The 288,358-nt window shown below is 37.6% G+C and overlaps 1 long non-coding RNA gene across 2 annotated transcripts; it reads right to left on the bottom strand.

Moving 5' to 3' along the window:
• Window positions 1-142,197: 142,197 nt before the first annotated feature.
• On the bottom strand, window positions 142,198-283,170 carry LOC127019738 (uncharacterized). 2 transcript variants are annotated; one of them, XR_007766971.1, is made up of 3 exons: window positions 283,136-283,170; window positions 148,489-148,541; window positions 142,198-142,809 (listed from the first exon to the last, which is right to left on the bottom strand). It is a non-coding gene; the product is annotated as an uncharacterized LOC127019738 (long non-coding RNA). The 2 variants fall into 2 exon arrangements; XR_007766972.1 differs by lacking the exon at window positions 142,198-142,809 and adding an exon at window positions 147,390-147,563.
• Window positions 283,171-288,358: the final 5,188 nt, after the last annotated feature.

Raw genomic sequence — 288,358 nt, 5'->3', positions numbered from 1 at the left:
GAGCTTAAGTCCCCTTTAATCCATAATTCCTTTGGAACTACATATTACATCCACATGAATACCAAAGAGGTTTATGATTAATGTTATTTTAATGAATAATAAAAGAATTGGTGATGATTTACACAGAGTTATTTTCAGGTTTTTTTCGCATAAAGATTTGTTGGTTAGAGACTCTAATATATATAAAATAGAGCACTACAATCTGATTGGGATAGTAATACTTTTGCAAAATCTTCTAAGCAATATGAATGCATAGCTGAATTGAGCTGAGAATAGCTGCAAGCTCTGACAGGCCCCAGGTACTCCCTGAATCCTTCCCTTACCCAAGCTGTGCTGAGGAAGCACGATAAGAGATGCGCGTTCTCAGGAGAAGTGACTTTGCAAGCATGAGTAGCTGGGCCTGATTCTCACCTTGCACTGGTTTGACTCCAGGATTCCTACCCAGTTACTCCTCACATATGGCGATACATGTGAGATGAGCTGGCCGTACTATACATGCTCAGTGCAGAGGAACGCTGGGTCCCAGATCCCGCCCTTGAGCAAGATCCTCAGCTGTTCTAAATGCCAGTAAGGTCACTGGCAATTAGTTACACCAGCACCATAAATGACAGCAAGTCACAAATGGTGTGATTTCCAACAGTAACGGGCAGTTAGAGAGCTTTCACGTAAAGACTGAAGCTGGAATTTCCCAGTCCCTCAGTATGGTTACATTACAAACTTTAGGAGGCTTGTACTGCATCAGCCAACTCGGATGTGCAGACATTGAAAGCTGTCCTGCAAATAAATGCCCTGCATATGGAGTGGGATTACAGCGGCTGGTGATCTCGAGGGCTGTGGTTCTCACCCTGCTCTCTGGTACAGAGCTGCAATACCGGCTGCCTCTCACCGCTTGCTTTCTTGCCTTCTAATCCAAGGCACTGGCTCTGGCCAAATCTATTTGGCTCATCTTTCCAAGAAAGTCAAGAAAGTGAGAGAAGGGCTGTGAAGCAGTGATAGCACAGCATAAGCTTGCATGTACTTTATCCAAACAACCTATTAATGAAAACTCTTTGGCAGCTGTTTAAATGCTGTGAGTAGAGAAACGTCTGCAGTCAGAACTCTGTGGGATCCCTTCCTGAAAATGCCATCACCATGTTGTTATAATTAAAATAACATCCCCTCCAGTGCCAGCTATCTTTATTAGGTACCGAACACTGAACCTCTTCCCAAATCACTGGGGTGAAAATTACTTTTCAAAAACATTTTTGGAACTGATTTAAACATAAGCTTTCACACTAGAATGAACTTTCCCAGGGACAACAGTTGTGTTCCTTCCCCCAGGCTCTGTGCTAGAGACTTCCGTGTAGTTATTGACACCTGACTGGATGCTGGAGCTGGTTTTCTGGACTTAAGTGTGGGTAGACTCTAGATCATATTCTACAGTGATCTTTTTTAATGTTTTTGTTACTTTGACCAAGCAAACAAACAGCCACCACAATATCTCCCAGGGGAATTGCAAACGAAGGTTTAGTCTGGGAAAAAGATTGCAAGCGTGGAACCAGGAAAGGCATGAGTTGGACATGAATGCCCACCAAAATTAACTCAAGTGGTACAATTTACTGTAAAATAACTAATCAATCATTCACATTTTCAGCATGCAACCATGAAAGTTTCTCTCTGGAGGAAAGTTATGGTGTTGTCTGCTTTCCTACACGCCTGTCCAGAGTTGAGATCTAGGCCCAATCCTGTGTGTTGCTAAAGACTATCAGCCCCCTCCTAACATCGACATTATTTGATAGGGTTCATTACTTCAGAAGGTAAGAGCGGCTGTCTGTAAAAACTGCACTCCTATTACTCACCATTGGTGTTTGATTCCCTAACAGTTACTCACAGCCAGCCCAGGGATGCCCAACCTACTTACTCTCTGGTGAGAGAACTTGGCACTTACTCTGGAAACATCCCTCTCTGGATCAAATGTGGTGAGGCAGAGCCTGGGGTAGAACTGCTGAGTCCTCTTCCTTAAAACAAAGACCCCAGAAGGATTTTGAATCTCTAAACATGAACGAGAACAACCTACTTTTTAACTAGAGATCTGCTTGCACAAAACAGAATCAAAGAGTTTGAAAGCAGATCTCCCACTGCCTTCCCTTCTGTGTTGTTCTCATCACAGCGAGTATTCAGTGGCTTCTTTTGCTGCAACAAGCTACTTACAGGTGATAGAAAGCTACTGGAAGGGACTCGTGTATTTACGCACTGGCATGTTGTGCCTTTTGAGAAGCGGCAGAGTATCTAAGGGACTAGGTCTTCAGGAGGGTGCAGGTCTCCCATAGGTTGAGTGTCTCGTGAGCTGGTTCCTTGCAGACAGCTCAATGCCTTTAGGTATTTAAAACCACACTATGTATCAGTGGTTAAGTAAATGATTCCCACACTTTGTATCATCTCTGAGTCCTGGCTTCCCTCTGCTCTTCTCACCAGTTGCCACCTAAATCTCTCATCATCTCTTTGTGCCCCCTCTGTACTCCAGGAGCATCCCTCAGGTCTGCCTGTGTTCACAGAGCTCGTCTGACCAAAGCGCAGCAGATGGTACCACAGACAGAAACAAGTCCCCCTCCCTGCTGCCTACCTACACTCTTTTAGAGGACACAGTAAGCTGCAAACACACAAGTAAAACACATGCCAGGACTCTCAAAGGAAATGTACAATTTGAAGGCTTCTAATCAAATGTCACAGGCTGAACACCCTCAGTATTTGTGGGAGATGCTGATCATGTCCTATCTTCTCTCCAAATAATCGCATGCTAGTGGTCAAACTCTCTCCATTCCCCTTCCCATGCATACTGCAAGACCTTTGACAAGTAAATGGCTACTGAAATAATCACAAAGAATTTTAATAATATAAATTTTATATTCTACAATTCAATCTACATTCTTGTCAACAAGTTAACAAGCAGAACAAGATCTGGCCTGCAGGAAAGAGGAGCAGCTTTTCCTGATGCCAGTGAGCTGCTCAATTTACTCTGGATAAGTTATTTGGCCCTCTCCCAGTTTTTTAAATTACTTCAGTTTTCTATAACAACTTGGGTACTTGATAAACAAAATGCCATTCCTGTGCCTCACAAGATACACAGTGTATATCTGCTAATAAGGTCAAAGCCATCTTTCAGAATCTCAGGCAAGCGTACCCCAGAATGACTTTTCCTGTTAAAAAAATACTGGACCACATTTTGTTGCAACTAAATGTTTAAAACTCTTGTTCTAAATGTTTAGAATAAAAAATACATAAATGTTAAGGGAGACAAGTAAGCAAACAGATTGCGTGTGTGTTGGATGACCTCATTATTCCGCTGTGACCAGCTGGAAACCTGGTAGTTTGCAGCCAGCCTCTCTCATGTCTGTAAGACCAACATACAGCTGATGCAAGCTTCTGCTGGAGGGACTGTGAGAGGTGGAAAGAAAGTTTCACAACTGATTTGCTTCTTCCTAAAGGGTTTGTGTCCTTCCCTTTAGAGCAAAGAGCAAGAAACTTTGCTGACTATCTCCTACTAACAAACAGCTGACAACTCTTCTAGTTTCCCATGCATCTGCCAACTCTCCAGTCTGGCCTTCCAAACATCACCTGGGCTGCTACAGTTATTGCCAGCTCCAGAAATATAATTTCTAACAGAGGAACATCAGAGGTATCTATTTTAACGTCAACATTTTCTGCACTGGTGTTTCACCTTCAGTGTTTAGCTATCATCTTTGCCACAACCACGTTTTAGCATCTGCTGTGTCAGCATCATGTTTCAGCATCAGCATTTAACCATCAGCTGTTCCACCATATGGCATTAGAAGCATCAGCAACAGCACTTAAAACACATACGAACAAACAAAAAGCACTTGTAATTCCCCTCCACCCCCCGTTACCCTTTCTTCATGCCATAACCACCTTTTCCTGGGACAATACCATCCCTCAATCATCTTTGTTTTTTCCAGGAAGAAATAGTCTGGAAGGAAGAAAAAACAAAACAAACCCAAACAATTCAGTTCCTCTAGGCAAATTTGAAAGTCTCTCTTGTGATCTGAATTTCCTCTGAGGTTCACTGAAGCATTTTTAAGGTCCTCTGCTACGAGAGCAAGGTAAGGGTCACTGACTGTCATGCTTTTAATCACGGCTGCCATGTGGCATGGGAGCTTCCCAGCAGCAGTGACAGGAAGCCTCCTGGAGAGCTGGCCTGGATTTCCAACTAGTGCAACCTTTCACTACCTTGGAGGATAAATTTAGGACACTCTTTAGACTGAAGTTCTTCAGAAGGACCCGATTTATTTTGCAAACGTTTAGTGTGCACGACAGGTTGGTTGAAGTAAGCACCGTTAGCACAATTGTCCTTGTGACTGGGCAACATTTTAGATAGATGTTGAAATGTTGTATAGGTACAGAAGTCTGGGAAGAGTCAGGCTGTCTTTATGTCTGAAGACGATATAGGAGTCTTGGTATTCCATTAGTCACATCATATACCATCAATTTTTTCAAATGGTATTAAACCCCCAACAAACGGTAGCAAACATGGTCCTTTTTTGGGGGCTGCAGTCTGCAAAACCAAAGCATGATTTAACTCATGACCAAATGAATTTGATATCTGTTTAGCTTACAAGCAATTATGTCTCAAGTTTGTTCTGAGTAAAGAGTGCCATTTTTCCACCTCATTGTAAAATTTGACAAATGCAAATTTTGTAGGCTTCACTTTGAGTGTGAAATTTTCCAACACGGTGCCTGTTTATCTATAGAAAGCTGTAGCTAGTAAGATATCTTTAAGAAAAATGCAGCAGAAAGGGAATTAAGTGAGACATAGGGCTTTTCATTGTGGTCAGAGTCTAATCACTCCTTCCCATGCTTTGAAGAACAGTCTGTATGAATCAGTATTTTTCCATTTTATAGTACACGAAGGGAAAATGTTGATCTTTGGAAACCACTTAGGAGCAAAGAAGCTGAACTGAGATTACCAGAGCACCAGAGAGCTGACAAAACTCACAAATGAAAGGACAGCATTAGCTGGCCTCTGATGGTGTAAATCATGGTTAGCAATGCCAGGGACACCAGTGCCGACAATTTAAAGGAAGAAGATTACTATAAAAACTGACAGAATTTACTCTGCATTGTCGGGTCTTCGGTGATCAATCTCATTTATTGTGATTCAAAGTTTTAGATCAGAAAATCTGAATGTGCAACTGTAAAAGATAGTTAGCACTAGTTTAGTTGACAGTATGCTAGTCTCTAAACCCACCGTTTTCACAAGAAGGGCACGTCTGATCAAGCTGTTAGAGGAAAGGCCCAACATAGCTGGAAGCCTAGTTTAGATGTGAAGAAGCCCAGAACAGTAGCAAGAAGTCTCTGTCTGTAAAGACATAGTCCAATGGAAGTTGAGAGGTACCTGTCTTACACAGTTATAGGGTACCGTTACATTCCTTCTAAGTGGACTAGCTGAAGTGAGGGATGGCCACAGCTAGTCTCCAAAATAAAACCCAACCAGATTCTGTAGTGACTGCCAGGGTCTTTAAGCCGTGCCCCATAATGAAGACATTTTCCCATGTAACTATGCTCCTGAAAGATCTGACTTATTGTCACTGTGTGGATTATAGGGATTTGCCACTTAAGTGCTTTCAGAACTAGTTTATTTCATAACTTTCTGGAATGTATGCTGCTATGTGACATCCCAGTTACTGGGGGGGAATCCTAGCAGCATGTTATCAACAGTTATTTTACTTCTGTGAATAGATCCTTAACAAGCTCGAGATTCTCCACACACAGCAACACTTTTTACTGTAACATACCCTATTTTTCTTCCAGAAAATGAATCCACTATGCTTTCCAGCCAACATAAGCTTTTGTAACCAGCAGAGCCTGCATCTGCACTGCTAATCACTCCAACCTTGTAAATTGTAAACAGGTCTCTCATAAAGATGGAAGTAACATTTCCAGCTGTAATGCTATTAACCTAATCCCTGATAGTTATTACAGTAACTTGTGACACACAGCTTAGCAGATACCAGAAAATACCGTTTTTCCTCAGTAAAGTTGGAGCAGATCTTTGTATGTTATAAGCATTATTAAAACCAGCTGAATTAAAATGTTGAAAGTTGAAGCTTCTACAGCTTTGGTGCCAAGATGTAAAAGTGGGTTGTATCAACTTTCCTGGTGCATAAAGGTGATGATACAGGGGAGCACGTTGCCCGCATGGTGCATTCACGTTCTAATGTTTTGCATTTAAACCCATATTACAACAATTTTCTTATATGCAACTCAAATTCACCATATTCTCTTCTCTGTATGTGTCTTCCTGTCTTTTCCACCCTGAGAAACACAGGGCAAAATCATGGCCAAACTAAGTCAGAAGATAACAACACTTTAAATCTTCTTATGTTAGGTATATTGGTAGATTCCCATTTATTTTGAGAAGCTTCTAGATTGCTGTTACAATGCAAAGGCACCAAAAAGTGGGTGGAAACAGGACTTAACTTATCCTGGTGCAACTAAATACATCTATGATTGCCATGAATTTATATTGTTCTAAAAACAAGTGCCTTGAAACTATTAAGTCTCACACATTTCTAGGGGGTGCAAAGATATCAGCCATTTAGTTCTAAAATTACTGTAGAGAGCCTCAGGAGAGAGGTGTTTCCTGTGGCCTTTCATGGAAACTTCGTTTTTGTTGGTTTCTAATGCTTTTCTTCCACTAAATTAAATTACTTCAGACTGAAAGTTCTCTGTTTGCCTTTTTTCTAGGGAACTGTAACTCCCACAGATATAATTCTTGGCAGTCTAACTGCACAAGAAGACTGGAAGCCTCACAGATGTGATATGAAAACCAAGGATTATCTCAGAGATAAATAACGATACACTCTGTTCCTACGTCACTCGGTAATGCAGACTCCACTCTTACTGGGGCCACCTAGTTGGAAAAAATTTTTGAAGCTCCACTACCAAAAGCCTGTGCAGTACTTTGAGATACACGGGAAGCTACTGTTTTAGATGTGAAATGTAAGATGTTTAATACATTTACTGTGGGTTAGACTGTCAAAGTTTCACTTAGAGAACCAATTCCACTTTCTGTGACTGCTGAGTTGGGTAAGACTGCCAGATATTTGGATGAAGCTCTTACGTGAGGAGCACAGTGCAGGTCTCGCTGGCTAAGGTGAGTTATCTTAGAAGAAATCTATGAAGAAACCTACACCTTCTAACAGCTGTAGGATCTTATTCCCCCCCAGAGTGAGGGACAAGTTGAAGGAAGGAGAGGAGAGGGAGCAATAGGAGCAGCGCCTCAGAAGCAGGGTGAACGCCAATGTGATTTATGGCATGACACAGCTTCAGGAGCAAACCCTGCTCAAAGCTGGACCCAAGACCTACAGGTATAAATTCAGGGCACCGCAGCCTTCTAATATTTCATTAGCACCCAAGCTGACAGTACAAACGGAGTGAACACAAGGAAGAGCGAAAAAGCAGAGCCCTCAGAGCTCTTTGCTGTGTCCCGCGTTTTGACTGTTGTGCTCTCTGTAAATCTGAACAAGACGACGTTTTTCGCTTCTGAGAATCAGGCATTTAGTTCTGGAAAGTGGCCCACAGAAGAGGTTTCCCTCCAGAAAAGGAAGGAACGTTCTTGTAATTTTAAATTAAAGTGTGCAATTACTGTTCTTTATTGTTGCCAGTTAAAAGAGATTTGCTACAGTTGCTTACATACACGTATAGGAGCTGAAAGAAACCAGCAGATTCTATAAGAAGGTTTCCTCCTGAGAGGTGTGAATTTCACAACAGCAATAAAAATGTTTGCTACAGAGCAAGAGCTATGATTTAAACACAGACAAATGCTTATTTCCCTTCTGATAGCATTTTCCTTAGTTCTTTCTGACACACATAAATACACTGCTTGGGAAAAGACCTGGAATATTATTTTAAGATAAGATAGTACAAGTTCATAGTAATTAAGTCAAACTCTTTTTCTATGAAAAGAAGTGAGTGAGCAGGTTTCCATGGTAATTCTTTTCTTACCTTTTAAGACAAAGGACAGCTTAGAGCTACAGAATTAAGTCTTTTTCATCCCTTTCTTCTCATGCTTATACAGAAGCTGTTTCTGTTTTAAACCATCAGAGGCTCATCTTTTCTGATAAATCCAGCTTCAACATCAATTTCTAATGCAAATTTGCATTAAATATTTAATGATTTAAAAAATGAAGACATACAAAGAGTTAACGAAAATACCAAGTCCTGATTTTTCACAGCCAAATTATTTTCAGGTTAGCACTGGAGGGAGGGCGGGGGTGGCACAAGTCTAACTGAAAGAATTTTAACTAATTGTTGAGTTATTCCAAGGTGCAACTTCAGAGAGTTAATTGGCACTGCAACAAGGATGAATTTGGCCCAATATAAATCTATCTCTTTTCCATTGTTAAGACTACTCAAAAGAATGTTTTTGTAACCTATTTCTGAATCCAACCATTGCGTTTCATTATGATTTTCTTTTGATTCTGTTACCATGTGAACAGTGAAATACACATAACCACAGCTCATGATCTCAGAATGTCAACCAAGGGGTATTTTGTGCTTCAGAACTGACTGGAGTGACTCAGAGCATTCTTTGAAAGTTCTTTGGAAAAGTCACATGTGTGTTTAGATCTAAAAATTAATTGGGGATTAAGGAAACAAGAAGCAGGCAAGGGAAAATTTTGATCACCTCAAACTCTATACAAGAACTTTGCTTTGAGAAAACCTTTACTGTAAACCCGGTCTTAATTGTGGATTAGATCCTGCACTGAAGTAAACCGGATTAGTTCCATTGAATAAAACAACTCAAATTTAGTGGAGTTACAACATACAGTAGAGTGAAGCCAATTTATAGGAGCTGAAAAAATGGCTCTATATTTAAGACACTGGTTTGCAAGTTCTCACTATGTGGATTACTGACTGCATTTACATTCTATTTAAACAGACAGCACCCATAAATCTACCCTGCTAAGTGGCATACTGTCCATTTACTCCTCATATAAATACTGATTACTTATTAATTTTGCTGTTAAGTTTCTTAAAGACACAGGCCAAGGTTTCTAACTACAACTGAGGAGCTCATCACACAGACTGTGAATGCTTAGGACTCCATGTTTACAGAGGGTAACATGACAGACTCGGTGAAACAATGCGAGAGTAAATGGGAACCTGGACTCCCTCGAGAACCAGCAGTAAAATTACTGGCCACCTTCAGCTTACTGTTTGTGACAGTGCAGGAAATAATAGAAACGAGCAAGAATTTCAGTTCCCATATTGAATTCAGAGGGATTCTAATTAAAAAGGCATACTTTTGGTATTCAAACTGGGTCAGTTCAAAAGTAGAATCACCTAATAACAAGTATAGATACAAGCAATGGCACTCACTTGATATTGAACAAGACTGCTGACTACATAAAACTTCAGTGGGCTACTTCACTGGACCGACCCAACAGCTCCCACACAATGAAGACCGAGGCTAGGAAATCCACAGGGGACAGTACAGCACTGTGCAGATTTACCAGCGTGGGTCTCTTGCATTGCTGTACTTAAGTAACAGCGACTGAAGATGACTGCTTTGCACCGCATCCTTTAGCACTTCTAGTCTTAGGATGAGGTTATGTGGATCCGGGCTTGCTCCCCATGCTGGGGGAGCTCTGCCCGGCCACCTTCCATTCCATGTAGAGAAACACAGCAGTCGTCAGAGTCTGGGACAGTCTCAGCTTTGTTCTGAAGTCCTACGGCACACACAAATTGCAACAGCCCACAATGACTCGTGTGGCAGCAACAGAAGGGAGACAACTGTATGTTTTTGGCCTCTGCTGTCTTTTGCCAGTTTACCTACTGCTTCATTATTCTCAGGGAAACTCGGTGCTTACACCAAACTGGGGAAAGCTGAGCTGGGTCACAAGACCTTTCTTTTGCAGCCAAAAGGTCACATCACAGTTGCAATCAAATACATTTTTCAGAAATTAGTTGTAAGCTTTTCAGGGGCTGCTCAGCTTCTCCTGCTCCTTTCCTGATTTAACTCCTCCAATTTGCACTGTTCTTTCTAATAGAAAGTGTAAGTGGGATTGTTTTCCTTGGTTTTTTTCATGTAGCTACCTGAGAGTTACCAGACATGTACATTAACAAAGAAAGTGGTTTTCCCTGTGACAGGCATGGATATGGTAATACAGAAAGAATCTGAGCAGTAGTTTCCGTACTGCTTTTAGTACTGCTTAAAAGCTCAGCAGAGACCAGGAGCAAAAAGGTGAGATGAAAATATTCATGTCTCTTGTATCCTTTGGACTATGACCTCTTTTGTTTAACAATAGCTGTTCTTAACCTGCTTTTTGTAGCTTGCTGCAAACTACATGTAGTTCTCTAGCCATTTTATGCAGCTGTTAGATGACAGAACCATCTCTAGAACTAGTGGGAGAGAGTGGAGGAGAAACATTACTCCCTTCAGTAATTCATTTCTCCTTAGGAATGCTGAAGGGCTTCTCTCATCTTCACTGGAGAAAAGCAAGTGGTTCAAAACACTGTCAGAGCTGAAAAACTACTGGGGTTGCATAATTCCTGCAAAGAGCAGAGAAAGAAAAATTGTTTGCATTTGAGAGAAGCTGTGAGAGATTTCTGGAAGTGTTTCTGGATCAGGAAAGAGAGACAGATCTGGGATGCGTTCAAGACAGATTTCTGAGTGCCAGCAAAGGCATTGGGCTGGGTTCAATGACCTGACTATAAAATGAGATGGGTAATGCTGCCAGCTCTTTGAAAGAAAGATTATCTGGGTTTATTCCCAGCTGTGCTACAGAATCCCCATGTAACTCTGGACAAGTCACTTAAATTCAATTTTCTTCTGTTTATCTGTCTAAAAAATCAGAGCGCAGAGTAGATAATTTTCCCCATTCACTTCCTATTCAGATTATAAATGCTCCAGCGCAAGATTGCTCTTCCTTTACGGGGAGTGCCAAAGACCAGTTCAGCAAGGCTCTTGCCTCAGCTGGAGCCTCTTGTTTCTAACATAATACAAATTACAGTAACTGCTCCCCTCCTCCTTCCTGTGCCAAAAATCTCCCTTCCCCCATGCTTTTTCTTCCTTCCCAAAATTAATCCTTAGGTACTCCCACTTTCACACTGTCCTCTGCCACTGTCCACGGCCAGGTGCAGGCCACGTCTTCTCTACTCTCCTAGTTTCAACTAAAAAGAGAATGGTGGGCAGCCAGCTTCACTATTCCAGCTCCACTTCCACATTTTAATACCATTTCTTCCCAAGGATGAGACAAGGAAGAACAATTATAGATGGCTGTTATTTTTATTTAAGAGCAAAACCGATGACTTTTATATAACTTTTCTTGTATTATCATAATGTTAGCAGCTTTAGCAAACATCTTAAACCAGAAGAGCTGACAAATTCTCAAGTGGCCACACTCGATTTATAAGCTGCAATTATGTTTGTCAGCTGATAACCAGAGACCAGATCAGTTTTCACCAACTCAGTGGACTGGAAGTGAATATTTTATTACCTTCTACCCAATATTTCTTTTCAGATACAAAGTGCTTTCAGTAGGCAGTGACTTTTCTAGCTGGAGCAGCAGGAGATGATTCTTGGTCAGCAGGGCAGAAACTGAACGCCTTTGTCATGTGGCAATGCTAAGAAATCACAAAAGCAATTCTTCTAATCTTTCTAATACTTAAAAAGGAACTTTAAGAGCTGTTCTCAACACCATGTTTCCACACACTTCTCTCACTTTATTCTGTACTGTAAATCTTGTTTCCAGGACTTTCCTGCCTGATCAGTGTCGTTCACTGCCTGATTTTTTGCTATAGACACAGACGTGCGAACAATTTCTGTTTCTTCTTGATGTCTCTGCCTACCTATGTTACAGTCTGGATGCATCACAAGTGCCACCACAAAAGAATCCTAGGTATGCTCCAGAAATAAATTAACTTTCCATTTTCAGACAATAACTTTCTGGAAAAATTAAAACAAGCTATTCTTCCTGTAGTTTGCAGTATGATTGACATTCGCTGAAAATTACTGTTCATTTCAAACATATTCCTTTACCGCAAAGACTTGATCCATGGCGCATGCTGGGGTAAGATACCACTGCAAAGCCCAACTTCCACAAAAACACAGTGTAATTAAAATTGAAATTAAAAAGAGAGAGAGGCCTACCTAAAGCAGAATTTCCAGGATAACAAAGAATAAAGATTCAACAGAGAAATATTCATAAGTGTGATGTCAGCTCTGCAATCTGGAGCAAGTGCTGCTTTTTTGACTTAGTAACAGTGAATGTCAAATTCTTCAGGAAAGGAATTTGCAAAGTCTTGGTAACAAGTCTGCAGTGGAACTATAATCGCAGTGCATTCACCACAGTAGATTATCTGTCACTCACAAAATCAGTACTTTCCAAGTCGCCTCTTAGCATGGCTCAATATATAGACACAGATAAAAATATTTACAAAACCCAAGCATATCCACCAATATGATGCCACTTTCTTAACTGATTTATAACTTCAGTCTTCAAAGGGAAGATCTGTAACAAGCAATCTTACACTTGTATGACAGTAATAAAATTATCCGTTTAGAGGAAAAGTACTGTTTTCGTTGGCCAGATAATAAAAAAGAATGGAGAAAACAACAGCTGGATCGTACTTTAAAGAGAAGCAAAAAAACCCCCAAAACCTATCTAGAGGGATCAAATTCCTAAGCTAGGGAAAGTCAGATAGCCTGGTTCTCATCCCATACAGGCATAAATCAGGACTAAACATGCCAAAAGCCAGACTGGGGTGTTAATCACACTGACGGAATTGCAGATGTCATCAGTGGGATGGAGACAGCGAAAGTAGTGTTAATGAGATTAGAGCCCATCCAAACGGTACTACTTCCACGCGAAAGGATAATCAGGCTCTGATTAGACAACTCCTGTATTATCACTTCCAAGCAGATGCAGCAAAACATGTTGATGGAAGAAACAGAATGGATAGGGAGCGTACTCTGTGTGATGAATGAGGAAAGAGTAAAACAGAAACGTATCACCGCTGGCCAAAAAGAAAAGAAAAACTTGACATATGAGGGAGAGTCAGGACTGAAGACATCAGCCTTAAAGCAAGTGATGATGGTATCACATTCGTTAGTAGAGGTAACAGCAAAATGCCTAACGGACATAAAAATTTCAGTTTGACAAGCATTCAAACAAGGGTGGATTGGCTCAACTAAAATTTTGAGACAAAGGTACGTGGAAAAGAGGGGAGTTTTATTATTATTATTTTCTGATTTAGTTTGCCTATAACCCTTGATGAAGCCCAAGTAAGCTGCAAGCAGTGTATCTGCAGCCTTAGTGGCAGTAGGGCCCTGGAGGAATGGATTGTTACTGCTGCACTGGCATCACTCATGTCCACAAAGCATGGGTTTGCCTTGGGGCAATCACTTGTCACAATCATGGAGGGCAGAAATGTCACTTCTGGAGGGTATTACAGTAAAGAATGGTGAAACCCTGCCCTGGTACAGAAAGGGAGGGCAATACAGAGGGGCAGATATAGAAGCACTGGCTGGGAAAGAGAGCTGGCTAGGACTGGCAGCCACTGATCTAACCAGGCTCTCTGTACTCCACCAGCAGAGATGATGTGGTGTCTGTATGGTAAGTACAGAGGAGGCACTTACCTTGGGGACTGTGGAATTCATCCCCATCCCCTCCAGAACGTGGTAACTCCTGGTAAAATCTGAGCCTTACTTCCCAGCTGTGCTAAGCACAGCAGTGGATGCGCTAGCACCAAGCCTGGCACAGGAGGTACAAACAGCAGGAGGGAGTACTCACCCAAAAAAAGAGTGCTCACTGGCACCACACACTATAGAGCCACTACCACTGAATAATCATATATTTATATGCTGCCTATAACCTTCAGTTCCTGTATAACTGGGGACACTACAGGTATAACCCAAAACTGTTCCCTGCTACAGTATCCCTGGGTACAAATTGAAAATATCTCCTTTCCTTGTTTTTGAGATAAAGCAGCACACCCCTACAGCTCCCATTCCTCCGTGGTTAGCTGGTGCACAGGGACTTCACACTTCGCTTCACTCTGCTTTAACTGCATGTGATGGTAACATGTCCAAGCACCCAGCAAAATACTGGGAGGAAGGTCTGGGAGGTGTGTGCCAGCGCAAGCAATATCTCTGTGCCAGCACAAGCAATCCTTGTATTGTATTTCAAGAAACAGGCTTAGTCAAATAACTTGCAGAAGTGCTTAGGTCGAATTGGGGGCTGGTTTATAACTCAGCATGGTCCCACTGATTTCAGGGAGATTGCAGAGAATTTGTCTTTCTGAGCATGTTTTGCCAAATTAAGCTGTGGAGAACTATTTCCATAGTTTGAATGAAGATATACAACTTACTACCTAGTGGAGCCTTAATTCTCTGTCTGATAGACAGGAAAATCCTTTCAGTGAATTATATCGATGTCTAGCTTTTCTTGTATGCTGCCAGTGCAGGTTTCTTGTAACACAATGGCCAGAACTGTGAAATTTCATGATATTTGCCAGGCAAATCGGAACTACAAATGATGCTGTAGCTGCAGTCCTTGCTTGGCTAGTAGACGTGAAAAGCCACACTGATCCTTCTTGAGTGCAGTAAGATGTAACTTTTTCACTACATCTTCTTTCTTTAGATCATTTTTGTCATTCATAGTGTTGGCAATCTTTCTGGCTAGGTGAGCACAGAAATGTTCAGGTTATAATATATGGAGCATCTGAAAGGTATGACAAGGAAAGGAAGCATTATAAGTATCTCAGAGAGATTACAGGGAAGGGAGATGCAGTATTATAAGAAGTATTTGAGAGGCAGGTCGAGGAACAGATATGCAGTGTAAGGGGATCACTGACATAATACTATAAAGAGCACTCAGCATCAAGGGATGGAAGGCTTTTGAGAGATACAGTAAGGAAGAGAATTACTATACAGAGTATCTGAATGATAGGACAAGGAAAGGAGTTATGTGATATTCCTGAACTTTTTATCATAACTGTAGTCACCAGTTGCAAGCTATTCAGGAACAAGTACATTTCATTAGGTGGTGTGGGACTGATAAAAACACTGAAAAGTCTGTTGGCAGCTTTGGAGTTACTTAGCCATGATGTATGACTGAAAATGTGCTGGGAGAAGCCTGACGTGGCAAGGTGCTGAGCACCTTCACCGAGGACAGCAGGGGACAGCCTTTACAAAGGTGCTGAGCAGCCACAATTCCACTGAAATCAATCAGACCTGCAGGGAGTCACCACCTCTGAAAAATCAAGTTGTGGGAGTTGAAGGCACCCAGCAGGTTTAGGTCTGAAGTGTCACATTAGGGATGTGACAGCAATAGCTAATACATCTCTCTCCACACACATACACACGAGCATGAGCACGCGTGCTCGCACACATATATTTGGCTATACTCCTCCATCTTTCATTGTTAAAATGATAGAAGTGTAACATTTAGCGAAGGCAATCAGAGACGTGGTAATTATCACAGTGGGTCGGAAAACCTTTGGCAACCCAGTAGTAGGAGGCAAATACAGTATATCTTGAAAGACAGTACAGACATGAAGCAAACTTTTTCCTTAACTACAGCAACCTGCTTTTGGTTATTTCATTCCTCCTTTAATAACTGGCAATTGTGAATTGCAACACGCTTGTGCACATGCCTTGGGATGAGAAAAATTCTCTGCTTCCATCCACCAAATAGTCTCAAACCCTGATATACAAGTTAAGTCAAGATCTTATAGCAGTCCTTCTTCTCTTGGTTAAACATTTCCTACCTCTCCCAAAGTACTGTCCTGTCCCACCCCCCAAGGCAAAGCAGTGTGTACAATAATGGCGCTGCACAAGTACAGTGTGATGACGCTAATATAAGTGCCGGTCAAAGCACCGTCACCAACATTCGTTTTCTTAGGGCGGACAAAAGGAGATAAACATGGTGACCCAAATCCTGCAACAGTGTAAGTGATGGTGGGCTTAGCTTCCTGGAAAACGCATATGCAGTGAGCAGCAAAATAAAACATCTTGCCTATTCATACTAATTTTTACACTTGCTGTTTACTAAATGATGGCAAGTGGCCTTTTCCGCAAATTGTATCTCCTTTTTCCTCATGTCTTCACACACTTACATGACACCTCATTTCTGCCAGCATAACTTTTGATAGTCTCCTGTGACACCTTCTTAGAGCAGGGTAATCCGTGCCAGTTCCTGGAGGCTTAGCGCTCTTGTCAGAGGTAGTTGTCTTAGCTCTCCTTTGTTGCACTATTTTGAATTCACTATCGTGCTCATGCTGTATAAGCACGGAAAGCATTGTATGTTCTCCAGAAACTTCAGCTCATGTGGAACAAGGCCTTTTGCTTGGCACATTTTCACTGCTTCCCTTCAGAGGGATTCATTCTGCATCTTTGAGTAGACACTCGAGAAAACCTTGTTTCAGATCTCAGTCACAAGCTGATCTTTTCTTTGGGACTCAATCCCTGAAGATCACAAGAAGGGCTCTTCAAACTTGGATTAGTGCAATTTGCCTTTTTCACCTTTCTTTTGTAATTTTTAAAACTGCTCTTATACAATTCCTTTTGCAAGAAGTGCAGCACTTCTCAAACCTGAATATAAAATTAACTGGAAATACTAACACTGTAAAATGACTGTTCTTACTGATCAGCCCTCAGATGTGTTCCGATATATCTTACCTTCTGTACAATATAAAATGTAGTTCCACTTGGCTCATAGCAATGCCTCTTCATGATAACACTTTCCATAATATTTGACAAAGCCAGACCAGTCAAATACTGTTCTCAACCTAATGTCTCTCCAGACTCCTTGGCTTAGACAAGAAGATTTCTGAAGAGGTGTCAAGGTTACTATGAATTCTTGGAGCTATCAGGAAGTCATAGTAAAGTAATGATTTAATATCTGCCCATTAAAAGATAACTGATAAAGCACCAACTACTGTGGCTAGGGCTATCTCCTGCTACAGACAACTCCAGGTAAGTCTGACTGATTTCAGAAGGATGAACAGAGCAAAACCAGAAAGTCTACAGCTAGCAAGCCAGCTGCTGTTGCCTAAGGGAAATTGCCAGTCAGTTAATGCGTGGCTATTCGTGTGAGTAAATTAGATGTCAAGTCACTTCTGTTCTCACGCTGTTGTACTGTGTAGAACTGAACAATCAGCAGACTGATCTCACCCCAGAAGCAACGCTTTTTGGTGGCATTTGATCTTGAAGAAGACATTGCTGTAGAAGAGAGCTGCTCAAAGATAAGACAGAGTAATCGTGATACCAGCTCAGCTAACTGCAAAAAATCTGTTTTTTCTACCTTTTAACATGTCTGGCATTCCTCTAGCTAAGGCACAGATTCCCTCTTTGAGCACATTTGGACTGAGAGAACAGCATGTTAGGAACTCTTTTGCCTTTTGCAGATCTTTTTCTCATTCTGCTGCATGTTTGTTTATCATTAGCAAGAATTATGATGGGTGTCTGTACAATTTGAACAACCTTTTCTCTAACAGCATCATCTCAGTCTTTTTTCTCTCTAAGCTGCAGTTCACTACAAGGGCTGTGACAGCTTTTATGTTTAACAGAATCTTTAGTCTGGCAATCATGATTAACTCGTCTCTACAGAGAAGTGCTATTTTAATAAGACCAAGTGAAGAGTTCTAAGAAAATCTTTTCCTTTTTTTTTTTTTTTTAGAAGAATTTTATACATCTAAGAATTAAGACTCTGTAACTAAAGTTTAGATACAGCATAGCCAATTCTTCTGTTGGCCCCTTGAAATATTTTGGAAGGTTTCCAGCAGACCCAATTATTTCAAATATGCTTCAGAAGTTACATTAAGGCCAGAATAACAGAATCTGTGAATGTATTCAGTCCTTGCCCTCTTCTAACCTCTGATTTCTTTCCAAATAAAATGTTTAACATTACTTTTTCTTTTTTTTATTTTTTATAGGAGCTTCTGGGTCTCAGGCACTGACATTATTTGAGGTGTAAATTATCCAAAACCTAATAGCTTCTTTTAGGGTCATGGCTATGTTTTGGAGCAATAACAAATCAGGAAACCTTGTTCCACAATGCTTAGACAAAATAACATATTGTCCTTTCTTAGGAGGCTCTTAAAAAGCTTCATAAACACCAGCATGCCTTGCACTAGCCTCATTCTCCAGCTAGTAAAGTCATTGTCCTAAAAAGCCAAACATCCCCCTCAAAGTTCAAGAAAGAGCAAGACCAGGAAAAGGTAAGGAACTGAGGTGATCTGAATGCTAGAAACCACCTTATCTCCCCTAATATTATCAAAACAGGGTGAATCACTTCTCATTACACAGGAAGATTTGGAAATTAAAAAATAATGATGTAGAAGGAAGGCAAATATGAGTCTTCATCTCACTCGCCCCTCTTCCCTCCCTCAATTCATAGCCAAGTGCTGTTAGATGTTTAGCCTGAATTGCAGGATTTAGCCAATCTCTGTACAATACCTACCTGGGGGCCCCAAAGTTTCTGAACAGCTAGGCCAGACAAAGGATGAGGTCAGGTTAGGAAAAGCTTGAGAAAGAAAATAAAAGCACAGCAGGGCTCCTACTTTTCAGGTCTTTATCACGCACCATGATGCTATACAGAAAGATTTTTATAGAAAGAACATACATGAAGGAGAAATCTAGAGTATCTAATAACTCTGTAACTCAATAGCCTGATAAAGTTTTTGTTTGGTTTGTTTTATTGGAGACCCTACAGAAATTGATCTGAAAGCAAAGCAAGGCCTGGGGGGATTTCTCTTTTTTTGTCACAACTTTAGTTTGTTCCAATGTACACAGCGTTCAGCTCCAGCCAGACTTCTTGAGACATCACAAAAAGATCAATAATCAGCAGAGGTCTCTGATGTTTCCAAAAAGCAGGAAGAGTAAACAAAAAGTAGGTGAAGCTATAACCAATATGAATCTAGTAGTAGGACTGGTCAGCCAGCTTCCTAAAGAAGCTCACCTTTTCTGTGGAGTAGGGAGATTTCTGGTCCTTGCCTTTCTTGTAAAATTCATTCCTGCATGAACAGCGTAAGATAATCACATTGGAACTGGATCAGTGGAGAAGTGTGAAAAATGTGGCAGCATTCAAGTTTCTATTTGAGAAGAGGCATTTACCAGTCTTGGGAGAGAGAGAATAAGAAAGTGTATAATTCAACATTTCCTTTTGATCTGTAAACTACTTTTTCCTTCTGAGTTAATTTGCTTAAAAAATGCACAAAGAGGGAGGGCAAAGCAAAAAGTAAATGTGCTAAAATGTTTGACAGAAATTCAAATGTTTGTGAAGAAATGCGTTTGTTATTCCGTGCACAGAGAGCATCAGTATTTGCTTTGCTTACTTGGGTGCATAAACCTAATGGCAGAAGAGGTCTTAACACAGTATTAGATTTGAGACAAATTCACAAAACTGATGGTCTTTGTCCGTTAAAGAAGTGTGATCCACTCTAACAACATCATTGTGAATGCACAGTGCAAACCACTAGCATGGATGCTGTGCACTGGGGCAAACATAGGTTTTCAAAGATATTGCTTAATCCAGTAAATTACTGGAAGGTGCATTGATGGAACCACAGTACTGGAAGCACTGTAGTGTAAATTCCCATGCAGAAGACATGGCCTGGGGAAATGACAGAGAGACAGGTAATACCCTAAACAAAAATGTTAGAGAAACTGTCTTGGATCAGATTATGCTTTTAAGAAGATAACACCACCTGTATTGGGCTGCCCAACCTCTTCTTAATAACACTTTGGATTAATATCATGCATGGAAACACCACATGCAATAGGAGCTCCACAATATTAAATACAGAAGGATTAACGATACTGCTACCCTAAGTCACGTTCTTCCCATGAGCGCAAAGGCCAGCAGCCTCAAGGCAGGTTTCTTGGGGCATCAATAGGACTGGACGTGGAGGTCTGCCACTGAATAGAATATTTCTTAGCTAGCAACTGTGTGGGACAGAGGTGTAGGAGAAGGACATTTGAAATGCACTATTTGTGTTATGGTAAGTCTTGCTTGTGAAAGATTCCCTTTTTCCCTAACCCACATGGACAGAAAATGGCAAAAGATCAATTTTAAGAAGAGACGGATCAGCCTGCCTGTCCAGCACCCACTTGATACAGTTTGATGAGGAGTGAACAGCCCATATCACTGTGCAAGGCAGGATCAGGAGCTTCTCATTGCCTTGCAGCTGGGCTAATGAAGCCAAAAGCATGCTGAATTCCATTTGCGCTAGACACGCTATATAAATACATGATCAAAATCACTCCTGAGTTCATCACATTACTGCGCACATAACTGTTGTAGAGCTAAAAATCAGATCTCCAGTACATCTGCAAACAAACATATCAACTGCAAACGTAGCTCTAATATCACCATAATGTACTGTACCCAATGCGGGAAAAGTACAAATGAAATGTTAGGCAAGAGTGTTTGAGGGCAGTCACTCTAAATGGTAAACCCTTTCTTTACGCTCACTACTCTTACCTAAATTGACCTTACCAATTCGTCCTCTGAAGCCAGCCAGCCAACTAAGGACCTAAGTTAAGAACCAAGAAACGCCGGGCTCCCAGTTCGCATTGTGCACCACAGCTGCTTATTCTCTTCACTGACGGAAGGAACGCATAGATTACAGTCTAACATCAATGCTGTATGACAAATGCTGTGGGACAAAACCAGGCTACAATATATAAAATCTTAGTTCCTAAGGCACAAAAGGACTGGGTTCAAGTAGATTATGTTTGGTGGTTCCTTACAAGCCATTGGAAATACATCAGAGTAATCTCCACTTTCTAGCATCTCTGAACTGTTTGAATTAATTTTTTTTTTAAGAAAAATTCCAGGTCCTTGCTATGCGATAATAAATTAAAGTGAAACCCCGCATTAAGTCAGTTTGGACTCTGGAGTATTTAAAATCTGTATCCCAATTTTGTGATTTAGACCTATTTATATGTAAATTAAAAAAAGGGAAAGATTACTTCCCTATTATTTCCCTTATGATAAATTAGCCTGAATTAGTGATGAATATAAAGAAATAACTCTTATATTCCTTATGTTTTGCCTCATTTACAAATGTCATAAGAGCCCATTAGACACTTTAAAAAGTATGTCAAGTAAAAATAAAATTCTCTACAGAAAACAAAGTAAAATGTTTAATGATATAATGAAGACTCATTAATGTAATGTTTATTTTTAATATTAAAAATTCACAAGAATTGTCATAGCTCTTGTCTTAATCAGATGAGCTTTTGTAATATTTATTTCTGTTGTAATTTCATAAATATTTATACATCCATTTTCAAACTTTACTGGTCTTTGCTTTATTAAATACATTCTAAATTTGTTAATGTTTGAGGAATATTTTCTCCATGTGTGCCAGCCAGCCATTTTACAATGCCATGTGATCACAGGTGTAGGCAGAGAAACTTAGAGGTACAAGCCTCTGAAAGTAACCTTTCTATACCAACCTGCTACATGATATACCCTATTTCTTTCAGGATATACGTGGACTTGGAAATGGTGTTAAATATGGAGGGCAGAGAGTCAGTCCCCTCATCCCTACCCTTCCTCTCTTCCTGTGCTCTGTGGTCAGCAGCCTCTTTCTCCTGTGTGTTTCCCAGATATAAGTAGCTGGTCCAGTCGTCAGGGGCTTAACGTCCTATCTTGCACTCCTACTTATACAAACAGGGCCATAATCTTGCCTTAAGTAGTACTTCCATAAAAATCCCAATATACAAGACAGAAACAATCTAGTACTGAGAGACAGGTGAGAGTCTTCTGTTTCTGGCCTCTTGGCTCAGTGTGCTATGCTCTGCTCAGAGAAATTAAGGCATAGTGCAGCAGCCCATTTTATTTTGTGCCTGATCTCATCAGAGTTTGCAAACTTAGCAAGACTAAGTTAAATCAGGATGTGAGCAGGAGACTTCCTTGAAAGACAAAAGTATTCGAGATAGCATTCAGCATTCTGAATTTAATGTATATATAAATAAATACGGTACGGAGTCTTTCAAGTAAAAAAAAAGAAACATTATCCCTGAATACTGGAAACCCTTAAAGAGTCCTTTCATCACAGAAAATAACTACTACAGATGAATGAAATTAACAGCATACATTTTTGGTGAAAACTGGTACAAATTCATACATTGCTGTCTTCGTTTCAGCTGGGATAGAGTTAATTTTCTTCTTAGTAGCTGGTACAGTGCTGGGTTTTGGATTTAGTGTGAGAGCAATGTTGATAACACGCTGATGTTTCAGTTGTTGCTAAGTAGCGCTTATCTTAAGTCAAGGACTTTTCAGTTTGCCATGCTCTGCCAGCAATCAGGTGTGCAAGGAGCTGGGAGGGAGCACAGCCGGGCAGCTGACCTGAACTAGCCAAAGGGATATTCCATACCATGGAATGTCATGCCCAGTAAACCCAGGATCTCCTGTTTACTAGACTGGCTGGGGTTAAACCACGACAGCTGCTTTAGAGAATGGGCACAAGGCACAAAACTCCTTTAGTCTTCTCTCAGCTTTACCACTTCCTACATCTTTACCTGTAGATTGAAATAAGATTTCCCATCGTATTAATTAAGGATAAATTCGGCAAATACATAAAAAGTGTGTGGCACAAATGCAAAGCTGTGAGTGATACTCGAAGTGTCTTTGAGCTAATGAGCTTGAATACTGTAAGTGCTATCCACGCTAGGCTGGCACTGCCCAGGCTACTACATGCTGGTTCGCCGCAGAAGTAATTACCCCAGGTGAGCATATATATGCATAAATGTGTAGCTGTGCCTATGTGTACCTGTGCCACTCTGCACTTCCTCAGGTATGGCTAAGAGGAATATGCGATGAGCGCTGCACTGTGCCATGTAAACATATCCCTTAAGATGAAGGGCCACAGCACTTGCTGAAATCACAGCCATCTCTCCCTCAACTCCTATAATGGGTTTCCAGGTACCACTGTGCTCTCTGCAGCAAGTATGAAGAAACTTTAAGTTACCCAGCAGATCGAGGTCCAACAAATAATTTCCTTTTAGGTCTCCTGCTCATGCCAAATGAACTGGAGAGGTTTCATACCATCTACCTGAGGTGCTTATGCTAAGAATACTGATGCCTCCGGGCTCCTCCAGTTACCGCAGAGAAGAGGCTGCCAGCTCCAGTGGCCCTATCAGCCTCTGCTGGACACAAAGCTAAGCTTAAGGTGCCTGTTTATCTTCATGATTATACAAGGGGCCAGCGGTGACTGGCTTGTTCACACAAGCTCCTCGGTTAAATGCTTGAAATTAGATGGGAGAATTTCCTCTAAAAGGCCCAATTGCTAATAGCATACAAATAGACAACTAGAAAATACAAAAACTGCCTATATTTCTAAGCCTTCTGATACACCACTGTGAGCTGAATACCTAGATATCTTTCAGGGAGTTTTTCACTTCATCTCTCTTGATTTGCCATCCTCTTTATAATTCGTGTAGTAATATTCATAAACAGTAATTATTTATACACAGTTATGGACCTCTTGAATTTGATCCTGTTCTCACTTAAGCTATAAATATGGTATAAAATTAATATGAGTCAAAAAAATTAGGACCCTAAAGACTGGAATATATGTAAAATCACTTACAGTCCTCTAACTTTTTAAAGTGATTTTTTTACTTTAATATTCTCTTGGGTTGCAAACACTACAAGGAAAAGTTTACATCCAATCAAGAACACATTTATTGAAGTGCTTAAAAATGCACGAATGCAGTTCTGCTAATATTAAGTTTTCTAACTCTCTCTCTCCTGGATTAAAAACAAAGCAAGCCTTTTTATCCCTGACATTTTAGCATTTGGAACACATCAAAATGTTTCTTCTACTGCATTGGAAAGAAATTCTAATTTTCTTGTCCTCCTGTGTTTGAGGAAAAGAAGCTAACACAGAATTTACAAATTGAACTCCTTTGCATTTTCAGGGAGAAAAGAAAGAAGATACAGAATCCAAACACAGAGAGAGATCTGTCCCTCTGGGTTGGTATCTAAGACACAAAACCAGCCTGTGTGCTTTCTGAACCTGGTTTCAGTATCTTTTTGAAATACAAGTTTAAATCATGCACATTTTATTGGACTCACCGAGTAACTAAATAAATAGCTGTACTATTTAGGAGGTCAGACTAGATGATCTAACCCCTTCTGGCCTTAAAACTTAAAAATCTAAAAACCAGTTCTTCCGAGATTCAGATTCAAAATGGAAGAAACACCTGGCAGGCTCAGGAGACATCATGAGGATTTCACTACTTCGGTTCAGAGCTTATGAAATCTTTTTCACCATGGAACAAACCAAACCTGAATCATAGTTCTTTCCAGGCTTTTAAAAAACACTGAAAACACAGTACTAATCTAGATCAGAACAGGCTCGCCTGTCCATCATCACTTTGAATTTAACAGGCAACTTTGAAGTTTACAAATTAGGTATTTCTTTTTTTGCACTGAACCGAGACATACTGAAAACAGAGGAGGTGGAAGAAGAAAACAGGTAGAAAACAATTCTGAGAATGAGACCTTGATGTTCGCATCATAAAACCACAAATAGAGTATATGCCCCTCTGCGGAGATTAGCAGTATCCTGTTTAGCAGCGATCTTACTTTTCAACTTCTAGCCTCAAGGACGACACCATTATATCCCACTCCAGTCCTAGACTGCAACATTTTGTGTGGTTCTAATTCACTGTGACTTCTGTAATGTATTCATCCGAAGCAGCACTTGCACATATGCAGTTGCTATTAATTTTAATTTTATTTATTTTTTTTTTTTTAATTTTTTATTTTATCTTTGCAATTTTATAAATATGAGCTCAACTGAAAAGGACATTCAAAGAGTCGGGTTGTTTTTTTTTTTTTTTCCCCTGGAAATGAGTGCTGAGTGATGCTCACCATAAATTAATTTTTCAAGCTTTGTAGAGGTTATGTAAATTTGCAGAATGTTCTTCTGATGTTTAAGCCACAATTTGACAACAGCTTCAAAAATTGGTCAAAGAACTCTTCTTACTAGCATCTGCTTGTTGAAATATATGTAATGACATGGTTGTGTAACAGTTCCCATTGATCTTTGGATGCCAGGTGATCACTCAAGCTAAAAAAAATGCATGGGCACACAATGGAAAAGAGGAATTTAGATCTTAAAAGCAATGGAATGAGGGGGGAAAAAGTGGTAGATTTCCTTCGCCTTCTTTAAATTAGTATTTTAAAAGACCCAGTAACAGATATAGCTGCAATGGTAACTAAAATCCCTTCGACTATTGTTATTCATTCCTACTGCTGTTCTTAGTAACTGTTTTGTCTTCCTTATCACAGCCTAGAAAAATACTTTAAATGGGGATCCTCAAAACAACTCCCAGTTTAGGTTTTTTTAAGTAAAGTTTAAAGCAGCTCAACTGCTTGTGGAAAAATGGGAATCACTGCGATTTCCTTTGAGGTTCAGCTGTTTGAGAAAGCACTCAGTTAATTAAAGCAGAAGGGAAACTGTTTTACAGTGTCTGACATTCAACGTCTGTAAATGCTTTTGTCACAAATGATGTCTCTTTTCAGCAACATGGTCTCCTTGCCACCAACATAAGGCTTAGTTTAATTTAAAATACAATTTAAAGTTTTATACATGGTGGGAACTCTCTCTGTCAAAACACTCTGCTGAACACAATGGGTGCAGCCTCCTTTCAAGCATGCTGTGTTACTTTGGAGAAACACAGACACACAGTCAGTGCTGCACAAGTATCCGAAATTATACTTAGAGGATAGCTGATGCTGCTGGGCATTTCCAGTAGATAAAGATTTCAGCAGATGGACAGATGTGACAATAAATAATAGAATTCCAATGTTATCAAAATAATCTGTCTTGCTTGATAAACTGGCAAATTTTTACTTCCAAATATATAAATTATAATTACATATAAAAATGTAAATAAATCTGCAACTTTATTCACCAAGAAATTAAAGGACTTGAGACTCTCAAGTGAAAATGTCTCAGAAAATACAATGAAGAAAATATTTTTCCCTCATAAACAACTTAAATTTGTTTTCAAATAGCTTTCTTTTATCATGGAAGTAAAAAACTCAGCATGACTTGTCTAAAAAGCAGCAAAGAGGATTTGGGATCAATTATCAGGGAGAAAGAATTGTGTAAAATACTGCAGGTGACAAAAGTGTGTAGCAAGATGTGCTTGGCTTTATTACTTCTTCAAAGCAAACAGGCTGGATATCACACATACATTAGCAAACCTGTTTCAGAAAAATACATTGCTCTTCTACCAAAAGAAAAAAAAAAAAACTATTGCAATGAAACAGTCATTCGCTTCCCTAGCCAAGAGTCAATTATTTATGGAATTTCTAAATAATGAATAATGGCATATTTTTGAGAGATGTGCTTTTGATTCTTAAAGTGTGCTCGCGTTCTCTATGACAACAGGTTACATTAACTGGTGACCTAAGTAATGCCATACATCACCTTGCACAAATGAATGCTCATTGTCCAGTGGAGTTACACCATTGAGAGCTGAACCAGAGGCTTTCAGGGAGCTCTATTCGTATGCTCTGCAACAGAATTTGGAGTAATGTCAAAACTACTACTTAGTCAGCAGTGACCCGAATCCCTTGCTTCCCAAATATGGCAAAACACTTAAGAACTTACACTCCTCAGCATAGCAAAAATGACAAGCAAAACTACTGTGGATTTCTACCTAAACAAGCAAGCAACAAATCTGTCAATCTGTCTAATCTATCTGTCCCTTCTTTCAGGACATAAACTATTGCCTTTATGACAACATGTGGAGCCTGAATTTGGAGATATTAAAAAATAAAATACTGGGAAACAGGCACTGTTGACATTGGACATTCCTGATTGTGTTAACCTTGTTAAGTGACATTGTATTTCTGTGGATAAGTCATGATGTCATTTGTCACGTTTTCACTAGTAGTGCAGATGAACATGCATGGCAGATACTTAGCGAGACCAGGATGACTTCCTTGAAGATGGGGCAGATAGCTCCTGCTATACTTTTGCTAATTTCAGCATCTTCATCTTGACTTGACCTGACAGATGGTAAAGGTTCATTTGCTGGGGTTTTTTTTAATGTTTTCTTTCTTCAATATCTATTCTGTCAGTGTTCACACAACTTTTTGGCATGTTATGTCCTTGTGTATTTTCAATGAATTCTTAGGTTAATTATTTATATGATTTTGAAAAGTGATGAGATTTTGAAAGCTATTGTTATACTCAAAGTCATTGGAAAAGTCAGTATTCGCACCAGATGTTAACTTTTATGAAAGGACATGAATACAGATTTAAACAGTAACTGGCAAAGTCCCAAAGTTTGGAAGGGAGCATGTGGATAAGCACCAAAAAAGAGTGTCCTTCCCAGACCATCATCGCAACTATTTTTCAGTTCCTTTGCTTTTCAAAATTTGGTGGAAAACCTTTTTAGTCCAGGTTTAGCACACGATTCCCAATATTACCCACATCTGGTCAGATTAGTGAAACTGTCAAGACAGACTTTCTAATGGTACTTCAACGCTTTATATGAGCTGAAGCTGGCAGCAGAGGAACGTGAAAACACAGCATGACAGGAGAGAAAGTGACGGATCTCTTCCAGAATCCACAGATTCACTTTGAATTTCTGGTAAAATTTTGGGCTGGTTATTTCTCTTGACAAACTGGCGGTGAATTTCCATGGAGCCAGACACTGAGTTTGATTTAAAAACACTGCCCTTCCACTCATGAAAGCTTTAATTTAGCTTTTGTTATAACAGGAACCTAGTATGTATGACTAAATAAATCCTAGTTTAGTTTATACAAAATACCGCATGAATAACTACAATGAGCTACAACCCTCACTCTCCCCCAGATAAAACACTGAAATAAATTAATTTTTAAAAAAAAGTATTTAAAAGTCAAAACTTAAGGCCACCACACTAGGTGTGACGTCCTCCAGTTTGAACTACTTCAGCAGCTTTTTTATTTGTGTGCTGTGTATCCTTGTCCATCTGTGCCATTTTTCTGTATCTGAAACTCATCCTCTAAAATGTTCACCTGCATGTTCTGCAGGTGAACATTTTGTAAGCGTAAATCGTGTGTTTCCCATCTCCTCTTTCTTTGAGAGTAACTAATTTCTACTGCTTATTTAAACTGGCAGAATGCCTGCTTTATTATCAGTTAAGAACTTGTGCACAAAAATGACACCAGTTTGCATAATTATCATGAAATAAGACAGGCTTTTTTAGGGGTAACAATCTGGTAACTTCATAATAAATCTGTCTGGAGCAATCGTAATTACACAGTAACTCATCTTAATACATTTGTATTCGCAGCAGATAAGTGTGGTGATAAGAAGTCCCACTGTCATCTGTGATTCACTGAAATGAGAAACTGCATACAGAACCATTATATAATACAATTTCTAGAGCTTTCTACCCTGTGTTAAAGGCTTACTGCAAGAGCCCAAGGGTTTGTTTATCTAATCTGGAAAACAGCTTGAATTTTGTTTTTATTTTTTCCCCATAGCCAATGATACAAAATAGCATCAGAAGTAAAATTTCCAGTGTGTGTTAAATTTGTATACATTCAAAAATCTGAACATACGCTCCTTAGTTCAATCAGTACCACCAGTTGTGCATGTAAATTGGTTAATTGCCTGTTTACCTCTTAATAAGCAACTATTCAATGAATACAGGGACACGTACATATACGTATCTTTTGCATCATCCAAATGAAAGGCTCTTTGCAAATGTAGCAATATGTTAACTCTGCTTTTATAGGGGATGATGATAAGAAACATATCTGAGGAAAAAGTCTTTGCTTGGCAGAGGAGCACAACAAAGAAAGGAAGAGTAAAAGTTGTGAGGTATTCCATACAACTGGATAATGAAAGGATGTTCTAAAACTTCTTCCTATGAATGGAAAGTTGAAAGCAGCTATATAAGCTCACATCAGTGCTGATAAGGACACAGAAGATGAGACAGATTTTACCATATAAAAGACAAGCAGGAAACTGCACGAAGTTGCACGAAGTTGCACAAATTTGGTTGTTAGTAACCATAAGCAAAAACTTGAGGAAAAACAGCTTAGAGAAGCACCACAACCTCTCAATAATATTCCTACAAAGTTCTAAAACTGGGACTTTAAACTGATACTGTATTCTTCTTCTACTATAGTCTCACTTGTTGCTGGGCCTGGCTTTTATCAGTCCTCGTGCCACCGCAGCCACTCAAAAAATTGTTCTCCTCACTGTGCCTTCCAAATTCCATTTGTTCTTCATCCCTGGTCTTCCCTCGCATTTACTTCCCTCCTTACTAAATCATATAAAGCAGATCCAGAGAAATCGCACAGTCCGTATCACTGCCTAAGCAGGAATAACCACACCCAAGACATTCCTGAGAGATGTTTATCTGAGTTGCTTTTAAAAATTTGCAATGACTGAAAATCCATAACCTTCAGAACTGCTGTCACCAGAAGAAATGTTTTCTTAATGTCTTTTTAAAATTCTCCTTGCTAAAATTTAAGTCTCACACTTCTCACATTACCCACTTCTATTTTCTCTAAGTCTCCCCAGTTCTTTCTCACTTCCTATTTCATCTCTCTCTGTTATCAACCCCATTTATTCCTCGTAAAGTAAACCCAAGGTTTTATTTTCAATGACAGACAAAGCTCAGACAGACATACATCCACCTTCATTCTGCTTTGGATGGTACTCTCTTTCCTGCTTCCTTCCAGTTTTTTGGTTTTGGTGGTTTTTGTTTTTTGTTTTTTTTTTTTTAACCCTTCAGGCTGTGCAAGAGAGCACACAGTACAGAGCCCAGGAAGTTAGCAGTGGCCAGAAAAAAAACCACTAGATTTCCCCAAACCCTGACATCCAACAGACTGATGGTATTCTATGGACAGAGTTATGAGAAGAAAAGGTGCCAAGTATTTAAATCAAGAAAAAATGTAAACTAACATTCATATATCCCACACCAGTTTATCATCTCTGGCACTACAAATGTTAAGCACAAAACTGTCAAAAGAGAAGAAACGTAGTCTACAAATCTGGTCCCCTGAACGTGGACTTAGTACAGCAATTCTTAATTGCCACTAAGGTAAGTCTGAGAAGATTCAGAACAGTTCATGTGTAATGAAATGTTGTTGAAAGTTGCGGATGGGGGAATGTAAAGGATATATAGGATTAATTTAATGTTGATGAGAAAATTTAAGATGAGGCTCAGGGAATTAACTCCAGATGCAATCTGATCTTTTATGACATATAACTAATTACACAGGCAATAAAAAGAAATTAAATTGATTATTTTCTTTGACTCTTTGGTTCTAGGATTAATGTGTAAAGCACAATATTTGGTTCTATTTTCACAAGGCAAGAATGGCTTTTTCAAGGAAAAACACCTAAACTTAATTTGGAGGCATAGAGAGGCAGTGGCAGAACAGTATAAAAGCGCTCGCTCTCTCTAAAAGAGAGAATCCTGCATCTATGAACTAGAGGATCAGACCTGCAGACAGAAGTTTCTTTAAAAAATTGAAAGAAAATAGAAAATTAGTACGCTTTTAAGTAACGATTGGGGAAAAGTAAACAAAGATACTTCCTTATCAGGTCCGGTCAAGAATGACTGCAAAAAAAAAAAAAAAAAAATCTCTTTTTGTTCTTTCTGAATTGGATGAAGAGCTAAAATATAAATAATAATAATACTACAAACCAGTGCCTCCCAAAGAAGTGGCAGGTGTCCGCTGCTGCAATGGAAAAGGCAGGGATCTTGATGGCTTGGTGTCAATTCTTCAGGAATTTATTTATTTTATGGTAGTGGCTAGAAATACTGGGCAGGCATGAGGGCCCTATTGCACTAATCACTGCGCACACAGTAATTTCTGCCTCAAAAATCTACACTGGAGATGGCTAAAATAAATTACAGGTACATAAAACATAAGTGAGGTTGGGGGAAGGAGAGGGAGAGGGAAAAGGTATGCCATCAAAGTGGATGCTTTCAGTTGGTCCTCACTCACCGCTGTGCATCAGTAGCTTGTCAAGTATGTCAAAGACCAAGAGGAAAAAAAGCTTTTTCTCAGCTCAGAAAGCAACACACATTCTTGGAAAGACAATGATTACAGTTTTCAAACAGAGAAGGAGGGGAAAGAGAGGACTAGTAACTATCTTTTCTGGGCTCCAGCAGTTCACCCTTATTTTGCATTCATTCCACACACGGCCATGGTCAATGGTGCAATGCTGCACTGTTGAGATAGTACTAATTTCAAGCTATATGTAGTTTTTACCAAAAAAGTACATGTAGATGTATCATTATAAAATATCTTGAAAATGTTACCCTGGTAGTCTAGAGCACATTTCAAAACTATTGCTTTAATATCAGTTATCTCTTATCTACATGCCTAGGCTAACCTCATCTCTATCATGCCAGCCTCAGCTACATTTACACCACATTCACAACCAACTCCGCCAGCACACTTTGAGTTTCAGAATAGACTGAGTCTGAAATGCAACTTGGCTTAAGAAACTTTCCCTTATTTTTAAATAGCACTGACAAACTCAGATTACAATACAGAATGTCCTGTTGGATAAGTGCACACTGGGCCAAAGACATCTCTAGTGCAACTCTGCCAAGCTTGAGATGACGCAAGGGATGCATTTAATGTTTTTCTCCTCTTGTTCAAACTGGCATGAAGTCATTATGAGAGCCAGAATTGAGACTGGATACAGTTTTACTGCTACAAATAAACCAACATGATTAAAAGGAGGAAATAGGAACAATGAAGAATTTCATTTCGTTATTTCCTCTCCAAACCCGGTACCTGATGCTTTTTCTTTGACACTATGACTAAATTTCTGGTGCCCCACAACGTGTCATAGGCATATGGACAAGCCCTCTCAACGATCAAATAGAAGGCGAATACAGACTGTGGAAACTCCTTGCCAAAGATTAAATAGACTTTCATATAAATTGAACACAACATTTTCCGTAAGTTACAAACAGACTCTGTTTAAATGATTACTATGTAAGTGTTTTCCTCACACTCAAAGCTCTGTTGTATTTAGCAGATTTCTATAGATCTGATTTCAGAAGATTCATTACACAGGGAATGCCCCAAGACTAGTTTGTAATATTTCCCGACCTTGTGGTGTTCTCTGACTACTGCCATAATATAACTATATGATCTTCTGATTCACTTTATTGATTTGTTCTTTACCGTTTTAATGGAGACAGGCGCGAGGGTGCCTTCAGCTGCTATATAGCCTCAGTAGCCAAACGTTACTGCATTTACAAGAAAGCTTAGTGCAGAGCCTTCTCACAGGTCTCCGTTGGAAGAAACTTGCCTGGTCACTACATTTCCTTGGCCACGCTGTAACGTCGCACACATGGAATTACCAGGCTTCGTGTTAAAATCTCAGAGGCTTTTGCTCATTTACATGGTATATATCTGAGATGAAACTTGGAAAAATCCCCTTAAGTCCTGTCTGTCTTCCTCTGTGCAACAGAATCAAACCTGCCTGTTAGGCCTCCTGTGCCTGTGACAGAGAAGACAAAGGAGCACTGACTTTTCTCTGCTCAATTTAAGTATGGACATTCAAGATCTGGGAATGGACTTTTTGATGTCTTCCGCCATAAATATTGCTTTTGAAGTACAGAGTTATACTTTCAAGAACAGGGTACTGATTCTGCTCCTGCAGAAGGTAGAAAAGCATCAATAATCTTGCCAATGCAAAAGGACTCTCAAGAACCGCCTCTGGCAACCATGTTTGGGAAACATGAAAGTTGTGACAAATTAGCCAGGGGTAACATCTTCATTTCTTGTCTACCTCTTACCTCTGGGGCATCTACATTTTCACAGTTTGTTGATATTCTGGAGCTGCAGAAAGCGATTTTGACTTTCAAATATTCAAATAGCGGTTGGTAATTTTATTTTTCAAAATTTCTACATAAGCATTTATCTCAAGGACTGAATAAAATGATTCAAGTAACCTTAGAATACAGATAGCTTGGCAGTAACTAATTTGCTATCTTTGATACACCAGAGGTGAACAGATTAAGCAAGCTAGTTTGCTATCTACTAGATAAGAGAGGAATGTATTATCATTTTCTCTGATTAGTATCTTGTGCAGGTAATTATACTTCTCCTTTGCACATAATTAAAGTGAAGGTTGATTTCCATTCATTCTTCACAGTGGTAAAATTATCAAGTTACTTCTCAACTAATTATTTTCTGTAGTATAGCAGTGTTTCAGATCCCTGTCACATTCCATTTAGCAAACACAAAATAGCTCTGAATAAGACTTATCACAGTCTGGGACTTTTATGCTATTAATTTGTAGGGGAAAAAATCTTTAGATGGATGCTATCCAAGCCGAAAATTAATTTCATTCCAAATAATCCAATCAGGTTTTTTTTTTATATCTCGCACTGAATCTTTTACCTTTTTACAATCTCTATCTTTTGTTTGTTTAATTTGTCCTTAATTTGTTCAAGTTCACAACATTTTATCTGGCAAAGATTCAGTGAATTAACTTCTTAGAATAAACTTTTTTCTGATTATATTAATTTCATATGAGCTACACCTTGTTTTAAGGCTCTCGTGATGCTAAATATAGCAGTGATATGTGTTTGTTGGGATTACTTTTTTGAGACACAGGTAGAAACACCACCAGCATTGTGGTTTGTAGAGAAGTAGCCATGCAGAATAAATTGGCAAGAAATCCCTACATTATCAACACATGCAATTGTTGGTTGAAACCACTTTTTAAAGACAATTTCTTTTATATTTTTTCTGTCAGAAGCACTTAAAGGACTCTGACTGAAACTGCTGTCATTTGCAGAAGGAAAATTTAGCTCCTGCTATTATTTTCCATCTTTCCATTTAGCATCCTTTTGAAATAGCTCTAAATTACATGGTCTGCCCCACTCCTGATTCTTGGATTTTATGTCACCCTACTTCAATGGTTTTTCCCCTTTCTAACAGTAAGAACAAAACATAATTACTATTACCATTCTGCAGGTGTCAAATTTAAAGCTATCCTTCAGCTGCTACCACTTGTGGTGATTTTTCTTCTCCTGTTCATTGTCCTGCTTGGCCATTGTGGTTCTTTGTTGTGCTTCAAAAGCACAAGTTCTGCACATTATTTTTTCTGCTCAAATGTAGTTCTTCTCTGCCAATTGGATCAATTTGATTCCATTACAGACCTCTCAGAGCTGGATTCTCCCCTCTTATTCCAGAGTAACTCCACTGAAAATGATCTTTTTCTTGACTTGCCTCAGCAAAAATTAGAGTAGAAACTCCCTGTCCTTTTTACCCCTTTTTTTCTTTCTTTTCCTTTCACAGCAGAGATGTAGTATTTGTCTGCAACAGTCCTTTATCTGTGGTAGACAGTAACAAATTTCAATTCCCCCCACCTCCACTGCTATATCCCTACAGACGTAACTTGATAACTTGAGATTTTAACATGACCCTCCACATAAGCTTTTGCTCGACTCCTGGCTACTGCAGTTATCTGGTGTCTGATGTGCTATGAATTATTTTTTCTTCTCTTTTATTTCACTCTGTATTATGTTAACTGGACATATTGTCTCAAAGATCTCATCCCTGTTGCTGTACTTTCTTCTGTAGCTTTCTGAGTCTGTTTTCATTACAGTCCAGGCAAGGTGCCATCAAAAACCTTGAACAATCCTGAAAAGTGGAACCTGCCTCTGTCAGCTCCCATTTCCGTCTTGAAAATTCTGAGGTCTGCAAATTATGGAGCAAATCAACCTACCTTCCCTATGACTCCCACAATTTATGACTCACTTATAAAATATTTAAAAAATAAGGACTTTTAATCAGATACACCACTCAATAACTTTTTTTTCCCAGTTAATTTAGTGCCAAGAACATTGCTAGACAGGCAGCATGGAAGAATTAAGGCAATTTATCCACAGACAAGGTACAGCACAAGCAACACATACTTCCCAATACCATTTGATCACTATGCTTCAGGGACAGTCCATGGAGAAACCATATTTAAAATATAAGAAGTAGAGCTCTGTCACCACTCCTGCAGGCACTGATCCAGCAGAGCACTTGAGTACCTCCACAGTCTGATTGATTTCAGTGGAACTATTATATGCTCAAAGTTTCTCATGTGTTTAAGTGTTTTGCTGGATTAAAGCCACAATCCCTTGATTCTGATAAAATTGGCCAGTGCCTGTGAAGTTCCTCAGACAGGGTTTTGTGAAGATATGCTTGTTCACTGGGACATGGATTGTGATCACCAGTTTGACCATGCAGCTGACATTCAGCTGTCCAAAAATAACTGTTCTGTTTTGAAGGCAATACCTAGAAGTAAAAAAATCCTCCTGTCCTATTGCCCCTTACCTAAGCTAGCCAAAGGAAGACTTGACCTCCTCAGACTTAATCAGTTTATTTTACAGAAATTAAGGAAAATATCTAGGTTCTTTCTTAGAAAATGATCAGTTAAGAACTGCACTCTAAAACATGTTTTGTATTTGGCATTTCAAATGGCTTTTATTAATGCTTGAGTTAGTCCTTTCTTTGCTTTTTCCTAAGGGGTACTGCATGTGTGTCTGATTTTGTTCTACAAGAAATAATTGTGAATATAGGAAAGTGAAGTGAGAAAATATATTTTACCCTTTTCACACCTGAAAGCAAACTAATGCTATCAATTTATTATTTCCTTTTTTTACTAAAAAAAGATTTAAGAGATACCTCTCTCAAAAGAATTCTGTCCATGGATATTGAAACTGTAAGTCATTCAAGTTCACTAATGAAAGTCCTCTAAGGCAAAAGAGAGCAAAGCTCAAAGACTGAGCACCTGTCCAGGAAAGGAATTTAAATTCAAAGAAGAAATAAGGCACTACAGGGTCTGCATTACCTGGCCACTGGTGCATGCCTTTGGTGCTTTGTTAGGATCAGTGCCAGGTTTCAAACAGCCAACAGCTGAGGCAATATCCACTTAATAGGCACTCCAGTAAGATTAACTGTAGCTTACACTGAGAAAAAACTACGCTTTCTAATTATTGCAATGCTTTGAATACTGCAAAGAGATAGAACACAAATGAGAACTGTAAGAATTGTGCTTCTACATTGAAAACTATTGACAAATTGCATCACCTTGTACACTCGTCAATTTGCTAATTGCTGTTAGCAGTGATGATTTAACACACACACACAAGAATATTTCTGTGTTGCTTCATTCTTCACCAATGTAATTTTTAAATTGATACCAACTGCAGAGGAGTTGCACAAGTGTCCTCCAGAAGTTTTGTTATGCTGAGTGAAACAACAGGAGGAAAAATACTAGTTTTCTTTAAAAAAACAAAAAGTCCTTGTTTGCTTGAAACAATAATCAGTATGTGTCAAAATTGAATATACTGCTTTTAGCTATTTATTTATCTTCTAATACACAGACACAGGGGCAGGAAGAAAATACTGAAATCTCTGAAGCGATTTCTGAGAAGTTTAAACAGTTGGGCATGAACTGAAATCAGTCCTACTCATCCCCCAAATTTGCATATTTTCAGGTAGAATAGCAATTGTTTCCAACAAGTAAAGGAAAACAAGGATCAAGAAAAACAAGCAACGATAATAGCCAGTTCTTTTTCAGAGCTTTTCATCTGCAGATATCAAAACAAGATGGTTTACTTGGCAAATATGGATTGCAGAGCATTGTGACTACTTGTGCAAAAAACCCCCCAAAACAACCAAAATCCAACAAACAGGGCAGATTTCTACATCAACATTGAGCATGATGTTTGCCATTGTTATCAAGCCTGTTCTCCAACTCTTCCAGACCTGGAAAATTCAGCAATAGATGCAGATCCCTTATTTTTTCTTCCTTAAAACCCAAGCAACTATGGAACCCTAACCTTATTCTCAAGTACTTTCAATCCAGTATTCAGACCAAAGTCAGACTTACGCCATCATCACTGCTGATACTAGGGTCCATCCCAGGTTTCTGGGCATGCGCCGTTCAGCAGCATGTTGTGACTTTAAATCCTTTCTTTCACAAATCCTAATCCTAACTAAAGCCTACTCCTAACTTCAAAGGCACAAAAACGACTTTCATCAAAATAAAATATGGACCATCAGCCCTGCCCACGTCAGTCCTTTAACTGTCCAATGCCTAGAATATCCAGCCATAAACTGAGCTCTTTCCAATCCCATTTCGACATCAGGTTCATACTACCTTTAATCATTTTCAAGTGATGAGAGTGTAAACGAGAACTGCATACAAACCCCTCCTCCCTTGTCTATTTTCAGACTACACAGAATACAGCAGTTTCAGGATTCAGCAGTAAACTTAACTCAGCCGTATTTCGTTCCCAAAATCCTGCCCTAATGCTAACCCTGTTCTTTGCTATAGCTGAAATTCTGCATCATACCAAAGCATCAAATACTACCTTGACACTGCTATTAAAATTTAACATCTGGATCCAGAAGGATGTTGCAACAAACCTCAGCAAAAAATGATTTTTCCTCTTAAATCTTAATCCTAATCATTTCATTTGCTGAACCTCACTCGAGGACAACTAGAAAAAACAGGGCTTTATCATTCATCTTCGCTGATGTTATCACCTACACAAAACTATGCAAACTTACCCAAAGCAAACTCACCCAAAGCAAAGTCATAAATGCTACTTTTGCCAAAATTAGCCTGAAATTCAACCTTAACCACAGACATCACTGTACCAGGGAATCTAAACACAAGCAACTCCTCCCCACTGACCTCAGCCCTCATCCCAGATTTCACGGACTGGGAGAATACCGCAATAAACCTAACTCAGAAATTCTTCTTTTCCAAATCTAACTTAACCTAACCATTTCCCTCATCTGAATCCAGATGATTTGTCCCTGATGAAAACCAAACATTATCTATTCTTCCATACTTATACTCACATTTATCCTAGAAAACCAGCAGTACTGCAGCAATAAACCTGATTCATAAATACGTCTTTTCTCTGTCCCTAATCCTATCATGAGCGTTAATGATACCCAGGAGAGCAGAATCCAGAAGAAAAACAAACAGTTGTCATTCATCACTGCTGAAAACCTCACTTATCCTACAGTTCCACTCCGCGTAGAAAACAGCATTCAGCCTAACTCAGAAATGTCTCTGTTCACAAAATCATAATCCCTCAACCACCACCCTAGTGCTAACCTTCACCATATCAGGGAGCCAATACCTAGAGGGAAGATGATATCAGCCCCTTAAACATCATGCATTTAAGATGAGTGCAAACTCATCCTGCATTTCCCTGCCCTAGAGAATATAGAAATAAATTTGACTTAGAAATATTTGATTCCCCAGACTTCTCTTATACCTAGCTTTCACTGCAACTGAGGGACCATTCCTTAGCCAAATACTGAACATCAGGCACTCATTCCTGATAAGACTTGCAGTTATCCTACATTTCTGAGCCTCCAAAAATGTAGTAATAAACTTAATTGATACAGATGTGTTTTTCCACAGCCCATTCTTAGTCACTTCTAGGTGACGAGCAGAAATTATTTTATTCATTTTTTATTTCCTGTCCAAACAGACACCCTAAGTCATACATGCTTTTTTTAACCCTAAACCTGAACCCTAATTCCAACCTTAACTCAACCTGTCAACTATATCTGTGTGACCAAGGCAGAGAAGAAAACATATTGGTCATTCATTTTATTTGACAAAAGACCTAGAAACCTCCTGGAAATCATACGTTCTTCTGTGCCGAGATGAAAAACAAGCATCAACTGTTCCTCGCTACTAACACTTTCTCTTATATTTCCAGTCCACAGAGAATGTGGAATTAAAATCAATTCATACACGACTCCTTTCCAAACACTAACCTTAATCATAAACTTTTACTCCAAACAGAACTGTTACGCTAGCCTTTATGGTACCTATGATACTGGGACTTGCACAAAAAGCCGTCTCTACCAGCATTACATGCATCTCTAGTTTCCTCACCTTCTAGAATGCAGCTTTAAACCCGGCTCCTCCTCTGTATGCAGCCTCGACTCCAACAACAGCCCCAAACATAGCTGTAACCTATACTGGGCCATCAGGACATAGCTGAAAATGATATTCAGTCTCTTCTCCCTGCTGGTATCTCTACTCATTCCTGACTTCTGGGTGTCACTGAATGAAACAAATATGCAATGTATAAACGTATTTTCCCACCTTTAGCTCCATGCCTTCCCTGGTTAGGCTTCTTTTGACCAATACTGAACATCAGCCTTTAGCCCCTGCAGTCACTAGTGGCCACCTTAGGTTTTGAGGCCACACAGACTTAATAATTTAATGCTTGCATCTTTTCCAAAGCCCTAACTCTAATCTTCACTAGACACTTAATCACAGCAAGAACTTACATTAAAACCAACACTTGTTATAAATCCTTGCCAATACTTGCGCTCATCCTACTTTTCTGGGCTATGCAGTCTGCAGTGACAAGCTAAATATATAAACCTTGATTTTCCCACACTCAGGCTGGCACCTAGTTCTAACTTTAAAGTCAGTTATGTGGGGTAAACGGTACCTACAGCAAAATTACTCATTAGCCACACTTCCCTGTTGACACATAGGCTCACCCCAGATTTCCAGACTTCGCAGAGACACTAGTTTCTCTGTCAAGCGTGGCATTGCCTGTGTGTTCGTGTGTGTGTGTTTATGCATACGTACACATGTATATGTAGTGTATTATACAGTGCATTTCTGTGGTGTTTTTTCCCCTCATTCCTTTCTCAACGCATGACCATACCCATAAGAAGGTTTATGTGGTTCAAGCAGACTGAGATGTGAGGTAAAATACTGGAATCCAACTATTACTGTGGAGACGACAGTGTCCAGAATGGTAAAATGCCTGCTGGTAATTTGTTTTACAGCAACTGTACTGCTCTGCCAGAAAAGAGCAGCCGTTCCTTGTGCTGCTCCACAGGCTGCTCCTCTGCTAGGGCCTGGCAATGCCCAAAGCTGTGCTGTCTCTCAGGGTCCTGTAGCAAACTTTTTCTTGGTGGGAACAGGGACTATTCAAGTTTTATAATGAAAGATTAAAACTTCCTGGCCTTTCCCAGTGGAAGGAAAAGCAGAAAAAACGGTGCCTTTCAGCATCGCTTCGGTCACTTTTCATCCTGAGCAGGAAAATGCAGAGCTGTTGGGACAATCGTCCTTATCACCTTGTGACTTCTTCACATTTTCTGTTCCCCTGTGATACAGGCAATGGGACAAAAGCTATGAGGACAAAACTGTGAGTATCCACCCGTTTCTTTGCATAGATAACTCAGCTAAATTACAAAGTTATAGCACTCTTATGTGATCATGAATACATTAACTATTCCTCTTATTGAACTCTGAGGGCTGGTGCTCAGTACCCTGATGGAGGATCTATTACACATTATAGATGAGGCATTTCTTAAATAATCTTGCATCTCGTATATAACACAATGAATGTAAACCTAATGATAAACACAGAATATCAAATAATCAATAGAACACTCACACTGAACTGCTCTGCAAACAGTTTATCCACCAGATCAAATAAAAACTATTAATTGAGCAAGTTTGAACAAACACATCCATAACAGTCTTGATCTCCTCAGACAATCTGCAAACTGTTTAAATGAACTCAGTCACACGAGTTCCTCTTCACAAAACCTTCCTCTTTGAACCTGTTTGCTGACAGATCTCTCTTACCTCTGGCTGAAGACAACTATAGGGTATGAAAATGAGAAACAACAAGATGGAGCTGTTGTGGCAGTCACACAGCACACTAACGTGAAAGGAGACCCGCAAGCTCCCCGAATCACAGTGTGACCTGCCACCTTCCAAACTCAGGTGCTCATTCTACACAGACGTGCATTTACTCATGCAAGCCCAGGCAGCTCGTGGGGCTTTTGCCTGGAAATTTTCTGAAACTTATTTGCTATCATGACCTACCTACAACAAGAAAAACAAGAAATGCAAGCAAATACAAGCAAAGCAATAAACAATAAATCACCACCAAGCCCACTGACTCAGTCGTCCACAAAGAACATTCAGACCAGCTTTACCATTCCTTCTCTTAACATTAGCTTTGAATTTTGAGCTAACGATTTTTCTTTTGAGTAAATTGATTGCCAAGTAAACCATCTAACCATCGGGCACTCCACACACTAGCAGCCAAGGTCTTCTAGAAGACAAACAAAAGCACTTACCTGCACCCATCCAATTGCATTTAATAAGTTAGTAGGAAAGCAATCAGCCAAAATGTCACACTAACAGTGTAACTTTGCAGCACTTATGACATCTGACAGTTCAATGTTTTTGTTAAAGTGTATTGAGTGACAACAGTTAAAGCCAAAGGACAGGGAGGTGGACTTCAGGTGCAGTAGTATGTCTTCTCTGAACACGTATCTCACACTCGGGTATGCAAAATGAAGAGAATAATGCTGAAAACATAGCTTACATAGAATAACACTTACATGGCATGAGTGTCAATCAGCTCAGGTTATGCATGACTTTCAAATTATCAGATAAAAGCAGATTTTTTTTTTTATCAGACACATTAAAAATTAATTATTATTGCCATTTTTTGCAAGCTATCATATGCTTCCCGTATCAAAATACATCTGTGTTTCTTACTTCAAGAAGTAGGGGCTTTTCCAATGACTTCATTTATTTGAGGACACAGGAAAGGAAGTTTGTGAAATATCTCTGGGTTCCATGTCATTTCAGAAATTAATTAACTACTTGATCTTCTAAAGCTTCTGAAAGTTGCTGGAGAACTACCTAACTTGTCAGGATTCACATGCTAAGCACATAAAAGTAAATATTTTCAAGTTGAACAGCATGCATAAATTAGGAATCAGTACTGATAGCTATTAAGAACAGGTGAGAGTTAATGGTAGACATCTCAGTAATTTTTTCAGACTATGTAGATTTTTGAAAAACATTTTTTAAAGATAATAGGAGCTGCTGTGAGATTTTTAAATTAAATTTCTGTTGTGTACAGCACTGAAGAATGCAAAACACGTCTTATTCAAGAGATCTATCAGCCACAGAATCAGTATGCAACTCACTCATCATTAGAGTGAAACATTTCGGTTTGCTGTCTCTAGGTCTAACTTATTTTCAAAATACTCAGCCTTTCTGCTTTTTCTTATCTTTTTTGGCTATGTAGAGGGTTGGTTAATAAATAAGCAGCTCAGGCAGAATGATACGAAGCAGAAGAGCAAACCATGAAATTAATTTGGTAAGCAAAGCAAACCTTAAAGTCAAGGTAAGACAAAGGAAAAAAAAAGATTATGAAGTTAAAAAATTGAGAAGAGGACTGGCATGTTCCTGAGTGCTACAATTGATTGAATGTTTTTCAACAAAAAAATACTTTCATAAAAGAAGATTTGCTTTCACAGAGAAGTAACAATTTTGGCAAAGTAAATTTTAGAAGTGAAAATATGATTTACAGAAAATGTAGCTTTCTATGTTTTCTGTGAATGACTTGCATCTTTTGGTACATGGAAAACAGTAAATAAGCCGAGGCTATGTTTTTCCTCACTTTTTGAATTTCTTGCAGCTTTGCTGTCTAAAAAAACAAGTACAAGAAAGCAGAAGAAAACATAGTTTTGTAATTGCACATGGGTTTCCAGCAGATGGAAAAAAGTAAAGAAAATTAGAAAAGTTTTTCCCCTTCCCTCAACCTCCCCCTGTCCTTTTTAATTCTCACACAGGAAGAAAGTTACTTCTCAAGAAAGTTTTCAGTGAGGTTTTCTCTGAAAATCCCCATGGGAGAATCCTCATTTCTCCCCAGCTCTATTGAGAGTTATTCTCGTCCCTTGAGATAAGCATGTCTTGTGCCTGTGCCATGCTGCTTTACAGATTCTTTAGTATGACAGATGCTTAAGTCAGTGATTTTATAGCCCCATTTACTTCATTGGCATTTTCAGGTACTGAACTCCAGGGCCAAACATCAATTTCCACTTATTTATCAATAATGGAGATTACTCATAGGAGCCTTTTCCCTTAACCTCCCTCGTGAACAGCAGGGAGTGAGATAGCTGTGCAGGAGTTCAGCCGATACGCCTTTCTCTGCCCCCTCCGATGTTCACAGCTTTATTCCAAGAAGCCTGACATATCCAGGTTTTATCTGAAGAAGAGAAGAAAAATGAGGGGCAAAAAACCCAGTAAGGTTCTCTGATGTACTGCTCCTTTCCAGGTAGCTACATTGTACTATGATGTACTGCTTTCAAAAGCTGGCTACTGCTGCTTTAAGAATAAAGATAAAGGACTCAGGTTTCAGATGGGAGAAGTGCAATGGTTTAAACAGCAAGAGGGCATTCTTTGCTCCTACAAGACACTGGAATTTCACAGCTGACTTTACAAGCACTGTGGAAGCCCAGCACACATGCCTGCATGTATTCAGAGATGTCCAAGTCATTAAAAAGTCAGCTTTTCCATATCGTTCCCTGTACACAGGATGCTTTCCCTGGCTAGACTGTAAAGGTATTAATCTGTCTGCCTTCGAGTTCCTTTCCAAGGTATCACGAGGCCAATTCATATCAGCCAAGATGGGTGACCTGTATGAATCAGTGACATTGATTTTTATTCCCTTTTTGGTTTAAGTGTATTTAACAAGAGACAACTTTAAAATGAACAATAGCAAGTGATCATACTCATAACTAGTGTATGTTTGTATGGCACACTGCTGAGCCCGGGTCAATATTATTTAACTCCCAGCAGGACCCAATAGCTTAGGATCGGTGACCGCGTTGTAGAGCTGTGGACTGGCTCACCAGGAGTGCAGGCACAGCAAGCTCACAGCCATCACTGCGATCTCTGCCCTATCTACTAATTTTCCAGTCGTTAGTACCTGTTTCTTTGCATGCAAGTACTTTGGAGGAAGGAGAGTCTATTAAACTGCATCTAAATAATATCATATAGTCAGAGGTATTCGAGCTGGACTTCCCTCAAAAAAATGGAAATAATCTAAGAGCAGTTAACAGAAACAAACCAGATGCCATAGCAGTTCAAGCACAGAAAGCAGAAAATTAAAGAGGGAATTTCAAGGTGTTCCACATCAGAAAACTTGTCACCCCTTCAGACTTTTCCAGGTGAGGAGAATATGGGGAAGCCAGCAAAGACTCAGGATCTGGCACAGATCTGGCATCCTTTTGTGCATTCTTACACTTTCAGCATTCTTACATTTGAATGAGGCACAAAACCTGTTTTATGAATGTATAATGATGATGATAATACTTTGCACTTCAAAAGCTACTTCTCTTATACAGTCTGAAAGATTAACGAATGAGGCTTCACAAACCTATGCTAGTTAGCATTTAACTGATCATAGTGTTTACACTGACACACACGTCTTTATTTTTGAGAAATAATTTCACTGAAAGCTTCAGTAAATTGCCGAGAAGAGAGAATAATAATCATCAAGGGCCAAATCCTGCCTGTTATCTTCATACCAATTCAGAGAGCACCAGGATTTGGTCCAAACCATTTCCATAAGCAGCAGCACATTTCCCAGTTTATTTTCCTTTCTCTTACACCCTCATACACTACAATCTTCTTTTGACTCATTCCCTCTCTATTGATTTGATATCATTATTTCTTTCTTCCTCTTGTGATAGTAACTGTGCTTGAGAAGACTAAAGCAAGATCAGTACTCAAATTACTTTCCTTGGCTGCTGAGTTTTCTTTTAAGCTGCAAGTATTCCAAAATCTACAGCATATCTGCCAAGCAGAAACCACAGCATGCAAATCAATAGACATGCCTAGGCTGCTAAGAGCGAAACTCTTGACGATCCCGAAATAGAGCTTGAAAACATGTATTGGTGCATGGTGATTTCTTGCTTCCCCCGCAATGGCCACATATACTTGTTATTCTTGCTCTGACTCCAGCTCCAGCAGCAGTCAGCTAGTCCTGGTTACAAACTACAGGCTGCTCTTTATTCTCAGATCTAAGCTATTTTAGTCATTACTGATCTACAGGAGAAGGTTTTTTTGCTCCTGAGTGTTCGGTTCCTCTGAGACATTCAAACTAATTTGAAATACTTACAGAAAATGTAAAGGACAGAGGGGAGGATGGTGCTGTCTGCAGAGACCTGCCAGACTAACCTTGCAAAAACATGTCCATCACAAACACTAATCTTTCTCTGAAAACTAAAGCAGGTGTTTCCTTCAATTTTTCTCCTGTTTACAAATGGTGGCCCAATTCTGTCCTGCTCACTCAGGCACAACTTCCAGTGAAATCCCTCTCCCTCTCTCAAGTTCAGAAATGTTGTCTCAGTAGATGGGACAATATGTCTGTGTTGACTGGGGGTGACGGGCCTCATTTTCCCTTGCTATCATCATAATGTCACTGATGAAAGTGAAATAACTCAAAAGATATATCTAAGTGGCTAAACACAGTGCTGTGGGTGAATACAGAATTATTACCGAGCTAGTTTGGATCCAAGAGCAATAAAGCTAACGAATGCCATGGCTACCTGGGCAGGTATGGGCAGTAACATGCAAGGCCTGCACCAGTCCGAGCTGGTAGATGTTAGCCAGCTTTGATCTGGCAAATGGGTAGCGGCGTTAGTCTTGGAGCTAAAGAACACAGGAGGAAAGCAGGGCTTCCTCACGCAGCACATGCTGAAGTGTCTACGCAATTGCCACGCTACAGCTGGTTGGTGATCGGCTGGCCCTGTCCTTGCTTCCAGCTGACGTGTGACAGTGCAGATGCTTAGCCCTCATCAGCCTGCTCAGCGTGTCACTGCTGTTGCTCTGGGCGATTTTGCACTTTTGTTTCTAGTGAGTGAAATACAGGTAGAGTTTCCAGAGACTATGTCTCCCCTCTGTGCTTTTCTGACCTCCATTATTCTGCAACTTTCATGAACAATCATGAAACCATGATTGTAACCAGATTTTTAGTCTAGTATTCTCCAAGCAAAGAGAGCAAAATAAGAAATTCCTGGTCCTTTGAGAAGATGGACGGCAGAAGGGTGGGTCCAAACAACAGAGTAAAATGCGAGGGGGAAGAAATTCTTCCTAAGACTACAGGTAATACCTTACAAGACGCTTTACAACAAACTACAGAAGGAACACCTCTTTGTAAACCATGTGTATACTATAGTACAAAATAACTTTCTTTGAAAAAATAAATACAATGCTAAAAGGTAAAAATATGCTTAATATACCTTGTTCAGATACCCGTGGAGATGAAAACAGTACTCAAAATTAGAGTATCTTCGTATTATTTTACTAGGAACCGTAATGCCAATACTGAACAGAACCTACTCATAGCTGCTCCACCAACAGTGAGTGGGAAGAAGTTGGGGAGTACACACCAGGGCCAGGGAGAGACTGCCACCTCTCCCTGGCTAGAGCAAGAACTACTAAATGCAGCAGTTAGGGCAGATGCAATTAATGTCCTTTAAAAAAGCTACAATGGCAATATAGCCTCTCTGAGGGAGGAATATGATGGTAAAACCACTAATGAGAGAGCTAATTGATTCAGCAGGTTAGAGTAGTAATGAAGAATCATCTACTGGATGCCTAAATCAGATCATCTGACACCTGCAGAGTACGAGTGTAGCTCGTCCAAAGTAGTGGGCCTGCTGTTAGCATATTAATAATTTCATTGTTCATTTCTTGCTTCTTAATCTATTTGTTTCACCCAACTTTGTGTGTTTGATTAAAAAGAAAAGAAAAAAAAACAAACAAACAGCCACACACTGTCTCACTGAAACGATGACATTTCACAACAGCTACCTCTCTTGGTTAATGCAATTTTCAACTACTTGCAATGAATCGAGTAATCTGGTATTTACTAGATCTTAACCATTTTTCTTTTCCAAGCTAGAAATGGGGCACCCTCAGGGGATTGTTGTAGCTTTTATATGTTGTCATCTCATATATTAGTTTATATATTGGTTTTTGTAGTACTGTGAATTTCAGTTTTGCCAGAAAACTGTTCATTTTTCTTGGTGTTACCACCAGTTTTCCTAGGTGACCAAAGAAGACTGAATTAAAATTCTATCTGGCCAACTGCAACCTCTAATCATTGGCAGAAAGCCTGCATGTGAATAAAGCCTACCTGGTGAGTAAGAAATTGAATGTTTGTGTCTCTCTGCTGTTACAAGAGTGGGTTTATGAAAGTAGAAAAACAACCCAAGTTTTCATCATGGGATCAAAAGCTAAATGAGGTAGTGGTGTCTGTCAGAAAGTCACCTGCTACAAGACATTATGGCCATAGTGCACATTTCATTAAGAAATAATCCTGCAGCATTTTATAACCCTGATTCAGAATACCAAAGTATCAATATCTCAGGAGTCATTGCAGAGAAAGAAGCACAGCTGACAATTCCCCATTGTGTGAAGAATGCACTTATCCTTGGGAAGCAAGCAAACGTTCTTGCCTCTCAAATAAAGTGTGTCAATAAGCATATCATAAAGTACTCACCCTGGAAGGTACCCCAGTATTTTGGGCTTCACTGGGTTGTTTCCATTGGGAGACAGAGTTGCTTGTATGAACTAGGTATAACATTTAGAACAAGTCAGTTATACAGCAAGAGTACAGACAAAATTCTCTTTCTGTAAATCCAAATGGAAAAAAAAGAATCCTAAAAATGATCAAGAGTTCCTTGTTCAGAAACCCAAGCTGTCTTACCATTCAGGTCCTGTGTCAAAAGAAACTATACTCAAGCTTATTTTGGGGGCAATACTTGTACTCACTGCTCCTGAGATCTGACACACTTCTCTTCCACCCACCATCCTAACTCCTGCATCTGCAACAAGGCTCAGGGAAATCTTTAAGTTTTTTGTAAGTCAGACCTCTCTGTGTTGTTCTGTGTTTTGGATGACAAGTCCGACTTCTTCAGCTATCCTAAAATTAAACAATGTTTAACTACTCCTCTAATATGAAAGAACAGTAGGTGATAAACCAACCTGCTTCACTGAGGTTTACAATGAAATACATATTTTTAACTCCTCAACATCAAACAGCATGTCAACAAAGAGAAATTCCATGATGAAAAAAAATGAGTCCCTCAGAGTAATCGAGGTTTTATTAGTGATGGAAACATTTAAATCATTGTAAAGTCCCAAATCAGACTTTCAAGCCATTTTTCTCTATTCCTACTCAGGGTACCAACACTAGAACATTATTTTATTCCAAACTTTAGATATGCCGGTACATCTGTGTCTACTTACCACCCATTTGCAAATCAAATGCACCAAATTCCATTTTTCTTCCCAATCAAAAGGCCAATTGTGTACATAAGCATTTTCTTGTCGTGATGCTGCCAGCTTAAACTGACCCACACCATGTGATGCCCAGCATTCCCCTGTTCCCAGTACACACTGGACCAGTACAATTGTTTTTGGCACTGTGTTCTAAACTGGATCAAGGTATGGATCCAGATTAAAAATAAACACTTTTCTGGATCACTTGTGCCCTGTATCATTTCACTGATCTGGTTCACCATCTGCACCCCTGAGCAGTTTAGTGTCACAATGGACAGGGTGGCACGGAGATGGATACAAACTGCTTAAGCCAGTACTGCCACCAAAAGAAATGTTTGTCAAACTACAGCTTTAAGATACAAACCAAATCCATTTAACAGCTTTTTACTGCCACTCTGGAAGATGTTTTCTCTAAGAACAGACTGTCAATATCCTATTTACCCTTCAGGTTCAGAAAGGTGGGGTTTTGTTTGTTTGCTTTAGCATGACAAACTACGCTCCTATTGCCACACCATAAGCAAGAGAACGCAACTCCCCAGGGAGTCAGCCAGGGGTATGTAAGATCAGTCCACTGCAGCTTTAGAGCTTCTCCCATTCATTTGCTGGCGATGTCAATTCCTGACCGTGGCAGGCTGCTATATATTGCAGTGCTATCCCTTCTGTTTCCTGCCTTCCCAGTCAGGCAGATACTGCTTTTTCTCATTGCCCTCTCATATGTCTCCTTTATTACCCCGGTTGCACTGTCATTTATCTGAGTGTGGCCTTTCTCACGTATCTTCCAATTGTCATTTGCAGTTTACAGTCACTGTTTCTGTGTTTGCAGGAAGTCAGTCTCAAATGTTGAACATTTTGCTATGGCAAGGTAGTCTCTGCAGGGATACTTACAGCTTCTGCTCTTAGTGCCTTCCAGAAATGTTTCTTTAATAACACACATAAATATTAAAGGAAGAGAAGGAAAATTGGGAGGAAGAGAAGGAGGGTTTTGTTATTTTTTCTGACCCAATTTCATCCATCATTTCAATTAGGTTCTCAGAGACAGATGAACTTCTGCATCCTTTTTCCCTCCGATACCTTCTGTACAACTCCATATGGATCTTCAAAAAATCCTGTCTTGCTCAACCTTCCCTCCCTGTTCTCTGTCTGCATGACTGCCCTATTTCTATTCCTTATTTCTTGGTAATTGTATTCAAACACTCTCTTTGTTCTTTGTTTGCTAACCTGCATTTTTTTTCCTCTAGTCAGCTTATCTCTTTTTTAGTCCTTTTGATTAAAGTTCTCAATTCATTTAGTATCTTTCTGTTTCTCCCCAGTCCTTCTAAACTGAAACTATAAAGCACTGCAGGGAATGCTTGTATTTACCTCCCAATTGTCTTAGCCAGGCTTTCAGGCTGACTTGTGAGCTGTATACTACTACATCTTAAAAGTTTCCAATCCTACACTGAGCCATTTTACTCTTCCCTTCCTGTTCTCCTCTGGCAATAGCAATAGCTTTACTTTCTATACCCGTCATGGTCTTTTAGAATTGTGATTTGCTGCTGCTAAAGTCCTTTTCTGATGATCAGATAAACTGAATAACCCGCACAATTTGGAGTGAACATCTCTGTGCACTGGCAGCATAACTGCGGCAGAAGCGGAGAGGTGACAGGTTGCCACACCGTGCGTTTTTCAATGCACACTTTATGTCGCAGTTTTTCATCCACCGTCTGTCTGAGGTAGCAAGGAAATTGGAGGAGTGTTAGACTGTACTTCTCCTTGGATTTGTCTTACATTTTTAAACAAAAACTAGGGGAAACAGCAAAGAAGCGTGCATCATAGTCAGCTTGGTTTGATTTGGTCTTTTATTGTTATTCCAAATGATCATTTTTCTCTCTTCCACAGGCAACATCCTGGTTTGCAGCCTAGATGTGTTTCTACCCACCACATCAATACCAGTGAGTTCATCTTTCCATTTTCACTGAAGTTGCTTAGTAACAGAAGATGAGGGGAAAGCGTGTCCGGACTGCATTGCAATGTCTTATCTTCAGGTTCATTGAAAAAGATGGACTAATGGACCATCAATGTGAAAATGTTGTTCGCATCTGAATCAGTGGATCCATTTGATATTCCTCAAGGAGCTTTTAGAAGAATATTTTTGTTATATTTCTTTTCAGCACATATATTTTTATGTGAATGCCCTTCGACTATGCCACATCTAAGAAATAATAAAGTATTTTCCCTTTTTTTTTTTTTCCCCCCCACATGGCATTCTGACCACTTTGGTAAATATACAGGATGAGAGTTTCCATATTTTGGGCAGACACACTTTGAATCATTTTTAGTATCATTTTGAAAGTGAACTTACAGTCTATTAAAAGGACAGGCAATCTCAAGAATTTTTAATAGTGTGGACCTGAGCTTAATAAAGATACAGTCTCACGGATGAGTTCCCTCACTACTGTGATCCTGAGAACGATCTCCACTCCCACAGTGACTGTATAACATCATTCAAAAGCAGTAGTGCATTAAGGAAGCGCGCAGGTGGGATTTTCAGGTCTTCAGCTGTGGTCTAACTCTGCAGTTCCTGAAGGCAAACAGTAAGAGCATAGTGCTTCCAAAATCTATTACAAGATTTTTAATTATCTTTCAAGAAAATTTCCTATTAAAAAAACCAAAAAACAACCCAAACAAACAAAAAGAAAGGTCATGCAGAAAGGTCAACAGACACCATTCTTGATCACCAGTCTCCAGACTAGATTTAGGATAGAGTCAGCTCAGGACTCTTCAGCAATGCAATCAAAGCTGAATTTTACCTCCATGTCTTTCCCTTTGATCTTGCACTAAGGAAAGCATCTCTCCTCTAATATCTATTTTTATATAAACTCATTCCCTACAGAAACACCTCTTTTCTAGACTAGCTCATTGCATCCAAAGACAACAGCAGCAGTCATCAGAACCACAAACCTAGATAGGAGTTGCTTCCTTTTTATCCTGCTAGGCCCAGGGAAAAGAGGGAATAAAGCCCAGGTTGGTTTTGACTGGGATAGAGTTAATTTTTTCCAAAGTAGCTAGTATGGGACTATGTTTTGGATTTGTGATTAAAACAGTATTGAAAATTCAGGGATGTTTTCGTTACTGCTGAGCAGTGCTTACACAGAGTCAAGGCCTTTTCTGCCTTTCACCTCACCCCACCAGCGAGCAGGCTGGGGGTGCACAAGAAGCTGGGAGGGGACACAGCCGGGACAGCTGACCCCCACTGACCAAAGGGATATTCCAGACCATGTCCTCATCATGCTCAGCATAGAAAGCTGGGGAAGAAGAAGGAATGGGGGGACGTTCAGAGTGATGCTGTCTGTCTTCCCAAGTAACCGTTAAGCATGATGGAGCCCTGCTTTCCTGGAGATGGCTGAACACCTGCCTGCCGATGGGAAGTGGTGAATGAATTCCTTGTTTTGCTTTGCTTGCGTGTGTGGCTTTTGCTTTACCTATTAAACTGTCTTTATCTCAACCCATGAGTTTTCTCACTTTTACTCTTCCAATTCTTTCCCCCATCCCGCTGGGTTGGGGGAGTGAGCGAGCGGCTGTGTGGGGTTTAGTCGCCGGCTGGGGTTAAACCAGGACAGATGTGTTTTTTCACTCCCTGCAGTGACAGCCCATGACTGTGCACTCACCGCCAGCCCCAGCAGGAAGACAAGCAGAGGGGCGAGGGCAGACAGACAGAGCTGGCTGCACAAATGCTACAGGTCGGCAGCCTACTAGTGCAGATGCTGTGCCCCCAGCACAGAGAAAACTTAAGACAACTCCCTGCACTATATATAAAACCAGCTGCAACGTGGAGCTCTTTATGTATGTATAGCGTGATGGCAGTAAATGGCTCAACCCATAGTGTGAGTTATATACTTCGCTTTCCTTGTGATATTACTGTATGAACAACCTTTCCTAGTTCTTGTTGATCCATTCCCGTGTCATGAAAGCCTTATCCTACTTACACAGATGAAAGTGTGTGATGGGAATAAATACGGAATATGTGCTTGAATGTATGAGATATGTAACTATTACAAACACAGCTTTTCATTTATCTGTTAACAATGAATAATAAACAGCACTTTTAAAAGATGAGTGCTGGGTTCAGTTTTGGATATATTTTTGTTTTGAAAAGGAGAAATATGTCTGTATATCATTACAGAACATTTAAGGTCTGTGTGAGACTACCTCTTGATCATTAGTTTCATTTTTATGTTTGAATCTTAAGAGAAAACGTGTTGCTGCTCCACAGCACTACTTATGCAACATCCTCAAATCCCCAGGGCAAAGAGTTTGGTTAGGCACAAGATGGCAGAGTACAGATCATAATTATACGGAAAGGGAAGGTTTTTAAAATTCAAGACAAAAAAATGTGACATGAAATACACAATTTGACTAAACTTAGAAATGGATGGTCAGGATCCTACAGGAATATCTTTAAATACTTCAGGGTGCATTATGCAAGGCCTTGCATTATGCATTTATCATTACTCCCAACCTCAGTATCGCAGCAGAAAATACGTGTGATAACAAATTACTCATATAAATCCTAGCAAACACTTGATACTTCTATTGCATGTTTCCCTCTGGAGTTTTCTAAAATTCTTTAGAAACTATAGCTTATATGTTGCAGAATGATAATTGTTTTATCTGTACTGAGATTACAGGAATAGTTTTATTTGATAAATATATCCAAATTTCACCCAATGAAGAAATTGCCTATCTACCACTGAAACTTAGTCATACCTATAAACCACACAAAATCAAACACCCTTCAGTGCACAATGTCACCACACACTGTTTAGGACAGGAACTGAAGATACTGAAAATAGGTGAAACTAAAAGGAACAAGGATATTAATGTGATACAAAAGTAGCTTGAGCCTGTACTTTCTTCTTTGCCAAAAAGTCTCAAAGATTCTTAAATGTCTACACACATATACTAAGAACAGAAACATCTGCAAAAGTTAAGCCAGCATTATGCTCAAAGCTGTAACATGGCTGAAAGAACCAGCTCACGCACTGGAAGCAGTACTGCCTTTTCATCCTCTGCCATCCAGCACCTAAGCTGTGATCTACTGTATTGCAGGTTGCTTGACACATTCACAAGTGTAATAAAAAGAACTAGACCATGTCCCAAAGGGATGGAATGAAAGAGAGAAAAAAATGTGAACAATAAAATTCCATTGCAGATACTTCCAGCTTTTCTGTATTTTTCCCCCAGTCTCCTCATCTTTAACAAGGGAGGTTCCCTTCTTGTTTTGTGTGCTTTGTAAATAGTAGCAGCCATTATTTATTCAACATATTTGCCTTTTGTAATGTTGGCTTTAATTTTTAATATTCACATTGATATTCTTCTTCAATAGCGTTGTGTACAGGGCATATCTGTTTGTATTTATTCATTAGTGTGTTGCTAATTAAATATGTGTTTCATTAAACTTGTTTAAAAAAAAGGAGAAGTTGAGAAGAATGAACATACTGACGTACAACACCCCAAGGCTCTGAAAAAGCTTCCACAGCTGAGTTGTTAAAAGTAATGTGGGCAGCAGGAGTGTCAAAAGCATCTAATGTTTTCTGCACAGTACCAAGTTTAAACAAAATGCGTGTGCTAAAGGTAGCAGGTAAAGTTAACATGTATCTGTCTACTTAGAATATTCATGCCTGGGAATCAAAGCGCTTCAGTTCCTTTTCCCCTGGCTGCTCCCCTGGCTGGCTTTTTGCCACATGCATTATTTTCTTAGAAGATTCCTTTACAAAGATGTACAGAGATACTTCACGCATAAATGAGTATAAAGTGATTGCCTGCTTTGACTACCTTTGCATGGTGAATACTAAGGAACTGTTTTTCTCTTCAAAACCTAGAAGCCCTAGTCCCTGCCCAGCTTCTTCAATGCCACTGAATCTTCAGTGTTGCCCTCCAACATCCCACCCGGCAAACTGTATTCTGACACATTTGCATGTTCCTGCTGGCCGCGCAGCAGTCACTACATGCTTTCTACAGCAATGCAACTCTGAAGCATAGCAAATGCAGCAATGGAATGGCTCAATGATAACCTTAACTTTAGGATGGGCACACGCTGAAACTCAAGGCACAAACCTGCAAGAGGTATTTTACTAGTTTTTGATCCTGTGGGTGGCTGAACTTTGACAAGTAATTCTGTTGAGCTTTGCCATGCAAGGCTACACGCACTGATCCTGCCTTCACTAGCTTACCAATCTAGCATAACAGCTGACAGGGACAAGTTTTAGTGAAAAATGAAATTTGCTCTTCGAGTGTGTGAATGCTTCTGCATTTAAACTATCACCAAGGTAAAACCCTTGTGCCAACACCACCAGAACAACCTGTTGAATAGCTGAGATCAGATACATGGGATACTTCTGAAGATGAGTTGTTCAGTGAGTATCTGATCACATGAACTGGATGGAAAGGAACACATCCCAAGATGGTAACTGCCAGCTACACAAAGGCTCTATTTACCACTCGGGAGAAAGAGTGGGAAAACAAGCATGTGACTGGCACAGGAACAAACACATCAAGCTGGAGCACTAGGAATTACGACATGAACTCAGCATATCAAAGATTTGCAGGAACATAATAGCAATCTGTAGATCTTGCAGTAATGGCACATAAAATGAAAGGATATGCATGGGAATCAGCAATTTACACAAAACGAAAGGGTAGGCAGATGAGAAATTTTTCAGAAGGAACATTTATCGTGCATTTACCATGACTACTAACAGTCAGATACGATGATGGTGGACACAGAGAGAATGACGTGGGTGCTAGATGAAGTCAAATGGTACTAGCTACAAAAATGTGCTTGTTAGAAGGAATAATGATGGCTTCAAGAAAACAGAAATAAAAGATAAGTTTTAATAAAAGTCTAGGGCATGAAACGAGTCTGTTGCAAAAGATTGCAAAGAGACAGTTTTAACAATCTCAGCGTATGTGAAGAATGAACTTGGAAGGATACTGTACATGATAATATATACTAGAGTGCAAGGAATGATAAGCAGAAGAAAGATCAAGAGTGTGCAGAACAGACAGAGTGAAGAATGGCACAGAACAAAAAGGTTTAGAGATAAACAGAGTTATGGAGCAGATGCAGAACACAAAGTGCAAGAATGTCATTCAGCTCCACTGTCACAGCTGCACTGGCAGATGGAAAAATATAAATAAGATCTAAAACAATGCTCTAAGATCCATAAGGTGTCTGTTCCATGGTTACAATGGTCCTAAATGCACCAGTTTAGTTTTCAAAAAGAATCAGTATTTAATCTCTAAGTATTTAAATACAATATGTTCTGTGAACATATAGACAAACAAATGCTTCTCACACATGAATTTACTCTGTTTAGCCATTTACTTCTGTCTTGCCCTCAAGGATTTGGACAGCAGTAGGATCCAAAAGAAAAATCATGTGATAAAAGTTACAGATGATCACACAAAAAAGAGATGTCTTGGTCTTTATTTGTAGCCAATTGATCCCTATAAACAGCAGTTGACTGAGACAGAAACCCAGCAAAATTGAATTCAAATTTAGGCATATTTAACAACATATGGAGTATTTTCTTTCAACTGGAAGATTAAATTTTTATTATTATTTCATCAAACTTTAACTATCATCTGGAAGAAGTAACTTGTTTTCATTATTTCCTTAGGATATTTAATTCTATTACAGTAAAATATTAATGTTCAATCATGTATATTTTCCTTCTGTTCCTCATTCTCTCCAGTTTGTGTCCATTTAAATGTTAAAATAACATAATTAAATAACTTCTTCCTTAGTGTTCAAAGACTATTTCCATGATGAAACAAAATTTATTTACCACTGCATGTTTATTGTACATGAATAGACTGAAACAGAAACTCTTCCTCAAAGACCTTATAATCTACTGCATACAGAAAAAAAAAAGGCAATTTGATAATGAACAATAGTTTAAGTGACACTATCTGGGCTACTGATAAGGGAAAGACAAAAGACTGCTTAAGACATGCTGTAAAATCCTAAAGTCACTCGAGTGTCTTTACTGATTTCAGTGGACTTGATTTTCTAGGCAGAATTTATGGAAGAATTTAATGAAAAACAGAGAAGTTACTCAGTAGACAAGAAAGAAAGATCGTTCCAGATATGAACTAATTATCTCAGAGACAGATCAAGATAAAGAAATAAAGGTCATATTAGGAAGAGGGATGAATAGATCAAGTGAAATAGCACAACAAAAGGTTGTAAGAATGAGAAGACAATTTTCACTGATGAACAGTACTGAGGAATCTGTGGAAGCAGCAAGAACAAAAGGAGGAAAGAACAACTGAAGTGAAAACAAGACAATTTCTGCACATCCGTAGGGGTAGCAAAGGAGCCTCAGATTGGAGGAGTATAATTAAGTCAATACATAGATTCCAGGGTAAGATATGAATAGAATGGAGGAAAGAAAAATAAACCATTATAAATGTCAAAGTTAACATAATATTTACAAGATAGACAGTAAGGAATGACTGGGTCAACACTGTAGAGAAAAAGGTAGAGGAAGTAGGTGGTAAGATCGGCTATAAAGATGGCAACATTCAGATAGTGACAAAATAGCAAACATGATTTCAAAGTGATAGTTCAAGAAACTGGATGACAGGTCAGGAAAAGAGATGGTTATTTAGGATTCATCTGAATATGAGTACTGGCTATGTCATTCATGCACATCACAGAAGTAGGAGAGAGCTAGAGGCAGAGTAATTTAACTGTAAACACCAGAAACTATTCTTCTATCATTACCATACTAGCAGAAGTCCCCCTACAAGCTGACTGTGATCGCCTATCAATTAAGACCTGAACTGTCTGCTTAAGAAACTGAAGTAATGGTTTCTTAGATTATTTTTGGATTCTACTTGACTGTGCTACAGATAACCTTAACAGAGAGAGGTATTATATATTTGTACATAAAGTAACTACTGATAGTGACATAACCTGCACAATAAATAGTCAATCTAAATTAATATTATGGAGCTTTTGTATAACTACAGAATTTAAGTATTGGAGATATAGAACAGGGCGCTGTAGTATTAGTCTAAGTACAGACACAGAACTGAGGTCTAAAAAATTTTCCAAAAAATTAAACACAATAATAACATATCTTAATCTAATTACAACACTGATTGATCTACCACTACTTAGCCAGTCTTCAAAAGCACTTATTTCCCCACAATTCGTTCTCTGATTCTTTATCATGCCTAATATAAAATGGAAACAAGAAACTATTTTGAGATCAGTATTCTGAAGAGTATTTATAATTATTCTATATATTTCTAAAAATCAGAGAAGTGTTAAAATGTTAGAATTTATCATTCTTTAGTTATGAGAAGTGAAACCATAAAGTCCAGAAGTAGTCTAGGTTTGCCACAGCCTCCTGCCAAAATACCATACGGATATCCATAATTTAATCCTATATAGAAACGAGGAGATCATCCCATTTCTATTCTGCTGCTGACATCAAACAGAGGGCAAATACTAACACTGTGGTTTCCCTCATGATCAAGTCCCTTCGTTCACTTCCCATGCCTGAATGAGCAGCCACACTGTCGTACCAGCTCCTGGTCATTACTAGTTTCATTCCAGTGCAGAGCTCTGTACCTGCAGCAGGTTCTGCTGAAATCAGTGAGCATCGCACTGTTTGAACAAACCAAAGAATGGAAATTTTTGCCATTTAGTTAATCCTTAAAACATCCCTTTCTAAAATGTATACTGAAAATCTTGCAAGGTTCCAATAACTGGGTGGATGAGCTTTATGCCTCTCACCGCAACCACTACCATTTTTTCTGTCTGCCCCATTTCCAAGAATTCGCCAGTTATCTTGTCTCATACACAGGTAGTAAATCCCTGGGGCACTTGGCAGAGGTTTTGCTCCAGTGCTTGTAGCACTCTACACAGTGAGATCATAGACTGTTTTGGGGACTCTTTAAGCTGCTAATACAAATGGCTAAAACCAAACAAAAACCCTTCCAACATTATCTAGAATGTGCCAATGAACATTTGGATATGAAATCAATACCTAAAGCTTTGAGCTGTCTAAACCATGGAGATATTGGTACATAATCATCCCTGGAACCACACATGTGAGAACATACACACTTCGTTCATCTAATTACATTAAGATACTCTTAATGTGACATGTTAAAGCAATAAAATTATTTGAATGCTACCTCTGCTGAGTATCACATAATTTATACCTTCATTTCAGTTTTGAGTGAAAATCTCTCTCTCTCCTTAGTGCTACATGTATTAAACCAAAATGATTATTTGCTTTCAATCCCTGCTAGTAAAGATAATGTTATTCCACTTATTATAATGAAGTTAAGTGCTTCAAAAAGTCCTTCATGTGGCAGCATCATCTGTGTGCTAAGATGAATTGTCCATATCTGCCACTTCAAAAAAGCATTCTCCTTGCTATGGATACCCACTGACATGTGCCCTGCGCAAAAGACCCCTTCTCATTTCCTGGAAGCTGAGCGTGGTGCTTAGTGAAAAACTGCTCACCACCCATCTCAACTCACAAAAACATATCTAATGTTTGAGTACAAAGAGAAATGACAACTGCACTAACATGATTTCAGTGCATCTAGTGTTCATAAAGAAATGACAATTTCAAGCTGTCACGCTGCTGAAGAATTCTAAAATTGCTGTTGATGCACCATGTAACCGTTGAACAGGTGCTAGAAATGATTGGAGCGCAGTTCATATTAAATAGAGACCTTTGGAAAAGAAAGATACATTCTGCCAGGCAAATTTGGAGAGGTTCAGCTGATAACGCATATTTATGAATACTGGCAAGCAATGGCAAAAGAACAGGAGGTAGAAAGAAAAAAAAAATCTTGGATGAACACAGTGATATCACAGCAGAAAAGCAGACTGTTTCTCCACTGAGAGATTATAGCCATACACTGTGCAGGACGGTCAAAAACCTTTAATAATAACAATGACACAGCACGAAAAAGACTTCCCTCTTGAAAAGAAAAATCAGCCACTGTATTTAATGAAAATTCTATTTTCCTAACGTTATCGGTATCTGAAGGACAATCTAGGTGCTTCGAGACACCACACAGCCATTATATCACAGAAGGTTAAATGGAGTTACCAACTCTTCAGCAACTTCTCTCTTTTTACTAAACTCAACAGCTTAACAGATTCAACTACAGATCCAAAACAAAGATAGCCAAAAGTGTGTAGAAAGCTGTTTCAGCCAGCATGTAAAACAGTGGGAAGCATTTGGCAGGTTTTAATCTAGAACTAAGACAGTCTCTTCCAAAGAAACCAGACAGTTCAATGCCCCTTTTGTACCTCTCAATCTCTACAGCTTCTACCAGCCTGCCTTTGCCAGAGTTACTGCAATGTTGGGGATGGGGGTGTGGAGGGATTTGTGAAGGATGAAGAGAGAAAAGGTATTAACAGTTAGAAATAAAAATCAAGCAAGCTCATTCAGCTGTTGGAAGTGGAACTTAAATGGCTGATATCAAACACCCTCCATCCTGTTACCTCTTTCTGCAAAACACCTACAAGATGTCAGTACGCTGGCATGTTTGCGCTGTACCTGCTAACCTCTGCGAAAATTGTGCAGAGCTCTAAAATGTACCGCATATGATTTGGGTGCCACAATTGTGCCACTTTGATGTATGGGTTTACATTAGGCAAACAGGATAGAAAAATAGCTACAAGGAAAACAAAGATCATTTCCTACGTTCTTTCCTCGCATTCTGATTCGGTGTGTTAAACCGCCTCAGACTATCAGGTTGCAGAAGCCAGCGCATAGCTGGGTGCAACAGGTAGTACCCACGCACTAATTTTTATGTGCATTTGGATCTGAAAAAGGCAAAAACAAATTCCCCATCCATCTATCATACACAGCCACAGCCAGATAGTGCTCTACAGCAGATGGGCAGGTATAAATTCCACCTTGATCCTTGGTCAGCCACAGTATTTTACTCCTGTAGTTATCCTAGACTGGACAATAGCTGCAAAAAACCTCCCTCCGTTCTGAAATCCCCTGACAACGTTTGCCTTCATGACGTTTTGTTTTAGTTAATTCCAGATTGTGAATATTGCATAAACACGCTATTTTCTAATATAGAATTGCTCACCTTTGTTTCAGTGGCTGAATCCTTGATTCTGTATTGTGGGATGGCAGAAGGTAGGGAATGATCTGATACTGTGGCAATGAAAGCGCTGATCAGATCTTATCAATTTTGTATTTCAGTCAACAGCCTCTAAATAAATCTAAATTTGCATAACTTCTATTTTTCTAGCCTTTTGTAAATGCAAATAAAACGGCATTTGGGAAACAGAAGCAGGTCAACAAATATACCCTTGGGAAAGTCAGGTACTGCCAGCTCCTTCTCTATGTCTGAATTTTTCCCCTTTCAGACAGCCACAGTGGACAGCATTTTTCCAAGCCTGTCTAAGACACATGGGTTTGATTTCAGGAACAACTGTGGAGAATCTAGAGAAGCTTCCAGTGAGATCTAGTTCACAAAATGTGTATTCAGAGCACAACTTCTGTAAAGTTCTTGCAAACTCAAAGCTTCCGGGTTTGAACCCATCCTTAATGAGAATGAATCCTTCAGGTATCCCTTACTATCTTTGAAATTTTGTTCTAGGTTAGCAGAAAAAGAAGATATGGGTAAGACTTTGGCAGAGTAAAGAATGCAAAACACAATGTCAAACATAAAGTGTCTGACAAGAACTTTACTAGTGGCTTGTAACTGATATGACAGACATGGGTGATAAAAGTCTTGCATCCAACAGCCAGATATCAGTTTTTAGGTTCTACAGAAATGGTATTTGTTAATACCTTAACTGTCAGGCCGCGTGCAGGTGTAGCGAGAAGCATGTTTCTCATTTCATCCACTGATCTGCACAGGATGTCACAAACTATTGCAATGACTCATGCAGCAAAGGCAGGAAAACAAGGATCTGTTAAGATTACTAAACATATTGGTGGGATAAAGACAAAACAGTCATTGCAGTGGCAAACAGAACACAAGGGAACGCAGTGAGCTTAACAGAATCACACACACACCCCCCGCTGACAGAGGCTCTTCTACTAATTATACGGGTATTTTGCTAATGCGCCGAGAGAGTGTAGAGAAACCAATCACTCTGCTGCGTCTGCTTCTCAAATCTTTCAAAGGTCAAAAATGAAACTGGAAGTAATCTAAAATGTCCTGCTCTTACTCCTCTGTCCCCAGTGACATTTTGGAACCACGTGCTGAACTAAGCAGCTTGCCACAGAATGTACTTGGCCATGTCTCCACAGAAGGGAGTATATGAAAAAGCACTTAACATTGACCTATTTGTGCTCCCATTTTAATCAACTGGAAAACACAGGCTGGTCAAAAATGGATGCATCTGAAAGTCCTACCTGTATGCATTAACATTACAAAAAGTTAGATGTGAATCAGTAATACCGTTAACTCTGCAGTGGTCTCCTAAGGCTCCATTCTCCCAAAAGAGATGAAATAACCATCTTTGGTTCTCAGATTCCCTAGTGAGAGAGAGAGATTAAACTTAGACAACAGAGGAAGGACAGATATACAGAGGAAGGAGACAGCTGAGGCAATATGTGTGTTAAAACAGGTGCAGTAAAGCACATAGGTGTGTGCTGCAGAGCGGATGACAAGTTCTGTGCTAGAAGTGACTGCCCTTAAACTGAGTGAGAGAGATACTGTGGCATCTCAAGAAGCAAGGTGTACCCTTTAATACAACTGCTTTTATATTTTTAAGATAAATGCTGACTTGAGTAGCAATCGCTTGTTTGCGTAAGTATGACTTTTTATTTTCAAATAAGGCTTTAAAATTTCTTTGCCACAAACCTCCCCTCCCTCTCGTAATACATTATATGCTGTACAGCGTGCAGTTCTGGTTTCCTGCTGAATTCACACTTTCTGTTTGCTTATATATTTCAAGATCTCAATCAATCATGTTGTCAAAACAGTCTTTTTGTATCATCTACCTACCACCACTTGTCATTAGAGATGTTTAAAGCTCCACTGCTGTAGAGAGTCTGATTTACACTCTGACATCTCCCACACTGAGCTTATTATAATTGTCTATAAACTGCCCTTTCACAAGCTTTAATTAGGAAATAACAAATGGTTCAGGAGCATGCTGTTAGGCAGTTTATTCTTTCTAAATTCAGTATTTCCACTGTACTCTACCGATCACAATGTCATGCTATGCAACAATCATGTTGATTTCTAAATTTTTACTTTAACATTTAAATCTCTTCATGACCTTTTCCCTTCTACTCCTCCTTCTCCTCTGCTCAAATACATTTTACATCTTTCTGAATTGTTCTAGATGCAATATTTCTGAGCTGAAACAGGAATAAGCTAAAAATAAGTACTGCACCATCAGAAAATGTTTATTTTATTAAAGGCCCACTGGAGAGATGGCTTTCTTGGTTACACACAGTACTCTCTGCATTCTAATATACCACTATAGCCGTACAATTTCACTGAGAACTTTAATAAAAGGTCTGAGATGAATTATATTGTTCAGTGGCTTGGAGTCACAAATTCCAGAAAGGGTTATATAGTTCAATTAACTAGTCACTACATTGCCAGAGCTTATTTTATACAGTAAAATTAACACTGGGGAAATGCATCTATAGCAGCTGCTGCAGACCACAGTATTATATCAAACAAGGTCTGAAGAGATAATCACGCAGATCCCAAAATAAATGGAGGAGGAAGTTCTAAAGGTCGAACATGAATGCAAGCTTTTGGATGCATATCTATGCATCTCTTGTTTGCAAAACTTTGTTTTCCATGTCTATAAATGGAATAGTTTATTTAGAGAAAAAGATGATTTGAACCTTACTGATACAAACAGTCCTGCGCTACCTATTTCCTTGAATTTCACAAAAGAATGTGTTTTAGTATTTATGAGGAATAGTCACAGCCTAGTCCACCTGCAATCAGTCACTGCTGTTTTGCAGCAGAATAAAGACTTCTGAACAGATTCATCACTTGAATTGCCTATCTAATGATAATTCTATTCTAAAATGTTGTTTTCACTGCACAGCACTAAGTGCAGCAACAGAAGTTTGGATGGGCTCAAGATATTTCTCTAACTTGCTCAGCTGCTATTTCTCATCTGAGAACTGGTTATTGTTCAGGTATGTGGTCCCCTTCTCTTCAGTAGCAGGTCAGACTACTTCAAACCGCTGTTACAATTGTTTTGGTACCAAAAGAGCAGAGGAATGCATATTTGGTTCAAATGCCTTTTCCTTAGTATTTCACAACCACTAGTTACTGTCTCATGTGTAAGAAGCTTCTGCACAGCCTGATGTCCAACTACATATGGTGGCTGGGCTCTCCAGTTGGCTTGTGCTCTCCAATGGCATTCTGCTGCCACAGGCACTTTTGGAAAACTAGAGAAAGCATTAGGAATTTTAATATTTTGGGTAGTCTTCCAGTCGAGCTTAGATTCAGCAAAGACATAAGAATCAGCATGCATATATTCATGGAGAACTCAGCAGCAAGAAGCACAAATGGCCATGAATAGCATTTAGGCTTCCATGTCGTCTTTTATAGCGATATTCACACTAGGGACAAAAGTGTATGCATTGCACACTGATAACTTGTTGAGATAAACATGCTGAAACAGCAACTTGCTTTGTCAATGCCTGACAATGTAGAATATTTCCCCACTTGATAACTGATACCATTTTCCTCCATGAAGACGTGTCTTGGGGTCTGTTCATAAAGCCTAAAATCTGTCTCTGTAACGGGCATTTTGCTGAGTTTTGTTCCGTGATTTTCATACAGTAAAGAATATATACAGAAATACCAATACAATACTTCATTAAACCCACCATACAGCACTTTCCTTTATAATACACAAATATGCATTTTTTTGACATATGAAGATAGATGCATTGTTATAGAAGTGGTGTACTGGAGTGCACTGTTGATCAAACTAAGCCTAACCTGTTGAAAATTGTATTTCTGCTTTGTTAGCTCAAATCATTCATCAACTTGCGCAGAAATTCAGTGAACATCTTTCTCAAAGGGTTCTTCAGGGAACAGAATACATCGCATGTTTTAAAAACTGATATGTTTTGTTTTAATAAAATGTTTGGCTTTGCGTACAGAGATTGATACACTGTCGAAATGTGTTAGATCCCTAGACAACTGCATAACACCAGAGTATTATTTGACACATTTTTGAAGTCTATTTTTACTTATTTTTATCTATTATTTTATTTATGTTTGGCGCTAGGCTTTATTTTTGTTTATTCACATTTGTTACTTTCAAAGTTTAGTCCTGGCATTTCATCTGTACGTACTGTGTACTTCTGGCATGCTCAAAGGGAAACTGTTGGGATTGGTATGTGTAAAATTTGTGCTAGCTCATGCATCCCATAGGACGTGGATCTAAAATGGTGTAATAGAGTTAGGTTGAGAGAGGGCCAGATTCAACTGTGTGCTGAATGACTTCTAAAGGATGGTAATTTTCCACTTTCCAGGAATGTCTTATGTTGCAGATATAAAGAACTAATTTCCATTTCTTCTAGATCCGACTCAAACTCTCATGTACTTACAAGGCCTGTTTTAAATCCTGTTTTTGTCTAGGTTATTTTGTGATACAATGTGTTGCTGTTATTCTACATAAAGGAGAGTGAATATCTCAAGGGTGAATTATTCTATATCAAAACAAGAAAAACTGAAACAATACGGAAATTATTTGTTTCAAAAGTTCCAAGGAATAAAAATAATGATGGAGTTCTAAAATTCTATTAAATAACCGATTAGTTACCGCTCTTTATAATCTCTCTACTCTGCAGATTTTCTGCCAGATTGAGTTTCCCAAGGCAAAAATACAGTTCTAGTCTATAAATAATTTCCTGACTCCACAGGAACACCTATACAGAAGTTACAGGCAATAAACATCTCACAGAATTCTGGAATATCATTGCTTTTTACCACTGGAGGTTTTTTGCTCTGGTCTGTTTTGGCAGACAGACTCTTACTGCAACCATCACTTCCTGAATATCTTGCTTACTCCTTGTTACAGTACAGATGCTTTTTTTAGCAGGAAAATTTATTATACTAGCAACAATACTTTACAAAGTCCAAGAAGCAAAATTTGGTATCATTTGGAAGGATCCATCTGAATAAGTTTAAAGGGCCACAAATGGCCAAATCCTGTAAATGCTGTATGTTGAGACTACTATATGAAATCCGAGGCAAGTATAACAAACTCAAAGGGGGCTCTCTTAGTGTTCAGATACACATGCTAGTTTAGATACAAAATTTAACCCAAACAGTTTGTAAATTTTTGTATTATTCTCTGTAAGATTATTCCAGTAATTTGCACTGAGAAATCCCTATTTTTAATATGAAAACAAATGGAAGAATCTGAAGAAAATTTTCCCTTTCATGTCATTCTGATATTCAGCTGCTTCTTCATATTCAGAATTCATCCTCAATTCCTCAAAATCCCTTTGTTATAGGTGAACAATGATAGCTTGACAATGCAGTTATTTGTCATATATTACAATAATAGCACGTCTTTCCTGTGAATGCATGTATATCTGAAATATCCTAAATGAAGTTTCTCTGTGTTATGAAGGTACATAGATTGAATTGTACATCAGCTGTACGTCTGTTCCTCCCAAACGCATGACAAAGGCTCTGGATACATAATGTACAACAGCTGTCACAGATGTAATGCCTACACAGAGTACTTCAGACAGATATTTGCACTAGTATTCACTATAGGAGATGTAGTGTTTATTGTGAAATTTATCTGAAAAAGTAGCTTTTGTAAGTGAAGAACTTCCTGCCTGTCAGTGTATGTAAGGTAGAGAACAGATGCACAAACCCATTCCCTCTGTGGGTGCTTTTAATGCTATCAAAAATTCCTTCCAGGAATTCAATTTTCTGAAAGGCAGTAAAAGCATAGAGAGGCCTAGAATTCAAGATAGCATGAGAGTGCCAAAATATGGTGAAGTCTCTGAAAACACTGAAAATTTAATGGGTTCAAATAAAGAGAGAGAAAGAAGCTGGGATATTATTTTCCTGTGATCTTTGTTTTCTTCCCTCATTTTTCCATTCTGCTGTGCAGTCTCAAGCACAAGTACGTATAGTCCTAATTAGAGTTGGAAACCTTCGTGGGGAGGAAGAGCTGTGCCAAATGACACCACAAAGCTTCAAATCTGTAAGGCTGAATACTCCCATAAAGTCGTAGTTAGATATGTCTGCACAGTCTTTTGTAGAGGGATGTGAGCTCACTGGTTGTGAGCTGAGGAAAAGCCACATAGCAGTGACATTAAGCTCAAGTTAATAAGACCTGCTGGGAGGTATTTGCTGCAAAGGAAAAGCTAGATGGGCTCTTTCTTTCTGGTTCCAATACGTTCCATGTTGACTTTATGAGATTTTTCAAAAAAAAAAGCACAGAAATCTTGATGGGCCATGTAAGGAAATCATATAGTAGCTAAATAGTAGCAGAAGGGCTGATGGCTGTAAGGACCAGGACCAAAGTCCTAAATGAGTGACAAATAAGCACTGAGAATCAGTGGAAGGTACTAAAATGTCAGGATGCTGAAAACTAGATGGATTACAGAACCCATTGGTTTTGATAAATAGCTCTTTCGAAATAAAGCTGTAGTACCTTATTGGATAAAGCACTGGTTGCTCTTCAGCTGAACAAACAGGTCAAGTACATGTCCAGGAAAATATCTGTTCTTCAACATTAAAGAGAGAGTTGAAACTCTGTTTCTCCTCTCTGTCAGTTTGCTTTTGGATCCATTTTGACTTCTGCTGTACTTGTGGGGATTTAAATAGGACATATCAGAGCTGGAAGGGCCATTTAACTATGTCTCAGTAATGTGTGTATACCTCATTCAAAACTAGGTTATTGATTGGAGTCATTCCTGATGTATATTTACACCTTGCACAAGGAACACAGTCCTGATATCATTGATTAGGCAAATATACTAGTTTATTAAATAATACAAATCCAGAGAAGGGCTCACTACTTCTGTGACTTAGCACTTGCAATCTATTTATCCTGCCAAAACGACACATTTCTAAAGATTTTACACCTAACTGAACTCTGCTATTTTTTTCTAGGAGTTTCTATGATACCCTAGCTACAGCAGGTAAGATTTATAAAAGCACGCGATATTTTATATTTATGTCATACCTTTCATCCTGAGATATTTCAAAAGCTTAAATTATAATTTGGACAAAGATAATTTATTACACCTCTGTAGTACAGCCCTATTCTATGGTGGGATGAACTAATCATTATTTCAAAGACCACAGCACGCTAGGTTTGCAAAAAAAAAAAAATCCTGAAGTGACTGTTAACCTAAATGCAGATTAATATCAACAGCAAATCATTTGGGTATATAGCTTTCTTTCAGAATTGACTAAGGAAGCCCAAAATAATTTCTCACAGGCTGCTAAATGCCAGTTAGTGGGGAGCTTATTGCTTATTTGTTTGTCTTTTATATGAAGAAAGACTTTTGCCTACCTGAGCTAGACCCAGAACTGTCAGCTGCTCCACAGTTCCTGCAAAAACCACTGAGATGTCCAGATCCTGAGAAGTACTTGAAATTAATATTTGAAACCATCTGGTCAAGAAAAATATACTGAAGCTTGACAAAAGACAACTGGCAGGAGACAGAGGTATAGTTAATTCAATTTTAATACACACACAGAGGCAATACTAAGGCATGACTAGGAAAATCAAGAATTTAATTTCTCTGTTCCGAACTTTCTGCCACTCTGTAAGAATAACTACGACTACTGCTGTCTGAAAATGCTTTCAGCAAAAGCCTTAACGTTCCAAACGATCCTGCAAATCTCATTTCTGTATGCTTTTTAAGTTGTTTAGTTCTGAATCAGCAGTCTAAAACTGTGTTTAAACACTGCAGGTAACCATTTCCCATGGAACAAATCGGGAGGAAATCAGGTTATAGCGAGGGCACCCAGCAGGACTCTTCTACTGTCTACTCAGTGTCAGTGTAAACGGATTCCTTTAAGAAAGACACTCAGGGAGAAGTGAACAGATTGTGGGAAACATGTTCTGCATGCAAGAAAAAGCAAAGAGATGGAATACTAGATACTATGAGATAATTATGCACAGGGAAAAAAAGAAGAATCAGACAGGATAGCAACAGAATAACAATATTTCAGGAGATGGGAGTTCTACAAACTAGGCTGGCTTGCAGCAGCACAAAGCAGATAATAGATGAGCATCCTCTCACTTCTGTGCTCACTTACTAATTCTTTCATGCAAAATAACTGCCACATTGCAAGTTTCTGATGGTTTCTTTATCATTGTTCAGGCTACTAAAATTAGTTTTTGCCAGGCATTCAGTTATGAACTAAATAAGAAACATATGACAGAGAACTATAAATGTTTATGCATTAAAATAAAAAAAAAACCACTTTCAGACTAACCAAAAAATTGATTATGACAGCTGAAAAATTCAGAAATTTTTGCTGTAATAAGCACAGAAAACCACCTAGAAAGATGCTAAGTGGTCAACGCTAAGACACAAATCTTAAATGTAGGTAGCCCAATACCTCTCTGCATGTGACCTTCACTAAGCTATATGGCGGCTATAAGGAACGGTATCTCCCCAGGTACAATCTCGTAACACATCATGTCACCCACTACAGAAAATGTGAGAGCAATCAAAGGAGAATGCAATCGGAAATGTGCTTCACTGATACAATATCAAGCTGTTTAAATAGGATTCAAATAGTTCTAACAATGATCTAGCAGAACAGAACACATTTAGACTATCAAAAGAGTGGGATTACTGTAGTGATTAATACGAGATACCGTTACTTTTGACACAAAGTTTTATTATTTTGCAGTTCTGTACTATAGACTCATTAAAGGGGCTACGTAAGTGATGCACAGGCAACAGAAATGACCCATCAGAAACCTTCCTGGAGCAAACCAGCTTCTTTGGATACTGCAACAGCACCTGGAGGAGAGGGCTCTGCACACACAAGGACCGAGACTGGAATGCTATCATAATCTCATCCATATGAGTGAACTGAGTACAGCCTAAAGGTAAAAGAAAATAAATTCAACTGTTCTCTAATTTCAAATCCACTTGATTATTGTGGGTTTGAAATTTCAACCTTTGATGCATTCCTTTTTTAGTAGAGAGAATATAATTAAAGAAGAGAGGCTGAAAATATCTATTGGGAAAAAAGTGGTAAAAATGGAGCAGGGAAACAAAAACTACAGACAAACAGAAAAGGCATTATATTTCTCTCTCTCTCTCTCTCAAACATAGAGCACTGTGCGTATGAGAGATAACTGACCTAGGCCAATTGAGGACTCTGAGTATCCTTTTTCCTTTCCTGCATGTGCACAAGAAAAAAAAATACTTTTAAACTGACTCATCCTTGAAACAAACATTAGGCTTCCATGATAGGCAAAAATCTAGTCAAAGTAGTTCTTGAACCTTAAAACAGATGACCTCTCCTTGTCTGTTTTAAATAATCAGTAAGCCTATAGCAAGGTCTGAGCTTTTGTTTATCTTATTTCTGAATCTGCTGCTTCCCTTCTAAAACCTCTATAAACAGATCAACAGCACAAAGCCAAACAGCGGTTTGAGCACTATGCTGCAATCCGTGGCATATCAAGAAAATAAAACCTAATTTTAGACTGTGACAGAGTGAAAGCTATGATTTTGCTAGTTTGAAGCTTTTGCTTTAGGAAAAAGGAAGACGACCATGGCACAAGTCCCCACTAGACAGAATTCTGAGATTCTCCCACCTAATTCACAAATTCAAGTTATCTCAAGAGCATGAGGACACGGTAAAATAAATTAAAAAGGGAACACAGTAGGTAGTCACCAAGGAATCGCAGCTGCGTAAGTACCACTATAAATGTTCCCATTAAGTCATACAAATAACAGAGGGTATATATGCTGCTGTGACTACAGAATGTGAAAGGTAAGGTTACAGCAAGTGCTAGTAGCCCTGATATAATACAAATCATAGATTTCAAAATTGAAAAGGTTTCAGAACTAATGAAGTGAGAGTTAACAGAAACTGTGTGCATTGCTGAAAAACTAGTCAACAAAATTAGGGAGCAAATGAAACACTCTGGAATGGCTAGTAATTACAAAAGCTTACAAATGACAAGTGTGATACTCAATCACAAAAAGCCAGTGACAGAAGAAGCCCTGATATTGTAATTGCAGGAAAAGATAATCATGTGTATAATAATGTAACAAAGAAAATTGTGGTAACCAGGAGATCAGAAAGGATTCTGTAAAGGGTAATACAAAAGAAGGAGTAATACAGAATAATTTCAGAAACCAAAATGAGGAAGCTGGGGATAAAGAATGATAAGGGAGTAGGAGAGATTTTATAACATGCTTGATAGAGCTTTTTTTTTTTTTTTTTGTTTTAAAGACCAAGCTAATTAGACACTGAATAGTCATCTAGAACAAAGGTTAAGCATCAGCTGTTAAGACAGAACAGAGCACTCAAGGTGAACCTATCACAGGTTTGCAAGTTGTAATAAAAGATAAAAGGAAGATGATGGAAGACTGGCTTAAAATTTTAGGGACACAACATATGAAGTGAAAATTTCTCCTGTGGTTTTGTTATTGTTGGGAACAAGTGGTACCCATATCATTCATGCAGTATATCTTCTTGAAGCACTTTTAAAAAGAACATAACATGGTGCAATAGACTATTGTTAATGGAAATACTTTCAGGTATATTTAATAATTAGAGTAACATCCACATAAGTCAGAAGAATTTTATCTTGTAAAATGTAGTTGGTTCACTTTCCTGCTTATTATGACATGATTCCTGGAAATGTGATTTCAACCAAATATTCGTGTTTATGAAGATCAGGACCTATGCACCTCAGCTCCAAAGCAGAAGGGGAAATAGATCCTACATGGAAGAGAATTATTCTGGGTAGCACTCCATTCCATACATAATAATCCTTTATTTTGTTATCATTTGCACCAATAAATTACCGCTCTTCTAAAATAGAAGAATTTGACATCCTTTTTGCAGTCATATAATAAGTATAGGTGTATTTAGTTGGAAGAATCTCAGTGGAAACTCAGTACTGTATAAATACTAGAAACAAACATTCGTTCAAACATTCTCTGCTTCGTGTGATCACTCAAACAGTTCACCCCAGTCACCGGTCGTGCTTCTGGGCAGTGTCATTTTGTAAAGTGCTTCTTCACCAACTTCTACAACCATGTTGCACTAACTGCTTTAGGCTATACTTGGGCTCTTTCCTGATGTCCAGAGGAGGGCTGCCTTATTGCTGCTTTTTATATCTTTCACTCAAATACAATAGTATTTGATGGATTTATACCATATGTATTTATTAGAAATGTCTGCACTTCTAAAACCCTATAAAGATTTTCAGTGTCATATTAAAATAAATAAAAGTACCTGCAAGTTCAGTGAGATTGCCTGTATGTTTTAAAAAATGTTTCAACATTTTTTCTAAAGAATCATTTTACTAAATGTAACAGAAATATATGTATACATAATTCATTTTATCTGAAAATGTATTGGTCATTGAAATGCAACTTATCTTTATTTTGAGAGCCTAAATGGACTTCAGTTGTTCTTTCCTTGACATGTTGCAAAGTGATACATTTCTGCTGCAAGAATTACAGACACTAAATTTCTCACTAAATATATATACTTTCGTATCTTTTTTCCCTAGGAATATTAAAAGAGATTAATTTTTTTTTTAAAGTGACAGTTACATTTTATAGTATCATAGGAAAATCCAGGCTGGAGGGGATCTCAGGAGGTGGCTAATCCAAACTCATATTCAAAGGAGGGCCGGCTATGAGATCAGTCCAGATTACTCAGCACTTGAAATCGCAAGTTGTTGTTACAATTCTCTGAGACATTTTTTGGCCTTCTTCAAACTGTTTATATTAGGGAAAACTCAGAAATACCAGAACACTGACCACACATAACTATTTAGTTGTGCAATCTTTGGAGACTGTATTCATAGACTACAGTCAGCACACCTGCTGACTTCAAGCCTTGATAGCCGGTTTATGGTTCCATGGGTTATGTCTGACCTGCCAGGACAGCTCTCTGACTCGTTGCCATTCACTTTCCTAAAGACTTCACAAAGGCAGACAGCAGGATGGTGATGTATCCAATTTACTCTGGTGGCTCACAAGTTGTTCCCAACAACCCTCTTTCCTACAGACATAGTCAGAAAAGGCAGTCATGACAGGATCTCTTGTATGTTGATTAGACGATGAGCCAATCTCTAGGTAGTAACCATTACACTGACATTACGCTTGAGGAAAGGGCCATCGCAGAAGAGCCTTGAGTGCCTCTGTACCAGGCTATTCCACCTGCTTTTGCAAGAAATACTGGAAGACCTAGCAGGACTGGTGAAAGGGTTATCAAGCATTGGAACAGGCTGCCCAGGGAAGTGGTTGAGTCACCATCCCTGGAGATATTTAAAAGACGTGTAGATGTGGCGCTTAGGGACATGGTTTAGTGGTGGACTTGGCAGTGTTAGTTTAATGGTTGGACTCGATGATCTTAAAGGTCTTTTCCAACCTAAATGATTCTATGACTCTTGGATAAACAGCTAAGGTAATGGTTGTTAGCTAAGAGAAAATAAAGAAAAAAAAAAAGGAGAGAGGAAAAAAGAAAAAAGTAGGTTGCTCCAGCATCTGCAAGACAAAAATTGCCACAAATGTAATACTGCTGCTAAAAATGTCTGGAGAAACTTTCTACAGGAATGACCAGACACACAGAAATGACCAAGTCAGGAAGTTTAAGGATGTCCTGGCTGAAAATAATCCCATCCTCAACTGAGACAAAATAATACTGCATTTATTCCCAGTCCAAATTGGGTAAACTGAAAACATCTTCATTAAAAGTGTCTTAACCTACAAGGTATAATCTTATACTGTAATAAACTAGGAATTTACTCACAGTCAATTATCCCATATCAGCTGGGGACAGATGAGGGGGGGAGGAAGAAATTCCCAGCTGAGTGTCAGTAATTTCTTAAATAGCTGAAACTCATTTGCTTGTTATAGTCCAAACATCATTTAATTATCATAACAGTATAAAACATGTGGCGGTTACTGACCAAAATCTGCAATTTAATTCTCTGCAGTGCAAATATGCCAGGTATAAACCAAGAGTGAATTTGACTTCTGAAAGGTGCTATATATGCAACTCTCCGCCCAGGATCCTAACGATTTTTGAGAGCTTCTGTGAAGAATGACTTGAATAAAAGTATAAGGAATTCGGTACTTTGAAGAAACAAGCCTACTTTAGAAGGTAAATTCTGTGTGCCTTGCATATGCAGAACTCCCCTAGACAAGTTTCAAACGAGCCCTGTTGTTACCACATTGACACTGCTCTATTCACAGTAAGGAAAAAAGAAATGTAAACATGAAAGATCTTCAGAAAGTGTACTTCCTTAGAGATTTTTTTTCCTCTTTACATTTCAGCTTCTTGTTCCATTTCCACTAAGCTTGTTTTTTGTTTTCTTTGCTGAAAGAAGTCTAAGCCTGATTGCTTCAAAGAATGCCAATAATCACGTATCACTATCCACCATATCTTACAGGAAGCCCTAGTGTATGTAACTGCATTACCTTTCCCAACATTTTAGATCAGAATAGCATGAAACTGCTGTTTCTCATGTCACAGAGGTTAGTTCTCTTGTGAGTTTGTATGAAACAGCTAGTAAAAAGTGACTATTATCTGAATCCAAATACACAAAATAATCCTAAGTGGCTAGCATTTTACTGATAGTCTGTGAGACATGATTGTGTAATTTACTGAATCCAGCCACTAAATGACAACATGAGCTGGAACTGTGTGAACAATTCTTTACAGAGCCATATGTCTGCAAATTGTCTGAAAATTGCAAGCACAGTAGAGAGGGGGAAAAAAACCCAACAAAACAAGAAAAAAAAAAACCCTCCCAAACAAACAACTAGTTGTTTTGAAAATCCAATTCAGAATAATACTGCTCCACCCAACTGAAGTGACTTCCACTCTTCCCTTCAAATGTTTATGTGTGAATCTACCAGGGTATGTTTCAGAGAAATTACACGTGTAGGCCCAGATAGAACAGTTAAAAGTCACAGAAAGTGACATTTCTTTGTGTGCTATTCATCAGTGTTAACATGTGAGATCAAGATGACAGGACAAAATAGAGTAAATAAAGATACAGCAGCATACATGGAGAGATCCAATCCTATAATCCCCCCAAAGACTCCAGAATACAGACATTATTTACACTGATTTGTAATAGAAAATAACTTGCTTTTTGCTGGTAGTAGTTATTTTTTTTTCCCAGCAAGCAGAGCATAAGCATTTACTCAAAGCTGAATAAAACTACTTAACAATTAGAGTTATTAGTACCTTGTGAGAGCCAAATCAAACATAAAACAAGCAGGTGTAACTTACATGAAAGATCATGCTGAAGTTTCACATCAAGACATTGTACCTCAAAGTCATGAAGAAGGTGATTTAACAAAAATTTTGTACGCATTTTTGTGCTATGTAAACACAAACAGCGACACAAACACAGGCAGATCTGACCTTTCACTAACATCAAATTCAAAACAGGACGAGAGGCTGCATAGATCATCACTGTCCGTTCCTGGAATGGCTGTTTGTGTTCAGGGCCCTGCAGGATAACCAAGGATCCAGACACAGACTTTAGTCTTGGAAGCTTGGCTGCTTTCTCCAACTACTTCACCTGGTCTAATAGAAGATACTACCTCTTCTTCAAGATTCTGCTTTCCTTATATCCGTAGACACCAGCCACTTTTACTCTTGTCAGGCAACAACCAAAGCACACAATATATCCTGATTTAACTTTCTTCGCCTTCACTGTATGCCTGAGAAAAGCTGGCTAGCTGGGCCTGTGGAGGACGTCTTGCACCTGAAGAATCCTCTCAGCAAATTACACAGCTACAACTGTCACTGCAGAGGCAGCCGTTAGGAGCTGCAAATCAAGTTGCAAGAGGTTGCAAGATCCTCCTATCTAATCTTAGCTACACATCATTTACAACTCTACTACAAAATACCAAATCAAAGCAAGATGCATGTGTTTTACAAGCCTTTTACAGCAGGCAGGTAGGCATCAATTACACTAAGCCATCATTTACATCCAATTCTTTCTGTCAGCTAGGTTTGCATTACTGTTGATTCTCTTTCTGAAGCAGTTACTTTAAAGAGTATTCAAAGGTAGGTAGCAAGCACTGTTACCTATATATTTGCCTTGTAACTTGTTACTTCAATTTGCTAGATCACACTATGGGCAGACAGAAAAAGAGCTGAACGCTGCTGAGTAACGAGGTCTGCATAGTCCAGAAAACTCTCTTTCAGCATTTCTTTGAGGTGACAAGCCTACGGGGCTCTGCTGCGCCCGTCCCTTCAGAACGCTCTTGACTGACTGATGTCCTTGGGGGTCATACACAGCACAGTACACAACAGCACTATCACCACTCAACACCACTTCCATTACTGATTTTAGACCCCAAATATTCTTTAGTTCACAACAAAGTTAGAATAACAACAACAAAAATGGTGTAGCAGCTAACTTCAACATCTAAATCTCAACTTTTCCAATTTAAAAACATTCAGAACTGGAGTTGCCTATGTATGCTCTCAGTACATGCCAGTTCCACTTTCAAGGAAAATCCATGATATCAACTATTCTTCGGGACAAAGACTATCAGTCTTTCATCCTGATCTCAAAGCACTCCCACAGTGTGGAATAGGATCTTGGTTTAGCTCACTCCAGTGTGAAAAGCTGATCACAAAAATCACAACAGTCTTGATTACCTTCCTCTTATTAGAGGGAGATTTAAAATAAAGTATTTAACTTGTGACATTTCTTGGTGGAAGGTGAACAATGGAAAATATTAAGCACAATTATTAGTTTGCATTGCACATACAATTAATTATTCCTCTGTATTAACGTAGTCGTGACTATTTGAGAAAATAAATTGTTAAGCTTTTACATGTGAAGATGCACAGGAAATATTTTAAATTCAATTTCCATGAGCTCATTTGAATTGAGTTGTTCAAATATTATTCAAGTTAGACTCATCTTATTGGCAACAGAAACAATTCCATGTGACTTATTATTTTAGATTTTTGCATCTAATCAGTGCAGCTGGAAAAGTGAATATTGAATTAACAATTGATCATTAATTCATGACAAATGGTGCTGAATAAATCCACAGAGAAAACAACCGTGAACACACTCTTCTGGCAAGTGAACACTCACTCTTCTATCCATCAACTGACAGGGCCAAAATCTGCCTCAAATTTCAGACTATACATTCAGCTCTAAGTTGCAGATTAATACTGATAAAGTGGCATTTCATTTTGACACTTCATTTTCAATGGGATGATCTGAGAAACTGCTTTGTAGGTTCCAGCACACTGATCTCAAGAGACCTTTTAAACATGGAGTACCTCATGCTACACAAGGGAACAACATTTCTTTTCAGTTCACTTAATTCCATCAGCTTTGATTAACATTTCAGGATATTGCTCCTTCCTGTCTGAACAGGCACAGCTTAGTACTGCTGTGCGTGTGCTAAGCTGTCCTGCTGAAACTCTCCTGCCTGCCGCTGTGACGTCTGAGATGGCAGCCACCCCTAAACACTCAACCCTGCCCCTCTAAGAGTCATTATTTTGCCTTTAATTTGCAACTTTAAATTAAATTACAATTTAAAATGCTTATGCTAATTGAACTTGCTCTAATAAAATTTGTTAGAAAACAAACAGTAGAGAAATCAGAGGGGGCAGCCGCCTCCACCCACACAGTAGCAATAGGGAGCCGAGGGCTGACACAAGGTGCTAACTTCTTTAGCTAGAAAAGCTGCAGTTGGGAGAGAACATTGAAGTGGACCTTTAATGCTATAGCTATAACACTCATTTTGGTATAAGATGGCCCTTTTCTAGTTAGGTCACATTTATTAATTTATTATTCCTGATTAAAAGCATCCACATGGAAAATTATACACAGGACTGTAGCAGTAAAGTTGCACTGATACAGCTATATTGGTAAATCCCTTCATTTAGACAAGCTATACATTTTTTTCCTCCATATATAATTCCACTAAAATCAATGTATTATCAAATTTACTTCAGGGGAGAGGTAACTAGACTAATTGGCAATTGACAAGACTATCTAAGCTAAAACTCTACAAGCATGGTACACTTTGCCAAAAAGGAGGTGTCTAGGGAACTTTTCCTCCAAAGTGGTTCTGAAACAGCACATCCTATTGCTACAATGCAGAGAGCACTTGGGGAAGAAAAAAAGAAGTGAACACACAGTTGTACACACAGACACAAAAAGATATCTGGAATCCATCATTCTCCTCCTAATTGACAGCTAGTTAAAGCCAAATGCTCTCTGATCCAGTTACATTTGTAGTTTTTGGATGTCTTTATTGGCAGAAGACCTACAAACACCAGCCGGTCATAATTAGAAGCATGTGAACTGGATGAAATTCAGTTTGCCATTAACTTTCAGACACTTGCATTCAGCTAGCATAATGGCTTAGTGACTTAATCATGTATCCCACAGCATGAAGCTCTGGAATTACATCCTTTCTTAAACCAGCAAGGCATTCTACATTAGAGATGCAAGTGTCTGGGCTTTAGTATACTAGTAAACCATAAAATCCCTAAGTGGAGGAATGTTTCTGTTTGGTGAAATCTGTAACTTAGATACCCAATAAACATTAGCTCAGAGGATATACATGAATTAGGTCAAACTGGCAACAGTGATGTCAAGCCACAAGATCGTGAGAGAGTACAGAGGTTTGCAACTGGCTCAACCTGTTTGCTCAATCTTTGGCTAATAGGTAACGCAAGCCTCCCTTACATTGCTCGTCATCACAGAAACTGCCATTGCTCTTCCTATCAACTCAGACCGTAACAAAGTACAATATTGCCCTTGAGCATATTATTTTCCTGGTGTATTGCCCATGGGGACAATAGCTATTTACCCATCCTCTGCCTCTCCCTGTCCTATGAGAGAGAGAGAAAATTCTGCATCTTCTATGAAACTTCTGCATCTTGAGGAAAACTGGCTCCTCTACTAGAGGACAAAAGCAATAAATCTCCTGTGTACAAATGCGTTGTACCCTTACAAATTACAGCAGCTAACTTCGCTAAGCTTTTTTTTTTTTAAATATAAGTTGAGCAAAGAATTCCTAGCTTAATCCAGTATTCATTTAAAAAAAAAAAAAAGATATTTCAGAGTGAGCTGCACTTCAAGGCTCCTAGGCATAGCAGCGTCCCATTGTTGTGACAGCTTCACCCCTCCCCTACCAACCGCACATCCGCACTGTTGACCACAGCTTTCAAACAATCGATGCAAAGCTGACCGTTGCAGATTCTATCCTTGAGTTTATACATGAGCTGTTGGGAGCATTTTAATTCAAATAGTCTTATTTCCTTTCAGAAATAAAAAAGTGAAACATAATACAACTGCAGCTAAGCTGGCTGCACTCATCAAAGCCACCTACCATTTATTCTGAATAGAACAGTCTTCAAACCAAATCTTGCTCTCATGTACACAATCTGAAAAAGCTTTACTGAAATGGTAAATGGGGGCATTGGTGCAAAACTCCAAAGGAAGTTAGATGCTGATGCTCACTTAGGTAAGAACTGCACAGGCACATCTGGAAGGAAGAATTTGACCCTTAAAAAAGATTACAATCCCCTATAAAAGACATTACAGAACACTACTTGTATTGGCAATCAGTGTTGTATTGGCAATCAGCGTTGCACTAACTGTTGAAAATCAGGAAGTCACACTGCCTCTATACATTGCCACTGGCTGTCCTGGTTTAACCCTGGCCGGCAGCTAAGCACTATGCAACCACTCGCTCACTCACCAACCCAGTGGGATGGGGAGAGAATCAGAAGAGTAAAAGTGAGAAAACTCATGGCTTGAGATAAAGACAGTTTAATAGGTAAAGCAAGAGCCACGCACGCAAGCAAAGAAAAACAAGGAATTCATTCACCATTCCCATCGGCAGGCAGGTGTTCAGCCGTCTCCAGGAAAGCAGGGCTCCATCATGCATAACGGTTGCTTGGGAAGACAGACAGCATCACTCCAAACATCCCCCCCTTCCTGCTTCTTCCCCAGCTTTCTATGCTGAGCATGACGTCCTGTGGTATGGAATATCCCTTTGGTCAGTGGGGTCAGCTGTCCCGGCTGTGTCCCCTCCCAACTTCTTGTGCACCCCCAGCCTCCTCGCTGGTGGGGTGGGGTGAGAAGCAGAAAAGGCCTGGACTCTGTGTAAGCGCTGCTCAGCAGTAACAAAAACATCCCTGAATTTTCAACACTGTTTCCAGCACAAATCCAAAACATAGCCTCATACAAGCTCCTACGGAAAAAATTAACTCTATCCCAGCCAAAACCAGCACACTTGCACAAGTGCAAACTCAGAAGCATAGACAGGCCTAATATATGACTCACTGAGAAAAAGAATAATTATTACTTATTAATTGTTTAACAATAACTTTGTTAATTGTTACAAGTAACAAATAATTATGCTTAGTACTACATCTTGATAAAGCTGAAAACAAGCCACGCAGACTTAAAACATGGAATTTCACAATTCTAATGCAGTTTAAGAATTCTGAAAAGAAATGGGACATACATGTTCCAGAATATAACTGTATTTCTCCCAAGTAGGATCACCATTGTGCTCAGTCTATAGTAAGAGTCTCACTGACTTCAGCAGAAGGAGAACTGCACAAACATTGACTGCTTCTGAAAAGTCAATGCTATTTATTTACAGAGTTTTCTGCACCGGGTACCTAGGAGATTTGCACATGAAGGGAAGGAGCATCTGCCTACTTTTCTGTACTATATTGAAAGAAAACACTCAAGTTCACTCCTGTAGAAGGGGAAGTAAGGGAAATGAAACCAAATAAGACATAAACCAAAACCAGTGGCTTTGAAAACCAGAAGCTTGCTAAGGGGTTAAGCATAGTGATGTTCTCACTATTCAAGGTATCATTGTATGCAGCTGTAGCTACGTTAGCAACCAGCACCGCGCAACAGTGATGGATCTGTAGAGTGGGACAGCTAGTGATGTGCACCTGGCAATTGCAGTACACACCTTTTGAGTCTGATAGAGTGGACCAAGCACCCACTTGCAGCTGGAACACTTCCAGTGCACTTCTGGAGCCCTCTTACACACGCTGGGCTCAGCCCTCTCCAAAAGCAAATAGTATTTTCTCTCCTGGACTTGTGCTAGTGGCTTATCTGCCCCCAAGTTCCAGAAAGCTGCCCAGAGAAATCAGGCTGTAGTTACCAATAGCAGTTTGTGTTTAGATTTGTAGAAATACATAAGTAATGCATATCTGCTTACAGTAGAACAACTCAAGAGACACAAAGGAAGAGTATTATACAAGTACGCAATCATTTCAGGTAGAAGTTTATACTATATGAAGTTTAGTGAACATTAACAGATTACAAAGAGGCCCAGATGACTGAATGCCATAAGGAACCACACAAATACCAGCAGTAATGTAATAAAAGTTGCTGTTGCCTGACCTCGAGAACTAACCATATTTGCTTGTAGGAATGTTAGGTTATAATCCTCCACAAACTGCTAGAGAGGGACACATTTTATATTCCACCTGTCTGATCCACGATGATAGATTATGTATTCTGCTTTCTGTGAGAAACTAGAACATACTATGATGAAAGTTAGCTGATCCCACCACTATATTTAGGAAAAAATAAAGCAGCACAGAAGCAAGCAAGACAACACACATGGAGGCATCACGATCTAATGAGCAGGGCACTGGCATGTTCCTGGAGATCTGAATTCTTTTCTCGATTAAACAGTAGAAGTGGACTGTTTTGCAAATATTTAATTTTCAAGCTTCTAATTACAGTGGCTGAGTTTTTTCTCCTGAGAAAACAGGTGTTGACACAAGATCTGACAGATCCTAGCAACTGGCATTTGCTGGTCCCTTTCTCAGTTTTACAAACACACATAGAAAAAAGGAAAATGCATGATCTAACCTACGAGAGAAATATTTGGGCTCTGCATCAAGAATTTTTTGATCTGTGTTTGCATGGTGAGCTGTTCATAATCTGGCTCAGTTCTTCCCGAGATGGAAGCTTCAGCATGCCCCATTTTGAAATGGCATTATCCTGGCTACGAAAACTTTCACACATGGCTCAGTTAATAGGAAGTAATTAAATACATCCACAATTAGATCCTTTCAGTGAGGGGGATTTAATCTTGTCACCTTCCCTAGGCACATCAAAAAGGGAAATAAAATGCATAGAAGAAAATATAAAGAAGATGTTTGTTGTACTTCAAAAAAACCTGAAAACCTATAATGCTTCCAGTTCAGATTTAAACTACAAATGTGAGTAAAATCAAATTTACAGTTTAAAGTATATCCTAGTTCATTTGCATGCTCTAATACTGCTAAAATTTTAATGCATTTGATGGAAGCAGGATAACCAGGAAAAATGCTACCTATTGCACATCGTTTTGCGGCGCTGCCTGCATGTAGCTAATTACAGCCTCCCTGCCTTCACACTAAAATCTCTTGCTTTTGTGCATTTTATTCATTGTCCTTAACGTTGTTTAAATGTAGAGGTTTGTCTGAATTACCATTTTATTGTAGCATTAAACTTGTGTTGAGACACATTAATAGCACTGTGTTAACACATGTCAGTCAGTTCAGTCATTAATATCTGTAACCACTATATTTAGTTTATTTCTGTGTCATGTCTGCTCCCCCCCCCCCCCCCCATATTATTTGCTTATCCACTGGAAGTGTTGCAGTCTATCAGCTAAATACATGCATTCTTTGGTTTGAGTACTAATTCGAAAATGCACAGTACTTACCCATTGTAGTAGCCTATTGTTTATGTTCCTACTAAGATATTTTTGAAAGTGCATTTTTGGCACAAAGCACTAAAGGCTCTATGGGCTGGCTACTGTATACACACACTAAATCCATCATTTGTTCATGGTTCTGCCACAGTAACATAAAAATCAGCTCAGTATATTTTACATTACTAGAACACTCAATGGCTGATGAACCTGCCTTGCCTCAGTTTTTTTCTGATGTTGAAATATTATCATCCATTGCCCCTCCATTCCCCTCATTAGATCAAGAAGACTCTATTAATATAATCTAGATACTTTGATATCCTCAAATGAAAGATGATAGTTCTTGACATCAAAGTGTCTCATGTCTGCATCACACAACTCAATTTTAAACAGAGGTAGCCCATTCAGCAACTGCACTCTGCAACTGAAAGTTGACCAGCTCAGATGGAGGCCATGCTGTCACAGCTATATTGCTTGAGGGATCTGAGCCCACATCCTTGTAGATATTTCTTGAAACTAGCTATTTCAGAGCTATCTGAAGGAGTTCGAAATGGCACTGAGCCATATGGCATATGTATTAAAGAAGGGTTTTTTTTTCATCTTGTTCAAATCTATTCTCTTTTATATTGAATTCCTTGCTATGTAAATAAGAAATCAGTTCAAGGTCTGTTAGATTATTTGTTACTTCCACATCATTCAAAGGCATGCCAAACTCACAGATGAATTCAGCCAGAAGGGACTTTTGAAAACGTCTGGTCTGACCTTTCATGTAACACAGAGTCCAAAATACAAGGGTATAGAAGTTAAGGTCTTTACAACAGGGATGGATCCAGATGATTCGGCCTGAACTGCACAAAATGCATCCATTTTTAGCGCTGCCAAGTGATGTAAGTCACACACAATTATTCAGGTCCCTGTGGTGCATTACTAGGGGTGATCTTTCTGGGTTTTACAAAATCTAAGCCTTCACAGAACCACATTTTATATCATGTGTTTTGTTTGCTCTTCTATGCATTTCAGGTTGTTAAATTTTGTCCAGCCCACCATCTTCAGCAATAAAGAATGTTTCAGTTCTAAATTCACTAAAATGTGCACAATAGGTAAAGGAGAGACCAAGGCTTGAGCCTACGAAGTAGATGTGGTCTCAACAGATGGAATATACCCATGCTGCAGAAAAAGACAAAAATCCCCTCAAGGTCCAATAATCAGAAAATTGTGGAAGAAAATATATTCCAATCCAAATCTGGTAGTCAGTCTGCACTAACCATATGATATAAAAAGAGAACCTACTCAGGAACATGCTTGCAGTGTCCAGGCACTGGTCCATCTTCTTCATATCCCATCTCCACCTCCTTTTCTTATCTACTTCCATACAACAGCCATGTGATTTCTCAGCCTCTTCTTAAATTAACTGAATGATAAACTGAATGTAAACTCCCCCCCCCCCCAATCCCAGGAACATTTCTAACCCATTTAAAAACTCTGCTCAGTATTTCTGTATCCCTTGAAGCTCTGACACCACAACAAGGCACAAAAATTCTAGTGACAATCTTGGTAAGGCTGTACCCAGAAGCAAGATCACTTTCCCACTTACATTTTAAACACTTCCTTCATTTATCTAAAAGATCTTGTTTCCTTTCAGCCACAGCACTGTACTGAGAACTCATGTTTAGGGGCTTTCTTGTGGCAGCCCCCTGAACTTCACCTGAGTATGTTTGAAAACTTCAGGTCCATGGAGTCTACACTTATTGTTCCCACACAAGTTACCTTGCATTGGTTTTATTAAAGACAGCCCTTTGCAGTTGTGATCAACTGACTAACAAACTTGGATAACTCAATAAAAGCAACTTGTCTTCTCTTTCCTTACTACTCAATAAAAGCAACTTGTCTTCTCTTTCCTTACTACTCCACCAATATTTGCAAACCCTGCAAGCTTTGCAAAAAAATTACATTGACAATTAAAATCACTGATAATAATATTAAATGTTGGACCACAACTCAGTCCCTTACTGGCCCTACAAAAAGAGTACTGCTCACTGATCTCTATCTCTTCAGAACTATCTTTTGAGATCTACCAATGACTCAATTTTTAAAAGACTCCCAGCTAAATCCAAGCTTTTAAATCAAAATGTCATGCAGTATTAAGTTCTGAAGTTTAAGCACACAATGTCAGTTGATTTGCCTTTATCAACCTGCCCATAATCAACTAAAAAAAGAAAAAAAAAAAAAAGAGATACTAAGTGTCTGTCTGACAGGGTCTGTATTTCCAAATAACTATGCTAGCATTAATTAAATTTTTAGCTGCCAAGCCTTGCTGATGAACTCCTGAATCTAGTGTTTTGTTATTTTACGTAGAATCAATATCAGGCCAATTTGCCTGTAGCTTCCTGGTCGTTCTTCTTTATCTCTTTTAAACAAGAAACAATATACACCTTTTCTCAAATTCTGTGACAATTCTTTGGTTTCCAACATTGTTTAATTAGTGATTCAGAAAACTTCTTATCTTTTTAAAATGGTTTTTAGATAGGAAATTTATCACATTTACATATGGCAAACCTTCTATTTCAGCCACAGCCACAATATACAGAATGGATACCTCCACCTGCTTCATCCCAAATACTGAGCAGATATATCAAGTGAACATCTAATTTTTTTGTTTCTTTGTTGGTTATGGTATTCCAACAATCACCCTTATTTCAAACCGTATCATTTAATGAAGGGCTGGTTAGTTATGTCATTACTTTCTAGCAGTGAATACTACCTCACAACAGATGAGATGGAATCAAAGCTGGTACCACACCAAGTCTATGGCAAAAAAAATACCACGAAGATTAATTCAATTTTGGAGCTAAAACACAGCAGCCACACTAGATTTCTGCTTCCAACGGAATCCCCCCTCTCAAGGAGGGAAGCATACTGAGTATCTGAGACCTGCCAAGATCATCTCAGCTCACCTGTGAAAAAGTCAAGTTTGTGACAGGCAGGAGTGAACAGATAATCAATACCAAAGCAGACCCTGTTCAGGAAGGGAGGCTATTTGCCCTGAGAACAGCCTGAAGGAGACAGACAACTGGTGTCCGGAGACAGAGAAGAGCAAAAGAATTATACCTTTACTAACGTGGTAATAATGAGTTTATATAAACTAAGGAAATGCAAACTTTTCTGATGCATGAAGCAACTAAATCTAGGAATACTTGGAAACGTAACAGGCACGGATAGTACAACAGGATAAAGAGTCCCCTTTGTAACCCAGCTCTGCACCACTTACAAATGCACAAACAACTTCAGATTATAAGGAGGAAACAAAAATGCTCTTGGTCTCTCCAGAGAAGTTGTCCTTGTTCTGGCACACACCTAAAAGGAAAGAACTACCCTCACAGTCACCTTGACACAGAATTTCTGCCTCTCAAGTTCATACTACTGTCCCTTTTTCTGAGCAGTCTCTCTGCAGAGTAGGAAAAATATCTGAGCTTTGCAGGTTGGTTTCCCTGGGAGAATAAAGTTAGTGACACAGGGGCTGCAAATACTCTTGTACACAAAAATCCGCCCAAAAATCCCATCTTCTGGGATTTTCAGCTCACAGTCAGCTCTCAGTTCTCAAGGAGCAACTCCAGACCCAGGACAGAGCTTAATTTGAGTTGGGGCAAAGACTCTTTTGCCTAACTCTTTTTATCCAGAATCTTGTATAGCCAAAAGTTAATGGATTCTTTCTAGCAGGACTAAAAATTTACCAGTACACCAATAAGAAGAACCTAAAAAGGTCTGTGCAGCAGCATTGCTTGGCAACACCTTCTGTATCACAAGCATGAGACTGTCAGTACTTCACTACCCCACATGACTCAGGCAAGCTCTTTGTATCACAGGGCTGAGCTCTTTCATCATACACCCATCTAGAGGAGAGGTTTTGTCAGAGGGGTCTAAGTAACAGCTCATGTTAATGATTTTTAAATGAAACAAAAATAGAAAGTTTCGACTATTTTATGTTGGTATATTTTCAACAGCCATTGCCGTTTCATAAAACTCATAAAATATAAAATCAATGAAAAATTCCAGAATCAAAATTGCAAAATTAAAAAGTCAAAATTAAGCTAATTTTTATCCAGAAATTCAAATTTCTGGGGTATCCCAACAATACATTCCACTGCTTGAAAATGAAAATGTTTCTGAACTATCAAAAACCTCACAATACCCAAATCCTGAATTTCAGCCAGCTTCAGTAAACAGTTTATCAACACTCATTACTCACAGTCAGTGTACCACTGCACACAGCCTTAACATATGCTGCCTGACACCCAGCCTCAAAGGAAAAAGAGCGACTGCTCTAAAGATCTGGTTACTTAAGCCTGAGAGCTAAGAGACATAAAGGAGATGAATCTGTAATTATAGCCCAGTTACTATGCAAATACTTCAGCACACTATCTTGGTAAGAAATCTAGGTCTTCCCTTTCAGAACAGTTTCATTATTAGAAACGATTATTGCCTTTATTCCACCACTGTGATATTTCATGCATCTTATATAGCACAGATAAGGAGCAAACAAGAACAAACAGCTTTTACCTCTGCAATCCTCACTGGCAGCATCAAAATCACAGCCCTGAAAGGACCAGAGATGAGAAATACCCAGGGATTTTAAATCTGTGGTTAGCAGAAAGCCTGAATAATAAGTTGCATCTCATATCTTAAGACTGCAGGTATTTTTAACGAGTTCATAAGGTTGTACGCAGCTGAACCTGCACAGGTCAGACACACTGTGATTCCTTGCGTCATGCAGGTGGTGAGTCTATAATGGATCGTTAACATGTTGTCCTGGCTGTGAAGAGTTTTTTTTAAAGTCTGTTTTCTTCTGCTGGTATTCTTGACTGTGCTTGTGTGATAGAATTAAGACGGGAATTTCACTGAGGAGTACATATTAAAAAGGGTGGTACTGTACGAAGACTGGTCACAGTTCTAGCCCCTGTAGGCACGGCAGTAGGGATCAGGTAGCCAGAGTTGCCAGTAATGCACTGATACAGACTTTGCTGTTCTACACGATTATTGCTGGCAGGCACCAAGGCTGACACTAGATGTGCTAGGACGAATGCTATGCGGACGCAACTGGGGTAAGCATACTGTACTGGATAAGCACATCAGAACTAGCTATGCATAGCATGGTTTTATCTGTAGTGTAGGCAAGCCGCTTTAAAGCTGCTTGGCTGAAACATAATTCAGAAAGGAGAAAAATCCACAGGCAAAAACTTGCCATTGAAAACGTCCTGCACCTTAGCCACAACTTCATTATCTTACATTCACTGGACTACTTCAAATGTCCAACATGTTATTCACAGCCACACAATTTTCACAGAATCAGCAGAGGAAGGAAAAAAAGATGCTTAAAAAGAACTTTCTGCTCAAGGAAGTGAAAAAGCAAGCTGTCCTGCATATTTCACCTAGTCCCTCACATTTATTAAGGGTAAAATAATTTCTCCTTCCTCACGTAAATGGAGCAGATACTGTATCTCTCCCCCTAGCACCAGAAGCCACAAGGGCAGGCTAGATTAGGCTTATAGGACTGATGCAACCTTGTGTGAGGCATTACCTCATGAAGTGGTCAGTTAGCAACAAGTTTTTTGCAAAATATTTCATTTGCATCTTCTGTCATGCAAACAAAAGCAGTAATTGTGGGGAGATCTGTTTTGATTTTTCTGTGCTGCTGCCTCATCCTTAGGTGTAAGCACCGTGTCAGGCAATTCATAAATGACACCTCGTCCTGCAAACGAACGTTATGGTTGATCATTAAAGATTGCTAAGATATTTGCAAAAAGGATAACAGAGATCTGGACAAAACATGAATAGTATCTGATACATGGAAACAGATGTCTATGGAGTGCTGGATAAATTCACTGTAATTTTTTTGCATTTTCCTGCTTGCTGTCTTTTCTCATTTGAAGGACAGATTTGTATTAGTTTCCAAACAGAGAGCATATTGTTCCACATGTTCTACAGCTCCTGAATCACACTAATTTGTATTACTACATTTTTAATTTAATGATTGATATGTTGGCTTTGCAAACTGACTGTCAGAATAATTCATATAGTATTAAAAAACCCAAGCGTACAGTAGTTTTATTAATGCACCCTTAAAGAATAATGAAACCTTCAGCCTCGCTCTAATGAATTCTGGTGAAACACTTATGAACGATACTATTCATATATGCCTGTCCCTCAGGTGGGGAGGAGGGTGAGGGAAGGGAAGGAACAAGGAACAAAAAAGTGCAAAAATTTCTAGTGATAAAATGGAAACATTTTCTGAAATAACCTTCAGATATTAAGTCCTGGTAGGAGAAATGGCAGCTTCAAACATCCACTTATTTATTCCCCTGCACCACAGGATTATAAAGGATTGTTTCTTGTTTTGTTTCATTCAAAACCCCAGGCACAGCTGTTCCAGGCTCTCTAACAGTACCAAGGCAAGATCTATATACCTAAGGTCAAGTCCTGAAGCCCTAAATCAGCTTTTCAATGGATGTTTTGCTTCAGGGGCAAATACTGTTCTCAGCCCATATCCATGGCTCCAGAGACTCATCAGCACACTATGAACATGATGCATGTGAGTACAGGAAGGTTTGAAGCCCTGTGTACAAGAAAAGTACACGCAATGCACGTGTAGGATTTGTTTTCAGATGGTCTAGCTATGTATGACCAAGAGAGGGAAGGAATGAGATTAACTACCAGCCATTGCGAAGCTCCTTTTTATATTTCTGCCTAAGGATACTGTAGTACAACTTCTGATATTGCACTGCAAAATATCAGTACATTGCGACTGAAACACTTTTCCCCAAATATCTGAAGTTTAATAACTTTCACTGTGTCCAAGACAGAGTTACAAAGCACATACCTAGATTCCTACCTGCTGTTAGCATGTCAGGAAGTATTATGCAGAAAGTGGAACATGGTTATAGTGTCCGGGCCAGTTGAAGGACAGACTCGATCAATAAAGTTACAAGAATAGATGGATGAGAATACCCCTTCTGAGAATACTTTGCTTCCGGCAACCTGCGCAGGACTTCAGAATAAAATCAAAACTCCACAAGAGACACTATAAGTGAGAAGCGCTGTGTTTCAAAAACACCCAACACAAACAAAACAAAAAACCCAACCTCCAAGAAGTTACACTGAACTAGTAGAGAACAGATCTGTAAATCCTGTTTGATGACCACAGAAAAGGAAGCATTCAGACAGTAGCTTTGAGAAGGGCCAACTTCTTGCAAGGTGTCTAAGCCCCATCCTGTTCATGATGGTGTGGAACACAACCTTCGGTGCCAAAGCACCACGGCCTCTTCTTCTTTCGTAACATTCTATCTTTCTCTCATGGGTAAGATGAGACAGAGTTTCATTCCCTTTGGAAGACAGTGAAGAATAACTAAGAGTGAGGAACTGGACTTCGGTTATCTGTCACATCCTAGTCTCCAGAAACTCACTCCTTCAGGGACCTTTGGATTTCTGAGATGGACAACACACCAAGACCCAGAAGTGAAAATTGCCTGAAGATTGTTGGGGCTTCTGCATAGAAAATTCTTCAAGGTCTCAGAAGCTGACAGCTCTGGAAAGGAGCCATAACAAAGCTGATGAGGCTCTGATGAAATGTCCAAGCCAGGAGTGACAAATTAGTTGACTGGCCATGCAGGGGGGACAGATTATGCTTTACAAACATGGTGGGTGTATTGTGTTTTAAATTTTATTGTTTAGGCTCCTCACATTTTCAGTATTCTTTCACTCAGTTGTTGACAAGAAGACACCTCTGCAAGCCTGAAGGTCTCAGTCCACAAAGGACAAGACAATGAAAATAAAAATCTCTTTGCAGGAGCATCCTGAGATGAGATGAAACTTCCAAACCTGGTTCCAAACCTGATGTTGTTCTTCTCCAAAAAGAAACTGGATGGTGCAGTACACAAGGGTTACGCTGGGTTACACCAGAGCAACCCAGCACAAAGGGTAGCTGATTGACTTCCCAGAAGGCAACAGATGCAACTTTTTCTGGTGCCTGCAGTGGGTATGTAAGGGATGTGCTACTGCCCTAATCAACACAGGCTATGCCATCAGAGAGAATCTGACCATTCAACTTTGCCAGAGTTTATACAGTTATGTTAAAACCAACATAAAACTACCCAGATGTTCCAAATTGCTGAAATATGAGGAAAAGCACATTCTAGAAAGAAAAGAGATAAATGGAAGAAAGCGTAAATCACAGAGGCTGCGTGCTGCAGAACACATCCCTTTGGTGGCCAACAGTCTAGTTCAGGCATGTTGTTGTGAAGGATGGAAAATTGCAGTGCACTTCCGTACTTCATTTGTGTGGCACACACATGGAGGATGGTAGCACCCACTGCTTGGGTGAAAATATCTTTGGTTTCATTCAGCTGTATTGTACAGCTAAAGTAGGAACAATCACTGGAAGCAGAATTTCCTGCTATGCTGAAATCTTGTTTACTAGCTGGCTCCAGTCAGTAAATCCTAGCTTCTGACTAATATGCTGTATGATGCCATGCAGGTCATTTTACTTTCCTCTTTTATAATAGGCACAAAACATAATGGATATCTTACAACTTAATTACATAAGATCTACAAGGAGCAGAATTAAGGAAATAACTGAATGTTTATCCCATGAGAAATTCTAACATTTCAGTAGTTGACTACTTTTCACCATCAGTGTTCTGAAACATAGTATTTAGAGAATGTGAAACATTAAAATTTCAATATTTTAGGTAAAAAAAGTGGTGCGTTCTTGAAGGAAAATACTTTGTACTGAGTCAGTTCAACATTAAGCCACCTTCTCCTCTGCAGTACACTGCCTTGCAGAAATTGTTCACTGGGCTTCTTGATGTCCATATTCTTCATGGGACGAGCCCACTACTTACATCATCCCTCTTGAAGTAGCCCTTCCACCCAACATCTGGACGCCACCATGCCACTGTGCTGCACCATGGAAATGGGGGCAGGAAGCACATCTCCTAGCAGAGTACAGTCACTAACTACAGCTCCTCTGAATCAGCATGCCACAATAAAGAAGACTAAATTTTTTATGACAGTTCATTTAACTGAAATATTGCGTGCAATTCAGACACAACAGGTCCAACAGCCAGATCTATTTCTGTTGTTAACCTTTCAAATCACTTACCTGTGAAAACTCCATCCCTCTCTCTAAATTAACAACCATCATGGAAACTAAAAGCTGTCTGAATCCCTTAGTGATGAGTAAAGGATGTTGTTTTCATTCTGCAGCTCCTAACTACCAGGGTAAAGCCAAATTTGCATTTGCAATAGTGGTGAATTACTACTGATTCCAGCACTTGGACCTAAAAAAGGAAAAGAGATTTCAAAGAAATAAGGAGAGATCAGAATAGATACTGGGAGTACATTTTAACAGTAACAAGTTTCAGGGCAATTGGCTGAAGCCCAGCAAAGTTTTCCCAAACACGAAGTAACTTCTACAATATTTCAGCTGCAGATGAGGAATAAGAAAAACATGTCGGAAAAAGAGGTACTTAAATCCAACTTAGAGCTTTACTCATTTTTTATGTCAGCCATGTGCCAGGATGGGTCCTCACCCGGTTTTGTCTGCTTTCTTCCAGTTGGTAACACTACTCAGTTTCTCCCCCAAAGAAGGATCCACTACAATGCAAAGGCTTATTCTGCAAAAACTGTAAGTGGGGGGTTTTGTGGTTTTTTTACTGCGCCATAGCATAAAATTTTACCAGGAAAAACATATTTCTCTGCTTTTAAGAGTACATGAGTACGCAACACAGAAATAGATCATGAAAGCTGTTATAAGGGTATGCCAGCTAAGGCTAAAGACCTGAAATGGGAATCATATGCAGCAAAGTGCCGAGTTCCTCGTAATATTAATGGCACATTAGGACACAGACTGTTTTTTGCAAAATGTGCAGAAAAATCGCAGCAATTACCAAAAAAGATCACTCGCTGCCCTTTTGGCGTGGGGGAGCAGGGGGGCTGGAGGAACAACGAGGAATGGCTCAGGTTTTCTTGTAATTGTCCTGACATACTCCATCAATATAAAAACACTTGGGTCATGTGTGACACAGTACTGCCAGATAAGAGACGTGTTTACTGGCTCTTACAAAATTTTTGTGACATTACTAGTAAGAATTATTCAAGACTGCAATCCTGATCTATAAGACAAAGCCCAGTGCAGTCAAAACAAAACAGCAACAAAAACCCCTCTGCAACGAAGCTGACAAGCAAGCCAAAGCCAGTGGCTCAGAAGTCCCGGTACACGGTCCCTTGTATACATGACGGGAAGGGGATGACGGGAGGCCACAGAAAGGGCAAGGAGGTACCAGCTACTGCACTTGTCTGGAAAGCATCTTATTAAGTGCACCAAATCAATGGCTAGAAGTCCTTTCCAGCTCTCATGTGTTTCTCTTCTGACTGCTATGAAATAGGTTCTATTTTAGCATAGTAAAGCAACAAGCTGTACTGAGTCAATACCTTACAGAAACTTTAGAACGGAGCCATGGCGTGCTACACATACATTTTTCTCAGACTTTGCCAACACATCTGATGCATTCTGCATCCTCTACAGAAAATCAGATGTCACTTACTTTTCTCAGCCTTTCAAAGAGTATCTGCATCATGCCACAATGTTCCCAGTGGAAAAGAATTCCAAGCCAGTAAAAAAAATCCAGTTTATCTTGAAAAAACGTTAGCAGATATTGGTAAGAAATAAAGTAAGCAGTCCTGCTTTTAACTCTTGTCTGTATTTACTAGTTCAGGAACTGGAAAAGAATCCTGAAAGGGATGTTTAGGTGCAACCATTAAGAAGTACTAATTGTACCACAGAACTCAAAATTGTTTTAGAAACTACCACAATTGCTCATCAGAATATTTTTAGCAGCAAACCTTCTTATTATATAAAAAAGAAACCCTTTCCAGTGCTAGCAGCCCTATCATTGCCTGATTTAGACCACCTGAACAAAATGGGTTGCTTACCCATGTCTCAGGTATGAAGTGGTTACTGGGAGAAGCTTTCCCGCTGGCTTGCCTAGCTCTGTTCATAAGGCTATTCTTTGAAGGTGAGCAATGAGTTTATTCTTCACGATCTATGCAATTGCTTTTTTATCACTGTCAAATAGCGTTAGTCAATTTATGGTTTTGTGGCAGGGGCACTTTTCTATTAAAAAGAATTAGATGAACCACTTCCTGTACCTCAGGCTGAATAATTGTAAAATAATCACAGTTTCTGTGAACATGGGGATGATTTAAAATGGTATTTTAGAGGTTCCAAATTTTACTAACAGTCTCTAGTAAATGCCATATGATATTTCAGTCCTCACCCAAAACATGGACATATTTGCTTCATCTAAGTAGATATTAGCAGCCCCATACATTCACTTGAACCCTGCTGAAGAGCAGTACATAGTCTCATTTTCTGTTTGTTCATATCAGTTTTACACTGTAAATTTATAATAAAAGAGGAACGAGATTCAGGTCATTTTGGTAGAAACACAGTACTTCTGAGTTATAAAAACCTGCCCCTGCCCCCCAGCCTTTCAGGAGGTACACAGTTTGAACCCATTAAATAATCTGGACCAGTTACCCTATCAGAACTCTGTTCATTAAAGGGATTTTCAGTAAATGCCTTTTGGTACTCCAGTAGCGCCAAACAAAAAACTAATTAACATTTTTAAAAACTAACCAGTGTGAAAGAGAACAAAAAAATGTTCTAGAAATTTTCATTCTAACTCCACTTATCTATTCACTGAAAAAGTGACAAGTGTCACCACATCACAGTATCTACAATGTGTGTACTGTATCTTTACACAACAACTCTTCTCTTTAACCAGAAAAAGAACAAAGGAAGAAAAAGATAAATGTAATATTAGTGCTGGATTTATGTGCTGCAGTAGAAATAAGATGAATACACAACTATCAGGCTTGTCAAAGACATATTTGGGTAGTGACAAACACATTTCAGAAAACGGGCTACAGTCTCTTGTCTGTCAGATGAAGTGCAGATACAAGTTCAACATTAAAACAAAAAAAGAAAAATCCAAGATGAAAGTAAAAATGTGAAAAAAATATCCAAAACCTCCAAACACTTTCAGGGAAATTCATCACTTTCTAAAGAGAACAATCAGCTCCAAGCGCTGGTGTCTATTTTGCAGCACATTCAGACAGATCTAGTCTAGCAATAACATGCTACAAATACTTCCAGAGCTTCACTAGCCCCATGCTTCTCAGTCTGGGTTTGGTTTTTTTTTTTTGAACATGCAAGCTTAAGGTTGATTCAGTTCTCCTCTGCAAAATCCTTTATTTTCAAAGGTTGTATAGTTGGATTTACAGTGGCTGGTTATTGCAAGGAGAAGGAGAGGGAGGAGAGTGTAATCCTACAAGCCTAGGAAAATTGCAAGAATAAATCATGATGGAGACTTTTTCTTTTATTACATTTACTTCTAGAAAAACAGTATAAATAAAAGACTACAAACAAGAATGAACCAGAAACCAGGAAACAGGAATAATCCTCTCTTCTATTCCTTTCTTATTCCTGCTAAAGCTTTTTCTGTCTTTACTCTAGAAACATAGCACTCTCAAAATCTATTAATATTCCTCGTTTTCCCTAGCTAACTGTCATTATTACGGAAAGTGAGAAATGGCTGTCAAGCTCAAAAGCAAAACCAAGCACATTCTAAATCCCCTACAGCCACACTTGTTCCATATAAGGACATTGCTGCTATTACGGCAGTGAGCAGAGTAAATAATTTAAAAAAATAATTAAAAATGTTAATAATTAACAATCCCAAAGCACCCTGTTTTTTTTTCACACAGTTTGTTCTCCAAACGGAAGCAGGGATCTTTTATTCCACAGAGTGCTTATCAATGCCCAGGTCACAGAGGACTAGGAAATTTAGATCACATAACATGTATTATATTAGTAGGAGAACACATTTAAACAAGACAAAAATCTATACCCAAATGGAAAGATCAGCATGGATTCATCAAAACGGAAGGTTGCACTCTGAGAGACGTCTACGTGTTTCCGTCCTAAGCACTCAGAGGACAAAGCACAATCTGTCAGTGTTCAAGAACTTCACCCTTCTTGGCTCCAGAGAGCAACTAGGGGAGAAGAAATATGAATGTCTTCTCATGAGAAGCAGACTTAAATATAGTCTGGAATTAGTTCATTGGTTCATCTTCCAACCGTAGGGTCAGACTTTAATGACAAGGCCAATACAAGCCAGTAACTTCCAGTCATAATCACAAATCCAGTGTCGTGCAGACATGGCTAGAAATAAAACAGGCTATTTCACTACTCCCAGCTTTCTGGGAAATGTACTTTTAATCTGTTCAGCTGAAAGTCATTTCAAGTCATTTAGGGCTGATAATTCTTAGCATAGCTCAGATTTAGGTCTGGTCAGATATTAAAGTGCTCTGAACACACAACTGAGGCTGCGCCTCCAGTAATACTATTGTTTCAGCTCCTTGACAGTTTTTCAAAATGGACTGGCACCCAAAATGCAGAACACTTCTGAAAATCTGGTCCTTCTTCTCTAACCTTCATGCTGAAGTTAAAGCTTCCACTCAAAGACCTTGGAAGAAGCCCTTTTACACTTCACAGTCCCCTACGTTCTTACTCAAGGCAGGATCTCCACTGCCTTTGCCGGGAACTGGCTTTTCTAAACATCACGATTTTGACCAGACTGTTGAGTCATCCTGCTATAATTGTTTTAATGACAATTAAAAAGCCTTATTTCTGATCATTAAAAGTACATTAAAATTCAGCCCTAAGGCAATGAACAACTGGCCAAAGAGTAGCAGTCCCAATGAAATCTAGGATTTCCTTGTCTTTCTCTTTCTTCTTTTTTTTTTTTGCCAAGTAACCTCAGAGAAGCAGGGTTTGCGAGGAGAGGTAATGTACTTCATTAAACCAAATGATGCAGCTAGGAGAAGCAGATAAGCTTTCAGACACACAGTTCCTTCAGGTCAAACATCATAATAAAATAAAATAATTTTCAAAATACTGCAGAAGCGTACTTATCTCCAGTGATAGCAAATGTGCTTTTAAGCTTTACTACTGCTTATTAAAGCCTTAACATTTTGGTTTGGGAATGGACACAAGCTCTGCACAGCGCTGGAGCAGAAGAGTTCTCCATTTGAGCTTACATGCTAGAAAGAGCATAGACTCTGAAAAAAAAATCCCTGGTCTGTGCAGTAAATGCCCATTATGTACAGTGCAACGCAAATATTTTCCCCTCCAGTATTTCAAAATATTTTCTTGGAAGTCACTGAATTCATTCCAGGATGTTTTAATTTTAATTTTTCTTAATGCCTAAAGAAATCATATTTGGAAATATCTTCTCTAGATTTACGCCTCAGCCTTTCAATTATTGTCACCATCTTTCCAGTCACTTTAGCAAGACCGTTGTAAAACTCCTACATTGGACCTTACCTCTGCACTTGTTACTATTCTTTGTCATTCTTGACCTACCTTTGGTCTGGTAAGTCACTAGACTGTGCACAGAGCCACTTGCCATGCTGGTCAGTAAGAGCAAGGGGAGGAAGGCTCTGCTCACCTCCCCCATGAGACCCCTTATGTGGGCTTCGCTCCTTGGCAGGGAAGTGGCTACTCTGCCCCAGTACCTGCAGGCTGAGCTCCAGCGAGGGCTCAGACCCAGCAAACTGCAGCAGCCTGAATGCTGGGATGTGGAAGAGGGTCGATGTTGAGCCAAGCCTCAGGGGTGGAGGAAAGCCTCCCCTCTCCCAGGAAGCCATGAGGAGTTTGTGGAGAGCCCGTGCCTGTGGCACGCAGCAGGACAGGGAAAGTTGCTGGACTACAAAGAAAGCCTGGAGGACATCCTGTCTTGACAGATATGGAGTATGTTTGCTATTTAGCCTTTCATTTACCTTCTCTCTCTCACAAAATCTGTGTTTTCTCCTTCTAAAGAGTTGCTTTATTATTCTGTGTTATAATGAAACATAGCTAAAGAAATTACAAGTCTTTGGTCTCTTTTTGGCATATTCACGTTGAAAAAGCGGAAGAGAAGTTCAAGTGATCATTTAAAAGACGTGAGATCTAATCACACTCCCTTTCTTCCTCCCAGGTTTCACCACACTTTGAGGGTATTTTGGAAGGCAGAAAGTGTGTCTTACTGTGCTTTGTGATTTTGGGTGCAGCATTTCAACAGCTATTGCCAGTTTGCTTAAAGAAAGAACAAAGATGCTACTAAATTCTGATTTTCTCAACTCCCTGAGGCTCTGTTATGAAGTATTTAGTAAGTGACAACGATCTCATTTGTGCCATTCTTATTTCTAAGTTAGTACTGATAATCCCACATGGTGTTAAAAGGGGCCCTGACATACCAAAGGCTCTGTCTTTTAGGCAAAATATAAAAACTAGACCCTTCTGCTCTCAGGAATTACAAGCTCCTACACAACCCAGTTGTTAAGGTTGGTGTCCGGGCCGAATTCCAGCCTGAGCACTGTCATCCTTTCTCCTCATTCCTCCCTGAGTCTTCCTTCTTCTACCCAAGGGAAGATTAGTCAGTAGAAAGCCAACTCACAAGTGCACCCTGTCCCAAAGGCATGCGTCACAGCACTGGGCTCAGAAAGCCCCATGGTATTTACACCATGCTGAATGCAGAAAAATAAAAAGTGTGATCCACACAAATCATTAAACCCTTATTTACAAGCTTTATAGGACTAAAAATACCATATATATGGTACAATGAAGTACAAATACACAACTCCACTAAACATAAACTATATATAAACTGTATATAAACATTGTAGTTCACTGTTAAAAAAGACCTATGACTGATTTCAAGTTCATCTGCATATGCAACAACTGTGATTTTGCAGTCTGGCTAGACTTGTGTGCATGTAAATAAATACTTTTTGTGTATCTGTTAACATTCATACAGCAGAGAAATGAATGGCTTATAAGTAATTGAAAAGGCATAGTACTCTTCAAAAAGTTACATTTAATATTTTAACATCAAAAACCAAAGAGCTCAAAAATTAGCTAGTACACAGAACTAAAGAAATGTTAAAAATTATTGTCAGACTTAAAAAATGAACTGACCAAGCATTTGAAATCATGCAGTTCTAAGAGGTGATTTTTAGGTCCTAGCGCTTTTTGGCTTTAATATTAATTACTGAATCAACATAAATTTAAAAATAGCACTAGTGGTAGCCTAGTGACCTGGTACTGCACTGTAACAAAGAACTGTGAAGAGAATCCTGTTGCTCTTTTTTTAAAAACAACACTCAGTAAAACTGCCCAAGGGATAACACCACCCAACAAAAAAATCACATCCTGGGAATAATCACGAGCATCTGAAATCTCCAGTCATTTATGTGCTCAGGTATGTTTTAATCTGGACCATACTCCAAAGCATTGCAATTGTCACACACACAGAAACAAAGAAAAAACCCCAACAAACCCCCAGACAAACCTGTCTTCCCAAAGCTTTGTATATTGGGGGGTGGGGGAAAGGGGAGTAGAGCACAATTCCTACATACACTGGATGCACTCCATTAAAACTCCAGGCAAGAAACACGTATCTTCTTGCAGCAAATCACCAGAAACCTCACAGCATAGCCAGGTGAGTCACGAATGAATATATTTAAGCCCATTTTGTCGCCTTGCTGACCCCTCTGAAGCCAAGACGCTGAAACTATTTGTGTGCAGCCAGTAACCTGGAAAAGTAGTCCCCACGTAACGGTGGCTTCAGATGTGGAAGGTGGCAGCAGTGTGACAACATACGCCAATATACTCATTCAGTTAGCATTAGGCTTAGTGCAAACCTCTGGTAAATGTGTAACAGTTGATGAAAGGTCTTTGCACGCACCCTGGTAACACAGTTGCTTTAATCCAGCATAAATGTGTGGTTGCCAAAAGTGGTGCCAAATTGCTCAGCCCCGCTGGCTGCCCTGTGCCAGCAAGAGCACTCTTGCTTAATGTGGTAGACTGGATTAGACAATTGAACTAGCTGAAAACAACTCGCCTCTTTCTTTTGTTGGGTTAGTTTTTAGCCATATCAGTTGACTGAAGCCAGCTCACCCCACAGATATAGAGATGTTAAGTGCCAGGACAAGGGAAGTGGCAGGAGTGAGGGGGTAGGGACAACACCAGCCCTTGGGGAAGCAGCTCAGGCTTCTGCCACTGACTGCAGATTCAGAGAGCGCTGAAACACAGAGTTGTTTGCTGAATTCACAGGGCAAGTCACTTTGTATGTGACTTGTGCTTTTCTGCAAGCTCTTCAGGATTTGCTTTAGTCTTCTCTCAACATTGGCACAGTAAATAGTCAAAAGAAACCACTGTCTGATCACCCACTGGCACATCTGTAATAGTGGTACATCTGACTGACACAGGTTTGTCAAGGAGACCTCAGTCTAAATTTCAGGAACTGAGGAGCATCCTCTTTACAGCAGAATTCTTTTATTCCTCCTTGAGCGTATGAGTTAGTATTTTTGTACAACTGAATCGTACCCTAACTTTATGACCCTACATCTCAAAGTCATTAAATTCTTTTCATATAACACTCTAATCTTCCTCTTTATTGACTATGCCACCTAAACTTGTATAAATGGCAAATTTCATTAGCACACTCTTGATTTTTCATAAAGTTCCCTAGTGAAAACATTAAATCTGATCAGACCTAAATCCGAGCAAGCTGACGTTCAGAGGCAACTTCCCCCATTGTTTTGGATCTGAAACCTGAGACTAAACCAAAGCTAACGTACTAAACCAAAGGTAATCTATTCATATAACCTATGCAATGCATTGTACACCTAGGGCACCAAAATTTAAGGCAGGAAATGGCAAACACATGGGTTTGCTCCATGTACTAATTTGCAGTTGCTGCTGTGGGGTTTTTCCCCCCCGATAAATAAGTATAGGCTCCAGGTTGATAGGCCCTTTCTCATATTTAGAGCGTTCATCTAGAGACTGACTGTAGAGATTTGTCTATCAATCGTCCTCACTTGGTGCTGCCCTGAACAGATCACCCCTTTAATTAACCATGTTAAACTAGCTCCTTGAAGCTTATGATGCTTCTGTCACTTGCCTGTGGGTTTCCTCTTCACTACAAGCCTGAGTGCTTCCATTAAGTTTACAGTGAGAAGAAACCAATAGAGGAAATGATGAAGGATATCCCTGGGCTCCATTTGAAAGACTGTTAAAGAAAGGCTTCACAGCAAAAGAGAATTTAATAAAATCACACTTTTCTTTCTTTGATGGCTAGGGAAAAGAAAACAGAAAGAATATATTTATTTTTGCTGTATTTAAAATGTCTTTTGTAATAGCAAAACAAAAATTACCAAGCAATGGCACACCACCACAGAGGACATAGTGTATTCACCAGTTGTAATATTTTAGTCCCCTGACCTGGTGTATCCGTGGTTTCATCTTTGAAAACGTGAATATTAACATCGTGTGTATGGGAAGAAGTTGGAAACAAAGAAAGGTTTACTTGGAGTGTAGATAGATAGACCATATCCTTATAGAATCTTCTGAAAAGTCTCGTCTATATATTAAGCATGCAGTGGCCACCTTAGAGATCTACAAAATTTTGTCAGGTCAATATTTGTGGCATCACCATTATCTCCTTTAATGAGTATTGTAAGTGATGAAGTGTCAAACAATTAACACATTTCTCCTAGTCTTGCACTTAGGACAACACATATTTCCCAAGAGTGGGAAAGAATTTATTTGGCTTACTTTCAATTTGTGCAACAAGGGTACAAATCTAGCTTCAAGAGCAGCAAGTCTGGTATATCATTACCACTTTCTGCAGGGACACATTTAAAAGGTAGGAAGGCTTCTGCCTGAGCTCACAAAATTAATAATGAAGCAAACATGAGTGTTGGCAAATATGCATTTTGCAAAATGAGTTAAGTATTTTAGCACCTTGAAAAAGTAGTGGCAATGATATGAAAATACTCTTCCTCCTTGCCTTCCTCTGAACAAAGACAAAAATCACAAACCTGAATAGCTCTAGGTGAATTTATATTTTTCAGTGGTTAATGCTCTATGCAGCCATCATTTTTTTTGGCAAAACAATTTTTTTTTTTTTTTATCAGATATGATACAGGATAAGCAATATGTGGGTGATTTAGAGCTGGAACAGATATGTACAAGCAATGATCTCTGAAAATTCAGTGGAACCAGTTTACTGGAGCCATGTTCCCATCCTGTGTGTACAACTCCTCTGGATAAATCAGAAAGTAATTCAGCTCCCTTTAATAAAGTCTTCTTTCGTGCAACAAACACAACTTGAAGCAAACTGCAACATCCCTGTTTCTCTCATTGAAAAAAGAGAGTTTGGCCTGCCAGCAAATGCAAACTCGAATGCAATGTGCCAGATCTGAACAGCTGTATGTATCCCACTTCTCCTGAGGCAACATCACATGCCACATGCCAGTCACCATAATTAGTGAGAGTTAGAAGGAAAACTCACAGTACAGTTCGGAAATGTACAGCATTATACATAAATAAAAGATTACTGCTCCCCAGTGCTCTTGTCTCTTCTAATTCCTGTTTTTTCTCCCCACAGACCAATAGCAGTGTTGAATTCTGATGAAGCAAAGTGTGGTTCAACCTCAGGCATTTTGTGAGGCTGAGAGCAATTAATTGGTGTTAAAGCAATACATAACAACACCTAGTTTTCTGTCAGGAAAACGACCAACTAAAGAGTTAAGTTTGGCATTACCAACAAACTTTAACCACAAATTCAAAAGCTTGCTTTATTTATCTTCCCCCACTGCGAAATAACTGCTGCCCAACTCATCTAAGCATTTAAATACAGTTTTAACTCTAACCTGCCCGTACAGCCTATGGAAGCTGAAGGACAAATAATGTGCCTAGTATTAAATACATGCTTAAATGTTTGCTGAATAGAGCTTGGATGAATTGCGGATTGCGTGATAAATCTTGATAGGAGAAAATACAGTAAAATTTTCATCCGTAGCTCTCCAGACTACAGAATGGAACAGGAGCAGTTGCATTGTGCCCCCTGTAAGAACTAATGAACTGTAACACAGTTGCTAATTTGTCTTTTGTTTCGTGGAAACACAGACAGACCCAGAAAAGGGAAGTGATAAAAGCGAGACAGGGATCCAAAATTCTACCCTTCCTCCAGTCCTAGAGCTACCACTCACAGAAGGATTCTTCTGTTTTACCTTTGAAAAATAACTATTAAATTTGTGCTTCCTTATGCAGAGGGCCGGAATGGACACACCTAGCAAAGAATGAAGGATGTTCAACATTTTTCTGGTTTTATTTTCAAAAGATGCATGGTTGACAGAACATGAGAGACACAGCAAGATGGACAGTGTGCCTAGATCTTTCAAGTTTACAACTGTCAAAATTGTTAAATTATGCTATTTTTAGTGAAATTACAATTTGGAACTGGCATGTTGATTCCACACAGTTGGAGCCTGCTTCAATGCCAGTGAACATACTTTGATTTATTGCTCTTTTATTCAGGTCAGCAACCATAACCTCAGGAGCAGCCAATTCATTGGTCCTAGTGCTCTAGACAAGAGGTGAATGTGGCCTTCAGAATTAAAACTGTTTATGCTATGAAGGAGAGGACAATCTTCAAAGTGCTGAAACACGTTTTCTCTAATTAGCTATAACCAAATTTGACTGCAACCTACTGAAACAGACAACAGGGTAGGAAAATAGAATTGTTCAACATGTTTAACAGAAATGAAATCTGGAAATTGGGAATAAGCTTGAGTGTAAAAAAAAAACCAAAACCTTGAAGAGGAATATTAAAGAAAAATTAAAAGCTGAGAGATGATTACTTTAAACATAAAACATTCCTTAGATAAATGGGGACTGGCAGAGTTTTAAGATGGTGCCAGTGGAAACATCCTAAATATCTTGAAATTGAAATAGAAAACAGTAAGCTTCTCACAACAGTTAATTTCTCCCATCCATACAACCTCAGTTCAAATGTTACTTGTGCATTCTCTATGCTTTGATCAATAATGTACCAGTACCTGAAGTACAAGCAGCAGCATCTGTACTCAAAGGAAAGAAAGAAAAAAAAAAAAGAAACTCCACCCTGTAGAGTTGAGGGAGGTATGAAGTAGTCCGCTGGAGAACAGAAATGGTTCTCTAAATGCCCTTTCTCAAAATTACAGTAAGGAAGTTGGCAGTTACACAAGGAAAATTAGGAACATAAGCATCCATCGCTCCCAACAAAACCAACACAGTTCATTCAAGTCTTCCTGATGACCTGTGTAATAACAGGAGGCATTTACTGCAGTGCGCTGAGTAAAAGAATTGTCTTGATTAGTGCTGCTAGGAGAGAATGAAAAGAAACTTGGTCTTTGTGGCAACCTGACAATTCACTAACAATTCCTCTCAGACTATGGTAGCTAAGTTTGAAAAGTCTAATGTTATGACAGGTGTCAAGGAGAAGCATATAAAAAAAGGCAATCTTAAAACAAAATCCATGAAAATATAATAAACCTTTAAACCTGGCACCATTCCTTTAAAGTGAAAACAATTAAGCACCATTTTAAGCAAAGTAGCCAAGGGGAATGACAGAAATCAAACATTTTTATTTCCAGATTAAGTAACATTAAGAGAAGAAAAACACAAAACACAAAGAATAAAAAGGATTGGTTCTGCATTGCTAAACCATAAGGGACAAAAAACACTGTGGGCATAACATTTTTCATTAACTACAGCAAAAGCAAAATGTACATATCAGTGTTACACATCCTTTTCTTGCCTAAGGCTCTGATTAAGTTCCCCAAACTTCCTTTGCTCTACAGCTTTTAATGCACCACCACATATTTTTCTGCTATCATTGAACATGTCAGAGAAATATCTCTGCAGCACACTAAATCTAGGTTAAGAATCATGGAGACAAAGAATTCTTTTTTCTTACTTGGGATATTAAAATGGCCACGGTAAGGGATTTTTTTCCAGTCAACTACATCCATATTTGTGAAATAACAATCTCTGTTTTGTTACAGCATCAGCCACAAGTACTCAGGTGGCTCAAGGTAATTATTATTTGATTGATAACGGCCACTGGAGAATTTCTCTTGCATAAGAAACTATCCTGATATAAATCTGATACAAGTGGCATGGTCTCCTCCCATATAAATTCCTTTCAATTTCTGGTGTACACCATATGTGCTTAAGGGAATACAGCAGAGGAAAATGTGGTCTATGGGATTTTACAGAAGCACACAAGAAAGAATAGTTCCTTAATTTTTCATCTCACTGCATCTCCAAACTGTAAAACGTTTCCTTGACAGAATTCCCTTTCCTTTACAAAAGGCCATAACACTTACAATCCATAATAACTGCTGTATTGTAACATCAGTCTTTCCAAAGGCAGGAAAATACTACTCCTGACACAGACATCCAGACTGTTAAGGGCTGAATAGTTACCAGTACACGTATCTGGATAACAATGTACGTACATTCAGGTGCTTATAACTTCTCCTTGAGTAGTTCTAAAAAGTACTTTTCCCTCCTTTTTGTTCAGGGACCAGGCAGGAAAAGGGGAATATGTGTAATAGCGTGCATTATAGTGTACACAGAAACAATATAGTGCATATAGATAATACAGGTGTAATAAGTGAACAAAAATTGTTAACAAACTTTCCTTTGCAAGTATGATTTCCATTGTGCAACACACAATTAGAATTGTGTCTACTTCAGCTCTCTCCAACCTCATGAATTTTTGGGAAATGGGATAATATTTCAATATCAATAAAACAAGACCAGCTGTTAAACTGATATAGGAAACATCTTTGGCCACTAGCAAGTGAAATTTTCCCTGCAGCATGAAGGAATTTTTATCAGTTTCAGAAAGATGTTATGTGTATTTGACTCGCACACATACTCCCTTCACAAAGACACATGCTCCCTAACAGAGGAACAAACTGCATCTAAAGCTTTCTGATCCTCCTCCACAGGATATTACAGAACAGCTGCAAAATTTGGATTTCTCGTGTCCCCATACAGATGGCCATGTTAGAGGAAAGAGAGCACGTGCATTTCTTCTGTCCTCCACTGTGTATTCTGGGAGGTTGCCTGCGGTACTCTGACAGCCGCAGCTCTACCAGCATCTAGGTGGGCATTCGGTGAATGATTCATGCCTAAAGGCGAAACTGGTGGAAAAACAGGGGTGATTTGTATTTCTCACCAAATCAAAGGGCAGGGGGGGAACCAACATCAACTACTGAATGCTCAAATCTGCTAACTGCACTTCTGATTGTACCTTTTAACTGACATTTCTGCAAACACCTCAGTAAACCAATCATATACAAGGCAAGTGAGAAAATTTAGTATTATTTTAGGCTTTTGTGGCCAAATTTGTTCTGAAGGCATTGGATTTGCGTTGGTATGGAGATCAATATAAGAATACTGAGCCATACACTTCCTTTTATATCTCAAACCCTGACTGACTTTTTCAGGCACCATTAAAATCTCATTTATGCACTGAGCTTAGCATGAAGCAAATGTACAATTTGTGTACACTGTCAAGCTTAGTGCCACTAAGATAATGTCTTAGGACAGAGGCCCACAGATGTGGTCTTGTCACACCTACCAGAAAAAAAAAAAAAAAAAAAAAAAAAGAGTTGGTTGTTCCAGTGAGGCTCCTACGCTGTGCCCCTCCCTGCAGAATCAAAGGATAAAGTACGATGGCGTTTATGATGACCGAAAAGGAATACAGATATTTCATCATTATTCAGGAGCGTCACAGTGAATTTTATACTATTAAATATATCATCCTCAAAAGAATAGCCTTAGGTTTAGGCAACTCAATTATTATTTGAGTGTGTGCCTAAGCAATTCATGTATAGTCCAAGTTAATGTGTGGTCCAAGTAACACATGGTCCAATATAACTGTTTTGACATCAAGGCCAGAACTCCAGAACTAAATATTTGCATTGCATTACTGATGTCAGGTCCCCACCAGGCCTCCTGGAGGCTGCAAAGTATTATGTTGTTTTCTTTTTCTCCCTTATTTTATTTTTCTACACATCTCTGCATTGCCAAAATCTGCCTGCAAACAGAATACAGGGAACTAATGTAACAGGGAAAGTCAGCATTTCAGAACAATTCAGAAGTCAAAAATATTAATAATAGGGTTTTTCAGGAGGTCAACATCAGCAGACTTTCAACAAACTTCTGAATACTAAGGAGGTTCAGGCTGGCTTAGAAGACAAAAAATAAAACAAAATACCAAAACTTTTGTTGTGCCATATATCACAATTACTGTTAACATACTGCATTTGATTTAATTCCAGTTTCACATTTCCACTGACAGTCTCCATAAAATCAGAGAAAATTTAGTTACTGGATTTCTCATGCCAATCTTCCAAGTGTGGAGAAACTTTTAGACTATGTGTAGAAAAAGATCATTTAATATTGCCAGTAAAACATCTCATGCAGAAGCTAGTAAATAGAACAGTTTCTCCTGTCTAATTCTAATGCACTATATAATGTGTGAAATCTTTCCTTGGCAGGGAAGCTGGAGGAAACAGGGTGTTGTTTTCTGTCTTCCTTGTTCTGTCTCCTTCCTTCAGCAATTTCTCAATTCTCTATGGGCCCAGAAACACCAAAAATTACTCTCTTACCTGACAAAAAAAGTCAGCTTTTTACCTCCTAGAGCAAGAAATTAAAAGCCAGTTATTTTTTCTTTAAACATCACTTAAAGGATTATCTAGCTTGAACTATTATACTTCACAAAATTATTTTCAGTCATATTCTGACAGTAGAAATAGATCATTATTAGTGTTGCTAAGAATTTTGTGACAACATTTTAGCAGCTGACAAGGGCAAGGAACTCAGTAGTGCAGTCTATCACAAAACATTATGTGACATCAGCATGGTGTGAGGGTGGAAACAGCAAATATAATCTTCAGCAAATGTCCTCATTTGTAATATCTGGAAACTGGATGTAATTGTGTTCCAGAAAGATGAATTTGCCATGGAATAGGCACGGACCAAGCCTACTGCGATGGTGAGAAGAACAAGGAGTCTATCTGAGCCTGATTTGTTTAGCTTTCCAAAATGAAAGCTGCAAACTGTTACGATTGCTATCCATAAATATACCCAGAGAATATATATTCAAGCTGAAAAGTAACATTGATAGAGGAATAAGTGTACATAAAGTGGCCATGATTAAGTTGCAGCTGAAAAGTGACATGAAGGATTACTGCCTGTGGTGTAATGGGATTCTAAAACTCTCTCCTCCCATTAACAATTGGACAAAATGTTTCAACTTGTTTGAGGAGGGAACTTGATCAATTTTTGTCACGACTTGTACGATCCAGAAGTCTGGATTCAATAACTTGTATTATTGATGTGACTTTGTAATGACTGAGTAATGATTGATTACTCAATGACAGTAACGATTGATGTGACTTTGTGATGGCATTTTCTGTCTGGTCCCAGACACATCTGTTTGTGCAGGTCTACCATGATGCCAGACCAACCATCGCATGTTCTCAGTTTCAGAACAATTTTTCTTTACAAAACACGTATACTTTTCTTTTTAATCGAGTTAACTTAAGGCACTACAGGGACACACAGGTTTAATATTACAGGGAACAATGTACGGTGAATTCCACCTCAGGCTGGAAAGTCAAAACTGCTGGAAGAAACATATCTTCAGAAACAGACTGAAGCCTTGCAAAATCTCCAAAGTTTTTCTCCCTTTATTTCCAGAAGTCTCCTTTCCATCTTGATTCGCTTTTAACTAGCTCTGACATCACCGTCACAGACAGTCTGTGTGGCTACGCCACACTGGCAGACATTATATTCTCAATATTTTATTACAGCTATTAAAAGCCATCACAGGATTGGTTTGTTTCTAAGTTTCCATCATTTCCTATTTTAATTATGAATTGTTTAGCTGAACAAAGCCATATTAAATGAAAAGCACAGTGCCGAAGTAGAGGAAGAACTTTACAACCATAGTTGACAGCTTAGCTATTTATGCTGTAAATGCATCATAAATAATTTCTGAGGTCTTCATACATTTCTGTACTTGGTCTGTAGCAGGCTCATAAATAGATTGACAGCCTTTTATTAACCAGTGATATCCAAACCTTAAAGTAAAGCAGTGCCATAGCCTTCTCTCAAAAGTGCAATGCTAGTTATAATTTCCACAGACCTGCTCTTCACAAGCAAACATAGCGAATATAGGAAACATTTTCAAAATAAGAAATATCAGATTGATTTTTCTCTCTAAGGATCTCAAACACATGAGAAGAATCAAATTTCCAGAGACCCTCAACACAGCCAAAAGCACACACAATTTCAGCTTTCCTAGGACTCTCTCCTGTTGCTATTCCAACTAGCTTCCATTTACCCATCTTTTCCACTCAGCTACTGACCTTATGTCCATTCCCTCCTTGCTGTCTTCTGTACTACTTTTCCTTTTTTTGTTATCAACTTTTGCTAATGGGTCCTCTTTTGCTTTTGCTGAGCTGACCCTTAGCCCTTAGAAATGCTTTAGCTTTTCTCGAGGTCCTCACCTCTTATTCTAACACCTTGCTTTTCCTCTCCTCCAACCTACACCTGCATCTATTCCTCTTTCTATTTGTTGCCAGGCTCCTTTTCCATCAGGCCCTGGTCCTGTGCCTCCTGATCTCAACCCTTTTGGCCTGCTAATTACTCTCCCACCTACAGTATAGTTACACAGCTTCTTCCTCCTCTAGCACTCAGGATATACATGGTTTTGGTTTCCTTCAAATGACTAGCAACTTCTAACAACCTGAAGGACTAAGTACATGAAACTGCTTCTCGACTGCTTCATGTCTGCAATGGAACATACTTAATTCCTCTGCAGAGATGGTATACACTAAGACATATTTCCCCATATGATAAAGGGACACTTTCTTTTTCATTAAAAAGGTACTGTAAAAGAAAACATTTTCTGCTTAGAAAAGTTTTTCTAGAGATTTTTTTTCTGCTTTTCCAGCAGGAAAAAAAAAAAAGAATAAGAAGAAAGCAAAAGGAACAATAAACATTTGCTAAGAACATTAGAATTTACAAACTTAGGTATTTCTACAAAAATAATTTACTAACATAAAACAACGTACAAGGCTTAAAAGTGACAGACATTTATGGAAGCAAAATCCATCAAGAGTTATTAAACACCAACATACTACCTGCCAATCCAAAAAAATTGAAAAAAAAAAAAAAAATCACAGATACACAAACTGCAAAGTACTTGTTCACCAAGTTCTTCTGTAGGTATCTGTTATTTGACAACTGCTGGATAATGAACAATGCAGACCTTTGGTCTGACCTTGTATAGCTGTTCTTACACAGCTCTGTTACTTCATCCACCTTGCCTTCCACCCTACACCATCCCCTCCCACATATTCCTGTCCCACATGCCAGCCTGCAGTCTCTGAAATATTCCTGTACACTCCTAGAGCAGGGACCTGCAAACCAGGTACACCAGATGACTTAGATTCCTTAATGTCTGTCTCAATTTTTTTTAATTACTCTTGACAGACAGCCTAGCCTAAAGAGGCACCTGGACAGCTCCACCACAACACAGTAACAAACACTGAACACAAAAGGTAAAAACCAGTTGTTATTTAAAGTCTTAAAATATTCAATACTTTCCAGGCCAAGTTTTTATTCGATTGCTGAGAAATGATAATTTAAGTCTGCTGCTGAATCCTCACTGCCCCCCTCTGTACATAATATGCCTAACTGTACTGCTTAGCAACACACACTCGTGTATTGTTAGATTGGGCTGGGAGCTCGAGCACAGGCTCTCTAGGTAGAGAAGTGATGATAGCTTCATGCAGCATGAGATTTCTCAGCTGTGTCCTCTCTGGACAGAGACGGAGAAAATTCAAGTATGTTCACCTCATACCCTAGAGTTAAAGCAGGGGAGATTATCAACAGATTCAGCAATATAGTTCTCCTTAGCAAAAACGTTGCTGAGGATGCAGATTCCATAAGGCAACTTCGTGAACCTTTCAACCACACCTCTTCAGTACTACCTGATACAGTCTTTGAAAGGTGAAGTATGCAAAAGAAGTGAACCTTGGCATATACAGTACCTAATTATGTTCTGGCCCCTGAGGAGTTAAGTAATTATAAAATATTCAGCTTCTGCTTCTATCTGGCAAAAGTCATGCAACATGAAACAACCAGCATTTACACACACTTAAGGTTTTCAAAGTGCTTTACAAATACTAAACAACTGCCACATTGCAAGTGAAATTGTATAGGAACCCAAAATAAGGAGATCCGTAAACAGGAAAAAAGGGTCTTGTTTTGAACCTTTTCTTTAAAAGTTACAAGGGGTGGAAAGGGTTGGCAAGCAAAGGAACAGTGGAGGAGACACAAATTCAGAGATAATAAAGGTGATCTGGTCCGATGTAGTAGAGGATCTAACTAGTGTTAACCAGATAACCAGAAAAGGAAGGAAAAAAAAAAGTACATTAAAACAAGGATCCTGGGCAGTCAAATGAGGACAGCCTCAGAAAGAATGTGAATCAAAGATAATCGCAACATGACAGAATAGCAATTGTTAAGTGTATTGCAAGTATTAGAAGATACAAAATTGCAGTAGAGTAGCCTTATGTAATAACACTGTGAAGAAATAGGAAAAGAACAGGAAAGTCAGTGCAGAACCTTTTGTGATCAAAATGACTTTAGAGAAACATAGGAAAAGAATAGTAAGGTCCATTAAAGACCTCCACAATCAGACTTGGATACAGCTAAAGATCTTAATGTTATTGTAAAGGTAAATTCTGTCAAAAATGTTTCCATAAACTTCACAGAAAGAGAAAGGAAAATGATAGTAGGCAAATGTCACCTGGAGGTGATTACTATGTTTCAGGGACTCAGCACAAATAAGAACTAGGAATCTCCCACTTCAGCCATCCTCCCTGTACAATCTCATCACAGAATATCTTTATGAGATATTCTCTTTGACAGCCATATTATTAAAATAATGCTATAGGAGACTTACAATAACATCTCATTATTTGGAAACATGGAAGAAAAGAATCTGGATCTAATGTCTAATCACAAAATGATCACAAGCCTGTAATATAATACAGCTGTGAAAGGTTAAATCAGGAGAGATATTTAAACAGCACCAGTGAGGCCTCATCTGGAATAATGTATACAATTCCACCCAAGGAAAATAGATTCAATCTGCATTAGTAGTATGTCTGAGGGAATTAAAACTTATTTTAAAGAAGAGACTCTTGGTTTATATAACCTCGCAAAATGAAAGTTGAGAAGAATTTTATCTGTTTTCCACTCTTGCTCATCGTAGAACTAACCAGCAGCAAGGAAGAAGAACCGTGTCACCTAAAGGTTGATGCTGGCACAAGAACAAATGATATAAGTTGGCCATAAACACACTTAGGCTAGAAATTACAGTATAACTATCTAGTAAGCAAGAGGAAAAAAATGGAATAGAAACAGCAGAAACAAAAAACCACAACTAGTTAGGCTAATCAATATACAAAAATGATTACATAAACCTGGCTGCATGAGACTGGATTTGATGATCGACAAGGTTTCTGCTTGTCTATATGCCTGTTTCCCCAGTTCTATCAGTCAGACTTTCTCTAACTCAGGTCTATGCTTCCGTGGATTAGACCGAGCAAGAAGGGCCCGCAGTGTTAGAGGAAGCCAAGGAACCGCATGCCTACCCTGCAACAGAATCTTACTTATTCGCACTGTCAGAAGGATCCATTGTGAATTACTGAGTCATGTGAATTAGGGAGTGAAAAACCAGGCTTGCCAGATGTGCTTTTTTCACATATTTTGACAATTATAGTTCAGCTTAATCATTTATGATAATACTTCATAATGTTCTAGCAAATGCTCTGGAGTATACTTTGTAAAAAATAATGAAGTCTTAAGTAACATGGTAACTCAGCTTTTACATCTTCGCTGAGAAGCAGGAGGAAACAGCCGGTGTTTTGTGCAGATTATAGGGAATTATTGTAGTAAAATTAGGAACACTTCCATTATTGCTTCCCCGTCAGTTTCTTAAGCATTAGCTACTGTAAGATTACCATGGTTATACAGCAACAAGACACCCACAAATAAGATCAAATAAGACCACAGCTTCACAGCTTTAAAGAAAGCAATGCTATTAAATAGTAACATGGGGTTATACAAAAGAAACCATAGGAAAGGAAAGGACTAATAATTTGTGTTACATTCAATTCAGCACTCTAATTCTCATTGAAAGTCAGCTGTCAAGTCCTATGTAACTTAACCTTCTACTCCCTTGCTTATCATGGCTTTGCTCAGCAATCCAGCTGGCTGCAAACTATCACAAAAATGCTTCTTTCACTTTAAAAAAAAAAATTAAAAAGAATTCTGATAGAAATTTTCCATCTGACTCCTTTATCACAACTTCTGGACAGGGTTGGATAAGCACCAGAAAACTAGTCATGTGATCTGGCGAGCTCATTTACAGAACACACAAAGTTAATATAAGCGGTTAAACATCTTGTGTCAGTAACACTGACACTATCTCAGCTTTGAAAAATGTCAACAATCGAACAGTGCCTGTACTTAATTTCCAGGAAATTAAGGAAGCCTGTGGCATTCACAGAAATTTGCTATTTCCAGACTTCCTTGTTTTGCTGATTGGCAGCAGTTGCCATTATAACATAAGGTGGAAAATAGGAGCAACTTGCACAGATCTATCATATGTTTCACATTCTGTAAGTGTTTAGGTGGGAAAGAGTTATTGTTCCAAAGCTCAAAAAGAGGTAACAGTATTCACTGCAGATGCAAGTCTGAGGCACTCTCCATTTCATAAAATCAGAATCCTTCCAAATGTTGTGCCAATGGAGACAGTAAACTGACAAGAAATGTAGATCAATGTTCTTTAAACATTTCAGCTTTTCTGATAAGCAAACATTTCAGACTGTGTAATATTGTCAAACTGCAGCTGCAGAGAATTTTGAAGAGGCTCCTATGTACATTTTAAATATTCCTATTCCTTTCTACCAGAAAACGTTCTCAAGAGAGCGTAACGCCAGCACAATCCTGTTCCCATTGCAGTCAGTTCCCTGTATGGATTGTGGCAGAGAGAACGGGCAAAACCTCAACAAAAGCGTGAAATTTGATGTCATTGCCTGACTAAGGTACTTCACAAGTTGCACCAGTACAAACATTAAGATAATTTGCCCCTAGATTTGTGCATGAAAAACATAACTGACATTGCAGAGAGAGAGGATTTGGCAAAGCAGGCAGAAGGCTACAGGCATTATGCTGCCATTAAATTAGCATTTAATCTTTCCTTCACAAGATGCAGCATTTTCTGAGAAATGTGATCTTTGCAAGATACCAGACTCTGGGATCTGTCAAATAATCAAAAAGCTGATTTCCGGGCACAGAAACATCTTCCCATGAAATAAGACTTTTTGAATGACACATAGAGAAATTACAGGAAGGTAGTGAGAACTTAGTTGATGGGAAGAAAAATTACAAAGAGCTCACACTAAGAGGCAAAAAGAGTCTTCAATATTAAGAAGATTTTATATACATGAGGGGATCTATATAAAATTTAGATTCCATCATCAAAATTGAGTCCAAAAAGTCCAAGGAGATAAACAGGGTAACGCACCTCAGTCCCGATGGCCTTGGGAAACTTTGTCCCGTGTAATGATAGAGCAATAGTGATTTGTACACTTAGGTCCATGTTCTGCATGTGCAAAGACTAACACACACAAACTTGAAAGGCAGGAAACAACTTTGCAAAGGAGTTGTATTTTGTAGTGTTCTTGCCACATGAACCAGTAAAGTTCTCGAATTGCTCTCCTTCCCTTGCTTACAGTTAGGAAAACAAGAAAACATTCTGTAAAAATAAATGATGATTCAGTATCCACTTGAATTATTTTCTTTGTACCTTTTCCCTTTCTTTTTACTTTTGTCATCAAATCCTAGAATAAAGAACAAAAAGTCTGTCTTAGGCCAGTATGAAAACATTCAAGCTGACACTTCTGGATGCAACAGCAATGACTATTCGCTTTCCAACATACACTATTTAATAGATCTGTTTTGATGATAAAAATTAATCTGTATGCTTGTAAGACACCAAGTAGGGGTTTTCTCCAGATGGCAGAAACTTCCTATACTTAGGAGACAAAACACATGAAAACACATAACAAGAACATTATTAAACTTGCCACAAGCCAGAAAACAGTAACGTGGCTTGCTAATCACTTTGTAATGTCTATCAATATTTTGGCTATGGCTTTCCCAAATAAAAAATTAACCCAGATAGTCCATCGTTACTCTTTACACTAGCCAAGATTCATCATATAAAGTAAAGGCAGGAATAACAGTAGCAACTAGAAAACTGAATTTTCATGTCATATTTCAAAAAGATTGAGCTCTGCAGGTTTCATGAAGACTTCAAGGGAATTTGAGTTACAGTATTTGAGCTCATTACAAGAGCTCAAAATCGAAGAAGATCAGAAATGCCAAGAAAAAACAAAAGATACGTCTAGCCTTTTCCAGAAAATCAGCTTGTGTCTATGATTTTACATCAACGTATAAAATGATAGTAATAACAGAGTCAAAAACCTTTGCATCAAGTTGGTTCTAAAAAGTGACATTAAAATACTGTGTGTTTGTATGCTTTTACGAAAGGTAGTAGAGCCTCCATATTGATACAAAGCTCAGCTATGCAGCCTTTCAACCTTATGGAACACCACATTTAGCAACACTGCTTTAAAGGAACCTGATGTCTATAAATTTCAATGACTTTTTAATGTCATTATTTTAAAGACCTTTCACCTGACCATCTTGTCCCTTCTGATACACTGCATGGCTGTTTTGCACTTCCCCTCTCTTTTGTTTTTCTCTCTGATTGTTGGTTTTAGAGGTAACCCCAGTTTCCCTCTCATCCTTCAGTTGCTCTAGGCTATGGGAGCACCAAGGATGGGTGGCTGCTCTTGCAAATTTCCAGTCTCAACATTACAATTGAGAAAACAGATACCTGTAGAAAAGCTGTGAAGACAACATTAGCTTAATACATTAACATGCTAACACTTCGTGCACGTGCTTGTTTAACATTATTCACCACTGAACAGTAGCATTTCAGAGACATGTGCAATAATCATGGACGTATGACTAATTACCAAAGGCTCATTAATGAAAAGGACCAATTTGTAAGCTGACTGCTATAGTCTATTCACCCCCTGTTGTGTAACAGAGTTCCTGGTATGTCTTTATACTCTACAGTAAAGCCCCAGGTTGCCACGGAAAGCAGTGGAGGAAGGCAGCATGTATACCAAGGTATAAAACGATACAGGCTTATCCAATAGCTCAACATGAGAAAAAAGGCCTCTGAGGTCTTATCTTGTATTGATTCAGCTCTTTATACAGCAGTTAAAGCAAAAATCTTTCTTCCTTTCTGGACAAAAATAAAATAAATAAAAATCAAGCAATCTTACAGCATAGAAATTTTTTGTTCAAGACAATATTTACTTCTCTACAGGATTAAGCAGGCACCTATTCTCAGGGAGCAGAGAGGATAACCTGGATTAAGTTTGTTGCTTCTCCTACTGAGAAATAACTTGTTTGCCAAATACTTTTGAAGTAACTGAGCCATCCAGAAAGTCTACTTGAATTTGGAAAGTAGAGAAAAGTGGTAGTAAAGAAAAAGGCTTAGAAAACAAACATACCATCAAGAAAAATAATGTACTGAATGGCTATATGGCAAATACTTATTGGTATATATCTATCTGGCTTCCTCTGCAAAAACACACTAGGGGCCCATAGACGGGTAGAGGAAAACCAACATACGACAGAACAATAAGAGATACTGAAGAAAGCATATATAATAAAAAGTTATAAACAGCAAGATAGTGACAACTGCTTTGTTGAAACTTAGCTCCTAGATTGGCAATGTGAAAGATTTTAAGCAATGTGAAATCCATTCATTTTGTTGCTCTAATTCAGACATTATTGGGAACTGGCTATCCATGATATTACAATTCCTCACATTCATCTAAGGATGTTCTTTAGTAAATGACTGTCTAACACCTGCAAAAACCATAGTAACTCCTAGCTAGGAACAGAAGGCTTTTACCCAAGCTGGTGAAGGAGGAAACAAAGACATACCTACACTCTGACATTAGGGTGACAACACAGAAAGTGAACAAACTTCTTCATAAGGCCAGTTCAGAACGGACAAGCTGTAAGCAAACCAATTTGCAGTGATGCAAGCAAACCCACTGACATGATAACATAGAAGAAAGAAATCAAACCCTTCAGAAAACATTTAAGTTGCTAGAAGCACTGAAGGACCTGTGTGCTCTGCAGGTGGCATCCAGAACTTGCTAAAAAGAGGAGCAATCTATTGTTTGTTCAGTACGTGTCCTATATACTCTGAAGATCTGTTCCATAAAAGCAAGCTCTAAATGCTCAGAAAGCTGACTGTCTGGTATAAAAGACAGATTCAAAAGTCTGTCTCCACAAGAAGATTACTATCTTATGAAAATATTCTAGTGAGGCACAGGTAGAGATCTTTGAGATACGGACAGGATGAAGTGGCCACAGAAGATGTGTCATATTCTCCAGGAAGGCAGTTCATGTTCACAATCAGGTGCCTGCAAATTTCTAGCAACATGTCCATTTCAGTGAATCACAAAAGGAAGAAATATATAAATACGGTAAAATACTATCTTGCATTTCTTCTTTGACGCAAAGATGAAAATAACAACTATTAAACTATGCATTTGTTCTTCTCTTGTCTATAATGGTCAGAAAGGTGACAACAGTCTTAGAATCGTGACAGCATCAGTAACTGACCCCCTCCCTCCCTGACAGATGGACAAATCTGTGTTACCAGAGATGCTTTGTTCTTCCTACGGAAAAGGCAAACTAGACCCGGCAGCAGACAACATGGTAATAGCATGAGCAGCACTCTAACTTCCCCACTGCTGAGCATCCTTGAGAAACTATTAATTAGTTAGAAAGTTTAAATAGGCACCTTCCACTAGTTTCTTTATGAAACCATATTATTCATCTCAATTAAGTGGAACCCCACAGAATGGCTGTGGGGAGTTCAGAATAACACCTACTTTTTCAGAAGACTTTCTTATTTCACTGCTTTCTCTTCTTTTGTTAATTGCCTAATTCCACCTTTTCCTGACTGCACACCCCTTGGGAGGTAAAGACCACTTAGCTATTTATTCACACAAGCAAAGGGGCTTTGAAAAAAAATTGTGTTCTCATTTTCAGACATCTGACAAATGAGACCAATTCATTAGTAATTAAAAGTATAGCTTTTTAATAGCTCATCTTATTGGCATACTGGAAGGCAGAGGGAAGAAAACAGAATAGCTTTGGAGAATGAGGTTGTCAAATGTGCATATGTTTGCTCACATGAGAAAGGTGAAATTCTCATATGGTTCATCCTTCCCATTTCTCCATCCTGCCAGCTTCATCTGTAATGACTGATTAAACCTCCCAAAGCACTCTCATGGGACTATCACTTCATGTCTGATGATAGTCAGAAGGATAATTCTGTCTGCATCTGCTACCATTTCTGAAAAGTCAGAGTACCTGGGAGTTTATCATCTAAACATTACCTTTGTGGCTATAAAGAGAGATATAGGTGCGGGTTATATTGTTGGTATCAGTTTTTGGATAGGAAACTAGCACTCACCTGTTTTAATACAGTACTTGCATTCTAACTTTTAATGTAAAGAACTCTCTCAAAACTACACCTATACAAGAAAAAAACCATCTGTTACAGGATACTCTACCCTATTGCCTTTCAGTATAATCTTCTGCTATTGCCCATGAAATAACAGCAATACTTTTAAAGCCCCAGCTTCTGGAGTTGGATTGTTTTGGTTGTGGGGGTTTTTGGGTTTTTGTTTTGGTTTTTTTTGAAGTAATCACCTCTTTCACAGCTGTAAAAGAAAGTTAGAAAAGTTTTAACTCTACAACAAGTAACATGTTTACAAACTTGAAACAGATTTCTGTAAAAAAATAACACATTGATCTCATTATTATTTGCAGTTGGTAATTCTGCATTTCATTTGATTTGGATTCAAAATAGTTGACTTCACCTTCAGTCCTTCCTCTCATATTCAGTATTTTCCTCTCTCAGAATGTACAGCAATGTTGTTTAATTTGGATTTCCTGTGCTGGATTTGTATTCCCACTAATATTATGCTTTCAACTTTCTTTTTTAATGTAGCATTTTTGTATTTTCTGACTGAAGCAAGAATTAAAGCATGCCAGTTCTTCCAAGGAAGAAAGGGACAATCAGAAAAGTTTCAGTCTTAATTGGAAATAGAGGTGCTGTATTAGGCCATAGTCAAAAAGAATTCCTTTCTGGTAGCACTATTTAAAACTTATCCAAAAAAAGTGTTTTACTATAAAACAATTTCCAACCTTCTGAGTATACCACTCAGAAATCTTTGTTCATTAACAACATTCTTAGTTACCTATCTAAAGATTTCCAATAACTGATTCCCAGTTAATGAATGTCTTGCAAAGGTTCAGGCTTCTGTTTTAGTAGTTATATTTCTTTTTCCTCCCAAAATTCTTTCTGCTGTTTTAATGTAATAAATACTATCTCAAAATATTTAAATAAATAAATAACGCATAGAGAACGTTAAGCTGCATATTTTCACCCACCCTTTCAGATAAAATGCTCAGAACTGGACATGTGCCCAGAGGACTGAGAGGCACTCGGCCAACCCAGCGGTGTCCCTGGCCTTTTACCTCTTACTCACATGATTTGCTCTGCTTCCTTTGAGCTACCCTGGGACTTTCATGACCACAATGGCTTTGGGTTCTCTCACCCAGAGACCTATTCAAACACTCAGCCAATAACTGATTAAGAGCAATGGCCTTTTTATAATCTTCATCTCCACAACTTCATACCCCTGCATAATAGACCAGAACACAAGGAGGTATTTCATCAACTTCAAAAGCATGAGTCACTTTAAGGTTCATTAAAAACATATATTCTGCTGTGCTTTAAGTGTAAAGCCTCTGTCTATAAAATGTATCAATAAGATGAAAGCCAGCAAAAACTATACATCCGAGTTGGTTGAGTTTTCCAGGTTTAGGATCGACTTTACTGTTATGTAAATGCCTAACACAATGCAGTTTGTAATATTCGCTCATAGTCCTCATTAAAAAAGAGATATCTAAAAATCTTCAAGAAATGCTGAAGCTGGCACAGTAAATAATAGTATGAGGTACATAGAGTCAGTTTGAATGTGTGCTCCGTGTTTCAATTGGAAGATTCATCTATCATCAAAGCCTTTCCTCCTTCTATCCTAGAAGAAGTTTTGAGGTACTACTTGGGCCTCTCACAATTATGACGTTTTATAGCTTATAAAATCTTAGTCTGCTTAGGAAGGGCTAATTAACCTCATTTCGTTAACGCTGTGCACAGACTTGGCTGTACTTAGGTTTGGGAAACACCTTGATGACTATTCAACTACAGGTCACCTTGTTAAAAATACCTAATTGTCTCAAAAACGTAGATATGCCACTCAATGGGATAAAATACATTTAATCTTGAATACTTATTATGATACGAGTTCTTAAAAATGGTTAAATATATCCACATCATTACAGTGACTCAGTTCAACTGCAAGCAAGGTAAGTTCCAGCAATAGCTTAGAAAGAAGCTATTGAACATGAATGAGTAATTTAAAAAGCATGAAGAAGCATTTATATTTAATCACAAGCACCAACTGGAAACACATTTACATCATAATATTGACTCTGGATGGGATTATAATTGATAATTTTGCCAGTAGTACACAAATAGAATACCCTTCGATTACGGTGTTAAGTTCATTATTAACCATGCAAATCTAAACTCAACAAAAAACTGTCTTTTAAATTATTAATTAGCAAATGACAACATAAGTGGCTTTGTATTGAGTATACACCTCTGGAATCAATGAAGCTGTTTTACATGAAAGAAACTGTTGTATTATCTTAAACACCTTAATAGTGTCAGGAGACTTGCATCAAGATTAATCCCAGGCAGATAACATATTCAAAAATACAGCTCTCATTGGGTACAAGACTCATTAATATTTTGCAAGAAATATTATTTGCTGAGACAAGCATCCAAGATCACCAGTTTTTGGTCTTTGTTTAATTCTACTCAGCTATAATTAACTCAGTAGTGAACTTGGGCACTTCTAGGGCAGAGGTCTGTGAACTATGTGCTTCGACCTTGACTGCAAGTGCTGGCTGGGCAAAGAGGATATTATCACAGTAAGTTCGAAAATTTCAGTTATTGGGGCTTGATCCTGAAATTGGCTTAATTTCTTAAGGAGATGGACAGAATGGGGTCAGTTGATGCCGCTTATTTGTGTGTGACATGCTTAGATATCAAGCCCTGAAGACACTATGACAATCCAACACTGATCAATTCTGCAGTAAACTGCTGTTTCACTGGGCTTAGCGACTTGAAAATTTAAAAGGAATGAAACATTGAACAGCAATCACATTCTCCAAAAACAATTGGCTTCAAACATTGTCTAAGCACAGAATCATTAAAAAGGGCTGTACTGTGTTAGAAACAGCAGTAGTTTTGCTTCTCCGAGTCAGATGATGATCTGTGTGTCAAGACAAGTTGAGAAGAATTTGTATTGTAAAATCACTTCCTCCAGTATGGTCTGGAACATCTTAAAAGCAAATCATGTTCTGACTCAGCATCTAAGCCATTTCCTAAAAAACACATCAAACTGGATGAAGTATCACTCTGTTGCCATATGTTCTCTCCTTTTCTTACCATGCCCAGAAAAGCAAGAACACATTAGTAATGTGGGAGCTGTCCTACACAGGTGCAAAATAAGAGACATGGTTATGAAATAACCATCAGGCCCACATCAGCTGTGGCAACCCGTATGAAAGTAAAATGCATATGAAAGATGCTGCAGAACAAGTGATGAAGCCTTGCAGTAGTGTCAGGGGCTAAAATCAGAAACCAAATGCAATTTCAGAGAAAAACAGTCTACCCCAAAATTACTTAAAATACCTTAAATATAAAAAACCCCTAGCTCTCAATAACAGAGAAGTTTTACTCTTCCTATTATGAATTCCATCAAAGGAAATTAAAAGCTTCCAAATGTTTTTTCCAGGTTCCAAAGGAATATTTAATTGGTGATAGGAGGAAGCAGTTTTGCATTGCAATAATAGCTAACATAAAATAATTCAAGTCAGAAATGGCAACAGGATCTTCCTGGGGAAAAGTCTGTACCTTTGGAGTATACTTCCCTTCAGCACAACAAAAGCCCAGATGTGGGACCTTCAAATACAGTGTATTACCTCAGGGCAAATGGCAAATTTATTCATAGATTCTCTGGCTTTTTGTTAACTGAATACAAAACTTCTCCACTTTAACCTCAAATTTCTTGTGTTTACTGCGCATTCTTCTGGCTGTTGTTTTGAATATTTTTATTACTCTGAGTAATTGCATGCTGACATTTTTCATAATCACTAATTGCACTAGATGACTCTTGCGATCAGAAAAAAGCATTCAGGAAGGATTAAATGAATGGAACCATCCTTAGAATCAATAACTATGCTGAAGTCTTCCTACATACAGATAAATCTTTTTTTGTAAACAAAATAACTTACCTAATATTTTAATCTTCATTGTTGATGCAGGAGCTTTGATAAATATGAAAATGTTGCAACTTTTTTGGTCTTTCTGTAGCTTAGCATTATGTCAGCTTTCTTATTGTCTCTAATGTACAACAGTTTGAACTGGCACATAAAATAATTCATTAGTGTTGGTTCCAACCCTATGGCTGGATTATGGAAACTTATAAAATGAATTAAAGGAATTAAAATGAAAACAGTATACAGAAAAAAATTAAAAAGGACAACAAAACCAAATTTTGTTGTTGGTTTTGAAATGATTCATAATTCAATTAGTATAGATCACAAGTTTGTTGATTTGCTGAAGAGAGCTCTCCAGGCCATAGAAATATTTATATAATGATGGGAACAGCAAATAAAATCCACAAAAATCATTTAAATTATAACTGAAAATTTATTAGCCTTTAAAGTATAAATTGGAAATGTCAGAAGAATCCCTTAAAGAAACATTTCCAGTCAAAACAAAAACTTCTACCCCAACCAACCTGAGCTTTCCATTATTAAAATGCCCCAATTACAACTTATCATTCTCAAGTATTTTTGCTGTGCATAACTAGAGAGTAGATGTCCTGCTCTATAATTCTGACTCGTGATGCCCGTAGTTCAGTTCCTAGACTCAGCTGGACATTCATGGCCACAGGCAACTGTTGAAATTGTTTTTTTCAGTTTTCCCCGATTTCTAATATAGGGGTCCAAGATTAACCACAAATGCCGCTGCCTTTCAATGCAGCGGCCACTCCACAGCAATATACGACTAGGGAAGGAAATGCAGAGTACTGTCTTCAAATAAAGTGTGCGGGCATAGAAATGGGACTGGCTTGTTCACTCCCACAACTTTACAACATAAATGAAGAAGCAATTAGAAATACTAAGTATTTTATCATGTATTCAATGGTCTTTCTGATCTAAGTGACTACAAACTGATGGATATCCCAGACGTTTCTTGAAGTGACCTAGAGTAACTAATGACAACAAAGAACGAAGGTCTTTGTTTTATGTCTCCTCCTTAACATGGGCTACTGTAGCACCATTGCAGTCTCCAGGGCAAGTACCAATTCAAAAGAAAATGGGTCACCTACTGAGTTACTAAGACCTTTTCCAGCTACAATAGGATTGAATTTGGAGGTTTTCACAAACATGTGGGCCCTACAAAGGTTGTATTAAGGTGGGAGAGGGAACCGCTGCCATAGTCCATTAGTCCTACGCTGGAGGAAGTACAAATATAGCAAGTACTGAGAATAATATCTTGAAATAGCGCCACAAAGAACAAGGTACTATCTTACTGTCATTAGTCCTGCAGTTTGCTATTGGTTGATTAATGTAAGTGTGCTTGGTTTCATAGAACATGAAGGAGTAATTTCATACAGAGCTCTCCTAGTGGACTCAGAAGACATCTCAAAGTTGTTTCTGTTGCTCTAATGGAAAAACATTGCAAAACCCTTATGAAAAATAGTGTCTGATCCCCAGACATTTGCATAAACCAGGTTAAACCAGAAACTACAGAGATACAATCTATGACTTCCAGCCTAACACTAGAGTGAGGCTTTGACCATGCTGATGTCTACATAAACTTGAACAGGAGGATTAGGGCTTAGGTTAAGTAATATGTATCTTAGTCTTTACTGTATTTATTTCTTCATAGACAGTGCCTTGTACTGAGAAATAAATAATACTTTGCTTCGCACAAGTTTCTCTGTTTTATATCGATCACAAATTGTGAAAAGAAGTCTGCTGAAGAGGCAAAAAAATAGCTGGACTTGAAGAGAGCCTGTTGTAATGGAGCAGAGTAATAGGGAACCAACTTAACTTTCTGATAAACCATGAGATCCCACCTTGAAGGAAGAAGAAATACAAACTCATCACAAACTGCGCATGCAAAGAGACTAAGCAATGGGTCAAAGGAACAGCTTAACCTAAACGAACATATCTGAGTGGAACAGAAAAGCATCACTGAGACCAAATTCCACATACACTACATAGCATAACTACTCTCAAAGCCAATGTCCTGGGGAGAAGTAATCTCCATTAACTCCAACAACACAACTGCCTTAGCATCAAAAGCTGAATGTAGTCCCTGATTCTTGATCAGCACAAGCTAATGAGAGCTAAAAAAAAAGTTAATTTTGACACATACTGTTAAAAGTTTTATTAAATTACAAATAGAGTTAATTCTTTCTAAAGAAAGAGATGTGACCTCTATTGTTCTTTCAGAAGAGTATTCTAGTCCCTGTATGTACGTGGCAAGTTACGTCCTCTTATACTCTTGTATCAAATGCAGAAGTTAAGGGTCTTGCAAACAAATTGTAAGGAATCGCATTCTTATTTATCAAAATCTTAACGATTTTAAGCTGCCAGTATCATTAACTTATTCAAATTCAACAGTAACTGGGAAGTAAAATCTACAGTGCTGCAAAATAGGAGAAAGTCTACAGAATGACACAGTCTGTATTGAGGGCTCAGGGTCCACGATATATGTATTGCTAAGAGCAGAGCTATTTAGCACTAGGAGTGGTCTGGTTCCAGGGACAATACTCTCATTAACAGGTAGATGCTCTCCTGGAATGCATCTACTCATCCAAAAATAATCCAGTTGGCATGCTCCAAGACTGCTTCATGATGCATATGAAAGTATGATTACCTGGAGGCAATCAGGACATTTACTTCAAACATACACTCCTGATCCAAATCAAAATGCTAATGTAAACTCACTCATTGTACCATACGGAACTATAAACATCCACAAAATTCACTAGCTGTAGCATCAGAGCGCTGCAATTAAAAAATGAGAACAAACTGCAAAATCATTTTCTCCCGTGTATTTATGTGCAAGTTTCACCGTACCACACAACCTACCCTTATCACAAAACAAAGATCTAGATATTTCATCATAGTATACTTAGTGACACATGAACAAAATACAAACATGAAATTTAATATTATATAAATTAAATGATAATCACATGCTCCTCCTCCGTAGTCTGATCTGAATTTGGAAGAAGCTTAAGCTCCTATTAACTACAAAAATACGTGATCAGTTTCAAGATGTGTTCAGCAGCTAGCAGCTTCCATTTGGATAGCAAAATACCTACCGCAAATAAATAAGTCTACAATTGCCAAAGAGTTCCCAATATACCGAACTCTTCTAGAAATCTGACTCTGATTGCAATTACAATGTTCTTTTGACATATTTAGCCTCAGCCATCCAACCTATGACTTCTGTAGAAGTCTAGGAATTACACCAGTTATCTAGTGGGATAATGAAAGTAAAAAATAAGTAAAAAACTTTCAGGGAGTTAGGTTGAGACAGACTGGAATTTGTAAGGAAATGATTAGAAATGATTAAACGATGGAGGTTAGCTTTAAATGGTGTGAAATTACTTCAGTACCAGTGGAACTTCATTACTTTTTCTGTTTGTGTATAACAGATTTTTTGGAGTATAATTTCTCTCTTGAAAAGCTCTGAGATATTAAAATATATTTGATTAACTAGTCAAGAAGCAAAGTAAACAACAGCCATTTTTATATACTAGTATCCAAATAACTTAGGAGAATAACTGTGAGCACAATGAAAACTAAACAGAGCCAGAAATGCCTTGTAAATATCACAGTAGATGCTTCTGCCAAAATATTGTCAACTAGTACAGATTACACAGTGCCATAATTACAGTAGATGACATAAAATTATTATAAATTAACAGTTTGCAGTACAAAGGCATACATTATATATTTTTACTAGGTAACTACGCAAGTGTATGAAATGAAGAACTGTGAAATAGTGGAAAAGTCATTAAACTGATCTAAACTTTGTATACAATAAGCACAAATTACAGGCTCATTTTTCACAAGGTTTAAATTCAACGAATCTGTTATTAAGCAAGGTTGTTGGAATCAGGGAGAAAGGTGTTGAGACCTACTATTCCATTTCTGTATCAGGATAATAACTTCTTTTTAAAATAAAGCTATGTATATAAATTTGAATCCCAGGCAAAAGGATTTTGAATCAAAAGTTTAAAAAAGCAGTAGGAATGAAAGATGACTGGATAATGACAAGACCCTCTGATACGCTGCAAAGAGGTTCTCAACTTTGTCTCTCATGTGCCACCTAGCACTGGAAAAGGTTACAAAGATCAATATACTTCTGATACGACAGGAACTGGTATCTTTCAACTGCGTGAGTAGTCTTGCATATTCTTTTTAGTCTTTCTAACAGAAAATAAAGTGCAATGTCACTCAAAATAAGCAGAGACTAATAGCCCCTTAATAAAACATGAAAAACGTTTAACTAAAGCTTAGAGTAGATTGTATGGACTCTTTTGACATAGGACAGGATTGCTTCATCATTGCCTGGATACCTGTCTCTGAATCTCAATACCATTTTAATCACATGATCTCATCGCAAGTATAACCGCAACAAATTTTCATAAAAGTAATTATTTATTGTTTCAGTTTTATATGATAACCCCCACTGTTGGCCAATTATGAGGACTTGACATCTAATTTGGACTACGGATCTTCTTTATTTTCTAAGTGCATATGTTGTAAATGCTGTACTAGATTTTCTGTCAATGCGATGAATTGTATCTTATCTGTATCTGTGTGAGTGTGAATATTTATTTTTAGGCTGTCTGAAACATATCATAGTTTAATACATTTAGCAAATATTTTTCATTGACTTTATAGACAGATTTGATCACTGGTGTTAAATTCCTTGCAAACAGTAGTTCCCATTCTGTGTTTTACTTATTTAGAGAGACATGCCAATATCCTACTGCAGAGACTCATATGGTGACCATAAGCAACAGCCCTATTTTCCATTTAAATATTGAGGAAGTAAGACTTATTTGCTGTAGGTTAACATATATATGTAACATATGTATGTATATACATGACAAGTATATTTGCATACATCTGACAGATTTAATTTCACAGAGACTAAATTGACCTCAGCTTTAGTAACCATTTTTAAACTCAGTTTTCCTTAATTTGTTGTCACTTCTGCAAACCAGGCAGGACCAGAACAATGCTTTAGAGATGCATTAAGAACTCTGTTTCAAGCATCGAATCTTTGTCCAGCAGAGGTACGTTTAGGAATGAATTGGGCTGTACTGCTCCTTTGTCTCAGCTGACAGTGTCTTCTAAGAAGGGTTTTACACCAAGAAAGACACAGCTTTCCTTTAGAGTATCTCTGCATTTTGGCAATGCTTGATAACATATTTTGGATCAAGATGAGAAACAAAAAACCCACTTGTTTATTTTACAGTTTAAGATGATCTTAGTCTATTCTCTACTTGCAAATATTCACCATTTCTGAAATCAACTTCATTTCTAAAGATAACTTTGCTTTGACTGAATTCAGTTACAGTGAATATAATTCAGTCTCTGATTAGTCTATTAGAGATATTATTAATATAACTTTGATTTATTACATATAAATACATCTGTTATATATCAGCCAGTGACTTAATCTAACAGAAGTTATCTTGCAAAGAAAATGTGCCTTCCCCAAGGAGCACTCTTGCACTGTCACAGTAGTTGTTAAATTTAGGAAACAAATATGTCTGTGACTTGTCATTTCCTTCCTGCTTCAATCTGGTTTATTAAGGATTAAAACTGGTCTTGTACGTTGTAGCATATATGCATGGCAAGAACTTGCCCTGCACAGAGCTCACAATATACCTTATCTGTAAAAGCATATACCTGTAAAAACCAACAGCGGGATATATCCCGTGCACACTGTGAACCATAGGAATCTGATCAAAGACTAAAAAAAACCGCATTAGCATGAAGAGTTAAATGCAAATTATTCAGAAAGTTTTGAAGTGCTGCAATCACCTGTTGCAGTTTTTGTCACCCATGCCCAAGAAGGCTTTGCTTCAACTTGGCCAAACGTCAAGTCTATTCTTGCAGAGAACAGATAAATGAACAATAGTAGTAGATGAGGTATATCAAGTCAGACAATCAGCAAAAACAGAGTTAACAGGCCAGCTGTATCCTGGCTCCTGTCACACGACATAATTCCAGTTTACAGAACATTTTGCCATAATCCTATTCTACTGATCAACAACAGTAGTCAATTAATCTAAAGAAACATGATGGATAGAATACTGATTTCACACCTGCAAGAGAGGAAAATTGCTAGCTCATTTTCATGGAACATTACATACCATTGTTTTGTTTTGGGTTTTTTTCTTTTGTTTTGGGTTTTTTTTTTTGTGGTGAAGAACTAGTGACACAAAGCAGTTTAAGGAACTAAAGGTCAGATTACACAGCTCCTACTACACAAAAATATTCATGCAAACAAGTCTCTGAAGATCTGTGTCCACCTACAATCATAATTTACAGAACACAAGTACAGAAAAAACATCAGAAAACCATTTTCCGTTTCAGCTCAAACTCCAGCTTAAATTGGTCGCACTCTCTAGATCATCTTTTCCAGTCAAATAGTAACTTAAAAATCATATGCTTAAAAAAAAAAAATCTGAAACTCTTAAGTTTTACACCTCTATATTACCAAATAGTTCTACAAAAGATCTTAGGCAGAGTACATACAAAAGTACTCACCTATCTGTATTTTAATCCTTCCAAAAGGTACTTATGCTGAAATGCCAAATAAGAGTTCCTTCTAATTGAGGGTACGTGTAAGCTTGCTTCTATTCTGATGACTTAAAAACCACCTGAAGTTCGGAGTTGTTATTGCTCCATTCCAGCTCTTGCCCATCTCTAATATTGGGAAGACTAGATAGGGGATTTTCCTTGGGATGAAAGTTTTTACAAGCAGGCTTTAGTGAGCAAATCCGGTCTCCAGGTCCTGTGATTTACTCTGCCTGCAGAGCTTAGTACTCTTGGAACTGGCATCATAACCGCTTGTCAGTTAATTTCCCTGAACTGAGTAGGATAATTTACACCTGTGAAATGTCAAGAAGAAAGAGGAGGGGAAAAACACCAACACTAAAACAAAGGATGGTTTCTGTGTGATAGTTCTAATACTGGCAGGTGAAGTACAGCTAGCAATCTTATGCACTGATTGTCAAAAACAAAAACATGAGAAGCTGAAATTGAAGGGATACTTAGAAGTTCTCTGGTCTGCAAAAAAACTTAGCTACTATTCTCTTTTTCTGACATTTTCTTAGTGTTTGATTTATTTTCTAATGACAGTGTAATGCGCATTGACACCTTTTCATTTCCACATCATCAAAAGTTCTCTAAAGGCTTACACTGAAATCTCACTGCTATAATCACAGTGGTATCAAATTAGCATCCTAATGAATTCTCCATGGACTTATGCCCTCATGTATTTTCCCCATTCTAATCTCATATCATAATAGCACCATAACTGGGTCCCTACAGATTCCTACCAAAATCATTATGAAACAGTTAACATCACAGACACACTACATTAAACTGAACAGAAAGTAAGAAGCATTATAAAAAGAACAGATTCTGAAAAGTAATTACTAGATACAGTTATGATATCTGTTTTGGGTTTGGGTTTTTTTTCCCATAATATTCCCAAAGAAGTCATTCTTTGTGAAAAAAGCTACTTGGGAGCCCCCTCAAAATTCTTGATATGGAAAATATTCAATAGAAAATTTTCAAGCCATGCAGCACAAAAACATGTTAGCTGTTGACTAAACCCATGTTTAACGGTCAAGTAAATGAACAACTGGAACTTAGAGCACAACCTTGTGAACATATACGCACTAGTACACATTTACACGTGAACAACCACCATGTAATGGGTTTCAGGATGAAACTGTTTGACATAGAGGACCAGAATCAGTAGTAGGAGCAGCACAGAGTTGTAAGCACATGCTTATAATAAGCGTGTTTATTGTATCATGGCAGTTTAGACATGAATGACAAAGGAAACAATAAAACATTAATTTCTCCTTTTATAGAGCTCTTGTCTAATAAGAGGCGCCAAAATATTTGGCATCTGTATCAGAGGAGCTGAGCACCAGTACCTAATCAGTTCTTCAAAGAGAAGCTGCAAACAGCAGAAGTCTAAAAAGTCTCACCCTTCATTAGGGTGCCTAACTCAACAGTGGTGTTATTTCAAATCTAAATAAACTTACCTGTTTTTCCGAATTATACACAATATTTGGGGTGGGGGGGAGAAATCTGTGTTTCAACTAGTATTTATTAAATGGGGAAAAGACACTTCTAGAATTAAAACTGTCCGTCTCTCTTGCGGTTCACGATGACTAAATTACTGACGTCAGTAATATGCTAGGACATAAGCTGCTGTATTGAAAAAGATGCATGTAAATCTCTGCAATGGCAAGAGACTGACAAGTCTCTAAAACTCCATTTTACTCTAAAACTTTTTTTTAGTGCTGGTAACTACATACATACCAGGGTGAACTGTATTCTAAATTATTTTTCTTTTAATGTAAAAGGACACTCAGCAACGTAGCTAAGTAAAGCCTGCCCGAAATAATGCACCAAGTGAACGTCAGGTGCAGAAATGGAATTGCAGAGCTCATGACTTCCAATAAGGAGTGTACAACGGATTTTACTGCCAAATGCAAATTACTGGAGATAAGATTCATTCTGTCTCTGGGGAAAAAAAATACGCTTTATGCAGTCCTCAGTGGTGGTTCCCATTTGAAATAACTGTCTGCATTTTTATCTCCCAGTAGAGGTATGTCACATAGAGCACTGAAGAGAAGCTGTACGTCTTTCCTGTAGTATAGCAAAAATATGGAGAGAAATCCCAGGGGAACAGCTGAAGTCATTTTGATGGGGAAGTAGGAAGACCAATAAGATGCAGTCCCATAAATTCTCACGAAAATCCTACATCTCCATCTCACTTCTATCTGAATTGGCAGTGGATTAATTGCTTAGGTCTATCATCTTTTAACAATCTTAAGAAAAAAAAAATTACAAAACTTTGATGGTACTTATATTAGGAACAGAACAGAGTATAATAATTAAAAATAAATAACAAAGTTGGTCATGACAGAGTGTTACACAAGGAAAGTTTGAGTCACTAAAAAACCCTAGCTTATTAAATTTCTCAAGTACCACATGAGTTACAGTAGTAATGGATAGCATTAATGACAGCTTGCCATAAGATAGAACATTCTGACAGTCTTTTTGCCATAAAGACTCTTGTATAAAAGGATTTTGCAAGTATTTTTCAAACATATATCTGTGTTGAGGGCTCAGCTAGCAAGTTCAGAATAGATGGAGATGAAAGTGGTATACAGCTTACATCTGGAGAATACAGTCCTACAACAGCTAATACTGGAAGGATGAAAGGATGAAGTAAATTCAGCCAGTTGATAGTGTTCAGCCTTCCTTTTGTAGGTACAATGTGAAGTACTCAGGCCAGACTACAGAATTACTCTTCACATAATCAGGAAGCAGACTGCTCTTGAAGGTCTGAAGAGCAATGGTGTTCAGAGTAACAATGCAAAATCAAGGCTCTTGTCTGAACCGACTTGAAACATCTTCAGGCATCCTGATCAAAAAGGGATACTAAGCTTCCTCAAACTGTCTTCTGGTCTTACTGCTTTCACATGGTTGACCTAATTAATTTCATTAACTATGCTTATTTTTAGTATAACCTACAATGCCTTGAAAAATGGTCAGTAAAATTAAAGATATTTAGACAATGAGCATTTCTGGTATTTTTGTTTGTCAAAAATACATTTTAAAAATACTTTCATTTTAGCTTCCAAACTATAAAATACAACATAGGTAAACTTTCTAAGCTTTTGCATTTCTCATATTAAAAAAAAGTTATAGATCTTTCAGAGATCTCTGGCTGAACACAGAATTGATCTACAGCTATTTCTGTCCACTTTGCCATGAGGTGCCACTTAAGATTCTCTAATGTGAAAATACTCCATAAATAACAGTGGCATGGTTATACAAGAAACCTTGAAGTAAAATGATCTCCAAGTGCAATAAAATCTTTGGAGATATGTTCACTTTCTCCTCCAAAAGAGCTTCATCTAATTGACAGAAAAAGTTGTTTTGCTACAGATGTTTTCAAGTTATAAATTTAAAGCAATCTTGATAAACAGGTTAATAGCTCAATTTTAGTTTTGTAAAAACAGAAATTTACAAAATGTGATGAATGATCCTTTGAAATTATTTTTCTGATTTTTTTCTTACCATGTTGGGGACTCAATTCACACAGTCTTACAGCAGTGATTTTAATCTTAGCCTTATTATGACAAGAACAACAAAACATAAAAGGAAACATCCCTCATAATGACAAAGGAGGAGGATACATACGGGCCATTGAAGCCTAGTTAGAAACCCAATTGCCAACTCATTTGTCAGTGCACTGGCAATAAATTGACCAAATTAGTTTTGCTGTTCATCTTATACAAAGAAAACAAACCTAATTGACGGGGGGGGGGGGGGGGGGAAATCACTTCTAAAAATGGTATGACCATTGAAAACCTGAACTGTTATTAGTAGTCTAGCAAAGGCATGAAAAAGAAAAAAAATAATAAAAAAAAAAATCTGCCAGCATCTTGCCAGCGGTCCCTTGAAGGCAGAAATTACCATCATGTTCTTGTATTACTCAGTGAAAGCATTCCCTCTGAAAGCATGTGATAACTATTTGTAGCTACAGAATGCTGTCTGCTTCAATTCTAATTTAGTGTGTGGCTTACCTAGCCTCCACATCATTAGTACTTACACAGATAACATTCCATATAAAAAGCAAACTGGTTCCTCAAAAACACTGCAAGGAAATTGCTGTGTAAGTGCCAGCTGAAGAGAAAGGCAATATTCTGCTCCTCACAGAGATTTTCACCAGTGCTCAGCACAGGAGGTGAAGGCACTTTTTCTGGGGCTCTTAGCTTACCTACATGCTTCACACACTTAAATGACATATGCTAGAGAGTCAGCAACGCATGAATTTTCCTGGCAGCTCTAAACAGAAACAAACTGCATAGCCTTGACATTACTTCATGCTGCCTGAGATACAAACTCAATTAACTTTTCACGAAATTCAATAGAGAATCTTAGCGATTGCTAAGATCACTAGGATCAAGATGTTCCTCCATTTTCTTTGGAAGCACAGCAACATATCATCACAGCACAATCTAAAAACAACTAAATGGGCTGTAGAGACATTTTAAAATAACATATACCGCAGCTCTGAGAAGAGCCTACTTCAACAATATCAGGAAGCTGTAAAATATTTTGCAAATATTTCTTATAATTTAAACATTTATATATAGCTCCTGCTATTGCCTTTTAAGTATTCCTCTTAAATTCTCTCATGTAAACATTATGAGCCTGGGAATACATTTTAAGAAAATATAGTAGCATGTACCTAAGCAGGCAAAGAAAAAAAAACACATCATCAAGCCATTTGTGAATAAAAAGAGTTATTGAATGGAGTTTTATGTCCTGAAACATGAAGACCTGTTAGCTTTTTACACTTCCAGAATACAGTAATATTTTATGCGCTGTTAAGATGTGCATGCGAATAAGAAATAGCACCTCTTCTACTTTGATAAGCATTCCTCCACACAAAAGCTCACAAACACTTCCCTCATATCTATCCAGGAATCATTATTTTAAAAAATAATAATAAAAAATTGGCATTCTCCCCTCAAAATATTTTATTTTAAAGGAAAAAAGTATAAAGCAGTCTCTTTTGCAGACCACAGCAGTTTTACTGAATGGCAAATGCTCATTATTATGCACTGATATGCAGAAGATATTACTGACAATTCCCAGAGTGTTCCCTCTTTCATAAACAGACTGTTGATGGCTGATGCATAATCCATCCGAGCAGTGCAATAAAAGGAAAAATATCACAAAATGTACACAGGGCAGTCCAAAAACTAGGTGCCAAAACTGCTACAGATAGTAGACAATACTTTTTCTTGACTGCACACAATTCTTATAGTCAGTGGCATTATTTGTGAAGAAATGTAAACTCTTATACCTCGCCAGTAGACTTCTGTGTTCGCAGAGACTTCTCAAGCATTACTATAAAGAGTGTTTCCCTTAATTTAATACAGTATTAAAACTAAAAAAAAACCTGTACTGATATGATACTGATGAAATTCCGATGTTTTAATTCCTTGTGGTACATGGGATAACACCTGGAAAAAATACTTCCTTATATGATAAATCGACTGAACTCTCCTGCCTAGACAGTCCAAGGCAAAACACACCAAATCCTATGGAACACGAATGCAACAGCAAATCATCAAATGGCATGATGCTTTTTGGCTGCAAGTATTATTTGTAGAGAAGTTCTTCACGTAAATATTTTATTTTACTGTCTATACACACAGCTTCTAGCACACTGGTTGTCTTAATGTCAACTTAGGCCTCTAGGTGCTTTTGTAACACAAACCACAGATGTAATGAGAGCTGGAGAAGTACTTATTATGAATAATTTGTGGCAAGTTTTAGGATTTGTTTTGAAACCAACTGTTCACAAAGACTTGCAATTCGGAACAGTTTGACAAACAGCTAAATAATATCAGTGAATAAATCACTAGACATTATTCCAGCGTAAGCCAGCAGCCAAAGCTCTCCTCGAGCGCTCCTGCAGTCAACGAGGCTGGCTATGCTTGCTGGAAAGCTGGAGCAGTGGACTGACGCCCAGGCAAACCCCAGAAGCTCTTTGAGGCCGTTTCCCTGCCTCATTCTCTTTCACAAAAGGTAAGCCTCCATTCGGGTACTCAGAGCAGCCCCAGTTCTGACAAGGGCTGCAGGTGGGTATCACGTGGCATTAAATTTTTTTCCACAAAGACTGAAAACATATCTAGGGCTGCTGAGAGTGAGGGTCTGGCAAAGCAAAGCAGAGAGAGAGCAGAGCTGCAGCCAGTGTGCTGGCGGAGAGCACCAAGCAGCTGGCACACCCATGCGGGCATCCCATTGAGAGTACAGGGAGCAAGAACCACTGACGCTGAACCCAGTTAGGAAGGGGTTGGCAGGAACAGTTAAAAGTGAACAGATCCAGTAGGAGCAGTTGGTAACAAAGACAAGCAGGGACACCTGCTCCTGGCCACTAAAGCTATGAACATCAGCAATGCAGATGACCAACTCTAACAAGACTCTCTTATCTAACAGAGGAACCATGGCTAAAGGGGTTTTGCTTAGAGCCCAGGAAACTCAGCTCCCAGTTCAGCAGCAATGATCCATGCACTTGGGCAGCCCTTGGCTGACTGCAAGACCCTCTTCCCCAGCAGCTCTTGTGCTTTCCCAGATGTTTTGAGGGAGAGGATAAGGAGAGTGAGGAAAAGGAAGGGTCAGTAAAGCCAGCCAGAAAACTATCTCAGAAAGATGAGTTTTCTATATTCTTATGTTGTCAGAGATGATGGCTGCTGTAGGATTGGGACATCTGCCACAAGATCCTCACTCTCCACACTTCCTAATTCCGTCTTCAGCAACAGTAATAGGGGCAGCAGTTACCTGTGTTGGCAGGAAAGCTTTAGGCTAGTCTGGCTCCTTGTTTCTGATGCATCAGGAAATCTGACAGCCTATTTCCTTGCACCCTGTTGTGTGACTGTGACATATGGCTACCTGCTTAAACTTTGAGCTGACACTAGTTGTTTCCTGTAACCATGAACAACAAATTCTAGTGGGATCCAATAACTGAGCATAGGAGCTAGCCCATCTCAGTAATTCCATTCTCAATGGTAGGAAAAGGATTTAGTTGGGATGATAGCCAATTTGGAGAGTGGTTGGGGTAGAGGACAGGAGGTGAGGAAATTAACTCTGCCTGCTTTTGGTGCAATAGATTTTTCAAAGTGATCTGTTACCATGCTTACTTTCTCCTCCCCTTCCTCCCCTTTGTTTCCTTAAAAAAAAAAAATCCTTCTCTCTTCTACCATGTCTATATGATATAAAAGCAAGCCTTTAATGTGACAGTCCTTCAAATCTTTCAAGCCAAATCCAGTGCAAGAGTTAAAAGGAGTTAAGGGTTCATTCACCTTTAACTTCATGAGTCAAGAAGGTTAATACGACCCTTAGTCTAAACTTATTTCTGCTTTATAATCCTGTTACCATGTTTTCAGTACAAGTCCTTTATGATAACATTCAAAAATCTTGCTGCCTTTTGCTCCTCAAATACAAAAACTAACCCTTGTTTGTGACACACCAACTAATATTGTGCAGCTGTACTTATACTAGTGGGAGGTGGTTAGGATGTCACTAACACAATTTTATCTGTTCAGGTGAAGGGTAAACAAAGAAAATGATAGAACACAGATAGGAAGCTCTGCTATAATTTTCATATTTTACAAACTTTTCATTATATATTTGTTATTTCTTTTTGGTTACAATTTTAAAAGAAGTGTGAGAACATTACTGTCCACAGGCTCACTGGGATATGAAACTTTCCTCTGTGAAATTTGTTGCTATATCACCGTAACTGAACTATTCTGAAATGTCAGCAACATATTGTCATTATTAATAAAATGTCTGAATTGAATCAGATTTGCAACTGGAAAAGAGAGAACACCTATTTCCAGCCTTGGAACATTCGCTATGCTATCACTGCTGCTAATGCTGCCTATGTCCCCTTTATAAAACAAAATTTGTTTGTTTCTTTAATGGATGCATGGGAATGTAATTATAACAAAGTAGGTACACAAAAAAACTTTGCACAAAGCATTAAATATATAGTAAGAAGTGTATTCAGTTTCAGCTTTTACAGTTCTGCATACAATGACATCAGATAAATTTGTATCCCATTTCTAAACTCAGACATATGCATCACAAATTCTTCTAATCAAGATATATAAAGGTTACAACGATCTACTTCCCAGTCTGCCTTCCTAAGTTACAAGACAAACCGAAGTTTTGAATTTTCATTGCATTTAAGAGGTTGATTTATTGATATTTTGGAAAAAACAAACCCCACAAAGGTCAAATCAATAGCTAAGAACAGTTGTAACAGTGTTTTGCGGTGGGTAGACATGGTAAGTGAAAACATGACTGATAAGGTCATAAAGTTCAGTACCTGAATATGCTTGTTTCACCTATATTCTCGAAAAGGCTATAATCTTTGACATACTATGTAAATGGCATAGCAGTACTCCTAAACTTACTAAGACCCAATACAGGAAACCAAAGGAAAGTAAAGAAAGAATTTTTCAGCAAAAATAAAAAGATTAAAATAAAACCCCTTCTCTGAAGCAACAGTTAAAAGGAGTACAAACTGATGTAGATCATTAACCGGGGTCATGCAGCATGAGCTTTCTTAATAAAAAGTCACAATTAAGAGGATGGGAAATGTCACAAGAAAGGCTATCTGCATTTTTCCCTTTGAAATGTGTTTCCATGATATATTTTTTTTAAGAATAATTACATAATGGACCATATGCTGTATGGAATGCAATTGGATCTTGAATTTGCTTTGGATTCCTGATTGCTGACATAGTTAATACTGGCAGTATTTTAATGATTAAAATATTCTTGGAGACAGACATATACACAAATGCGTACTTTTTTTTAAGTAACACATATTGTTTCTAATTATTTGCCTTATGTCAGTTGATAATTTAGGATATGCATAGGACACATTTCCCAATTAATCTCTCAGAACCCTGAAGCAAGAATTTCTTTTGTATATAACAGCTGGCATTTTCAAATACATAAGTCCAAAGCTCGGAGTTCAAAAACCCTCCAAGATACCTTGAAAACAGTTTTTATAATACTACAAACCAGAAAATACTGTCATTAAAAACAAGTAATTTCCAGCCTAAATAATGCAATTTTAGATTAATGAAAGCAATGGACCAACAGAGAACGAACACTCGCTTCTCAAGAAGAGCACAGTATGTGCCTTTATGCTATCAGGACACAGATGGCGGAGTGCTTTACAAACTAGGAAGGTTTCCGGCTAAAACATAGGCACAATACACAATGGCCAGTGATAACTTTTTAAAAGCCCTAAGTAGTCACACCTCTGAAAAGTTGCTACTTTTGGTATTTGCTGTTAAAACTGATGAACAGGGATGACAACAATTATGGCATATGAATAGGCTTTATACAGCCTTCTCTAAGTAAAACTCTTTTTCCTTGTAAAGCTCAATTTCCTTGTCTGTAAATATTAATTTTTGTTCGATCTAGTTAGGTTTTACCTGGCAAGTGTCAATCTGATGAAGCCAAACTGAAAACAGTTTTTATCAGCTTCATAATAGAATTTCTAGTCACCACCAGAAAGATGCACACACATTTTCACTTACTCCGGACCAGTCTAAAATACTGAATTTCAAATTTTGTCTCTCTTTACTCCAGGCCAACATCATGATTCACAATTTTCTGTGTCTCCCTTCAGTAGCATAAGGCTATCAGTTGTTTTGAAGATGGTCTCTCAACCTTTCCCGCTGGAACTTGACAACTTCCCACAAGTAAGCCACACAGTAGAATGAGATACACCCGTGCCAAACGTACAAAGCATGTGGCTAGTGCTTGTCATGGGACATGGAAAATAGCAGATCCAGGATATGATGAGAGCATCCTAATTCCCTAGGTCAGCATGCTGAGCTATTTTGAGGCTTGCTTTTGCCACTACAACGCTGATTTTTTTCCCCTTTTAGCAGGTAGAAAAATAGTTGTGAAAAGACATCTACATGACCATGATTTCACAAGACAACGTTTACCTGCCTTAATTTACACCTTAGAATCTAAATTTGACACTTAAATACACTACATGTACCTCAGCAACTTCAAATGCAGATCGATCCTATGGGGGGAGTGATAAACTCCTAAATTTCAGGAGACAGAAAATTATGTTTTATCGCAGATTAGTTGCTAGTTTCCCATCTCCTGTTTTAAAGTCTGGCAATTTGACTGTTTTTTTAATTAATTTATTCTGTTGCTATGGTGACAGTTCATCTCTGTCAATCAGCAACAAAAGACCAAGGCACACCTTTCTGTAAACAACTGCAGAAAGGTAGTATTCTGTAGACACAACAATTAAGAAATTGGATTAGTTTTGAGGAAATTAATATATAACTCTTACAGTAAGAAGTCCAAATGATGTTTATCTCCCTACAACATTTATTTTTGTCATTAGAGTGCACATGGGTAAGAAAATGCAATCACCTGAACCAAGCATTTCGATGAAAGTGCTATCCAAAGCCTGGGGAGAGGAAACTGCCGTGGTGAAGACAGGACAAAACAGATGAAATTCCAGATTACTTTTTCTCCACTCATATCCCATTTTAGTAGGTATGTAATAGTGGAATGCCTATAACTTTAATAAAATAGTGAGATAGGTATTAAATTGAGAAAACTCTGCATTCTAGTTAGAAACCTTTTCATACTATATATTAAATGCCTCCATTCATAAAACAGCTTCAGAGTAAGCCTGAATTGAAACTGCATGCTTCCCCCCAGAGAACATAGCAGCCCCACTAAGGGCAAAGCTTTGGCTTGAAGTTTATATCATTATGGGGCAAGACTCAAATCTCTCTCTCCTGCCTGACACTTCATTATATTGCTATCCATTCTTTTTACTTCATTATTTTAGATCAGGAGAAGGCATATACAAGACCATTTAACTTGGCCAACAGCTTTCAACGCTTCAGCAGTTTCTCTCCACTGGATCACTTATTTTTAATATTTACCATTAAATGTAATCTAGCAAAGTATTTTGTTAGTTGAATACTTTTTTTGTATTTCAGCACTCGTTGGAGTTTTGCACTTCTCTCATAATCTTAAGTTTCATGTATTTTTCTTTATAACAATGCGTTTTACCATGCTTGTTCTTGCAAATATTTTGAAGAAATCATCTGACTATTGTTTGTATTATTCTTTATGCTCACCAGTTAATCATTTTCATTTGCTTTATTAATTCAATTTAATTAAACTGAGTTACAATATCATTGCTGCTAACAATTTCTTAAACATTTCAAATTTCTCTATTAAATGGTTCACTATATGTTACACAGATACTTAAATTCCTTAGGGCATTTTAATGTTCCCTCAACTTTGGCTGTTTCACAATCAAACTTTTGTTTCTTTACTTATTCTTAAAGTGCACGTTCAGATAATACTGTGATCATTAGTTCCTACATGCTCCGGTTTTTATTAAGTAGGCTTGTCTTCTGCACAGGATTAGCTCCCAAATAGCCTTTGACTACATGGATTGTTCCACAAATTGTCTCACTAAGCAATGCAGTATTATCATAAAAAAATATATTCTGAAAAATATAGTTATCACAACCAAAATCTCAAGAATTAAAATCCTCCACGATCAAAGTTCTGGCTCTCTTGCAGACTTTTTTTTCTTCTAAATCAGCAATACATTTTGTTATCTGCTTTTCTTAACTGCCCTTGAGGGTTATAATAACTGGATTACTTTATTGTTCTTATCTATTAAAGCTTTCTTATGCATCAGCCAAAGTACATACTTATTTCTCTGTGACAGCCCAACACCATCTCACGTCAATAGAATCAAAACATTCCTTTTCTTGTTCATCCTACAGTAATTTTTGTGGTTTTCAATGTTAAATTGTCAGTGATTTTCCTTACTGGAGAAGCTCCGATTTCTGTTTAGTAGACTGCATTGGGTATGGTCCTCACATTTATTCTAGAGAAAGACAGTATGATGTTTTTTGTTTCACATTTCCATTAATTTTTATAGGTTAAGCATTACTGGGGCCTACAGTTGGAGTTTCTCTTCATTTTTTCCCCTTTTTTCTTCATATCTAGTCTAGAAGTGTATGCTGCATAATTTAAGTCAACCTGTTTTCTCCTCACAGGACTCCTATGTGACTCTGAACAGTAGTGCTACCAATGTCACTGTTCCACATGCATGCAAAATCACTCAAAAACCTGACTGTAAGCCTGTATTACCAGCAGGATCATCTTTATGCTGTGTTACCAGAGAAAGAACTAAAGATAAAGACAGATATGAAGATGATATTGCTGAAGAAGTGAAAAAGCACTGCTGGGCAACTCTATTAACAACTGCATATATCTGAGTCAGATGGAGGGAAATAAAAGGGCCACAATGGTTACAGGATATACATCCAAGGAACAGTAGCCCTTTTATTTCACTACATAGTGAATAAAGGAATTACTATGCCATGAGTTGATGGAGACACAATACAAATGGTGATATTTCCAACTGATATTTTAGTTCTTAACACACACAAAACAAAGTATCTTAAAACAGTGAATATGTTACAGCTCCAGATGCTAGAGGTCTGCATTGCTTGTTTTTATCACAAAATGTGCCCATTAAAGTCTTTTGTGAGGTAAGGAAAATCCCTTGGTGCACCTGATACCATCCCTCTAGTCAGTGAACAGTTACTTTTGAACAATTATAACACAGTATATATAAGGTGCCAGCCAGTCAGTTGTGCATTGTCCCCACTAAATCCTGTTTATGATTCATTTCCATCAACAACGTTAACATACTAGCTAAGTACTTTGGGTCACTCTAAAACAGCATGCTGCTGCAATATGTTTCAACTGTAGGAAGACAGGAACTTCTGTATCCAGGGTACACTGATTTTTTTAAAAGATGTCTGAGGCATGACAGGATTTGGATTTTTTTTGTTTTGAAAAACAGCTGTGCTGGAAAATCCAAGACCAAAAGCTTGAAGATGAATACCCAGAGAGCACAAGATCACGTATATGACAGCGGAAGAAGCCAAGCGAGGACAGATGACAGAGCTTTTCTACTGACTCACAGTATGAAAAATCAACTTTTTTGTCTTATCTGCTATGAAATTAATCAGATTCTCACATTATAGTAGTGCAAAGAGCTACCACCTGTGTAATTTCCTGAACTCACTGGATTTTCTTTTGTCTGGCACCTTCTGCGCTGCCCAGTGTCATTCCCGTTTCGTTCATAGGCTTTGACAGCGTGAGTACATTTTCTCTCCAGAGCAGACAGCCCTCAGCTGCAGCTTTCCACACTGTGAAGCTGACACCACACAAATTAAGATGTGCCTTAAACTTGTCCTTGAAGTGCTTTGCTTGCTTACTGACCTCTCAGCTATTCACTACCATTTTATAACAAACAAAAAGGGAGGGACTTCTAGCACCTTTCCAGTATATACATCCCATAACCAAAATCTACAGCAGTACCGCTACAATACTATTTAATCACACACTCAGAATTCAGTTTTTGAAACCTTTTTCCGCAAATATTCAGGTATAATAAGGAGAGTATATACAGAAATGGCTGAGATCTTGATGCAATAACTATATATTTGTCAAAATTTTGCAACTGCATAGAGCAGTAGTAACAACAGATGGCTTGGTAGAAATTTACCTCTGTTTGAAGTTCATTGATTCTCATTCTAGACACTTTTATTTTGCCAGACAGTAGTTTTTGAGTGGTTTTACTATTGATCATCATGTTCTGATGCAGCAGGCTGCTGAGGAAAAAGTTAAACTAACTAGAACTAATGAGCAGTAAAACTTGCTAGCACAGATATAGTAGTGGTCAAATGGCAGCAAGCACAGGACACGAAGAAGAAGAATGCGTCCAGTTTCTCAGACTGATTTATTTTTTAAATGTTTAGAAAGATCCATTCAGATTCATTATCCAGACAATATCACATTAAATGGATAAAAAGCTAGATTTTAACACAATGTTAAAATGCATATATATTATATGAATTAATTCAGGAGAGAAGAAAATAAAAAATAAAAATTATGCAAAGGAGCCCCATTTTAACTTGATATACTTTTCTTCTCTTCATCAACAGTAAATGTAATACCCTCCTTCTTTAGGGAAAATTAGCAGTGTCCTGTATTAACTTAGCCTTTTAAAACCAATCGAATGCACTGATGACTGTTTCCATATACTTCCAATCTTCTGTGTGAAATTGTTCCCAAATTAAAGCTCATTTCCCTTTTTCTTTTTTGTACTTTGTTCCCTAGTTCTTCAACATTTGAAGCATTTATCAAATGCTTTTCGGATCTTACTGTTTCCTTCCTTTCCAATGAAAATGTGATTAATCCCTGAAGGACTCAATTAAGATTTTGACCAAAAATCATGCTGCAGGAGTGGGACAGGAAGGGCTGGTGCGACACCCAACTAGTGATGATTAGCACTGTTACTGTTACATCTCTCAAACCACAAACCATCCCAATCCCTGCAAAGAAGAATGAGTATTTTAAAAGTTTAGTATTCATTTATTACAACACATGCAATACAATACTTTTGCTGAGTAGATATAAACAAAGACTTCTTATGATGCCTCTGTGCTATTTTGAGAGCATACTACTGCCGCATATTTGCCTTGTGACCTCAATGAATAAGATTGCCTTGGCATAACCAAATTTGTACTGGAACACACTTAACATCAGCACAGCTATGACTTGGCTTGACTTTTTCCACTTATTGACATCCTTAAACATCCCGGCTGTCATAACACGCAAGCATTACAAAGCAAAAACGTCCTCTTGTGTATGTGACTGGGTACTAACCTTACATATTACCACTTTAGGTGAACACCAGCAATTGCATTTTCAATAGCATCATCTGTCGTTTGCCCCTCTGCTTAGGCTACTGTCCTGGTTTCGGCTGGGACAGAGTTAAGTTTCTTCTTCGTAGCTGGTACAGTGCTGTGTTTTGGATTTAGTGTGAGAACGATGTTGATAACATGCTGATGTTTCAGTTGTTGCTAAGTAGCGCTTATCTTAAGCCAAGGACTTTTCAGTCTCCCATGCTCTGCCAGCAAGCAGGTGTGCAAGGAGCTGGGAGGGAGCACAGCCGGGGCAGCTGAACCAAACCAGCCAAAGGGATATTCCATACCATGGAACGTCATGCATAAATGGGGGGGAGTTGGCGAGGAGGGGCGGATCCCTGCTCAGGCATCGGTCAGCGGGTGGTGAGCAATTGCATTGTGCATCGCTGTTTGGGTTTTTTTTTCCTTTTTTTTTTCCCCTTTTCTTTTTTTTGTTATATTCCTTTTCATTACAGTTATTATTACTATATTTCATTATTATTATTGTTAGTATTTTATTTTACTTTAGTAATTAAACCATTCTGATCTCAACCCATGAGTTTTACCTTTTTTCCCCTGATTCTCCTCCCCATCCCACTGGGAGCCGGGGGGGAGTGAGGGAGCGGCTGCGTGGTGCTTAGCTGCTGACCGGGGTTAAACCACAACAGCTACCAACTACCTTTTTTGCTTTTTCACAGATTAGGTCATTTTAAAAGATATTTATCTAGAAAGACTGGAAGGTTCCTTACATCAGGCCATAGAGTGCCACATTTAGTAACTTACTTTTTCCCATTGCACAGTAATGAAGCTTACAGCAATCTATTAAAACACATAGCTAAATAAATATGACTTTAAATACTAAAACATTAATATTATGCAGATGTACATTTTGAGACTTTATAGCATCAAAATATTGGAAGAGACCATGTCCATCTTCTGAGAAGAAGCTAATTAGCAGCAAAGAGTGTAGTTAAAAGCGTTCCTAAGAAATTGGGTCTTTTTCCTGTAGATTTTAAGGAAAACAATGGTGTCAAAGAGAGCTTGAGCTTCTCAAGAGCTTGAGGAGTGTAAAATAAGAGGAATATAAAATGAAAAGAAAAAAATATTTTACTTTTCGAAAGCTGAGGAAAAGCCTGAATACACAAGTCTAATGAAAGGAGATAAAATCTTACAGACCAATGTAGAAATATTTGAGAACAAGATCCAAGATGAAATCCTCAGGCTACATGGGCTCCCATATGATCTGGGTAAGAAAGAGCTGGTTAATTTTCTTGAAAATTGGATTGCAAAAGCTTAACAGCTTGCAGTTGAAGATGACCCACTTTGCGTTGAAAAGGCATACAGAAAACCTTTAAGAAAAGAAAAGAAAAAAAAAGAAAAAAAGAAATCCTGAGTAGGAGGCAGCATTAGGCTTGGCCGCTGAGATCACAGATATAAGGGAAGGATCCTCCTCAAGGCAGCATATAAGGATAGTAAACTTATTTAATATACTTCATGTTTTCTTCTTTTTTTTTTTCTTCTGTCTCAAGTGCTATCGCTGCAGCAAAGAAAAGATTCAAATTAGCCCTGCCGAAGAAGAGAAGTGAGGTGGCCATTTCCGCTTCTATTTCAACAGGAAATAAGATTCCACATTTGTTTTCCAATAAAGATTGGAAAGGACAGGATATGCATACCTGTTACAGCACTCTCTGTTGTTTCAAAGACATGCCTTTCGCACATTCAGAACTCTACAGCTTTGAAAAATCCCTATAGCCAAACAGAAAGCATAACCTAATAAAACACAGTATTAATGAGACTTCATAATTGAGTTTTAAATCTTTTTTGGAAAAACATTCCGTGTGCAGCACCGCAGGAATCTTTGACAAAAAAATTTGCAGTCAGCTCCAGGTTTTGATCTTCACCACTGCATATCAAATGGTACCAAATAACAAGCAACAAACATGTCATTTCCAAACTGGTAATGACCACAAATGTACTGATTTCTACCAGTTTTGTATTTGTTCAGCACTTCTGAAGACAAGATCTGAGATATCAAGTCACCCATATGAAAACTGAAATTAGTGAATCCCTTTGACTTTTCTTTCATCATAGGATGCAAATAAATTCACATTCTTCATAACAGGAATTATAAAACTTATACAAATATTCAGTCAGTACCTTCATAAGAGGATTTATTTGTAAGTATCAGGAGGAATAAAGACCAAGCATTACCAAAAAATTTAGGAAATGCAATCTCAGACTTAAAATGTACAATACCCCTCTTTGCAGACAGCTTTAATGATGAAATAACAGATTAGCATTTACATTGCAATACCTTATATATCTGTAAATCAGATTCTATGTTGGCTAGCTGGTTTTCAAATGCATTTCTTATTTCTTAATGTTCAGTTTTTCCAAAATCAGTAACTACACTTCAGTGCAAGAATCTTAGCTGTTCAGCAGCTCACTTTCTCCCCCCCCCCCCCCTTTTTTCTTCAAAATTCCATGACAGTCCTCTCAAATCACATAAAATACCCAAATTTTAGAGAGGAATAAACCCCCAAACCTACAAACTTTCAACAGCTTTATCAAAAAAGTTCTTCTACATTCAACACCTACTAGAATGATCCAAACAACCCCTTGAGATAATGGCATGTTAAATTAAAATGCCATACAGACCTAGTATTATTGCCTGACTTTCTACTGCTATTAGGAAAGACCAAAAGATAGAACTGTAACTTTTTGAATGTAACCATAGGAATTCCACACTTCAAGGGGTTTTCCTCATACTAATTTTCTTACTTGTTTCCACTTATATAAATGAACATGGGATTATACAAGACCCCATTTACATTACATCTCATAGTTGAACAGCTGCCTCAAAACTTTAATTAAAAGCATTCCAAACAGTGTTAGTTTTCAAGCTTCCCAAGAACATTTTATTTATGTAGTTCTACCCATAGTTTGTTGATCTGCTCTAGCTGCCATTCTTGATTCTTATCTGTAGATAATTTTTCTCCTATGTACCAAGTTGTTCCCTTCCTTCCTTCAGAGATTTACTGATATTGTCTATTTAAATCACTATTTATCCTATGTATTCAGCTTTAAGATATATAATTGACCTACAGCTGAAATAGTCAATGCCCAGATTTCTTTGAAAGTCCTGTATAAACATACAGTCTGATTTACTGCATTTAGATCTTTATTTAAATGAAATACTTTGTTTCTCACTGAGGTTCTGTGAATGTAATGAAGGAAAAAAAGAAGCTACTTCAGTTTTGCATACATAATTAGAAAGCTATTTAAATGAATTTTGAAAAGATTCTTAGAGTTATTTCAGGGCTTTTGTTCGTTTCTTTTTTAAATGCTTTTAAAGATTTTTGAAATGGTTAGTTGGAGAACATTGGCCTGCATTCAAAAATATAAAGCAGAGTGCATAATCTAAGGAACATCACCTTTGTGATAATTATTTCATTTTTTTTTAGACTGCCAAATCAAGTGTGTTTTAAACTAGTCTCTTGTGAGTGTACATAATGAAAAAAAATTCTATTTCAGCAGATAATTTTTCAGGTGATTTGCTTGCAGCAAAACAAAATGCTCAGCTAAAAAGATGATCAAAAACATAACGTGTTATTTCCATTTTTTTAAAAAATTACTATTCTTATGGTTACAAACTAGTGATTTCTTTAGCGGTGAATGAAAAACCATGGTGATGTTATGCTTCTTCTGTTAAGATAATACTGCATCAGGAACATTCTGTAATATTACTTAATTGCATAATTATCAGCATCCAAGGCTTCTACCTAATTATTTTCTTCTACTTCCAGATTGCTGTTCCCACTCTGCAACATGCAAGAACCTTGATTCCATCTACAGTGTATTAGAGATAAAGAATTCAATGCCTTTTAAAACTGAGTAAAACATTCATTCACTTCTCAGCTGCCTCAGTTCTTGAAGGTGCAACATACCCTTTGATACAAATTTCAGTCTAGTTCACCAAGAACTTGTCACTCTTCACATCTACTTTTCAAGTCATGATATTTTCTTTTCTAAATGTCCGACTACTTTACTTTCTGGATCAAGTTTGGGTCTCAACTATAAGGTTACATATCTTTTTGTCCCTACCTCAATTTCTGCTCAGATATAAGTATATTCTGCTGTACCAACAGCTTCACAATTCTCTCTGAACTCCATTAGAAAAGCTGTTCTTCCTTCCCCCCCCCCCTTTCATAAAGTGTACTTTCAATTCCAGGCATTTAAAGCTAATTCCTTCAGTTCAATTTAAGCCATCTCACTCTCTCTTCTGGTTGTTTTTTGTCCTTTCCACAGAAACAGAAAAATAGTTCTGAACTGTATAGCTTCAAGAAGTCCTGTCTGTTGACATACTGAGACTGCAATCACATGGATCCACTGAGCTTGGCCTGGGAGGAGGGGAACAACAGATTTAAGAAGGCAGGCAGCTGTCTGATACGTGCTGTTAGCCTAGTGATCCCCTGGACTAGGGCATGGGCTGCCTGGGGAGTAGCATGTCTATGCAGTTTTATAACAAAGCAGACAGCTGTTCTTGTTGTTCCTTTGATATGTTATCAACCAAGACACAGAGCGCTACTAGAGAGAAAATTGGAAGCACTTCTACGGATCCCAGTATGCCATTTCCTTCTACCCATCTCCACATGATTCACCTCAACATCAGCATTCATCCTCTCTCACCACTATGTTTAGTACTAGCTAACACTGAAGCATCTCAGATATTCCTGAAATGACACATGTGTATTTTAAAAACCAAAAGCTAACAAACAAACCCCAAAGAAATAAGGCCTATAGTTCTAAGCACTCACCAGCAACACAACTAAGCAAAATTGTTGGTACTCTGTGCAACACTCATATACATGCTCTGATTTCACTTTGTTTCCTTTCAATGACTGCTTTGAATATTTTAAGTCATGTTATTTGGACACAAAAAATAGGCAATAATGAAAACATGTGAACATCACTAATTACCTAAAAGTGAGTTTTTGAAAAATACAAAGGGTTTTTTTTATAAATTTCTGCTTAAACGCTAAGACTAGTGTGATGAAGGAACATCAGCAACCCAGAGCATCCACTGTCCTACACCGTGAAAGATAAACTGAGACAAATTGTGAAAACTGGAAGTACCACACAGATACAAAGGGGAAAATTTCCCGTAGAATTTAAAACATTCTTTTCTCATGAAAGTAAAACCACAAGAATACAATTTCACAAGAAGAGTACAGAGCCTTCTAGGCAGTGGAACATAAAGCAAAAATTGAATCCAAACCAGCACAGAAAGATCATTAACATTAATTTATGTCCTTCAATTCTTACCTTGTCTTCCTAGATCTTGATTGCGAAGCTACATCAGTGCCCTTTATACCTGACTGGAAGAGAGGAGAGAGCAATGCTTAGTACACACAAACTATTACAATTGATAAATAAGAGCTGTCAGCAACAGTTTCATTTCAATTTAACAGTTAAACATTTCAATTCTTTATCAGCAATACAACTAAGATTTAACTCAAAGGGGAAGATTATTTTTCTACCTATGTAGCATAGGAGAAAAAGGTGTTAAACTCATTCTGGCATCTTAAGACGTCTGTTGCTATAACAGTTTTGGATTTCATATCTTTTCAAAATTTCGAAGTTGACAAGACTTTTCCCAAACAGATAAGGAAGACTTTTGTGCCTATAGACAACTAAGTAGCCAAGGTTTTACTTCAAGTAAGACAATGGTGTTTGTAAAGACAATGCAGAAAAGGTCAAGACAAAAAAACCCAACACAGTACTTCATGTCTTGTGCAATCATTTGTATCCATGCAAAATGAACATAAGCTCCTATCAAGACAAGAGGAATCAACTTTAAACAAGACCGTTAGGCACAACTTGCATCCACTTTGCAAACTGAGAAAGACACACTACAAGACAGAGAAGTCAAGTTAATGTATTAAGACCCAATATTAAGCACAATGACTAATTATCTTATTAGTAAACATGTGTAAGCCTATCAGCACCATCAAAATATAACAATTTCCAGATCATCTAGAAAGCTTTCTCCTTTGTCTACAAATCATTCCACTACTGCATCAACAATAAACACAAACTACTACTGCAATTTCTATTCATGCTAAATTAAAATCCATCTGAAAACATGCATCTACCAATTCAGAGGATTATTCAAATACAAACAGAAAAAATACAAGTAGCATAAGAAGTGAAATCCAGAGCTTAATAATTACAGATACAGCTCACTTTATTTTGACCAATCAGCTCTTAATAGTTTAGCCTAGTAAGACAAAAGTCAATTAGTACTTCTTTAATAGACTAATCATTTTGCATTTAATTGTCATATCAATAATACTGGCATATCCCTACAGCAAAGTCAATAGTTATTACATCAACTAATTAAAATCTGAGTTAAAAGGTAGCTCACTCAGTGTTCTATCCAGAAAACGCAAATTCTTAGAACTAAAACCAACTCTTCATGGCAGGGGGGTAAGGGAGGTTCATTTTCTTCTGTGACTCAACCAAAAACGTTGTGTGGCTCTCTCATGCTATTAGAAGTGACTTTTTGATTGGCATAATGAGAGGAACAGTAAAACAGATGGGTCTCCTCTGAAGTTGCACAAGATTCCCACTGGACAATATAAAATGCTGACAGATAACAAAAGAATTCCACACTTGTTATTCACTGCAGATTAAAATTTAAACATCATCTGAGCAAGCCAAGCATTTGAACTAATTTTCTTAGCTTGGCATTATAAAACACAATAAACTGAAACAGGAATCAATTGTTTGAGACTACAGGTCTATTAATGACCCCAGGAAAAATATCCCTGTTTACCATAATGAGACTAGGAACACTACAAAGTTGCTATACATTCTTCTGCTCTTCATGAATTTGAAAAAGCTTTGTAGGAGCATTGCTCTTAAGACAGTCTGGGGAGTCATGTGTTACAGTATTACACGTATTACTTGCTGAAAAGAGTAGTCAAAGCAGACACAAAGAAAGATCAAATACTGCACCATGTTGGACTTTTTTAGAATGATGCTATTGAACAAGTTGTTTTATGTATTAAAAACCAAAACAAAACATAGGACGGTATGGAGTTTGATATCTGAGTGTTAGTCAAAATCGCTGCTATTTTTTTTCGGTTTTCCTAGCAGATAAATAAAAAAAATAAAAATAAAAAAAGATCTAGGATATCTGAAACCCTAGGATTTATGGTTGAACTCAAAATATATGATAAAACTGAAAAATAAGAAGAGACAAAGTAGATAGAAACCTTATTTCTAAAGGGAGGGAAAACAAACTAATCAAAGAATAAGTATATTTAAATAAATCTACAAAAAAGAAAAAGTGGGAGAGGAAAAAGAGCAACAAACATTGTAACAAGAGGAACAATGCCATGAGATAATTTTAGAGATGGATGATCAATGATGCTTTTGGGAATATAGTAGTTAGTGGAGATTAAAGGAATTTTTGAAGTGCCTGAGCTAAATAAGCCTGTATTTCAGGCTGAATATCATCCCAGATAAGAGCAGAAAAGCAGACATTCTTCTCTGACTGCAACTGCCATCCAAAAAAAATATACAATATTTTAACAGGTCCATTTATAAATAAATTATATAAATAATTGTATTGTGAGCTCATATACACTGTGCACAGATTTTTTCACTGTATTCATAGCAAATATACCTCAAGCTGCAATTCTAGCCCAATCAGTTTTTAAACATTTCTATAATTACCTAGGAGTTAAAACACAAAATTGACCTTGATGAATAACATAAAACGGCCTCTAAATACGGTTGGTACATAGGAGAAAAAAATAATAGCATTAGCACACACCTTCAAACATGTATGTTCTACAGGAAATGTTTTTATTTTCAGTTTCATGCAGACTTTTAACGTTAAATACAATTCTGTTGTATTTATAGAATATAATTCTGGTCTGATAAAACCAACTAGATAAAAGTAAAGCAAAACCATTGAGAAGTTGAAATGGAGAGGCAGAAGAACAAAAACATGTCATAAATGTCAGATCCTTAATGCTTTATAACACCTCTGAGTGTTATATCATCTCTAAAGGTGAAGAAGAGAGATGTATAAACTAACAAGTTCAAACTTTTGCAAAGAGGATTGCTATGAATAGAATCTCTATATTCCTAGTCCTTCAGCTTCAGGAATATAAATCTCTAACAATTTTTAACTGGATTTTCCTAAATAACGTGGATGGCATTATGGTCTTCATGTTTATGTATATATACATGCGTTCGAACACATGCACACACATACTAAAATACTGGTAAGTCCTGGTTGGGTGGTTTACCATAACAATAAATGGAGAGCAAAACAAAATTTGTGCTCACTAGGAAAAAATACCTTCAATGTTTCTCATGCAAAATCCACCAGTTTTCTTCCTACAATGCATCATATTGGTTTTATGGTTAGAAGAGCTAAAAAGCCAGCCTAAAAAATTATATTATTGCAGCCCTTGAACAGATTGCTTACAGAAGGTGTGAAGTTACTATCATTAGAGATCTTTTAGGATAAGTTCTGCCAGCATCGACTTGTGCTTTAATTCCATTTTGCATCAGGAGACAGACTAGACAGATCCACTTTTCTTCTTCATGCTATGAATGCCTAAGAGAAATCAGAGAAAGTGCAATGGGTTTTTTATTAATAGCAAATAACACTTATGAAAATAGAAGGTAGGAGACCTATCACCTCTGTGATTTGACTACTAAACCACAATACTTCAAAGCATGTAACCTCTTCCCTTATGACCTAGTAATGTATTCTGAAAAAACTGCAAGAGCCAGAGATTTATTCCACTTCCAAGACATGTAGTTTGTTGTATGAACCAACTAATGCACAATATATATTAGAATTAAACCCTGTCCACCTCTCCTGAAACTACTTCAGGAAATTCATATCAAATCTGTCTGCTGCAGTTAGTTTTTATGACAGAACTATTACAGAGAAATAAACAGTGTCACTGGTGAAAGGAATGTCAAGCTGCTTTGAATTGGCTAAATAGCATCTGATGTCCTCAAGGATTATAGTGTATTATGACCCTGCCCTGCCAATCTGTTTAGCTTCTGACGCTTCACCATATGGGGTCAGAGCAGTGATTTCTCATATAATGCTAAATGACCTAGAAAAGCCTGTAGCATCTACATTGCAAACACTTACTAACATTGCAAAGACTTAAGCACAGATGAGAAAGCTTTAACATAGGTATTTTGATAGAGTGTCATTATATCACTAAATTTGACTATCCTTATTCCTTAGTGGCTAGGATAACCAAATAAACGCCCACCTATGTGGGTTTCACATATACACGGCACTTCTTTTAACTGATCTCTGTTAGGAAATGCACGCAATGTTTCTGATATCACCTTGAGACTTGGACGGTGTCATTTTTCAATGATCATGGCATTTCATGGAAATTATCATGGCTTGGTAGGCCAGCAATGCTCTTGGGGAAAACAAAGATAAGGTGGTAAAAAAAGAAACCCTTGTTGAATTTAAGAAAAGCATTCTGAGCAAACAGCACAGTGAAATGGTCATTAAAAGTAAATAAAAATACTTTCTTGTGATGAGATGTAGTTTAGCCAAGCGAACAGCAAGGTACTTATGCCATTTCAACAAACTGGGGGTTTTTTTGCACAAACTCTGCTATTGCAACATTCATATCTCTGAAGACAGAAAAAAGTATGCTAAGATGGGCAAAAGAGAAAAAAGCTTCCATCAAGTTTGCTGTATAAGTAGATGCAAAGAAACTGGAACAATATAGGAGCAAAGATGATCTCAATAAAGATGTATTCATGCATTCTTTAAACATTCAAAACTCATTGTTTCAATGGGAGTACCGGTCTAAAAATATCTGGGCTGCAGAACCATACATAAACAATGAACAGAAGGGGCTTTAAAAGTTAAAAGGTTTTATCAAGATTTTATTTCCTTTTTTTCATAAGATAAATTGGTCTGTTTTCATGACTAACATTCATAAAAGTATATGTTAAACCAACAGAAACAACACAGTCAAACATTACATTCCTTACAAACAAATGAAGATGTTACTACTACAAAACACTACAAAACTCCACATAAAAAACTCTCTTTTGGAATGTATGTATGATTTAATCTGGAAGACTAACATTAACATGAGAGCTACGGATAATGAAAAGCAAAGAAGAGAAGAGAAATAGGAGGGGAAAAGCAACGCAGGGGAAGGGGTAACAGATCAATAGGTTAACCATCTTCGGTAGTTATTTCCCAGTGCAACATGCTAGAACATCTTAAATTAGCAGAAATGGCTCAAAGGATACAAAGGGGTATGTACTAAACAGCAAAGAAAACAATTTTTATGTGTTTACAGGACTGCCAGAGGGAGCAATGTCAAATAATAAAGTGAATATGATTTGATTTTATAGACAATTATGAGTGAATGTTGAGTGCTGTGTTCAGGAGCGGAGACCCAACCTCCATTATTGTTAATGGGAGCACTGACTCCAGCTAGAATTGTAATTGTGCTAGAACTGTAATTGTTTGGCCTCCAAATACCAAAGCGTTGCTAAAACAAAAATTTATTGAGGACTTCTCAGATGTGGAGGCACTAGAAAGGCTACACCAGGTGAGTAAGACACTTCAGCAGAGAAAGAAATTCTCAGCTCCTATTAGAGTATTTCCTATTTGAGTATTATACCTCTTGCTAAGAAACAATTGCCTGCTTCTCTTTGTTCTCACTCTTACATTTTCCCTACCCCTCCCACATCAAAAATGTAACAGGATTGAATTTATTTCCCAGTTTATAAACTTGCTTTACAGCACATTCACTGAGCCTCACCATCAAACCTTTACTTATCATCCATGAGTTGCCTTTCCTAATGTTTTTTGCTTAAGGGAAAGGTTGACTAGAAAACAGAAATTCAATTTAATGAGAAACAAAGAGCCGGGTAGCTTAGAAATGTTTTGCAAAACAGGCACCACTCTTACATTCCACACAAACAGACAGTAAGTCTTGTAGATAAGGCTCTCACCTGCGATACGGCAGACTCATGTTCATATCACTATTCTTCCCAATAAACACACAAAGAATATAAGAACAGCCATACTGACCTATTTAGCTCCTTATCTCCTCACTAACAATGTTATATATTAGATCTCTTCACCTATAATACAACAAGCTGCAGCTCAGGAGCTTTTAAATATTTCTGTATTTAGCAGACCTTAAAGATTTATTTTTCTTCTAAGAATTAGTCCAGTTCTCTCTGAACCTACGTAAACTCTTCACATCTAGAGCATCCCGTGGCAAGGAGTTCCAAAGCTTTTACTAAAAAAGCCACCCAACTGTCTGCCTCAGGTCCACTCTCCAGCTCATTATTTTCAGTGTAGGGCCAAATATCTCAAGCTGACTGTTTGACATATCAGGAATGTGCCTTAAGCCCCAAGCTAAAGAGCTCTTATTCTTTTTAGGAGGCATTCTACTTAGTGTAATTGCTAACACTTTCCCTAAGGCAGAACATGAGACTAGCTTTGGTCCAGCGATTAAAGCACTTATCAGGGATCTGGAAGAACCTAATAACTGGCATTTTTCCAACAGAAAATATATTTCATTGAACAATTCACATCCAGCTATGTTAAAGAGCAAGCTTGCTTTCTAGCTGCTGGGACAGAGCAACGACCTTGCCCTCATCTTGAGGGAAATTCCACCTTTAAAGTCCACCTCCATTAGAAACTGTACATACTGTTCCCCCCCCGCCATGGGAAATAAAAAGACAAACCACAGCAGCCAGAAGTTACAGAATATTCCAGTGTTTGGAAGTGTGAAAAAGACAGACGTTTCTTAATCCTCATGTTCTCAAAACAGCCTAACTACTGAATGGACTGAACCAACACATTGCTGGATACTATCTACAAGAATAGAAGATAGCTGACAACGTTTATGGCATCATCAACAAATGCAACCAAAACAGTAAAAACAACAATATACTCCTTGGTTGTTTGGTTCCTTTGAAGCAATGGGACAGGCCTATCAGGCAATGCCTGCAGTTCTTCAAAGGTTGAAATCAGCTGTTTGTTCAGCACTTGATCCCTCTTTGAGAAAAGAATTACCCAATACCATTCAGAGTTTACTGCTTAGGGACATGATGAAAACAGTGATATAAAAGTCTTGTGCAGACTTGAGCTTTCAAGGCGGTATTAGAAGTGGACTAAGGGAGACCTACAGACTGCAAGACCACTTGGTACAGAACAAATGAGAAAGCATTCACAATAATGTCACAAAAACTCTTTGGCTCTATTTTTCTTTTTAGTCCAAATACAACAGTGTTAAATATCTACCCATCATTCATTTAACACTGATAAACAGGAACATTTAAATCCTGGACTATTACATTCTAGACCAAAAGGGAACAGACAAACAAGTATATTTTCCTAACACTTAGTGTTCTGTTGATGAGATGAGCATTTCCCTATGAACAAGTCTTCCTGTAGTACAAGCAGCAATTTTTGTGGGGGGAAAAATAAAATAAAACTTCATACAAAGCCCCTTTTGTATGAACTAAAAAATTCTTTAGTGTAATGAAGAATTCTACTAGCCAAAGAGATGTTTACAAACAATATCTTGCCTTCCTTACTTCACGTAACAATGCTGTACACTAGAAAAACAACTCACAGAAGTTCAAAATACTCAGTTGCATTCCCAAATATTCACTATACAAATCTCCACTTGAATATAAGCTCGCACCATGAAAAATGGTCAAAATTTTAAGTGAGGTCAGTTCAGGTGACAAGAAAACACCCATATGTACACAAAATCCATCCCTTTTTCTTTATGCATTTGGAAATACAAATGCACATACAAAACCACAATTTTTGCAAGTCTAATTTGTTTAGTCCCATAATTCCAGAAAAATATCAGCAAGCATAAATGGCATTTAAAACAGCAATATTCACTGAGAGTATATATAAAAAAGTCAGCACTTATTACAATGACAGGAGCTCAAATTGGTCGGAGCTTTGACAAAAATCTGTCTAGACCTTTTCTTAAAAACACACACATCTAAAAAGATCAGAATGACTTTTAAGCTCAAACGCCAGGTTTTTTTGAAAATACACAAGAGAACAAGTAATTTTTTTTTTCTATGGAGAGAATTTAGAATGACTGAGAGAGATCAGAAATAAAGGAGATTTGTAAACAAATGTCTTCCTATTGCATCCTTGCGGGGTTTTCCCCTTACTCTCAGGCTTGCTCTCAATCAAGCTATTCTTCAGGGCTTCCTAGGCTGCAGTAAACTGTAACACACGCTCCATTGTATCTCTAGGTAATACGTTTCACGTGCTTCGTCAGAAGCCTCAGCCCCTCCTGCACTGTAGGTTTCCTGCATGCTCACTTCTATTTTCTTCTTGACCCAGATTGCACACCTGGAGTTTATTTCTTCTTGAATATGCCCATGAGAAGGAGCAACCTAGTGCTAGGTGGCTCCATCAGACCCTAAGTCAGGACAGGACAAACAAGAGTTTTTTCTCTGCCCAGCCACAGCCTTTTAAAGAATGCTATAACATGCAAAGTAATAAAACAGGCTCTGTCCATAATAATTGTACCACATACCTCTTCTAATAGTAATTCAGCCGGCAGGTTTCGACAGCAAAATAATATCGTAGGATTATAGGATCTAGTTCTAAAAGTAAAAGTGTTCTAGAAACTGATGCATTGGACAAGTCAGGAGAAGTTCTCAGATTATCCAGCTGAACAGAAGGCCAGAGTGAGTAGGTGCCAAAAGGCAGAACTTCAAAAAATTGGATAAAAACAGTATTAAGTACGTTATCCATATTTTATGAAAAAATCAATAGGACAGTTGTGCAGTTAGGTGAGATGTCAATTTTGAGTTCCTTTCTATCTTTGATGAGTTATTTTGCAAGCTTTTTAACACAAGTTAAGTCTACAAAAATAAATAAATAAAACCAAAACAAAACCCAACCACCTCCCCAAGCAAAAATCTTCCATTCAGAATTCTAGAATTATAGTACAATAACCATTCTTCCCCACTGTTGCTTACTTGAAAAATAATTATTCTTCTGCAAAATACAGTTCACATGCACAGAAATAGGCAACATAAATTGTGGTTCAAGTTCATCCAATATATAGTGGTATTCCTTCCACTTAAAAAGGACACAGCCAAGGCCCATCTGATCTATTTATGCCACATTTATTACTACAGCATAGATCACATAAATCCACTGCACATTCTTATACCTTTGCCCCTAACAGCGAGGCGCTTCTGTAAACAAAAGCTGGCTTGAGGCCAGGACAAGCCTCCGCAGACCTGGACAAGCCCAGTTTTCCTAGGACTATCCCACATTCCAGGAGAGTAATAGAGCACCACATCCATTACAGAAAGAACAGCAAACGAACTACTGTGTAACAACAAACACAAGCAACAAACCTGACAGGATGCAAAACTTCCTTTAGTGAAAGAGAGCAGAATGCATTTCATTGTCTAGTTACTCTTTACTGAGGACAACAGTAGACTAAAATATTACTAGCTGGAAACACACTTTGAGATCAGCTTGAGAAAATCATCCAACTCCACCTGGCCCAGTTGACATGCATTTAAATCATATCCACTTAAGACGTTCTCAAGGAGCACTAGCTTCACTGAACAGATTTTGCTGTAATCTGAGATTCCTTCCATTTCCTGAATCACATACAAGCTAAAACAGCTAGAATCATACAACAATGGGCAAGTCTGTTCAGATACATTTCATTATTTTTCATCTACTGATAGAAGGAAGCTAGCAACTGTCTTGATCATTATTTTTATTTTCTGTCCTGTTACTTGTTTCATCTTTTTCTCTTCCCTCCCATCTTAGAAATTTCCACTGATTTTATTTGCTCAAAGTTTGCACAGCCTATGGGAAGTGCACCAGCAATAGAATATTTACACGCTACGTTTGCTTTTTCAGGCTCTCCAGATGAGAGCTAGAGGTCTCTGCTAGAGGTCACAGAGATGGCTACTAATAGGACAAGTCATTTCAGATAGCAAATGAAAGCTTTCGGGTAGGCAAGTTGGCACTTTGAACTTGAAATTCCACTTACTCTGGCTTGTTGTAAGGTCACCAGAAATGCTCATTGCAATCCTAACAGCATCTTACCTGGGGCTGGCTAACAGTAAAGGCAGCAAAGTTAATCATAGAGTGTAGAAGACACAGTCATTTTGAATAGACTGCACTAATCTGCCATTATCTCTCGGGGCTTCATAGTTGGAAGTTCTGAAGGTATTCCTTTAAAAACTAATGGTGTGCTTTAAAAATGATAAAGCCTTCAGTATTTGGTTCTTTAGGCCTGGTTTGTTATGATGCCCAGTCTTTCCAAGGATATTAGCAGTTCCTTTTTGTCATCTCCAAAAGAGCTGGTAACATTTTGCTCTGCATTCTCAGCTTCCACAGACCCACTTTTGATGGGAGGAGCAGGCCTTCAAATGCCTCTCCAAGTTGCTTCCCCTGTCCATAGGAATTACTGTATCAATGGCTAAAATTTTGAGGCGATTTTCTTAAATGTCTCCCAGAAAAATCTATTTTATTTTTCTTCCCTCACTATTTTAATGTTTATCTTTGTTCTTTACTTTTTTTCAGCACTCTACTGGGTGTCTGTACCCAGTGTTGGCAGCACGGGGCTGCAGAGGCCTCTGTGAGGCGAGGCCAGGGCTGCCTTGAGCCGGACACAGCCGGTTCCAGCCGGTTCCCCAACAGCCCCACCGCAGGGCACAGCCCAGCCTGGCAGCGATGCTGGTGGCACCTCTGGGAAAGCGTATCGGAGACAGGGAAAACCGCTGCCCGGCAGGGAGGAGCAAGGGGAAAACGTGTGAGAAACAGCCCTGGGAGCACCAGGGCCAGCGAAGGAGGAGGGGAGGAGGTGCTCCGGGCCCCGGAGCAGGGAGTCCCTGCAGCCCGTGGGGAGACCACGGGGGAGCAGGTGGGTATTTCCTGAAGGAACTATGGACTGCGGAGGAGCCCAGATAGGAGCAGGTTTTCCTAACAGGACCTGCGGCCCGTGAAGGACCCACGCAGGAGCAGATTTATGCTGAAGGACTGCAGTCTGTAGGGTCTGCAAACCCCCGTTTTCTGGACCTCCAGCCAAGGTCAACCCACCACAAGAAGCTACGCTCCAGAGAATTACATGCTTTGTTTCTTCTGTAGGCTCTAGTCCAGTGAGAAAAGGCAGTGAATTAAATTGTAGACGGTCATATCAGAGTGTCAGTAGTGCATTATGAAATGGGGTCTTTTTTTCTTCATAGACCAATGGAGATGAGGCTTTTTACAGGTTTTACCAAAATACAACATGAAGAATTTTGTACTGTGGCTGCTCTACAAGACAATGGGAGAGCTCTACAAGACAATAGGAAGTTTGCCCTATATTCATCACTATGTCATAACTATAATATCCATCAAGTGATCTAATTATCAGTTCTAGCACTTCTATTCGTGAGTGCCTTGGTGTTATGCTTTGACACCCAATAAAAATACAAGAACACAGTTTAATCCTTTTTTTTATTCTTCAAAAAGGTCTAAAAGACCTGTCCAAGAAGAGGACTGAATTACGTTTGCATCTCAGACTACTGTATGTTCAGTTTCTCCATTTTCTAACCAGAAGTTTTGTTCTGTTTTGTTGGAAATAAGTCTTCATTTTCCTGGGATTTCCAGACGTTAAGCAAATAGTAGTTCTAAAGAAAAACTCAAACATATGGAAGTCCCAGGCCAGCAGTCACAAAGTTGTATGTAAGACTAAGCGCATGAACACTGTCTCTGCTATGTCCTGCATTTGATGTGCATGCACTTCAGGGATTTTTGCCCTCCTAGCTATTGTCCAGGGAGTCCCGACAAGGATATGCAAGCTCTATCCTCACTGAAGAAGATAAATATGAACAAGGGCAAAAAGGATTGAACCAGAATCCCTCAAGTACTTCTGGGACTTCCTGACCCAAGCATGAAATAACCTGACAAGTAAAGGCGTTGTGCTCCTGATGTTGATATTAACCTCTAAAGTTCAAAAGAAAGAGGGCATTTCAGTGCAAGATTCTGATGCAGATTTAAGCTTTTGAGAACACAATACATTATCAGGGTCTCACTATCTGAAATGAAACCAGTTCTAAGGGGATGATTAAGTATCTAGAGATTGACCTACTATACAGGTGCATCTTTTCAGAATGAGTATTATCCTGCTCTTGTTACAAGGAGAGAGTACCTTAAAGAGGAAGCCCCTCAGTTCATCCAACTTGGTAACAGCCTCCATTCTTATCTGCACCATTGGCCCTTTATTTATGGAGGCTAACTTGTGAAAAGCTAGCTAGGATGAACAAAGTATTTTTGAGGTCAGTTTTGGATTCTGGCACCGATCAGACTATTAGATTTTTGATGCCAATGTCTGTTACAATGCCCAATATTGACTCAATGTTTCCTTGTACTTTCTTATGTTTATGAGCTTTTAAGTTCCTATTCTGCAAGCAAGCTGCATGATTGTTGATGGTGGGGTTTTAGCTGTTATCTCATTCCTAATTCTGTTCTGTTCCATTATTTTATTCTTGTTTACCCTGTTAGGCAATTCCTGTTCAAACGGGACCTAACAAAGAAGGACCATGGTGTATCACTGATTCTCAATGCCAGGAAAACACCAACAGCAAAAACAGTGAACAACAACTTATCTCCCAAATAGATGCAAGATAATGCTTTCAAATCACAAATAAGAAGGTTATGGTTACTCTCTTCAATCAATATTTGTATTTCATGAAGAGCAGCTATTTAATACTTTACTTTTTTTTCAGTGAAAGGAAGTGACAGAGAAGACATAAGAAATATGGATAAGTAGTTTAATGTCTCAGCAAAATATGCTGATTATGATTCTTGGCGTGGTAACTTGGACAGTGAATACTAATGAATCTGGAATCCTTATTTGCAGATTCCAGCTTAAATAATTTTTTTCTGAAGATAAATAAAATTGGAAGTTCTATTTCTAAACCTATGACCAAATTGTCACCATGGGAGAAATCTCCTGGGAAGCTGACTTTTTAATGTGATTTGGTATGCAATTGTAAAAAGATGCACAGAGATTTTTCCAGTTATTCTTTACATTGAAGCTTGAGCATATCTGTAACCTAAAAGTCTTGTATATTTATATTTTAAGGTAAGCTCTTCAGATTGTTGAGGGTTTTTGTGGTAGGGTTTTGGGTTTTTTAATTGGTTAGTTTTTTGTTCGTTTTTGTTTCATTTGGGCTTTTTTTTTTTGGTGGGGTAGGGTGGATGTTTACAATGTGATAAATAGTTTGTACAAATTATTTTGCTGGCCTAGATAATAATTGAAGAAATCCATTCCCCTGTAGCAAACATGTCGACTTCAGAATTATTATAATTTATCATCTAACAGCATTTTAGAAGTGGGTTTTGATATTCAAATGTCTGATATGCGAACATTTGTGCATCTACTTCGAAGACTTTGGAAGCAAGAAAATTTGGGAACATACAAGCACAAAGCACTAGCTATACTACAAAGAAAAAAAAAGTGCTCACACAAGTAACCAGAGACATTAAATCTGTTCAATGTCTGAACTTTTTACTGAAATGCAATCTACTGTTGATTTTCCAATATGAACACGTTAGTAAATAGAAATAAAACTAACTGATTTTCATCATGAAGACCACAATCCAAGCATGACTTCCTGGGTCTTAACAGAGCACTGTTTACATTCCATTCAATCCCGAAAACTTCAAGTAAAATACTAAAACTGATCTGTAAAACAAACAAAAGATCAGCAATAAGACCAACAAACCAACCAATGGACCATCTCACCAAGAGACCAAGGAAATATTCCATAGCTTTGGAAAAAAATTCTACCAAGTTTTAGTCCAGAAGCCATATGCCACTCTAATTTATGATTGACATATCTATTTGTCCAAAATTAGAACAAGCATTCTAGAAAAATATGAACTACCTGAAAACTAATTCAACAGCTGCAATGAACTGACTAGACAATATGGATTCTTATATTTCCAGAGCACTTCTGAGACCTTAACATCAGGGAAAAGTGATGGTAGACCTGAAAAATTTAAAGTAAACATGACTTATGAAAATCAATAGATTCATACCTTCACTGAAACCAGTACTTTCTAATCTAAAAAGAGGAAAAAAAAAAGTCCAAGAATCTTAAGACTTTCATTTGAACTCATGGTTTCATTTTGATAATCATCTTTAAACATCAGAATTTGGCCCTTTAAACATAATTCAAGAAGGCACATAGGGTATTTTCTGATATAATTTAAACCTGCTAGAAATAACTTGACAATTTTACGGCTCGGGAAGAACCAGACAGCAACAATGGAAGTTACTGAGACATTGTTTCTATTAGGCATAAAAACGCACTAAGGAAATTGCATATAATTGAGAAGATTTGATTTTAACTCAGAAGTTACACTGCTTTGAAAGAGGATTTAGAGTATTTTCTCACTTTTTAGACGAATGGCAAAGCATAGACCTTCCAGCAGCTTATTATTTTATGCTATATAGAAACAATTCAGCCAACAAGTCCTTCAGAGAGCTAAAGATTGCCAAAATGGGAATCTGGGAAATACCTCAGCACTTAATAGCAGAGTTAGTGTAAGGCCTTGTAAGAAATTTAAAATTAGCTGTAAACTGAGTTAAACACATCTGAATCACTTGTTAGCAGTTTGACATAAGATTCCTTCCCTTTCTAAGAAAGCTCTTACCAATTCATGTTTATTATTTTACTTATCATTATCGATCATTTGTCACAGTTGCAAGCTCCAACAGAAATTTATCATTCAACACTACCTAAAAGCACTTTAATGGGGAGTGCAAGCAATCCAGATTTCTCTGGCCCATTTTTACAGTACAGGCCTACTGTGCTCTGTCTAGGGCACAAAGAGTGCTTGTCTGGAAGCATCTAGAGAAATACAACATTAATGTTTACTGAGTGTAATTACCAGTTGTGCATAGTTCAACAAAAACTCATTTTCCCTTGACTTTCAAAGTAGGGATCACATCACCAGCACAAACTGTTGTTAGCTAATTATTCAAAAGAACGTGCTGTAAAAGCAGATGCCCTTCTTGAGCAGCATAGTGTGCAGTTTTATAACCGATTCTCTCTGATACAGGTACTGTTACCCCATTTGGGTTTAAGTCTGCTGTGGGTTTGGACATTGCCTTTAGAACACAATAGTAAACACGTCACCTTCCAGGCACGTTATCACAATTTCTAAAATCAGGTACTGGATATAACAAACAATACATCCGTGACTTTGGGGATGCATGGTTTAATTCTATCCTTTCACAAAAAGCAAGGCCAAATTGTGTGGAAATAGCATATAAGGACTCTAAAGAGAGTAGTAGATATGACAAGTTGTAAGAGCAAGACTTTTCTAATAACATGAGAGGTGAACAGAACATTAAGAAAAAAAAATCAGTGCATTCCTTTGATTTAAAAAACCAGCAAACAAGAAGAGTTTCATTTCATTGCCATTGTAGAGATTCACTGCTATAGCACCAAGCCTGCTCTTCATATGCTCCCCATACGTACGCACAAAACTTATACCAGAGAAATGAACCGTTACTTCCTGACTTTTGGTTTCACCCCAGATTGCCTTCATTTGGCCCTGTTTGCTTACTGTAAGACTAGCAAGTAGTCCATCTGCACACATAGATACCACAAAACACTTAACATAGCCAAAAATTCACTTAGAATCAACTAGCATACTTTCCATGGGAAAAAACAAATAATTTTTCAAATAGTAAAATTTTCTCAACTTTCAGATGATTTAGCTTAATTTATTTTCAGCCAATGATTAGCTAAGATTTTTTTCTAAATCCTTCTTCCACCCATCACGACTTCAATAAAATTCAAAGTTGTGAAGATATTTTCTAGAAATATCTAGTGGAACTGTATTAAAATAGGTGCAGATAGTATTAGACTTTACTGGCAGGCTACCAGGAAGGAAAAATTATAGCCAGAACATTGTTATCTCGACTACTGTGAATATAACTGGTCTAAAGTCAAATGATCTTCACATATGTCCTCTTCATCAATCTGAAACACTACATTTTTCTGTGTAACAACATCTGCTTGATTTAGACCTGGCCTGGACCTCTGAGCTCAGGTTGACAGGGAAAACTTATTCCCATCACCTCAGAACCATATTCATAGCTCAGAATACTGTCAAGTCCTCCTGTCAGATGTAATCTTTCAGTGGATTAAAGAAATACAAGAATTTTTAAAAATGAATCTCTTCTTAGGAAAGAACACACTCCATGTGCATGTTCTGTATTGGAGACCTACCCACTGCCTCCTGATTTTCCTCTGCTTCTGTGCTGCATGCTGTGCAAATGTTTCCCTGTGCTTATTTTTCCAGTGGCTTCTTAGAGCAGAGTAGATAATCCCTTGAGTGTATTTTCTTTCTTTACCATCACTCTTTTCTATACAAACAACAGATTGCTCTGCTGCTGCCCTTTAAATTTAGAGAAGAGAAATCCCACACCACAGATGTCTGGTGATGGAAGGAAGGTTGCTTCTTCTGCAAACTTACTGGGAAGTCAAATAACTCCAGTCTTTCTCACTGTCCCTCTTCAGAAGATACAGACCTTGAATTTTCCTCTTATCCTGATAATGGTTCTCAGTCTATAATTTACAGACCATTGTTAGAATGCAAGATCATCCTAAACATTCCTGAGCTAGCCTGCAATTTTTCCTATACTGTTCTTAAAAACAGGGCAGTGATAATATTGTCTAGAAGGACTGAGAATTACTGGGGTTGAGCTTCCCATAGAATTGTACTAGTTGCTTAGGAAAATGATGATAGACTAATTAAAAAATGAGTGATTTCAGTGCATACGCCACAAATTGCATTCTCTAGATTTAGGTTCATTATTCATTTTTTTGTTAAAAAAAAAAAAATCTACTGTTTAAGGGAAGCAGAAGTGTCATCTAAGCAAGTAAAATTAAGAGTAAGGTTGCTTGCATCCCTGACAAGAGCATGAAGAGAGAAATGCTTGGAGATTTAGTAAAACTGAACTGTAAGAGGACTGCTAATAAGGCTATGGAGGCTATATACTACCTAAAATTCTCTAACTTCTACTGCCATTTCAAAATGTTAACAAAGAAGGAAAAAAAAATCCTTAGAAGAAGCATGTAAAAAAGTTTGTTCACGCAAGAAACTTCCACCATTGTAAGATGGAGCAAAAAATTAAAATGTTACAGTTAAACTACTTCCACATAAAATGGACATAAAATAAACTGGAAACGAAATTACTTCATAAATGTCAGTACTGCTGCTTAGACTGGTTCAAGATGTGTGTACACACGCACAGTGCCCTGAATAAAAGTATCCTCAAGGAGCAGCTTAAGCATACTCATACATAACTGAAGATGCAGACACAAAAGTGTCAACAACTAAATAAAATTAGTAAAGGGAATGATGATGAGGATTCTACTTTTATTACTGAGATAATAAACATATTTTTTCAGTGTTACTCAACAAGCATGGATAAAAAGACAATAGTTCTGCACAACTAAATGAGCCACACCATCGAGCAACCAGCCAAAAAAGGCCCACATTTCCAGAATTTAGTTGGATATTCCCCCCCCCCCCCCCCCCAATCTGGTGAACCCTGTGGTTTTTGGTTCACTTTTTTAAAAGTTATTTCAGGAACAGCTTTTCTATCCTGAGTAAACCTTTCTCTTTCTTCCTCCCACAAGCCTCCTTCAACAGAATTAAATAATAACAAAATAATAAAAATAGTAATAATTATAAAAATATTATAATAGTAATATAATAATAGGTAATAAAAACAAGAAAAAAAATGAGGTTGATCTTTTGAAATATTCTGCATTATTTCCACAATTTCTATTATAAACCAAAGTAAAATTAGATCCTGGGTTACAAATATTTTTAATTTTACATTTCCAAAATCAGTTATTTCAACCATTTCAATGCTAGGGGGGTTTTTTTGGTTCTGAATTTACAACTATTCTAAATACCTGTAATTTCCTAAAAATTTTGGTAAAATTAAAAACAAATACCCTCTCCCCTCCCCCAAATCTGTTGCATGGAGAGCCATAAAGCTTTAAAGATGTAATAAATCAACAAATAGTCAGAAAATAATCTGATGACTAGCAGTGGAGGAAAGGCGCAGCACAGAAATGAAATTGTCACTATTAAAAATAATGATACATGTATCAGAGAACTAGAATGTAGTTCAATTACATGGCCCAACAGTTATACATATAGAGAAGTCTGCAGGCTTATGAGAAATTAGGTGGGATTAAGCAACTTTGGTATAATGCTGTAACATATGGTGACATATGTCAACATATCAATGATCTGATTGAATTTTAAGGATTCATTAACTAGCAAAAAATCAACATTAAAATTACCTTTACTAACAGAAATCTAGAAATCTGAAAAATGCTTTTTATGTGGTTTCTCTGCAGGTTTAAAACAATCTCTCTGGAATTCACTTTTGATGCTGTGTCTCTTGAGCAAATATTTCTTATTTCTTTCCAATAACAATTCTGAACAACTTCTGAAAGGATACATCCTCTACAGAAAAGCAGTTTCTGACGCATCATAATAAAAAGGATTTATAATTGCATACCTCTATTCACCTCAACCCTCTTTTGGTGTTCATGAGAAAGCATGTTATATGAGAAATATAAGCCATCAGATTTCTGTCACTTGACATAGGACTTCTACCACTTTTGCTCAGTAGTCCATCCAAAAGCATTTTATACAGACACTGCTCAGGGCTCAGTTCAAAGAGGCCATATAAACAAAAAAAACTTCTGTCACAGGAGCGTCTGTTGTTAAAGATAAAACCTGAGATTCGCAGAGAACACTAATAGTATGCTATGTGCTTTTTTCAAACATACACAAAGAGATGTTTTTAGCTGCAGATTCCTCAGAATCATGTTAACGGTAACTTAATTGTTGAGGTTTTTTTGTCCGAACCACACTAGTCCTCCCCACACTAGAACTGCCAGTCAGCTTTCCCCCCATCCAAGTTAACCTGCTCTAAAAGTTCACTCCTTCTAAACGTGCAGATTAATATTCAGTGTAACTAATACAGGCCACAGAGAAGAAATCCACAAGAAGTGACAGAATAGGCTGGAGAGCCAGCTGCCTCTTGAAAATCCCAGAACTGAGAAGAATCCTCTCAAGCTGCAGAATTTCTCGTTGATGTCAGTTTTTCTGCCCCTCCAAAGTCCAAAGATTACATATTTTCAGGATGAGATACGAAACAGGTATTCTCCTGTTTGTCAAGACACCTTCCAGACAACATAGTTGTCTGTATGCAGAAGCACTAGCATCTTGAGAAGGAAGGATGACTCAGATCTGCAGATACCATTAACCAGTATCCAGCAAACAAGAAAAGTGAAGCAAACACAGACCTATTCCACAGTCTTGAACAACATATTTTTTTCCTGGAGTATTCTCCTTTAAATTCTTTGAATTTGTTTCTATCATAATCTATTCTTTAAGAAAACATTTTAATATTTGCAAATATACAGACATGCACAGTTTAGTAGTCAAGAAAAATGTTAGATTGACTGTCCTGGAAGTGTAACATCTCCAGCCAAAAAATAGATAGTGGGGGGAAAAAAAAAAATATCAGAAGGATGAATCTCCTGATTATTTTGCCAGAGAACATTAAACCTGTTCCAATATAAGATCCTCAAGCAGTGAAAACAAGCCATATTTCAGTCACTAATACTATTTAGTCATTAGTTTCCCCTCAAAGACTAAGAGTAATTTGTGCCAAACAATGATTCTACTTTGTGACCTGAAACTTTAAGACTGAAGAAAACGTGAGTTGATACCAGCTCTGAGACATGACTGGCTTTGGCCATCTTAAACACATACACCCAGAGCCAAGTACTTTAGCATCAATAATCCTATTTGAGTCCTCTTAATTTAATATGCCTTCATGTGATCTAAATCAGTTTCTCAGAAAAATAATTTCTCTTTGCTTACTACCTTTTTTTTTTTTTTTAAATGTGATTCCAGCTTTATGGGGAAAGAGGACTGAATAAACTTAACATACATATTGCTGTGCATTGCAGGACATCAGCATCCCTTTGTTACGATAATATTGTATGTGTCTTGCCCAGATTTTTTTTACCCTAAAATATCTCATAAACAGTTAATTCAATAAAATAGTAGCACAATACGGAAAGATGCAATTGTTTCCAGAAGTTTCAACTATTTCATTGCCAATATATTTCTGCTTTGGTTCATCAGAAGTACTGAGTAGCCTGCCAGAAACAGCTGCAAATTTGACAGGAAGGAGATGCTCCAGGAAGACTGTTTCAAATCCCAAAAAGGAGGAAGTAAGCAGTTTCATTTTGCAATTATTTTCCTCTAGTTCTAAAACTAGGCTTTTCCTGTTTTTCAGAAAATTTTTCATAATGCCTTTCCTTCTCTAGAAGAAGTCAATGGCTTAGTCGATTTCCAATTTCAACACCCTTAACAGCCATTCACTTTTTGAAAAACAAAAGTTTATTTAAACCTTTGGCTATGATTTCTCAAACTAGCGAAACTGTGGTCAGCAACCCATACCACAAAAATAGCTTTTCTGCTTCCTTACCCTCTAACCACTTGGTGATCACAAGTCTGCCGACCCCGCTATCTTCCTTTGCCTCTCTGTTCTCAGAGAAATGTTGGGTCAGGAAGTTAAAAAATATAAGAATTTTCTTTTTTATCATCAGTCGTTGTATACCTCTGGGATTTAAGGGACATTAGCTACAAGCCATACTTTCACTACAGAGAAAGAGAGAAGGCAAACGTCAGAAATAGATGAAGTGATAGAATAAAAGCCAGTAAAGTGCTTTGATGACAAAGGTTATGCAAGCGTGAAGGAACACTCTTACACTTCTCATCAGTAGGGAGGAAGGGACTTTGAAGCACAATTTAATGGCCAAAGAGAAGTCATGAACTGACCAAAAGTTTCAGTTTGGGTACGAAGTACAACAGTGACAGAATACACAATGCTACCATATATCACCCTGGACAATTCTGACATGCATAAAAAAGAATCTGATAAAGCAGCAGACCTTTTAAAACATGCAATTTTCATGCCGCGACCTCAGACAACGCTGACTGCATACCCTAGAACTTTTTTCTCCAGAGAAGGTAGGCTCTGCTGTGCATTTTACAGATTCATAAGCAAGAACAAATCCAGCACTGAAAAGCAAACAATACACGCCAGATTAGCAGAATGAAGAAAAAACAAAGGAATATTGTAAATATATCAAAAATTGATACTAAGATATTTTTTAAAACACTTAACAAGGCATTCTTTATCCTGCTGTATCTCTCTAAAGACAAATTTAAAAAATGGAGAGCATGCCGAATAATGTAAAATAAATTAAAATTAGGTATCTTACTCTACATATTTTTCAAAATATTCAATAGGAAAACCCTGTTTTCTGTTAAAACCAAAATTATTCAGGTCTGTTTTCTTTAGGATATGACACTAGGCCACTGCTCGCTATCTCACATTTTCCTTCTGGGACAGCATATTCTCTGCTCCTCTATCATACACATTTAGCAGTGCATATGAGACTCATATGACAGCTCCCCCACCTCATGTGCTGCAAGAGCCCTTTTCCTGATTCAGAGCTCCATGTGCGAGATGCAGGCAGAAGAAAACCCAAAGAAACCTTACACTCCCCAGACACATCCTTACCCCCCTCCTCTGTTGCATCCATGTATAATCCTGTCTGCCTGAGACCATACGGACTAGAGAAAGCCTCCAGAATAAACCCTAAAGCTGTCAGCAAGACTTATTCCATCAGTCTCTGTACCACCCCTTAAGCAGTGAAGTTGTCAGAAACTGCTAATGAAATCCTTTCCCCCATTTAATGAACATGGTAAACAGTAGACGGAAAATATCACATGGAAGCCACTAAATCAAACACATAATTTGCTTACTTAGCAACAGCATGGCAATGAAAAGTTTTGAATACATATACATGTATATAAATATAAATAATGGGAGAAAAAGGACCTTTAAATTGTCCATAAAGTTCAGTCTCTGCTCCTGTTCTCCAGAGCCTGATTTATAAATCTAATATTTACATTTCAAGCAACTAACTTTCCATAAAAAGGAAACAGATCATGTAAAAGAAAAAAAACAAAACAAAACAAAAACCAAAACAACCAAACAACCTCAAACCCAAACCAGGTTGTTAAAGCAATTTGGTTTCCCGTATTTTTTGGTTTCTTTAACTTTATGGTTGCAGTAGTTTTTTCTGTCATAGACAGGTCATGTTTCCAGAAATCATGGGCTCTCTCAATAAAAATCACTTTTATTCTTAAACAAAATTACATAAAAATCAAATGCAGATTATATCAACTTCTCTCTCAAATTATCCCATGCAATAATTTTGATGGATTTTTATAAATTTTTAAGTAATGTTTACTTCTGAAATATAGCAATAGCTTATGACATTTCTTTGATCTATACTGAATTTTATCTATTTTTATTGTACTATAGAATCCACCTGGTTCATATATTGACATCTTTTGATGTAGTGAAGTCTTCATATAATTTTTGTTATGCATCATACTTAAAAAAAGGATAAACAAACATATAGAGAATATTTATATACTGTGTGCAGCAGATCACAGGTAAATTCAGTCAGTTGTTCATGAATAATAGAGAACAGAATTCTGATTGAAAACAACTTTTCATGTGACTGCATGCATCTAAAACTAACATTACTTATACCTGTAATCTGTGTTCTCGGCGAGATACAGTCTGTATGTAAATTCTCGTATAGGTATACTCATTCCCTAACATATGTGACTTCAAAGCTTTGCATGCTTACGAGATACACTTTTCTCCCTTCCTTCTGCTCAGCACAGGAAATGTAAAAGGGACCACATCCACTGGCACTTCCATTTCTCCTCTGAAAGAGGCTGGGAAAAAACCCAGTGTCAGCTATAGGTCTCGGAGAATCGGAGTGACAGATAAGCAGGACTTCTTTCTTCCAGGTAGAGTCCAGGTCTGTGCTCTCACACCGCAACATACACAGTTGCTTTTCACAGTGTACATACAGCCCCATTCCTGTAGAGAAGATAAATCTTGCCCAAAGTTCAACAGCACTTTGAAGGGGACCACTCCTTCACAGATCGCTGGACCTAAGCCAGAAAAGTGTCCAGGGGAGCTTCTCATCTCACAAAGGGAGCATCTGTTGCAAAGAGTTTTGTTGACAGAGGTGATTAAAAAGATCTCTGCCAATGCCTGCTCAGTTGAGTCACCAGGGAAACAAACCCTTGACAGCTGCAATCATATCAGAAACAAAACAGAGCTCTTGCATTGGACTTACTTGAAGCTCGAAGGAATGACAATAATGGCTGTTCTCACACAAGTGGCCATCACCAGGGCTGTACAAATACCTGGAACGTGGGTGAGAAGATGGGCTACGAATCTCAGAAGTAGCACAAGGACAGAGAGCACCCCCCTCTTCAAAGAGAAAAGGAAACAGCATCAACAGCGTCACGCAGCAAGAAAACTCAAGAGGCTGGGCAGAACCGAAATGGTGGCAGATGTGTTTCCCCTTTCATGGCACACATCAGGGTAATGGCAGGAAAGGTAGGCGTTCTAGTCTCCCAAAAGAGCATGCATATGTATCCACTGGGAGAATGCACCAACTTTGAAAGAACAGAGTTTGTGACATAGCGGTTAAAAGATCAACACAGAACTATTAATAGATTATGTTAGCATATGCACTTATACGACATCATATTTAAATGTGCTAAAAACAATTTAAAACACTGAAACCTTGAATCATGTGTCATACTAAATTTTAATGCAGCTTAATAACAGAGCTGATAGCAAAGACTTTTTCATACCTTTGTGTAGTATCTTTTAAAGTAAACAAAAAAAGTAGTAAAGTTCCACAGGGTTTATCATCACTTTTATGACCTGATCTTATTTTCAATTGTGGTACCAAAATCTGCTGCTTCTCCTCCCCCCATCTTGGTTAACTAATTAGTTACCATGGAAACAAATATATTTCTGGTACAGACACCAATTTGTGACATCGACATTAACGTGAAATGTCTCCTCTTTCTGTAGATACACGGGGACAGCGGTGACCATGAAATATACTTCATGTTATAAACAGCTTCATACTGTTTGTGATGACAAAGAATACTAACTTTGGATAACATTGCAAAGCTGTGCAAATAATAAAATAAGAAAAAGAGATTACAATTATTTTTCTTATTTTAATGGAAATGGGCTTAGATTATATTGAGCAAATATTTAATCTTCCTCAATTTACAGCTATTTTAACAAACTAATCACTTTTGAAAAGTGAATCACAATCAAATCTGCAAAGGAGGAATCGGGTATCTCTTGGACCTCCAATGACAACAGAGTACATGGCTTTTTCATTTCAACTACTTCATAAAACCTGTCTGGCTGGTGAAAAGAAGTTGTCTATAATGCCACCTCAGGAGATTTTGTTTTAAATGAGTAATCAGAGCTCTTTCATCAACTCCTCTCACTCAAAGATATAAATGGCCCTCAGAAATATGGGGTGCAGAAGCACTCATGTCAACATTTACCCTCACAGGTATTCCTATGCAAATAAATGCGTACTACTAGATGTATGAGAGCTAGTCCCATGAGTAAGAATGTGCAAGCCTACCCCTTAATTAGAACATAGCTTCCTGTCATTTAAAAACTATTTCATATGCAGATACAGTAAGAGACATCTAAATGAAATCATTTATTCCTGCAATTATTTCAACATGAAAAGGAATGTCTAAGTATGAAGTTATGACTGAAAACTGACATGGCTTTAAGGTTGTAGATACTACTCTGTGTTTTCAGAAACGTAACTGCATAAATACAGTACTTAATTTACTTTTTTTGGCAAGGGAAGGGAAAGAGAGGTAATGATTGGGAAGGTATGAAAGAATATGGTGAAGAACAAGAACCACCACGTTTTGGATGAATTTTGCATAAGATCTCTTTAAAATATTTAAAGCCTCATAATTTGGGTAGTTTTCTCAGGCTTACCATTTCTATCTTCCAAATACTTTGTTTTACATTAGCGTGAATTATCAATTAATTTAGAGTATTTTTCCTGTAACCTATATAAGTGGGTAAACTCGGAAAAAAAGAGTAGAAAGAAAAAGTCAGTCAACGAGAAATTTTTTAAAAAGCACAAGTCCTACTGTTTCTTCAACATATTTCTTCAGAAGCTAAGAAAATGAATTTCTCTGAAGGAACTAGGGACAGAAGAAATGCTATATATAACCCATAGTGATACAAGAACAAGATAAACGTGTTCATGGATTGGAGATCCCAAATAAATTATCTTTTTTTTTTTTTTTTTTTAAATAATGCTTTTAGAAGACCTTAGTCACTCGAACACACAGTTTTGTGTTAGCTTGATTAAAACGTAGGGAAGAATTAAATATATTTATTTTCAGACATTTTCGATTATGGCTACAGCAAGTTTCCCATGAATATGTTCCTTTAAGTTCTATCTTTGTTCTATGCCACGTGTAACTCCCAACGTATTAGACACCCTCAGTTGCTGATACCCATAAGCTCATTAATGAAGAGGATCGTGGATGACAGACACTTCAGCAAGCTCCCTTTTTTCCCCCTTGTTACTATCGCCAATAGTTAAAAATCTGCCTTCCCTTCCACTCTGGGCATTAAGCATGCATTATACAATTCATCCAAATACTCATACCTGTCTATACCATGCTTCACTGAACCTTGTTATAGGGGGCCCCAGCCTTCCATGAAAGAGTCAGGCACCACTCACCCACACCTTGTTATCTCTGCCGTTTCCTTTCTGAAAGAGAGACAGTATCATAAACTAGGTAACGAACTATAACGACAGCTCAAGCACCCCTGCCACTGCATTAGAAGGAAGAGACCTGGAAGTTGCATAAGGCAGAGTAGGAAGAACATGCCAGCCTGCCAGCACAACAGTAAGAGACAGGCAGAGAGAAGCATTAGTACACAGAAAATTAACGGCTGGACTTCACCTTAACCAGTAGGAAGAAATCCTCTAACGCAGACTGTCACACAAGAGGAGTCGGGGAAATGTAAATTATTTTGTTTACGTCGTTTGTTTTACCCAAAATGTGTGGCCTTATGCAAATTAAAAGAAAACAGAAATTAAAACTAATTGCTTTGCTGAAGTATTGGACACAGTAAAACCTTTGACTATCTATCCAAACAAATCCATAATGAAACTTTCAAATCAAGACTGATTTTTGCAGCACTGTACACTATACTTGTTCTAACTCTTTCAGTAATCAACCAACAATTAAGAAAGAAGATTAAATGTGTAAGCTAGGACATACTGGCAATGACAGGACTACACACACGGTATATACGGTTGCTAAAATGCAAGCACTTAAATAACAGCAGCTCAATAAGTTTTTGTTCTTTAACACAAAGTTACCGACGTTCAGCTGAAGCCCATTTTACTGTTGCATATGATCCTCACCCGGAAACGTGACTGTCACATTTCAGCAGGGTGATTATTTCAGCTGCTCTCTCTATCATTTAGTTACATTCACAGCGTAACTGCCTTCAAACTGTGACGAGGGTGAACTTGTTAATGGGATAATAATATCACAAGTGACTACCTATCCATGCCCTGATGTCTCTCTCAGACTTGCAGCCTAATGGAGTAACGGTTGTTAGAGATACTACAAAAACATCTTTAACTATTCACCAGAAACTGTCTCTAGATGTTGTTAGAAGGGCATTTTAGATTTTTTTGCCTGCTTTTCTAAGAAAAGACAGCTGACACAATCACACGGTGAAGTGCAAATTGGCAGTTTAAGCACCCATGACACTGTTGGATGTCAGTCATACTTGATAACTTTTGAGCTGATTGACCAATTATAACCAATATGACAAAAGCACAGCAGCTTCGCAGACCATTAAATTCCTGATTTTGGGGGGGGAAGGGAGAGGAAATTAGGAGAGTGATAGAGATATAATATCAAAATTAGGGCGCCTTGCCGCAGGAAAGGCTTCTGTGTCTGCTCAATAGTTCTCTCTTCAACCAATCAACAGTGAATTAACTGGAATTAATTATGGTGTTTGTTATCTATTATTCAGCTAGAACATGGGAAGGCTTGAGAATGCTGTGGAAGAAGTGGCAAGTGGAGGTGGGAGGAAATGCATGAGCCTGTTAATACTTCAGAAGAGCTCAGAAAATAAGGAATATGGTGCTGAAGTGTAAGAGACTAACATAAAAACTGCAGGAAGCCCAAGTCCATTAGTTCTCCTTAGGCACAAATCAATTTTGTAATCATCTGCCCACCAAGCACTCCAAGATGTTTGACAGCTATTTTCTTCTCATAGAGAAAATCCTCTACTGAACCACATTAAAAGCAGTATTTTCAAAACTAAGTCACGGGATAAAAATATGCTGATAAAAGATGCAGACATCCATCATCATCATCTGTCACACACTTATCTCATTGTTTCAGAATTCTATCAACTATCACTTAATACGATGCTCTGCTAATCATCATCCAGAGGGACCTTGACAGGCTTCAGAGGTGGGCCTGTACGAACCTCATGAAGTTCAACAAGGCCACGTGCAAGGTCCTGCACATGGGTCAGGGCAATCCCAAGCACAAATACAGGCTGGGCCATGAGTGGATTGAGAGCAGCCCTGCGGAGAAGGATTTGGGGCTATTAGTGAATGAAAAACTGAACATGAGCCAGCAATGTGTGCTCGCAGCCCAGAAAGCCAGTCACATCCTGGGCTGCATCAAAAGCAGCATGACCAGCAGGTCGAGGGAAGCAATTTTCCCCCTCTACTCCACTCTCATGAGACCCCACCTGGAGTACTGTGTTCAGCTCTAGGGCCCCCAACATAAGGAGGACATGAACACATTGGAATGAGTCCAGAGGAGGGCCATGAAGATGATCGGGGGGCTGGAGAACCTCTCCTGTGAGGACAGGCTGAGAGAGTTGAGGTTGTTCAGCTTGGAGAAGAGAAGGCTCCAGGGAGACCTTATAGCAGCCTTCCAGTACCCAAAGGAGGCCTACAAGAAAGCTAGAGAGGGACTTTTTACAAGGACATGTGGTGATAGGATGAGGGGTAACAGTTTTAAACTGAAAGAGGGTAGATTTGGATTAGATGTAAGGAAGGTTCTTTACTGTGAGGGTGGTGAGGCACTGGAACAGGTTGCCCAGAGAGGTTGTGGATGCCTCATCCCTGGAAGTGTTCAAAGTCAGGTTGGATGGGGCTTTGAGCAACCTGGTCTAGTGGAATGTGTCCGTACCCATGGCAGAGGGCTTGGAACTAGATGACCTTTAGGGTCCCTTCCAACCCAAACCATTCTGTGATCATCAGTCTCACGAACAGACCAAGTTCTACGGGCAGCAAAACAATTTTTCCCCTCAAGAATTAACGTAATGAAGAGTGGATATGTGCAAGGACTTACGAAATACACAAATTTGCACAAAGAGAGACTATATACAGTAAGAAGGACAGAAGGCAGGAGCAGAATCATCAGGCTCAGCAGTTGGAGTAGATGCTGGTATTTCAGAGGCCAAAAAGCAACTTCACCTACAAGACTGAATGCCTGATCATTACTCCTTCCCCCCCCACCTTGTTTATTGTCAATCAGTTTGTATTCCTCTGAAGGCGATAATGATGACAATGAATATGTAAGTATTCAGGAAGACACAGCAAGAACACTCATGCTAATGGATTGGCACCTCATTGATCAAGTGGCTGAGATATTTCAGAACAATGATTCATTCCAAAAGAGCCGGACTCTGCCTTGGCCCATTGTGGATGTCATTCAGAGGACCCTGTGGATGAGCAGAGCATTACTGAGGTTTTGTAGGCAATAGTCTCTGGAAACTGGAGTCCTAAGAAAACACTGGTATGATAAGCGATGATAGGAAGATCAGATAATATAGAAGCTGAGGAAGGTGGAACAATACCAAACATGATAATGCTAATGTTGCTGAGGAGAACAGACACTAGCCAATGATCGGGCAGACGAATAGTGCCTCTACGCTTACTTACCCTCAGTTCTTCTCTCTGCTCACCAGCAGCCATGCTGCTGCACCGTATGAAGGATACAAGACAGTCCTTCCAATACTACTTTCCCCCAGAAAAAAAACCACAGGAGATGGAAAGATGCGGACAGACCTCCCAGCACATGCTTGGGCCTCTACACTGATCTACTTCTAAGTATCTCTGTATGTGGGAGCTCCTTTATACTCCTCCCTTGCCACTTGCTCTCTAAAAATTCTCAGATATTCCACAACTTGTGTTTACGTTGCAGTAATGATATACCCCACAATGACTTCATTTCCATGTTGGATTAAGCTAGTTTATAAGGAGCTCAGTGGGGCAAGTTTCCTTGGCAGGAATTTAGGTGAAGTTCAGTTCTACCAAGAGCGCTCAGTAGTTGCATGTGAAATATTTATACATGGATGAGGCATATATTTTGACACAAAGAGAGCCAGACACAGGCAAACATCTATGATCTGCCATCTTAAGTGGAAGAATAATAATTCCATTTCCTTTTGGACTATAGTCTGTTTGACAGCTCAAGTCTAGAATCCACAACACTTTGACACTAAGCCAAACTGTCACTCTGACATTTCTGTGTCTGAGAAGTCCTGAATCTCACAGGTAAACTGTGAAAGCCGAGAAGCAGCGAGTGAAAGTGTGAGGCTCATAACTGCGACAGTAGACAAACTCTAAAGAGTCGCTTTGTGTGACCTCTGCTTTCTTATAACTGGGGGCAACATAAAGCTGGGAAAATAGGAAAGAATAAAAATCCACAGAACTTTTTGCAGACGGAAGAAACATACGCTCTACATAGTAAAAAAATTTACTCCTGTGGTAGACTAGATGAGCCAGGCATTATTTAAAGTGAAATATACCCTTTAAATCTAGATAAAGGATGCAAGAAATACATTTATGTTATCATTTTTATACACTGTTGAGCAGGCAAGAAGGAACATATTACAAGTCTGAATTTTCTCAGCTGATTTTTCTTTTATACTGGTAGGGAAGGAGAACGTATAGGGGCTTTCTTAGGGTCAAAAGAAGAACCGAGACCTACTGACCTCTATAATTACAATCTATTGATTTAAGTGAGGTGTTTATATCCTGGCAGCACATTTAATTCTGTTAACATTTACATAGTCAGATGTATCTCATTGACACTCACACTCTCAATATTCCCTGTTTCTCAAAAAGAAAGAAAAAAGCCCTTCTAGTTTAATGTACACATATCCTGGTTTTGGCTGGGACAGTCAATTTTCTTCCTAGTAGCTGGTACAGTGCTGTGTTTTGGATTTAGTGTGAGAACAATGTTGATAACACTCTGATGTTTTAGTTGTTGCTAAGTAGTGCTTATCTTAAGCCAAGGACTTTTCAGTTTCCCATGCTCTGCCAGCAAGCAGGTGTGCAAGAAGCTGGGAGGGAGCACGGCCAGGACAGCTGACCCAAACTAGCCAAAGGGATATTCCATACCATATGATGTCATGCTCAGCATATAAAGCTGGAGGAGGAAGAAGGAAGGGGGGGACGTTCAGAGTGATGGCGTCTGTCTTCCCAAGTAACCGTTACGTGTGATGGGGCCCTGCTTTCCTGGAGATGGCTGAACACCTGCCTGCTGATGGGGAGTAGCGAATGAATTCCTTGCTTTGCTTTGCTTGCACGCATGGCTTTTGCTTTAGCTATTAAACCGTCTTTATCTCAAACCCACGAGTTTTCTCACTTTTACTCTTCTGATTCTCTCCCCCATCCCACTGGGCTGGGGGAGTGAGCGAGCGGCTGTGTGGGGCTTAGTTGCCGGCTGGGGTTAAACCATGACAACACAGTAGGAAAATTTTAGCACTTCAAAGGAGCTAACAAATGTGGCTCAAGAACACCACAAGCCTAGAAGACAAATCACATGCCCTCTCAGAGCCCAAGTAAAGCTGAAGTTCCTCAGAAAAAACAGAAGCATAAAAGCACATCTTATCTGTAGTGACTCTTTATCACCTCATTTATATAAAATCTTCCAGACACAAAATAGCTTCCACTAAAAAGGAGAAAGGCTCAAGATATTTACTGGAAGCATTAAGGACCAGCACTTCAGGATATATATTTTGTGAAGTCATTTAATCCACTAAGAAAACAAGCAAAATTTTGGGGAAAACACAGCAAATCAGTGACTGGATTAAATATTTATTTTAAGCTATTTGTAAGCAGAAATTTGTGCATTGTATAAAACCAAGGAATATGTCCAAAGGTATCAATTAATATTTCATGAAACATACCAGCATTTTGTACTGGTATAGGACCTTTCACCTAAGAATATCTAGAAGATATTCACAAAGGAAGGAAAAAGTTTAGCCTCCTTTTATTAAATATAGAGAAATTAGGCATAAAACTGCAAACCAAGCAAAGTCTTGCAACAGGACAGTGAAAGAATTAGGAACAGATTTCTACCTTGAATTTTTGATCTGCTATTCTTAAAATAGGATGATTTTTCCTAAAAACTTTGAATAGAATTCTGAAACAGCTATCCCTAGGTTAAACAAACAAGGCAGTCTGATAGGAGTAGATCACTTCCTAAAACTGTATTTTCTAGATTTGAATTCATAATCTCTTTGTCATAATCCAAAAGGATGAGAGGCAACAAGCACAAATTAAGACACATGAAATTCCATCTGAACATAAGAAAATACTTTTTTTTCTTTTTTTGCGTAAGGGTGGTCAAACACTGGAACAGGATTCACAGAGATGTATTCAAAACCTGACTGGGCACAGTCATAGGCAATGTACACTATCTGACCCTGCCTGAGCAGCGGGGTTGGGCTTAATGATCTTAAGAGGTCTCTTCCAACCTTAGTGACTCTGTGAAACTTGTGATGAAGCAGACATCAGTCATCCATTTACTATCTCTGATATTTTTGGGCCTTGACCAATATATGGTGTATATAATATGATGAATATAATATCATGAATAAAAACTGAATACAGTTTTCCTCCAAATTTCCAAGTGCCAAATCTTTCCAGAGTTGAACTCACTTAAAAACAAACAGAAACGCCTGCATCTCAAGGTGCACTCAATTGTTCCAAGTACTTAATATTCTTCAATAATGTATGCTTCTCAGTCTTCCGAAATCCACTCTGTGTCTCTAAGTTTTACCCCAGACCTGCAGAGAAATTTAGGGCCAATTTTGTAATCATATTCTGCAAAGCACATACTTTGCATTTGCATAATCTTGTCCAAGTAAACTGCCACTTCCTACTAAAGATTTTTTATGCAGTGCTTGTACCTGAGTTGGCTTTGCACAGTACAATCACCCAACCTTGAATTTTTAAACCAGTTTATTCATGTAAGCAGTCTTACAATACACATTTTACAGGGGAGAGCTGTCAGGCATGGAGGAGCTGAGTAACAAGCTAAATCAGCAGTACAAATAGGAGCAGTAGAACTACCTGCTTCAACAGTTTGAATAATTGCATGATGGATGAGGAATAGAAGAGGCACATTTTCCTTAAGAAGCCATGGAAGGTATCAGAAAAGACCAAAGACTGAAATTCTCTACCGATCAGCAGAACTAGTCCAATTTCAGGATCTTCATGCTGCTGTTCGTCTGTTCTTCAGCATAACATAAAGACTGTCTCTAAAGCAGAGGAGAAAATGCATAGAAAAATTCCAAGCTCATTAAATTCTTAGCCAGAATGGACAGAAGTACCTGTGGGTGAGCACTACTGGAGGAAGAACTTGAACTGGTGACCTCACACTAGCAGACATATACTTTACCAATTCCCAGAGTTAGAATTTACAATATGACCCAACCCGCTATTTCAGCGGTGGCAACCAAGAACGTTAACTTGCAAACAAATACATGTATCTTAACACTCACAAGATATCTCAGACAGTTCAACATGTCTATGCTCAAATATATGAAACAAAAATATGTAACTATGCTTGCAAGATCAGCATCTAAGTGACTAAACTCAGTATTTAATTTAGAGTAACTTCAAGGAGTGAAGGTCACAACGAAGGTTAGCAAACGTTTGTTAATGTTTTCCAGAGCTGAGTACTGTGTGAAGAGACTCTGCTAGGCTGCCAAGCTGTAGTGCCAATTTGGATTATTAGGAGTTGATAAAGAGTGATGTTTTGTGTTCAGGAAGCATATGACAGGAACTGCCATGCACCTTGTCACACTGCAGAGACTACAACTGCTGATAATGCTGAAAAAAACGATATTGAAACTGTTCCCAGACACACGCGCATACACCACACCCAAAAAACATGTCTTCAAATCAACAGGTTATTGTAAAAAAACCCCTAGGTATTAGTGGCCTCAAAATTTTAAGATTTGTATATTTTATTCCCTGAAGAAAAAGGTAAAATAGAAACTGCTATCATGCTATGCCCTTCTTCACTTTGCTTGGAAATACTATACCAATTTCTTTTCTAGCTCTCATAGAAACAAGCTCTGTATCTTGAAATGACATTTGGCACTGGACGGAAATGCACGCATTGAATAGAATATACACATGATTATACAAGTAATATTTGCAACTATTTCAGTTTATAGCTGGCTATACACAAATGACTAGTCCAGTGCTCTGAAACGTGACACCATACAGAAAACAAACACACACGATAGCTCAGAAAGTATAGTTTGTATTTCAGCCTCTTATTTTCATTATAGCTAAACACAACTGAGAATTTTCTGTATTAACACACAAAAATCTGATTCCAAGTAATTTGTAAACCAAGCTAGATAACTGGAGTATAGCAGGATAGTTCTGAGTTTCAAGTCAGAGTATTCACCTAGCATCTCATATGGATTTATTTTACCACAGGCTGCTCATGTAAAACTTCAGTAGGACTATCCTGAGAGCACAAATGTGTTACTGAAAAAATAACTTAGAAGCTGTGATCCATCTTTTATATTGTGGAGCCTGTCTACAGCTGGACGCTTAAGAAAGACCAGGCCAATATGACCAGTGACTTAATCTTTGCAATTTACCTAAAATTCCAGATGGAAGACAAACTCGAGGAAAACTTAAGTCTTCTATAGGCAAGTAACAGTAACTCTATATCATGCACCTTTGCCAAGACCAGCTGAAATCTAGGTAGTCCATTTATCTGGACTACAAAGCATTTAGCTGATCAGAAGCATACTGGATTCTCCCTTAAGTGACCTATTTTATGAGTTTCCATCAGTACTGAACAAGCTTCTAAATTAAGAATAAACCTTAATGCTGCCTTTCAAGCTCTTATTAGCGTGCTAGATTTATTTCTACACAAAATCTTTCTTTATTTTTAATATATGGGGTTTAGTATATGTTGCTATGAAAAGCTTTTGAAGAATCCAATGAATCTTTTACAACAGACTATGCAACTTCAATCAGCTCTTATTAAAACATGATTGTTGTAAGTACAAAATGAATTAATACGGTAAAGTTCTGTGTAGTACATTAAGTTAAAGAATATTTGGCAGATGTGTATTTATAGCAGAATCACACAGACATATAAATTTGTTGCACAATAAAACGTCTACACATTCAGTACACTGCTATTCTATTCCATTTATGTAATGATTTGTAGCTTCTAAAAGTTGTTAGGCATTCTAAAAGCCAAAGTATGAATGGGATTACAATCTATCCTAAAATTTACTGCATTCAGTAAAGTAGCAGAGCACTCATGCTTTGAAATCATGTACTGCAAGGGCTGTTTATTCTGCACATAAAGTCTTCCAGGATATTGTACGGACAAAGATATAAGGGCTGCAGTAGAACAGACTGCTAAACAGCTCAAATATTAATTTATTAGCTTCCAAAGTTGTGTTCAGAGAGCGTACAGAATGAAATAAAGTAAATGAAGGATTGGTTGAAAAAAGAGTACAAGAATCTGGCATAACTAGTTGGCTGTTCTGCATTTTAGAGTTTGAGTATTCTAAGCCTGTGAGTTATGTGAATGGAAGGTGAATGTGAACAAATGGATTTATAAAATAGATTTTTAAATACATATCATAAAGGCTATTTCATTTCTCTACACTTATATAGGCAAAAGAGGGTAAAAGCAAGTAGAAGAGCTTTGAGGAGAAGATATTGGAACAAGAAAGGGAACAGGAAAAGCAGCTTTGTAAAAGATTATTTCCCCTCCATTAACCTGCCTAAATACCATGGATTTCCTCCTCTCCCCAAGTTTAATGATGATCCAGAAATGATATTCTTGCTTCCACCTACTGCTTCTTCCATATATTCCTTGAATCATGAGCAGAAGGAGAAGAGTACAAGCCTTGTATTCACGCTGGTTTATCTCCCCCAAATATCTGAGAATATAGGTCCTGAAACCCAAATATCCAGTTTCTAAAACAACTATGGTAGAAGTTCTTCTAAAAGGCAGCAGAGTTAAATTTTATCTATCGAGGTGGAAGCAACCGTAAAGCTTTTTTATTTATGACTTTTAACATTGTTCTAAAACCCAAACAGCCGGGGGGCTTCTGTTGTTGGATTTTGTTTTGGTTTTGTACAGATTACATAAAAGGCTTGGATATTAACTGCAAGGTAACACTACAAAATAGCAAACTTAACATCCTTTTAATGATGTAAACACTTGAAGTAATATGCATTACAGGTAGACAGGTTTACAATAGTTTCTTCTATCCTGAAAACTCCTATAGCAAATGACCTTACATATGGTGCCGTTTCTATGGAGGTGTTCTGTATTTGAAGCTGGAAGGTGAGAGAAGAGGAGGAGGAGGAAGTAGAGGTGTGTCCTCTCTCAGCTTAACTCCAATTATAAAGAAACCTGATCACATAAGCTTTCAGCAAGCAGCTCTCATTTCTTAGAGACTAAAAAGCAAAAGCAGAGAGGCAAGGGACTTGCCCAAAGAAGCAGAACTCTAGATCTAGAGTGAGATAACCTAAAACTCAAGTCCTGTATTTTAGCCAGAAGAACATTTTTCTCTCTGAAAATTGATGATGATTAGTCCTAAATGAAGCATAGTCTTCATTGGGTGATTTTCCATACCCTGCAGCTATGAACACTAATGAGACAGCCAATTGATATTAACAATGCTGCTGGCTTCTGTAATATGGGCATCTGTGTGTTAGGAGCTGAACTGACAGGCCAAATCATATTATGTATTTCACTGAGAAAACCAAAAGAAATCTTTGAGCAGACAAACGTCTGGTTGGAATCTGCGATCCAGCCCGTAAACATCTTCAGACCTCTCAGAATCTAAATAATAAAATTTTAGTGCTTTGCAATGGCAACACCTTAATCCTTTAATAAAAAGCTACTTCACAACATGAATTGTATATTGGAGATGTACTTCTAGTTTAATGAAAGGAGTCCATAATATATCTACTATGTAACTGAACCAACAAGCCTGCATATCCAGAGGCAGCGGCTGCGTAACTAAGACCCTTAGTAATCCCCTGCCTCTGATGATAGTATTTTTTTTTAAAAAAGAGATCATATCTCTAACAGTAATTCCTATGCAGTTGATACCTTCTGGGCCAAAGGAAAATTGTACAGCATCTGTTGCTTCCGTGCATACACTAAATAAAATACATGAACTAAAGATTAGAAACTTTCAAATTGCAGGTATGAAAGGTATCTGAGAGTAGGCACTGTGACTATCTCCAGAGTTGAGGCACAAATGTCTTGCATTATGTGCACTGAGATTCCTGTACTTGGCATATCAACTACAGGAATTTTTTTGCAAGTGTGCTATATTGCAAATTTCAAGATTCGCTGTATCAAGGCACTGACAATTTTCTTTTTCTCGCAGGAAACTGGGCCAAGTTACAGTATCAAGAAACAGCCTGTTCAGTCACAGAATACTTCTATACCGCAAAGCATCAGAGGTAGAAATACAGGAAATCTTTTTCCTGCTAGAGAGAGATTTTCTTTTTTTGCAGCAACAGACCAACTCCCGATGCTAAAAAGAAACCAACTTCAAGCAGAAGACTGCAAGAGAAGTGCCATCAAAAGCCAGTTTGATGGGAGAAGCTTCTTGTTTCTTACTAATATGCAGTTATACTCCAGTCAAAAGCAACACAGATGCTTAGAGCAGTTACATTCATGGAGATTTGTCTGAAAGTAATAATTATTTGCCAGCATGCTGTTGCTTCTTAGAAGTATACAGAAGCTATGAAAATGTTTGCATGCATACAATATGGGAAGATTTCAACAAGAAAAGCCAGTCTGTACCAAACACATGCCATGTGCAATGATAAGGACTGACTGATTCCTGTGGATATCCTGGATAAGTTATGAGCACAGTAGTCAGTTGTGCACATTCTGGAGCAAGCAAGCATTAATGAATTGCACTAGGAATATTGTGCCATAATTGACAAGTCAGATCTCTTTGTCAAGTATTTAGAAACTGCCACAAAAGTCAAAGCAAAGTCTACAATTTACCTCTTTCAAAATTATATCAAGTTGTTATCATGGTATATTAGGGGTAAAGAAATTTAATAAGGATCCAAAAGTTCAAGATTTGCCAATGACTGTATCAAGAAATCCAAATAATAAAGTGTTTTTCTAACAAGCTTTCTGGATGATCTGCAGAGAAAACGTGTGTGAAAACCGCATGCTCAGTTGTCCAGATCATTCTAAAATACATGTCAACTTTCACTGGAAAAACAAAAAAAGAAATCCAGTGAATATGGTTCCCTTAGCAACCAGTAAAATATTATCTACACCATTCATATTAACATTATTTACAGTACCCTATAACTAAGAGATACCAATTCACAAAGAGCATACACATTCCTCATTACATAACTTGTTAGCTTTGAAAATCCAGCGATGCTTTTAATGTAAGTCTTAACATTCCCATTTAGTTTTTTCCTGCAAAAACTATATCCTGGCATTTTGTGCCAAACAATCTTTTTGTTTCCAAGTAGAGTTCTGTTTCACAATAATTATCAACTCAGTTCAAAGACATATTTGACCAGAATGAATCTCCTTTTTCCATTCTGAACATGCTCTGCATACAGGTGTGTTGCCCTCATTCTGCTGAAAGCATAGGCAACTTCAGGTGGACATCCATTTGTAAGATTTCTTTACAAACTAATCTTAGTAACATGAAAATCTTTCTCACTCCAAGGTACGGTTCCCAAGGGATTTGTGGTATTACCTCTGTTGTGCATCTGCAAATGTGGGTATCCAGTTCAGTGGGAGAGGTGTTTCACCAGTATCCCGCTGACGTTAGAGACATTAAGAAGCAGTAATGACTTACCACCATTTATAACTGAGGCCATCCAGAAGATATTTATGTTTCCCATTTGTGGTTTTAGACATCTATCACACAATTGCCTCAATATTGAAAATAATGAATTTCATTCCCTACACAAGTTATTTACAGTAGCGAAGAAAGAGTTCTCAATTTCCACAAACATGCAAACAAAAAAGTATAAAACCCAATACTAAGGATGAAGTACCACTAATACAGTACATATTGTTAATCAATGTTAACAACTGTTTACAGCTGTACATTCAGAGCAGGAAAAGTTGGAAAGTTTTGAGTTCAGAGAAAAGACATCCACTGAAATTTCACTTAAAAGAAGCAAGTAATTCCCTCCCCCTAACAACCAGAATATTAGATCAAGTAATGTTTCTATCACTTCAGATGCCCTATAAGGTACCAGAGACTTGACTCACAGCACAGAGATATTTCTGCTTGACTTCAGATAATTTCAGAAACAGACATGTAGGAAAACATGTGAAGGAAGAACTGAAGAAATCTTTTTCTAATTTCCAAAATTAAAAGATGCACTGACATCTGGATGAAAGTTCAAGGGTTGAAATGAAGTTCTCGATTTTCCAAACACTTTTGCCTGTCGCTTCCTATTGTACGCACACTTGAATGAAATGTAAAAATACAAGTTAAGCGGCACGAGCGTACAGTGATTATATACATTATTAAAAACTGCAGAGACATCGCAAATAAAGATCAGCATACTGATTCCATTAGTTATCAACAGAACATTGCTAACATAAGAGTTATAAACACTGACGGTCAGTGTGGAAAAACATTATGTTAATCACATGTTCTTATTGAACAGTTAAAATCAGAATCAGGATGACACTAGGATGTAAAACCCATACATAAAGAAAATTAACCAAAGCTTGAACTAGTACGCTGTGAGATTCTTCTACCAAGGGTCATTTCAGATGCATGTATGGTTTTATAAATAGGATGATAAACTGAGGAAATTTAAAAAATAGCTTAGCTCTTCAAGCATCTTTTACGTGAAAAGTGCTGTTTTCTTAATGATTAAAATTTTATTTATAACCAATACAAGATACTTGTGTGATTACATCTGCTGCTTAGCTTCTCTTCACTATTGATGATAAAAATTGTTCTCCTTCATGCACTTTGAAAATATGAGTTTAAAGAGAGAGGAGACTAAAGTGTTCAACAGCAGATACGTAGGTGTTTGCTGAAACCAGGCCAAGACATATGAGTTTTCTGATCAAAGAGGATAAAACTGAGTTTGGGGGGAAAGAATTGTTGCTAATGAGACTAACAAGAAGTGACACATACTAGGAAGAATCAATAGCCCAGGGCACTAGATTATCAGACCCAGAACAACTAGAGTGAAAATCAGCTCCCCTTTGCTAAGGCTTCATTCCAATCGCACGGGAAGAACATTCACTTTCACTGCTCTCCAGATCAGCACCAGGAAACCAAGTCATTTTATTCTTATAAAAAAGCAAATGGGAAACCAACTTTCCTCTACTTCATGTACCAGCTAGATGTCTGTTCCAACTACAATGCGCTACACTAAACAAACACAGCTTTTCTGGTAGAAAACTCTAGATCAATAAAGCCCAGCGAGGATTGCCTCATAGGCAAAGCAAGAGTACATTTCTTATGAGAGGCATCATTAGGACTAACTCATTCACCTCACTAGAGAAGAGCTCCGGAGACAGTCAGGTCAGATTTCCTCATGCATCCTCTCTTCAAAATGTATTCATTAATTTCTCCTTTAACTCTATTTAAAAGCAAGAGCCACAATAATCTTCACATTCACAGTAAACTTTTTTAAAAAATGGGCAAATGGCATAGGAATGTAAGTCTCATGTTTTCAACAACTCTTTAAAATACTTGGCATCTCAAAATAGATGGAGGTCTTAGTGGTTTCAACCAGTTATTTCAAAGTCACTGGAAATTAAATGGTTAAGCACTTAAACCCCAGAAAACAAAAAGAAAAAACATTGCTAGATGTCTCTGCATCTGTTTGTGACTAAATGGCATTGTGAAGTAGAGTCCAAGTTTCTCTGATATTATGAAATCTGGCTTAATATTTTTCTAACAGCCCTAAGGTTACCTATATGCTTTTACACAGTCTTTTTCTACAACAGTATTTCCTTCTCCAACAAAAATGCTGATTTCACACCTGACATAGTGCATTTAAAATAATTCAGTAAAAAGAACTATAAGGGAGCCTGTTTAGGTCCTGTTCCCATTAGGTTCCCTTCACTGGTGCTTAACACATCCTAACACATTCAGTTGTGTGTGTGGTTTTTGCTGTTCTGGGCTTTTTTCTTTTTTTTTTTTTTTTTTGGACACAGTTGTTAAACACATCCCTCTCTCATCATCATATAGGTCAGGGGATATCTTATGACCCCTAAATTCCTACAAATCCTAATGCCATGTTTCAAGGTGCACTTCAGTGCAATTCTTAAGGAGGTGATAGGAAAAGCAGAGAGATAGAAAAGGTGTGAACTTAATGTTGTTTACTGCTAATCATAAGTTAAATATAAATAGTGTTCTGAAATTGCCTGAGTATCCTCCCCTCTCCTTTAAAAAAATTTAAATTCAAAACAAGCAAACATCGGTTGAACTCGAAAGGTTATACAGAGGAAACTTCAATATCCCTTCCCCCTATGCAGAACAAATGAATGAATAAATAAATTTAACAATCAAATACTCTAACTTATAAACTTAGTATCTCAGTTTTTTAGAAAAGTTATTTTTAGTTACTTTGGGGGCAAAAGATTGATTTGTTTTTTCTAGGTAACCTCTATACTGTAAAAGCTCAGCACAGATGGATTAGCAGCAGTGCAAATAGTTGTTTCTATCAAACAATCCCAATCTTGTGTTTCTACTTAGACTTTTCACCTAGACCAACCTTTTATGTGTAGGGATTCACTTACACTTGCACTACATGGATGCACTGGTAGCTCTTTCCGCTTCTGCGTTTAGCCTTGTCCTTCAAATACAAATTAAAGGGGCAGATTTACAATCTGAAAAACAAGGTGCTTGAACACTAAGAGCTTCGGTGGAGCAGACCCAGAAGGCTTGCAATAATTCTGCACAAGCTTTTATACAGTTATTGGATATCTTTTCTTGAGAGGAATGCTTGACAATGGACATAGCATGTGTTTCCAACTCCCTTCAGGAATTTCATATAAGGTTTGCTAGAAACCACGGCAAAGACAATATGAGTCTGTTTATCAACTGTGCAGTGTTCTTATTTCAAGCAAGCAGCTAGGTGATCCTTTATGTGGTATGACCACTCCATGTCATGCTCAGGCATCCTATAATAGACAATAGTAACATTACACATGAATCAAAAGTTAACAGAATATAATAATATTGACATAAAGGTACAGAATTCGCCTACAACAGGAATAAAAAAGTGACATATAAACAGGAAGTCCACCCTTTAAGGCCAGGTTGGAAATAATCGCGTAACAGAAAGTTAGTTACAAAATCACTTAGGTCACAAAAAAGATGCGACTAAATACCAAATATCCATGGCTAAGTATCTCAAAGTATGTATCAACCTTAAGAATTTACACCACAAATATAAATGAAAATCTAAATCTTCACAGCTTAAATGACCACTAAATACCAAATCTATACCAGAGAATGAAAGCACATGTATTATAACTCAGTAAGTATATGTCTTTCAACTCCTATATATGTCAGATATCAAAGTAATATCAGATCACAGCACGGGCATATAACAATCCTTAAGATGACACACGCCACATGAACATATTCTTTTCCTGCAGGCTTTTGATATTTTCACATCTCCTGAAGCAGAGATTCATGGATGTGATTCTGTATAAACAACTACTACTAAAACCACAGGGAAATGACCAGATCACCAAACAAAATTTGGAATGTAGAAACCACAGACAGAAACCAAGCTACATTCCCAGACTCGTATGAGGAGCATATTATTGTCTGCCATATATCAAGTGAACAATACTTCCTGAGTCTATACAAGCTTGATGCCTGTTGCACTGACCCTTCTCCGATTCATTTACATTATGTTCGTTAGAATTATAAACAACTTGAATCTACCACGTCTTTGGTTTGCTTCATTTGTCTATACCAACATGTAATCAATATTGGCCATTTACAGGAAGAGAAACACACATAGGACGTGGATTTGGCTAGGATTCATCAATCCTCTTTCTTGAAGTCCAGCTGACTTACATAACTTCAAGGAAAACAGATTGACAAAACAGAACAAAACCCCCAACATAATCACCGTGACATAGCCTTGTTTTTAAATGTTAACTTCTTATAACTGTATGCATTATGGTAAACATTAATCTTGTTCTCTGAAAGCTATTTTTAGGAAACACATGTGCATTCAGGCTGAAATTCTTTATAACCTTAAGCATGCTGCAATTGAAAAAAATAATTAAAGCAAAAAAATGAAGTCTCAGAAATACTGCATGAGCCTCTGTAATGGTAGCAAAATGGTTGGAAGATTTTACAAGCTGTATCTGATCCACTTTGAATTTATTGGCAGAATCTTACAAGCAAGAGACTAAGCCACTTTAGAACATAGAATTAAATGGTTCGGTTTTATTTAATATCCACATAATACTACTTTGAAAAGAAATCCTTTATTCTATTGGTGCTAGAACAAGAGAAATGCAGATTTTTCTCTACTGGCTGTCAAGTGAAGTCCCTTTTCTTTTTTCTTTTGTACATGTGCTGTGTGAAATTCAGCAATTTCATTTTACAAGATGTCTTTGGCATTAGCCACAGTGTAATGTAACTGGAACTACTGAAGTTCATCTGATTTCACACCTAACCCATGCAGCCTCACAAATTACACATTACTTCAATAAAAAGAAACATAAATTGCCTAAGTTTTTCTGGAAACAAAGCTCATATTCCTTTGAGTTTTCCAATCAAGACAAGCTTGCTAACGAACACAACACATGCTTATGCTTTGTAATAAAATGTCCACATAGAACCACAAGATTTTCATGTGGTTTGATAGATTTTCTGGGTCAAGTTTCTTTTTTCCTCAGAAAACACTGTATAATGATGGCACTTAAAAATCATACTTCATGCACAACGTTTGTCTCAATATCGTGGAAAAGTAATGTAAAACTTTCAAAACTGGAACAAGATTTTTCCATCCTTCAACTATGTGCATATTTCTGTCCACCTTAATTTCTTCAACCAAATGTAGAGAAACGTATTTGGAGGAGACTATACAAGAGTAGTTACTAAAGAACAGTGGCTTTTAAATTTTTCACAATTTCATCTAGAGCACCACTGCATTCTGGATTTTATCATCCCAGCCTCATGCTCCTACCATCCTGCTGCCACAAATCCTAAGCTATTCCCACCTGTTTTTGATCACTTTCCAATCTTCTTCAGCTCTAATGATGCATTCATTGTCCCTGCTTCTGAAGTCCTTCTGCTCCATGCCTCATCCAAAAATTGCAGATCCCAGCAGTGGTTCAACCTTTGTGAAGGTGCAGCAGGGTAGGGTATGGAGCAGAAGGAGCACAGAAGCTGAAAGCTCATCCCAACTAGCAAGTAAATAACTCATCCTTGCTCAGCTGTTTATGGTGCCTGAGTACTGGCTCTTACCTTCAAGCATGTGCTAAACAGAGAAACAGCCCTCAAATCATTCCCATTTATTTCAGGGTAAAATACTCTGCATAGTCTGGGATCATAAAACCAGAGTACTGATTTGAAGAAACAGAGGTTATGGCAGAAACCTGGAATGAGGCAACCGTACACTGCTCATCTTTTGTTCATTAAGGACTATTCTACAGTGAGTTTCTAGAAACACAAGAGAAGCAGTGTAACAAATTCTATCACAGTAATTTCAGTTGCTGAACGATCTTCAGAAAGTATTTTCAGGGGGGGTGTGGGGGGGTGGGTGGAGTGAAGCCCCAAAACACATATACCAGTCGTCACTAGTAGGGATAAAAGATAAGAAGATCTAGGGACATCAGAACATACTAATCTCATCGGACCAAATTTCTGTCCCAAGAAAAATTATCTCTAGGGGAACTCTGTTTGAAGGATATTCGCTGCATATATCTTTAATTACAAGTCAACATACATTTTATCCTTTAACCACAATTTATCTTCCTTTTATCACCTCTGTTTTGGAACAGGGAATTTTCTTTCCCTCTTTCATCTAGAATCCACACCATTAGATACCCAGCACTGCCATACCATTTTTCTGCAACTCCCTTTTCCCCTTAACAGTCAATCAACACTAGCAAACACAGAGAGATGCGGCATGAAGTACAGTTCAACTATTGCCATTTTAGATGTGAAAAGACAGAATTTTCAGGAAGAAAGAATAATACATGGGGGGGGGGAGAGAAGGAGGTGTGTCTATTCTCTTACATCTCCCTTTTAAGATGCACATCTTATGTTCCTCATTTGTTTCAGCCTTCACTTGTGGCTGCAAGGGAGAGCAGCTTCACTTTATCACCCACTGGTATTTAATCCAGCAAGCTTTCTATTTCACCACCTTCTCGATACCTACTTTCAGCCACTATTTTCACTGGCAGCCTGTTCAGTGGCAAAATGATAGGGACAAGAACACCAACATTAATGTCACAGAATGGATCATTACATTCCTACTGTATCCTGAAGCGTAAAAAACTCTCAGCATCCAGGGATTATGGATGCAGGCAGTGGTTAACCAGCAGACATTCCCCCTTTTACAACAAAAAGTAACAGAAAATCTTCATCCCAAAAAGCTGATTCTTTATCTGTATCGATATTTTTTCTTATAAATCACAGAAAGAGACATACTTCACAGGAATAGAAAGTAACCTTGTGGATAAACATCCAATGTCATTTCGAGACTTGCAGCTCTACATTTCATGCAAATAAATTTTAGTTTTTCCCAATTTGGAATCAACTATTTAAACTGATATTGAAGCACATTGATGAATTTAATTAGACAGATAGTCTACTGCCTGAAGTTACTAGGAGCACATACGCTCATGCCCTAGGTGACATAGTCACTGTTTTTATTATTATTGTATGATAATTTCCATATCTTTTTTGTAAGAAACTCTCTCTGGACTAAGTAATTGGTAGTTGTTCATGCATGTTTTAATAGTCTTCAAAAAAAAGGTTTCCCAACAAATGCTAGCTAGTAGGAAAGACTACTTGAACTGCATTTATTCCTATGGCAGATTTCCCTAGTTGGCCAATTAATTACAAGGTATGAGAGTCTTCTTAAAGTCACTTGAAAAAAGAAAAAAAAAACAACACATAACCTAAGAAGGACAGTTATGGTTCATTGTTCCTATCCTGAACTGATTCTGCTAATGTACACAGAACTGCTAAAAATGCTGTATTTAATATTTCTAGTACAAGGCTCTAAGTCATCAAAACTAGCAAATAAGGCTACATTTCTACACACTAGTTTTCCTCATTCAATTAACACAGATCACTTAATTAAAAGCGATGGCACAAAAAGTTTACATACTGTGCCTACTTGTAACTATGTGAAAAGTATACTGCTCTATATGTACTGTACTCAGAGAAACCAAAGTTACCTGAGGAAGTAACAAACCAGCATGACAAATAAAATGTCATTGTCAGGAACTGATACAGTTCTTTCAACAAAAAAGTGACTGTAGTGCAAACATAAAGCCTGTATGGGAACAAAAGACAGTACTTGACTCAACTTCTATCACTGAAGTCATGTATTCTGCAATGTTAATTTCTGTAAATTTGCAGACGCTGTAAAATCTTGACGCTGACACTTCTTGCACACAGATGTAACAAAAATAATGGCAACAAATCCATTTCAACAAGAACCTTTATAATTGACAAGTTAGACTTGCACATTCAGAAAAGCAAAATGGCACTCCAGCTACCTGAACTACAGGACTGAACATTCAACGAATCCTTCATTCTCTCCAGGTGCAGCAAAAGGTCTTCCTAACAGTATGAAAACTTTTGGAAAATTAAAGTGGAATTTGTATCAATTTCTTCAGATACAAACATGCTGTAGATCCACTAGCTGTCTGCCAGTAAAGTTCAGGCATTACAGCAGTACAAGACATTACAAGTACAAGAAAGGTCCTCTGTTTATGCAGAGCAGTACTGGAATCTACTTTCTTGACTTGTACTTCTAGCACTATGACTATCCCATAACTTCTAAATAGCTGCAGCTACCAGGGTCATAGTGAGAAGCAAAGCATTAAACACAGCGCTCAACAATCCAACAACCATTAGAGGCTTGCATTTGGTTTAGATTAGCTAAAATTTTAATACATAAGGAAAACTAAAGTTCGGACCTGTAGAACTGTAATGAAAATGCTGCTAATTACATTTCTAGATGCAACCTCAACCACCAAAGAGGTGATAATATGACATTTAACTTAGGCATGATTTTGCTCTACTTGTGAATACTATTTCTTTTTGCCTACGCATGCTCTTTGTAGAGCTTTCTAGCACTCCTCAAGGAGAGGAAACTACTTCTAAAAAGAGAAAAGTAATATATTCAAATTTAAGGGTGTGAAAAAGATATCACCAGATCAATACAAACAAATGGATCACAAACTAGCAAACTAAGACAGAAAAATTCATTGGTGGAACCTACTTGCATTGTCGTAATTTCCTCAGCACTAACAATTGATAAACAACTGTTTTAAGATGGCACTAATGGCAGAGGCGAAGAAAAAGCAAATTGTACAGAGCTTTTCTAGAGATGCATGGTATAGGATACTGCCTGATCTAACACAGCAATTGGAGTAGCAGTTGTCTATCAGGAATTCACAGTATATACATGTGAAACAAAGGCTCTTGACTAAACGTTCTGTCCTAACCTACTGCTTCTCATTCAAGTGTCTGTAAAAAAACAATACCCAGAGGTTAAGTTAACAAGCTATTTCCAGAAATTCAACAAGGTAAAACATGAGGAATGACCCAACAGGAGCTGAGAATAGGGAATTAATTGCCTGTTTGAATATGGCAGTGAATCGAGCTCACTGAAATAGGCAACTTTCTAAGCATGACTGCCCTGTTTCTTAATTGTAATTTTTTTTCTGTGCCATCTTTGTGGTAAAATTTTTAAGTACTTTATTTGTTTGTTTTCTAGTACAAAAAGGTGTCCCTGCACTTATCTTACTTCCCTATCCTGTTTTATCAATCTATTCTGTCCCCAGATTTTTAGCAGTGTATTTCCTCCTGTTCAGTATAGAAGCTAGAGGGAAGAATGGAGAAGAGTGTTAGTTTATTATGCCTTTTTTTTTTTCTCATTTTTATTTCTTCAGTAAAAAGAAAACAGCACTCAGGAAAATTATTGAAGAAAACATCCCAGAAATAAATTGGAGTCTAAATGAGGTTGACATTGTCAGTAAGTTTAAACAAATTACAACAGTTATTCTTAGAAAAACAGTCCTTTCCGACGGACAACACATCAGTACAATGAAGAATATACATAGCATGTTGCTGAAGACTGTTTCCTTGGCAATGTACACCAAAATCATATATGAGAGATATTACAGTTATTATGGTTTTTATCAAAAACTAAAAATCAATAATCTGTGACCACTCAAGCTTGCTGTAATGCAAGTCATACAGCGTTTCAGAGAAAAAAAAAAAGATCTGTAATAAACGTTTCAGTAGTATAATTACTTTGGGAGGAGAAAAGGATAAAAGTGATAGCTGCAATAGTTTCCAACTCTAAACCACAAAGTGATGCACAGTTTACTAATAAAGTTATCAAAAAATTGTCCTTGATGCCTGAAAAACTATGCTGGCCTACAAATACATAGAATAATAAGAGAGGCTAGGTCCTTTCTGTACGCAGTCATCAGTGCTGTGGGTCTTTTCCTCCTGAGACGTTTAAAGGGGCTCTCTCATATCAAACAGGATTAACTTTGGTCTGAAGGGTACATTCTTGATTTTCTATACCAGCAGCATTCAGATCTATTGCCTAATGCACAACTGCTCACTACAAACCATCAAACTCGTTTCATTTACGATAAAAGCTGCAACTGGACCTTGCCTCCCTGAGAGTACAATGCCTGTATGTTAATCTAATGTATACTTCTTTCCAATACAACTTGTGTATCATTAAAACAACTCTCCTTCCACTGCAATTTTTTATTTTTTTTTTTTACTTTTCCCGTTGCCAAGCAAAGCCTATGTCATTCACTTACCTAACATATCATAATAGCAGGATAATTTTCTCTGTTTGCAGAACCATTAAATATCCACAAACAGCATTCAAACATGTATAGGTATAGCCAGTAGTGCAGTAATGTAAAATTTTGAATAAAGTAGGATATTTAAAATTTCCTGATACAGAAAGGATCAAGCCCCAATTCCATGTTTTGAAACATGGAGCATGTACATGATTGGTAGAGATAGACATATCATAACAAAGGAATGGTACATTCCACCTGATAATCTAGATTCCTAACGACATTGGATGCCTTTTTACTCTTTCCCAAGAAACAAAGTCCTCCTTTGCATTTTTTTTTTCTGAGAGGAATCATTTACTGCATCAGTAAGTTTTTCTAGGAAAAGCTGAGTATAAAAGAGTGAAAAAAAAAAAATCATTGAGCAGCTCTATTAATTTCAAAAATTTAAGACTGTTCTCAGAACAATACGCTACATGTAGGAAGTCTCATAACTCTATCATAAATATCCATCTTAAAATCTCACTTACTAGAAACATTAAATCACGATGTAAGCTCTCATCAAAAGAAACAAAACCAGAACAGTTTCCAGACCAAGTGTTGTTTGGAGTTCAGTGTAAAATAACAGAAGTTGGAAACCACTTACACTTTCATGACTTTAAGTGCAAAACTTGCATTTTGGAATGGCATTGTTGTTAGTATTTCATACAGGTTCTTATTCAACTTTTTTAAAATTTTTCTGTTAAGATTTCCGAGACCATAATTTCACTTAGAGAGAGAAAAGGACAAAAAGACTCAGAAATGTCTCACACCAAAGTGTTGCACTCAGGCTTGTTGAAGATGGGCTGCCTGACATAAGCAAGCTTCTGAACTACGTTAGAACATGACAAGATCTATTCCATCCTGTTCAATGAAGTGGCAAAGCATCACTCATGCCCATTCTTAAGCAGAGGCATTAACGCTCAACACCTTACAAGGTACTCTGTGGGCACAAACCAGTAAATTCAGCGCATGGGAGTCTCAGCAAAAGGAGACTTCCAGGTTTAAAAAAAAAAAAAAAAAAGCTGGCAGCTAAGAGCACTTTTTAAGCTTTAATGAGCATGTTAATGACCCAAACCAAAATGAAGAAACCCATAACCCTAGACACTCATTAATTCTGTACAAAATATATTGGCCAGAAATCATTAATGTTGCAAGAAGCTTCTGTAGCTGTAGCAGTTTTAATCAACTCTCAAATCTTCTGTAATTATACACTTATGGCACAGGTTATTTTATTTATTTGGATTTCAACTCCATAACAGAGGTACCCATCTCAGACACTGGATTATTAATAGAACTAAAAATTATTAGAGACCTGATACATTACTTCACTTCTTATGGATATGAAGTCTAGTTTTATGCATCTGTAATACAGTTGCTCTACTTCCACAGTACAGCCACCTCAAGCACACTGACAAAGACCTCCAAAAATCAGAAGAAAGTATATGATTAATCCAGCTGCTCTAAATTTTGTGATGTTTAGTGACACCAAATGCAACAGACTTGAAGAAATGAAAGTATTAGTTATTTAATATACAGTTTAAAAGATACCTTTTACTACCCATAATAGTGTTGATCTTTTGGAAATTAGAGGGACTAGAAGACTTCAGAGCAAAAACCCAATGCTGTTGGAAGCATGAGGGGCATAAAGAACAGTTAATCAGCTAACTAGCTTCTTTCATTTGTGGGTGCATGAAAATCATTCAGTCTCTTCTGAAGGAGAAAAAGAAAACAGAGTCGAAGGAACCCTCCTTCAATTGTGTGAAGCCCATATGGGAGTCAGACCCAAATAGTGCTTGTGCTTAAGAAATAGCTTTTTAGATAAAAGAAAAAAATTTCTGACTCTCCATACCAATCTGCTAAATATGCCTGCCTGAGGCACGTATACACTCAGCCAAACCATGATTCGCTGCACTGGAAAATCATCATACACGTACATTTCTTCATAAAGCTTTCTAGAGACAGCATTCTACAAAGTCTGGTTAGTAGGGCTTTGCCTGCTTGGTAAAACACCACCTCATGAACTCCATACATATTAACTAGTTGGTAAGACATAAAAGCAGTTTTCATAGCTGCATGCACAAATTTTAAGTGCAAAAGCTCTTTATTTCTTTATTCGTCAACTGTATTAGCCATGTCTATTTGTCTATTAGCCATATAGCTGGCATATCTTAAAGAAGACATTAGCATTTTTGGTGCCATAGACAAGGTGAACACAAAAGTCTGACATGAGATTCTACAGGCTTTCGAAACTGAGAAAAGAATTCAACTTCATACCTTCACATCTCAGCAACAAAAAAAGCAGAGTTTCTCAAGCAAGCACCAAACAAGGCAAGGAGGACTGAAAGTTTGGATTTACAATTTTACATAAACAAATTATGGCAGAAAGAAAAAATATTGCAAATGGCAGTTCATTATGGATACCCCAACTTTTTTCCTTGTCCTCATCCTCTCAGCAAGAGTTTGAGAATAGATCCAAATGTGATCCAAAGTTGGAAGAATTTGGAGAGATATATTTTTTTATAACTGCATAAAAAACACAGGTAGGCAAAAGCATGTTGCAAAGACGGAGGAGCCTGAACAGCAGAAGTTAAAAAGGAAGACATGAAAATGCCCCAGAATTAGACTCTGGGTGTTAAACAAGTTCTATAATCTCATGAACTTGTAGAGCTCATAAGGAGTTGTCAAGGTTTAAAAACAAGTATGAGAAATCTTTGCCTATACATTTATAAATTTGGATTTGCTTCCTCTGAACATTCCAATTCACAACAGTTTATTTGAAACAAGAATGTTATCCTAGAGATTCGCCTAACCCATGCCCTGTCCCTTCTCCGCTACTGGCCATGTAGATCCAATGAAGCTCTATGAGCTAAAGAAAGACTCCGGCCTGAATACTACACTAACAGAGTTGTCAGGCAAAAATCAAATTGCAAAGCAAAATCAATGCAACTCTTAGTCCTTGGTGCAAATTCAAAAGTCTAACCAAGGACAGATTTGGCTGGCAGGATTTTTCTTTCTGGCAATGGTACACAGAAGCTGGAAAGAATATAGCTCAATGTCCTGATCTTAACACAAGCTTTCTAGAGATGTTAACTTAAAAAAATAAAAATAAAAATCTTCTTTATAACTGTGAAGTAAACTGAATTTTCTCTGAAGTCATTAAGACAACATGAGATCTTGAAGGATCGTAGCTTATATTTCACAATTTTAAACACGGAACTCACTAAAAAAAAAAAAAGCATGTTTTAAAAGTAAAATGCTACTATTAACATGCAAATCCTCAGCTTCAGTATTCCCAGGAAAGTAATGAAAACTCCCTTCTAATCATGCACAGCAACCCCAATTCATGGGAAGTCAAGTGTATCTCATTATCACATCTTTTGCGCACTACAGATGAGGTTCCACATTGTAGCAGTAAACAGGAACCAGTGGGCCCCTTCACAGGAGGAATGAATTTTGACAAATGATGACCGACAGCTATAGTTCTTGTCCAAACGATGAACAAGCTATTTAGGGATCCTTGGAAGAGAATGGCTCTTCAAGTAAAAAGAAGATGGCCTTTTGTGTGAGACTTCTTTTTCTGTCTTTCTATGATCCTTCTAATAGCACCTTATATGACAAACTGGGATCAGGGATTTTTAAAATTACTGATCTTAAGAAAGACTTCAGGAAAATAAAACAATGAAATTTAAATTCAGTTGATACAGTAAATACATGCTTTGGGAAATACCAGTCATTTTTGTCAGTTTTTCGTCTAGGATAAATGCTAAATATTAGCTTTAAGAGAGACAGAAACAAAACCAAGACATAACTAGAGTTTTCTTGGATAGTATTTCCCTAAGGAAAAAGTCAAGGTCTTTCATAATTGCTGTAATTGTTTTTGATGTTGGGTAAGCTAAGTGGTAAAAATGGGACACAAAAATGTTGCATTTCAATATAAAAAAATTCTCAGTATATGCCCTGCAGGAACAGATCTCTGTTTATAGTTTGATCAATCAATCTCTCAAAGAGTGCGTACTTATTTTTACCTTTAAAGAAAGCGTTTTCATGTAATGAGATTAACAAAGCTAAAGCAGCACCTGGGCTGCAAAACACTGGCTGTATGTCAAATCTTCACCCATACAGGAAAAGAAGTTGGTCTCAAGGCACTGGTATAACTGTATTGTATATATGATTATATCCCAACTTTTGAAATCTGCCTTTGACTTCGAGTGTGAGAATCTGGCCCAGAGAAAACAGAAGGATAGGCAGAGCATAAAGGAAGGAATCATCCTAGAAATGATTAGATGCAACATGGAAACAGTGACTGACCTACAGGGAAGTTGAGGACAAAGACCAGCTCTCCTCTGCTTCTGGAAATCACTGCAGCACTCACATACAGAATGTGCTGGCTCTCAGCCTCTCCCTGTGCCAGGGCTCCCCCACCCCCTTTGCCAGACTGCTGTGGCTGGGCCAGAGGAAAGCTGCCACACTGAGATACTGACTGGGAAAAAAGAAAAAGATGGTTAAAAAAGTTCTTATTTTCTCTACTGTCAAGTGGGTAAATATTTTCTAAAAGCATATCGCCAAAGGACAAGTGAATCAGCTGTACAAGGCAGGATGCAACGACATGCAACGAAAACAGTCATTTAAGAAATACATGCACTTTTCAGTATTTGGATGACATTTGGCATTTCTTTCTAGAAACATCCTGATGTATGCAAGATTTTCTTCTGTGTCCAACAGTCTTTACCTCAGAGGGCAAAAAGGGGATAAATACAACACAAGATGGAGAACGTGCAGCAATAAAAACTGAAACATAACCCTTGAAAGTAATACAAAGTTTGGAAGAAGTGACCAAGCTGACAAAATGTACTTATTTTACAGCAAACCAATTCACAATTGGGTCATGAGGACTGACTAGATCTAGGCACACCCATTGTGCAGCTAATCACAAGCAGGGCTCGTGTAGTTTACAGTCAGCACATTAACTTCTCTTGTATGGTTCTTTCTTCGCAGAGACAACCTCTTTCCTCTCTTCTTTCCAATAATTACAATCCTTCCCCTCTTCTCACCTCCAGAATACAGCTTGTTCATTAAAATACCTGGACAGCTTGCCAGCAAGTATAGAGAGTATGGAGAGATGCAACTTTTACAGAGTAAAATAGTTTTCTCTTTATTTCATCCAACAAACTGCTAGCCTCCACCGCCAGGGAAGAAACAGCTTTATGTCTCTGCTGGGAAGTGCCCAGTGGGATCTCACTCTGTGTGAAAATCCCAAACTCCCAAGCATAAAGCTCTGACTATGACACAACCCCAGGCCTTATAGAGGCCATTATATATAAGGATAAACTGAATACGCTTAGCTCAGCTGTTAAATTTTATACCAGAACTCATCTGCAAGTTAAAATGTTGTAACAGTAACTAGCCACCATCAGAAGCAAAAGACCTCTGAACTGTTTATTTAACATTACCAACAGCATTAAACTAGGAAAGCAATGCAAGCTCTGTCATAGGACTGTTTTCTCAGTCTCTGCCATTTGTTTTCGCTGAAAGACCTGCTGTACAATATTTGTGGCTTGTTTCTTCTACTACATTTCCTTTTCTTGGTAGGTTGTCCCAGCACATACCAGGCTGTCAGGTCTGACATCCCAACTTATTATAATAAGAGGAAGGACAGTGAATGGGTTTCATTGCGTACACACGTGCTCAGGAATAACCAGCAAACCTTCTGTACCCTTACAACTTTTGAGTGTTGCTATCAAATCAAACACAAAAGCAGAGAACAGAACTGTTTGAGAACAGGTGATGTTACTGTCTTTTTCAGGAGACAGCCTCTTGACCCACTGAGGATTATGTGTTCCAAGAAACTCAAAAGCTATGATAAAAGAAGTTTTAACTCCTTAGTGCACCACTCGAGGAGAACAGGGACAGTGTGGAAAGCAGGCTGCTGAACACCCAGGCTTGGTACCTGGTCCATGCCTTCCTAAAAATACAGAACTAAAGAATCACAAAAAACCCAACCATTTAAAGAAGCAGCATTAGGGGCAAAGGCAGTGAACATGATTGAATCATCCAGGTGTTCTTTCAGTTTGCCACTGACTAGTAAAAGGGCTTGGGGGAAGAAAAAACAAAACAAACTCACAGACTTTTGCGGGTGAAACAAAAAAAAAACCCACAATTTAATTTCCAGGATATTTTATGGCTCTGGATTTGTGAATGTTGAAAATAAATGCTGCTACAAATTGAATATTCAACATTTCTGCATAACTTTTGATATCAGAATACAATTTTAACTTCAGAAATCTGAAATGCAAGAATAAGGGGAAAAATCCTGGTAAAATTTTATTTAAGTGTGAAAGTCTTGTATCTCCAATATTTTTACTTTCACTGCAAATATATGCTTCACATGCATAGAGCCTAACAATCCACAAAGCACCTGGTTTCAGAGCCTGTATTTCAGCTCCTACTTCAGACAGACATTAAACTCGAGTCAGCACACATTATTCAGCATGCGAAAGAGAACGTGCTGGTCAGCTGCCATACAGCAGCATCTGACAGCACCGCTGCTGCCCACGCAGGATTTGCTTCCTATGACTTCTCTTCTAACCTTCTTTCTCACTTTGAGAGTGAAGTTCACTTTCTTCCTTTTGAGCTCACTACTCTCAACCTAGGTGACTTCAATTTCCACTTTAATGACCGTCTTCCCAGTGCTTCTCATTAACCTTCCTTTTCACTCTCCAGCTCTGGAATGTCTTTCACAGTCACTGGCTTGTTGATTCAGGGCCTGACCCAGTAAACTTGTACGCTCATGAATAATTTCACTCCTGGGAATTGCCAGGCTGACTTTTGTACAATTTCTCCCAGAACTTAAATTACTTACATGGATATGGTGAACGGGGGGGGGGGCAGGGGTGGTATTTTTCCCATGTTTCTCTCTTTCTGACCTTTCACGTCTTGGTTCTGGCATCTTCAGTATTACTGATGCCTTCTATTATTTTATTTTAGGCTTTCAGGCTTATTCATTAGACCGTAGTGAATAATTTATAAAGCATAATTAGAAAATATTGGAGGTATGTACATGCTATATTGCAGGTAAGTACATACTTGTGATTATACAAATATCATAGATTCTTTGAATGTTTTTTTATTCTATTTGCTGAATTTTAAATACTTTAAAGGAAAACTGAATTGTTCTCAAGTCCATGAAACATAATATTCAAATTTCCAGTGGTGTTACACAAAATAAGTTGTGCATTGCATGACTTGTGCATACCCTCCATGCAATAAGTACATGGTAGAATTGCACATACCCATTAACACTTACACAATGTTTGCATTCACTCTCTGTGAACATTCACCCTAGTTAAGCTCAGTGTTTTGACTGTTTGTAGAAACAAACAACAGGAGAAAGGGAGTGAAACCAAGAAGATTTGTTTAGAAACCTGAGTACTAATTTGCAGACATATTTTTGCAGTATTTAGCCAGCTTTAGTTTTCTATTAGTCTCCTTACGTTCTGTCATAAGTAACTTCATCCTATCTTCTTTGAATTAATGTTTTCTAGTTTTGTAATTCTTTATGCTTTTCCACCTCTTTAATCATTTTTCCCTAATGTCCCTATGTTCATCCATGCACTTTCACTCATTTTAACCCCACAATCTACAGTACGTTCTTTCTGTTATATTTCCTTCTCTCCATCTTTTTAACCTACTAATTCTTATAGTATTTAACTAATTTTTTGTTCTTGGTCGACCACATTTTCCCTTTCCTAAGTTGCTTCCCGCCCTCCCCTTCAGTACCTAGACTTTGAGCTCTATGCAATTTAAAAAACCCAGTGTCATAACTCGTAAAACGATCCTTTAACCCTTATTCTCATTGATTTTAATGTTAGAACTAACCCTGAATTTTAAAAAAATACTCTAAATGTGGATTTCAGGGCAACCCCCTAAGAATATCTTCATGGAAGTACACATTCCTGCAGAAGTATTTATTATTAACAATATGAATATACATGCAATATTTTTATAACATATAGTTTTATATGTACACACTGGAGAGACTGAAAACAGAAAATACTAAAATTTGATTGTAGAGAAATTAAGGAGTTTGATTCTAGAGAAATTAAGAAGATAGAAAGCTATCCACATGGCAAGAATTAAATAGCATCTCAACACCTGAAAATTATGATGGCAAAACCAGCATTCTATGTTGGAAGCTGAACAGAGTGGATTATCTCTACTGTTTGACAAGGTGGTTGACAGTAATAACTACACTAGCATCCCAGAACATCCTTGATCTCATCACTTCACCTCTTTGATTTTACGATGACTGTACCTTCAAAATTAAATATTGCTCTCGTCACTGATGCTGTCTAATGTGAAGACAACGCAGTGCACAAATCTGAGAGCAGCAATTCAGTGCTGTTCCCCTGCCTCAGAAGGCACTGCTTAGGAAGCTCTCAATAGAGAACAAATCAGAATCAAACAACAGAATATTCAGATACATCGCAACCAGTCAACTCAATCACATAAAGAGATACTCATGCATTATTCATTCTGTGAAATCTGGGAGTTTTTCCGGAGAATATGCCACAGACTAGAGATAGGGTTTATCAACTGTTTTAAATCAGCATGTTTCATCTAATACAATAACAATTTATTTACTGAGGATATTTATACCATCAGAGCTTTTCCAGGCTTAATTGATTCTTTTCATCAAGATCCTCTGCACTGGGAAAACCAACTCACAAAAGAATTTGAAAAGAGGCTATGCTGAATATCTACAAAATGATTCAGATAATAATGGGGTAAAGTTATGGATCTGTTAGCATTTCAATTACCAGATTCTTTTTCTTTGGAGCTATTCTACAAGGCCATCCTCATTTAAAGGATGGCAAAAATAGTTTTTCATTTTAGAAAACAGTTTACATAGCCTTAAATAATCATTAATCACCAAAGCTACAGTTCAGCAAGTCAGTTTGTAAATATACCAACTTGCATTGACAAAAATCTTAACACAAAAAGCTAACATAAAATGAAAATTTTAACTACTAGTGTATCAAGAAGGATACAAAGTATAGACCAAGTATAATTCAGTCCAGTATTTTTCCCCTAAGCCTGCCATCAACCACTTCAGTGAGGTGAGTTTTACCACGGTAAGAAAACAGGAGTAAGTCAGTGTTTATCCTTGCAGATCAGTAAGGTTAAGTATTGCCAAGCCCAAACTTCAAAAAAAACATGAGACAGACACCTAAAATTAAGAAATTATTCTAAAAATGAGATTAATAGTAAAACGGTCAATGAGCCAATTCATCACTTGATGTTCAACCTTAAATCTCTTGATTCCAGGAGCTGGTCTTTTAAGACATAAAAACATTAACTCACGAGAGATCAAAGATACCGCTCAATTCAAATGAACAGAACTATGATAGTCAGAAAAGCTGGAGTCACCAATATGCCAGCAGTAACTCTGGCTGGATTAATAGGAAGCCAGATCCTTCTGCCAGTCTGAGGCCCAGGAAATCAGGAAATAATTAGCATTCCTTTTAATTGTAACAGAAGCTAATACAAGAGAGAAACACTCACAGACTACATTCTGTTCTGATTGAAAAGAATAATTGCAGAATAACGTTTTATATACAAAAGCAAGGACACTTCCTAATTACCTATCTTCAGATGGCTAAGTGCCTAGTAGCAGTGTAAAGAGTTCTGTTCTAGATGATGTTTGGATAAATCACAGTGAAGAGGAAAGTCAGCACAAACTCCTCTAACATATTGCAGCTGTTTAATTGAATAAAAGCAAGCAGATGTTGCTGCAGCAGGTAAAGAACTTCTACCTTTAAAGACAGACTAAATGATTAGAGAATATCTTTTAATTTATGTATGAAAAGTCTGTATGTAAAAAGTTTCACTTCTGTGTGAAATCCTAACTGAAAAATTAGCCTCTCTGGTGAAGAGATTTTTTTTTTCCTCTTTTTTAAAGGATTACCAACAGATTCTAGTGTAATGCAAAGAATATTTGTGATATGATATTTCTAACAAAAATTCTTTTAGATTGTTTTGACACAGAATGCAATTCCTGCTAAGCACTGGCCAGAGTACAGCTAAATGATGAAGCAGCAGGGTGGCAGAGTACTAAGGAAATAAGAAGCAGAGTTCTGCCATCAGCTGTTGCTAGATCCCAGCTCTGCATGCCATGCTCTTTGTTCTCTGAATGCAGCTAACTTCTCTGCATACGAGTTCTTGTCCGCACATTTCTTGTCTGTACTTATTTCACCTCAACCAAAGGAGCTTTTTTGTTTGTTTTATTGGTTGGTTGGGGTTTTTTGGGGTGTGTGTTTGTTTGTTTGCTTGTTTTGTTTTAAATCCAAAAGCCCTTTTCTCTGGGAAGGTAAATGTTCTTAAGTTCCAAATATCCCAAGCTGCTGTTTTCTGAGGCCACTTTTTCTAAGGCATAGTTTCACAGCTTCTGAACCCATCCCTGAACTAATCTGTCTGCAGCTAGCACCATATCCAGGCAATAATTGCATGTCCTAGTAAGGCCCACTAGTCCCAAAGGACTTGTCTTTTAAGGCAAAATAACTTGGAGAAGGGACAATATGCAAAGTGACAGCAGATTAAAGAATGATGGAAATTAAAAGTTTAAAAAGCATGAGAAAGCAATTAACCAAGGAACAAAACAATGTTTCTAAGCATATAGAAGCTCAGAGTCTGTGACAGAATCAAAGTCTCCCGGAAAAAATGAAAATAAAAAGGCAGCTAGAGAAACTACTTAAAAATGAAAGTTTTTATCTTTTTTTGTAAAGAGTGTAAGATAAGTGTTATTTCAGCTTCCAATCCACGGGGTACAGGGACAGAGATAGAAGTATTAAAAGAAGCAACGCTAGAACGAAGTCATGCAAGAATCAGCAGCAAGGGTCCAGAACCAGACTGGACCCCATTAACAGTGGTTTGCCTGTTTCATTCAGGATGCAAATAAATTGTCAAGATACTAATAAAATATTCAAATGAACTCTAAGAACTGCAATTTAATAGCTTCCTGGTCTGAAACAAAAAGTAAATCAATAGATTGATCTCAACCTTTATTTAGTCTTAAGTCTTTCTACGTATTTCACATGGAGGAAAGAAGTAGCAATTCTTCTCTAGATTCCGAGGGAATTTTGCTCCTCTACTCACACAGATTTCTTCCTCTGAACCAGCATGAAGATAGCATCTGACTTCTTTCAAAAAGCCTGTAACAAAGTCCATCACAAAAGTTTGCTAAGGAAAATACAGTTACAGATGAGAGGTAAGACACCTCTGTTCACTGAAAGTGCAGAGAATAGAGCAGAGAAAGGGCTTTTTAGGAAGGAGTAAATGAAGTGGCTAAATGTTTAAGTGGTATAAAATTGCACTAGAATAAAATATAATTGAAGAAATTTGAAGGGACCTGTAGAAGACAGTTAATCAAGTATCATGACACAGGCGGATATGCAACATTTACAAATGCAAGGTAATGCAGAAATTTTACCTACTTGCATATAATGCCAGATTCTCAACCAACTATAACTTAGAAAAAAGACCTGGACATTTGTGCTGGTTTTGGCTGGGGTGGAGTTAATTTTCTTCACAGTAGCTGCTGTGGGGCTATGTTTTGGATTTCTGCTGGAAACAGTGTTGATAATTCAGGGATGTTTTTGTTACTGCTGAGCAGTGCTTACACAGAGTCCAGGCCTTCTCTGCTTCTCACCCCACCCCACCAGCGAGGAGGCTGGGGGTGCACAAGAAGCTGGGAGGGGACACAGCCGGGACAGCTGACCCCCACTGACCAAAGGGATATTCCATGCCATATGATGTCATGCTCTGCATAGAAAGCTGGGGGAAGAAGAAGGAAGGGGGGGACATTGGGAGTGATGGTGTTTGTCTTCCCAAGTAACCGTTATGCATGATGGAGCCCTGCTTTCCTGGAGATGGCTGAACACCTGCCTGCCGATGGGGAGTGGTGAATGAATTCCTTGTTTTGCTTGCATGCACGGCTTTTGCTTTACCTATTAAACTGTCTTTATCTCAACCCACTAGTTTTCTCACTTTTACTCTTCTGATTCTCTCCCCCATCCCACTGTGGAGGAGTGAGCGAACAGCTGTGTGGGGCTTAGTTGCCAGCTGGGGTTAAATCAGGACAACATTGCTGTGAAAAGTCAGTAAGACCATTTACTTCTCCTACAATACTGGATGAAAAGCAAAGAGAATTAAATATGAGATAAAAAACATCTAGAGAAAATGTAACCATGATATATGTGAACAGTACAGCCTCCTCTGTAATAATCCATGTTCTTTTCACCCCATTTTAAAGTGACAGCAGGAAGAGAAGCTGCTAAATGGATATGAACTGCCCCAGATAAATAAAATACAAACTTTTTTCCCTGAGACTTTAGTCAATCTCCAGTTGAAAGATTATCATCAAGGATTGTGTTATATCTAATGTGTGTGCTAAAATGAAGCAATGCATAGCTCAGCAAATTAAGATCACGATTGTTGTCTGGGGTCAATGACTTTAAACAAGGTTCTTAACTTTTCCTTACCTCAATTTCCTAACCTTTTTACGAGGGTGAAGCACTTTTTTGTTCAAAAACCACAGGCAAAAACCAAGATGTTGTGATTATTAAAAAATTAATAAACATTTAATTAGATTAATTCTAAAAGTTATTTCTAAACCCTTAATTCTGTGTAGATGAAAACATAATTTGTAAACAGACAACCATCTGAGTAGAAACCAATATAAATCAGCAAAAGCTCTTCAGTAACAGAAACTGTAGCTACATCATTAAGAACAATTTTAAATGCTTACGGCTTTTGTAATCACTTGCATTTTATTTTCAAACTTTTTTTGTTAGAACATTGACTAGTCATTATCCAAGCACAGCTAAAGTGGGACAGAATCAATGCCCTGTAGACTGTCTCCTCTGCTGTTTGTGATAAATGCTAACAAGTTAGAAACAATCCATTTTGACACCGCTTCCCAATTAGACCTGTTAAATGTTTTTTGAATGACTAAATTGTGTTTGGTTTTACACCTAGATATGTTGCTAAGCTAATATTTTAAATGGAAGAGTATTGTACTATTTCTTGTCGCTTTCTTATCAAATTTGAAGCTAAGCAAATCAAATTGTAATTGTTTTCTGAGGATTCAATGCAAGTTATTATGTACTTGGTAACTTTCAGAATTCTAGTCACTCATTTTCACAGCAGCAGCTGACCTAGATGCACGCTTAGGAAATCATGTCATTAATACCATGCTATGAGACAGCCCTTTTTACATGTGCTCAATACGAAGCATACCAAAACAAAACAAGCAAATGTCAGCAGCTAACGCTAATGCCAGCCCCGTTTAATCATATCACAAAAGGCAATTTTCATAGAATCAAAGAATGGTTTGAGTTGGAAGGGACCTTTAAAGATCATCTAGTCAAACCCCCTTGCCGTGGGCAGGGACACCTTCCACTAGATCAGGTTGCTCAAAGCCCCGTCCAACCTGGCCTTGAACACTTCCAATGATGGGGCATCCACAACTTCTCTGGGCAACCTGTTCCAGTGCCTCACCATGCTCATTGTAAAAAATTTCTTCCTCGTGTCCAAGCTAAATATACCTTCTTTCAGTTGCCCCTTGTCCTGTCACTACAGGCCCTGGTAAAAAGTCTTTCTCCGTCTTTCTTATAAGCCCCCTTTACACGGTGAAGGGCCACAATAAGGTCTCCCCAGAGCCTTCTCTTCTCCAGGTTGAATGGGAAGAAGTTTTCTTCACACTCATTTCGGAAGTATCCACATCACTGAAATGCACTGATCAGTGGAGCTTCCACACAGGCTACAGACACAGACCGCTCATCCACACATAACTTCTCTGCAAACCTTTTCAAAGTCACTGTCATTCTAGACTTAACTGGTAAATTCCAATAGTGCTGTAACTGTAAATATCCAAGTCAAAACAAAGTCTACATCAGATCAGTTAAACAATAGATTCTGAAATATTTTATTCTCATTAAAGACCATCTTCCACATGAAATTAAGATATCTAATTTTTTTCCTTCTGCACTAGTGAACTTAGGAAATGTTCATTCATTTTTGTGTTCAAGCTGACCTCTGTCCTTCCTTCTCTTACCCTTTTACCCTATCTTCATGTTGTATTATCTGTCTGTATTAAGCTTATAACTCTTCACATTTGCAGATTCACTTAATCATCAATGTAACTTGCCTCTAAGTTATGCATACTTCAGTTTAATGAAACTGTATTTTCACATCTTAACAGTCTGGGTCACCAATTGAAATGAATATTAAAAAATGTAAGCAAGCATAATAAAGATCTAGCTAATGGACATGTCACAAAGAAACAAGAATAAATGAACCAACATAAATATTCTCAAAATTCTCTATTCTCTGGGGGTTAAAGAGATAATCTTAAAGAATGAACTGAAGATATTGTTTTATTAACAAAACCAAACTTCTGTGAAAAAAGTTATTAGATTCACATGAACAGTCTACCAGGATTGTTCATGTCTGTTCAGTGTACTCAGAGTATTTGAAACCTGAAGTGTTTCCACACCATCTAAATTACTATTTCACTCACTGCCATTACACCAGTTTACACTGAACACATCCTGCCTTTTGCACAGAATTTTCACGGCTGTTTCTGCTAGCAATCTTCCTGAATCATTGTCTAAGGTATTATTAATGACTAGGATCCAAGAAATACTGTTTTTGAAACCTGAAACCCATTATAGTGAAACGATGAAATTCTTCTGACCGAGTAGAGGGTAAGGATATACTGTACTCATTTCAAGGTAGTGCCGAGTATCTTAAGGAAAAATTTCAAATTGAGTAAAATTTTAAACCACGGAGTACAACATAGTTAGAAGAGACAGAATATATCATTTGGGTACAAGAAGGCTTTATACGCAGCCTTACATTTAGCATGGGCAGAAATTCTCTTGTTTTACATTAAATTATTATTAAAGTTACACCAAAAATTTACTTGTAAAGGACAGAGAACGTGAATTTGCTGCCCTTTATATCAGTCACTCGAGAATAAACTGCATTGAATCAAACCAAAGGTATTCTTCCCCAGATATTCAAGATAACTACACAGGTTTAGCGTTCAGAAATAGCTCTTGAAATAATTTTCCATAGCAGCTGATGGCTGTTTTTTCTATAAATAATTGTTTTCTGCTGCTCCTATTTACTTTTCCTTTGATTCTTTAATATTACTTGAATACAGTAAAAAATCCACATGAAGATTTTTGTAGCCACTGATGACTATGAGATTCTTTGTAACCTGTTTCAAAAAAAGAGGACAAGAACTTCTGGATAAAATGCAGAGGACCCTATTCTTGAAACAAGAAGAGCAATAAAAGAAACTTTAACAGATATCCCAGAGCTGTGTAGACCATGGGAGCATGCATTTGCAGTGAAAACATTACTAGTTCACAGGAATAAAATTGAATTCTTAGTATGAAATCAAAACAACTTTATTTTGTCAGAGTAGCATTTCTTACAACAATTAACAGTGACACTGTTCAGGTTAAAAAAGTTATGAAGTACTAGACAGCAGCCATCAGTAACATTTTCATGTCTTCATTATGGGAGAATGGGAAGAAGCTCTAATTACTGCATACAAACGTTTACATTAGTGTGAAAACAGCTAACTGCCCTTAATTGCTAGCAGGAATTCATATGCTTTAGGGTAAAATGAATAAGTATAAACACCTGTAGCCAATAAATAATTTAGTTGTCATTCTCACACCCCAGAGAAGTTGAACTGCTGCTGACTCAGCATGAGCAAAAATGAAGGTGCTCTTCCAAAAGGCTTCAAGAAAGCACTGTTTTAGAGACTACATATGACAAAGTACAATAAATCCATGGGACAGGTTATTCCGTGTGTTATTTGCATTTTGAAACATCAGTAACATCTAACATGAAGAAACTTTCCAAGCCCAGCATGATGATGTTATTTCAACAGCTAAGCTTCTAAATTAACTTGTAATGGAAGTGCTCCTGGCACCAGAAACAAGCCACATCGTGGCACTTAAACTTCCAAGACCTGTCTGCTAAACTATGCCCCAGAACTGCATGAAACCATGGTATGTAATTTTTTATTTTCTAAATCTATTTAGGAATCTGCATTGATCTCGGTCCCCAAAAAAGTCCTAGAGAAAAGATATGAGTACACAAAAAAATCTCATATTATTCCAGAGCTGTTGGTTGTCTTAACTTTTTGAAGAACACATATAGTTCTGAGATCCTTTGTCACTAAAGAAACAACACCCTGAAGGAAGTTGTTTGTCTTTCTTTCAGGAACAAATTAGGTCAAACCAATGAAGTAGACAGTGAAGCAGCCTGAGCTGGATCTTTAATTAGCAAACGGTTCATAGAATTAGCTCTGGTTTTTGTTTTTGCTTTTTCCCAGTTCTTTGGTTTATGGAAATCTGTGTTCACATGAGAATAAGATTACCAGTGAACCATTTGTGTACCAGTGATTACACTGATTGCCTGTGACATCCATATGATGGCAATACTACCAATCTTGGGAGAGTCTAAACGCGCCACAATGATTTCCAGTTTAGTGATCATTTGTAGCGAAAGCAAGTAAATTTAACATTCAGGACTATTCACCCTCTTTTCCCATGGTCACTTTAATAATGAGTCACCCTTCACTGTATGACATGGATAGTGAGTATATGAAAACCAGCTAGCTACTGAAGTCAGCCAGCCTCATCAACCAGACAGTGTTGATGTCTTACCTCATGTTCAGACAGAACATTTTTAAAGTCCTTTTTTTATGGATATAAATTTCCAGGCAGTTTTCACTCAGCCCTTTGTGAATACTGACCATAAATTTAGTTTGATGCCCTTAATTTGCTATGTTTTGTATTCTTTAGAAGTATTCTGCATTGCAGAATTTACTGCTCAAAGACCTTCAATTTCTGCTACTCAGATGAGCTCTGGCTGTACTGCTGATTAAACATATTGCTAATGTTTCAGCTGACATATTTTCGTGGGCTATGGAGGGATGCACGTATGTGTCTCAGTGGTGATGATTTGTGAATACTTATGAACTGATCCACATGCACAGTATTGAAAAACCTGTTAAAATGTAAATTATGAAGCATCAGTAACAATAGCTTGACAATATTATGACATTAAAACAAGGCAAAACTATGCAGGACAAGAACATTCACCTCTGAAATGAAAAATTTCGAAAAAGATGAAAATCATGCACTGATAAAGGCTAGGGAAGAAAGCAAGAAAAAATAAAGGGTAGGGAAGAACCAAAACAAAAAATGGAGCTAATAAACATGATACTAATAAAAATATAACACCAAATTACAAAGACTGATAAGGAGATTCAAAGCAATTAGAACAAACATATAACCTTAGACTATAAAACAAATGCAGAAAAAAATCCATCAAATGATTTACTAAGGCAATACAGTCAGTAGGAGGACTAAAACAATAACAAATGATAAAAAAATTAGGACTAAAGTATGAACAGATGAGCAATAATCAGTAAATTCTTACTGAAAAAACAAGAATACTTTGAGGAAGACACCTCACACAGCTAGGAAAGGAGAAGGGCTCAGTAGCGATACATTAAGTTGATACACTGCATGGCTGACTATCCACAAATGGAAGATCATGTTTTACATATATCTGCAGATACCCATGAAAGAGTAAACAAAACAAGTATAATCATGCCAGATCAGGCATTTAGGCAACAACTCTGGAATTATTTCACTCTGGGGGAAGAAGGAAAAACAAACAAACAAACAAACAAACAAAAAACACCACAAAAAAAATCCCCCACCAAAACCCATCACCCAAAACTCAAAAAAACCCTACACACAGATAAAAGAAATACATTCTAAAACCTTTGACAGAAGTTCCAGCAGAAATTCCAATGAGAGATTTTAGCTCTGAAGACTGAAATACTCCTTTCTTTCAGAGATGGTTGGCATATGACGAACAACAGAATAGAAACATTCTTCTGCCACCACTTACAACTGTTAGATAACATATCTTAAATCTCCAGGGTTAGCAGGTTGTCATGAGCCCTATGTTAACAGAAGGAGTATTTTATTCTTGAAGACACTTGCTATTTCTGGTAAAGTAGAAAAGATCATAAAGGAAAGTTAATATTCCATTTCTCTTTCTGTACTGATTTTTAAGATACATACTTAAATAATAAATAGACAATTAAATCACATCATTTTTGGACAGATTTATATTCCAGCTGTATCAGGAGAATGCTGGATTTTGATTAGATTTTATTTTGTTAACTGTGCTCACCATTTGGCACAATTTGTGGATGTTTAACGTCAGGAACAACACTGAAATGACCACATTTGAAAACAGGCTGAAGTCACCTTTCCTTACAGAATCTTTCCATTTTTACCCAAAGATTTTCAGGAGCTCTCAAATATTATTTTCTTTTCCTGCTTATATGATCTTGAAGAGTCAATAAAACCTCTGCTCTAAAAAGATAACTTGTGCTCCCCATTCACAGAGCTCTGCAGGGCTTCACAGCAGGTATTTCTTGTCTTCTTTTTTTAAACTATGTATATTGAATTCCATTGCAGAAGCCGTTCAAGGGTTTTAGCAATTATAATTTATCCATAAAAACTGAATGGGGTCATAACCTCCACTGCCATCAACGTGATATCTTCGTGAACGGATTTGGTTTTAGAGATACTTTTGGTGGTAGTAAGGAAAAAAAAAGTTCTATGGCCAGGAACATTTCAAACAGAGCTTTTAAATTAAATTATTTTTTCGAAAAGTGTGCAAGTTTCTTGAAAGCATTCAACATTTTTCTGCAAACAAACAATTGTCCTCCACTCGGTTAAATCAACCCATCTATGTTCCTATTTTTGGCAAGCTCTCCCCTTTGGTTAAACCATTACCTACTAAGGACAACAGAAATTGGTAAATTTAAACTAAAACTGTTTAGAGCTCTCTCAGTTAGCATTCTGCAACATAAAAGTAAGAGTAAAAATGAAATAAAAATCCTCTAAAACAAATATAACTCAATTAGGGACTTTTTATATTTTATAGTGAAACAAGTTCTTTTAAGGTTTGTTTATTCTCTTTCAGTACATTATAATGAAATGAGTTCCTTCCAGGTTTGTTTCTTCTCAGTGCTAACAAAAAACCCCTGATATGCTTATGGAGTCTATAGAGATTAGAGATGAACACAACCACTAGGTAACCCAGCGTTTCTGAACATCCAGAAGGCTGAATGTAGATCTGATTTTTGGTCTACCTTGCTCTATAACAAGCCAACAAAACACTAGACTCTACTCTGGCTAGGAATATTTGTAGTTAAGGAGACACCTCAGGGTCATGGCATATACTTTTCTTTCACCTGTAACAAGGGAAAACATAACAGTAAAAAATATCCTCATATAGGGCTTAGCTAGGTCTGTACATTCGCTAAACGCCACCTTTAAAGAGGCAAGTGTGAAGGTACCCCTGTGTCAAAGTAAACTGTGACTTTCTAGAAATTATTATCCAACAGAGAAAATGCTTATCCAGATCCGTTAAGAAGATTAAAAAAGATCCAGCATAAGATTCATTATGCAGCAAAGCTCTGAAATACATTGTATCCTAATTGAATGTTTGTGAGGAAATTCATATTGTGTTTTATAGTACAATTTTATGCATCATCAATTAGCAATTGGACCAATTTAAAACTCTGAACCCTTGAAAGCTTCAAGCACAAAGTAAATGTTGTAGCCTATATTCATTTCAAGAGCAAACTGACAAGTAATGCTGAGCCTGTTACATATTCTGGAATATCTTTTTCATGTTGCTTGCACACTTACACACACAAAAAAAACTCCAAACCAAAACAAAAACAAAAGAACCCTACACAATTAGAACAACCTAAGCCAAAATAAAACTTCTCTCACACAAAGTACAAAAAGAGAACCTGAACCACGTATTCTAGAGTAAATGACATTTCAATTAGTACTTCGGATTATTCATATCTTCATCCCCTAAGCTCTTCTTATACAAATCCTCACCGGAGTTGCATCAAAATCTTACTAAATATGCAAATTTACTGCATCAAAATCTTTATAATCCTGAAGATCCACAGGATACAGATGTGCATTAGATATTGCTCCATAGTGTAACCTTGGTTTCTCCATCATTCATGGATATTTGTAACAGAACTGATTGAGGGAATTAAAGGGAAGACAAGAATGAAACACCACAGAGACAGGAAGAATGCACAAATTCATAGCAGATTTAGTCTGAAATAGCTTTTGTAAGTTACGTTAATACAGTCTAACTATACTTGTATGGGAATAACTATGTACTCTAACATTTATTCACTGTGTATGATTTGCTCTCCTATAAAGCATTCAAGGACAGAACACTTAATGACTCGGTCTTGTGATCCGAGTCAAATTCAGGACTGACACCTCCTCTCAGTCTAGAAACAGCAAGAACAACAACAACAAAATCACTCCACCATTTAAAGAAAATTAATATGTACACTCACATTTTCTTCATTTCACCTTAGCATGGGCAGCAAAATAATCTCGTACATCAGGAAATACTGCATTACTGCAACTATTGGAGATATTAGCAAAACTGCAGCTTAGTTTCCTTTGAACTGACCAATTCATCTGTTTCTGAATAAGAACAAGAGGGAGAAAAAAAAGCAAAATCCATTCCATCTGTAGCTTGGCTTCCAGTATTTTCTTTCACTTTCATCACGTTTATTGAATGACTTTTTTTTTTCCCTCCTTTGTAAACCTGTGTGAGAACGTTGGTACTGTACTTTATTCACATGAAAATGTCAAGCCAAGTAAGGAGGCAATAAAAAACAAAGAAGAAATATGATGAGAATTTATAGTAGGATCTTAGTAGGCATCTTGCCTCTCTGATGTTCAGTGTTGTCTGCAAAAATAGAGCCAGATTAATGAAAGGTACGAGAAGAAAACATTTTTCACGTACACAGTTTTAACCAAGAAAAGCATTCGTATAGCACCTACTCTCAGTACTCAATAAAATATTTCTAGTGTTTATTTCTATATTGATAAAATAGCAAGTGTAGCTATTTACGACCTTTTGACATTATTTACTATTTTTCCTGCATGTGTTTTTACTTAGTAGTCACAGGTTCTGGTTCTGTGTGTGGATGTAGCAGCACTAACGTAAAGCGACACAGATACGTGCATCATAGAATGGGGAGGGGGGGAACGAGAATACCACTACAATTGTAAATTGCGATCCCAACCTCTGCAACAACCCACAGGGTTACTAAATAGCTACAAAAAAAGCTCAGGCTAGCCTTTAGTGCTGTTCTCGCCTATGGCAGGAGCTGAATCAGTCCCTAAAAAAGCAAAGCGTAATAGCAATCTTGTGCAAGGATGTTCATACCGCAATACCACCTCTCCTTTATCTCAGTCTGTGCCATTCTGTATCCAGTAGTCCATTTACATTTGTGACTCAGTGTTGGGACAGTGCATCATTGACTGTGTTTTACAGCAGGTAGCATACTTCTTTTGCATATGATTTCTGTTTGACAGATATTATTTCTGACTATTGATGTTAAGCAGGCTTTAGCTGCTTGTATTGCAACACTACTGATTTATCTTTCCCACTGTAGATAACAAGCTGCTCTGTTTACAAATATGTTCTGTCCTCCTGACATGGACAATTGAAACATGAGATAACAGAGCAAGAGCTGGGATTCACAATGTGCTGTGAAGTGACCCTAGTTCACAAAGCTATGTTGACACTCGAGCCACTGGCTCCTGCCACTGCACGTTCTTCTGCAAACATGTGTGAGTTGGGGTTTTTTTGCCCCAATATAATCTTTTCTTTATTTGTTCTTAGGTTCTTCCCTGTTGAGAACCACTGTTTGGCATGTTTGAAAGCACCTAAGGCAGACAGACAACTTTCTCTGAGATTCCATAAACGTTGGTATGCCTTAGCAACAACAGCCTCTCCTGCATAACACAGAAGATGCAAGATAGAGCAGACCATAAGGAGATATGGAAAGCAAAGCATTTAATACCTTTAACAGGCACGTAAATGACAGAAATGTTTCCCTGTTCAAAGTAGCATATTCCGAGGAATATTCAAAATGAAAAAGCTCTTGGAGACTGAAGAGCAGAAAGTGACCATTTTTTTTTTCCCCATCTGTAGTCAAATAATCACATTTATCTCTAGTGTTTCCTTAATCATACATATGGAAGAGCACTCTGTACCTTAAGCCTCTCAGATATTCACCTCTCCTTCTCCAGCACACTTTTTGTCATTTGCAATATTACATCCAAAAAAAGCCCAAGTTTGCTTCTCTCAACTCCAGTGAGAAAAGTTTAACAGGATTCTTTGCCCTCTGTTTTTTTGAGCCTGAAGTCTGCAGTTAGATCATGTTCTCAAGCTTGCTTTGGAAATATCATATCCAGAAACATTTATTATGCATAAGCTGAAATTCTTTTTTTAATTACCTTAATACTCAGTGCTTCTAAAAAATTAGGAAAAAAACCCACAGGAAATGCAATGTAGCATCAAAGTGACTAGCACTTCCCTCATTCCAATGTGCCACGTTTCGGTCAGCCTCAGCCTGTTTACTCCTATCTATCTGCTGTGAACTAACACACTCCACACAGCGTTTACACACAATTTAGCCGTTACTATTATCTCCATTTGCATTTTTACTTGCACTCATTTTTATCTTTCTTACCTGGTTCCTTCTATCCAACGTTTTTGACTTCCATATTTCTTCCTGTTCTTCTATTCTTAAAGGCGTATTCCACATCCTATTAGTCACTGTCCCCTCTCCACTTTAAATTCAAAGAATCCCATTTCAGCTGTAAAATCTCTACACTAATCTTTACAGCACAAGGCAGGCAAATTCTTCTCTCCCACTAACACAATCCATTACTTACAAACTATTTGAGATGCACAGGTGAGAGTGAGAAAATTCAATTCCGACATCTGTGTGCTTTACTGTACCTTACCGCTTCACTTTTGATTGCCAGCAGTATTAATTTGATTGTGTTTCATGAAAGACTTTGTCTTTTATATTGGTATGAGTTACTTGATGGGTTAAAAGAAGAGGGAATTTCTCCCCTCCCACCTGCCCCCCCCTTCTGTATAATGTGAAGCACTGTGTACATTTATAATTGTTTCTGTTTAATAACAATACTTCTACACCTTGGCCTCAAGATGGAAGCTAGAATTTCATGGACAAGTAATACTTGGAAACAACTTTGTTTAATGGCTTCATTCTCATTAGATCAAAATTAAACTTACTGTATATTTTACTTATTCAACCCTTCATAATTCTGGGCAATTTTACAGATCTTCCCAACTGGCAGTAGCAAATTCATCCTAAGGAGCTCTACGAAAAGGGCCAAAAAAGCCATCTAGAGCTGCAGTCTAAAACTCCTCTAAGAAGAAGGAAAATAATGACCCACTTGGAAAGTATCCCTAGTACAATTCATCAAACACTGGTTGAAGATAACAGTATATGCATAAAATCTCATAGGAGACAGTGTGGATCTGCTGTATAAGTTAGCTACATTCCTTTCACAACCTGCTTATGGGCACAGGCAGTAATCAAATAAAAATTGATATTTGTTTATTCACGGTTGAAAACCAGACCAGTGATTACAAACATGATCTTTAGGACCAGTTGACCAAAAGAGCTAACATTTTTCGCAACAGTGTTAAATATATTCCGTCCAGTGTGCATAAATACACGTGTTTGCACGCGTATTTTGTAATATGGATAAAATAACATTAAAACAATGAACTCCAAAGCTCTGTTTACAGGATACTCTCATCCTTCTTTTATGGCTAAGGGGTACTCCCATGAAACATGACATTGATTTCTGTAAGAGCAAGATAAGGGCATAAAGGAAAACTTGTATTTTTATGTAAGTTCTACAAAAGCTTGCTGAGCATCTTTTAAAAGGGCAGTGAATACATCTTTCCAAGTTCAAATACTTCTGGAAAGCATTAGCTAAAATATTTGTTTAATAATCCAAGAACTGATCTCTTATATTCCGCCAGAAAAACAAACAAACAAACAAACAAAAAACCCCCCAAAAACCACAAACACACCAACAAAAAAAACCCACAACCCAAAATAAGCCAAAAAAAGTTTAGAAATTATGTGTTAAAAAAAGCCTGAGAACAGAATAGATTTGGTGTAATGGGAAATGGAATTTTTTTTTTTTATAACATATTCTCTACTCAAGGGTGCAACTTTGGCAGGAAAAACACTAAGCTTCTTCAAGCACTGTAAACAGAAAAGAATTGTGGCAGACAATCAAAAAGCGGTAAGACAGTAGGGATAAACTAGATTTGAGTCTTTCTGTTTATATCTTTATTTTGGGCAAGCAGTAATTACTTGATTCTTCCTTTCAAAGTCTATCTTTCTGAGCGCTCATGCTGTCGCCCAGTACCTTTGTCACTGAAATACTTTTCACATGTAGTAAATAGTATGTCACGAATCTTTCGACTTTCCTAATTTTAGCAAGGTAAGCACTTACTTTCACTCTGTTTCAAACTGTGTAAATATACTTCAAGAAATTTTATCAAAAACAGTGGGAAACATTTCCTTTTTCACTGTTACCTAAGAAACCACATGTATCGGGGCACGTGATGAGCATGCTGCTTTTTAATGGATAACTTTATCTTCTGTTGATACTATGATCTAATTCAGAAGGCATTTTGAGACAGGAAGACTTTTACCTTGATGAAAATAAAATATAAAAGTCACCACAGATGTTACTTATCATTGAGAGCTAGAGGTACAATGTAGCACACTAGTTTATACCAGTACCTGCTCTACTACTAAAATGGGAATGGGTGTGTACAGTATTGAGTAGCATATCCTTCTATCCTAACACACAGAGCTATAAGAAACACTAATTTCTTTTGCCACTCAGATTGGTTTTTCAATTATTTACCAATTTTTTTTTTCTCCTTACATATGCAGAGGACTGTATTGGGAAATTTTTTTTTTCCCCAATTACTAAAATTTTCACACACCTCAGTACCAGTTATTCAGCTATCAGATTCATATATTTATTCCCTCCCCACCTCTCTCCCCCACCCCAAGAGGTCTATGCAACCAGTTAGGGAGCAGGAAAAAACTACTGATTTATGAATCAGACATGCAGGACAAAACCAACACATCAACCTAGCGAAGGCACTGCGTAAGAATTAAGGTAGTCAAAGCAGTTTTACAGATATTCTCCAGTAACGAACACTTTCATAGACACTACATTGACTCTTGAGTACTTAAACTTAAATAACGGTTAATTTTGTAACAAATATCCACTTGAACAGGCAGTTCCTGCTGCTGGCTAAAATCTTTTCAATGCACAGGCAAAACTGAGTTTTGGTGCTCCAAAAATAAGGGACTGAGGCTTAGCTAGGGAAGGGTAGCTCCTCCTACAGGAAGGGATGCGAGAATGGGTCAGACTGGGAGAGAGATCTGCGGAGTCTGACTTGTTCTTACCATCAACCAAGGCAAGCAGAGGGTTTAAGCATAGCTACTGCTCCTCAGAGGAGCAGCCATCCTAGCACTAGAAAAAGGCTGCTTTCCTATATGTTGACCTTTCCCTCTACAGCAGCAGCAGTTCAGCTCTCTAGAGCTCTAATGCAGCCAAATTAGTCAGAAAAACCATTCTGTTGCCCTAGGCAACCGCATGCATGACTTTTTTTTTTAAACATTAAACTTTCTGTAATGCTCTTTTCTGTTTGTGCATATTACAAAGTGCAGATAGATTCTTGAAATCCCACCGTTAAACAATATTTCTCACTAGCATCCACTTAACATAAAGATCACAACCATATACAAGACACTGTTATGCTTACAGACGTAAAAATTCATTTCTATAGACCCTTATCTGTAGAACCTACAGTCATATTCTAGAAACTGTCCAATCTGTGCTCCTAATTAAAGTTTATACTCCATTCTTATTTTCATTCGGTATTGAATATTTAGATGTTAATAGTATTATATTTTTTATAGTTTTTTTTTAGTTCTGCCCCCCACCATCATCTGTAAACAAGTCATGGAAAGAAAAAGCATTGTTTTCCCTTTCAAGCAAACATTTCAAGCTGAGCCATCACATAATAAAATATTTCATCATATTTGACTATATTAAGAATATAACTTTCAATGTATATCCTCACTTCCAAATTTCTGAATATATGTGTGTTGAAATTGAGCAAGTGTGACATAGTTCTTGGTTCCCTTGGGAACAATATTCAGAGCTCATTTGAGTTGTGACCTGCTTACGCTGCCAGGGAGTATTAGTATTTTTGTTGGATCTTTAGAATAGAGATACAGAGTGAAGGACAAAGGCAAAAAATAAGACACTCACTTCACAGATGAAAAACAGATGAGATACCACTCTGTTTCAGAAGACAGTGTTGGCTTTTTATAGGATCTGCCCCATTTTGTAAGCTCTATTGGAGAGATTACTCTTTTTCATAGTAAAATATTTTAGATGAACTATGCATGAAGAAACCTACAGCTGTCCACAGCACAACTTATGGTTTGAGATATCTAAATATGTTTCAATAAAGAAATAAGAATGCAAATTAACTTCAGAAATGATTTTGCAAAATGGATGGCGGTTCAAAATGGAATATATTCACAAATCCTATAATATTGCCTTTTGTCTCCTGACACCATCACCTGACATAGATTAGAGTTATGAAGATTATCCATTACATTAAATTGTTCAGTTATCATTTCTGCTTACAACACAGGACTACATACAATTTAAGCCATGACTTGGGCCCTATGAGTTACATTAGTACAAACAGTATTTATATAATATCCTTCCTTCATCTAAATCTGACTTCTAAACTTTACTTCTAACATCTTCTCAGTCCATTGATAATCACAAAATCCATCCTCCTACACATAGTTCATATGTACATGAGGATCAGGCTCTCTTTCCATCAATACTTTCATTCATATCCTCTTCCTATCAGTTCAAGACAGGATCAGGCCAGTGAATACTTTTCCATATCTCTTCTTCAACCTGCTATGGGTTATATTTCCCCTCTTGCAGTCCTTTCTTTACACCTCATGGAAGGAATGCCATGCACAGCTGTGGGGCACATCTGCAACCGGCTCTTCATTACAACATACATCTTGCATCAATATTCTGTCTTGATACCTCACTGATGACCATAGTGCTTGTGAGAGCTGACCTTAACTATCTGCGTGCTTGCATCTATTATTAAGGCACATACGTGGTTTCAATTAGTGTCATTTGATGTAGTCACTCCCTAAAGTATTTATCACTACAAAATACTTCTGAAGTAAATAACTATTTTACAAGAGAGAAAGTTCTAAGCACTTGCGTAACAAAAATGCCATTTCAAGACCTCTTAATAGTAGACAAATTGGGCTTGGAAAAGTTTGAGACCATGTTTGACTGACAGTGTAAGCATCCTACCCATCATGCACATGGTCACAGGTTCACTGAAATAAATAGCAGGGAATTAAAAGGTAGTAATTCAAGTCCAAAATTTCTACTTCTAGAATCTCCTTTACACCATAAATGCAACACATGTAGACACTATACAGTTTCATCCATGAGATAAACAAAATGTTTTCTTTTGTAAATTATGAGCTGCAGCTTACTGAAACCTTCTTCAGTTGTGATCTGTTTCTGGATCCAATAACAGAAAGCAGCTGACAGGTCAAAAAAACCTGTTTAGAGACACTGGTTAGATACATTGGAGGTTTTCCTCCAGTGCAGATAATCAATACATTTCTGTTAACATAGATTGATTTTTAATGCTGCACTGTATCATCTTGAGCTTATTAAACTGCCTCATGTTACAAGTTTGAGACAGTTGTATTCAACATGAAAATGAGTTAAGGGAAAAAAAAAAATCCTGTTCCTGAAGAGAACTGCAAATATGAATGTGTTGCTATTAGTTTTCAAAACATCTTTAAGTTCACCTTTTCTTGTCTCTTCCCCCCCCCTCCCCCAAGGCAACACTAAACTTGTTTCTCCTGAATAGGGATAATTTATGATTTTTTTGTTTAATTTTATTGTTTTGCTACCTTAAGTTCTTCTTTGCAATGCCTTTTCTGCAGCAGGACAAAAATCTCTCTAAAGTTCAACCTGCTAAATTAATAAACTGTGTTTTCAGTTTTAGTTCTGTGTTAAATGGAGCTCCATAAAATTGTTATAACATACTCATAAAACAGCAGCAGATGCAATATGTTCAAAATGGTTATTTTCTTTTAATTTTATAAACATACAGAAAGTTTGCATTATAGCCTATCCTTAAGCACACCCCTGCTGTAAATTAAAGATGTGTCAAATCAGCTTCAAACACATTTTGTAGTTGACAAAAAATGAGAAGTGGTACACTGCGAGATGATAGCAGCAAGACATTAAAGGCAGAGTTGCAAGCATTGGCCAGTAAGGTATAATCTTCGGTCCTTGGAAAGGATATAAGCAAACCAGATTCACCTACCCATGACATAACAGTTCCTACAGTCACTGAAACCAAGGAAGACCACCCAGAGAACAGCGTGATGAAGAATGGGGTAATGTACGATGTCATAAGCACCCATGGAAGAGCAAAAAGAAAGGACAGACGACAATGGAGAGGGGCTCAAACTGACTGTAATATAGCAAATAAAATATTTTACAATATTAGTATAGAAAACTTCTTTAGAGATGGTAACTTGCTGGTCATGTGTCTTTTTGAAAAAATGTATCCACAAATGTCAGGCTTTTAGGAAAGCTAATGTGGGATTTCAAAAATCATTACAAATCAACTGGCAATCTCTTTGGAAAACTAGATGTCTTAAAGATAGGTGCACTGTGAGGACTTAAAAAGTTTTCTGATACTGTACAGAAGTAATAAACCTGTAGTCTTTTAACACCAGTTTGAGTTTCTTGTAAGGTAGGGACTGGGAAAATGAAGAACCGCTCACTGTAAGAGAAGATCAGGTTCGAGACCATCTAAGGAACCTGAAGGTGCACAAGTCCATGGGACCTGATGAGATGCATCCGTGGGTCCTGAGGGAACTGGTGGATGAAGTGGCTAAGCCGCTATCCGTCATATTTGAGAAGTTGTGGCAGTCTGGGGAAGTTCCCACTGACTGGAAAAGAGGAAATGTAACCCTCATTTTTAAAAAGGGAAAAAAGGAAGACCCAGGGAACTACAGGCCAGTCAGTCTCACCTTCTGTGACCTGTTAGTGCGGGTCCAGAAGAGGACCACGAAGATGATCGGGGGCTGGAGCACCTCTCCTATGAGGACAGGCTGAGAGAGTTGAGGTTGTTCAGCTTGGAGAAGAGAAGGCTCCGGGGAGACCTTATAGTGGCCTTCCAGTACCCAAAGGGGGCCTACAGGAAAGATGGGGAGGGACTCTCTATCAGGGAGTGTAGTGATAGGACGAGGGGTAATGGCTTTAAACTGAAAGAGGGTAGATTCAGATTAAATGTAAGGAAGAAATTCTTTACTGTGAGGGTGGTGATGCACTGGAACAGGTTGCCCAGAGAGGTTGTGGATGCCCCCTCCCTGGAAGTGTTCAAGGCCAGGTTGGATGGGGCTTTGAGCAACCTGGTCTAGTGGAAGGTGTCCCTGCCCATAGCAGAGGGGTTGGCACTAGACAATCTTTAAGGTCCCTTCCAACCCAAACCATTTTAGGATTCTAGGGGGGATTTTAAAAGAGAAAGGAAAAACAAAAATACCACACATTTGTGCTCTTCTGTATGTGGATATGTAGCATCTTGTATTATCATGTTGAGATGTTGCAGAGGATTCTAGTACATTTGTGGCAGCAAGGGCGCATGCTGTCTTTGCACCTATTAGTCCTTTTTAGTACAGAATTAGATATAATGAGGCTCTGTAAGTGTGGCATTTACCTAGATATACACAGAATATTTATGTGTCCCATTTCATGGGAGAGGGGGAGTTAAAGAAAGACAGTCAACCTCAGGCTGAAAAACATCGGCCTGATAAACATGCAGAATAATTCTATTTTGCTTTTTTTTTTTCTTCCAAGTGAAAATACTAACAATTCTGTGGAGGACATGTTTATAGTTACAAGGTGGAAAAGAATTTCCCCATTAAAACTGGACTTCTAAAAATAATGAGAGATTTAAAAAATATTACACATAAGCAATTAATAAAAATATCCACAATTTCTTTGGCATGCAGTATACCAGGGTAGTATCTCATTAAAATACCACAAAATAAATCAGTTACAAATAAGAACCTTATCTCCTTCTAGTTAGTTACATGCAGAGATTTTTCACCTGACTGAAAAGCTGTTGCGTTTGGGGGTTTTTTTTTGGTAGTTGGTTAGGGATTTGTTGTTTTGTTGGGGTTTTTTTGTGGTTGTGGGTTTTTTTGAATGGAGAAATGCATTTCATTGCCCAAACATTTTAAACCAAGTTGTTGCAGACCAACACATTACAGCATTGCAAGAGTACTCAGCTATTCATCCAGCTATTTGCCATGAAACTGGCAGAATAATAAAAAGAAAATACCAAGAAATTCAAAGAAAATGCATTTAAGTTGGATTCCAAAATATAGCATTCTTTTTTCTAGCAATATAACAGTAGTAAAATAGTAAGATATAAGGATATTGTTCTTCAATGCAAAGTAAAGCATTTTAAAAATCTAGAAAGAGTTATAGATGTCTGTATATTTGTGCAAATAACTGGCACCGTAGCCACATTTTAATCAAGGTTTTGCACAATAGGGATAGAGCCTGCAGAGGTATTTCACAAACAAGACAAGATATAGAAAATTATAATTTCACTCTTCAGTGTTATCATCTAGAACCAGAATGAAAGGTCTCAAAGGCTCAGAAAATAGCTAGTGTAAGAGTACAAGATAAACTGGAATTGACTCTTCAAGAGGATTGTGTGTCAAAGAATGAAGACCTGTGTGTTTTTATTAGTAGTAGTAACAAAGTTTCTGCACCATAGACAATTCTGTCAAAAGTCCATAAAAATATTCCAGGGTGAGTTATCTGCTGATCAGTAGAAATCTGAGTAAACCAATGCAGACACAAAGCAACACCCCCCTAAAAATACGCAGAATCAGATAGCAAAAGGAAAAAAACCACCACACCCACCAAAATTATCAAAAAGGTAACAAAATGTACACATTCCTGTATGCTTTCAAAATAATTCCATATTTATATGTAACATTTGTGTGTGGTTTTCAAAAGATACATTAACTAACCTAATCTGCTTTAACTTAGCATTGGAAAAGTGTTCAAAATTCATGTAGTGTTTCATAGATTTGACAACTACTAAAAATTGATCCAAGCTTCAATCAAGGTAACAAGAGATTCTACACTGACCTCAATTAGCTTTCGATCAAGCCTTAAGAGAATTAACAATCCTCTAAACAGTCGTCATTCATGGGTACATGCATAGAGAGTACAAAGCATTAGCACCTTTAGAATGAGCAAAGTTACTCTAATTGAACAGAAGACCAATCACATCAATTTTTTTTAAACAATGATTTCATTAAAAGTCTGCTAAGTCAGGCTTGCCCTATTACTGAACTAAACCTCAAGGTAACCTTAAAAAAATTAAATGCGGGAAAAAGACAACAGAGCTGGTGACCTCAAGAAGTTTCAAATTCAGCAAAAAGTTCTGAATCAGATTTATCTTCATAACTGAGGGGCTGGGTAGCTGGCATCTTAGAGTAACTTTTGCCCTAGAAAAGTTCATTTGAAGAGCAGCAATAAGGCATCAACCATTAAGAACAAACAAGCACGCTTTCCTACTTCTTCAAACCAACTCTTTACTAATAATTTGTGTAGTCTTGTGGCCCTAATTCTCAACATGGGCAGAAACAGAGGTAATACAGAAATTGAGAAAGGGGGGAGGAGGGAATTTATTATAACCCACTCCAAAAAAAAAGGTATAACTTGATTTCACACACAGCTTAAAAGAAAAACACTATCCAGATTAAGCCTTGATACTTCTTCAATAGCAAGTAAAAAATGTTTGATCGCTAGACATTCTCTCTATATACAAGATGACAGTTGATTAAGACTGTATTAGAGTTCCAAAATTCAGGTTGAGTAACCATGGCCAACTGTCAAAAGTAATGAAAGCAGAGATATCACTATAATCAAAAGCAACAGGGAAATGAAGAAAACTGAATGATAATTATTTGTGATTAGTTTCTTCTTTCAAGGAAAAAAAAATGGTGACTTGCTGAGATAGTTAAAACAGAAGGAGCAGCACGTGATTCTAGCACTTTATATGAACTATATTATCTCAAGTTCAAGCAAGTTACGTGGTAAATAAAATTTCCTGTTTAATGAGATGTAGAAGATATAGACAAACTGTCAATAATTTCACTATATGTTGGTCACTCAAAAGATGCCAGTTCAAAATAGTACCTTGCATCTTTTTGATCCTCTAGGCTCTTGAAAAAAATCTTTTTAAAGGAAACAGGAATTCCTTTTTCCATGGATATGCCCTTAGCTTCCTCTTGCCCTAATTCTTCCTGAGTAGTGAAAATGCTATAACCCCTCAAATACTTCACACTGCCATCTAAACAGGTCACTTATAAGATGCCAGACCCAAGTAAAGTCCTTAGAATCTCTGATAAGACTTCCATAAATTTACAAGATAAAACAGTTATGAAGAAATTGTTCCGCTCACATTTCAAAGACTTTTTTTTTTTTTTAGAGACACACCACAAGAAGAATGTAATGAGAACTTCCTTTATTCATGAAGAAAACTAAAGGAGAAAAAAAGTCACATTTGAAAATATATCCAGTTCGAATGAACACGTTAAGCATCTTTTGGCACATACTGAGAAATTGGGGGGAACATGGGCGAAACAAGAGAAACAACAAACCTTCAATATATATATAGTACTAAATAACTAAGCAATGTAAAGCTTCAACAACCCTATAAAAGACGTACCTTGTGGAAAGTGTGATATATACAGCAATGTGAATTAGAACGTAGGCATTTGTAACTCAGTCTAACAGGAGTGAATAATACACTAACTACAGTGAAAGGAGAATACACAGCTACCCCAGTAGATGTGTACAGTCATTTCCCATCATTTTTGGCCTATGTTAAATTTCACTCAAGTCAGAACAAACCCCTATACTCAGCAGTGGAAACACTATTTTCTGACAATTATATTGGACAAAATATTAAAATATGCTAAGTAGTTTGTAGGGAAGGAGGTAGGATGATCTAATATACTACACCTTCTAAATTACCGTTTGAAGTATTTTAACTAGCCCATAACTAGTTTCCTGAGCTACCAGTTCTCACCACACGAAATATTTAAACCACAAGCTATTCCTCCCTGATTTACACCACAAGGAACCCTAAGTATTAAAAATCTTCTAGCATTTAACAGAGGCTGAGGCTTGCATGAGTTTGAAGATAAACACTGGGCAGCAAAGCCATTGGTAACTGATTAGATTTTAATCATCTTATACTGAAACCTTCAAGTTTTAGAGGCAAGAAAGCTCCAAATCTAGACTGAACTCCAAAGTACATGTACATTAATCATAGCTTATTTTTTTAAATTTCTTTTGGATAAACAAAGGTTTTAATTATACAGGTCCCTGTTTGTTTCCTAATTAGAGAAAAATGGCAAGTCTCCCAATCTAAGCTCTTTCCCTCTGAAGAATTTAACAATACATTTGGACAGGCACATATATTTATTTGGAGACTACACAATGAATAAAATCCCATTTGCACTTAACAGAGCAAAGTTTGCCAGAATTCAATATGTGAGCCAAGGCTCCACGCTCTGCTAATGGCAAAAATGGCTGTCCCTGCAGTCAAGTACTGGATTATGTACTTTCCTCTTGGCAAGTATAAGCCTGGAAACACCCACAACACCTGTTGTTTATTATAAATGGCTGTATTGAAAATAGACATGTTCCTACTGTGAAAGAAAAAAAAAAAAGAAAAGTGTGTGCGTGAGGAAATTATGGACAAGGATGGTAACTGTGAACTCCTAACTGATCCTGCTGAAAGTACTTAACTGCAAAGTGCATTTATATAATAACCTTCACCTAAAAACCTCAAAACACAAAAGCTTTCTGTAAAGATAGTTAAATATTATTGTTAAGGCAGGTTATCAAGCAAAATGAGATGAGGAAACTTATGGAGGTCAGGAACAAAGCCAAGAAATTTCAATTCTAGTGACAAGGCAAGTGACCAGAATTCTGTACTCTGTTAAATCTGGACTAACACATGTCATTCAGTAAAAATTCTCTCAATGTATTTAACCAATGTATAACTAAAGTCAGTACTCTTTTCTGTAAGTTGTATGTAATTACTTTCCAGATCCTACTTGCATAAGAATATTGAAACACTACCAAGTAACAAGGATATGGAACGTGAGCACCTTACATGATTATTTACTCAGAAGGAAAAAAAAAAAAACATCACTGAAAATCTCCTACAGCTTTTACCAGTAAGTACAATGAGAACAGAGTCCTATGGCCTCTTCCTACTCCCATTTGTTTAGACTGAGTCATTTTCCTGAATAATTCCCCTACTCTTATCCTCTTCCCTGAAGAAACCATCTCCCAGCTTTTTTCTTGAGAAAACCTTTCTACAGCTGATATCAGCAACTTCATTGTTTTTCCTTTGTCCTCAGCTTTTGAGGTGATAATGGAATTATGCTGGCATGAATTTTAACTGTATTAATTCCTACCAGTAGGATACTGTGATCAGATCTCGAGTCCTGATCCAGCTCACTCCTTTTGATGAAATAGGTCAGTGAGTATCTCTTTCAACAAGTGTGTTTACATTAAAAATAACAGCAATAACAATTATACTGCAGATCACATACCGGTTATTTCTTTTACCTTGAAAAAGAAGCCAAGACAGTATGTAGCGCCTATCAAACTGAATATCTTACAGTACTAAACCTACTCTCTCAGGATCTTTGTGATTAAACAAAGTATTATTACCATCCTCTTTTAATTGTGAGAAACAAAGGCACAGAAAAAGCCTCCATAGGAAATCTACAAAGATCTAGACATTAAAAGTAGACCTCCAAAGCCTATCAAATATCCAGTCTGTAAGATCTCCCCCTCTCTCTTTTGGCAAGTGACCTCAGTAGAAGGAACTTTCCTGTTTTTCTTAAAAGGATCTTGACATACTTACTTAATGTACTAAAAAGGTCTTATGACCTTGTACTCAGCCTGGGACAACGTCTGTCAACTTCAGCCCCCTGCTTAACACCTGGACTGCTACTTCAGTACTTTTTTTTTTTTTCTTCAGTCAGCTTTTCTATCATTCTTCCAAATTAAACCATGTTTCTCCCACTTCTCATACACTACAGCCAACCATCACAACGGACAATTCACCCCCTCAATACATTTTTAATGTCTCCTGTCTCCTACAGTGCACTCAGCGTATTTTCCCAGTTCTAAAGTTGCCTTTTGCATTTCTCTAACCCATCATAAAAGGAATCAAACCTATTTTATGAGTATTTTTGTACAACTTGGCTTTGAGTCTGGCTTCCACACCTATTGACTGAAAGGCAGACCTGCTCAAAGCTGTCAACAGAACAAAGTCAAGCTGAGCTGCGCCATGATTTATGCAGGTAGGGCCAGACCTGTGAGTTCCACTATCATGACAGCGGGGAGGAACGGAGGAGCAGAATTCTTTCTGCTGAAATTCTGGATTCACTACATCACAAATCCAACACCGATTCCAAAATGACAGAATGCAGTATGTAATTCAAAAAACACATTTCCCTAGCACAACAGCAGGATAAATAAATTGGGAGACAATCTATATTAATATCGGAAGCCTCAAAGCAGACCGCTTATTTTTCCCCCATTTAGATTCCAGACTGAGGCTAAAATATTTTGGTTGAACAGAGGCACAATAAAGAAAAAACACAGTTTGATTTATGATTTAAAGAGAGATCACATGTATTCTAATATTACTATTTATTAGCATTTCTCACAACTCAGCTAGAATCTAACACCTTCAAAATATCAAAATGCACCTTGACAAAGCTACCTGCGTTTCACCCCAAGCAAGATTTATGTGGATGAAGTTGTACTTAGGTTATGAAATGATTGCTTTGCTACAAATTTCCCAGCATTACCCAAGTCATCTGATGAAAATCAGTATTTAAGTATTACGGTGGTCCATATTCTAGCTTCTATCATAAATGATAAATCATGTCATTTGGGGAGGGGAAAAAAAGAGTTCTGGTCAGCTGCCAAGATTAAACATACTAAATGTGCTGTTTTGCATTTCTACATATTCTCACAATTAACACATACATTAGCAAAGGGGATCCATCTATTATGCTTTCAGACACCTCTGAAACTGAAGAAAATCTATCATTTAATGTGATCAGGAAATTTATAAGTGCAACCAGTATTTCACCTGTGAGAAATACCTGCACACGTTGGTAATCGCTCCATTTGAACTGGCATACATCCACTTGTGGGCACTGTTTTGTGGAAGACTTGCAAGACATCTATGTAGAACTAAGCTGACCAAAAACGTTTCATTGGTCTTTCTGTCTTCAGGAGGTTATGGAGTTATGTCTTCACTGTCGTTATGGAGATTCATTGACTGTGCTAGCTTTTTCACTAAGTTATCTTTATTTATTTATTTTTAAACGTTATACTGAAGCTGTAAAGTTTTGGAATAGAAGACTGACTCTTACCATATTACAGCACTGTACCTAGCACAGCTGAATTCTAGTCTTGCTTGGGGACTCCAAATGTTGCTGTAATAGCTACTTGCTGACAACTAGTAGAACTACTATCTTAGAAGATACTTAAACTTTTACCTTTAGTAGGTATCATTCCTGTATGCTGCAGGTTATAATGCTTACAAATATTATGTTTGGCACTCTCAAGTTTACAAGCAAGATGTCTATAGCAGCTACTTGAAGAACTGCCAGAATCAGCTTAATATAAATTGGCCTTAATACAAGGGAAATGATTGGTATTAATCTGTTTAGAGAAACACAGGGAAGATACTTTAACATAGTAAGTTTCCTTAACATGATCTGTTCTGAAGCTTCCTTTTCTCTGTTCATAAGTGAAATAATTCATGCACACAAGGTGCACACAAGAATCACAGACAATTAAGAGAACTAGAATGCCTGGTTTCAAGTTTCCCAAACCAAGAGGATGGAAAAAAATTCCACCATCATCTGTCCTCTTCCTTCTCAAGGGATCATGTCCATGGCAGTTTCTTCATTAGGATTTTGCTTCCAGATACTTGTTAGATCCCTCCCTCATCCTAGTACATATGCATACCCTGCTATCAGAGTGTAACTATAAAATGAAAACACTGTAGAAAAAAAGGGCATCTAATTGCTTCCTTTATTGGAGGTGCATTATTCAGTTCTCTTGTATGACTGATACAATCTGACATGAGCATTGTAATTCAGTGCATCAACTAGAAAATGTATAAAGACAGCTTTTCTGAAAAGGCAACCAATTTTTTTTTTTAAATACAAGAGGGGAATAGTAAGTAAACCTAACGTATGTCTTATCTTTATCTTGACAGGAGGAGTATATAAAATGTACAACAGCAAGCAACATTGTATCATTACACACAAGAATTTAAGTACCTATAAATGCGGACAATCGTCTGATATCCTGTCAAAGTAACAAACTTGGATCTTAAAAATAGACAGTATGTGGTGGAGTTGCTTTTTATTTTTTAAATTAATGATGTAGAGATTATATATAAAAGCCAGGGGGAAAATGCTTTTCTGCAAATAGTAAATATGTATTTCTTCTACTGTTTGCTGAAGATTATGCTTTCCTATGAGCAGTTCAATTTTAATCCATTTACTCTACGTATTGAATAACATCAAACCTAAAGGAAGGCTTTCTATCACTAACATACAAACAAAAGCATTAAGTTGGCTTGAGACATTCAGTTTTTTTCCCCTCATTTTATCCCTAATCTCCCTTCTTCAGAGATCTCTGAACTATATTGGGGTCAGTAAAATACTAGTGCATGCCATTCTGGACTGTTTTGCTAACCAAAAGTCTAAAAATAAAATTCCAAAGCAAATAAGTAACAATCTCTGAGACAGAAAGACATGACTTATTTTTTCTAGTAGAAGACAAAGTGGTTAATTTTTTTTTTTTCTGGACATGTTCAGTGACATGTTTATGAAAATTAGATATGAAAAGCCAGACACCTAAATCCCATTTTAAGTACTACAATTCTCACAACTCTCAAGAAGAGTCACTGGATGTTCTGCTTTCTTGAAAAGCAGCCCACTAAGAAAGCCAAGTCAGCTTTTTTCTTTCTTTTTTTTTTTTTTTTAAGATTATATATATAAACTATATTCGGTCATTTTTCAGGATGCAACTACAAGATGCTTCCTACTTATCCATCACTCAAAGTAGCTTATAGGAGTAGTTCAGATTTTTCAGATGAAGCTGAGAGTCAGCAAGTACATGTACATAGACAAGCTGATAGTCCGTTTTACGTATACCTGATGTCTTAAAAAATAGGTAAAACCAATCTTTTGTATTTCTTTACTTTGTTCTGAAATAAGCCCCAAGCCATGAATCTGCAAGCAAATGGTCAACTGCTATTCCTCAGCTAACATACAAAGTCCTCAGCATTTCATTTTATTACAAATTATAATGATATGGAAAGGGCAAGTGCCTACAGTCATTACTCAGCCTGATAAAAGAAATCAAACCTCAGTACAATTGAATGACAACACACTCCAGTTCATTTCTTCCTTGGAATCCATTAACCTCTTTCATATGAGAACTCTAACAGATTTTTTTTTTTTTATCTAGATACAAGGTTCTTTTATTATCAGTTACTCTATCACATGCTGCTCTAAAAATGTACTCTGCACACAGCCTGTAGTTAGAGGGCTCACAAATTAAATGGCTATCCTGTCTAGTGGCGATAAAATATCACTATGGAAAATAAAGAGGTCATCAGTGATAGAAATATAAAATTCAACAAGATACCTGTCCAGTATAATAGATAAAGACTTAAAAGCATAAAGACTTAAAAGCCATATAAGATGGGGGGCGGAGGGGGGGGAAGCATCAACTCATTGATAACTGAAAGCTGTATTTTACTACCTTTGCAACCCTTCAGTAGCATCTTACTCTGCAAGAAATCCAACTGAAATGAGCAGAGAAAGGTATCATGCAGTGCAAGTAAGGGTCAAAGAAGACGACTGAATAGAAACAAATATTGAACTGGAAAAAACACAGCATTGTGTTATGTCCATCTTCGTTGACATACAGTGCATCTACTCTAGAGGAAATACAATCCCCATAATTTCAGTTGTTGAAATTAGTAATGCCTTAAATTTATTTTCCTACAGAATTTATTATTAATATTAAGCATCTCTGTATTCCTCCTTTTTCTTCACCCTTCACACAATGCATACATTTTTATTTGCCCCTCCATTATTCTAAAACCAAAGCGAGACGAGTCTACCAAAAAGTATGCAAACAACTGCATAGCTATGCTTATTTATTAATAAAAATTAAGGAATGGCAATATGATATCATGAACACATGATGTTTTAATAGAACAGCCTTGGGTAGCAGTAGTACACGAATAGTGTACACTTCTTTTAGTCAAGCAATTTATAATACATTGCACAGGCCCTATGGGATCTCAGAGCAGCTTTTTACAGTCAATTCAGGGAAAGAAAATAGAAATGCTTTTTGCAGATGTCTGTAACACTCCTCTGAGTCCTAAAGTGGTAAGTTTTCTGTTTATCCCCCCCAAAACAAGATTAAAAAAAAGAAAAACCAAAAACAAAAAAACCCCACAGAACAGCAACTGAAAACTCTTGATATTGTTACCCTCACTTTTACCGCCCACCCACCTGCCACTCATGCAGCCCTCAAACCACAGTTACAAAGTGTGTTTTCCTGGCTGGTGAGTGCAGCCATACAAGCCCCCAAGAGCTCCAAGGCAGAGAACTGTGTTGTTTAACCTTCCCTGTTCCCTTGTGCTAGAAAATGAAGGATTACTCAAGCTACTTAGTCTCATGGGTTCTGTTTGTTTGTTCTGAATTTTCCTTTGTTACACTTGTTCAATGGGTGAGCATGGGAAACAATGCACAAGAAATAATTGGTATTTAAGAGTTGGGGATGAAAGACTGAACGCTATATTCACCAAAAAAAAAAAAAATCTACTCTTACCTCCAATAGATCCATTTCTTTAAACCAATAACAGCTCGCCTCGAAGCTACACTGATTTTCTGCCTCTCACTATTTTGCATAGTTTCAGCATATTCTCCTGGGGCCAGGCCACCCTTTTGGAGAGCTCCGGCACCACCCCACCAGCACGCTGGACAGCAATTCCCTCGCCTTCACTCCTTCCCTTCCTTTCCCAAATCAAACCACAAGCTGCAGCCCCTTAGGACTACGTCAATCCAGTAAACTAAAAAGGACTTGGTGCAGGTACAAGCACTGTCCCCCAGCCATTTATACTGTCTAATCATTCAGTTGCACCTATGTCAAGTAGCTTGCACTTATGTCACGTAGTACAACAGCTGGGAACGGTTCAAGGAACAGGAGAGGCAGGAATTGTGTCCAACTGGAAATAAGGAGGAGACGACACTGTTGTGGAGCGTTTAGCTTTACAGAACGGAGTTGTTCCATGGCACTCACCCTTAAGATTAGGGAATGAGCGCTGCCGTTTTTTTAGTGCTGAGTTTTTTTATTTACAAACATAGACGTAGCCTCGTGGTCTCTGAACGGTAAACAGGCTATTACAATAAGACTATCTGGAGTTATGAACGGCTACCTCCATTTATTTTAAAGGATTTAAGACACGCAGGAGTCAGATGCACAAAGGACTTGAAGTTACAAGCTTGCATTTCAAAGAGATCGTCGCTTAAAATCCACAGTGTACAGATTGACAACAGCTTAAATATTTGATTTTGCCCTAGTCAAAAAAACCCTTGTCTCTAATAACAATACAAACACTAAGACAGCTACCAACCACTGAATGTATGAAAAATCATGTATGATAGCATATAAGCAAAAGTTACAGAACTGAAGTTCCTTAGACATTATACAGTCCCAAATGAAACAAAAATATTTAATAAATTTAATTTTCAGGATAACTGATTTTGTAACCTTGTCTAGATTATTTTTAAACAACAAAGCTGGGAAAAAGAATAAAATAAAAATCAAGGCTTAATTGGATCATTTCTCCAAATTTCACTTGACTTTGAGCATGCTAAAAAGGAAAGAACAAAGATACAAATCCTTATACTCTTTCTTTGTAAAACACAAACAAAAATATTTTGTATTAATAATTTAGCTAAAATATTCCTCATCTATTCTAAAACAAGAAACCCTATGGTTTCTTTTTTAATGTTATTTGGCAATTAAAATTACTCTTCCCAAAAGCCCTAATGATTTCTTTGTTTCTCCTGTGCAGGTGAAATTTCCATAAGGAAAATAGTTACTCACAAAATTCAAGATGATCTGTCTTATATTCCAGAGACACTGATAAATTTTTTTCATTAAAAGAATTCAATACTTTCTACATCCAGTACATACAGAAGCTGTATTTCACACATCAGTTTTTGATCATAATTTATGCACAGACTTTGCCTATTGCAATAACTCCCTAGTAGAAACAAATAAAACAGCCTTGCTATTTCACAGTTGTGGAAACATATGCTTGATTTAAATATTATAACCCACACATGCTCATACCTATAGCAGTCCTAACATCACTATGTCCTTTGGTCTGTTTATTTGAATAAATGGAATATAAAAGTCATTTGTATCCATGCCTTTGTAAAGTAGTCCTTTGCAAATACAAGTTCAAATAAGAGAGTATAGAGCTTCAGATTCAAATACTTTACATAGGAGCAGCAATATTGTATCAGTTTACCTTAGCCATGTTAAGATAACAAAGAAAACCCCATACCTGTGTGGCTGAACAACAATGCTAACATCTTTAAGCCCTGAAAAATACAATTCCAGTCTCCTTAAAGAAAAAAAAATTACTGGAGAGATAATAAGCAAGCTAATTGAGCTTTAAGATATCTTAGTCTATGGAATATATTATCAATCTTATTCAAGTGTGACGATAGTATCTACTTGTCTCTAAATTATAGCTACGCATTTGCCATCACTGTCTTCTCTGTTGCCTCCTTGATTCACAAACTGAGCTCCTAATTTCTTCTATACACCACATGCAGTGAGACTATTCTCAGCTTATAGTAGAGACAGGAATTGGAAAATGAGGAGATTCATTGAAACACCCACCTAGGGGACATACAAGAAACACTCACAAACCATTTCCAGGACCTAACTTGACCAAGTCAAACTTTTTTCCTTCAATCCTATACCACGTGTCAATCACAAAAAAATGAACAAGTACTCATGTATGAATTCTTTGCAGAAGCAGTATCTTTTAAGTCAGTGGTACCAGATCCACGCTTAGCTCATAGACTTCTCTAAAGCAACAGAAACTTCCATCAACTAAAGACACAAGACCCTGGCAATATCCATAAGCAAGGAAGTCAACAGGTAGATAAAGAACACTGCACAGATTTACCTCCATCCCATACATTCTAACTACTACAAAAAGAAAATTTGTATACAATATTTCTTTTAAAAGGTCTCGAAGGTGTCTAGCATCTTAAGATCCACTGCCAAATTGTTCTAACAGCAGCAAGTCTCTCCGTTAAAATAAACTGGTATTGCATCAGGTTAAATAAAAGTAATGGGTTAACACACAATAAATCAACGTTCAAAAAGGATGAAAAATTATGAAATGCTGTAATATTTTAAATGAGCTCACCAATGCACATATCATATGTGCAGGAAACATAGGTTCAAGTTTGTCCTTTTAGATATTCTTTTCTAATACTACCTGACATATGCTAGTATGCCCCCCAAATCTTACTGTTTCTAATGAACACAGATTTCACTTTATGAATATATTTCTGGAATCAGAAAAGTGCAAAACATCAAAGACCTATCATGTCACTAACACGTCTGTCAAAAGATGATGCAGAAATTCTTATTACAGTGCATTGGCCTGTTTAGTTCAGTTATAATGAGATAAGGCTTTCATCATTTCCCTTTTGGAAGCCGTTTCATCATTTGCTGAAATTCACTCCTAAGGTATTTTTGGTCCTAAAATACAACATTAAGTCTTCTTTCCTTCAATTTTTCCTTGCTGCTCTCAGAATTTATATTTTATATTACTGAAAACAATCTCTGTCCTTCCTGGTGTTTGCACCACTCAATCACTTGCATATGGTTATCCACTGGACTTAGAGCAAATATCTCAGCTGCTGTAACTACCTATGGAAAAGTTTAGATAGAAGCCTGCTGAGTATCTTACCCATTTGGATTATATTTGCTCTTTCAGTAAGAAGAGAAGCCAAATATCCCTTTTATAGTTTTTTTAGCACACTATCTCCTCAAGAAGAGTCAAAAAATCAGATTAATGCAGTCATTTGGTTAAGTATGCCAGTATTAAGACTTATATTGCAGCATTTACCTTGAAGAGATTTTCAATAATGAAAACTTGTCTGTTATGTTCTACCATTTCAGTAGTACTACCCATTGCAGAATCTACTGTTCTGAACAGCAGCGTTTAAAGGCTGCAAACTTCAGTGTAAAAAAAATTAACAGAAAAGCAGCACATCCACTGGTTCATAGGCTCCACAGCAGACATACTTCAGCATTCCTAGGATTGCCTTTCACATGTAATATCTAGGAAAAAGCTTTGCCAATCTTATGAGTTGTCTTTCCTCTAACCTGTCTGCACCCTTTTGCAAGGTTGACTTCAATTCTGCCCTTGAAGCGTGGTTCCAATATTGTTGCCAAGATGCACAAAATTCTTTCTTGTCCTGTATTTCTCTTATCACAGAATTTCTGTAGACAATCTTCAGTCAGTACTGCTGGCATGATGTCTTTTGCTTTCCAATTACATTCTTCTGCAACACAATAGAATACAGCCCCACCGATGAGTCACAGCTGTGCTTATTGTGGTACCAACAGCTATCTTATGAGGCTATCATCAGTTGACACAGATACTAATCTAACAGGATATTGGCAATGTGACCTGCAGATATACTGGGCTTTGACAGACTTCTGAAGCAGCAGCAACAACATACAAAAAAAGTGCTAGTGATAAAAGCATATTTTTGTGGAACCAGTGTGCATAAAGCTTTTCCATAGACCATTGCCTTGCTGATGCCTTTGAATCTTTCCAGGCTTCTGTAGGCTTTAACGGAGAAGAAGAAGAATGAAAAGTGCTACAGTAGAAGTTTTCCATTCCGTACTTACTATGGTTAATACCTAAATGAGAGTCGCACCTGGAGGCACTTCAAATTCCCACCATACTACAACCATGTGGTGGATTTTGCTTAATACACTGCTTTCTTAGCAAAAACATCTTTATATCACTTACTGAAATGCTACTTTCTAATTTAATAGTCTAATTACTCCTAGATACCAGTAATGTCAGAAATACTGTTAATCCAAACCCTGACTAATATAAAAGAACTAACCATTAATTTTATCAGGGACAATTCACAGTTCTCACATACAAGCCTCTATTTTTTTCTGTCTTTTTTTTTTTTTAAATCATCATCTGCAGATCAGAGAGAAAACCCTGGTTCCTCTTCAAGAAAAAAAAAAAAGCTCTTTTTATTACTATAACTACTTCTGTTGGTCTGTAGGCTACTGGTGTAACCCAAGTCATCGGAAGTAATCAGAATTAGTCAAATGGAAATTTACTGCTATACAAAGAAAGTAGCTTTGTATACAGTTTTCCACATTTCCCAAAACAATGCAAAGCAAAATGAATATCAAGTCCAGTAAGAAGAGTTCACTGATTTTGCGGATAAGAAAACTTAATACATTAACAGAAGCAATAGTGGCCCAGACACTGCATGTATTAACAAATTTAAGAAGCATTGACAGCTTCCACTCATCCCCTGAGCATAAGACTTTATTGTGCTACTTAAAGCAATACTACCTTGGAACTGTTCTATAACAATGGTTATTAGGAAAAGTCTCCGTATAAAGCTTAAAGGTGACCATCTTTCAGTCCACAGGCAAGAGAACAAAGTCATACTGGCACACACAGGAAACTTTACTGTAAGGAGTCCATGGTGTTCTCCCACATTCAAAAGAATTTGTAACATTTCCAATTGAGTATCTCTGCCCTTCATACGTGTAACTTATTGTATACTCCTCGGAGTATTGAACTGCACTTCTTTCGGGACTTTGAAAGCACCTCTCATGCTCTGGCAAGTACTGCGATAAATTATAACTGGCCTGAGAATCTTTAAAATGTACATTTTTTGGCTGTCCCCGTCCACATTAAGTAACTGCAGTCTATCATGTCTGTTTCATAGCATCTGAGCACCATGGACAAATGAATAATTAGCTTTAGCAAGAATAGCCAGATTTATGTTAGAAAAAATTTAACTCCTAGAAAGCTCAGCAACTCAAGAGATGGATTTCTTTCTTCATGCAACACTAATCTCAGTTCATATTTCCCATGTAGTTAAGACAAATTGGTAAAAATGGACATGATTTAATTAAAATCTGAAGCCTTCACAGTGCTTGTCTCCTAAATGAAATTTCTAATGAAAATGGAAAAGACTATTTCTAAAAATTGCAAGCACTTTTTTTTTTAATTAATAAATAACCTATGAATAAAGTCTTCCTTGTAGTAATAGAGGTAGATAGGAATCAAAACTTTTAGGATCATCCTCCCCAACACAGAAGACACGTTAACAGAGTATTACTCTATAGCTCTACAAAATCCACCCCACGTAAAAGCACTGAATGAAGGGTAACAGTCATTCCATGCTTCCTGAAGTAGCTGCCCAACACAGTGAAAAGAGGTAGCCCAATATGTGACATACTGTTTTGTCAGCATTTTAATGTAACAAATGACCAATATCCCAACAATGGGTGTTAGTATTTGTCCTGTGAAAATTCAGAAGGTTGAAATGTTTAGTTTCCTGTCTGTCTCCTACCCTGAGGGATACTGAATAAAAATCAGAAAGCTAAAAATATTTTTTTTCCCCCATGACAATCATTGTTGCATTTCAGATGTGAAATTAAATTTCTTTTAGCACACAAACATAAGCAGGTGATTTCTGGTTTGTTGTTTTCTTTTAATGCTCATGCAGACATAAAATCAAGTACCTTAGGGTATGGCTTTTGAGCAGCATATTTTTTAATTTTCTTCTTTTGTATGGATTCGCTCTTTGACTTTGTAAAACATCAGTTAAAAACTGCACTCCCAGGACTTTTGCAGAATACAACACTGTGCACATTTACACAGAGAGCATCTGAAAGAAAAACACCTCCCTCTGCCAACACTAGCACTCTGAGATTTATATCCAGGTTCAAACAGTATCTGCTACAGGGAAACGTGTAGGCCATCCAAGTTAAAGTATGAAGTGGAAATAAAGAAAACCCTCATAAATCACCAGTTACAGTAAGAATGCAATATGAAGCCTCCTTTTATTAAAAGCCTCTCAGCATTCACAACTTCATGACCGCAGTAAACTGTGTTTGTAAGAAAAGGATGTTATAAAAGGTCACTAGCCAGTACCTAAGTACGCACACACAGATTGTTTCCAGAGTGCAACATCAAACCTGTACAGAATTGGTGTAGAAATAAGAAGAAAATTAAGTTAAAATATAAAGCCAGCAACTATGTTATCTCTCTCACTCGTCTTCATATGCATAAACCAAAAGAATGTTGTACTTAAAAATTACCTACTGGTTTCTATTTCCAGAAAGTGTCGAGCAGAAGTTACCAAAGGTAGTTCCATTTGTCCTATCTCTGCTCCAGTCATCTGCGGGCCACAACTGCATCCCTATTTTAGGGCCTTCCTATTAGGCCATCCATATACTCTCACATGCTAGCAGATAGCCCTCTGTGATATGCCCCCTGAAATGTTGTTCTCCCATGCCAATAGTCCCATATGCCTTTTAATTCCTCCTTTCAACCATAATCTCTCCTTTTTCCTTCTCTTCCCCGTGAGATTGTTTTTCCCCATTCTTCTCTTCTGCTATGAACAGCAGTACTTGTGTCCCTCCTTGTACTGTTCCCTCTTCCAAACAGGTTTTTGTTTCCAATCTTCCTCTACCTCAGTTTCATTCAAATATCCTGTTTTCACATCTTCCAGAATCCCTCTCTACCAACTAATCTAGCATGTCCTGCGCCTATCAATCCCTACTTCCATCTAAAATTTGGTCCTTATGTGTAACCTCTTTCTCTTCCTACTTGTCAAAGAAGGAAGACCCTCAAATGAAGTTCAAAATAGGCAGACGCGTTCAAAATAACTAAAATATTTGATCCTTCACGCACCTTTTAATTAAAATGTGGAACACTTCAGCACACGGTTTTGTAGCTGCTAAGAAGTTTACATGGGCTCAACTGCCTTTTCCTTCCATAAATTTTCCATTAAGGGCTATTAAATACAAATGCAAAACCTCTAGTTCAGGAAGTCCTGAAGCCAAAAGTTACCAAAAGCAAAAAGTATTATGGGGAAGTATTGTTGCTGTCCATCTTGTCCTTACATTTCTCTTTTGCCATCCACTGCTGGCCACCGTGGGAAACAGCACGCTACTAGACATAGGTTTGGACTGATCAAATAAATACACGCATTCTTACGTTATTTTAAGGTCTATTTCCAGAGGAAATACCAATTAAGCAATCATACTTTCCCTCTGCCTGCCTGCCAGTACTTCATGTCTCAATACAATTCTGGAATCAGCAAATTAATTTCAACAAAGTTATCAGAGATTATTTTATTCTTACAGGTTTTGTGAAAATTTGGCTGCTGGGTACAAGAGAGACCCAATGTCCATTGGTGCAGTAAAAGCACACACTGTGTTTGTCAGCAGCAGGCTACCCAACCAGCACACTTACACACAGCTCCAACTAGCAGTTGCCAGTGTTATCATCCCTTGCCAGAGAAGAATAGCACAGGAAGGAGGAGTATGAGCACTGAAGTTACTCCATTATCACATTGGGGGTGGAAACTAAGAGAAAGGAAACAAATGAAAACAGAGGAAAAATCAGCTTCAATCATTACTCCACATAAACTATTCATTTCCAGGTCAATCCTGGTGGTTGCCTGTTAAACTCTATTACTACATGAGAAGACGGGGGTATTACAACCAATACTGAGAGAAACTGAAATTACACCAACTACATCCTGCCCTCCATGTTCAGGTGCTGAGCTTGAGGGAAGAGGAGACAACATAAGCATGCCCTCTGTAGGCAATACAAAGTGGAAGTCTCTTCACCTGTGAATGTTAGGACACATGTACACTCCAAGTACAAACGGACACGGAAGCTAGCTTTCCAAGATAAGATAAAAAGCAAGTAGCATTAAACAGACTGAAACAACCTCCTATGAAGGCAGTTTCTTCCTAAAAATCAGTCACTGTCAAGACAGAGCAACTTGAACAGTAATATTTTTAACACAGCTTCCTTAAGAGCTTATACATGTGCAACAAACTTCCAACTTGGAATTAGTCTGATAAGCCAAAGATTCGAAAAACTAAACTTTGTTTGTTTAAATGGGGCAGGAGGGGGATAACTGTGGCAAAACAATCTGTACTTAGATGGTTTCCTTTGGTACCATTACTGGAAAGGGATAAAAGCTACATTAATACTTTAAAATATCTATATTCATTTCTAGCAGCCCAACTAAAGATCTATTTCAGAGTTCCCAAGACATTTATTATTAGAACTAAATGCAAACTAAGAAAACAAACTAATTTGTTTTTTTTTTTTTTAAGTTAGTCTCCTTCCAAAATATAAATGAAACAAAAATCAGCAAGAACGGCAATTCTGTTGCAACAGAAAGTGACAGACTTTCAATCAGGATCTTGATTCAACATATGTAAAATAAGAAGATTCCATAGCTTAAGTCTGAATCACCATTAACTATAAAGCAAAAGTATTTTAACTAAAAAAAAAGTCTTCCCTCTGTTTTTGATACTGTTGCATATTATAAAGTAGAAAGCCAATGGAGTAAACTGTTCTTTATTTAATGATGATGCTGTACTTTATATGCAAAAGCACACTTCTGCTTTTTGCAGCCCACCAATAACAGAGAAAACATACATTATTGATTAGTTGTTGTCTTTTGAATTAAAAATAAGTGTTGAAATTGTCCACACAGTTACTATGAATTTGAAGCTTTTTCAGATCATTGTAAATGCAAATCTGGCTTCTAGACTGGAAAAGAAAAACTAAGATTTTTATTAGAATTAAATTTTTGTAGTAAAAAACCCGATAAAAACAAAACCAACTGCCAGATATAGATGGACAGCAAGCGACTCAGTTTCTGGTGATAAATTGGCATTTTTAATGACATATAGGTAGCCAAGGAACAGGAGTTATATAGATGAAAAAATTTGCAGAGAGCACAGACATTAGCTCCCCAGCCTCCCAAAGCTGTAAAGTATCGGAGTTGTATTTCTCAGTAGAAGATTTTCCAGCTTTCTTCAAACTAAACTTCTCTTTTCACAGGAATTTCCTGCTGTCAAATTATACAGACCCTAGACCACCTTCTTTGTTCCAGTAAAACTCACATTCAGTAAGTGCTTCACTCTTTCTACATGCTGCATATGAAACCTGTGCATCTAATTAAGGACACTTAGCTTAGTCACTTGATAATATGACACCCAGAAGTGTTAAACTGCTTGACCTTAATCCCTAGTAAGGGCTCTTGATTCTGGGGCTAGTTACCTTACTAAATGCAGCTGGAGTTTATTAGTGCCAAACATAGTTCTGACTGAGCTACAAATACTTTCCTTTTTGCTTTCCCTTCCCCCTTTCACTATCCTCTACATACACCTGCTACAATCATTGCGCTCTCTGGGGTCTCCCTTTCACCTCTTAAAATTCTTTCCTCTTCCCTCACAACCCACCTCTGAGAAGGTCTCCCCACTCCAACCCCATAAAGTCCCCCATCTATAAACTACTTCTGTACTACACCCAAGCTTTCTTCCTCTCACCTGAAGATTCCCTTCTGCCTTCAATAATACCTTTTAAACTTTTTCTCACTCCTATGCCCACAAATGAAGGCCGTTTTTAGTATCTTGCCTATTATTCCCTATCCACTAAGAAATGAACACATATTAACAAATCAAGAATGCATGAAAAATTCATTCATGTATTTGTACAAGTCTTTTACGACACAATTATGAATCCTTGATTTGCCATATTTTAGAAACTGTCCAATTAATAGCAGAAATCCTAATTTGTAAAAAGTAAATTGACCTACTGTACTATTCAAGATGGTATCTTTATTTAGAATGAGTTTAGAGAGGAATCCAGAAGGATGTTTAAAAAATAGACAATATACCATTGGGAGATGTTTTATTCATTGAGACATTGTGAGAAAAGGATTGAAAACATTGAAGATTACTTAATTATAATCTTGAAATTAATGCAACAATTATGTCTTTCTCTAGGCAATGTATGAGCTTTTAACATAGGCTGGGTCAGTACTAGGCTATGGATTTTGGGGAAAGAATTAGAAGTAACAAGATTTCAGATCTATTCCAATTTTTTCCTGGATTTATCTAGTTTGTTTGTTTAAAGCAAAACTATAGAATAGTAGAAAAAATTATATTCTTTTTTAATATGAATTCCCTGCAATTCTGGAACAGGCTGTGTTGTTTGACCTTTAGGCAACAGTACAGATATTCAACAGAACATACAACTGTGGAAGTGCATTTTCCACATGAAAGTAAGGACTTTAAAATGAGGGGCAACTTTTTACCCACCCCAGAGCAGGTATGTAGAGAGTGGGGAGGAAGTACAAAGTCCTTCATCTTGTACCTTCCTGTGAAGCGCAGCTGCGATGGTACAAATACAAACAGAAGATAAAGCAACTATAACCTGGCATAGGAAGAAGTATTTAATATATAGGAGTGGCCAGAGTTGAACCAGTTCAGAGGCCTACTAGTAAATATGGTCAAAGGCTGCTCCCCAGCAATACCTATAAAAGACATCACGAAAGGCACTTCTAAGCACTCTTCTTAATACCTTTGGAAACATTTGGTAAAAGCTCTAGACCTGTGATTGCTCTGAAAGCTACAACAAGTCTGGCATTAATACCTTCTGCTTTTTTAATTACAAACAAGGATGTAGTGAATGATATAGTTCAACTGGAGCTAGTACGTTCTTCATATCACTTCTAGACACAAAAAGCCATGTAAAATGATTGAGACACATTAAAAAAAAAGTATGTAATGCTGGTGTTGCTTTTTATGTTTCCTTTGTTCATTTTCTACTTATTTGCTGCTGAGTGCTACACTGGTGAAAATGAACTACTGACTTAATTTAAATCAAAGTTTTTAGCAGTCATGGTATGGCCAAAACTATGGAGCCCACAGCTTTGTAGCCCAATGAACACAGCACGGCTGTTCCTTGTAACAGGCAACAGGTTGCATATTAAGTTAACACAGGTCTCAGGTTTTGCCTGGTCTTTCTTGGACTGCCTGAAAAAAAATTGATTTTGCCTGTTAAACTACAGCAATTGTCTGATGACCACTGCCTAATTTGTTTTAGGCTCTGTATGACTGTGGTGTTACATCTATTGTTATATACATATATATTTCTGTAACTATTAGATAGTAATAACAAATAATTATTCTGTGCAGAATGAACTATCTACGAGCCTAGTATAATAATGTAATGTAAAGGAGTACAGCCATAGGATAATAGCAGAGGCCCTGAAAGCATAGGTACAAGATGATAACAGATGTCAGACTAAGCAAGCACAGGTCAATTATTGGTCAAATGCAACATAACCTTAGGAACTGGGTAAGCCTAGTTGTAGGAATAAAGTGAACAAAGATCAACTATTCAGTGTATGTAAAACACATAATATGTAATAAATTCAGATGTGACATAGATTTGCAGACCAATGACACACGAACACAGCATAAAACACACTTAAGCATATAAACAGCAATCACACAAAACAGACTCCCAAAGTAGACCCAGGAGCAAGAAGCCACCAACATCATACTACTCCGGATAAGGAGCAGAAAGCAGCCCCCACTATCAACATCCTCCTTCATGCAAAGGACTGGGACACTGAACACTCTTGTAACTGAGGTTACATAGTCATACTGTTGGAGTGCTGGTGCAGACAGTTTGTTTCCTGTATACTTCACACACTCCACAGAGGTTAACAGCCTCTCTGGCAAAACCACATACGATTACTCTGCTTCAGTTCATGTGCAAAGAAAGAAAGAGAAAGAAAAAAGGAAAAACAATCAAGCATTCATTTAAAATTTCAACATTCAACATGAGCCAGAAGTGAAATGCAGAAGTTTTGTTTTCTTCACAAAGAGCTCAAAAAGTAAAAGTTTACAGCATGGTTTTAAAGCGAAGAACGTAAGAAACCATTTGTTTACTGACTTACACTGTATATTGGACATTTGGGATTTTTTATTATAGTTTTGGCCTACGCTAACTGACCTGGAACAACTAATTAATTATTCCATGCCTTAGTTTGCCCATCTAAAGAAACATACTCTCACCTGGGAGGTGACTTTGATATTTTTTAATAGAAGTGCAAATTTGTATTGCAGGTTTACAAATTGCAGTGCATTTCAAACAACTGGACTTTAAATAAGCTTTCTTTGATTGTCCAGGGAGAATTCTGGAGACATCCTATTCTCAAAACTAGATTTTCAAGTTTAAAGAATATCACTTCAGCAACTATGCCCATTATAGTGTAAAGTGTCTTATGTTTTATTATTTGTAAACAAGTAATTTCTTTAATAACGGAAAAATCACTCCCTTATTATGCTGCTTGAGGCATGTGATAACACCATGGATGAGTTTTGTCTGTCTTTTATTCATGTTAGGATTTACAACTGAGCAAGATACAGCTTAACATTTTTAAAAATCACAGTATCATATAGGAAATGACTTCAGCAATTCTCAAGATGATTCTTCACTTATTACTTTGCAGGGGGAAACAAACAAAAAACACAACATAGCAGCTGGGCTAAAATCTCTTCAGCTTTTACTCTGACCCAGATGTAATTTTTTTAAATAGGGTGGAAAAAACCCACGCAATTGTTGGAGTTACCCAAGTATTAAAAACATAAGCAAATAAAATGTTTCAGCTATTAAAATTGTGCCTCAGATATGTTCTCCAAATTAATATACCTTAAAAGGATGTTTGAAATAGCAACACACACCTGGCATAGTGAAAAGGAATGCTTTTTAAACAGAGATGTAATGATGTGGAAATAAAATGTAAGGTCAGTGCAATATTTTGTATTGAATCACTTCCATGAGAAGATGATGTTCAGATTGATTTGGGTGCCCTGGTCCTCAGAGCAAATCTGTTCTCTCGTAACTAGTGCAGGAAAAACAAGCAGGGAAAGTCCATCTTGCCAAGAGGAAAGAAAAGGTGCAAAAATAAAGGGAATTAGTGGTCATTCTCTTATGGCACAGCTAAAAAAAATTCTCATCTGCCTTGCAAACGTTGTATTTCATTGCAATTATCTTCCCTGTCCTTAAAAAGAAGGTGTAAGGACACATTGCACCTCGCACGTTGCATTTACCACAGAATACCATGGGCCTGGCAGTTACTGCGGGGCAGCAAACACACAGTAAATTGTTACCTTTACTGAAATACGTACCACAAAGGTACTGGTTGGCGTGCTTTACGTTCATAGGTTTCTGACTTACACATAGCAGACACTTGGTATTATAGTCATGCTGTACCTGGAAAACAACTTATAAGGAAACTAGTCCTGCTACTTAAATACGCCTACCAGTCTAGCAAGATTTGCCCCACATAGCTAGTTTAGGTACACTAGTTACCTCTGTTAAACAATTAAATAGCAAGTACACTGTTCATGCAGTACCAATATGACTTCTGTGTTTACTAGTTCTGTATCCTACTTCACTTCCTTCATTCACCCACTGTATCAGTAGAAAATATGCAGGTCAGAGCAGTTAAGAAAAGTTGAATTTATACATGTTACTATTTTAAAAAGTCTGTTATTTTTAAAAGGTATTAACATTCCATCACCTTCATCCCCTCCGCTGAGACCATCTGCAAATTCTGTCCCTCCATGAATGCTCACAGACAAACACACTGAACAGAATCTCAGATGGCATTTCAAAAAAATGTGAATGGGTGATACTGCACTGTTAAGAAGGCTGCTGGTAAAGGCACAGCTGTACAGGGATGACTGGCAGGAAAATGAGGCCTTTAGAATGAGGGAGAAAAGTTTTGTCTGTTTTTGGCATGTAATAATTTTGACTAAAAATATTTTTTAAAAGCAATGTCATTTTTCATATTTAATGATGTTCCTCACAAACCCAGAATAGTGGAGCATTGCAGTGGGGGGTCTGGATTTTTCAGAAGAACTAGTTGAAGTTAACAGCATTTTAACTGAGTTTTGAAACAAAGTTTTATCAGAGAGCTAATTACAGCAAGCTGAGAATGCCTCCAGTTTAAAAGTTATTTAATCCTTCATGGCAGAACTGTGGGTGCTGACTGTCTTACCCTCTTTCTAAAGTGCAAGCTGTTAAAGATGCTAATTGTCTGAATTCACAAAATTCTCCCTTCAAAGAGAAATAAAACTATTTTGAAAGGCAGCTTTTGAATACTATCTTGATTCTAAAGCAACCTATTTAGAGAAAGTGGGATCCATAAATGTCAACACCACCTGTAGTCTGCCTGTAAACTTGCCTGCTTTCTGACAACAGCACTGATAAGCCACAGGCACACTAGAAGAAACATCCCTCACTTTATCTGTTAGATAAGAGTTGAAGGAGGTGGTGGTTACTAGGAAACTTTCTGTTCCTAATTTGTTTCAACAGAAATCTGCAAGTACAAGTATAAGCATCAAACAACGCTAAATAAAATTCAGTAGATGAGCACTTTTCCCTAAGAAGCCAGGAAAGTTATGAGAAGCCTTCTTGGGTTTGGTGACAATCTCTGCAACACAGTGCAAAAACATGCAACATTAAAGGTAAATTGTCTTCTGAGTGCATTGTGACTGCAAGAAAAATCTGTATGACATAGTATATCAGAAGTGGACATTCTGACAATGCAAAACCCAATCTTCTGTCTTCTACTTATAGAAAGAACATGACAGAAACAACCTTTAGGCAGGCAGAACACTCTAACAGAGGTTATGAAGTACATGCATTTCGATAATATTTTACATGAAACTATTGGATAAAAGTTATGGTTATTCCAATTATGAAGAATGAAATTTTGATATTGTGATAAGCACAGCTAAAAAGAACAAAGGAGGAATAGCTATAGTTAATAAAGTTTTCTGTCTGCTAGAGGTTTCCTGGGGGAATTTTGGATAATGGATGTCATTTTTCTACAGGAGTTTCTGTCAATAAGTCATGATGAAACAAAATGGTGGCTTTAAACCCAAAAAGAAAGTAAACACTTTAAAAAAAAATGCCCATAAAGTTGTAAAAACTTTTGTGGTCATTTTTGCAATGCAAGGTGATCATAACAATAGAAAGGGATCAAAATGTGATGTTCTAATGAACCTTTTTCTGTTATTTGTTTCTTATTTTGATTGCCAGGTTATTTGTAGGCAGAGGAAAAGAAACAGAGGAATGAGAAAGGAAACATGAAGTCAAGCAGCATCACAGTCCTCTGAAATATTCATTACTACTTGAACAGGACAATTTCAATGTTGTTTTGCATGAAAGTCTTTTGAGGGGAAGAAAAAAGGAAAAGAAAAAACACACAGATCATGGGAGTTACTATGCAAAAAGTAAGGTCATGACCCATCTAGATCAATATCTTACTAATAACAGACAGGACTTTTGAATATGCAAACCATATTGTGGCAGATTATTACAGTGATTACAAACACACCTGGACATATAGTGGAGAATGTACAAAGGGTCTTACCATCAGGAACCACTCTCACAATCTCAAACTGGGGAATCACTGGAAGGTTGTTTTGTTTCATGTTTTCCCCCACCCCTCCTCTACAAAAGTCAATATCTCTCAACCATGCAAAGTCTGGATCATTCATGCAGATCTTTTCTTCAGACTCTATTAATTCCTCTGTGGTTGCAAGAGCTGAGTGAAAAAAGATCTAACATACAATTTAATGCTTCCCCATACCAGTTCAAGATAGTTTCCCATAGTATGTTAAGTGTACTGTCCAATTCAGCTTCAAATAAAATCAAGCCAAAGGGCTTCAAAACCACTTCAGACAGATTATTCCAAAGTCTAATATGTTTTATTGGTTCTAAGTAAAAGGCTTTCTTTCATTAGCTTAATTTAATTCCCTTAGTGAGTTGCTATTCTTTCAAATCTACTGAAATATTCCAATTACTCCACAGTGGTTATAAAAGAGCCTTTGAATACTTGTTGATATTTCCTTTCAGTTAGCCAGCCTTTTAAAAATCTAGGCCAAAATCTCTATTACTGTAAATCAACATAGAAAAATTGAAATTAATTACAGCAAACATGAATCTGGCATACTGCAAGAATCCAGGTGGAGGTAGGGTTAAAAAAAGTGGACAAAACAGAATGCAGATGCATTATATCTCATCTGTTCATTTTGTCATCAAAGGATGACAAAGGACAGAAATCCAGTTCTATTTGAAAAGCTAATAACACTTCTCATTCTGCAAAAATAACTTGAGGAGTATTTGCAAGTTTATTTTGGTTGTCCAGATTCCTATTTGGACTTTTTTTTTTTTTTTTCCTTTCTCCATTCAACTAAAGTGGTGGCTGCCTAAGTTTCAGACAAGTACTAGAAGGTTAACTGTTCCTGAACATTAGACAGGGCTTTCTTAACCTGCTTTCACTAATTTTATAGATAAAATAACCTCTTCAAGTGAGTTTATTTCTATCAGTTCTCATTTTCTCTTTCAATTAGTAGAGATGCCTGCACTTTGCATGCACCAATTGAGCTACTTCTATTCTTTTTACCTAATAAAAGAATTGTAAGATTCTCTGGAGACTTGAGACACGCATGAAGTCAGACAGTACTTTGACATGAGTGAAATACTCTTCATTTGTTGGGTTTTTTCCCTAAATGTTTCTGTGATTTTTGTTTTTTAATCATCTCATCAGATATACTCGTTAACAATATTGATTTAACCACAAATGAAACCAAACTCTCAAATAGCTGCTGAACAAGCAGAGCAGAGGCAATAGCAACAAAGACTTCCCCTGTCCCAAACTGCCCAACTTATTTTCCTCAATACATGTTGAAAAATTCTATCATTTGTAGGCACAGTTGAAAAAGTCAGCCTGTATCATTTGCTTTGAGACTATTATAAAGGACAAAACAGTGGGAGTTAAAATGGTAATCCTTGATTTTGATATACAAAAAGAGGATCTTTGCCAGAAAAGTTAAGTATTCTGACTCTAGCTTCACAGACTCATATTTCAACTAATAATCTAGAACTGAAGCTCTGTTAGTACAGTACAACTTGAAACCTATTGTAATAATTACTCCATCAAGTTCTACAGAAATGCCAGAATCATACTAGGATTGATACAGTTTTCTGAAGTTTTCCATATAATTCTATTGTAGAATCCCTGAATAAAATTGGACAAGATAGGTCACCAAAAAATATAACCAATTTTTTCATGGAACTGGTTTCTTTCCCTTCTAACTTGGATTCTGCATAATATCAATCTCTTCTGTTCTTCTGACATCCCCTATTAGCTGAAAGTCAGATAAAGAGCAGAAGGAGGAAATAACTTCTCGACGTCATCTTCCTTAGCTGTAAGGTCTTTACCAGGACATGGATGAGCAAGGATCACCTTCCTCAGCACGAAGAGAAAAGACAGATGTTTAACATGGAGATTTTTCTATGTAGGCGGAGTCTGGCTCAGAACTGAGATTGTGACATTGCTTCAGCTGCCAGTGGCTCAGAATGGGGGACTTCAATTCTCATCTCAGAATCACCTGTACAGTTTTTCAATTGTGTTACAATTTCCATGGTTTTGACACCAAAATGTGTTTGTATTAGCAACATTACATAATTGAGTTTATTAATTCTTTGACCAAATAATTGACTGTCTTGCACTTGCATATTTTTATAAAGACTTGAGAGAAAGCTTATTTTGAAGTGTAATTTTTGTGATACAATGTCAGTTTCAGAAAGTTGATTTGTTCTTAATGCAGAAGGCTCTTTCAGAAAATACGCTGCAGCCTAAGAAAATCTGTAACTAATGAAGAAATCCTTAAATATATCTGGTCAAACTAGGAGCTCCCTTTGGTGGTAAACTCTCATAGACAATGCAAAATAGATATGACATCTCACTGAGGAACACTCCTGAAGTGCCAAAGAGACTGACAGCACAGCCAACTTTTTTTTAAAGAGACAAACAAGAAATATTACCTTCAGTAGTTAAAAACATTTTTCCATTTAGTCATATATTTATATGAAACCTAGGATAGAAACCAGGCCTCTCAAAATTCTAGATAAGAATCTCTCATGAGAATGAACATATTTCCAGCTTCCATCTGTGAGGTCATTAAAGCTTCAATCTGTTCAAAACCAGAAAGTCAGGCCCAAGTGGAAGTGTCTCAATCTGATTTTCATACATCTTAGAGATAGTTACCCGGATTTCTAATTTAGTAACAGTTTGGGTCAGCTATAAATTCTACATTCTCTAGTTGTCAGACTACTTGGTAGCATAATGAACCACGATTCAGGTTTCAAATGTTTGTTGCTGTAAGTTATTCAAAAAGTGGATATTTGCTCAAGTTCACTTCTGTTTAGAAAAAATTAAATTATGCAAGGTCCCCAAAGGGCAGAGATAAAATTCCAAGGCATGATACAGAATACCAGTCTGGGTCCAGGAAGCAGAACATTCGTATTAACACAGTGTCAGGCTTGGTCTGGTAAGCTCTGCCTTGCTGACACTGCCCTGCTACTTCCATTTCCAGAGCCTGCAGGCACAGGGTTCTTCGCACTCACTTGTCACTGCGTGGTGCAAATGGGCTTTGAGTTGCTTCTAACTTACCCAGTTAGAGAGGACAAAGTCTGCTTGTTTAAGAGAAAATTTGGGCTAATTTTCGTGCCTCAAAAGTGTTTCCCTCCCCTCACTCCCTCCCAAAGCTTCAATCGCCTCCTCTACAGCTTTTTGGAAAAAATAAACTTAACTGGATTTCTTATAGAAATGTCAAAGGAAAGGTTAAACTGCTCCTGTCTCATTCATCAGAATTATTTTCTTCCTCTTTTCATACTTTTTCTTTCTGTGGTACAAAATAAAGTAGCAGATGATTTGAAATAGCACTAAATGACAAATACAGGAGTTTTATTTTCGACCAAAGAAATCTACAGTTAGATCATGTACAAAAACCCTAACAGTTGACACCAGATTTTTTTCCTTGTATATCTGATTTCTGACATTCAAGAATGTGACCTTCAAAATTAATTTCCTTTTGAGTCTGATTTTTTCTGTTCCTTCTTGTTTAACAGTTATTAAGTATCTTGTAAGCACACACTGTACATCAAAGTAGAGAACTACCATAACATAGACCTTACTTTATTTCTCTCCATTTGTTCTGCTTCAAGTTTTCATCTCATCTGATACATCTGCTTCGAGGTGATGTTTAAACAAAATTCTTTCAAGTTAATAAAATTTTCCCATATTTATTTATTTTAAACCAGCACCTGTTATCTCTCAAACCCCGGCTGTTTGCTGTACCTTCTGTGATTTCACAGCAACTGACTGGAGTTGAATTTGGCATATCTAAGCTTTTAAAGCAATACTCACCATGCCTCACTCCATTTAATTGCACCTAATGGGGGGGGGGGGGGGGGAAGAGTTGCAGAATTTAGGAGCAAGGGAATGGAATCTTTTCTGTTGCTACTAATTTTAGGTAGGTTTGGGGTGTTTTTACATGCTGAATCAAGACGACATAAACCAGGCTCATGAAGAATTATAACAACTTACTATCATGAAACTGGACAAATAATCATTGAAAGCACGGTTCTCTACATGAAAAGCAGATGAATACCTCTGCAAGCATAAACACAGAAGACACTTAAGGTGTCAGTAAGTGTTTTTAACTGCCCACTTTCCATCACTTCCTAGGAGAATTTAATTATTTCCAGTTTCCATCTGGAATGCAATTCCAATTACAATACTAGAGGCAAGCCAGAGAATAAAATGCAAGCAGCCAAATCTAGCTTTTGAGTTTCCTAAATTGTCAAGAATTCAGATCCAAACTTATGATTTAATGACAGAGGCTATATCTAAAATATACATATTACAGCCAAAGGATTATAAAAATTAATAGGCTTAGTTTCAAGTACCTTTAAAAATTAGGATATCGTAAAGGGAGTTTAGCATCTAAGTTCCCATGTCTGCACAATGGGGGTCAGTTTGCATTTTAGATTTTTTTATTTTTCTACCAAGGAAATGATTCACCTGTAAGTTGTATGAAAGAAACAGGTATGTGATTTTAGAACTGTTGCCTGAACGTACACTCTGCCACTACCTAGCTCAGGAGATGTACACTTCTTTCCTAAATCCAGCCATACAGATATCATGGTGTCATTTTTACCCAAGCTTTGTTCACAGGAATCCTGGCAGTCATACCTACAGGAGCAGCAGCTGGCATACACATTTTATTTGTATTCAAAAAGAACTAATGACAACAAACCTTTTAATTTATACACCTAAAACCCCTGCGTATCTTTCATTGTAAATGTACAACATTCTCCATTATCTTTGCTTCTTTTGAAGCGTAGTAAATCCACCACATAACTGTTTTATTTACATGAGCTGGATAAAAATGAAAAACTAGGAAATACAACAAAGAAAATACAGCTGTATTAAAAATAGAAGTTACTAACCTTTAACATACAACATTTAGCCTTGAGAGGGACGACAGTAGGCACTAAGTCCTAACCCATTCCTTTCTTCTTTCCTTCTCTTTGACACTTCACCCTTTACCTCAAAGGCTTTCTGCCACTGCTTGCAAAGCTCAGTAATTGTATAACAAGGACATGTCTGTAAGAAGGCAGAACTTAAGGACTCCTTTCTTTTCCCAAAGAGTGGTGAAAACAGTCTTGGTATTTCACTGCTGTTTATGGTCTCTGGAAACAAAGTCAGGTTTCTTTTCCGGCGTAAAAAGAGAAGGGAATCTTCTACTGGGACTCATGTGTCTTGAAAAAGCAAAGATGCAGCCTTAAGAGAAGTCAAATTCTAAACTCAGTATTCCACTCATAAAAAACTGATGCAGCTACTAATTCTCTGAATTGCCACAAAACTAGAACATCCATGGCCCTGAGGAGCGGGTACAAATAATAGTGAACCTAATCCTCAAAAGGTGACTTATTCTCTTTACCTATACATAAGTCTTGCCTATATCCAATGCCACCAGGGCAACAAATCTAGCTCTTTGCAGAATTATTTCCAAGGAATTACAGGCAAAACAGGAGGAAGACGCTTCCCATCAGCAATCGTAAAGAACAACTTCATTTTACTTCTCGAAAGCAACAGAGGCAAACTGGCTCTTGATTAAATCTGTGCAGCAGAAGAGTGTCACAGAAGACTGTAGTACCATTTCAGTAACCCATGACAGTATGGGGTACTCTTTCCACTCCATTCTAAAAGAAGGCTGGGATAAGGCAGAAAAGCAGGATGATGTTTTAAGAGAACCTTCAGAAAGAGAACCTCAATAGTTTTATTGTGATGGGACTAAGCACCACAAAAACTAGTTTTATCAGAGAGTAAATTAGGAAGAAAGTTATTGAGAATCAGATTCTTCTACTCCCATCAATGTTACATTTATTACCTGAATTGTTATAATGCCTGTGGGTATCAGTAAGACTAAGACCATGTTGTAGTAGCCACTGTTAAATATTTATGGGCACTACCCAAGGATTAAGACACTCTTGAAAAATTAAAATAACTTACCTACTCCCAGGTACAATCTTTGAAAGCTGAATTATCAACATAAAAGCACTTTCAGCTACTTGAAAAAACACAGAGAACTGAAAAGTACCATAACCCAGATGAAAGATGCATTGCTTGTCAGTACCGTTGGCCTTTTTTTTTTTTTTTATCCCCACAACTTTTCCTACCTCTGTCTAGGAAACAGAAGAGAAAGGTGCATGCTAAGGGGCTAAGAGACTCTTCATCTTGCCTTCCCACTCATAATCTTAAGATGACTGCCAAAAGATTTTTAATTTCCTGTGCTACGGAGATCAGGTTAATCTTCAGTGATAGGTGTTAACAAAATCCTATAAGCAGAGCTAAGTTCTATGCACTGAAACTTAAAACCATTGACATTCATCATTAGAAATTATTCCTATGCCCAAATAAACCTTTTTATATGACAATCACTACATATGTTAACTATAATTCTGAAGTGCATGTGTTACTACTGAATTAAAAGTGTTAAGTATTTACAATTTCTTCTGGACAGGTAGCAAGCCTTTTGGTTTTAGAAACTTCTGGGTTTTTCCAGAATCTAAATCTGACAGTAATATGGAAGAATTCTTGAACTGAAAGCCACTCATACCGAAATCTCTAAAAATTATTAACACAAAGATAGCCGATCAGATCCAATGAAGGCTTTGTATCTCTCTCTCTACGTAGATAACATTCACTCCTGAACTTATTTTCACTTGTACAGACTAAAGTAGCACCACAGAGCCCACCAAAGCCTCCAAACCTACTACTCACAACCATTAAGAGAGCCGGATTTCAAAGATGATAGCTAAAAGTTTATGTAGTATTAAGTATTTGCTAATAGGTGTATTTTCCAGCCTGTGTGTTATCTGCTTGTGATACTCTAGTACCTAAAAACATTCACCCTTGAGCTGCTTGCTGATTTAATTTTCTGTTTGAACATATACAATGAAGTCTTTCCTCTGTCCTGATGTCTCATTTGTTGCTTCAGATGCACATAGTAAATTTTCTGTGAACAGTTCCCAAGCCAAAAATTAACCATACAACCTAGTCAGGAAAGAGTACTCAGTAACTAAACACAAGAAAATCATGCACCATGTATAGATAACCACAGAATTGTTAGAACTGTTCTTCTGTCTCTAATGGTCAGTATTTCAAACATTCCTCCCGGACAAAATTCTGCAGATCCCTGAATAGAAGGGTACCAAGGACCAAAGTAAATTTCTAACTCAGCATTTTAATAGTCTCATTATTATACTAGGTTTGACGCATGGATTCAAAAGGTGTGTCTGTATCAGCATTCTAGGACTTTAGAAAAAAAATCTCACATTTGTAGCCTCCTTTTGTGCACTGGTTGGCATTGCAGAGTGATCTAAGAGTGCCCGAGCTGAATTCCTTTCAGACATATCTAATCCAGAAGATGAAATTCAAGATCATATTTAATGCTATCAAACCACTAACAGACACTCAATTCACAAACTGGATCCTATGAAGTGTGCAAAGCGTGGACAGCAGGTTCTCAGCACCATCATTTTTGACACTATAAATCCTCTTATACTGTGCTGCATTAATTTAACGTCAGCTATGATCTCAGTTTTTGAAATACATAAGTGTTTCTATGCTGTCATTCATAATGACACAATGCTGAGCAATGTTTGGATGTTTGTGCAAGTTCTCAAGTAAACTGCTTTCAGTTACAGAAGAGATGACGTCCTGACAAAGTCAACATTCAATCAGAGCAGAAACACATTTGCTTTAATAGTGCATGCAATCGTTTGGCCAAGACAGACGCATTAGGAGCACTTGCTTCTAATCCAGCGCTACCTTTTCGTGGTACCTGCTACCTTTCTACAGTTTTAATTTCCCTCTAAACTACATACGTCTGAAGTATCAGCAGCAAGAGTAACTAGAACAGTGGGGAACAGAGGCCAACAGCTCTAGTGAGCAGGAAAGTTAGGGAAACTGACAAAAACTTGCACAAAATGCTTTTCTATATTCTGTGTCTCAACAACAAAAAAAACCCAGTCGTATAAGTACATATGTAGTATACTCTGATTTTTATCCACTGTTTCTACATTCATGAATGAGTGTAGGTACTGTTATATCATTTTGTACCACTACTGACTTTTCTCCATATATACTGCCTTTGTTAAACTTGCTTCTGTGATAGTGTAGCTTCTGGTGTTGAAACTAGGTCCGCAGTACAACCTGGCTGGCTTCATCTGTCATCACACATGCTCAAACCGACGACATTAAACAATCACAAAAAGCAATAGTTTCAGTATGGAAGTCCTGGTAACTGATATATCCTGTACAACTGTTTCTGACGTGGCACTGATAAATCATACAGTGCTACACTGCAATGTTGAAGCACTGTAATGGCAGTAGGAAAGAGATTAGGTATGTAGATTATTAAGGGAATAGGTTATGTCTAGAATCTTCCATCTCTCTGTGGGAAGACTTCAAGCTCACATGGCTTTTTTTGGCTCAGTTTTCGAGGTTTAATGATTTGGTAGTAGCCTTTTCATTCCACTCCTCTGCAAAACAAGTTAAAAGAGAGTGGGGAAAACTATTTATTTGACTGCTGGGAGGAGGTTGATTTTCTCTTAGAGTATTTATCAAATTCTTTCAAGTCTCTGTGGTTCAAAATATTTAGCTACATCAAAGCCGAAGTATACACTTTTGAGTTCTTCATTTACTGCTGAAATCCATATTCTTGGATGCTGAAATGTTTACTACACTTTCTCCAAGCTTAGGAGTTAGTGGTCTTCTAGCTGTATCAGTACCAAAGCTATTTCAGATGATTGCAGTCTGCGAGAATCTTTACTAAAAGTACTTACTAAGAGAAAAACAGGTTCATTGTTTGCACTAGGAAGCATAAATGAAGGCTAAACATTTACAGGAAAGCTCTTTTTATTCCTTCTGTCCCTGCAGCCATATCCTCAGTCATACATTGGCTCTCAAAACTTGAATTTATAACATGAAATAAAATCTGTGTCATCTGCCATCACAGTAAAACACCAGGATTCACATTGTGCTTTGAAGACAATGGAAATTTTTGCTTCCAGGTGTCGAGGTGTCCTCACATCATGCTTCTAAACTAGCAAGTTGCACCCCAGATGCCCATCTCTCTGTTCTCAGCTCGTCTCAAACATCTGAAATATACCATCAGATGTCAAGCTGAGAGACACCTAACAGCAGCAAAATATTGCTCACCATGCTGAGTGTATAACACAAACCTGCCGTAAATTTTTCCACTTCTGTTGATCATTCATTAGTACTTCAGCTGGTTAGAGAAAGCATGTGTGAGAGTTGCTGGCTGAACCCTATTTCTCAGGGTTACTGTACTCAGAGTTGATAGACACATTTCAAAAAGGCTTTATGACAGCTTGTTCCCTGTGCATGAAGGAAATAAAACAATGGATGAAGCAGTACATAAGAATTTCCAAGAGAAAGGTTTTCACCTTGAAAACAGACACTTACTATGATTCCTCCCACTCATATCTAGAATCAGTATGTTATCAGGTATCTGAAACTATTACATCACTATAGTGACTTTCATTCAAGAATACTGAAAGGTTTTCCGCACCACCCAGAACTAAGGAAATGAAGAATTCCTTCACATTACACACCATCTTGTTGAAAAAAAATGAGATAGCAAAAAGCCTACTTTCAGAGGCTACATAAAAGCAGAATAAGCAGAAAGCAACCTTCCCAGCTGCCCATTTCCACAAATTCCAAAAAGTCCAAGTCATAAATTACTATGTCTGGCAATAACAGCACAAAAAAGCTCAAATATGAAGTATCTGACAGCTTGATACACTCTTTTGGCCAAATGAACAGTCAGCATCTTCAAGCCACTGTTAAATTGCAAGGTTTGTCCTCTTGCTGAGTATTGGTCCCTCTGTGCTGACTGGTTACTGTCACCAGAAGTCTCTTTCCTTTTTCAAAGACATGCTGATTACACACAAGCTTGATATTGAGAAAGCTAAACAAGCAGCTTGCTGCACTAATTCATACGCAGCTATCACATTTACAGCTCTACCTCAGTTTCTGAAGAGCCAGAATACTTTCCACATACTATGCTAGGAAAGTAATTCAATAGATTCAATCCTTTTTACAAATTAGCCTTCAACTGGCAATTTTCACTGCAAAACTATTACAACAATTTGCTTTTCCGTAGAAAACCAATTCAGTTCAAGCAATAGCCATTCAATAGCATTTTCCAAGTAAGGATAAGTACACAGATTTGTCAGTTTGCATGTCCAGAAAGGTCTTTATAGGCTATTAATGTATTTCCTACTCTATGTATAGATTGTATGCTACTTTGGTATATTATGGTCCATCAAAACTCTCACCAAAAAAGAAAAAAAAAACCAAAACCATACCAGAAAACCACTTGCTTCATTCCTCTAATCAAGAACAACCACTACCACCCGATCACCCCCCACCCCAAAAAAACCCACCCCACAGCATTGAGGAATGGAGGAAATTTTCAATCCTTAAATAAGCACTCACCACTCATTGTGAAGTGGGTAGACCCAACTTCCCCTAAAAATAACACTGCTTACAGAACACATAGCAGGGTTAATCCCCAGTCATCAAGTACGATAAAAGCCTTGAATGTTCTTTCTATAAGCAAGAGGACAAATCAATCTTTTCTCACCCAGAAACATGCCAACAATCCAACGTGATGTAGTCACAAAGACAAAAGAAATTCTCGCAAAAAAGCTTATTGTTTCAACATTTAATATATGATAGAAAAATATACCTAAACCAATATGCTTTACACCATGTAATAATGAAAATTGCTCTTGTGGAGTCCAACAGAAAAGCTACAAACCCGTATGAAATCACAATTTAGTAAAGACGCAAATTAAAAGTTAAACTAGAAAGCAATAGAGTTGTTCTAGTCTATTTAGAGCAGCTATGGATGGTTAATGACAATTAAACACCTTTACTGGATGCTTTGTTTGGGACTGTCAAATAGAAAAGACAATCTGGGGGGGGGGAATCAAGTTAGTAGTAATTTTCACTCAGAATACATTAATCAAATTTATACTAAAAGGTAGACCACCTACATTTTTTTTTAATATTTTTGTTGTTGCTGTATAACTTTGGTCTACTTATTAAAAGAAAATTGTTAGAGTAACTTAAGGGCATTAAACTTCTTGGTTCTCCTTTTATAAAAAGACTTCTCATCTATGATGAAAATTCCACTCATATTCTCCTAATGTGCCTGAAACTTGGGTTTTTTTACTTGGTTCTTATTCCAGAGGTCTTTTGACTTTTTCTGGCAATTTGCAAATGCTGCCAATCCCTAGCAACACCCGTGTGTTATAAAGTTGTGTACTTCTTTTATCATCAAGTTACATTAGAGAAGTTTAGTACCATTTAAAGGATGTGTTTAACACCTTTCAAAGGTACACGCTAACAACAATGTAGCTATGATTTTTTTTTTATTTTTTAGGTTTTAGCTGGTTAGAAAAAGTACATGAAGCATTATATAATTTGAAAAAGGCCATTCCTCTGACTTTATTCAAGAGTAGAAATAATGAAACTTAAAGTATTATACTAACTATACTTAGTAACAAGTATTATACTAATTACTATACAGTTCCCTGAAAAAAAGAAAAAAATTTCTGGTGAATTAAAGTACAGAATGGTGAAGTAAGATGACCAACAGCTCTAAATTCAAGAAATACAAATTAACAATTATCTAAACATTTGTCAAGTAAGATGCTGTTAAAAAAAAAAGAAACAGTTCCCAAGAGTTTCAGTTAAAAAATCCTGTGATCTCAAAATTAGATATATGTTCCATTAGTGGTTGCACAAAACTTCCACAGCCTTTGGCTCTGCACATTTTACTGTAACTTATAATAGAACAAATTGTGTAGCACCCTGCTAAGAGCCAATGGTGGTAGAAACTGTATTAAAAAAATAAACTAAGAAAGAGATTGTTATATAAGGGTTAAACATAAGAGGAAGGGAAAAACCAATGAAAATTAGAAAAAAAATTTGAAAAGCTTCTGAAGGAATATGATTTTGTCCGAAAGGCGCTCTTACATGTTGAAGGGCTGGTTTTAGATGGAGAGGGAGAGGGTTTGATTTAGGGTTTTGGGGGTTGTCCTTGCCCGGTTGTTTTTTGTTCTTCCTAACCACAGAGGTAACCACAAGTCAATGCAACGGAGAACTGAAAATAACTAGAAATAGCAATACCAATTCCCTGAAGTTGCAAGGCATTTTTCTTCATAAACATCTTGAGTGGAATAGATATTTGCAACAAGAGATTGGTAAGAGCCAAACTATCATTTTTCTTTTCACCAAGTCTGAGTGCTTCCAGATAGGTAAGCTTCAGGGATTCATCTCACTCTCACTACCTGATCAAAACTGTGCAGTACACAGTTACTGTGTGGGGTGGCATGAATCCAGCCATGCTGAGAATGAAGGCTGCAGCATGTGGCTACACAATACAAGCTTTTTACCTGACCCTCTCCCACCCCCAACATGCACCGTATGGGTAGAGCTAGTGGAGGAGTCGCTGCTAATCTGTGGGGTCTTAAAACCTGAACTTTAAAGGCCATTTGCCATGGGGACATAAACAAAATGCACCAACAGGTAAGTTCCCCCCTCCTACCACCTTCTCAAAACTCTGCTTCATGAACTTCCAGAGATAGTTTTTGCTATTACTGCATAGTAGCAGAGACAGAAAGGTAAGGATGATTTCAGCTTTGTAAAACTGGCATTGATTTGACGTGAAAGAGAATAGTGAATAAATGGTTCCAAACAGACTATAGCCACATAAATTATTCTTTAAAGGTAGAAAGCTCTCCTATTTGTAGTACTTAGCTTTCTTTCAATTACTAAGAAGATTGATAATCTACACTGTGCATGGCAAGGGTTACAATACATTCTGGAGATACTAAATGGATACTTTAAGTCCAGATGTTAAGAACAATGGACATGCAAGTCAAAACTTAATCACATTCACTAGTGAGAACTACTCAACGATATTAAGATCAGAATGAACAGTAAATCCTGAACACAAACAAAGGTGTAATGGTTCTAACATATCAATTAAAGACTGTGGCAATTGCTCCAGATAGTTATTTCTGAAAATAGACTATCTCAAAAGAAATTAGAGTCCCTTAATCACTGTAATGGCAATAGTGCATTAGGTTCTGAAAAAAAGTGTTGGTCATCACTGAATAAACTGTTGTGGAAAATAAAAACTTGAATTTAGCAGAAAATAATGGAAAATACCTAAATGAGAGCATGTGTAACTCATCAGGAACGCCCTACTTAAGGTGGACAAGCTAAGCATAGACCACAGTGTGACAGCATCGTTAATTGCTAAAAAAGCAAATGAATTAGAAAACAGTAAATACACAAATTCTGAGGTTCCTGTTGCAGAAGTTTTCAACTAGCAGTTCTTAAGTGTAAGAAGCCATCAGAAATATTACTGATACAGTAATATCAGCCAGTTGTACAACTGGTTACAAAACTGGCGTTCAGGAAACATGCACATACATGTACCCAAAAAAATTTCCTGATGTATAACTAAAGCAAATACACAAAAAGAATGTAATAAGAATTCTCTTGTGAATCACGTGCAATGCTGTCTTAAATTTCTGCTGTCTTATTTATAGTCACTGTGTATTTCTATGTATTTCAAAATATGCTGCATTAAGAGGAGACAGCCCTTGAAGTAAAAACCAGCAGAGTCCTGTTGGAAGCCATAACAATCAAACCTACCATACTGCCAAGCTCAGACTGTACTATAATTATAATAATTCCTCAAATATGGGATCATTTGTTATATAAACAGTAACAGAAAAGGTAGAACAGAGGCTGGTGACCCCTTCATGGAGCTCAAAGCAAGACAACACCCACTGTGTCAAAGGAAGAACAGCTCTCACTTAAACTTACAAACTGTAACAACCTATAAAGGCCTTCAAATTTCTCTATTCTGTTTTTTTTCCCCAATCCTAACCTCCACTCTATAACCTCTGACCAGACAGAGGAGGGAGGATTGCTCCATGGAGCTCAGAAAATGACAACGTCCATGCCCAAAAGGATAGCAGCCCTCTTCCTAACTTCTAGAGTACCACAGCCTACAGAAGTCGCCAAAGGTCTCCACTCTGGAGCGTCCCCATCCCTAGTTTCCAAGATATAACTGCAGCCTGATCTTAAATTGTATAGAATTAAATTATTAAGAAGTACTGAAGTGAAAAAAGGGAAGTGGCACCTCTCCATCTTTAAAAAGTGAATGTTTTCCCTTTCAAGACTCCCTTCCTCTAATGTAACACTCAGATCTTTGAGACACCTGCCTACTTAATAGATATATTCACCTGAATTTAGAGATACATGTTCTTTTAAAAATAATTATTAGTTCCTTTTTCTAGTTGACTTTTTTCTTTATCTGGAACTGTTTTTATTGGTTTTTAGCTTTCTGAAATTAGTCAGCTAATATTTGGCAAGAATAAGTGAAAAATCTTTAACTAGTGCAATAGATTTTAGCAATTTTGCTACTTTTATAGAAATAGACATTGATTTTTCATGAAAGCAAGTACTGCTGAAGAGGAATATTAAAAGAGTTCAAGCAGTACAGGAAAAATATGCAACACTAAAAGAAAATGAAGGTTATAGTATACTTGATCAAAACCGTGCAGAAGCTTAGATACACAGCATGCAATAACTTGCATTTAAAGTGAATTGCCTAAAACAAGGCAAAGATTTCATAATAGTCTAAAGGTCTTCTGAAGAAGAGATATACTGAAAGAAAGCCTTTTGCATATCTCTATAGATAGTAAGAGACCTTTCTCTTACCAAGAAGGTGCTGAATATATAATTAAACACTAAACAGTGCTACAGACATTGTTATATTCAGAACTGTTCCATAGAGAAAAAACATCTCTTTCACAGGTCTGACAACTGTAAAATCAAATTTTATACAAGAGCTCAACATCTATGTCAATCAAAAAGACTGACTTGTAGGATACATACATTTATCAGTCTAAGTGCAATAGATCATGCTCCTATTCAGAGCACTTAGTATCACTTGCCCACATGATATACCACAATTCTATCTTTATAAATAAAGGCACATGTTAAATGCATTACATTATAAGAATCACAACAATACCAAGAAATCTCTTATGTCCTTCACATGGCCATTTTAGTCAAATTAGAAAGAATCAAATCCAGTAGAAAAGCTTAGTAAAAAAATAAAGGAACAATCAACTCTTTCAAACCTTGTCTTTAAAAGTTAATGGGCTTTGTTTAAAGAGATTTAAGTCAGAGCCCAAATTCAGGGCCATGAAGATTATTAAAGGATCAGAGCACCTGTCTTATGAGGAGAAGCTGTGAGGGCTGGGACAGTTCAGCTTTGAGAAGTCAAGTCTCAGGGTGGATCTTATCAATGTGTATAAATACCTAGTGCGAGGACGTAAAAAAGTTGGAGCCTGACTCTTAGTGGTATCCAGTCAGAGGACAAGAGGCAAAAGGCAAAGATCGAAAGACAAAAAATTCAATTTATACTTAAGAAAAAAAAAAGCCTACCAAAACCCAACAGCACCACAAAAACATGCCACCACTTTTTTTTAGCGAGGCTGGAATGGGTTGTGGCATCTCCATCTTTGTAGCTATTCAAAACCTGACTGTACAATGTCCTGAGCAAACTGTTCCAGTTGACCCTGCTTTGAGCAGGGGTTGGACTAGATGGTCTTCAGAGATCCCTTCCCACATCAGCGATTCTGTGAAATCCCGGCCCATAAATTATCAACAGGTCGATGTCACTGAAGAGTTGCTGCCTGAATTCCTCAATTTGTTGTTCTTGATTAAAAATTAATGCAGAGTTTCCAGGTTCTTTCAGAAAAACAAAACAGTTTTAAGTTGGGTTAGCACTCCCAGTTAATCTAACATGGCATCTCAGTCTGAGCTACAGCCTTGATTTTTGTCCAAGAAATAATGCCAGCATCAAGGAGTCATAAAATGTATTAGGTTTTTTAGTTGTTAATTTATACTTATTCTTGGAAGCAGACATGAGCCCTTTTCACTTTCAGATTTTTTTAAGTTTGTTTTTTTTTTTTAAACAGGTACATGAGTAATATAATTTGTAAGAACAGGAATACAAGGTCAAACCAAAGATCCATCTAGTTCAATACTCCGTCTCCCAGCAGCAGCCAACAGCAGATGACTGAGTAAGCTTGTAAGAACATGACAAGTATACAGGGATAGAGTGTACATAGTGTTCTGTGGGAACGTTCTTCTACAATCCAAAGATTTGTGGGTCAAGAATTTCTTGAAAAGAAGTAATTTCTTTGCATACAATAAGTCTTAATAATTTGAATTTGTCACCTACTTGTCCAATTGCTTTTGAACCCACACAAATTTTAACATCTAAGTATAATGCATTGGATCAACGACTTACACAGCATAAAGTTAAGCTGTGGGAGGAATCGTTTTCTTTAACCATACCAAGCCAACCGCTTGCTGAGTTTGATAGCCCTTAATTCTCATGCTGGAAGAGACAACTACCTCCTGTTCTCTTTTTCTGTGTCATTTGTATTTCCTCTGTTATCTCTTTTCCAGCCTAAAAGCTCCTAGCATAACTGAGTTGTTACTCTTAAAAACAAAGCTCCATTCTGCAGATTACCCTTTAGCATTCTTCTCTAGATCTTCTCTGGTTCTACTACATCCTGAGACAAGAAAAATCAAACCAACAGACAATGAGATGCCTGCACAGTACGGATTTATAGAGATACATAATGATATTCTTTATTTTCCAGTCTCTATTAAACTCCTAATAAATCTTAATGTTCTGTCTGCCTTTCTGGATTTTTTTAACCACTGTTCTCAGTAATTTCAATAAGCCATGAGAAGCACCAAGATCTTGTTTCAGAACTTATTTTATTTGTAAAGCTAGGGCTGTCCAGGATACATGGAATGAATATGGTGGAAACTGTCATGTTTTAATTAGCCACATAATTTTAGCATCATTGTCTATCAGACTTCAAATGTGCTTTACAGATGCATTTGCCAGCATTTCACAGTAAATACATTCATCATACTTTTTCTTACTGGAAGAGTAATTCTGTTCTGAATGAAATACAAGGCTAACAAAAGCAGTTATTCTTTACTCATGGTTTTACATCTGGGTGAAAATGGCTCCCAAGCCAATATAGCTGATACTAACATCTGCACATAATTTGAGAGGCAAACTGAAGTCAGTATGAGTTACTACCAGGGGCTGTACTACAGCATCTCCTTTATGGTATCAGATAGTTCCCTGTAATCCATGGCCCAATTCCATAAAACACATTTACTTTTTGACTGCATGGCAAGTTAATTAATCTTGAAAAAAAATCATTAATAAAATATTGAAAATAACCTATAAGTCTTCTAAATTCAGTAGTTTGCAGTTTTGGACAGTCCTGAAGCATATTTTTGTAAGATTGTAAAGTCATGAACTTTGCGACCAATGTGCGGAACAGGAGCATCCAGTACACAAAGATGTATGCACCAAAAATTTGTTGGTCTTATGTGGATTTTTTTTTTTTTTTTAAATCTTAGAAATTATGTTTTCTACCAGAAAAATCAGCTCAGTTCAAAATTGCAGTGCAACAGTATTTGGACTTTCTAGTCAAACTTGTTCTTCTAGAGTATTCTAGTATGCAAATTTTCTTAATTATATTTCAAAATCTGCACTCCATGCCTACTAGTAGCATGTTACAATTCACATTTCTTTACCGTTTTACTTTTCTAGGGTAAGGCCTGCACCCTATCAGCATCCCTGCTGGATTTGTTTTGCTCTTGAATGATTTCAGCTCTATATCATATGCTTCCTTTTTTTCTAAAAAAAACCTCAAAAACATTTAAACCCCTTTGCCAGAGTAGCTGAAGCCCTCATTACTGTCCCACAGGTCTTCATCAAAAGCTTATCTTTTTGAGCCAAATTATCTGAAACTTTATATCCATTCCTTATCATAAACATACCCAAGGGACAATATTCACTCAGAATTAACCAAAAGCAATTCAGTCTCGCAATCTGGCATTAATTCCAGTCCTGAGGACTTTCAGATCCCAAAAGTAAGTCTTATAAAATCTTTCCATTTTTGAAAACTTTAACTTCAACCTTAACATAATAGACACTCATCCCTTCAGATATCAGTCTATATTTCTTAGGCCTATAGACTTGCACGACCCAGCAGTCAATCCAACTCTTCAGACCTACTCTCCAAAACACTGACCTTCCTCCCAACTCTAGGTTTAACTGTGCAGCAAGAAAGCTACATTTGCTTCCACCAGTCCCAGCGAAGTTCTTAATCTTTGGTCTGTGAAGAAGGGGGGGGGGGGGGGGAGAGGAAAAAAAAACAAACAAAAAAAAGACAAACTGTGCTGTCATGACCACAGACCTGACAACACTCTCAAGAAAATGTCCACAAAGTAGACTGAAAACTGGTACTAAGACCGGTTGCCTTTGGTTTGTTTGGGATAAACAGAGACGATTAGCCTAAAGTCAGAGCTTGAGGTAAGAGATTTTAGTGCTGGAACCAGGAAACATACTAAGCCTTACAACCTGGTTTAACCTTGACAGGTTATCTATGACAGGTTTAATTAGTCAATAACATGAACTATATTTTAAATACAGCATTGTTTAAATGTACACTAATATTTAACATATAAAATATGCGATACAATGTATTTATGGCCAATGACAGTCTATCAAACCCAATAGACACCAATGCCAAATTTGATTGGCATCAGTTAACAATCCCCTGCTTTTTAGACAAAAAAAGATAATCAAATGCAAATGCTTTATTTTATTGTCACTCCATAAACAATCATTTTATAGTATCTATTAAGCATTAACAGTGAACACAATCACAACTCTGGAATTCCCAGAAACATGCAGAACGCATTTAGGCAGCTCCTGAGTAGAAATGATGCCATATTACTAAGCAGTTCACATTTTTATGTATTCCTTCGGGAATTCTCCGTACAGGCTTCTGTTATCAGAGTGGCAATTCCCATGTTTTGTTTTGTCTCTAACAACCTGCCAGGATGATTAAACCCACAACTCGGCATGTCTCAGTGACTATAGAATCTTCTGGACAGACATCAGAAGACTGGCATAGTACCAACTCATGCCTCTTTAACGAAGAGGACAAAATCTCCAGCACCAGATGTCCAGTTAATCCAGCCTCAAAGGCAAAAAAAAACAACCCCAAAAAAACAAACCAAAGCAAAAAAGAACCACCACCCCCCATCCCCTCCAAAAAAGGACTGCTGAACAGATACATCTATTTTATTTGACCTGACCAATTGCAAATCCTCAAGAAAACAAAAATGCAAAAAGAAACAAAGTATTTGAATATTACAGCCTTCAATTCAACCCTCTTAGTCCTCACAGAAGTAACCCACAGCTCATTACGAAGATGTCCACACAGCAACATGATTCTACTGTAAATCTGCATTGCTATTTCACCACATTCACAAGCATCCCTCCCAATATAAGTTACATGCAGTCCAAATAGACCACCTGCATAAATTAAAGTTTAACCTATGAATCAATTTAGACACTGGAACCTCCCTTTAGCAGTGTCAAGTAAGCATAAATTTCTATTGATTGACATGCCAAAGTCTCAAATCCTCTCATCTGGTCAGAGCTCTAGTCTACACCTAGGCACAAGAAAATTCTTAAACCGCAGGTTACTCCCACGCGAGGTCCATTTTGTCAAATATTCTCAGAAAATAAGAATTTGGCTGAACAAATGGAGTTTTGTATAGATAATCAGTGCAACAGGAAGGAAACATTTGGGAACTGTCTTGCTAGTATGTGTGTCTGTCTGTCTGTCCAACAGCCCATTTGAAGATATTCACCCAGGAAAGAGGATATCTATTTTCACTTCCTCTGTCCGACTCATTTAAGCACACGTTTTGACTCAGTTCTTTCATGCTTAGGTCATTCTCCAAGAATAAGTCCACTGGATTTTCAAGTCTTTCTTGAACAGCCTTGTTGAAACTGTTTTGTTCTGTATAATTACCCATAGTCTTCAGTTAAGAGCTTGTCCAGTCAACCCCTCAAGCATCTCCTTGGCACTTCACAGCGTCTACTTTAGGTAGCTCCCACTCAAACTATTGGCTTCTGCAAATTCCACATCTAGAATGCAACACTTACTAAATATTTTATGGCAATACTGTTTCTTAATTCAAGACTATGTATTCTTCTAGCACTAACTAGTAGCACCACAACTAGGAATCAGACAGATTTGTCAGTTCATTGCATAAAAACAAGCACAAGGCAACTCACCTTTCCCTGTCTGAAAGAGAAACCTGCAGCTGAATTGTTAGGAGCATGCCTTTGATCCAGTGTGAAAAGGTACTTAAGATATGTAGCGCCAAGTAGGTACGTTACAAGATGGTCAGATTTTAAAGCCAGAAAAACTCAGCCTTGTTACACAGTCTGAACTAGATATTGTGAGATTGAACAGAACACCAAGGAACCTTTTTTGTGTATTTGGATTTTTTTCTTTTTAAAAAAAGAACACAAAGACTAAAGCCACTAAGAAGTTTCAGTAGTTGGATATTGACCAAAGCTCTCATCCATGGTAAAGAGAAAGTCTGTAAGGTTATCCTATCCCTCTATATGCTACTGCCCAAAGTAGTCTGAAAAAGACTTAATGCATATGCTCACTAAACTTTAACTTAAACTCCATTTAACTTATGATACTGGTGGAAAGGGAAGAGATAATCTTCTGTTTGACATGCAGTCCAGGACCCACTGTCAAAAAGAAAGCATAAATAAATTGATTTTAAGCTCCTTTTGCATCTTCTTAATTCTGGACTCTAAACACCCCACTACAAAACTACAGGATTTAAATGACTATATGTCTATACAAAGCTGTTATGGTTCACAGATTCTTTCTGAAGATAGGTATATTAGCTCAAATGGAACAGTAAACTAACAGCTCCTGGACCAAGACTGGGTGTCTTTATGCAGCACTCTCTAGGCCATGCAGAGCATCGCAGGCTACTGTAGGAACTGCAGTGCTACTTAGAACCAAGGCAGGTAATAGGTATCCTCAATGAGCTCCTAGTGACTTTCCTCCGTAACGCATATGAGGAAGTTCTAGTGTCCTCAAAGACATAATGAATGTTTTCCTCAAGAGTGGAAAAAATGATTGCAGATTTTACACTTTGAAAGTAAGGTATAATTCTTTTTTCCAAACTAGTATCATGTGGCAGGAGATATTTAGTAAAAAGTTTTCAAAACCAACAAATACCTTATTTCAGTATTTCCAGTAAGGCATCGTTATTTCTACTGTTCTCCAGGGTAAGCCTCACTTAACTTTGTCCATTTAATATAATAGTCAGAAGAATAATCAGAAACCAAATAGATTTTCATCTATATGAATTGCTCAACAGTGTTAAAGTAACAGCAAAAAGTTTGAGTGCTTTGATGGCAAAATGCCATATTTCCAAACCAGTGTGTCCTAAAGGCTCTATTAAGTGATAACTGATTTTTTAGTGTTCTGAACTTCTTTTAAAAGTCTTTCTTCCATTATTTCAAAACACTAGTAAAAGTCAGAAAAGTGTATTGGACATAGTTGCAGAGTCAGATCATCTGCATATACAATACATTCCCATGATCTTCTCAAAGATAACAGGACAGAAAGGAAAATACTGTAACGTGGAGCAAATCCTTACTCTCAACAGGATGAAAGTTTGAGAACAGCAGAAAACCAATTCTGATTTCTAGAACTATATACTAACTGCACGTAAAATAAAAGGTAAAATATAAACTGAAGTCCATTACAGCAAGACATACCCACTAAAATTCCATGGGTCAGCATTTATGATGCAGGCTCTAATATTTTAAAAAAATCTTTTAGGCCACAGTCATAACAAAGAAATTGTATTTGCTTTCTTTCAGTCTTGAAGAGGTCTTTTTGAAGATGAAATGATACATAGTTAATTAATTTTGATAATAAGCTCTGTTTAATATTTTGCCATTTTAAACAGCACATTTTCCAAAAAACAAGAATTTATAGATTTTTATATAGACAATTATAAGAAAAGCAACAAAAGAATGATGCTTTGTTATGAAAAAAGAGGGAAGATATTAAAGGTTTGAAGGGTTTATTGGGGGGGGCATATGGTTTTTAAATATGGCCTTAACTTGAGGGAGATAGTTGGTCTTAAATATAAAGATTCCCCTCATCTTTTAACGCAGTCACTAGACAGATATTGTTGAATGCTTGTCAGAAGTTCCTGCTGTTTGCCCATTTGAAATATTGCAAGTTTCAACTGCATCCTTACATATGGATTATTTTGAAGCTCTCTAATTAGAATAAAGGCGGCCTTGATTCAGTAGAGTACTTAAGCCACCAGATGATCATATTGTTAGATTTAACCTTTCCCATGAGATGCATCTTCTAGCTACCAAATAGAAAATTTAACAGCATTCATTGTTTGATAGTCATTACTCAAACATATTGTACAATAGTTTAAGACTGCTTCTGTTTTATCAATCAATGTGGAAAATGTCTTCAATATTAACCCCTTCATTAGTGCACACCTGTGTGCATTATAACATTAAGGGACTAATGCCATTTCATTCAAAGATACACAACTGAACATATAAACTACTTTCATATAAAAATATTACAAACTAGCTGAGGATGACAGGCAGTTTATGTTACATAACCTCTATGTACATGACTGGTATGTTTCACAGGCAAAAGAAAAAATCCAACCAAAAGTCTTTACACATACAATACACAGAAAGGAAGACCATTGTTCCTGCAGGCATGAAACGTAGCTTCCTACAAGTCTATACCAAACGTATCCCCTGGAAAACATTTCTATTTCAAGAGACTGGCATACAAAGATACTGATTTTTTTTTTTTTAATGGCAGTTGTGCTATTTAATGCTTTTACAGTCTTGTAGTTCTGCTGATGTCATCAACCTAATCAGTCATAGAACTATTCACTAGGATATCTACCATCATGGTCATGTCAAAATGAGCTACATTCACTTAGGTACTGTGATCTAAATACCAAACTATGGCAAATTAATTACTTTCTGTAACAAAGTTAAAGTAAATAGACACAATTATTTTTTCCCCCACGATGGCTATATCATTTATAAACTGAACAAATGAAACACTACTTTTATTCTGGCAACGAGAGCTAGACAACTGGGATAAGTATAGTCCAAAACAGCGTATCATATTTTGAAGGATGCTACGTACATACCCACGGTATTGAAGGGATATATAGATGATCATACGTATCCCTGTCAAACATATGTGAGTATAAATTCAGCACAAAATAAAACCAAGTTCTGCGGAAATTTTACACTGAAAACCCAGAAGTCAGACCACTAGAAATCCATGTGTTTATTAACATTTTTATTGTGGGGGCAGGGAGGGGACACAACAGGGGACGGGACAGACAACTGACATGGACAAGACAATAGAGAAAATGTGTAAGCAGGAACTCCCCGATAATATAACACTGTAAAACCATGTAAAAGTTAAATGTTTAAAAGAGCTTGATAAAAATAAAATTCTCTCTATGTAGCTGTCCTAGCAATCAACTGCTTCAAAATACACTCCAAGGTTTTTAGATAAGAATGAATGACGATTTAAAACAGTTTTAAAATATAGAAAGTATTAACGTTTTGACAACACCTGGACAGGGGACTTTTATGCCAAGGGGAAATTAGGATGGGAAACATTTAAACAGAATGCAAACCAATTAGACAGCACTTATCTAAAGACGTTTAGCTGCTTTTGAATATACTTGTGCTTTTCTCTGACATAACAGTTGTCCTTTATGGGACTGCTGATAACAGCATTGCTTTAGCCACAAAGTTCAAGAAATGGGGGCCTATTTCTGATTTGGCTTACGTACCTGTGGAAAGCACAGGTGCTAGTGTCCTTTAGGGCTTACAGACATTCTAAACTAACACGAGAGTGACCGTATCATTATTGCCTTCATCAGTGAAGGCTAATCCCATCAGTGACAGGAACAATTACTACTGGTAGAGCAAGCAACAGTTGCTTGTGCTATGCTAGGCAACACGCATGCTTGCTTCCTTAACTTACGCTTTAAGGATGCAATATTACAAATTACAACCTCACCCTTACCCAGAGCCATGTAAACTATCCCTAACCCAGGTACTTTGCCTCACTCCTAAATATTTGTTGACACACCAAGCTGAAAAAGTGCAAGTACCACTCTGCCTGGTTTCAGCTGAACGTTAGTGCCAGGCTGCTTCTGCCTGGAAGCATATATAAGCAAATTCATGAATGCATGCCAGAGATACCAGCCAGTGATTACTTACAAGGGCAGAGGCCAACTCCTAACTCTGTCTTTAGAGGAATGCCTCCCAAACATGCAGTCCACTTTTGCCTTCATGTTAAAAACAATAGCAACAAGGATTCCTATGTTCTAGCCCCTCACCAAGAGCACAGAGCCAGAACAGGAGCTGGGAACCTGCAGGCGAACAGTAACAGAAGACAAGAGCCAGTTTCTATTTTGGCCAACAGCAACAGGACCCGAGAGCTTGCTCTTGGATCTGCCAATGTGCAAGTGCTGACCAGAGTCGGGATTCATCTTTTGCATCTGCCATACACACCTTGAAATGCCTTATGGAGTAGAACAGGAACCCCTGCTTTTCATGTATGAAGGGTTCGTTATGATGTTTAATTGCGTTTTGCTTCAGCCTTCAAACATAAAAGGCTGTGGTGAAGAGGAAAGGACTAATCTGTTCTATAAGCCCAGATTTGGGAGGACACAACATAATGAACTTAAATGACAGTAAGGAAAATTCAAGTTAATATTAGAAAAAATTGCCAATAGTAAAGACGAAGTGCTAGAATATGCTGCCTGTGGAGAACATAAACTTTCAAAATTGACATCTGAAAACAGGTTAGCAAAATACCTGTGAAGGATGACAGTTAGAGTGGAATCATGTCTGGGGTAGGAGCCATTTAGTCCCATGATTCTTTAAAAGGGGAGGGAGAAAGAAATTCCACATAAATCCCTGAAAACTTAAAGTCACCTCTACATAAAAACATTATTACTTTCTAATAAATGGTAACATTTTACAAATTTTTTTTAACACAATCTAAATGCCAATTATATTTATGCCCACTTGTTCGTGGTCTCAGGGAAGAGATCTAGCTGAAAGCTAGTACAGCCAAAAATACTTTGTCCACTACCACCATGTGGGGCCAGTTCTTAGGAAAGGGTGAGAACATGTAGCTGTGGGTAGGGGAGAAAGGTGGAACTACAGCATCCCATATCTCCCTTAGCTTTACTGATCATAGAATGACACCATAAATAGTAGATATGAAAATTCCAATAATATACTGCAAAACCCCATGTAAATCTGAAAGTGATTTTTAGTTCCCTGTTAACATCAGACATCTAACAATCCAGGCAGGACGTGTTAATCAGTACGTTTTCAAAGTATTAGTAAACAGTTCAATCCTTCTCCAAAAAGATATAATAAAAAAAGAAATACACCTTTGCCAACATGGAAAAAATAACCACAGAAAGATATGGGGTGGAGGGTTTGGCAACAGCTGTAAGAATATTCTTATATTGATAATGCTATAACTCAGAAAGGATGCTTTTAATTTGTTTTTAAAACAACATAAAAAAACAATTCAAGATCATACTGTGACCAAAAACCCTTTTAAAAAACATTAGCACCTGCCATATATTCATTAATTAGTATAAAACTATGCATTCAGTAGTGTTTTTACTTGTTTTGCGCATTTTCAAGAGTAAAAAAGCCTAACCAGAATTTCATTTCCACTCAAAAAAAAAGAAAAGAAAGTCTGCAACTATGAATGTGAAAGGAGAAAAAATTCTTCCCATAAAATAGTGTTACGGTCTCAGCTAACATAAACCCATCAACAGATGACATACCACTAACAGAAATCAAGGGTCCAATCTAGTATCTTAGGAAAAAAAGATTCATAGGAAGAGAGGTCTTGCTGAACCCAGTCTCAAGCAGAGAATCATATTGCTTTAAAAGCATTTTTGCATTTCAGAATTATATAAATCAGGTGCATTTAATAAATATATCCATGAGTGAGCTCTCATACTATCACCTACCAGAGTCAAAATCTTCATATGCAAGGATTATTAACAGAAACCTTCATCTACAGAATATCTTGTATCAAACTGCTTACTGAGGAAAGTCCAGTGAGTTCACTAATGAGAAAAATAATGGAGAAACATGCCCTGTTTCGCATTTTAATCTTGATTCATTTTGAAAAGTTCCGAAAACTCCACAGATTTGCAAAAAGATAAATTACTATAAATTACAGTGGAAGATTAGTTTTGCTTTCTGATGCCAAAGCCAATAGGCTTTGGCAATATAGGCCCCATTTGCATACGCTGAACACTGTTTCGGTCATCTTTTACCATCAAATACTGTATAGTAATGGCATCCGAAGAATTATTTTATGATGGAATCCACAGGAACTATGCCAACCCGTTTTTTTGATGAAGTAAATCTATTGATATTAAATGCATGCTACTAGATTAGACCAAGACTACCACCCACATTCTAGGCCAATTCTTAATTTGCTCTCTGCTGGAATCTTCATCTAAAGCTATTTGTCTGATATAACTGAATGCCTTTCAAATTTCTTCTTGCATCTTTTTAAAGATGTGATGTTTGCCTGCATGCTTGTTCAGTAAGTATAATGACCATGTAGCTGGCTCTGGTATACTTTAAAGTCTGATTTTATGTTCCAAAACAATTTGCAACTTTTGTCTCTATTGAAAGTTTTTAGGAAATGAACACTCCACTACATAAAATCAGCTATCATTAATTTTGCTCTCTTTTGCATTTATTTTAATTTCTGTTATCTTCAAAAAACCAGAAGATACAACTTCACACACATTCCCATTCTGAAATGTCCGGTTTTTTTCCTCCAGCAACACTACTTTCAGTTAACAAGTAAAGTGTAAATGAGATGAGAACACAAACAATTGAGAAAAGTTGTTGCTGTGCTCAAGATATTTAAAAGCTTTATAAAAGGCAATAAAGGTCCTGCCAAATAAAAAGTATGCAAATCTGATAAGTTCCTTTGCAGTAAGTGAGAAAACTAACATATTTATATGCACAAAGATCTTGCCTGTAGCTACTTATTTCCATTGTTAATTATGAAACTTACTGTGGAAAGCAAGGAATGGTATCTGGCTCATAAAGATGCTTAGTAAATGTTAAGTATTTAGCAAAGAACTCATTTTAAAATATATATTTCTATTATAGTTGTGTTATTTTTCTGCGTTCTATTTACTGTGCAGAATTTTCTCCACAAGGGATCAGATAATATAGATCAGTTATCATTTTGCTTTGAGATATATATATATATGACAGAAGCCCAAGTTACATTATGAAGAAAACATTAGACACTTTCAGTTCCAGGCAAAATGAGAGCCATCAATTAGAAAAAAAACACTCAAGAAAGATGACATCTATTCAAAGAAAGCAAATTCTAGTAGAAAGTCAACAGCTGATTCAAACCCATTCACAGGTATTTTATTTTTGCTTTCTATAAACATATAATTTCAATGCACCTCAAAACGAAAATAAAGCCACACGTCCAGATATTTGTCATAAGTTCATTTTTAACATGGTCATTAATGGTTGGATTGAGCCTCAGTGAAACTTGAGGCCTCTGCACACAGATAATATGATCTAGTGTAAGAACAGAATTATTATAAACTGTAGGATTTTAGCTACATGCTCTTCAGCCGCTTCTATGAACCTGCACTGAAGATTTTCAGGGTTTATTAACAAGTAAACTACATTATAAAATTCAACAGCCAGCTCACCACTGTTCAGTAGAGGAGTAGCATTCATATTGCCTTTTTGAAATTACGGTAGGTCAGCAACATAAAGTCAAAGTGAAGGTCACTGAAAAATATTGACTAACTATGATTCAGGAAGTTAACTCACAGTTGTAAGTAGATTAATCTAAAATGGCTAAACCATTATTATCCTCAGCTGTCCACACTATCCCTCTTCAAGATTAGTGCTACTCCATCAGGGACAACTGAGGGACAAGAAATGTAAACTGTAACAACTCAGTTGTTAATCTAGCATATAGTTATGAACTGAAGTTGGCAGTAGTTTGCATTAACATCTATAAACTGTGCCCAATTCAGCTGTTCCTGCTGGCTGCAGTAGCATCTGAAATTACCAGTTTCTTCTCTCAGATTGATTAACCTCCAGGTTCTGGACTTTTTCTTTTTTTGGTTATCCAACAGGTTATCCAGTAGTTTAATCAAAGTGTAAAGCATACAGAAGTGGTGTTTCATTCTTGTGGTTTTTTGACATTAGTATTTGTCTATTGGCATTATTTTGTTGAAACAGGAATAAGTATAACATTTGCTAAGATTCAATATTCTGTAAATCATGCAAGAATACTCTGCTGGTTTTGGCTGGCGTAGAGTTAATGTTCTTCACAGTAGCTAGTATGGGGCTATGTTTTGGATTTCTGCTGGAAACAGTGTTCATAATTCAGGGATGTTTTTGTTATTGCTGAGCAGTGCTTACACAGAGTCAAGGCCTGTTCTGTTCCTCACTCTGCCCCTGCTAGCAAGTAGGCTGGGGGTGCACAAGAAGCTGGGAGGGGACACAGCTGGGACAGCTGACCCCCACTGACCAAAGGGATATTCCATGCCATATGATGTCATGCTCTGCATAGAAAGCTGGGGGAAGAAGAAGGAAGGGGGGGGGGATGTTCGGAGTGATGGTGTTTGTCTTCCCAAGTAACCATTATGCATGATGGAGCCCTGCTTTCCTGGAGATGGCTGAACACCTGCCTGCCGATGGGGAGTGGTGAATGAATTCCTTGTTTTGCTTTGCTTGCATGCACAGCTTTTGCTTTACCTATTAAACTGTCTTTATCTCCACCCACAAGTTTTCTCACTTTTACTCTTCTGATTCTCTCCCCCATCCCACCGGGTGAGGAGTGAGCGAGCAGCTGTGCGGGGCTTAGTTGCCAGCTGGGGTTAAACAACAACAAATGCAATACTACAGAGGATTCAAAATTACTTTTTGATTTGTTAGGATACAAAAATATTAGAGACTCCTGTGCTGTTTTTGGAAACATCTTTCAAATACTAGAGGCTGGACTTCCATAAAAAGTCAATTCATTACTTAGATTTCACTAGTCTTAATTTGTCTGTGAACTGAAAAAAATGGTTTATCACAATTCCATCCTCATCTTTACTATTGCAGTCTATACCCTCTAACAGCAATCCTCAATAAAGGAACAGGTGGGATTGTGATTAGACTTGAAAAGCAGCACCTGTAAAGAATGAATATCTGCTGCTGCTCCTCAGAGTCCACAATTTCAATTTAAACTCAGCGATTTGGAAATAAATGCATTTTTTGTTTTGCATTGGAATCAAACTAGCAACAAAGGAAGACAGGTCCTCTAAACGCAGTTCCTGGACTTTCACTGAATCTTCATAATCACGCTGACAATTTTTAATCGTTCCCCTCATTCCACTGTCCTATATGACCATCACTCATCTTTTTTTTTTTCTATCCCAGAGAAACACCTAGCCCCCCTCATTTATTCAACTATTAGCTAAGTCACTCAAAGGTATTAGAAAAAAATATTACAGAATCTCTCAACACTCTCCATAGTTTATTTCACAGTGCAGAAGCAAAACTTCAAGGCTTTAGAAAATAACCAAAAAAGGTAAAAATTATCTTGCAACAATTCAGAAAAATATTAATCCTTTCTAATTTGTCTGCCTTAACTGAGCTCAATCTACACTTTCTAAGCAACTGAAATACGCCTTTTGTTAACTAGTATTTATTAAATAGATTCGTCTTTTAGATTTTTTTCCTCATCTGAAAAGGTTCCCATTTTGGAACTGTGTTCAGACAACTATTCATTCATCTGGTTCTTTAAAGCAGTCCACTTATTTCTTGAGGAAGACATTTAACAGGGTAGTAGCCTTTTTGAGACTAAGAGCTGTAGCATTTCAGTTTGGTTCAGTATTATTATCTTCTCTAGCAATTTCATGAAGCCATTAGGATAGATGATAGAGCTGTCCTACTTTTATATTATTCTTTTACACCTTGCAATTAAGTTCTGGATTCATGCATTTTAACTAATACCTCCTTCACACAGGTGTAAGATACAACGAAGTACACCTCAGTTAGCACTCTACCAAATAAAGTCCATTTCTTTTCAAAACAGCTCTTTAGAGAAGTTTTGAATAAGGAAACAAACATTGCAGCATCTCTCGAATGCCAAGAGACAGTACAAACTGTGGAACAAAACACAGAACCAGAGACCTCCAAAAACACACCAGCCTGTTCAGTAACTGTACCAAAAGTGTAGCCCACCATACCCCATTAATCTTAACGCTCAAAGGCCAAGGTTGTGAGGGTGCAGAAAGGCAGACCACTTTCTAAGGATGGGGAGCCCAGTGCAATAACACAGCTAGCAGCTGCCAACCAGAGCCCTATCGCACAGTACCTTCGCTCGTGGAGAGCAGAGATGGCAGCAGGTTTAACCAAGAGCCCAGATCCTTGAGCAAGCCCACAGTGATGAGGCAGAGCCCCGGACAAACCAGGAAGTCAGTCGATGAGGTGGGATTTGAACTCTGAACCCACAGTGCCCACAGCTGGGCTGGGGATGCCCCAGCTGAGACAGGTCAGGGCAATTAAGGCCTACCAGTGCATTCAAACCCTAACAAAAGCTCTCTTATTTCCTGAAGGTATGTGCGTAGGAACACAAACCAATCTTAATTTCATTTTAAAGTGAACTGGCAATTAATATATAATCTATATAAAGTCTCCTCATAAAATACTGTCACTTAACTGGCAATCTGCTCTAGCTGAAGTTTTTCATTTGTTTCCATCTGTAGCCCACAAAGAAAATGACTGCAGTAACCCACTCTGGGAAGGACAAGATTAGAGATCAAAATACACAATCTTTTTCCAAAGCAGATAAAAGAAAAATAATATTCTGTGGTCATGTCACCGCATTGAAAGCCAGATGAAGATAAGCAGCACTAAGAAATTACAAAATGAGTCAGAAAGTAGAACCTGAAAAAGGGATAGATATTAGCCCTGGTATGAAATTAAGTGACTCCTCCCCCAACCCACAAATAATATCTACCTTGCACAGAATCAATTTACTTTCCTCCAAAGACCAATCTCAACCAAATTTCTTAATAAAAAAAAAATAAGGGAAAGAGAAGAGGGAAATCAATAAAACCAAAATGAGGCTACTTAAAAACAAGCAGTACGAAATATTTTTTTCTTGAATAATTCAAAATTGGAACTCCCTGCCTTAAAACTTAAATGAAACCAAGAAATTAGGACAGTTCAAAAAAATAATTAGACATTTTAAAGAATGAGACTATCTCCATAATTACATAATGTTTTCCCTCTATCTTAAAAAGGAGTGAAGCTTGTATTACAAGGTATAGGTCAACAACTAATGAACAAGATGAAGGATAAATGTTTTTAGAGAGACTCAGGCAGCATTTGCAAAAGGAACAAAAAGGAAACGGCAAGCCTCTTAACCTTTGCTGTTTTAGCTCACAATTAATCTGGTAGGAGATAAGAGGCCCATAATCCTTCTATGGGTTTTATCAAAAATAATAAGCCAACAAATTTATAAAATGCATATGCAAACCACTATATACTAAGCTTATTAAAGATGAAACAATAAAATGAAAGAAGATCATAACTGAAATATCCTGTAGCAGATGCTTAGAGAAAGAATTAAGAAACAGAGCAAGTAAAGAACAACCCTTTCCTTGTTCTTCCCTCCCAGGTACAATCCCTAGTTTCAGAACTCCTGTGCTAGAGGTTGCATTTGGAAAATTATTTTCAGCTGCTCCCAGTGGACCTATCTTCCATAAGGGCTGCGTATAATCCTTTTTTGAACCCATTTATAATTTGGCTTCTGCAATGCCCAGTGCAAAGACTTCCATAATTTATTTACACATTGTATGAAAAAAAGATCTGTTTTTCCTTAAACTTCCACATGATAAATTTATTGAGGTAGAAATTAGCTCTTAAACAGAACATAGTTTAAATGGCACAAGTGCTACGGTCAAGAATACTTAGGAATAATCAATACTACCTATCCCAAAAGAATAACTGAATTGCAGTAGTTTGCCTAAAGACAAAGACAAAAAGATGAGACATTATAGCAGTCATCAGGAAAATAAAAGGCTGTTGAAAAGAGGAACAGAATGATCTGTTCTTCATGTCCACAGTGAAGAAGCAATAGGCTTAAACTGTAGTAAGGAAGTGCAAAGCTGGATATGAGGGGAAAAAAAATCCTAATAGCAAGGCTAATCAAAAGGACTGCTTGGGATAGTTACATAGTTTCTCTGATAAAACACTGGATGAGAATCTCTCTGAAATGACATGGATCTGTTAATCTTGTTTCAGCAAAGAGAACTGCATTAAATGACCTCTTGATGTCCCCTCCAGTGTAGTACTATACAATCAGAAAGAAAGGAAGTCAACAGACATCTAGTACAGTGGTTTATTTCACTCCACTTCAGTCTTGTGTTCAGTTTCTGACATTACTAGAGAATACTCAATTTTCTCTCCCACTCAGAAGAAAAATACACAGCTTTGTGATTACCTGAAATATAACAAAGTAACTAGATAGCGAAGGTGCACAGAATTTATGATGGTGTTTACACTCAGTCATGTGACCACTTTCAGGTTGCTCTTGCATTGGACAATTCCCAGACACAGCAATAGCATCTGCTAGAAACTAGCTTTCTGTGCTCTCTAAATTCAAAATACAAATTAGAGGACAATAATCTAGCTTTTTGATAGATATTATGCCTTTGCCTTCTGGACAACATCGTGCTTGTCATGATAAAAACTATAGTTCTCAATGGGGGGGGTGGGGGTGGGGGTGGAAATAATTCAAAACTAAAGACCCAGTGGCTATCTAAATCTAAATTCCTTGCTTTCTTACATTAAGTTCAAGGAGTGGAAATGACTGGAACTGTGTATGTATACCACAATATGCAGTAAGAATGTAGCTTTTGGGTTTTAGCCTTTCTAGCCACATATATTGAAGAGAATAAGATAATTCTGTATAAAACTATTCAGTTTAAATGGATAGATATAAATAAAGTTATTTGCTTGCAATAAAAGAATGGGTTTAATCCAAATAGGTTAGTTTGGTTTTCATTTCTGCCTATATTTCAGGTCAAGGTATCTCAGAGGCCAAAATTGTTTACAGAGTTAGTTAACTGTAAATATATTGTCTTACCCTGTTGGTATAAATCAGGGATATAATGAAACATCAGCTACTATGTAAAGTGGTTGGCAGGAGAGTTCATCTCATATTTACGTGCAAACATCATCTTTGTGTGTGCTGATATACAATTGCACAAACAATTCTATTGACTTTATCACTGCAAAGCTACAGATAGAAGTATGCAGCAAATTCATAATTCTTATAATAAATGCTTTCTATATTTTCCAAACTGTTAGTCTTTTCCCAAATCTTCCAAATTTGGAAAATACATAAAACATTTATTATGAGAATCTTGAAAGAATTGGAATATAAACCAAAGGACATACAATAATCTCATTCATAAACCTTTAAAGATACTGTATTCTGAAAACAGTTTTTCTTATCTTGCCACTGAGGAAGAGAGAAGGCGTAGTGGAGCAAACAGAAACTATTAAGTGTTCTTCTATTTTTAGCCCCGTGTTTTGAAAATAAATGCTTTTGACTGGCTCTAATACAAAGACATTAGTCTTTACGATACTAAAATCACATTGTATATCTGGCTAACCATTATAAAACAAACATTGCCCTCCTATTTGGAATATTTAAAGGCAACACAGAATGTCCATGAGAGATTTGTTCTTCACAAGAAGAAATGAGCAACCTGAGTAAGCGTGCACAAGCAGAAATAAGAGTCTGTAATCCACATTTTATTACACCATGAGCTTCAAGTATACAACATTTAATAACAAATATGTTAGAATAATAACAGCTTTGGTACTTGAACTTCAGCAAACTCTTTTATGTTAACTACCACCCATTATCTTGTTACTGAGGTAAGACATACTTCAAAGTAGATTTGAAGGTACTGAAAGGCACTGGAGTTTGGACAAATTATATTCACGGGTACATGGAGATAACAGGGACATGAATCCCATCCTAGAAGCAGTAATTATCTGGAATGAGAAGTAATTCTGCCATAAAAGCTAACCTGTGGTCAGAGCACATGGTTTGTACAGAGGCCCTAGGACAATCTGTCAATGACTGCTTCTAGTTTCATGTACAGGCAGGTACTGGGATCCATTCTGGAGAATACCATTGTTATCAAACATTGGTTTACATACCCTAAATTACTCTTATTTCTTCTTACATATCCTAAATTATTCTTATTTATTCTTCAGGATCCCAAGAACTAATCACAGTATCTGGTCATGGTCATATTAAGTATTATGAGGCACCAGGCACACAGCCTCAGCATTTAATCAGGTCCAAATAGTCCACCTTGCAGCAGTGTCTCACACGTCTCACTCTAGGGGGCAAGTGAATGGCTCAAGGTATATTTGAATCTGTCTGAACTGGTCCCACAACAGGCAGTCAGTTGCCCTGGAAATATGTTATGGCTCAGTGACAACGCACATCTGACTGGCACAGAAAGAGAGAAGAATCAGTCTTAAAAGTACACAGAGAAAGCTCTAGCTTGCAATCAGAAGAGGTAAAATGGAACTTGAAAAGGAAATTCACACCAGTTCCCAAAGCTTCTTCATATTGCCTATGACAAAAGCAGTCCCACCTTCTCCCATAGTTAGCTGCCTGTTCTAGCACTTGCGCTGCCACCTTCCTTGTGCCAGCAAAAGTATTTATGGGACAATTCCCCCTCCTCCCCCCAATACCTTGCATCAGGGAACGAATCAAGTTTAAAGGTAGCCCAACAAAAAGCACTGCTGGCTTTTCCTCCTCTCCCCATAAAAGCAGAGGCTGATTTAATTCAGACAAAGTCCAGACTGGTTCTTCAGCACCACAACGTTTGTGCTACCACAACAGGGAGACACAGAATTAGAAACAAGTGGCTGAGAGCAGGGAAAGACTGCTTCCTCCAGTGGCAGCAGTGCAGCAGTACCTGGGACATCACTTATCCTATGGACAGGCTTTACTGACAAAAACCTTGCAACTCCACTGCCAGCAGATATACCTTGTAGAATGTTAAATCATGTAAAGGAGAAATCATCATGCTGTACAGAAATAAAACCAAAACTTTGTACTTTTGCAAAGGTTCTGCAAAAATAGCAACTCTGAGGCAATGAATATCCATTCACTTTTCCAATGGTCTTAATATCTCCTTGTCTACCAGCTATATGTTTATTCATTATACATTACTTGGTTTGTTATTTTCCTATTTCAGCCTCCTCATTAATTTTTATGCACTTTTGTTTTCATTTGTATACTTTTCATCACTTGAATTTCCTAATATTTCAGCAGTCCAATTAACTACTTCCATATCTTAATCACAGAGACTCTTTATTCAGCTATAAATATAATTTTATTACTGCTGTTTTAATGACTAACTGTTATAATAACTATTTTATATAAAATAATTTCTCTTAAAACTTTCCCCATTTCCTTCATTTGTCTGCAATTCATTCCATCTCTCATCATACTTTATATTTTGTTCAGTAGATCTTATATCATCCTAAAACGTTTCCT

Source organism: Gymnogyps californianus, chromosome 9 (genome assembly GCF_018139145.2).
Source record: "Gymnogyps californianus isolate 813 chromosome 9, ASM1813914v2, whole genome shotgun sequence".
Taxonomy (NCBI): domain Eukaryota; kingdom Metazoa; phylum Chordata; class Aves; order Accipitriformes; family Cathartidae; genus Gymnogyps; species Gymnogyps californianus.
This window is presented reverse-complemented; position numbering and strand designations above follow the sequence as displayed.